At 42.0% G+C, this 217,262-nt stretch overlaps 18 protein-coding genes across 24 annotated transcripts; 13 read left to right on the top strand and 5 right to left on the bottom strand.

The window, feature by feature from the left end:
* Positions 1-2,478: 2,478 nt before the first annotated feature.
* On the bottom strand, positions 2,479-7,588 carry LOC306698905 (uncharacterized protein). The gene is made up of 3 exons (XM_079163403.1): positions 6,847-7,588; positions 5,267-6,175; positions 2,479-4,849 (listed from the first exon to the last, which is right to left on the bottom strand). The coding sequence occupies exons 1-3, from the start codon at positions 6,998-7,000 to the stop codon at positions 3,786-3,788; spliced, it is 2,127 nt and encodes a 708-aa protein (XP_079019529.1). The 5' UTR covers positions 7,001-7,588; the 3' UTR covers positions 2,479-3,785.
* A 6,122-nt stretch (positions 7,589-13,710) lies between these two features.
* prr5a (proline rich 5a (renal)) lies at positions 13,711-21,903 on the top strand. Its single transcript, XM_079163194.1, has 11 exons — positions 13,711-13,917; positions 15,210-15,340; positions 17,286-17,411; positions 17,508-17,588; positions 18,156-18,204; positions 18,325-18,382; positions 18,491-18,582; positions 18,689-18,829; positions 19,270-19,405; positions 19,509-19,787; positions 19,870-21,903. The coding sequence occupies exons 2-11, from the start codon at positions 15,210-15,212 to the stop codon at positions 20,157-20,159; spliced, it is 1,383 nt and encodes a 460-aa protein (XP_079019320.1). The 5' UTR covers positions 13,711-13,917; the 3' UTR covers positions 20,160-21,903.
* Positions 21,904-22,596: 693 nt separating this feature from the next.
* LOC306698583 (transmembrane protein 60-like) lies at positions 22,597-23,400 on the top strand (the record flags this gene model as incomplete). Its single annotated transcript, XM_079162952.1, has 2 exons — positions 22,597-22,757; positions 22,935-23,400. The coding sequence occupies exon 2, from the start codon at positions 22,996-22,998 to the stop codon at positions 23,398-23,400; it is 405 nt and encodes a 134-aa protein (XP_079019078.1). The 5' UTR covers positions 22,597-22,757; positions 22,935-22,995.
* A 1,556-nt stretch (positions 23,401-24,956) lies between these two features.
* Positions 24,957-34,086, bottom strand: LOC306698582 (lysine-specific demethylase RSBN1L-like; the record flags this gene model as incomplete). Of its 2 annotated transcripts, none has more annotated exons than XM_079162951.1 (8): positions 24,957-26,657; positions 27,049-27,157; positions 27,274-27,441; positions 27,634-27,776; positions 27,873-28,010; positions 32,121-32,830; positions 33,207-33,338; positions 33,597-34,086. In XM_079162951.1, 8 exons carry the CDS (start codon positions 34,084-34,086, stop codon positions 24,957-24,959), a joined length of 3,591 nt encoding a protein of 1,196 aa, XP_079019077.1. The 2 variants fall into 2 exon arrangements, with proteins under 2 accessions (XP_079019077.1, XP_079019076.1); XM_079162950.1 differs by having other exon boundaries at positions 27,049-27,160.
* Positions 34,087-39,261: 5,175 nt separating this feature from the next.
* LOC306699021 (uncharacterized protein) lies at positions 39,262-42,858 on the top strand (the record flags this gene model as incomplete). The annotated part of the gene is made up of 1 exon (XM_079163522.1): positions 39,262-42,858. One exon carries the CDS (start codon positions 39,262-39,264, stop codon positions 42,856-42,858), a length of 3,597 nt encoding a protein of 1,198 aa, XP_079019648.1.
* Positions 42,859-43,972: 1,114 nt separating this feature from the next.
* LOC306699022 (fibroleukin-like) lies at positions 43,973-45,045 on the top strand (the record flags this gene model as incomplete). The annotated part of the gene is made up of 1 exon (XM_079163523.1): positions 43,973-45,045. The coding sequence occupies one exon, from the start codon at positions 43,973-43,975 to the stop codon at positions 44,672-44,674; it is 702 nt and encodes a 233-aa protein (XP_079019649.1). The 3' UTR covers positions 44,675-45,045.
* Positions 45,046-46,545: 1,500 nt separating this feature from the next.
* On the top strand, positions 46,546-49,981 carry fam185a (family with sequence similarity 185 member A). 2 transcript variants are annotated; one of them, XM_079163753.1, is made up of 8 exons: positions 46,546-47,102; positions 47,196-47,305; positions 47,507-47,599; positions 47,772-47,910; positions 48,771-48,812; positions 48,903-48,998; positions 49,090-49,224; positions 49,357-49,981. In XM_079163753.1, the coding sequence occupies exons 1-8, from the start codon at positions 46,667-46,669 to the stop codon at positions 49,467-49,469; spliced, it is 1,164 nt and encodes a 387-aa protein (XP_079019879.1). In that variant the 5' UTR covers positions 46,546-46,666; the 3' UTR covers positions 49,470-49,981. The 2 variants fall into 2 exon arrangements, with proteins under 2 accessions (XP_079019879.1, XP_079019880.1); XM_079163754.1 differs by lacking the exon at positions 47,772-47,910 and having other exon boundaries at positions 47,507-47,549.
* A 231-nt stretch (positions 49,982-50,212) lies between these two features.
* Positions 50,213-59,693, bottom strand: fbxl13 (F-box and leucine-rich repeat protein 13). Its single transcript, XM_079162407.1, has 17 exons — positions 59,550-59,693; positions 59,045-59,154; positions 58,858-58,956; positions 58,102-58,197; positions 57,865-58,000; positions 54,289-54,341; positions 53,814-53,914; positions 53,206-53,335; positions 52,668-52,766; positions 52,346-52,466; positions 52,085-52,247; positions 51,842-51,961; positions 51,615-51,738; positions 51,455-51,535; positions 51,047-51,181; positions 50,791-50,954; positions 50,213-50,707 (listed from the first exon to the last, which is right to left on the bottom strand). The coding sequence occupies exons 1-17, from the start codon at positions 59,656-59,658 to the stop codon at positions 50,524-50,526; spliced, it is 2,025 nt and encodes a 674-aa protein (XP_079018533.1). The 5' UTR covers positions 59,659-59,693; the 3' UTR covers positions 50,213-50,523.
* Positions 53,127-57,744, top strand: LOC306698193 (leucine-rich repeat-containing protein 17-like). Of its 2 annotated transcripts, none has more exons than XM_079162405.1 (7): positions 53,127-53,265; positions 54,709-54,871; positions 54,970-55,446; positions 55,597-55,829; positions 56,482-56,637; positions 57,081-57,222; positions 57,307-57,744. In XM_079162405.1, the coding sequence occupies exons 2-7, from the start codon at positions 54,747-54,749 to the stop codon at positions 57,587-57,589; spliced, it is 1,416 nt and encodes a 471-aa protein (XP_079018531.1). In that variant the 5' UTR covers positions 53,127-53,265; positions 54,709-54,746; the 3' UTR covers positions 57,590-57,744. The 2 variants fall into 2 exon arrangements, with proteins under 2 accessions (XP_079018531.1, XP_079018532.1); XM_079162406.1 differs by having other exon boundaries at positions 53,176-53,265; positions 54,739-54,871.
* A 4,616-nt stretch (positions 59,694-64,309) lies between the features above and the next one.
* Positions 64,310-68,280, top strand: armc10 (armadillo repeat containing 10). Its single transcript, XM_079162584.1, has 6 exons — positions 64,310-64,682; positions 64,964-65,109; positions 65,327-65,461; positions 65,555-65,731; positions 65,889-65,960; positions 66,132-68,280. The coding sequence occupies exons 1-6, from the start codon at positions 64,421-64,423 to the stop codon at positions 66,381-66,383; spliced, it is 1,044 nt and encodes a 347-aa protein (XP_079018710.1). The 5' UTR covers positions 64,310-64,420; the 3' UTR covers positions 66,384-68,280.
* Positions 68,281-69,703: 1,423 nt separating this feature from the next.
* Positions 69,704-85,116, top strand: LOC306698025 (DENN domain-containing protein 5B-like; the record flags this gene model as incomplete). Its single annotated transcript, XM_079162168.1, has 21 exons — positions 69,704-69,812; positions 73,983-74,092; positions 74,879-75,587; positions 76,170-76,357; positions 77,450-77,947; positions 78,102-78,333; positions 79,285-79,435; positions 79,938-80,028; positions 80,146-80,265; positions 80,366-80,518; positions 80,635-80,713; positions 80,807-80,882; positions 81,137-81,265; positions 81,367-81,488; positions 81,760-81,905; positions 82,001-82,119; positions 82,544-82,728; positions 82,894-82,976; positions 83,502-83,628; positions 83,872-84,046; positions 84,933-85,116. The coding sequence occupies 21 exons, from the start codon at positions 69,704-69,706 to the stop codon at positions 85,114-85,116; spliced, it is 3,786 nt and encodes a 1,261-aa protein (XP_079018294.1).
* A 1,984-nt stretch (positions 85,117-87,100) lies between these two features.
* sinhcaf (SIN3-HDAC complex associated factor) lies at positions 87,101-93,427 on the top strand. 2 transcript variants are annotated; one of them, XM_079163675.1, is made up of 6 exons: positions 87,101-87,196; positions 89,715-89,842; positions 89,965-90,064; positions 90,162-90,285; positions 90,415-90,565; positions 91,240-93,427. In XM_079163675.1, exons 2-6 carry the CDS (start codon positions 89,715-89,717, stop codon positions 91,559-91,561), a joined length of 825 nt encoding a protein of 274 aa, XP_079019801.1. In that variant the 5' UTR covers positions 87,101-87,196; the 3' UTR covers positions 91,562-93,427. The 2 variants fall into 2 exon arrangements, with proteins under 2 accessions (XP_079019801.1, XP_079019802.1); XM_079163676.1 differs by lacking the exon at positions 87,101-87,196 and adding an exon at positions 88,372-88,475.
* A 932-nt stretch (positions 93,428-94,359) lies between these two features.
* Positions 94,360-96,509, top strand: kxd1 (KxDL motif containing 1). 2 transcript variants are annotated; one of them, XM_079162305.1, is made up of 5 exons: positions 94,360-94,449; positions 94,720-94,825; positions 94,952-95,104; positions 95,183-95,229; positions 95,323-96,509. In XM_079162305.1, exons 2-5 carry the CDS (start codon positions 94,728-94,730, stop codon positions 95,562-95,564), a joined length of 540 nt encoding a protein of 179 aa, XP_079018431.1. In that variant the 5' UTR covers positions 94,360-94,449; positions 94,720-94,727; the 3' UTR covers positions 95,565-96,509. The 2 variants fall into 2 exon arrangements, with proteins under 2 accessions (XP_079018431.1, XP_079018430.1); XM_079162304.1 differs by having other exon boundaries at positions 94,363-94,599.
* A 313-nt stretch (positions 96,510-96,822) lies between these two features.
* Positions 96,823-101,028, top strand: LOC306698096 (endoplasmic reticulum-Golgi intermediate compartment protein 2-like). Its single transcript, XM_079162266.1, has 14 exons — positions 96,823-97,060; positions 97,241-97,490; positions 97,604-97,712; positions 97,799-97,845; positions 97,934-98,001; positions 98,092-98,132; positions 98,355-98,456; positions 98,599-98,691; positions 98,774-98,829; positions 99,009-99,107; positions 99,195-99,292; positions 99,387-99,549; positions 100,095-100,174; positions 100,313-101,028. Exons 2-14 carry the CDS (start codon positions 97,385-97,387, stop codon positions 100,379-100,381), a joined length of 1,131 nt encoding a protein of 376 aa, XP_079018392.1. The 5' UTR covers positions 96,823-97,060; positions 97,241-97,384; the 3' UTR covers positions 100,382-101,028.
* A 2,634-nt stretch (positions 101,029-103,662) lies between these two features.
* Positions 103,663-175,119, bottom strand: magi2b (membrane associated guanylate kinase, WW and PDZ domain containing 2b; the record flags this gene model as incomplete). Its single annotated transcript, XM_079163240.1, has 22 exons — positions 103,663-104,345; positions 105,371-105,509; positions 106,105-106,248; positions 106,354-106,573; positions 107,320-107,593; positions 108,071-108,256; positions 109,298-109,537; positions 110,882-111,074; positions 111,486-111,601; positions 111,721-111,913; positions 112,834-112,865; positions 118,882-119,050; positions 119,909-120,438; positions 124,756-124,938; positions 125,595-125,716; positions 126,914-126,971; positions 135,245-135,324; positions 135,813-136,041; positions 138,585-138,809; positions 142,343-142,462; positions 156,104-156,220; positions 174,822-175,119. The coding sequence occupies 22 exons, from the start codon at positions 175,117-175,119 to the stop codon at positions 103,663-103,665; spliced, it is 4,551 nt and encodes a 1,516-aa protein (XP_079019366.1).
* A 4,964-nt stretch (positions 175,120-180,083) lies between these two features.
* LOC306698562 (guanine nucleotide-binding protein G(i) subunit alpha-1) lies at positions 180,084-189,205 on the bottom strand. The gene is made up of 9 exons (XM_079162922.1): positions 188,736-189,205; positions 185,623-185,665; positions 184,468-184,609; positions 183,387-183,544; positions 183,134-183,262; positions 182,561-182,690; positions 182,310-182,463; positions 181,264-181,456; positions 180,084-181,169 (listed from the first exon to the last, which is right to left on the bottom strand). Exons 1-8 carry the CDS (start codon positions 188,851-188,853, stop codon positions 181,266-181,268), a joined length of 1,065 nt encoding a protein of 354 aa, XP_079019048.1. The 5' UTR covers positions 188,854-189,205; the 3' UTR covers positions 180,084-181,169; positions 181,264-181,265.
* A 10,664-nt stretch (positions 189,206-199,869) lies between these two features.
* Positions 199,870-202,332, top strand: LOC306698089 (muscarinic acetylcholine receptor M2-like; the record flags this gene model as incomplete). Its single annotated transcript, XM_079162258.1, has 3 exons — positions 199,870-200,040; positions 200,234-201,097; positions 202,021-202,332. The coding sequence occupies 3 exons, from the start codon at positions 199,870-199,872 to the stop codon at positions 202,330-202,332; spliced, it is 1,347 nt and encodes a 448-aa protein (XP_079018384.1).
* A 2,778-nt stretch (positions 202,333-205,110) lies between these two features.
* Positions 205,111-213,439, top strand: LOC306699184 (S-adenosylhomocysteine hydrolase-like protein 1; the record flags this gene model as incomplete). 2 transcript variants are annotated; one of them, XM_079163713.1, is made up of 16 exons in its annotated part: positions 205,111-205,365; positions 209,127-209,238; positions 209,640-209,777; positions 210,022-210,122; positions 210,209-210,311; positions 210,457-210,551; positions 211,184-211,290; positions 211,376-211,492; positions 211,567-211,630; positions 211,721-211,809; positions 211,926-211,996; positions 212,084-212,178; positions 212,278-212,376; positions 212,950-213,018; positions 213,129-213,207; positions 213,315-213,439. In XM_079163713.1, 16 exons carry the CDS (start codon positions 205,111-205,113, stop codon positions 213,437-213,439), a joined length of 1,719 nt encoding a protein of 572 aa, XP_079019839.1. The 2 variants fall into 2 exon arrangements, with proteins under 2 accessions (XP_079019839.1, XP_079019840.1); XM_079163714.1 differs by lacking the exon at positions 205,111-205,365 and adding an exon at positions 206,939-207,013.
* Positions 213,440-217,262: the final 3,823 nt, after the last annotated feature.

Here is a 217,262-nt window from a genome sequence, read left to right on the forward strand (position 1 = left end):
ATATCATACCACTGATATGAATGGCATACCACTCTGATTCAACGGCATATACCACTAATATGAACTTTCAAGCGGCACCTGCCTTCGGGAAGCATGTGTGGCGTTGGAAAAGTACTGGCATGCCACTCTAGGGATAGGTACCTAGTGCTGAACAACAGTAGCATACCAACCTAGGGATAGGTTCATACTGCTGAACAACAGTAGCATACCACTCCAGGGATAGGTTCATACCGCTGAACAACAGTAGCATACCACTCCAGGGATAGGTTCATACCGCTGAACAACAGTAGCATACCACTCCAGGGATAGGTTCATACCGCTGAACAACAGTAGCATACCACTCCAGGGATAGGTTCATACCGCTGAACAACAGTAGCATACCACTCCAGGGATAGGTACCTACCACTGAACAACAACAGTATACCAACGGCCACTTTTCGATCTCGGCGTCACTCCCTCAGACACTGAATTAAAATAGCACTAAGAGTGAAACTAAAGTGAATTAAAATAGTATCAAGAACAGTGTAATAGAATTGCATCACAGTAGAACTTGTTAACAAGTCTTATACACATTTATAGTTAGATTGATTCTAAATTCTTGTTGAACTTAAAACAATGATTATGAATTTGTAGATGAACATTTGGTAAAACCAACAGCTTACTTTTTATTCCTTGGTCACTACTGTGCACTCACTGTGAAACTTTAACTGTCCAGAGTCAACTCGCTTCACACATTATTTTATACCTCCATTCTACCCTAAGTCCTCCCCCCCCCCCCTTCGGAGATGTCCTCCTCTGAACTTCCTCCTTGACAACTTACACTGTGTACCTTGGACAAGTCATAACAGGGTTTTTTTAATTAACCGCAAGACAAGGCTGGCTGAGTAACCGCTCTCTATCTGACCTGTGGTGAGACGCCACAGGATCTCACTACTAGGAACTCAGTAACGAACACCCACAGAACACAAGAGAGATTGGATTTTCTTCAGTTCACGCAGATTTATTTGCATCACAAAGTTTACAAGTAAACCGAGCTGTCCGGAGTCAACTCGATTCACAATAGCATTGTACATTATTTTATACCTCCATTCTACCCTAAGTCCTCCCCCCCCCTTCGGAGATGTCCTCCTCTGAACTTCCTCCTTGACAAATTACATTGTGTACCTTGGACAAGTCACAACAGAGGTTTTTTTTAATTAACCGCAAGGCAAGGCAAGGCAAGGCAAGGCAAGTTTATTTATAGAACACATTTCAACAAGAAGGTAATTCAAAGTGCTTCACATGAAGTCATTAAAAGCATCAAAACATAAGGCAAAAGAAAGGGAGATTTAAAAACAATTCAGAACATTCATTGAAACATTAAAAACATTCTTTAAAACACCAACAAGCAGTGTAAGAAATAAAATACAGTAGTGAAATGCAGAAATGCAGGAAATTGAATAATATCCTTGAATCTGGTTCAATTAAAGGCAGCAGCAAACAGAAAAGTCTTCAATCTTGATTTAAAGGAGCCGAGGGTCTCAGCAGACCTGCAGCTTTCTGTGACTTTGGTCCAGATATGTGGAGCAGAAAAACTGAATGCTGCTTCTCCGTGTTTAGTTCTGACTCTTGGAACAGAAAGTAGACCGGTCCCAGACGATAAGGGGTCGGGATGGTTCATAAGGTAGCAGCAGATCAGAGATGTATTTTGGCCCTAAACCATTCAGTGCTTTATAGACCAACAGCAGGATTTTAAAGTCAATTCTTTGTTGGACAGGAAGCCAGTGCAAAGACCTCAGAACTGGACTGATGTGATCCACTTTCTTGGTCTTAGTGAGGACTCGAGCTGCAGCTTTCTGATTGACTTTTTACAAAGACCTGTAAACACACCGTTACAGTAGTCGAGTCTACTGACGATAAATGCATGGACAAGTTTTTCCAAATCCTGTTGAGACATAAGTCCTCTAATCCTTGATATATTCTTCAGGTGATAGACGGCTGATTTTGTAATTGTCTTTATATGGCTGTTCAGGTTGAGGTCTGAATCCATAACTACACCTAGATTTCTGGCTTGGTTTGAGGTTTTTAACATCAGTGATTGAAGCTGAGTGCTGACTTTCAATCGTTCGTCCTTGGTACCAAAAACAATTATCTTTGTTTAAGCGACGTCTGTTTCTGATGACGGAGGATCAGCTGATCACAGCTGGATCAGCTGTCAGTCGGCTTTAACAGCTGGAGAGACTTTTGAGAAGTTTGTGTCTGTTCACATGATCACGTCATGTAATCATGTAATAGAACTGCATCACAGTCTAACTTGTTAACAAGTCTTATACACATTTATAGTTAGATTGATTCTAAATTCTTGTTGAACTTAAAACAGGCTGGCTCAGTAACTGTTCTCTATCTGACTCGTGGTGAGACGCCACAGGATCTCACTACTAGGAACTCAGTAACGAACACCCACAGAACACAAGAGAGATTGGATTTTCTTCAGTTCACGCAGATTTATTTGCATCACAAAGTATACAAGTAAACCGAGCTGTCCGGAGTCAACTCGCTTCACAATAGCATTGTACATTATTTTATACCTCCATTCTACCCTAAGTCTCCCCCCTTCGGAGATGTCCTCCTCCTCTGAACTTTCACCTGGACAAGTTACACTGTGTACCTCGGACAAGTCATAAGACGGTTTTTTGATTAACTAGTCTCCTTCCCCACTCGTCTTCTCCTGATTTTGCCTCTGGCCGACCGTCACAGCGACCGGCTCCCGTTCTTCCCCTGCGTTAGAAATCTTCACCCGGGCTCCAAGGCCGCTATACTAGACTCCCCGTCTCAGTGACGTGAAGAACATATGACAACGATACAGACCATTATCCCAGGATGAATGTGAATATACAGTACATGGATACATTTCAAATTATGGATATGATTGATTTTACAAAAATATATTTCAAGACACAAATACATTTTTCTCCCACATAAAAGTACTGTCTGCATACAGAAATCTAAGTAAAAGTCGTATGACAGGAAAACCTTTCTCTAAGACAATGACATCTCACCTTTACTTAAAACCTTTGACATTCAGTTACATAGATGTAGCTACTTTCATTGACTTACCACGTCACCAAAAGTTTCAATTCTACGATTTCTCTTGTTTTCACAATAAACCACGAGAAATAAATCATCTCCCACATGTTTTGCAAATACAATGCTACACGGCCCTTCCTTCCGTCATTTACAGTAGCTCCAAATCTACCAACAGAGTAACCACACAGGGATTACAGGCCATATCACAGATGGACAAAACTCCTTCAAACTCCTTATCTCAAGACCTCTAACATCTAATAGTTTCATGATGATTCCTCAACACTGTGGGCTCTTCACATAAACAGCAACAAGCCACTATTCATTCTGAAATCTCTTCCCCATTATTTCCAAGTTACATTACATTTACATTACAGTCATTTAGCAGACGCTTTTATCCAAAGCGACTTACAATAAGTGTCTTCAACATAGGTATTCAAGAGAACTACTAGTCACCAGAAATCATAAGTGCATCTCCTTTGTTAAACAAGTATCTAAGAGCATGAACCAAAGCAAACGTACAGTGTAGAAACAAGCGAACACAATAAGTGCAACAAACTAATATGAATAAAATAAGTGCAACAAGCTAATATGAATACAATAAGTGCAACAAACTAATATGAATACAATAAGTGCAACAAACTAATACGAGTACAATTATGGCTACTCACCTGTGTGGGTGTGACTACAACTGGAACCTTTGTGCTGCAGTGATGCAACTTTTAACTTGTGTGGGTTCTCATGTGGCTGTTCACGTTACTTCCACATCTGAAATATTTCCCACATATTTTGCACGAATACGGCTTCTCACCTGTATGGATTCTCATGTGGGCTGTCAAGTGACTGCTAGATCCTAAATCCCTCCCACATGTTTCACAACTATATGGCTTCTCTTCCGTGTGGATTCTGGTGTGTTTTTGCAATGCTAAAATTGTGTCAAACCTTTTCACGCAGCTCTTGCAAGGGTACGGCTTCCCAGCTGTGTGGGTTTTGATGTGGCTGTTCAAGTTACTTCTAACTCTGAAATGTTTCCCACATATTTTGCATGAACACGGCTTCTCACCTGTGTGGATCATCATGTGGCTGGTCAAGTAACTGTTAAATCGGAAATCTTTCCCACATATTTTGCAAGTATTCCGCTTCTTACCTGTATGTGTCTTCATGTGGCCTATCAAGTAACTATTACGTTGAAAAGCTTTCCCACATGTTTGGCAGGAATATGGCTTCTCAGCTGTGTGTACTATCATGTGTTTCTGCAAACTTGAATTAAATTTAAAAGCTCTCTCACACACGTCACATTTGAATGTCCGAGTATGACAGTGAATCGTTGACATAGCGGGATTGTTTGTGTGATGTTGATTCTGTTGTTCTGGCTCAGCATTAGTTGATCCTGAGTCTCCATTCTTGCCTCCTTCCTGGTCTTGGCTCTCAGCTTCATGAGAGTTGTGAGAGACGAGCTGCTGGTCACCACTTGGCTCTGATACCACAGAGCTGTTAACTGGGATTTTGCTGAAAGGCTGAGTTTCATCGATACTAACGTTTGGTCTGGTCTGGTCTTCACTGGGGTCACTTTCCTCAGAAGGAGGAATCAACATAAAGACATCAGTCTTCTGCTTCAGTACAAGCTGCTCTCCCTCCTCACTGGTCCAGAGTTCCTCCTGCTGCTCTTCAATCTGTGGAGGCTCTGGGTCCTCTTGGTCCAGACTGGAGTTCCTCTTCTGAACAAAGAGCTGCTGCTGGTCTGAGAGATGCTCGTCCTCCTCACAGACATGTTGTTGTGGTAGCTCTGGAGGGACAAAGGATGAAAGGAATATGATACTACTGTGATGATAGAAACTGTTGTCAAATCAGCTGACACTAAAATAGTAGTGCACCCATATTCTGTCATACATATTGGTCCAGTAAAAATGTCAGATTTTTAGTGGGTGAAGTGAGAGATTTCCTGATCATGAATATATCGGTCACAGTCTGGAATTATTGAAAATCTTTTTATAGCACCTAAAATATTCATAAATGTATGTTTCACAGTAGAAATGTAGGTCTTTTTAAGAGTTTGTTTTATTTTTTTATGATTACAACTGGAACGTTTGTGCTGCAGTGATACAGCTTTTTTACCTGTGTGTGTGTATCCTCATATGGCCTTTCAAGTTACTGCTACATATAAAATCTTTCCCACATGTTTTGCAAGTATAAGGTCTCTCACCTGCGTGGGCTCTCACGTGGCTTCTAAATCCTGAAATAATCCGGAATCTTCTCCTGCAGGTCATGTAACGGTCTGGCCTCTCTTCTGTGTGGATCCTCATGTGGCTTTTCAATGATGAGTTCTCACGGAATGTTTTCCCGCATATCTTGCAAAGGTACGGCCTCTCACCTGTGTGTATCCTCATGTGGCTTCTCATGTCAGTACTACATCTGAAATCTTTCCCACATGTTTTGCAAGTATATGGTTTCTCACCTGTGTGAATTCTCATGTGGACTTTTAAATAACTGTTATATTGGAAACTTTTCCCACATGTTTTACAAGTATGTGGCTTCGTACATGTGTGTACTATCATGTGTCTCTGCAAATATGGCTTACACTTAAAAGCTTTCTCACACACGTCACATTTGAATGTCCGAGTATGACAGTGCATCGTTGACATAGCGGGATTGTTTGTGTGATGTTGATTCTGTTGTTCTGGCTCTGCATTAGTTGATCCTGAGTCTCCATTCTTGCCTCCTTCCTGGTCTTGGCTCTCAGCTTCATGAGAGTTGTGAGAGAGGAGCTGCTGGTCACCACTTGGCTCTGATACCACAGAGCTTTTAACTGGAATGTTGCTTGAAGGCTTTTCCGCCACCACACTCTGAGTTTCATCGATACTAACGTTTGGTCTGGTCTGGTCTTCACTGGGGTCACTTTCCTCAGAAGGAGGAATCAACATAAAGACATCAGTCTTCTGCTTCAGTACAAGCTGCTCTCCCTCCTCACTGGTCCAGAGTTCCTCCTGCTGCTCTTCAATCTGTGGAGGATCTGGGTCCTCTTGGTCCAGACTGGAGTTCCTCTTCTGAACAAAGAGCTGCTGCTGGTCTGAGAGATGCTCGTCCTCCTCACAGACATGTTGTTGTCGGAGCTCTGGAGGGACAAAGGATGAAAGGAATATGATACTACTGTGATGATAGAAACTGTTGTCAAATCAGCTGACACTAAAATGGTAGTGCACCCATATTCTGTCATACTTTATTTTCTTGAGGGTAGCTTAATTTATAAGACTAGGATAAACATATAGAAGCATTATGCTTCTGCCTGTGTCTTTTCAGTCATATTGTACACTAGATTGTATTTGGCTACACTTGTTGTATTGCATGTGATGGCTGAATACAAACTACTACATTCATGGTAAACACATTCAAACGGCCCACACCGGGATTGAGGGAGCATAGATACAAAATGCATAATATGGATATAAGATTAATTGGATTGGAAATGGATGATTTCTCAATATTTGAGGTGCTATTAATAGACAATTCTCAATAATTCCAGACAATGACTGATATTTTTATGATCAAGACATCTCTGACATACTGAAAATAGAAGATGTTTACAATACTAATTGAGGCATTTTACAAAATAAAAGCCTCAAATGTCCTCCTCACAGACATGTTGTTGTGTGAGCTCTGGAGGGACAGAGGATGAATAGAATATGATTCTATGATGATAGACAAACTGAATGATGTCAGACATGCTGCTCTGTTGGATTTTTTAAAGACTATAAAGGTTTTACATACCTATCCTGTTTAACTTACCTTCCGGTTTCAAAACGATATCCAACAGTCTGCGCTGACGATGGATCTGTGTCTCATACTCAACGATAGTTTTGTTCAAAACTTCGAATATTTCTTCAGCAGCAGCAGTTAGTCGCTCGTTGACAAGCTGTCTCAAAATCGGGAGTATAGACATTATTGTTGTTTAATAATTACGATTAAAGTTATTGTCTTCGCTACATCTACAACATCTTCTTCCAGCTAATTTGACACGTGCATGCAGCTAAAACGACCAGCGCGTGTGTTCTTTACTTCAACGCGCTGTCACACTCTCGAGTTCCTTCAAACCTGCTAACCCTCCAAAAGGCTTTTTTCTCCGCGTCTTTTTTTTCTTTCCAACGTTATCTGAAAACAGTGTCTTGATCACTAACACACTCTGTTCGGACAACGAGTACACAATAAATCCACTAGAAGCTGTTCATCATCCTGAGTTTGTGGCACCGCGGGTTGGCTCCACCGCTCAGTGGTGCCACGGGTCCCTCGGAGGTAACACAGAATGTTCCTCTCCACTTCTCTCTCGTGTGAGGATTCACTGTTGAAGTGGAGGGAGAGATGATATTGAAGTATTCCTCAATGTCCAAAGTACCGTTCAGCCAGAGCCTCTGAAACTATTTTCATCTTCTAAAGATCCAGTTCATGAAAGTGTAGAATCCAGGTTTTAGTCTCTCGGCATTGTGAGCCTGCTCCTGTCTGCAGCTGATCCGAACGAACTGCTTAGATCTCCTCTCCGTCTCATAACGCATCTATTCGTGGTGAGGAGGGGCAGGTGTAGATGGTTTTCAAAAACCCAGCCCCCTCGCTTAACACATCCTCCTCCTCATCTCCCCAGCTCCACCCCTTCAGCTAGTAAGGCTCATCTGATAGCAGGACGAACAGTTAAATATGCATGAGCTTGACAAGTGGCATTGAGAGGAGACAGGATAAGCTAGACTGCTGTGGTGTAAACCTAAAACAGAGCCATCAAGTTCCAGGTTCAGACTCCCACTTTTCCATGAGTAGCTACTATTTTTCTGGGGATGTGACAGAAATAACTGCTGCCATGAAGTTGTATAGTTCATGGACTTACAAACAACACCAATCTCTTACCTTTTGACACAGATGGGCATTTCCCTGAATAGCTTGTTTTGCCAGCAGGGCTAAACTCATCAGTTTTCACAGTGAGTTTCCTTCATTCCAGATAATCAAATATGCAGCATTTAAGGGAGATTTTAAAGTTTAAACAGCAGAGCGGATGGTGTGGGCATCAACAGTCTCTTTTAGCTGTGTCAGAAATGAATGTTTCCCATTAGGTGAATATATTAGTATCTGTTAACTTGTTAGTTTCAAGGAAAATAATCAATGTGTGTTGAAAGAAAATCTATAAAAAATCCTTGTCTGACAGAAACATTAAATCACCAATTGTGCTGTGCAGTTAAATTATCCTGAAGCCAGACTTCCATAGTGGCAGGTGAGTTGTCTCAACAATTTCACCGTAAAATAACTGTAACTTACTGGCAGCAGGGATGCCAGTAAGTTACTGTCTTTTTACGGTGAAGCTACCGTATCTTACTCTAATTTACCGTATACCGTATACTGGATTAAGGTAAGTGATAGGAAAAGTACTGGCACACCACTCTAGGGATAGGTACATACTGCTAAACAACATACCACTCCAGGGATAGGTACATACTGCTGAACAACAACAGCACACCAACGGCCACTTTTCGCTCTCGGCGTCACTCCCTCAGACACTGAATTAAAATAGCACTAAGAGTGAAACGCTGAATTAAAATAGTATCAAGAACAGTGTAATAGAACTGCATCACAGTCTAGCTTGTTAACAAGTCTTATACACATTTATAGTTAGATTGATTCTAAATTCTTGTAAAACTTAAAACAATGATTATGAATTTGTAGATGAACATTTGGTAAAACCAACAGCTTACTCCTTGGTCATTACTGTGCACTCACTGTGAAACTTTAACTGTCCGGAGTCAACTCGCTTCACACATTATTTTATACCTCCATTCTACCCTAAGTCCTCCCCCCCCCCCCCTTCGGAGATGTCCTCCTCTGAACTTCCTCCTTGACAACTTACACTGTGTACCTTGGACAAGTCATAACAGGTTTTTTTTAATTAACCGCAAGGCAAGGCAAGTTTATTTGTAGAACACATTTCAACAAGAAGGTAATTCAAAATGCTTCACATGAAGCCATTAAAAGCATCAAAACATAAGGCAAAAGAAAGGGAGATTTAAAAACAATTCAGAACATTCATTGAAACATTAAAAACATTCTTTAAAACACCAACAAGCAGTGTAAGAAATAAAATACAGTAGTGAAATGCAGAAATGCAGGAAATTGAATAATATCCTTGAATCTGGTTCAATTAAAGGCAGCAGCAAACAGAAAAGTCTTCAATCTTGATTTAAAGGAGCCGAGGGTCTCAGCAGACCTGCAGCTTTCTGTGACTTTGGTCCAGATATGTGGAGCAGAAAAACTGAATGCTGCTTCTCCGTGTTTAGTTCTGACTCTTGGAACAGAAAGTAGACCGGTCCCAGACGATAAGGGGTCGGGATGGTTCATAAGGTAGCAGCAGATCAGAGATGTATTTTGGCCCTAAACCATTCAGTGCTTTATAGACCAACAGCAGGATTTTAAAGTCAATTCTTTGTTGGACAGGAAGCCAGTGCAAAGACCTCAGAACTGGACTGATGTGATCCACTTTCTTGGTCTTAGTGAGGACTCGAGCTGCAGCTTTCTGATTGACTTTTTACAAAGACCTGTAAACACACCGCTACAGTAGTCGAGTCTACTGACGATAAATGCATGGACAAGTTTTTCCAAATCCTGTTGAGACATAAGTCCTCTAATCCTTGATATATTCTTCAGGTGATAGACGGCTGATTTTGTAATTGTCTTTATATGGCTGTTCAGGTTGAGGTCTGAATCCATAACTACACCTAGATTTCTGGCTTGGTTTGAGGTTTTTAACATCAGTGATTGAAGCTGAGTGCTGACTTTCAATCGTTCGTCCTTGGTACCAAAAACAATTATCTTTGTTTAAGCGACGTCTGTTTCTGATGACGGAGGATCAGCTGATCACAGCTGGATCAGCTGTCAGTCGGCTTTAACAGCTGGAGAGACTTTTGAGAAGTTTGTGTCTGTTCACATGATCACTGTACTTAATAATAGTAACTAATAATACTAACTAATACACACAGACACACAGGTATCATCACTGTAGAGGTGTTGTCTCTCTGTAGCCTGTTAACAAACTGTGTCCTGTGTTCTGTTTATAAGCGCATACCGGCGGAATGCGTTCGTCTCATTCATGAATTATTTGCGTCTGTTTTGAAATTGTGACAGTGGCGTCATTATTAAATAACCCAGAACATGATTATTGTTTCTCTTATATGATAAAACTCATCAAACCAGACACTCAGGAATGATCCGCCTCACGTGACTGAATGAAATGATGATAAATTATGTGAAAAGCTCTGACTTTAATTGTATCCATAATAAAAGTTATTGAGGGAAATATCAGATCATGAAAAGACAAATCTGTCTCATAAATTAAGAAAGTTATTTGTGGTCCTTTTGTTGTTTAGTCTACAATGGACATTTTTTTAAACCAAACGGTGAATCAGAAAACTAATCAAATATAAACTAGAGCGTAATCTGCGATCCGTCTTCACTGTTTACATGTTGAAAAAAATCTCATCAGTCCGATCTGCTGCAGCGTCCAATCACATAACAGATGAACAATGAGGGGGCGTGTCGACCGTTAAAACACTTCCTGGAAGGCTGTTCTCGTGCGTCCTCGCTCATGGCTCCTCGGAAATCCATCCTCTCTCCTCGATCCTCGCTCCTCCGACCTAAATAAGAGCTTTGGGACGTTCGTCAATATGGCGGTGCAGAACAACTTCCGGTTCAATCGAGGAGCGAGGAAATGACAAGAGACTTGGGATGTACCCTACGTCGGCTGGAGGCCGGACTGAGCGGTTCGAAATGAGACAGCCTGATCTACAGAGCACTTCCTGTTTGCGTCACCAGCTGTTCCCGTGCCTAGAATCCCTGCTCAGAAGGATTATATATAGGCCTACATATTCATATTGTCATGGCTATGATGTTTTTCTGACTTTTTTCTGACATACAACACTTATAAAGTCTCTCCCGCTACAATAACAGACCCTAGTTAATCACATTTGTAGGTGTTTTTGCATCAGATTTCATGGAAGATAGATCAAAACCTTGCACACCATAAAACACAGTCCTTGATAATCTGATCATGTAATGATAATGTGCTTTTTGTAATGTTGACGTGGAGTTAAAAGTGACTTACATTTAATTACATTCAAGGCCATTTAAGTCACAAAATGACTCACAGTAATTAAATGTAGACCTTTCCCGTTTGTCAGTCCTTTAATTGTGTGACAAAAAATAAATATTGTGTGTGTATATTCAGGTAGTCTATTGGTTTAGACACATACTATGCAGTTCCTCTGGTTCCAGTCTATACCATCAACCAAAAAAAAGGCGAAAAAGCTGAGTTAATTGTTAAAAAAAAAAAAATTAAGAATCTGAAATTTTTTTTTTTTTAGAAAACATTTTGCTGCATTATCCAGTTGTGTTTTTCAGGTCTTCCTCCCCTTGATGCCCTTGTCTCCATCCAGTATGCTGGTCCCCCCTCAACACCTCACAAATGTGCTCCTTAAATAAGCTCCTGAAAGAAAGCCAGAATGCTTTTAGTCCCACTTAGACCATAGTGGTGAACGTCAGCCTCTTCTGGCTAGAAATAGTATTACAACAACAAAACATTATGACACAAATGATTGCATCTTTTCTGTGATTTTGGCTCTGCGTGAGATCCTGAGTCTCCATGCTTACCCACTTTCTGATCTTGGCTCTCAGCTGCTTGAGAGTTATGAGAGAGAAGAGCTGGTATAACGGCATCAGTCTCCTGCTACTGTACAAGCTGCTCCTCCTGACTGGTACAATGTTCCTCTTTGGATCAGGGTCTGACACTTGCATAGACCTCAAAGGGGGCTTGAGCACCTGACGTTTGGCCTAGGGAGAAAGTGCCTTTTTTCAGTTTTATTTTTAATGGATACATTCCTGTAGGCCTAATCAGAAGTGTTTTCAGTTAGTTTCTGTTTTCCACATCTGATGAAGAGCAGTGTAGCAAATTCCCTAAACCGTGTCTCATCCAGAGAGGGACCTAAACGGGTTCTGTATCTGTCAGCCGATCTGAAAGGGATACTACCATAACAGCAGAGCCATACGGTAATGCACAGCAGACTACAGGGCAGATACTTTCTTGAATTATTATGACTTTATTCTCATAACTTTACGACTTTCCCCTCAAAATATTGCAACTTCTCAGAGACCACAGATATGTGGGCTATGTTTTGAATGTGCAGCAAGCAGAAATCCTCCTGAAACATGTATGCACCATTAAAGTCAGGGTTTTATAAATTAAATACAACATATTTGTTGTATTATTAATGTGAATATAGGTGCCACATGCACATTTAAAGAGATAGCCTTACTGCATGTATGGATTACATGACATTGTATTTTGTATTTTTAATAGTGAAAATGTAGTGTTTTCCTTAAGATATTTTCACAATAAATGTATGCAAATGTCTCAGAATACAATAAAATACACTCGTATTTTTCCATGGGAGGACCTCCAAACCCACTGAACTGAACAAACTAAACCAAGGTGGCAGACTTGTACTTGTTTCCAAAGACGCCAGCGAAATGAAGGTTTTCCTAACTAGAAATGATTGCACACACACACGTCACTAACCCACTACTTTTATTAGCAGCATCAAAGTTGTTGATTTCTGAAAGATGCAGTGCAATGACATTACATTTCTGGACCAGGAAGATTCAGTGAAGATATTCATGTTTTCACGATGAAGTTTATATGTACATTTGTGATTTTTTAAAAATATTTTAATTATAGAAAGATTGGTTGACTTTTTACTTCCACTATTGGCCTCACTCGCGTTTTCACTGCGAATAAATTATGCAATTAATTATCTATACAGAAATAAAGACTGAATCTTGGGTAAAAGAAACCTCCCCTTACTGTAGCCCATATTTGGAGTATAGATATAATGTAAATGTTCGCCTCTTTGATCCAATACGAGTTAAGATGATCACAACATAGCCTACATATGAATGTCAAGATTGTGTTTTTTGCTCAGTTTTCACGTAAATCTCATGTAATGAAGGGTCAACTGAAATGTAGGCCGACTGTATGCCTCAGTTTTAATTGCTTTTTTTTTATGCAAGTGAAATTTCTCACGAGACCCAGTTATTTACATCTCGGCCCATCTAAAATGGGGATTATCAGCCAAATGCCCGCGCCTGCGTTGGCAGATGGCAAGACACCCACCGTGTTAAACGGCATAGATTGGGGTCAGTGTTGGATAATATGGGTTATCTATCATCCACTCCACTGTGTCGCAGGCCTACACATTTTACAGCCATGTGCACACAGGAGGCCAAAGCAACGTGGCACATGGCGTTTCTCCAATGTCTGCACACCTGCGTGTAGCTCCGATAGTGCGATGGATCAAGAAGAGTACATCTATAGCTTTCTTTTTGGCGGATTGTGTCACGGGTTTTAGGGTCTATGTGTGCCAGATAGTGTCCATCCAGGTCATGACAAAATGTATGCCATTGTGTTTTTGTCTTGAATCCTAGTGATTCCCCTGTTTTGCATAAAGCTATAACCACAATGCGCGTCCGTGTGCTGCTCTTGTTCGCGTCCACGCGCCAAGGTTCGCTTTGCATCTCGTCAAAACAAAGCGGGGGCGAGCCATTGAGCGAGGGAGCGAGCGAGCGAGCGAGCAGCGCATGCTTCATGAATGAGTCCCCCTCTACCGCACAGCAGGTCGGATCCTTCATCCGCCTGCACCCTGATGCCCGTTTGGGTGCGCAGACCCACGGGGAACAGTAGAGAAGCCAGCCGCTGATGAGCCCGGACAGTAAACACTTCGCACCAGTGCTGCATCACCGTTTCATCCCATCAGGAACAACACGACAGGATAAGGCACGGTGAGTGCGGGCTACAGTGGGCGGCCAGAGGCACATGACATACGACAACTTTGTGGCCATTATCATCCAGTTTTTACCCAAAGGGGGACTTCATGATGCGTCTGTCCCAGTCTATGTGTGTCCACAAGACAGTCACGTTGTTTACAGTGATACTTTGCCTCATTCTCTCGTCCACACAGGTAGAAAAAATAGAAAACCCTCCACGTACGCACGACTGGCCGTGCATTCCTCCCTGTAGGATAAACGTGTGTTGTTGATTGCGTGTCTGGGCGACTGATTGGCTATCTTATATCGAATAAACATGACAGGGATAGTACAGTAGGATATCAACAGGCCAGAAAGGCAACATATAGACTGATATAAATTCAAAGTGTTATCGAGCTGGCTGAGGTCGCTTCTAAAAGAAAAGGAGGAGGGGTGAACAAAAGCAGAAATGCCCAGACTGGCGTGGCATGGCATGTCGGGTAGACAGTATGTGTGTGTGTGTGTGTGTGTGTGTGTGTGTGTGTGTGTGTGTGTAGTCTGTCGCTCCTCCGGATTTGGCTGTGATGTGATCTTACTCCTCTGACACTGCAGACCTATCCTCCTGAAGGCACACCACTCACCAATTTGATCATGCATGCATGGTGGCAGTGAAGAGGGGACTCGTGTTGTGTCTTTGTCTGTAGTGACAGCCCAGACTGTTGTTCCCCCCTCTGACCAGGGGATGGTGCTTTACTATGCCCAGTGTGTTTCTATGGGGAGACACCCAAATACACTACAATACTGAACTGTCATACTGCCGTCGTGGCTTTTACAGGAATAATTCACACACGCGCTCACACGCTCACACTCCTAGGCTACTGTACATGCACACACTTGCATTTCCCCTCTTTCTCTGATGCAATGTGTGTGCTATTGTGTTACGGTTGGGGCGTAGTTGAGCTCTGATTGCAAGACACACTTCCATAGTGTTGAAATAACTGACTACAGAAAGCACCCAGCTGATTTCACACCACGTCTCCTTTTATGTGTGGCTTAATTTTCTCCTGTGTCCCGGTGACCGTACTTGATACTTTCATTTGTTTTGTCTGTGTTTTAGTGCTTCGGTGTTCCTTATTTCATTCATTGTCTCAAAGTGAGTGGTAGCAGGACTACAATGACTGTGTCAGGTCGTCAGACATTTTTTCACTGACACATTCGAGCTGCTTCAACTGCAATCACGCCAGTTCACCTTATGAGCCTTCGATGCGACGTTTACATTCAGTCCAACCGTAATCATCTTTCTCCATCATCTCTCCTCTTATGTTCAGATGCTTGATGGACTCCGGCGGAGGCACGCCTCCCGGCCCTCCTCCCGACCCCTGTCACTCAACTTCAGCACCTTCTCTGCCCCTCCCCCGAGCCCAGACATGGACAGCAGCAGTGAGCATCCAATCAGGAGGTGAGGATCAGTTCCTGGGATTACAATTTCACAACGCACAGAATCCTGGGAAATGCATGAAATATTCACTTACATGCGTACAAATCCCAACGTTTCTTTTCCCAAAAGACTTAATTAAGGGGCTCAGCTTTGCTTGCAACACATGTTGAACTTATCATAACGATCTCCTGGTGGGGTGTTTGTATGATGTACATCTCATCGGTTTGTACACTTGCTTTCCATGTGTTCTGTGTCTGTGGGCGTGGAAGAGGGTCTGTTGTTTACTGCCCTGCTGTCAGCAGAGAGTTTGTGGACTGCGTGGGTTTGAATTCCTCATTGCTTTTTCAGAGTGCTAGTTTTCATCAGTACCTTCTGAAAATACTAAAACAGTGTTGTTGTGGTTTGCGTCCTGAAGTGAGTTAGGATTTAAGAGGAGTTTGTCTCACATAGAGCTGGTCCGAGAAATTGACCGGGTTTATTGCAGATGTATTGTATCAGTATATATTTTATTATATATATAACAGTTATTATTATTATATGTTGCTGATTAGTAATGCGAAATATCTGTACTGAAATGCCCAAAATATGTTTTTGATGTAGTTTTGTTTACATTATAGTTTGTCCCCCAGAGAGCACTGCCAAGTTTATTTTTCAAAATGTCCCGCTCTGTACATTTTGTGCATTTATCTGTAAATTATTATTGGCTGATGCATTGTTATCACTGAGTTTAACATTTTGGGTAATACTCGCTTTTTGCTTTCTTGATGAGAGTTTGATGGGCAGATTGATACGACTCTCATGTCTGTACGGTAAATATGAAGCTAATCTTTAAAGCTCACTCATTTTATTTATTTTTTTAAATCCCTGCAAACACTAAAGTGTAGAAGCCACAGACGACACAGCGGTTATGTGCCAGACTATTTTGTTGTCGGGTGCAGTGACTCCATGGAGTCTTCACTGGTTTCCTGGGAATTTCACAGTAACATGATGTCACACAAAATAGTCCAGCTGTTCTTAATCCAAGCAAAACAACTGTTGGATCTAGCTTAAAGAGAGAATGGTATCAATCTTCTCATCTAACTCTCGGCAAACAAAGTGAAAAGGATTTTCCCCCAAAATGTCTAAATATTCCCTTCACCACCTAACAGTCAGTCATTATCTGTGATCTACATTCAATACAGTTCAAACTAGGGGTGTTGTGATATACGGGTGATATTTTAATAGGAAATATTGATATTATGTTAATAATACACATATGATATGTAAATAACCCAGCACCTTTTTAAAATCATGCTTTTGTAAAGTTATGGTTGATCATCATCAGCTTCAACGATCCAGTATCAGTCGGGCTCTAGTCTCACACACTGCAGCTGTGCTGAAAATGCAAGAGCAGGAAAACCTTCTTTATTGTCCTGCATTGTGTCACTACTTCCTATCCCCGTTGTTGTTGTTAATAAGCCGAACAACTTCCTCCTCCGCGTCCGCCTCCTCGCCGTACAGTGACAAGCACGACAAAGTCCCAACTGCTTCAGTCTGGTTACCCTGCAGTTCCTCTGGCATCTGTGCTCTGCATAAATATTTGTTTCCATCAATGGTTGTGTTGTACGGATTATTCCACCCATCAATGCATGTGCTATTGTTTCCTCCTCTTCTGAGACCTCGGGGCAGAGCGGTGGCCCACCTCTCGGCTTGGCTCCACCCATGCTGCTCTTAGCGTGCTGCCCCTCTCTCACCATGCATCATTCTGTCCTACTTCTCTCCTCCTCTGTCACCGGCCGCTCTTTCTATTGTCATTGTGCTTTTTCCCTCTCGGCGTACTCTATCTCGCTCTCGGATTCACACAGCTTATGTTCTCCCTTCCAGCTGTCTCCTCTGGTTTCGTCTGTGTTTCTTAGGCTTTCTGTAGTGTCCACTACTCAGTGTATACTCTTGTTTCTCTCCACTTCCTCTATATCTCCCTCATGAGGACTTTGCACCGGCTGAAGTTGATGAGCTCCCCCAGCCTCAGCGAGCTGGGGAAGAGCGAGAAAGGCTCCCCAGAGGACAGAGGAGAGAAGCAGAAGAGGGCAGGAGCCAACGCCACCTGGAACAGGTACGCCAAATACAATCAAGGTGAAAAAAATGTAGTGGCTAAAATGCATTTTGAACAATTATGTAGACAAGTTTGTGTGCGTGTGTTGTGTTGCAGTATCCACAACGCTGTCATAGCAGTCTTCCAGAAGAAAGGTTTGGCAGATAATGAACTCTACACTCTCAACGAAGGTGTCCGGTAAGTTCATACAGAAACAGCCTCACACATTCACACAGTACAGAGACAACTTCCTCACTTTGCTGTGTATGTCCTTATAATGACTGTTGATGTCATTTTGTGCCATAATTTGTGTAATTACTGTTCTGTCCTACGTTTGCTGACTGAACGTCTTCTTGTGAATACGTTTGTTGGTGTAAGTGTACTGTATGTTGGCCTGGGGAGTCATGTGGTTATGCCAGATATCTCATTAACTTTCTAAACCAGACCTATCACTTCTATCACATCAGCCTCTATCACAGCCCAGTAAACATACTTCCACGTACAGAAAAGCCACAAGGTCGACACACATTTCTTCAACTGCACAGGAAACTCACGATTATAATGCAGGAAGACAGGATGCTCCGTAGATCCTGTGGTTGTATTTAATGCAATTGCACAGTCCCATTTAATGCAGATTAGTAATTCATTGCAGGTTGTAAATACCTTATTCACACAAAATAATGGTTGAATACTGTCCATCTTCTGATTATGATTGTTGTGTTTAAGTCATAAAGTGAAGCAAAAGCCACACGTTTGTTTCTTCAGGCATCTGTTAAAGACTGAGCTGGGGTTTTTCTTCACAGAGTACCTTCAGGTAATACTCTTGTAATATTGAATAAGGATTATGGCTGCAAAACACCATTCAGATAAATGAAAGCAGTGCTGTCTCAGATATTATTATTATTCAATGCCATCTTTTCACTGTATTTCACAGAACCAGTTGCTGACAAAAGGCATGGTCATCCTTCGGGACAAAATAAGGTTCTACGAAGGTAATGCTGACTGGATAAATGGTCTGAATACATTTTGTAGTGCTCTGTGCCTGTGAGTTAAGCTTGAATCAACTGTCTTTTTGGCTTGTTCCTGTGTGATCGATGCAGGTCAGAAGTTACTCGACTCCCTGGCAGAGACCTGGGACTTCTTCTTCTGTGATGTTCTCTCGATGCTGCAGGCAATCTTCCATCCGGTTCAGGTGCACAAACATCTTAAGAGTCAGCTGTTTGTTTTTTTTGGTCTTTGCTTCCCAACAACCTCAGTTAATCAACCGTGTCTGTTTTCTGTGTCCTTAATGTGTGCAGGGTAAGGAGCCCTCTGTCCGACAGCTAGCTCTGCTGCACTTCAGGAACACCATAGTCCTGAGTGTAAAGTTAGAGGACGCCCTGTCTCGACCTCGGGCCCGTGTGCCTCCTTCTGTTACACAGATGCTGCTTATTCTACAGGTAGGCCTGCAGGCCAAACTTAATAGCCGGTTTCCTCACTCACTGTTTGCTTGTTCTTTCTGTTCCCAACCAGTCCAAATGGCACCAAATTATTTTAACTTTGCACACAGAGTGAACCACTATCACAGATAAGAATTTCTGTCTAATTTAAATCTAATCTCAAGACGTAAATACATCAGACTGAATGGCATAAACACACCAAGGGCATAAAGTCTTAACCATAATTTAATTAAAACAAATTTTACTTACTGACTACATTCTTACATTTGAGAAAATACAAGTACAAAATGTTTGATATTTTGATGTCATTAATGGCTTATTCTGTAAAAATTGTCATTTATTATTTATCTCGTGGTCTTGATTGCACCAAGAGGACAACTTTAGTTTAGGCCAACAGAAACAATCTACTGTATGACTTTGATGCCTGTCTCTGTTGTTAGGGGGTCCATGAGTCGCGCGGGGTGAACGAGGACTACCTGAGGCTCGAGTCCCTGATTCAGAAGGTGGTCTCGCCTTACCTGGGCACGCACGGGCTTTACTCTGAAGATGGTGCTGAGGCCCATTGCTGTGTTCTGGGTGAGACCCTGATCCCAGAAGCAGAGTAATGATGCCATGTGTCTGACGAGTGACATCAATTTAACACCTTCCCTACTTTTTTTTTTTGTTCCTTGTCTTTCAGAGAAGCGTTTACCGTGGGGCTGGTCCAAGTCTGCGGATCAACCTTCTAAAAACCCTGTGGTACGATCTAAAAGCTACAATATCCCTCTGCTGCTGACCCCTGTGGCTGAGTATGACCCAGATGCCAGCTCTGTTGGCAGTGGAGGAATTCGGCGCCACTCGGCCTGCGAGATTATAACATGCCTGGAAGAACAAGGACTTGCCTACGCTGACTTGGCCTCAGGGTCTGAACTATCTGGCCCCTCCTCCAACCGGCTGCGTGTGGGCTCTTACTTCAATGGTATGACACAGATTAAGATGTCTGAAAATACTGAAGTCATAATGTCATCATCCATAATAATCCAATACCCTCTCATGCACAGGTATTGTACAAGCGGGAGCGAGTGCCATGGCCTTGCCTCTTTCGTCTCCTTCTATCCTTCCCCTTCACTCCTCAGGAGCTCTGCACGGCACTGAGGCCACAACAACAATGACTGATCTCAGTAAGGGTGCATCCTCCACGCCGCCCAGTGAATCATCCAGCCCTGAAACCATAATTGGACAAGTGCTCGAGTCTGCCGACTCCGACTCAGATGGGATATTTATTGATTTTCCACCTCACTCCTCAGAGGCTATGGGGTACTGCCGCGAGAGCAGACAGAGCACTGTGTAGCTGTGGTTGCCTTTTAGGAGGGCAAAATATTTAAAATATTACAGTTACATTTCATTAAATGGGTACCATCTTCCTTTCTTACGAGTCTATTCCAAGTGCTTTCACTGATGAGTGGAAACCTCGCAGCTGTAAAATGTCAACTTTTTAAGGAAAACATATTTGGTCCCACAACATACGAAGCAAATCCTAGTGGGATTATTCATACATGACTGAATGTTTTACCAGGTTTTCAACTTGAGGAAAATGTAGTTGTGACTTTATCCTAGCTTTTTATCCTGAGCTTTCACATTTTTTTCATAAACCCGAATAAGTCATTTTATGTTCGTATGGGATAAATCTGGTGATATTCTATATTTCTTTTATTGACAAAAGACTCCCTTGAAAATACCAAAATCAACCATGAATTGATCGCAGGAAGTTTTGCCTCTTATTTTTCTTACCACTGCCACAGACCTCAGTTTGGGTCCTAAATCTAATGACACATCCAACACCTGCCGCGCGGTTCTTTATTTGGAGAAACGTAGCCAGTGTATTTTATTGTGACTCAATCCCACATTCACATTGATGGTACCGTAAATACTCACCAGACCATCAAATGCTGAAAATAGTCCCCAACAAATGCACTATTTACTCCTGTTATTTGTGCTAAAAACTACAGTACCAAAGAACTATTCTGCTCTTCTTGAATTTGAAACTATTTATTTGTAACCCATTTTTAAAGATGTCTTTAGTAGAACTGAGTTTTTTCCCCCTTAAAGGTTTTTTTTTAGGGAGTTTTTCCTGTTCCGCTGTGAGGGTCCCGGGACAGAGGATGTTGCATGACACATTGTAAAGTTCTCTGAGGCTGATTTGTGATTTTAGGCTATATAAGATAAATTAAATTGAGTTTCACAGACACGCTGGGGAAGTCAAAGTATTGAGTTATGGACTAACACATTGGTGGTTTTGGTCTTTTCATGAGATTTGTTGACAATATCTAAAATATACAATATAGTCGATATTATCCTTTAATCCATGAAGGAGCGTGTTAATCCTTCAAACATTTTTTAGTTATGAGGTTTTCAAACAGCGTCAGTTTCTTACCTCTACTGAGGAGGTGGCTGTTAACAGCCACCATTCATCTGGAAAAGTGACAGAAACTTACAATAGTTATCATGGATTTGTTTTTGTATTTGTGTATTTTGAACCTTATAACAGTTTTATATTTCGTGTTTGTGTTTTTGTTGTCTGCCTCTTGGCAGTAACACAATAATGAGGTCTTCTGCTCTCTCTTTTGTGCGATATCTTATGAAAATGTGGACTGTTGAATTGTTTTTTTATCGTCAGCGGGTGTCATAGAGGTTTAATGCAAACATCTCTTCTTAGCGCAAACATCAGTGTGACTGCATTTGCTTTTCTGTGTTAGCTCTGTTCAGCAAGACTTTGAGGAATGACTATGTTTATTGTTTACATTTGATAAAGACATGAACATTTTTACTGAATGTCGTCTCACACACTGTATTTTGCACCACCACTACCTTGTAAATAAAAATGCATTGCTGGCTTTTAGGACAGCTAGATGGTGTAAAGTGAGCTTTTATCTTTAAATGATTTGAGATTTTAATAAGGGCTTTTTAACTGAATCTTTTTCAAACAATGTTTTACCTCAAGCGTTTTGTACTTTACTTTTTTGACAATCTATAATGTCTACGGAGTTGTACTTTGTATTAATTTGTTATACCAGCCCAGAAAAAATTAAATAAATTTGAATAGTATTTGAAAACATGGGTTATCGCCTTCTATTTTAAACAATTAATTTATTATAAATATATTTTCCCTGATTGATATTGCTTTGTGTGTGTGTATGAGTAGCAACACAGACTTCTGATGTGCTTCCTATAATCGAGGGCTGCAGCCAGAATTTTAGAAATACTGAGTTCATGAGTCCGAATAATCCCCCCAATGTAGCCTACCTCCCACCTCCGCCTTATCCTAGAACACTTTGACCAAGAATTATGATTTGTCATATTTTAAATCTAGATTAAAAAAATTCTAAAAATACTGTTATCACCCCAAAATAACCAGCATTTAGCTACTATATATATCTATATATATAGATATATATATGTAAAACCCCTCAGTTTGAGCTTGAAGATGAATTCTTGACAGTGGCAATAGTAAATATTTATCTCAAAGTCAACTTACTAGATTTATTTCAGACCTTTCAGTTAATTGCCATGGGAAATAAATCTAGTAAACGGACCTGGAGTTCTCATGGACTCACTGTCCTCAAAACAAAAGACATCAGCTGATAACATCGCGCTTTGTTTTGCGAAAGGGGTACCGGAAGCCTGCAGGTACGTATCAAAATAAAACGCAGTTGAATAAATCCATGCTTTTGTTTTGTAAAGACTGACCGGAAAACTTGGAGTTGTTGCTATGAACTGCTGTCGGAGCAAAGCTTGAAGTAGCTAAAAGCTCACAGCTAAGCTAACTACACTGTTCTCCTCGCTGGGATCGAGCTGCTTCCAGTTTAAAACTAAAAGATTAAAAGTGCCGACGTTTGTCTCGCTGGTGAAGAGCCGGTCTTCAAACAGGTTGACTGTCCTAGTCGACTTGGTAAGACATCTTTCTTTGAACAATGTATTCATTTGGATTTCATAAGTTAGCTAACAAACAGTAGCTTCAGGTCTACACTAAGTAAGGTGAACCGCTAAATGAGCCTGGACGGTGGTGTGTGAGTCCCGTTTATCTATCAGAGGAGGAGATTGAGTCTGTTGGTGTTGTGGTTCTCAGATCCCCGTGGTTGTGTCTCTCCGGGTGAGGGTGAGACTGGCTCTGTGCCGGTCCTCTGTAGATGAAGATGTCCCTGGTCCAGCGAGTGCTCCTCTCGTGGAGCTTCGCCCTGATCTTCCTCATCATGCTGGTCCTCAAGCTGGACTCTAAGATCCACTGGAACTGGTTTCTTATCTTCCTCCCCGTCTGGACCTTTGACACCATCCTCATCCTCATGCTGATAGTGAAGATGGCGGGGCGCTGCAAGCCTGACTTTGACCCCCGCGATGGCGAGCAGAGCCTGAAGAGGAGGCTGTGGTACCTCACGGCCCTGCTGCTGAAGCTGGCCTTCTGCCTGACGCTGTGCTCCCGCCTGGAGAGGCTCACTGAGATGTGGGTCAGCGTGGTGTGTGTCCCTCTGTGGGTGCTGCTGGGTGGGGCGCTGGTGGAGCTGGGACACAGTGTGTTCCACTACAGGAGGGAATGAACCAAAGGACTTTTGAAGTACAACACGGGTGACACAACTTTATGCTCAAGTACCCCTCGGTTGGGATGCACCAATCTGATCTACTGGATTGGTATCGGGGCCGATACTGACCTTGTGGTGTGGATCGGGTATCAGACATGACCGATCCACATTTACTGCTGTTTCTTTGTTCACGTGCACCGCGTCTGCTTCAAGTTAGTTAAATCACAGCAGCTGCAGACTTAATGACACAGGGCCGGGGCACAGTTTGGCATCTTTTAGAATAATTCCAGCCTTCACATCGCCTTCAGGCTCAACAAGGATAATAGGAGTTTAATTGTACATAAGCTAGACCGGTAAGACTGGGTTTAAGGAGTGGAGTTAAGCAGACACACACGTGATCTGCCATTGTCCTAAATCAGTTACTTGTTACACTAAATGTTGGTGTTCAGTTCACCTTTAACTGCGGGATCCTCAGACACTGACACTAGAAGTGTATTAACAGTATGAAATGATCCACTAAGCCATATTATATCCGTTTGTGAAACCTCACAACTTCCATGTGTGATGGTACGCACATGATGTATTATGTCGGTAGTTTCCAACCCTCTGCCACGGACACGATTTGAATGTAAATCCATAACTTCCTCTAACTATATATCAACTGTTGTGGCATCATAGTTCATGACAACCGGTGCAATAGTTCTCAGCATTGGACGAACATTCTCATCTCATGTTGCCCGAAGAAAAAAAGAAGACAAATACTGAAACTTTACTAACATGAAATGCGGTAGAGACATTAAAACTAAGTCAATATGTTTGAACCATTTATTGAGAGGTTCTCATCAGAGTATAAATCACACTACCATCATTATCTTAGGAAATAAAATGTATTTACAACAAAATTTTCACAAACATTGGTTTCAAATAAAAACAGACAAATGATATAAATAAGTTCTATGGAAAATAAAACTTGTCTTACAAAAAATATATGCAATTTCTGTATACATTTTCTCACATTGGTGCTAATAACATCTATACTGTACAGTTTTGGTACATACAGTATCATATACAGCCCTGTGTGAGTCAACCAACGTCCAGTCTGAAAACAACTACTTGCTCCGGTTTTGGAGTGCTCATAAACAACAAACCTCATCTACTAAAGCAAAGAGGATTTCAACGCATGTATGAATGTCTGTACTTCCCACAGCAGGGAGTAAGGATGGTTGTTTTCAGACTGGTTAGTCCAGTACCTAAAATAGGTGCTTTAAGAGCGAAGCTAAGTAGTGCACAGGCACTGACACATGGGTCACATAACATTTTATATAGAGCCTACATACATTCGCTAACAAACGTGAAGTGAGCTACTTAGCTTACATTCTTAGGCCCTGATAAAATACTTGGAGAGTGCATCCTTTTTTCCCACTGCCACACTGGAATAATGTGGCCGTGACATCGTCAATAACACATTTAGAAAGCCCAGTTTACGTCTGAAGGAAGGATGCATTTTCAAATACTTTAACAAAAGCCTCAGCGTAAGTTGTACAGTAAAAAAAGAAGACTAGACATCTAGACATTCATATTAAGAAGTCTTTCTGTGTTTGGGGGGTGTGTGTTTTTAGGGGCTGTTTTAACGAGTGCTGCTGCGGCCGAGTGTCCTGTAGGGGTGTGCCAGGTTTCCCCTGCACTGTGTCCTTTACTTTTGGACCTTTAGAGGGCACAACTGTCCGATTGTCAGATCCGGGCTTCGAGGAAGAGCCTCTAGAGTCACTGTGGTGGTGGGTCTTAGGCCGACTGTCTGTGAAGGAAAGGGCCAGAGTTCGGTGAGCCTCCATCGGCTTAAAGAGGTCAAAGGTGATGAGTGTCCGTGGTGGTTTGTGTTCTGGTGGCGCAGGACCAGACTTCTTCCTCTCCTCTTTACTGTTGACGTCTTTCTCCTTCTTTCCATCCTTCTTAACCTGAATATTTGCAGGTTTGGGAATGCCAGTTTTCCCGTCTTCTCTGCCCGTCTTTGCCTGCACCCCCTGTGTGCTCGATGCGTTGCCCTCTTTGCCCTCCCTGTGACCGCTTTTCTCCTTCTTCCCGTGTGAAGACTTGTGTTTATGCAAACAGGCGTCCCGGGCCTCCTCTCGGTTTGGTCGTAAGGAGGACGCCCCCTGTGCGCCTCCCCTGTCTTTATCGTGCTCCTTCTCTCTCTTGACGTGGGGTAGCGTCTTTAAGTCCCACTCCTTGGCCCACTTCTCGTCTCTCTGTGCAGGCAGGGAGGTTTGAGAGGCTTTGCTGCCCTCTCTTGTCCGCTCCTCGTCCTCTTTTTTCCTCACCTGCGTTATTGTACCACCCTCTCTTCCTCCCTCGGCCTTAACTTTCTCCTGCTCTCTCGCCCGGTCCTTCTCTCTATCTCGGTCTTTACCCTTCTCCCTTTTCTCTCTTTCCTTCTCTTTACTCCTCTCCTTGTCCTTCTTCTCCTTAAACCGCTCCTTTTCATCTCTCTCTCTTTTTCCTTTATCTTTTTCCTTTTTGATTTGTGGGGAGTTGTAAGTGCTCATCATACTATCTTTAGTTTTCTCCTTTACACCTTGACCTGGTACAGTTGTCTTTTGCTGCCTCTCTTCCTCCACATCACTCTCCCTCCTAATCTGCGGTAGTGACTTTAAGGACGAACTGTCCATTGTACCCTCCTCATGGCCCTTCTGCAGTGTCCGGCATGTGTCTGCACCTCCATTACCTTCCTCTTTCTCATCTTCCTCAGTTTTAGGCTCCATGAGTGTGTGAGTGAGAACACCTTCATCTCTCTCCTTCTTGACGAAAGGTCCAGACTGTGTCGTTAACCCCTTTATCTCGGCTCTGCTCTCTTGCTCTTCCTCCTTGAAAATCTGTGTCGGAGTTTGTGAGGGTGGCCCTTCCTCTTCCTCGTTGTCCTCATCCTCTAGCTTCATCAGCATCCGTACAACAGGCTGACACTCCCTCCTCTCAACCTCTTCGTCGTCTTCCTCCTCTTCGTCATCTTCTTCCTCCTCTTCTTCTTCTTCTTCTTCTTTGATATGAAGCGTTTCTTCTCTAGGTGCACACTTGTCTTCCTCCTCCTTCGCTTCGTGTTGGTGATACTGTTTGAGTCTAATGTGCCAGGCCAGACTGCAGACAGCGGACACGGTTTTGAACTGGTGGACAACTCCTCTGGGAATGAAGTAGATATCATCGTGGTAGAGCTGGATTCGGGCGTATCGGATCCCCTCCCTCCTCAGCTGGTTCAGCTTGGCGTCGTCGATCCACTGTACACACTGTAGAGGCAGGGAACACGGGAGATTTAGTAATCCCTCAATAAAATAAACAAATGTTTTAATTCTTTCATGCTACGAGTGTGATCATGTATTGCACAGGCTGTTGTACACTTGGGGACAATGCAACAAACTGTAAACAACTTTGACACGTTGTCACCATATAAAGTTGATATGGTGATAATATTTACACATCCAGCGGGGTTATGGTTTCTTGCTACCTAGCAAATGTAAATCTAATAGTCACCCTTCAAGCTCTGTTTTTGGTCTCCTGGGAGGAATATGTCTCTTTAGCGGCTAAATGCTCTTATGTTTGACGGTTGATCTCATAAGCAGAAGGAAAAAAACCTTCATACCACTGTATCATACTAAACACGACTAATAACTGACCCACCTGAGACAGCGGAGGTTCGTGGAGGTCCAGCTGCAGCCTCATGACCACATCTGGGAAATCTCCAGCGTGGAAACACACAACATCTTTGGTGATCCGTCCGGGAGCATCACTGCTAGAAGGCAATATGTAAAGTCTTGTTTACTAATCTGAGGTATTTAATACAAACGTGTGTGTGTGTGTGTGTACTGTACGTGATCAGGTAAACAGATGTCACTGTGTACTCACTCCTCTCCGCAGCGGACAGCCTTCAGCACACCCACAGCAGCAGTAGTTTGCCTCTCAAACCCCTGACCGATGTGGTCAGCGTGGGCTCTCGTCCGGTCCTCAAACAGCATCTCCCTGGGCTCACTGGCTCTGGGTAGATACTGCAGGTTCTTTATCTCATTGGTGGACCTGAAATTCATTCATTCACAACCGTCAGGATATGGTGAAGTACCCGTACATGGCACGTTGAGCTGAAAGTAGTTCACGCGTTTAGCTTCACGAGCTTTACTTCAAACTAATTCTTTAGAAAAACGAAGATACAGGCGAGACGACAACAGCTGTGCACTGGCTCACATTTACAGACTCAATGCGTCAACCCACCTTTTCCTTTTGAAGGGTGATTTTGGCATGTCTGCCATAGGGATCATTTGTTCTCCCGGTCTGACCCACATTATGGGGCCGTCATCGCTCTCAGTGTGGCTCTGCAGCCGTAGACTGGAGAACGTTCCCCAGGGCAGAGTCCGCTGCAGAAACATAGGGCGAGAAAGTTTGCGTTAAATAATGAGTTGTCGCCATTCATGGGGTGTGTACACACATGCGGAGATAACAAACACACTCACCTCCAGAAAGGGAGAGTCCTCCAACATGTTGATGAACTCGGGGAAGTAGTCTCCAACCTCTTCATCCACGGCACCGACCAGACTGACCTGCCGCATGGCCCCGGCACGGTACGTTCCCTGGGAATAAGTCCGCTTCACCTGCAGGAGGGAGCACAGAGAAGACAGATTAGACCCTCGCCCGGCAGGTATCACAATATCCCACTCGGACGTGTACTTTACTGCCAGCTGTGAGACTAGCACCGTCCTGTGTGGTCTTAACGTAGTTGGTGAGACCTTTCCACTGCACTCTGCGTGGTAGTTAACAGGAGCTTAAATACAAAGAGTTAGGACATCAAGAGAGGCAAATGTCAACACGACAAATAAAAAGGCGAGCTATTGTTACTGAGGAATGAAAGACTGCTTTACAGAGACATTTGTGGAAACCCAACTCAAACGTTAAAGCGCTGTCAAATCTAGACAACCAGAACGACCCGATGACTAAATCAGGACTCAGGTTCACGAGTCCCTCAGCAGACATTAAGAGAAGACTTTACTGAACAAACGTCAACATTTAAGTGTCCACTGGAACATTGTGAACGAGCTCTCATGAATCAACTCATCAACTTATAAACCTTTAATATGTGTCACAATCAGGGGAATTCAATGCTGATCATTTTGATGCTTTAGTGTTTTCTTTCTGTAACATATAGCGAATGAACTCAATGGTTCAAAGCTTCATTCATTTGTGATTTCTGTATTTTTTTGCATGTCTTCGTGTCATCATTCTGTTTAAACGCCGTATGCACAGCTGCAGATTAAGATTCGGCTCCACTAATATACAATCATGGGTTTAGGTGATAAAGCATCGCTCCAAGTGAGTTTGAATTAATTCAGTTAACTAATTAAGATTAATAACTTCCAGTAACAGTCCACCTTCTCCTCCTGACTCTCTCCCACACACACACACACACACACACACACACACACACACACACACACACACACACACACACACACACACACACACACACACACACACACACACACACACACACGAAACTGACAAGCAATATTCATTAAAGACAGTTGATAAAAAGACCAACTCATTTTGAATCATTTATTCAAATTTAGGATTTTTTTTAAGGGTGATGATGTCATCATATTCGAGGCTTGATTTGAAAAACCAAAATGGAAGCTTTGAATGTGAAAAACCTAATTACGACCTGTGTTTTAAGGGTGCATCACACAGTGGCAGTAGGAGGACGTGTTGGCCTTTTAACAACGATAGACAATGACACCAGATGCTGATTGAATTAATAGACCCTTTTTATTTAACAACTGCCAATGTGTACACTTTAAAAGAAGACAACTGTTCATAAAAATGCAGTTCTTTAGAGCAGAACATACTTATTTCTTGTAAGACTTCCCAGTCTAAATGTTAGCATAGGACAAATAATCCTCAAAAGTGTGACAATTGAAAAAAAGTTGGAATTTTAAAGTCAATCCATATTTCATCTATTCTGGTGTTGGTGAGTTAAAAAGAATCGACTAGACCAGCACAGCACTATTCAACTATTGACAATGCTTTTACAGCAGAAGATTTATATTCCTGCAGAACAATGAGCCGAACTAAACATGGACACCTAACACATGGCGTTCACTCAGTAACGACGACCAGACCTCCAGTCGCACGTTTACCCGATATACAGCAAAAGAAACAGTAGGTTTTGACCTTTTATTTAACAAAATATAGAGTACATTTTGCTGTATCCTCTCTCCAAGTGTACTTGACTTAATAAAAAGAGAAAAACAAAAGAGTAAAAACAGGCTGCAGCATCACAAGACTCAAAACTGTGATTCTCAAAGTGAGAAAAGACCCCCGGGGTCTGTGACTCATCGCCTGCAGGAACAAAACACTTTTAGAAAAATGATTAAATTAGTGCGTATTTTCGGCTCTTGGGCCAAGCTGTGGAATAAATGCGTGTAATCGTCGCGCATCCGTTACTTGCACATGTTGGCTCAGTGCGAGTAGAAACTCTCTTGATCGATTGAAGAACAAACAGTCACGAGTCACTCACTCACAACTCGAGAGGCGATGAACGCTGCTGCTTCAACACTGTCCATGTCATCAAGTGACGCTACGGACGAAATGGCTAAATTAAGAAATTACGCCGACAGTTCTATCGAGTTAGTTTTTTCCTGATAACAGCAACAGGATGAAACGAACAGCGATTAAGTTTTCCTGTCCTAAATGAACTGAATAAAAACATGTTCAAAGGATGTGAGATAAAACTGATTAAGGTGTAGGGTGGACAATATTTCTCACTTTTTTTAATTCAAGAAATATAATTCAACTAACTGCTGCCTCAGTGATTAGATTTCTAACATGTCCACACCACTACGCTTACATTTTAAAACGCACACATGTTGCTACGTTTACACTGAGCGTCCACACTACGCCGAGGAGTAACCTCCGGGGTTACCTCCTACGTTTTAAACCGATGACGTAAACACCTGCGTCCGCTACTTGAATGGGTCTTTGCAGTCGTGACGTGTCCGTCCCTGATTCGTCACGCCCCTATCACGTGACTCTTTTCTTAAAGAAAACAACAGCAGCCTCGTTTATCCACCACTACCAGGTTAGTTCAACTGATTACAGGCGTTACTGGCCTTGTTGTCTTCACTAGCAGCTGTTGTGAAGTTAAATTCTGCATTTTATAATTCTACTACTGTCGACATGCGGAGGAAGCAGCTGTTATTGGAGCGACTAGTGAGCGGCGTGTCCTGCGGCGTTATCAGACATACGGAGCGGACGTCTGAAGTCACGGTTAGCGGCTTTGAGGAGGACGACAAGACAGAAAACGGAGGATTTTACTTTATTTATTGATGCTTATTTTGTTCTGCACAACTATTGTGAAGTCCACACATTAACTGTAAAGGAACAAAAGCATAAAAGCTCTCCAGGACAAGTGTAAGAACAGAGAACAACGAAACGGAGAGGAGACGTGTGCTGACCACCTTTATGGACCCATAGTCTAGTAAACTTTGATGTTGTTCATTTTGAAGTAAATTTGTTGTGAGAGAGAGCGCAAGACCCGCAGCGCTGTAACTAAGTCTGAAAAATAAAACGTATAAAACTTTCGGTTTGAGTTTATAGAGGAAGATTTTAGAGGAAGATCTTAAGTATCAAACACGACCTTTCATTAATGAAGAGTACTATAAAACTGATGTATTTTCTGTAACCACTCTACTTCCTGTTTACACCAGCACCACATGCCCAGTGTACGTGAAGAGTCACGTGATGTTCGTTTTCAGGCGATGCTGAAACGCCGCGTAGCCGTAGTTAACTGAAGATATAACAGATGTATTAGTAATCACTAATAAATCACTTGAAAAGAAGTTAACGGTACTTCTTTTCAAATGATTTATTTGAAAATAGATGTAGATTAAATTTAGATGTCAGTATGGAGTTGACATTAATCTATGTTGAACACATGCACAGCGGACAAACACTGTATAAAACAGGTTTCATGATTACAAACGTGTTATTGTATGAAAGGTCCTTTCTACAAACAATCAAAGACAAATGCTTTATAAAAACATATATCTTGTCAAATTAATAAATGAGATTTAGGGTTTTATTTGTTTGACTTCCGTTATACTTTGTGAAATGAAACCTTTAAAGAGAATAATTGTAAATCTGTAAAACAAGATTATCTCCCACAATCGTCTGACAAGAGACAACGACACGAACCAAACCAGTGTTACCACCAAACGTCTCAAATGCAGACGTAGCTGCTGCTACCTTCACGAAGCATTCAACCAAAACTATTTTGAACTCATATAGAAGTCAACTTTTTAAGGGGCTGAGTTAAAAGCACCACTCCAACTGAAGGTGTCGTAATCCCCATCAAGAAACCATTATGTAAAGAGGCAAACAACGTGACACACACACACACACACACACACACATAAGGGCTTTCTGCTCCACTACACAACCTGGACGCTGAAACACGTTGAAACCAGTGGAGATGACCCGAGGCAGAGAGGAAAGCTCCGTCCGTCAACAGACTGACAACACAGAAAACTTCAAAAGACACAGAAGAAAGTGTTAGCCTGTTGTTTCAGCTTGTAGCAGCTGAGTCTGTGCGGCACACACCTCCAGACTACAAACTGAAACACTTCAGCATCCCCTCTCACACACACAGAGAGCTTTCAAACCGCGTTGTCTGCCGAAGAGAGGAACAACAACACCAAGAACAATCTTACCTGAGAGTAGAAGTTGACCATGGTTGTCGTCTCGATGTCCTTCTTCCCGAGCACCTCCATCTTTACTGGCGCATTGGGGAACTTGTAGGAGAAGTAGTCCAGGAAGTCTGGGAGGTAGGATGCCGCCCCGTGGATGATTCCCATCACAAAACACGCGGCCTGGGCCTCGTCCTCGCTGAACGACAGGGTCACAAACTCCTGGGCGAAGCGCTGCATCTCGGCCGGAGACAGGCCGGAGAGCTGCTCGGTGTAGGCGTGCGCCACGGACGCCCCCCCGTTGGCCTGCTGCTCGATGTGGATCAGACGACCGAACTCCAGACCTGACAGGCCCGGGGCCGTGGCGCAGTGGAGTGGGGAGCTATAGCCGAGTCTTTCCCTGACCATGGAGGAGATGGAGGCAGAAATGGCGCCAGGAACAGGAGGGTCCTGGTGGTGGTGTTGTGGTGGTGGTGGTGGTGGTGGTGGTGCAGCAGAGGTGTGGAGTAGACTGCTGCTGTTGATGCTGCTGTTCCCATTTATTCGACTGAGGAACTCGGGCGGACCCAGAGACACTCCTGAACACACTGTCTGGCAGGAGCGATGGTACATTTTGGGTCGGCTGTGCCTCTCCTTCACCCGCTCTCCATCTTTGTGCTTCTTTTTCTTCTTCTTCTTGAGTTTCTTCAGCAGGAGGTCTTCTTCAGACCCAGATTTGGGCTTCTCCTTAGACTCTGCAATGGTGGAGAAGACATGTATATAGTCAGTACAATGGTGAGCGTCATGTGAGGCATCTGTTCTATATACTTCAGATTATATGTGAACTTTGACAACTTTGGGTTATGTTAGTGTAACTGTAATGCATGGTTAGGTTTTGTTATGACCAAGTTTCCCTCTTAAAATCAACAGCTCATTCAAATTTCTGACATATTCTTATAAATTGGATGTTTAATCATATTGGATTAATCAGAGATGACTTGAGCAAAGGGCCTCGGCCACAGCTCCAACATCACCATCTTTAAAGGACTCATTTAGTTCAAAGTTATCCCAAAATAATGAAAGAACATGTGCTTTTCATCCCAACTGATGGACGTCACGTGTCACTCCTACCTTTCTGCGGAGACATCACTTCTCCGTTTTCTCTTGCAAAGTCATGTAACGTTACAGGTGTCAGCGTGTGATCCTTCCACTCTTTGCTCTTTTCCTTCTTCTTCTCTCCGTCCTTCTCCTTCACGTGGTGATCTGAGAGGAGCAGAAGAAGAGGACACGGCGCGTGGGGGGTGAACTGCCGCTAAACATCCACGCTGAGCAACACAACAGACGAGCAAACATTTCCACGTGTATAAATCACCATCTGGGCCTAATAAATACCGGGGCCTGTGGTAGGGGACATTATGTAATCATTTACTGAATCGTTTCATTGCAGTATTACTCGCGTAGAGTTGTAAATGTGCCCACGAAGTGGTTTGACAGAGCAGTGAGCTGTCTGTGTTGCCCTACCTCTCTGTAGCATTTTCACGTCGCCGTTCTCGGTCTTTGTATGGCAGCTAGCTGGGCTCACTCTCTCCACACCAGCGGCGGAGCTCCGCTGCGCTTCGGTGCTTTTCTCCTTCTCCTTGTGCCGTTTCTCTTTCGCCTTTTTCGTCTTGTGAGGCGACGCGAGGAAGTTGCTGATTTTGAAGATTTTCCGAGCGGGAGTAGCTGGGACCGCGGTGGCGGCGGAGTGGCTCGCCTTGGCCGGGCCGAAACTCCATTTCGCTGGGCTCCCACAACTCTGCTTCCCGTTGTGTTTTTCCCCTGCGCACACCTCTCCGTTCAGTTTCCTGTGCTTCAGGCCCTTCTCCTCCACTCGGACCTTCTTAGGGGGCGGTGGGTAGATGTCGCTGGAAGACTGCGGTCGGCTCTCCGGCGGTCGTTTGGCTATCAGGGGTTTAGGGGAATTTGTTTTGCTGTTTGCTGCGAAATGCATGGAGTCCACGGCCTCGGCCATCTTGGAAGTTTCTATTTTTTACGGTCAGACGTAACTGGTGCGTGAGAGCCAGGCCGGGGGCGGGGCTTACGGGCCACGTGACGACGCACGTAGCGTCTGTTTACAGCCTGCAGGACAACAAACAGTACTGTACCGCTCGCTGTGGCGCTGCTGCACAATCACCAGAGGACAGAGGAGGTCTACCGACACAAGAGGGCATTCATGATCTCGGGACAGTCTGGGCTGGACAGTCACACTGTTATCAAATGTGCAGGAAAAACATGGAAATGTTGCTCAATTATAAGTAGTAATTCTTATTATTGAAAAAATATACACGGATAAAGTTGAAACAACTAGTTTCATTGGGAATATTTATTTAAAAAATCCTGACTAGACCTAAAATAATTCATTCATTTTTGTCATAGTGAGTAAGATTGCGCTGCGGTTGGCTGCCGTGTCTCTGACTCTTCCTCACATTAGCTCTTTTTATTGTAGTTATTTTTATTGGTACTCTTATGTTTAGACTCTCCTTTTGCTTAATACTTGCGTTCTTTTTTATACATATTTATTTAGGATGGAGCATTAGACTTAAGATTTGTATTCCCAACATGCTGCTCCTAAATAACTAAATGATAAATAACTTAAAATAGGCCAAAGAGGGCTTTACACTCTGTAGCCTACAACGTACTGTATGACAAAACATAAATGAAAAGGAACATATGGATCAGAGAAGAAACTTCCTTGATTGTGTGATGATTGTGTGTGATGGTTACACTGTTGCACCCAATGAATGGTTATATTTTACTGCCATAAACAAAAAATATTAAGTATTTAATAATTTTACAACAAATGCAGTTTTTTAAGTTCACCATGTTCTTAAACAATTTTTTATAAGCCTAAACGTATAAACCTAATTTGAAGATGCATATAATGGTATTAATTACTAAAGAGAGTTGGTACATTACAAAAATATTTGCATATGTTTATAATATTCTGATGAAAAAATGTCTTTAAATCACAAATCCTCATTAAACTAGTTTAGATATTTATAACATTGGTGCACAGTGTTTTTTAGATAATAGTGTCAAATTTCCATCTGTTGCAAGAGAGCATATATATAGTATATGTTTTAAAGTTCAAGTCTAAAGTAGTTGAAATTTAATGAATTTGTATTCTGAGATGTTTCTTTAAAATGTCACTAGGTGGCAGTATAATGATGTAAATTCAATGTGGAGCTCTGTGAAAATCATCACATCTATTGACCCTCACGGCCGTTATTACAGCTTCTGTAAAAAACATTTGCAAATGTTGGGATGGGTCAATTGAAAACATACCAATTTCTGTTGCACAAGACGTGGTCACTACTTTTACTAAGTCCAAGATCCGAGTACGATTATTCACTTAAAGTCAACATTTTGTGGTTAACACTTCAATACAATTCCTAAACATACTTATATTGGATGAAAGTTACCTTTTTATTATGGCAGAAAAGAGAAACAAATCCTGCAAAGAAGTGGAAAATTACATTTCTCTCAACCGTTCAGTCAAAAGGTCCTCTCTCAGTCCACATCTATTCATATGCTCTTGTCTCTATCTGTTGCCACTAAAGTAGAAGTCTTAATCTGCCAAAGAGATTGTGTACACAGTGTTCATCAGCACTGACATTAGCTTACTCTAAAATGAGATTTGTTTATTTCTTTTGACCAAAATTGTTCGTCGGGTGAATGTTACACTCAGCACTGACACTTAAACATGTTACAACAGAGAAGACGACACAGTTTGTAGAATAATAAAGTAAAGGTTATTGTAAGGTACAAAAGGCAGTGCGGACAGAATAACCCTTTTTAGCACCTTCAGACGTGGTGGAAAGTGCATTTATTTAAGTACTTATCTGAAGTACTTTTTACAATGTGGTATTAGTATCTGAATACCTTGCTCCACCATTGACCTTCAGTATTCTAACAAGAATTGTCAATCCAAAGTAAATACTTTGATCAGCCTAAAATCCCCTTTAAATATTGATGTAGAATTGGTACAGAGAAAAAGAAACAAACAATTAACTCAGTCACACATGTCTGTGCATTTACATGTACACTGTATTATGCATGCATGGTTTCTATTAATCACAGCTGTGAAATACACAGAGTGCAGCACACATCCATATGAACATCAGGATAGGATATGATGAAAAAGCAAACAGCTTAAATCTAATGCCTTTATGGCAGCCGACTATATAAAAAGTTCATGACAATAAAAAGAAAAAATAATTCTTGCCTTTTTCTCGTGCATGGCCAGGGGCACAAATACATCAACCTTCATCTCAGAGTCAACTTCCCTTGGGCAGAAGATGACATCAGTAAATAACCCATTCCCACGTCACCACGCTTTCCATATCCTTCATCTAGACAAAGATTCTTTAATATACATTTTTAATAAATGAAGTGCAGGCTTTTGGATTAGAGACAAATTGACCTGACGCTATCTGGTGTTGGCTAGCTGTAGAAAATCCAGCCCAGATGTGAGAGACACTTTGGTCGTTTCATTTTTAAGAATCTCTATTGGTCAATTGACAGATGAAAAATATTCTCACACATGGCAAAATAATGTATCAGTTATTGAAATAATAAAGATATTGGCAATTCGTGTGTGTGTGTGTGTGTGTGTGTGTGTGTGTGTGACACAGGGAGTACCAAAGAGTTGAGGTGTTTAATTTCAAACTGATACACACTGATCTACAGGATTAAGGCAGGTGTTGTATGACATAACTATTTTTGCCAAATGAATATATGTTTATTTGTTCTTGGCATGCAAACAGGGAGTCAGTAGAATAATATTGACCAGGTTGGTTTATACCTTCAAGCAGGCAGATTGTGGTATTAGAAGGGACTGGCACTGCACTACGACAGTCATTGGGTTTACTCCAGTTCAGTTGGAAATGGGACACTTATGCACATAACAGACCGACGACACTGGCTCCTCTGCCCAAAGTGGAGGGAGATGAAGTGATCTGCCAGGAAGCCCAGGCAGCTAAGCAGGACTGATGGTCAGATGTTTGTATTAGTCTGCATGGAAAAAACCACAGTGTTTACACGATCCAGGATCGAGAGTGGGCCAAGCCAGCTCACTGGGGGAATTCAAAAACACTTTGTCCCAAGAGGGCACCCTTAGGAGAAAAAAGACAGCTGTCCATAAATGGGTAAAGCCAGTAGTGAGGGTATTATTGGGAATAATAGAGTTCCTTGCTGTACTCCGCAGAAGAAAATGGATTCATTTAGATTGGCAACTATCAAAATAACTGACTCTCCTAGCCTCAATCAACTGCATTAATCATTGTTGTTAGTTTGTTGTGGGCAAGCAACGACTGTCTGAGATTTATGCTTGGCTGTGCTGTAAAAGACGTGGCTCTATGATAATAAATCAATACAGCCTAGTGTTCAGACAGAAGTCTCTCGAGAGTGTAAACATTTCTCTCACACTATTTCCCAGTGTAAGTGTTGAAGTACTGAAGCGACTGTGAAAGGTGAGAGGACACTTCTTCTTGGCTTTTATCCTGCCATGAATTTTCAATGTCAAATGAGTTCATAGCTGCATTAGCGTAGAAGGACTTTCAATGTGAAGTCATATAGTATGCTTTGATAGCTGGCTCCCCTCTTTATATGCACAGATTACAAGGCCTCTATATTGTCTGGTTGAAACATACAGCCTCTTTTCCGGGTTAAAAAACTGAAATGATTGAATCCTTTTCTTTGACTCTCAAACTGTTGCATTTTAAGTTGTTGTGCCCGTTCAGAATGCCGTTTCTCCAGACGCAACTTGCAGGTCATGGCTGTTCTTTATTGGGTTTTCTTCCACCTTTACTTGTTTTTCATCTCTAACCTGATGCTTCCCACAGTCCTCTCGCTAAACAAACGGTTTCCTTTGTCATTATCAGAGAACAGCTGAGAAATCTCTCCAGCTTAGTGCAGTCAGAGCAACCGGCCAATGAAAGACACGGAGAACAAGAATGTAGAAGGGTCACGTTTCATCGCAGTCTAAAAATAAGACAATTTAACTGGACTAATAACTATTCAAAATGGATACATTTCTGAAACATCAAACACTGGCATTGCATACAATCACTCATATCTCCTATCCTGTGGTAGGACTGACCCTGAGTCTGAGAAACTAAAGCCTCATTATCTAAACTCCCTGCCAAGCAGATGCCTCATTTAGTTCATGTGACTGTGTTTTCTCTTTCTTTTTTCCTGACTATATGTAGACAGAATGACTTAGCAAAGAATCAAAATCTTGGTAGCACACAGCGAACTTAGTCTCCCCACCCAGAGATTCAGAGATTGCCTCACCAATTCTCAACACTTGTTGAGGATTAGTGCTGTCAGAATAAAGTCAATAGCACATGAGATATTTCTCTCCCCTGACATGACATTTAAATCAAACGACCTTCTTGGATAAATCTGAAACTGACTTTCATTATTCAGAAGCTCAACTAAACCATGCAGCTTACAGTAAAATGAAATATGTCTCTACAAATCTGAGTAACAAACTCTTGGCTCTGGCCCGGCAGCAAATATTTTGCATCAGATGCATTTTTTGACCTGTTGCATCTGTTTATCACATGTTTGTGGAGCCGACAGGAACCTTGGGAAGTGCCTGCCAAAGCAACTGTGACACACATGCATATTCATGGCCATGATGCACTTGCAATATCAGTGCATCATAGAGTGAGAATGCATTACAAATGGTCTTCATTAAGTGATGTGATTACAGTGAAGATACAATGGAATGGAATTATAGGATTACAATAAGACATGTTTATAGCTTTCACAGTTTAAGCTATATTGTGACTGAGATACAATTGTTAAAGGCTAATTCTGCTTATATCATAAAGAAGAAATAATGTACCACTTCCTCATGTTACTTACCATCCACTGTCTCACTGAGACCATCTACTGAGGAGTACATCCACACAATCCTCCTCTCACTATTGGTTTTTTTTCAGCTGTTTCCCTCTCAAAGCTTCTCCCTCCTTGTTTCTCTCTCAGACTCACTTTCCACTGAACAGCTCAATCAGTTCCCCCTCCCTCCTCTTCTCCCTCCCACCTTACCTCCTCCTCTCACTGTCACTGTCTCAAACTGAGGTGGGTCTTTTTTACACTCTTTCCCTCTTATCCTTTCACTCTTTACTCTCAGGACACGATGAGGTTACCAGCACTGTGCATATGCGGGACCCTGCTGGCCCTCTCGAGCCTGTCTGCGACCACAGCAGAGTCTGATGAAGGAGAACTCCTGGGGGATCATGGATTTGGACCTTGTGCTGCAACTCTGAGACCCGAGGGGCCGTGCAGACAGGGGAAGGATGAGAGCATGTGCCCATACCAATTCAGTCTGCCGCCACTGACTCTCCATTTGCCAAAGCAGCTCAGAGAGCTGGAGAACATTGTGAAGGATTTGCAGAAGCTGAAGGACAATGTGGACCAACTGAGGAAGATGTGTGCAGATTGTACAGTAAGCCAAACTGTGAGAGAGTGTGGAGAGCAAAGAGAAGGAGAGCATGTAAAGCTGGATGTGGGAACAGATAGACAAAAGGATGACATGAACTGGCCGAATGAGAGAAATTCTGACAGGCCAAAAGATTTCAGCCAGGAGTGTGGGACAAGCAGTGTTAAAGTGGAAAAGATTATGGCAGGAAATAGTGACACTGACTCAGAAAAAAGAAAAATATTCGAAGAGAAAGAGAGAAAGATAGGGGAAGCAGAGAAAGAGAGCGATAAAGGGGTCGTAAAAGAAACTGAGAGAGAAAACCCCTTAAGAGAAGTGGCAGAAAAGGATGCAAAAACAAAGACAGAGGGTGCAAAAGGAAAAGACAAACTGGGGCAGGCAAAGGTGCCAACCTCTGCTGGAAATGAGAGAATAGTGGATATTGTCAGAAAAATGGTTGTTGAAAAAAATAACAGGGAGACGGACAGAAACAAAGACAAAGATGGAAAAGGGAATTCAAAGGGAGATCCAGATGATATAGTGGAGAATGGAAAAAATAGGAAAAATACAAGCAATGTCAAAAATGAGGAGAAAACTGAAAAAAGTGACCGTCACATATGGCGAGATGAAAGAAAGGAAACAGAGAAAAAGACCCAAACTGAAGAAGACAGGGGCAGTGATGGAATAAAGATGTCTGAGGGCCATGATAAGAATACAAATAAGCCGAAAGAGCAGGACGGGGAGGAGAGGAAAAAGGAAATGGAAATAAAAGTGGAGCGAAATAATGAGAAACCAAAACAGACAGAAAGCATTGGGCGTGCAGAAAAGACTATTAACGTGGGGGAGGTGGAGGACGGGGAGATAGGAACGAAGATCAAAACAGTCCAGAGTGTACAGAGAGACAGTGATGGAGAATTAGCATCCAGCAAAGCAACTGAGAGGACAAGCTTTGTTTCAATCAGCCCGACTCTTCACTCTATCATTAGTTTAGCTCCCAGGCCTGACTCCATGGACTCAAACAAAGCGATAACCTTTACATCATCCTTTCCACCTCCTTCTTTGTCCAGCTCTACTTCAAATTTGATCACAGATGTCAAAGGAATGACAAAAGCTGTTGACGGACGACCAACCCAAAGCACAGGCCCAGGAGCAGCTGGCATTTCTGAGCACCCAAGCCTTGTTTCAGAGGAAGGCTTTAGGACCACAAGTAGGCCAACAACAACAGCCACAATAAACACACTGGGTGGTCCTAGACTACAGTTAACCAGTGCCATTTCAAGATTCACCTCTACAACCAGTACAAGACCTGGGGCGGGCTTCCAGGGTCGGGTTAGCTCAACTACGGCAGCAACAACCACCACCAAGACTCCTCGTCAGAGTTTATACACAACGACATTTCCAGGAATTGCAGACCGCAGCCGATGGACGGCTAAAAAGAACAGCAGCTCAAACACTAAGACGGACGTGAATCTTCTACCAGGCCGAGGACCAAAGCCCGGTGACAAGCATAGACCTGTAATTATGTCTGAAGCAGACCAAAAGCTTAAAAATCCTAAGAATGACCGTAAACCTGACCGAGCCTCTTTGCCTGACAAAAAAACGAAACATGACCAAAAGCAGAAACCTTCTAACCCAAAATTGAAACCTGGCAAAGATCCTAAACGAGTCCAGATTCCAAAACCTGAACTAAGACCTCTACCTGATCATTTACCAACTGTTCAAGATCTGAAAAAACTTCAAACACCTAAATATGACCAAGAACATACAACTGATCAAAGCCAGTTACTTATTAAAAAGCCAAAATCTCATCTAAAGCCTATGTCTCCTGTTCAGAGGACCCCATCTCATCAAAGACCTCAAACTGTTAACGCAACGGGCCCTGACCCTCAAACTGACCGACAGCCTGAATCTGTTGAAATCTCCAAAATTAATCAAAACTCAAAACCTAAGAAAAAGCCGGTTCATCCTCTCAAAACCGACAAGCGTGACCAAACAGAAAAACCTCCCAAAAAAAAGAAAAGTGAAGAAAAAACTCAACCTGATCAAAGGTCAACAATAAACCAATATTTCACATCTGTTCAAAAGCCCGAAAGAAGAGAAAAAACTAGCACCACTCCAAAATCTAACCAAAAGCCTAAAACGGAATCAATGGAAAAATCTGATGAAAATCCTTTGACTGAGCCTAAATCTGTCAAAGACTCAACACCTGGACAAAAGCTTACTCCTGATCATGCCCTAATCAAACCTCCTGATCAAAAGCCTAAACCCAGCCAAAAAATACCTAAAGTAAACCAAAAGCCTAAACTTAACCAAAAACATCCAGAGCTTCCAACAGACCAAAAGACTAAACTAAAGGCAAAGCTTAAACCTGAACAAACACCAGAAACCAATCAAGGGCTTGCATCACCTCGGCCTGACCAAATGCCTGATCTTAAGCCCAAATATGTGCCTGATGAAATTCCTGAAGCAGAATCCAACAAAACATCCAAACCGAGGCCTCCGCCCAGGCGCAGGCCACCAACCAGGGCTACAGTCAGGCCAGGAGCAACATCTGTCCAAAGGCCAAAAACTGCAGTGCAACTAAAGCCAAGTCTAAAGACCAAAACAGATTTAGGTCATCCTCAAATCAGCGGGTCTACTTCAGATGACATCCAAAACTCTCAAACTGACATGCCACCTGCACCTGGCTCTGTAACAAGGACTGCTGAAGTCAGTCATTCCCCAGGGGATGCAGAGTTGAGTCCCAGCAGGATGAAAACTACCACTCTGGGTCCAAAGACCTCAAACAGCAGGACTACGTCTGATCTGAGGCCACAAACAGCCGGTCGACCACCATCGATCCCAATGACAACAAGACCAAACAAAATCATCCGTGGGATCCTCCCGAGTGTTATCCCTAGCACCAGCCCAGGATCCACAAAGCCGAGTCAAGCTTCCAATACTGACTCCATCTTACAAGCTACGATACTTCACAACCTGGAGGAAATAGCACCTAGAAAATTTCAAGACCCAGACAAAATGATGATTCCAGTCCCTACCCCCAGTGCCCAAACTACCTCCACAATCAGCCCTAACCTCAGGTCAACAACCCCTGCCACCTCTGGCCCCGAGACCCCAGCTGCTGAGTCTTCCAGTCCCAGTGCACGCGAGCTGCGTGTTAAAATCAACCAGGTGGATGCTTTCTTCAATAACAGTCCAAATGGAAGACCACCGGACGGGCTTCCAAAAGACCACCCAGAGGACAACCAAGGAGGCAGCAGGCCTGACAGCAAACAATCAACACTTAAACCATCTAGAGGCAAGATATATTATTAACGCTATTGAAGCGTTTTATCAAGTTTTCTTTTTGTATGCATGCTCTACTATGAATTTCCACATAACGTAGGTGACTTTATATAGGGATTGTGGTTGTTATTGACAAAGCTTTTATATAATTAGCATGTATAGCAGCACCAATACTGTAATTACTGTTACTTTTTCAGTCACGGAATGTATTAACAAAGAGAGAGGAGAGGAGGCAGATGCAACTTCACAATTAAATTCCCTGAAATTTACAACCGACCTTATAAAAATCTATTGACTTTTGTTGACATTATGTCACAATAATTTGGCTGAGAGTATACTGCAGTTTAAATAGTATTTAAACACTTATTGTATTACTCACTTGGCAGATTGGTATGCCACGAGCTAAAAGGATCTTAAGAAAGAGAGGACCACACAGTAAGCACTAAAGAACCACATATAAATAAATGCCTGAGATCAATTTTGTACCACACATCATGGCTCAGGGAGGATTTTACATATGTGTGCACAATGTGTATGACTGCGTGGGTGTCGTGATTAAGAATAAAACCACAACTATGTGTAGACCTACAGCTTTAAAACATCCTTCAGTGGAGCATGGCTTAGAGAGCAAGTGAGTAATTTGGCATGAAATCAATCTAATGATACTTCAGTTTAACACTTGAATTCTTATGCTGCATATGAACACTACAATTACATTAGTTGCCTGTCTCAGTAAACATACTGTAAATGTGTGTTATATTTGTGTTTAATTTATCAAACAATCACTTGGAAAATACTGGTGTTATTTTTACCCAGGCCCTACTTTTATCTCTAAAAAGAACCCCATGGGTTTATCATCTGTTTATATACTTTGGAGGTCCACCTTGAAATTCTTTGAAAACATTCAATCTTTTTATGGTGGAAAAGTAGCTTGCCCTGACCTGTTGCCCTGTGACCTCACTCAATACATTTCAGGATAGATCAAAGCAGCAAGATATTTTCACCTGAAAGAAATTAGTGAAAGCAGGACATTTGTTAGATCACTTTCTAAACGAAGAACGGCAAGATGTATTTAGGAAGATTTGAGAAAAGACTGTTCATAATCTTTTGTAATTTCTTTCTATTTTCCTTATCTACAGTTACCATGCCAAGAGACTGCTCCGACCACCTGCTCAGAGGGGGCACAAAAAGCGGAGTGTACCTGGTGACCCCTGACCTCCGCAGTAGAAGCTTCCTGGTCCAGTGTGACATGGAGCTGGATGCAGGAGGGTGGACGCTCCTGCAACGCAGACAGGACGGCAGCGTGAGTTTTAACCGGACCTGGGCCGAGTACCGATCAGGCTTCGGGGAGCTGGATGGAGGGGAGTTTTGGCAGGGTAACAACATGATCCACCTGCTGACCCGGGACAGGGACATGGTGCTGCGGGTGGAGCTGGAGGACTTTGGCGGTGTGATGGAGTACGCAGAGTACGAGCAGTTCGGGGTGGCGAGTGAAAGGATGCGCTACAGACTGACGGTAGGCGGTTACTCGGGTACTGCAGGTGATGCTCTCCGCTTCAGCAAAAGTTATGATCACAACAACAGGGCGTTCACCACACCGGACAGAGACCACGACCGCTATCCATCCGGAAACTGTGGGGCCTACTACAGCTCCGGCTGGTGGTTTGATGCCTGCATGTCTGCAAATCTCAACGGGAGATACTATGTCGGGAGCTATAAAGGAGTCCGGGATGGGATTTTCTGGGGGACGTGGCATAACATATCTACAGAGTATTACCCCACTAATGAGAGACAGTCTTTTAAAACTGTCAGGATGATGATCCGACCAAAGAGCTTTGCACCATGAACCTTGACTCTCTACCAGGGCATTAGAAAAAGACCGGAGGTTTTAACTACTAACTTCAACCATAAATTCCTAAAATGCCCTTTACAATTGAGTAAACCCTAGTACACCATCCACACGGTTATTGTTCACTACTAACACAATGCTGCCGCCTTGTGGTGTTTGATTCTGCAATAATGATTTGTTTACAGGATAATATGACAATAACTGAGGATGTACATAGTTACAAAGGTAATACTCCTAATTACATTGTAACTTTTTTATAACATTTTAATATTAATATATTTGTGTTTTTCGTGACGGTTCGTAGCAACGGACATTTTTTTTTTTATTATTATTGAAGTACTGGAAAGCCAGTTGATGGTTGATTGAAGCTGTGTGGGATGTTTTGTAATTAAGATTGTTTTGTTAAAATTAATAAAATTGATGAAAATATGAATATAGTTTTGCCTTTGTTTCTCCTTCTTTCTGTGGAAATGATCTTCAAACTAAAGTGAGCCACGAAATAACCAATAACAAGTAGAGTTAAATCCATATTTTGAAGCATCAAGGTTTAAATCTGACCCATGCAGTAGGACTACAACTTTGGACGCGAGGAATTAAATATTTCAAGACTCAAGTTCCCTACAGCCTTTGCGGAGAGAATGACGTCACCTGCGACGGTCCTCACATAGGCCTACTGATTGGACAAGACTTAAAGAGGGGCGGTGCTGAATTTATACAAGATTTTACATCCGGCTTGTCACGATAATTAAATTGTCTCGGACTAAGACCGGAAGTAAAATATTTTATCGTCAACATAAAAGAACACAAACATCTGAGGGAGAGGCTGTTGGTATTTTGGCCAATTATTCCATCTAAAAGGGATGAAAATGAGAGCTCTCAGTGCTTGCCATGTGTAGTGTCAGTAAAAGGCTGCAATACTAACTGGATGAAGCGGGCGACTACCCTGCGGCCCCAGAAAACAGGGCCCCAAAAAGGTCCAGGCTTAATGCATGCAACATTTTTGGCAAATGATTTGTAAAAATTCAACTTAGATCTTAGAACAAAGCCCGGGACCCCCACTTACTCTGTCATCCCCAGGACAATTCCTTACCGGTCACTCCCCTGCACATCCCCTCTCTGTTTCTTTATTTAAACACACTTGACACTTTTAACATTGCACTTCATCATACTTGTTTATAGTACTGATATCTGTTTGTTGTGCACTTTATTTTATATTCTATTGTAAATTTGTATATGTTTTTATTCCTCGCACTGTGTTGATTGTTGTTGATTGTTTAATGTTATTGTTTAATGTTATGCACCACCCGCCATGACAAATTCCTTGTATGTGCAACATACATTGACAATAAACGGTTTCTAATTCTCTGATTCTGTCGAAAAGAAGATCACTGTGTCAAAGAAGTCTAGATTTTAGTCTCTTATTTCCGTGCGGTGTTTACATGTTGCAAGATTCTAAATTATTCATTCATGTTTAAATTACCACACAGCAAACCAGGGACCATGCAGGTAGTATTTTAACACCATTTTTTGCCACTTCAGGGCCCTCTAGCAGGTAAATCTGTTCATGGCGATGGAAATAAATATTTTTAAACCTATATAATTTATTGTATAATTTCTACAATAACAGAGGACTATATGAGTATAGTGTAAAAAATATATAAAGTAAATTTTACAACAAATCCTGCTGAGATATATACTTAAGCTTCAACACAGAAATTTACCAAAATCTCAACTTTTATCATTCTGACTGCAACTCACATTTATATTGTTGTCTGTTTCACTTTGACTGTGTTGTAGAAGACGCTTTTACGCTGAAAACTCGTACCGGAAGTGTCGTGCTACCAGTACAACCGGAGCCGTGTGAGGAACACAGACTGACAGTCCATGCTGACTGAATGGCAGCTTGTAAGCCAGTGTGTTGCTGTTGTTTATTAGCTGAAAACAGCAGCGTGGGGTGTAGATGAGCTGGTTTCCGGGAAGGTGATCGAGATGTTTTGGAGCTCAGCAGGTCGGCCGAGATGTGTCGGACTTCTACGCTGCTGGTCCCTCACAGTCGGTCCCAGGACACCCACGACCCCTCGATGCCCTCTGGATACCTCACGGTCCTTCTCCATCTCTGTCCCCACGAAGTCCCCAACGCACGAGGAGGTAAACCCGCCTCTGAAGCAGTGGGCTCTGGCGGTGAGCCCCTTCAGCACGGTGCGGGCACAGCTGGGCTGCAGCATCTCCGTCCGTCCTCTGGACCTGCACACATACCCCGAGGCTGACCGAGCCTTCATCACAGTTCACGGAACAGACACCGAGCAGGAGGTCGGCCTGGATCACTTACACGTGCACTATGACCACCAGAGCAAAGAGTTGCTCATCTCAGCCGAGAAGGTTAAGAGCAGCGCGTCGATTGATCTGACTGCACCTATCAAAAGCAGTGAGTGTCTCCTGTTGTTGATACAACTACAATAATGATTTCACGTGTTTATAAGCAGTTGTCATGATACTGTCTGGTGTCTTCTTTTATCAGATCTCTTCATTACTACTCAAGGAGAAGGAAACGTGCAAGTGAAGAACATGGAGTGTGATATCTGCAAGGTGCAGACAGAGAGGGGCAACTGTTTGCTGCACTCTGTCAAGGTAGGTGGTGGCATGGCAAAATAAACAAATGCCTTTTCGTAGAAAATACATGTAAAAACAAGTGGAGATGCACTGATATGTTTGCTGTATCCTATTCGGCTGATTTCACTATTCAAAATAATATAACTTTTGATTCATTATTGTTGTTATTGTAGATATTTGACTGATTGTGTGACTAGAATTGTGTGATATTTTCTTCAGGGTCATCAGGTTGAGGTCCAGTCCCACGGAGGACATGTTACAGGTGTGGGCACTATCCACGGCAATGTGGACATCAGCACATGTGGAGACGGTGTAAGAACAGTACATTCAGCAGTCATTAGAGGGCAGCAGCTGGCCGCATACAGGCTTTATCTGAATGTGTTTACAGCGTTGAGGTGTACACCTCTGATTTGGAGGCTAAAATAAGTTGGATCATACATCACTTGGCTACAGTCCTGTGCAGTGATTAGTTGTTTGTTTGCAGGGAGTTGATGTCAAAAAGCTTCAGGGTACCAAAATGAATATTTCAACAGAACGTGGCCCTCTGAGGGTCAAAGCCGTATATGCTGAATCCAGCTGCGTCTCCTCCTACTCGGGGAGAGTAGAACTGGGGAATGTACACGGTGAGCAAACGGCAGCATCTATTCCTCATCTATGTTGTTTTATGTGGTCATGATGGCTGCAGACAAACTCAAATGTAGAGTATTGAAGAAGAAATGTTAAATGTTTCATTAAATGCATTACACTTTTGTCCAAAATATTTTCATCAATGTGTGGTTCATTGTCTTGTACAAGAACACTTAGAGAACATAGAAGAGCTGCCAACCCAACAATTAATCGGCGATCCACTCTACCATCTGAGCTACTGCAGCCTGCACTTAAAACTAATTGAAACTATTGTTTGTAATTAATCTGCACCCTGTATCTAGTAGTTCACTCTGTCAGTTGGTCCGTATTGTAAAAGAACCTCCAGTGCCCATACGCCATTGCGACACACAGCTGCACTACGTTAACTCGGTTTGTAAAGCAGGGCTTCGGTATGTCAGGAATCCTGGGCTCTGATCCAAACAGACTCCATTTGAATGCAATGTGGTTGCAATTTATCACACATTCTGTACTTGTTGTTTGTTTTGAAATAGCTGTGAATCAGGTTAGTTTTATAAAGACTTGGAGGTAGAGATTATATCACAAAGACACACAGTTCTTTGATGCGAAGTGAAGAAAATGCATCATCCACATGACGTTTTAATTTCTTCCTGATACAGTCGAGCCTCTCGTCATAGAATACATGGAATCAATTATCTTGTAACCTTCAGTGATGCAGGTTTATGATGGATTCAGTCTGTGACCGAGGCTTATATCTGCTACATTTTCCAGTCTTGAACAGTTATTAATGTTGTAATTTACCCACTAGTGACTGTAAATAATCTGACAGCTAGTTATGTGAATTAAAACTGACCTTGTGCTCTAATCTATTAAAAAGGTACCGCCACTGTGAAGAACGTGTCTGGAGATACAGTTATTGGTGAGCAAGCTGACCCAGTGATTGCACAATCCACTACGTATGGCATCTATCAGTGGCTGTGAAAACCAAAACACTTTTCTACTTTTGCAGATGGTTCGAATAGTTTCCTTAAGGTTTCCTCTCACAGCGGAGGCATTGATGTGTATGTGGGAGACGGTGGCAGTGCCGAACTCCACAGTCGGGAAGGTAACCGTGCGGCATAAGAAGAATATTCACCGGTTTTCTTTCCCGTTGAGTGTTTTTCTTTGTTCATCCCTCATTCTTCTGTTGTACGTAGGAGCGGTGTGTGTGCGTGTCCCCTCCTCTTTGAAAGCTGCGATGGAGCTCTGTGGAACGTCGGTGGATATCAGCCCAGAGGTTGTTCTGCATGGAGTAGTAAACAACACAGCTGAAGGCCAAACCACAGTTACTGGTGAGCCGTTGTTTTTCATTACATCCCACTCCATGGCACAGTTATTTAACTAAACACTCCTACAAGTAAATCCACACAGAACGTTCAGTTTTCTGTATTTCTCTCATTTCCCCTGATCTGTTTCTCTCTCAGGTTATATAAATGGAAAGTCTCCCGTTGACCAGTGGGTCAAAGCTCAGGCAGACAGAAACTCCGTCAGACTGAAAACACAAAGCTGGTTTGAGTCCCTGAAGCTGGGGAGCTGAGATATGAGGTTTACACTTGCAGAGCCAGATATATATATATATACTCACTTACCTCACCTAAGTATATACAACTCTGTGCTCAGGATATACTGTACTTTAAATAAAGACTTTATATATCATCTATAGTATTTAACAGATATTCTGTTCATACAATGCGTTTTGAAAGCATACTATTTGACTGCACACCAGTGTTGCTTTGTGATGAACTGTCAATGGTTTGAATGGGAAATACTGCCGGCGATTAAATGTCCTCTGTATGGTATGTAAATACAAAAACAATTGTAAGTCCCCAAAAAAATAAAATCAAGTGAAATGCAACTACAAAGTGTTATATAAACAAAGGATAAACCAAGATTGTAGTATAACATAATACAGCCTTTTAATTTAAAGAGCATAAATGAACAAAGATATTTCTAGAGGAGAAAAGACGCAACAGTGCACAGACACGGCATAGACTTATAAATAAATACATTCAATCAATTTGAACAAGTTTGGAATTTAAAGTGCTTTGTACTTCCATATATATATATATATATATATATATATATATATATATATATCTATATATATATATATATATATAACATAACATTTCTTAAATAAATAGAAATCAATGTTGGTCATGTCACAGTGTTAAAGATGCCAACTTTCCATCCACAGAGTGATCTGTGTCGTTGCTGTCATCCTCTCTAAATAATTAGTGACACATCTAATGATAGTGAGTCGTGGAACCAATTTATGTAGAAGCATAAAGTGATCTATACTGCATCAAACTCAAAACAGAAGAGCACAGGACATTGCATTATTGGGCACTGATACAATACAATGTGTCCTTAAAGGGTTTGACTGCTATGCACACAGGTGACACTTGATCTGATTACTAACCAGTGATTTGGGATTTTTTTTAACCATATAATTCATCTCTGTGGGTATCATGCAAAATAGTTTGTTGAAAAGGCTCTTTGATTATTTTGAAATAATATCCCAAAGATGATGGTCACCATGATAACATAGGGCCGTATTTTTTACAATATTATTACTTATTGAGGTCTGTTTATGTCCTCTCTGTACATGCTGCTCTCGTCTTCACTGACTGCTGTTCCGCCACTTCCTCGGTCTTGATGGGTCTTCTGACTGGAGACACTATTGGGCCCATGTTGTATCCAAGCCAGCCTGGAGGGTTGTCATTGCTGTGCTCCCAGTGCTTCACATGTGGCTGAAGCTTTAAAGCGGCCACCCTACAGGAGGAAACGCTCTCTGGTCATTAAAAGCTGCCGTGCAGGATTCTAACTTTGCAGGGCTCTTCTAAACTTTGTCTTACCTGGAGATGCTGCTGCAGCAGACCATCGCGATGGAGCAGAGCGGAGGACAGACCCTCCTCATGTGTCGGAGACTGCGATCTGTGAGAAGAACACAGCCACTGACATCAAGTTCTCGCAGGTACTGAGATCCACTTGTCAGATAATGCATTGCCATATCTGTCATCTGAAGCAAGACAGAGAGGGGAAAAAAAAAACGTTTGGCATGAAATGAACATTTAAAGGCAAAGAAGTGTGCGTGTGACCATGTGCGGATACCTTTGGACACCCCGACATCCGCAGTGTGACTAGACCTCTGCAGTAAAATGAAACCGCTCTGATGGCCGAGTCTGACAGAGCTACACAGTGAGACACATCAACATACTCCAGATCTCTCACAGTCTTGCACAGCTTCTGCCCTCGTGAAGAACAAAAGAGACAAGAGAGAGATGTTCGGTGAAAGTGACTGTGGAGAAGAACCATGTCTTCAAGAAGACACACCTTCCTCTGTTCACGTCTTTTAGTAGTCAGCAAATGAAACAACTGTGAACATGATTGACTTTTTTTGGAATTTCTTTTCTAAGAATTTTTCTTTCTAAGAATTCCCTGTGAGCTAGAAAAGGAAATAAACTGTTATTTAAAAATTACACATCTGGCCATGTGTTCTTCTTCTTGCTAGATTTGTACCTCCATGCCAGCATCTGTGACGGAGACACATTTGGCAAGAATTAACTTCTTCAAGCGAATCCCCTCAAGAGACGCCAGGCCCTACAAATACAAATACAAAGTTACAGACTATTCTCCACTCGCAGATTTAAATACAATTTGTGAGAGTAAGAAACGATACCTGATTCTGGATGTTGCAACCGCTCATATCAAGAGAGCAGATAGAGCTGCCACTCACCCACTCCAGACTCTTATCAGTCAGTCTCTCACAATAACTCAAGTCGAGATGGTACAGTTTACACAACCTGATTAATTGTGCACACACACACACACAAAGCTGTTGAGAGAGACTATTTATCAAACCACATTGAGATATGTGTGTTGTGTGTGAGGTCATACTATATATACCTTTGTGAAATCCTCATTACAGACGTGTCTGTGATGAGAGTGCAGTAACTGACATTCAGCTCTCTCAGTTTGGTGGATGAGGAACCTTCTGTCAGATACCGGATCCCAGTATCACTCACCCTGAAATACACACAGTCTACCTATTACGTCATGCAATATCATAAGAACGCATAGAATATAAAACCGCAGCAACACACACACACACACACACACACACACACACACACACACACACACACACACTTGTTACAAAGTGAGATGTCCAGGTTGTGCAGGTTCTTGAGGTTGGCCACAGATTTGAGGCTGGCATTAGTCATTCTGCAGCATTCTGCAGCATGGAGTCTGCGGAGGCCGTGTGAGCTGCTGCACAGGGCCTTCCAGCCTGCGTCTGTTAGTTGGTTGTTACCTAAAGTGCACATGGGGTGTGGAACAGACAGAATAACTGGAACAGAATTACCTCTATCTTTTCTGTGGATGTGGAAATAGTATAATAATAGATCTCACCCTCTGTCCTAAAAGTCTTCAGTTTAGCGACTTCAGCGATGGCTTTTAAGGCAACGTCAGAAAGATGAGGAGCATCCAGCAGAGAAATGGCAGACAGACAGTGACAGCTGGCAATTAGCGCCTGTTAGAAAAGGGTAAGACTCAACACCTCTTTCTGTTGCCAGGGGTAAAGGGTGTGCTGGCAAAAACAATATGCATGAGTTGACGAAGCAAATTCTTCCCTAATTTATTCCTTGTTGTCTGTGTCTTTGTTCAACATTCCAGGGCTAGGATGTTGACCCTGTATGACACCAGTGATGTGTTAGAAATGGAAAAAACTTACCAAGACACAGCTATCTGAAAGCGTGGGCATGTCATTGATCACAATCTCCCTGAGTGAAGGGCATACGGCAGAAATGTATCTGAACCCATTTACAGTCATCTGGGAGGAGAGAGAGGAAAATATGTGTGTGAGTTGGAATCTGAATCATTCTCCTGGAAGCCATTTTCCTTGCTGCACACATTGTCAGGGCCCCATAAAGTGAAACATCTGGAACCAAACTAATCCACATTCCCATAGGAAAAGTATGTTTTGTTGTTGCAGTGCATGTGTGTTATGTTATAGTGCGTGCACATGGTGAATGGGTGGGCCAGGGCTGATTGTATAAACCCAGCCCTCCTTTTGGCCACAGCTGCCTTCTACTCTCCCTCCCCTTCAGATCTTTCTTCTGAGTGCAAACAGTCACTAGCATACAGCTAGAAACTCCAACACGTGGAAGCAGAGAGGAGTGACTGGATTTATCCAAGGTGGACTGTTCGTTCTACAGTTGCAGCTGAGTGGAGTGACTAGCAACCAAACTGAGGGGAGCATACCAACTGACCTGAGTGCACCCGGACAAGTTGAGGTGGACGAGATTGTGGCAGCCCTTCCCTGTGTTCAGGTACATAAACCCTTTATCTGTGAATCTGTTGCAGTACGCCAGACTCAGGTATTGAAGGTTGAGACAATTCCTGTTCAAAAGCAATAGTTCGATTAGTTTATATACAAAACGGAGGGAAACTTATTTGTGTTTAATCTTTTGTAGATTATAGTTGGTTGTTTTGTTGTTGTTCTTTAACAAAAGTTTAAATTTGAATACATGCATGGAATTTAGCATAATACTAGTACCCATGAGGGAGAGTGCTAATGACTGAAATCTGTTTAACCTGCAAATCTATCATCAATGTAATGAAACAGTCCAGACGTTATGTTATGAGTGCCACATCTGTTCCTCTAAATCATTAAATTGGCACCAGCCAAGCTGCTCACAAGCCAGCAGTACATCGGACAAAGAGAAATAAAGCTATTTCTGGGAACCAAGGAGCAAAGGGCCAGAAAGGAGTATCATACCGGGATTTGTTTGTTCAATTTTCAGATGTGAGTGAGCTGGACCACAGTTTATAGCACAAATGTTAGTGACATGGCAGTTTATCATAACTGGAGGTTTACCTGGACAGTTCTCTTAGAGTTTTGTTTGTTATAAATGTGCAAGAAAGGTTCAAGTAGAGCAAACAGGGACAGCCCTCGACAATTCTCTGAACCATCATATCCTGTTAAAGAGCGGAGATTTAAATGTTACTTTAAGTTCTCTCAGCAAGGCACCTGTTCTTAGAGTACATGGCTCAGTCTAATATCACACTCATGCACATGCATTAACAAACATTTAAACTACTTGACAGTTTTATATAAAATGTATAATGACTAAAACAGGGTAAAACTAAAAATGTTCAATGGACATTTTCACTGATTTATTAAGGGACCAATATTTCAATATTTATCAACTGCAACAATCTAGTTGTCATTCAACTACAGAAATGATTGTAACAGTAAAGTGGCACATGTGATATGAAGATGATGCATTTTTGTAGATTTAGATTATTTCATCTATACAGTATCATCATATTCTTAACAATGTTTTACTTACTGTAACATTAAAACACTCTGACAAGTTGAGGTCCTGAAGATTTCTGCATTCACCTAAGAAAACACAATGTAGAGAAAACAAGTAAAGAGCAGAAGAAACAACTGGTCCAACTACTACGATGTCCACCTTTAGTGGAAATACTTTGCTATAAATATTATAGGCAAATTGTTATATCGTAAAGTAATATACGACAGTATGTAAGGAACAACTTCTGTCATAGTATTCTGCCTTCCTTCAAAGCCGTATACACATTCCTGGACAGCTCCCATCTCTTACATAATGTGCTACCGCTCTCTTCTTCCTCAGGGTAAGCAGCAGCTGTGTTCCATCAACAGTAACACTGTTCACCTTTGACCCATTGCTTCTGTGTCCAAGCCTGTTTTCTTAAGCTATGTATCCCAAAATCCTACTTCTCTCCAGCTCTTCTTACTGAAAAGACAATCCCTGCAGGGCACAGGATGCAAGTGACCTCCTCTCTCCTCTTAGCCTCCCTGCTCCTCCTCCTGCTCCCGTCCATCGAGATGAAAAGACCAGGGAAGGGCAGAGGTCTCAAAGGAGCCAGACATAAACTCACACGGGGCAGGTATGAATTTACTCTTGGGTCTAGTTTGTTTAAACCATTTATCACCTACTCTAATGACCAAGTGTACACTGTGACAAGCCATGAATTCATTTTGTCAGGATGAGAGGTGTTGGGCGTCACAGCAGATCGGGCTCCTCCAGGCTTGTGGCACCTGACTGCTCAGAGTTGACAGAATCTGGAGACGTCTTCGTAGACTGTCAGGACCGACGCCTCACCTCCATTCCCACCTCACAGACCTGGTCCGCACAACCAAAGCACCTCCTTCTGGCCCGTAATAGGCTCAAAGTCCTTCGTGAAGATGCCTTCTCTGGATTTGAGAGTTTAACTAGTCTGGACCTGCAGCAGAATCAGATCTCTTTAGTGGAGGAAGGGGCCTTCCAGGGCCTGACACGCCTTACAACCCTGCTGCTGCAGCACAACCGCCTGGGAACACTTAGCGAGGAGGCCCTCATCCCCATGCCAAACCTTCGCCACCTACGTCTATATGATAATCCCTGGAATTGTCTCTGCCCGATGGACAGTCTCATACGCACCCTTCAGGTCCCAAGCAACCGTAATCTAGGAAATTATGCCAGGTAAGGGATTCCACAAAAATAGCTTGACATAGTGTGATCTATTGCTCTGATTCAACAGGTACGCAAGCCATAACTGATTCTCAGAATAACAAAGTGCCTGCAAATATCACATCTGATTTCATGGTGACTGAACGGCGTTTCCTCATCTAGGTGTGCAGGGCCCACCAGGCTAAAAAACATGAAGTTGAAGCAGATTGACCCCAAGTTACTCTGTAAGGACACAGACCCAACCGGCAACCAACAGGGCGACCAAACAGATCCCGTAGAGCCTGTAGACCATGTAGACCATGTAGACCCCATTCCCTTCCGCACAAAACCAGACGCAACCACATCTTGCCATACCTATCTTTTCCCACAAATACGGATGGACTGCAGGAACCGAGGCAAGTTCACAATCAGCTTTTCCCTAAATATGTTTCTTATTCAACAAGGGCTCAAAAGAAATTACGCTTCATGTCATAGAGTTCGTATGTTCATGATTAAATATTAGGGTTGCATGACTGGAATGAATAAACTTCCATTTCTCAAAACATTTTCAGGGCCAGACTCCTAATAACGATCAAAGAGACACATCTGGTTTGGCAGGTGTTTTCTATTTGCTTTCTTAAACTGTGACTGACTCTACTTTATAGTCATTTGTCGCCTCGTGAACAACTTGGAAAGCATGAACTGAACAAAGTTTGGCTAATACATCGGAATAAGTCTGTTGCAAAACCTGCAAAGGCATTTTAGATGTACCTAAAAATACTGTAAATCAAATAATGTGTTACAACTATCTGCCTCGTACCGGCAGGAGGAAATTCAGATTATGGATAGAGGTGGAGCATAAATCTGTCCCTTGCGGTACTAAGAGTGGAAACTCAAGATGATTTATTTTCTCAGTTTTTGGTTTAACAAATGTGGATGGTAAAGATGAAAAATCTATAGTTCTAATCAATAAAAGAAAAACACCCTATACAGCAACGTTTTGACTAAGGCAAAGTAATGAAATGTATTTGAGAACCATTTAAGTAACCCGTTCTCCTGTGTGTTTAGGTCTAATGGAGGTGCCTACAGGTATCCCAGAGGATGTTGTTCATATCGATCTGTCCCATAATTCAATCCGTCATCTCAAAGCCAGAAATTTCCACGGAGCAAGGGGCCTGAGAACCCTTAACATCAGTCATAACAACATGGAGCACATTGACACAGGTATGTGTGCTTTTATTTCTGTATACCAATTAATCATCACCAGTACATATTACAGTGTCTGCTAAATATTTCTGGTAATATCCAGCATGAGAAACTACACAAACAAGGTTTTTCTTTGTCTGATAGAAAGCCAAAGGTTAAGAACCCGTTATGCTGCTGACTTCTGTTTCCCATATTTCCTTTTTAGAGACATCTTTGTGTATTACAGTATTGGCTTTATTTACAATGGGAATGCTGAGAGGGTAACGGACATAATGTGATCACTCTGCTTAAGTGATTCACAAACTGAACGCCAGCTCGCACATTCCCATCAGAGTTTGATTGCACCACTGGCTTTTACTTTTCTTGATAAATAGTAAACAGCAACAGGTCTCTCTTACTAGAACTAAACTGAGAGAAGTAAATGAATGCTATGCTCATGCTCTTTCTTTGCGCTCTCCCAGCTTCCCTGTCTGGGCTGCTGCATCTACGTGAGCTGGACCTGTCCAACAACAGCCTGCATTTTGTCAAGTACGGTGTTCTTGAAGACCTTTACTTCCTGTCACAGCTAAAACTGGGAGAAAACCCCTGGGTGTGTGACTATAGGTGGGTTTTCGGGCTCGGATGTTTGCAATACTTTTCTTCAGAAAAATGCAAATAATTATTAAAAAGTGATTGCATTTTTTTCAGCATCCACTATATGGTGTACTGGCTGCGCCTGCACCCAGGGGTGAGACAGTCTGGCCTCTTGTGTCGATCTCCTCCTGAACATACTGGGGAGAGTGTAGCGCAGTATGTGCAGTCCTACAACAGAGAGTGTCCAAAGGACAGACAGCACAGCAGAACGGATCAAGACCAAACGGACCCTGAACTATGGAACACACCAATGGAAGTGCAGGGAGAACTGGAGGAGGAGCTGGAGCCAAGCCACTTGAGAGCGCCGCAGAAATACCAGATCATCAGGCTGTCCTGATTCGAGTGAAACTTTGTCCTACAATTTGACTCTTTGTTTTACCTTCATTCATTTCCTTTCATTGTCATAAAACTGTCTGTATCAGATGGAGAAACTACATTTTTCCGTGTTGTTTTCATATTTGTTGTCCTTTTAATCAGAATATAAGAGTTGACAACTTATTGACTGTCTTGACAAATTATTGTGTTATGTGTCAATGCACACCTAAGTGACACATGGGTACTGCACATGAAACAAAAACAAAACAATCTGGCGACAGAATATGAAATACTCACTTATACATTTTAAGCTGGGCCATTTTAGAGACATGCAGCCTCGCAGATTGAGATGGATGACAAATGGACGGTAGTTCTGCAGAATCTGCATCATTGTGCTGTCTGTTATCCAGTCTTTCTCCACAGAGAAGTTGATCTAACAGGGACACACATAAGGGAACATTTATACTCCTGTTTAAAGTATAACTTTAGACAGCATTGTGAATTAAATACAAGAACCCATCTCCCAGTACAGACCTGACTCCACAGTGCGCCTGACTGGATGATAGCTTTCCATGTGCAACATACCTCAGCACAACTGAGCAAGTCTCGCACCTCTAAATATTGGAAGATCTGAAGAAAAAACAATCAGATGACATTATTGTGGAAACATGTGAATTTCCTATTCTTTTTTATTTCACCAATACCCGAGTAACCAGCTTTCACTTTGGAAATGTTTGTGCAATGTAATTGTACAAGAAGCCTCTTTCTCACTCCAAACATAGTCATGCTGAAGCACTAAGTATTTATCAGGAGAAGTGTTGGATAGAAACACCAGAGCGAACAAAGCCAGAACTGCAATCCCTTTGCCAGCGAATGTGAATCCAAAACAAACAGGAGCTATGACGGGTAAGTGCAAGCAGACTCAAAAGATGTTTACTTGAGTTCTTCATGTATTTATAAACTATAGAGCCATGAGTAGGAACGTGCTCTTATAATTATATAATACCTACAAAAATAATATTATCAATAAGCAAAACAACAGCAACAGATGAGAGAGTTTCCCCAGAAACATAACCCACTCGACCATAATGAGCTTCTACTGACATTAATCAACTGGCCTCAACGAGACTGGAGGCATGTTTACAGTGGAGTCCACTTGAGGTCTTATGTAACAGATTTGATCTCATAATGAAAACAGAGACGTGAAGCTGCTCCAGCTTTAAATCCAGAGCTATCACAGCTCTGTGTGGCTGAATGAGACACGGATGCTGCGTGGTGTAGAGGAACTACCGTCGTTGAGAGGCTGGTAGGGAGCACGGAGAGTCTGTCACATCCTTCCCCAATCTGGTGGACTTTGTTGCCGATTTCTACAAACCCCATTTCCCACCTCTGCGAGATTCACAGAAATTAAAGAAATGTAGACAAGTGGTACAATTCATGATTTTCTTCTTTAATATACTTCCAAATAAATGTTTACCTTAAAGTATTCTTTTGCCCTCTTTGAGTCCTTTGCAACATTACGCCATGCAGCTATTATGCGGTGAAGGCGGTGAGCGTTTACAACTCGCTCAAGTTTCTCCACAGCAACTAAGTAGAAAAGAAATTTAAATCTCTTTTCAAATGTCCATCACTTTTGAATAGCACACGTATTCAGATTTAGGCATCTTTTTTAAGGATAACACGAGGATAACATGTGGGACTTTATGCTCATAAAGTTGGATTGTTTCCGACTTTCAAGACAAATTTAGCTAAGAAAATGTAAAGTCAAGTCAAGAGTAAAAAGAGCAGGGGACAAAATGAGTCACGAGAGTGGGTGTATGCAGTGGGGAAGAAATGATTGTCAGGAAAGACTTTCAGTTTGGACACATTTCTTAACCACGCTGCATGTTTTCTCTGGCTATAAAATATACAACATAGTCACAGCACAGACAAAACTCCTCATGATTACTTTTTAATTCAGAAATAATTTAGTAACCACCTACCGGCCTGTGTCTTCTTGTGTAATTTTACACAGTTTGACCATTTGGTGAGTGCAACCCGCTGGCATTTCCTCTCATGATGTTTCTTTGCAATGTCCATCTTCAGAGCCATCTCTATTGTACCTCTCCTTTACTCTGTGTAGTGAACCTCTTCCCCTTCCTGTCCCCAAAAGCAAACACAGCTCATCATTAATTCAAGGGAAAGGTACACAGGCAGACTTTCAGAAACCTGCATTAACTCAACAGGACAGGAGTCAGTAACACTGAAATAATATCATTGTATCTCTTTTTCTTTTTCTAACGATGATTTCAACTGAAGCTGGTTTGGACATTCAGACAGGACAGAGTGACTGACTGCACAAAGGGTCAGTGATGCAGAGGTCTGTACTGACAATAGACAGGTGAAATAGAATCTCCTCATGAACTCAGCAACGTGTTAACAATGATCCAGAGAAAACATTCACTGGTTTCATTCACATGGGTCAAATTTCTGAGTGACATCTGAGTCGCTCTCTCTTGGCATTATCAATATTTTATGGATATTTTGTGGATTCATTTCAGAAGTTCTAACTTTTTGAGTGAAAGGTTGTATGTTATCGTCTTCCTATCAATCACGTACAATTTACATATAATGTGTATATTCAAGACACGGGGATTCACAAAAGGACATAAAGAAAGGTAACAGATGTTTTAAAGCTATCATCCGGTTGAATTTCTGGATTGCTTTTAGTGATATTTGAGCCATCACTATGCAGCCCTTTGAATTAAGTCTCCACCTGTGCTTGCCTAATGTGGTTGATTTTCACACAGCACCAGCTGTCTACAATCAACTAATTGCAATCAGTGTAAGCAGAAACTGCAAAAGGTTTTAGCAACCTTCCTTGCACTTTTCCTATCGTTCCTTGCTCCCAAACTTTCAGGGGGAAAAAAGGACGAAGCACGACTGATCGTTATCTGGGCTGGTAATTTGAACAGTCTGCTGCTGGTGCACGTGGATGAACTCACTGCCATGGCTCTTCAATTTGGGTAAATAAAATACAAGTGCATTTTTTAATACATTTGGCTTGTCATACTTTTATCTTTCTGACACTGTTGTTTTTCAGGGTCTCTAGGCTTTGCACTCTGTTGTTGTGGGGCTGTGCTTATTTTCCTCCTCAAAAAGGTAAGCATTTCTGTATTATTCCTGACCATGTTCAACCACATGAAATAAACTTAATGTCTGTTTATTCTCTGTTAGGTTACAATATTGCACATGGCTACTCTCTCAATGATGATGACTTTAGTAGCCACGCAGGAGTGCTTGGTCCACAAACATCAAACCAGTTTCATTCTGGAGCATCTTTAAACCCAAACCAAGTCTCCGTTAGTCCAAGGGATGAGATGCAAGCTATGATACACCAAAGCTTTCAGAGAGAACCAGTCCAACATGAAAACAATGAGGATGCTGGATTTGTTAGTCTTAGTGAAAAGATGATAAAAGGCAAACCAGAGTCAGAACATGATGTCCCCTCCTCTCCCCCTGTATCGAAATATGACAATGACGGTCCTGGTTATCAACACCCCTTTGGCCTTTTAGTGAAGGCGCACACACAAGAGAAAAATACGGCGGGCACCAGTTTCTCATCAATCAAAGATTTCAAACGGTTTATAGAATCACTGAAGACATCTTTCTTAATGCCAGGAAGTGACCTGGGAAGACATTTTCAAACTGCACGGGAAACTCTTGAAAACGAGATGGCTTCTAATGCCCAACATGTAAATAATAATGGGCAGCATGACACGGGCTATAGGTCTTATTCTGCAAAAGAAGGCACCGCCCATGATGACGCCAGTGGAAATGAAGACTGGAGTGACTCTATGAATGCAGCGGTTGAACAGGGCGCCAACTACCAAATGCCAAGTGAAAGCCTCTTTGTCCCTGATCCTGTGGACTCCACTGGAAGTCTCATTTCTACCAGAGTTTATGACGGCCAAGGCTCTGCTCTCTATCCCCTCCATCATTTAGCAGCCACAGAGCATGTTTCAAGTAATTATGGAGGTTTTGACAGTGGTCGCATTTCTGGTGAAAACCCGGATATTTTCACAAGTGCTCCTCGTGTGAGAAACAAAGCTGTTCAGTCGACAACCTCCAAGTTCCCTGAACAAAAACCCTCTGGTTCATTCTTTGGAGATGATTTGTCTTTCAGTGGCCATGTGACTGCATCTCCTGTCAACCCTCGAAGCGGCCCATCTCAAGATTTCAGCCACTATTCAAGAAAGGATCTAACTTCTAAGAAGACTATCCAGCAACAACCAAAATATACATTTTACAGTAGGCCTAAAGACTCTTTGACGCAGGATCAAAAACTATCTGGTGGTTTAGAACTTGGTAAAGAAAGTCAGCAACTAAGCAGAGTGACTCCAGCCAATATCCTGTCTGCACCAATGCCCTCATCTTTGAATTTCTATGGTCACGTTTTATATGACCGTGCACCAAGAGATCAACTCTACATCCCAGATTATCAACCAGAACACAACCAAAGACCAGCCAAATCATCTCAGGCCTATCAACCCACTGTTGGCAGGCAATCAAATTATATAAACCACATGCCCACCGCCCACCTGCCTGTATCTACTGGTTCTGTTTCTTCACGCTCTAATAACCCTTCACCACAGAGTAGAAGTGTTCTTGCTGGTCTTCAAACCAGCAGCCCACATGATGCTCAGAATGTAGCTTTCAATAGAAAGAAGCCAGTCCGATTCTTCACAAGGTTTACTGGGCAACCTTCCAGCTCTCTTGATGGCTCAAGCAGACATGGTGGCGATCTCCAAGACAAGACAGTAAGTGTTAGTCCTCAATCTGTAATCACACACACCAGAAACGGCTACGTAAGGAGCAAAGTATCTCTAATGAAGAACCATTATGAACCTTTATCTGCTGGATGTATACAAGAACACTAGATCCCACAATGGAAAAGGATTTGAACATTAAAAAGTGACTCAAAACTTTTCGAGAGATAACATGGTATGGAAAACTTTCAGATATTTTATTTGTCAATAGAACTGTGCTTATGATTAATGAGATTAAAAAGATTTACATTTTCTCAAATGCAGATACAATTGCTGAGTCAGTCCTTTGTAAATATGGGTAAGTATTCACATTGTGAATGCTAATGCTCACACAACTGAAAACATTTCTTTTTCTTTTTGTTTTCATAAGGATCTCTTGCCACCTTCAACTGGGAGGAAAATCAAGTTTCTGCATTTCTACACACTGTAACTTGTTGACCTCCTTGTCTTGATTGTGTCACATTGGATAAACTCAACTATGTCAGTGTTTTTAGGTTGACCAGCTTTATTTTCAGTCACAAATGACAAGTATGGCAATATTTGAGCAGTGAAAATCTATTGACTCATGCATCCCAATTTGATAACTCTAAAAACTATGTAAGGTGATTAAGAAAAAAAAAAAAACCTACCTGAATAGTGATTGAACATGTGTCTAATGGTCATTTCCTTCCTTTTCCCTCAAAAATCCTTAATCAATCATTCAAACCCTCATGTGTTGATCTTGGCTGCAATAGGCCTACCTGAAGCAAGAGCGTGTTAAATTGTTCCTATAACAGCAGTAGGCCTTCTCCAACAGACAGTAGGACATTAGAGAGGAATACAGAACAGCAATTATAAAAAACAATCTTGAGATTCAATCTGAGATTCAAAGGTATACCAGCTAAACCATACAGTACCATGGTGTCATCTGGGTCCTTATAGACTGTGTCCACAATATAATATTCTTCATCAAAAATGAACTAATGCTAAGCTAGTATGTTGTCATTAAGTACTGAGGACATACTGACGGTTACTTAAGATCCCCACGAGTCTCGCTCAAAGTATAAACATAACGGAGAGGGTATAGATCATGTATGTACATCCATATCGATTAGATTAGAAACACTTTATTAATCCCCAGTGGGGAAACTCATTTGCCACCCAAAAACTCATACAGACGACACAGTACTTATAATATGAACGTAAAGGGGCACTTGAATATCTGTTAAATTGAGGACATGGACAACGATGGGAAAGTTAACCAGAAGAGACTTTCACTCCAAGCAGTAACTTTGAAAGAAAACTTGAGCAAGTGAGCCACCAAGTGTCCGTCTCAAGGACAGTCCAGAGACTGTGACGTTACGTGTTGGACAACTGATGCGCTGCAACGACAGTGTGCTATAGGATAGTGCACACATCCAACGATGTGACGCACACGGCTGCTCAGTCAACACATTGCTGTTAACTGCGTTTAATACATATTCCAACTTTGTAATGAAAGCTTTTCTTATCGTTAACTATGTGTTAGTCACCCAGCGAAACATTTGGTCGGCCACTCTGAGCTGCCCGGACGCGTTGCCAGATTGGGAGGTTGTCCTATGTGAATGGGTAAACATTGATTTGGGGTGATTCAGGCTATGCTTGTACCGTCTGTGTAGTTTGTTACAAATAAATTGAAACTTCAATCATATTTCAGTTATATTTCCGTCATAGCTCTATGATAAAATAAGGCAAAGTGTCCGCTGGGCGGGCTCTAAACTTTGATTGGGCTTCTTTTTGTCAAACCTGGCAACTCGAGCTGCCCCGGAACAACGTAACGGCAACTCGTTAACAGCTGTAGCGTTTCAGCAAACTTCTCCAGGTTTCACAACAATGACTCCGTCAACGTTAGTCTGGGTGTTGTTATTAGACGTCAGTGATGGGTTGTCGTCAGCGCTAGCTAGCTGAGGAGCGGATCAGTTAGCTGAAGAGTCAACTGGTTAGACTCGCAACGTTTCAGAGCATCTGCAGCTTAACGTTAGCTAACAGCTTAGCTAACCTAGAGACGCAGCAGCAGCAGCAGCAGCATGGGCGATGGAAGTGTTACTCCCAGGTTCGGCAACATGAAAGCGTTGCTTGGAATAGTTGCCGGAGCTGGAGCTTCTTACGGGTTATACAAACTCATGAGCGGGGGGAGCTTCAAGAGAAACAAGAAAAGTGCTGCCAATGAAAGTCCTAGTGTCGGGAGGAGCAGTCAGCCCGGTGAAGTCACCCTTCCGCCGGGCAGCCTGCTGGCCAGAGTGTCTGGACTGGATGTTGTCTGTCCTCGACCTGTGGACGCTGCATCAGGTAATGTAGGAGCCACAGAGCTCATAAAGCGTGCACAGTAACTACATCTAAACCTGATTGCTCCAGCAAAGTGAATCTCCCAAGATCTCAAACTGCCTCAAAGCACGCACATTCAATCCCCAAATATGGTCACGTGCTGATATAAACTCATAGATAATCTGGAGAGCCTTTGACTGGAAACAATAACAGCAGCTGGGTTGTAAGCATACCATGTCTCTTCTAGTGCAAACACTTGTTTAATATCCATAAACGTTTGTTAAATGGTTTATCCTGCTCCGTAGGTGAAATCATCCACCAGTCCCCTGGCAACCTGGAGCCACAGCACCTGAAAATGCTGCTGTCATGTCTGCAGACCAGCAATAGTCCACCCGACCGATGTCGGATACTTCTTACGTTAGGGAATTCTGCTGCCTTTACTGTGAACCAGGTACAGTAGGAGTACACTTTCTGAAAACCATTGTGCGAGCGAGGTCAGTTCTGATTGCTTCATGTAAAGTTATAAGGTATCTAATTAGAAAGTTATGTAGCTGACGTACTTTGTCGGTGGTGCCACTCAAAGTTCTGTATACTGTGTGACATTGTGTGTCTCTTTTCACTCATGTATTGTTCATTTTCGTGTTTCTTTTTTTTTACTGATCTTCCAGAATCTTATACGGGAATTTGAAGGGATTCATGTCATAGCAGGTTTCCTCTCTGATCCTGGGGCAGAGGTTAGAGTGCAGACTCTGAATGCTTTAAATAATCTGTGTATGAACATCCAAAACCAGGAACAAATAAAGGTATGTTGCCTTATACTGTACAGCAAGTATCATGCAATCTGTTGCTGAACATGATGTAGTTTTGTTTATACTCTACTTCATGCCTTTTTATAGGTTTATGTGCCACAAGTGCTGGAGCTGATTGAGATGTCACCAGTGAACTCTGACCTTCAGCTTGGTGCGCTCAGGCTGCTGACAAACCTTTCAGTCTCAGATAAACACCAACACCTGCTGAAGGAATCCATTACACTCTTACTCTCTCTACTTGTTGTGAGCAGTGAAGCATTACAGGTTGGTGTCTTTTCAGGTTACACCTGGTTGATCCTCTTCACATTTTTGAATACCGTTTGAAACATTTGAAAAACTTCTCCTGGAAAAACGGATACGCTCAGTAGAGCTGTGAATGCCATATTGTATTAATCAAGCACTTCTAATATTTGCCTTTCAGGTTCAGGCTTTGAAAGTCCTTGTGAATTTGTCATCCAATCCAGATATGATGGATGACATTGTTCAAGCGCAGGTATGAATAAAGGGATTGTGTACGTTAGTTAGCATGGCTCTGCATTAAGAGGTCATCAAAACAAATGGATTAGATAAGTCAAATCTGTTTGTAGTCACACTTTTTGTGTCAGTCCAAGTTTGATTTATAAATCCTCATTTTGATGATGGTCTTCTCTCCTTTCTGACGAAGGCACCAGCTTCCGTTGTGCTGCTGTTTGATTCACGAACTGCCCCTGCGGTGCTTCTGCGACTGCTGACGTTCGCAGGGAACCTGAAGGCCTGGAGGCCCTCTGCACAGGTGGCTAATGAACTGAGGCGGAAGCAGGATTGCCTCTTCCGGGTCATGTTGGATGAGTCTTCCCAGCTACACAGCCGACTGGTCCAGCTGCTTTCACACCCAGATATTGAGATTCAGTCCCAGGTGGCCCGCATCTTGACATAGACCTCCGTCTCTGCACTCTTGATCCATGCACAGCGTTTGCTTCCACACATTTTGCCAAAGCCATCAAGCCATCACCCTTCTAGTTCAAATATATATCTGTTGACATTAATCTTATTGTAGAGATGGCTGCATAGCCTCCTGTGGGTGGATACTCAACTCCCACTCTCTCTACATCTACAGTATTCCCTAGATCAGTATTATTACCACACATAAGTAAATGATCTATTCCACCTCACCAGCCACTCTTCCCTGATTTTCACTTTCTTACACTACAGTTAATGAATGAGCAATGAGTGGGCAGGAAGAAACCATTCATTCTGTAGAGAGTAAAAACAGGCCACCTCATCAAGAGTTTTCTTCTCATTGCCAGAGACTATTTTCCTTCAAAGATCCACAGTGCCCTTTCTTCTGAGAATGTCACCGGCTTTCTCTGAAGACGTGCTCCAGGTGAAATTTCTGAACCCAAACCCACTGCCAAACATTTTCTAGAGAAAGTGTCAGAATGACCTGTGCAGCACGACCTAACCTTCTACCCTTCTGTGGGTCAGAGAGACTTAAAGAGAAAGCTGATGAGCTTTCTTGCCACATAGCATGCCTTGGAGACACTAATGAATGGTCTGCACTACACCTCCTGTCCTTGCTAATTTATCAACATGCTTAAAGATCTTAAGGTCTTTATGAGTTTTTTATTAATGAATTGAATGTGAGAATCAGTGCATCATGACTTTGGAAGAGCTAAAGTGAGGTCAACATACAGGACGGTTGGCCTCGCATTCTGTGACAATGTGAGAAGTTCAGTGTAGAGATGCACCGATATCTGACTCAACTAGCTGGATCAGATATCTGAAACCATTATTTTACTATAACAATTCAATACATTTATATTTATGTATTTATTTGTAACATTTTGTTTTACAGCGTTAGAAAATAAATGTTTAAGTCAAGCCTGATGTTCCTTTCACATAAAATAATGATCTCAGTCTCTTCCACACAGCGAAGCATACAGCTTATTAATCAAACACAGGTATTGGATTGGAACTCGGTATCACACGATGCCCAGGTATCTGTATCGGGACTAAAAAAAGTCAGATCGGTGCATCCCTAGATCAGTGTGTCTAGAACTTTGAGTTGAAACACTGCCTCCCCTGCGTTAAGAGCTTGTACTAGTGGTTGGGACACCTGATACAACCGAAACAAACTTTGACTTCGAAGGTGTACCAACCACAGGTTTGATCCAGGATGTACTGGTGGGGTTCCATAACACCTGTGGATCCTCCTGGGAGGAGCAGGAGGAAGTTGCAGGGGAAAAGGATGTCTGGACTGCTATGATTGTTTCAGCCACAACAAATGTCGTGCAGATATGCAGCTTGGAAACGAATGGAGGAGGGTTTGATCTCTGACAAAGAAGTCTGTTATAACAATTACTGTATACGGACATTTTTATGCACACAATGATTATTGAATAACAACAGAGATTGAATGTTAAGTACAAGCCTTGTTCTTTTAAATTATGCATTTTTCTATAATGAGACGGGCTGTAAGTGACGGATCCACATGTCTGAACTGGAGGACCGGAGTTGTGGACCCATCTGCAGATTTGTTGTTTTCTAAATTGCATGAAAGATGTGACGGTTATCTCAGAATATGATTTTTAATGCAAGGATTTTATGGCATGAGCCAGACCAGGTGTAAAGAATTGCTCCACATTTTTAAGTTTGGACACTGACTTTATTAAACCCAAATCCTAAATCTCTCTCAGGCAATATGGTTTACCAGAACAGATACAGCAGGAGGCTGATTTACTTGTGACCTAGATTATCATATTTATTTAATGAAGCTAGTCAGCATTTTGCTTATAAAATGAGAAATGTTTGTCTGTTTTGAATTGTTCAATAAATGCCCGATATGACAAATTATGGATTTCCACATCCTTATTTCTGTAGTTTACTCAAATATATTAAACTAGAATCAGTCACTGAATTTGTGACGAGCTCTGCTGTGAAACTGTTGGCCATGTATATACAATACCACGTTAGAAACAAAGCAAGAATCAGGGTTCCTGTCCAGGCATGATGAAGAGAATCTTGTCCAATGTTTTAATTTCCAGCAGGTAACTGTTCATTATTAAGATATTTTCTCAGGTCTGTCCCACCACCTCACAATTTCATCTCATTCAGGGTGCTGCTGCTAGAGCCATTGCTAAGTTGAAGAAAAGTCAACACATGTTATTTATTCTCAGGTTGCCCCTCAAGCTTCCAGTGTGTTAGTTTACATTACAGCTGCATGTTTATAAACCTGAGTGGCCTCTGGCTATTGTAGGACTACATATATGATTGTCAAACTTTATAACAGGCCATCTAACTGTTGTCAGAGTCCAAACTAAATATAGAGAAGCCAAATTTAGATCATAGAGGTGCACCACAGAGCTGGAATAATATTCGACTGAGCCTCAAAGGGGCAATCCAGTTATTATTGCTCTTCCATGAAGTTGGAGGATTCAAAAGAGACGGATTTCAAAAGACTGGTCAAACTCAAAGCAGTTATCCTGACGTTATTCTCTAGTGTGGGTCCACCTCTGATGCAACACATTGTGCATTTAGGTGTTCCTTGACTGATAAAAAAAACAAAAAACACTTCTTTCAAACTCCACACCTCAAGTGTATAAAGCAAGCTTCCTGTAAAAAATCCATTGCGGTCTCAAACCAAATTTTAAATTATTTTCCTCAAACTTTAGAAAGCTCTCTCTAGAGCCACAAAGACATTATACAACCGTTGCATGCAGTACACTGACCTTCATGTGTAGAACCTTGTAGCCTACTTATATCTATCAAGAATCTAAAGATCTGTACTATTACACGTTTTAATCAGCTTTCCTTTACTAGTACTTTGAATTTTAAAAAAAAACAATAAAGATCTTAATTAAATATGCATTGCCGGTTATACTGTGATATATATTTTTAAATCCCTTTGAAAAATCGTGATTTCTGTGCTGTGGGCGTGGATGATGAATTTGGACAACACCCTTTCAAATGAGGCTGATTGAACACTCTCGGTGATGCGTTCCGGTCTTTGTCTCCCCCCTCTCTCCCACAGTACGTCCCCCTCCCCTTCTGAAACAGCGAGATGACCATCGCTGGATCCTGCTGAGCTCCATCAGAGTCACAGAGTGCAGGCGGGCGGGCTGACACATCACAGCGCACGGATCAGGAACGGAAGGACGAGGGGGGCGCAGAAACGTTTCGGATCAGCCGCATCAGCTATGAACATCCACAACGTTAAGTAGAAGTAAACGGAGCTCTCACACCAGAAACGCGTCGAGGATGAACGGGACTGCTGCGGCCACAGGATCGGCTTCTTGCCGTTTCGCCCACTATTTTGTTGAGTGTGGAGTGGACACGGAGACGGGCCTGGAGCCGGACGATGGAGCAGGTAGATGGTCTAGAAACACGAACCAAACAAATCCACACCACATAAAAACACATCCGAGGACATGTCATGCTTTATGTAACATATTTACCATTTCGTGTAGGCCTATTTGAGTGTGGAGGGGTGACAAACCATTGAAATAGAGGTTGTGATTGGACGCCACATTCGTCTTTCTTACAAAGCGTTGTTGACAACAGAATGTCTGCGTGTAGCCTCTGTAGAATAGCCTATTTAGGCCAATAACATTTTAATGCCAAATAAATGTCATCACAATGTGCTAATACATTTTTTTTGGGAGGATTTGTGTGTTTTTAAACACATAGTCTAAAAATGTATATTTTGCAGATAAACAAAAACACAAAATTCAAGATAATTATCATTTTACCATGAAAATGAAGCGAGAATTTAAAAGGACAATTATACCGTATCTCCCCCCCCCCATATTATCACCCCTCTGTATTGTCTATGCTTGGGGAAACATATACAGGCCTGTTTATTGTGTTTGGTTCATATTTTAAAATGTGATTATAGCGGTGTTGGTTTCTGCAAGTCATCCCCTGCTACGCCTGGATGAGGAATATAGCAGAGAAAGGGTTGAAAAGAGGGAGGACAACAGCATCCTATCTTGCCCTTTAACGCTGGAGCACAGATGGAGCATCCAGGCAGTGGTTCATGGTTAACACAGGAGGACGTGTGTGAGAATTAGCTCCCCGATATAAATAGAAAGAGATATAAATATACAAAAGCAGTGGTAATCTATGTGATGGCTGGTTCGTCTGTTCAGTTCTTCATGCTCTCAAACAGAGATGGACTTTGTTTTAAGCCAAATTCATCCTTTTCTCACGGAAAGCCAAAAGTGGGAGGAAATGGATGCTGGTTTGTAGGTGGATGTGGGGGTTGCCACGGCGATGACAGCTGCAGTGGTGCTTGAGATGGGAAGCTTCTCAGCTGCTGGTTGTTAGAAATAGAGACTTCAAGTGGCGTTGCTTTCTCCCACACTGAGGTGTTGCCACTGAGGACAGATTCACCCAGGAGCCCTCTGTGACGTGTGCGTGTGTGTGTGTGTTTTGAGGAAAAAGCAGTGCAGGTGCACCAACACATTGAACGTCACTTCCAGGATTGCAAACAATAGTCACACCCTGTGTTTTTTGTAGCAGAAACATAGCTCTTCAGCTGTAAGCAGACATTCCTTTCTCCTTCAGCCAAATGCCTTTTTGAATAAGAAAACTGTATGTTTAGGAAGAGCTCTGTTCACGTTGGAACACACGGCTCTGCTGCAGACTAATTACTGCTCTAACTAACCATCAGGTACTTTGATATCTGGATCCCTGCGGCGAGTGACAGCGCTGCTGGCTAAATCTGAGCTCCACCAATCTGCTTATGTAACAGCGGGTCATCTCAGACCCACTGCAGCAGGGGGCTCTGCCCGCCTTTCAAGGGATTTCTTTTTCTCTGTGTTTGACTTTACATCCATATTCTGTAAAGCTGTCGTCAAAAGCAGGAGATGTTTATTCTACCATGTGCACACAGGCATTTGGATGTATGAGGTGATACAGTATCTCTTTCTGTGTATGTGTCATTCGAGAATGCCTACCGAGAAACAATCTGCCCTTGTTGGCCTCTCAATGGATGCCACTGTGTTTTCTGCAGCCTAATCAAATTTCACGTGACGTTGCCTGTCGCTGGATGGCCGAGGCTTCGGCACCCGACTGTCACAGGAGTATGACATCACTGGAGGGCGAGAACTCCCTGACCGAAGATTTTAAAGCTGCATCATAATGTTGAACTGATTGTTATGAGATGTATATTTGCACTTGCCTTGTTGTAGGCAAAAATTCCAACCTTATTTTTAGGCCCTCAATAGTTACTGTTATCCTTTTATTTATACGAGCCCAGTCTGTGTCTCAGGCTGAGATGAAGAGAGAAATAAGTCTTTCTTGTTTTGTCACATGATTCAACCTTCAGTGGACGGACAAATCTGTAATGTAAAGACAAAGTAATTTAAACAGTTTAAAACCAAAAAGGAATAACTCGTAATCTGACAGTGCCAGCTGACATTTGCTGTCATTTAATCTCTTTCCGCTTTTTATATCTAGCCTCATCTGCTCATGTGATGAATGGGACATTGGGGGTGACTCAGCTGGTGAATATGACAGATGTCTATGGCTGTTCAATCATCCCTAATGAAGTGTCCCTGTTTTAGGGACGAGGCACCATTCGGGGACATAAAGCTTTGTGATGAATGTCTAAACCGCGAAATGAAAATGAAAAACCCTTATTTTTGTCCTCCAAAAGGCATTGAGAATATTCATGTTATAGTGGTAGTGAAGCTGACACAACAAGTTGATTAATCCATTAGTCGATAGACAGAAAGTTAATCAATTTTAAACCAGAAATGCTCAACATGTTTCAGCATCTCAATTGGGAGGATCTGCTGATTTTCTTTGAAAATTCAATATATTTGGGCTCTTGGACTGTTGGTCAAACACAAAACAGGCAATGTTAAGATGTCACCTTGGGTTTTAGTTAATTGTGATAGAAATGTGTCACTAGTGTCTGATATTTTATGGACAAAATGATTAACCAAGACAATAATTGTTAGATTAAATGATTATGAAAATAATCATTAGTTGCAGCCCGTTTGATGATATGAAGTATTCCACACTGCATGAGCTCATAAATGGTTTATACTGTGTGTGTGTGTGTGTGTGTGTGTGTGTGTGTGTGTGTGTGTGTGTGTGTGTGTGTGTGTGTGTGTGTGTGTGTGTGTGTGTGTGTGTGTGTGTGTGTGTGTGTGTGTGTGTGTGTGTGTGTTAATGTGGTAAGAGGAGTAAACATGTTAATTATAGCCAAGTGAAACAGACATTTATCCTTTCATTCGAACACTGAAACAAACCTCCCTCTGCCCTCGTCAATGTTGTCTGTACAACCTCTTTGGTGGGAGCCCGTGTCAGGAGGAGTGTGGGTCTTAATTGGGTCAGCTGATGAAACTCGGGGTGACGTAAACCGCCGACGGGCTTTGTCTTATCTTCGAGGCCGCAGCGGACAGTGCTACCATGGCAACTAGGCGCCCGATTGTGCCTCTCAGCGCCGACACCAATTTGTATCCTTAGCAAAGAACATTGACTCCCCCTCTCGTCACTGTGATCCATTAGCTTCTGTCTCCCACCCACCGGTCTGACTCAGTTTAACGTGAAGTGGAGCTCTTTCCTCACTCTGCCTGTGGCGCAGTTTCCTCTCTCGGGTAGCTGTGCGTCACCTCATAGGCAGGTGAGCTTCAGGACGTTCCTGAATGCTGAATGAGTGCGTCAAAGCTGAAAGAGAAGACTAGTTAGTTTGCCAATTGCAGTTGTTTTGTGTCGGTTGAAGCTGAACATGAACTCTGAGAATGCATGGTGGATTAGTGAAATGGGGAATACAGTGGTGAGTACTGTTCAAGGGCATCCCCTTCAGAAAGTGTATGAATAATGAAAGCCCCTCATTCACTACTGTCAGTCCATTTCACGTGCTGAATCATGCACACACACACACTTTATTTCTATCCTCAGCAGCTCCTCTGCTCATGCTCACACAGACTCGGTATGTAACTGGAGCTACAAGCTTGAAGAGAGGAGAGACTTGAGCCAGAGGGGGCAATGCATCAAATCTGTGCATTGTGAGTTTAAATGCATGCACCGCAAATTCAATCCTTTCATGTACATGTAGCTGTTATATAAATATCTCTCCTCCCTTTATCCCGAGTCTGAGCACTTTTTATGTATGGAAAAGCAGCATATTTTCATCCCGTGCATTCTCTACACGCCGAAAGAGTTTCCTTCTGCTGAGTGTCAGGGATGAGGGCTGTTGTACCGCTTTTCCAGTCTATCTCTATCTCTATGGTAATGAGATGAGTTACATAACTATTGGAAGGGCTTTCCCTCTTTGCTGCAGAATGGACCTGGCTGTCAACGACAGATGATTTTTTGTTTGTTTGTTTTCAGCCCGTGTCAAAAAAGGTCGCCCTGTTCGAGCGTTACCATAAATCATAGCTGCTGTCATTTTGTGACGTCCTCTATTCTGTCCTTTACATCGTGTAATGAAGTCTGTCTCAGCAGAGACTAAGGTCAAAGACCAGTCTGTACTAATATGATACTGCAGTAACTCCCTTTTTCTCTGTGTCTGTTTGTCTTTCAGGTGAGGGCTTTGAGCAGAGCCCCATTCGACGTTCGTTCAAGTCCAAGGTTCTGGTGCACTACCCTGAAAGCACAGACAGAAACCCCTTCAACAAAGATGCCGTCAACATGGTGAGATCTTGGACATAAAGGCTCTTCTTCTTCTTTCTCCCACATCAGTGGAAATGGAAGGACAAGATGTGCTCGTTTTTAGCGCAAATGTTTTGAGGTTCTTCTAACCAGCGTGGATGAATTTTGTCACAAACGACAAAAGAGCAAAAGAATATCTTTGCTTGTTCGCTGCCTGTTTTAGAATATTCTCTTTTCTTTTCTTGTTCTCTGTTGAAAACAAGGTGAGGTTGATGGATGCATAATCCCCAAAAGAAGTCTGCCAGTAGTGACCACAGTATTTTGTGTTATCTGTTTATTGTATCAGTAAAATGTGTGGTCTTATTTAACATTTTTAACGTCATTTTATTGGGTTTTCAGACCTGGAAACAACTGCATGCACCAGTAGAACAAATACAACAGTATACAAAACTTGTCACGGGGTACTCAGACATATTCAACATTAAGTTACTTGTTTAACATCTTGTTTCAATGAAATGTATAAGCTTTTGTTCAATTTTATATATTTTTTTTAATTCTAAGCAGATAGAATACTTTATTTTTTTGCTGGCCACAAGCTTAATGTTTCTTCAGATATCCATCTCTTCTTGTTCAGCCTCATCAATGTTCACGAGTTCAATTACAGCACACTTGTTTGGAAATCCATATTCTATAATGGCCTTTGTGGTTGTGTTTACATCGTCACAGATGTGTTTTAGTTATAAATACAAAAAACAAGTGGATAGTTTAGAAAATCCACCACTACTGTCAGTTATTGATGTCACTATTTTTCTTCTGTTTCCTCCTCAGCTCTGTATGCCGAGGGGTCTCTCCTTCCGTACGCGGGCAGACAGGCTTGATCCTCAGTTTCACTCATTCACAATGTCTTTTGACGACGGTACACGTTCCTACGGCTTTGTCCACACCTTCTATGAGGAGGTGACCAGTGCTCAGATCATCACTGCTATGCAGACTCTCTGCCAGATGCACCACGTGGAGCACCATTCAGCTTCATCTGCCTCCTCTCCTTCCTCCTCGTCTTCATCTGCCTCATCGCCCTCCACCTCCAGCATGGACTCGCTAGTGAGCAGCTTGGATGAGTCGGACACCGAGTCCCTGGTTTCTGCTTGCCTCGGCTGCGCAGGCTCCTTTGATCCAGCTCGTGACACTCTGTACGTGTCCAAAGCCCTCTGCCTCCTCACGCCGCTCCCTTTCCTTCAAGCTGCTCGAGAGTTTCTGTCTCAGCTGCACCAGGCTGTGACGTCTCACACAGCCCCGCCCCTCCCGATAGAGAGCTACATCCATAACATCCTGTACGAGGTGCCCCTGCCTCCTCCTGGCAGGTCACTGAGGTTCCACGGGGTGCAGGGACCCATCGTGTGCCAGCGACCCGGGCCGGGGGAACTTCCGCTGGGGGAGTATCCTCTTGGAGAGGCGTTCTCGCTGCTGGGTGTGGACAATATGGTTCAACTACTTACCTGTGCGCTTCTGGAGACACAAGTCCTGCTTTGCTCTCACGGTAAGCTCACTATTCAGTTCTTAGTTCAGTGCAAGTAAGGTCATAGTAGAGTCAAAGGTAGACATTATTAATGTCATTAAGAAGATCAGTTTTTAAACATTGTACCGTAATCAATGTTTTTAGCAACACCCATAGCAAAGCAGCTGTTCTTACTCATAACAAGATTCCGTTAATAGCATCACATAAATATAACATCAAAATGTAAAGTACAGGACATGGCACAAAATTAAACAAAATATAAATTTTCTTTTACAATTTACGCCACAACTACGCCACATGTAATCTACATTACCAGCCACAGTCTATGGTAACAACATGGTAGATGGGTTTGAGGTTCAATACTGTAGAGAAACTAACATTGTAATTTAATGATCAGTCATTAATCGGGCTGTGCTCTGTGGCATGTAAACAGAAATATTTATTAAATAGTTTTATAAGCAACTCACGTAAACAGCTTAATTAAAAGACCGTTAAAAGGGATGTACTTGAAAATCAGTCCTTCCCTTTGAACTTATAGGTAATTCCTTGATGCTAATGCTCTCTCTCTCTCTCTCTCTCGCTCTCTATCTCATATCTCCTCAGACTACCAACGTTTGATGACAGTGGCAGAGGGCGTCACCACCTTGCTATTCCCATTCCAGTGGCAACACATCTACCTGCCCATTGTTTCAGCACCGCTACATCACCTCCTGGATGCTCCCGTACCATTCCTGATTGGTATCCAGCGCAGAGATGGCACTCAGCGATCCTCCCTCCACCTGCCACACGAGGTACACAACTGAACACAGATCTTCATCTGTAGTTTCCTGTGAACATGACAGTCAGGATTTCAGGAAGCAGACATTTCAGTAAACGACGATGCACTTCCTCAGAGGGCCCCTCCCCCCTCACAAATCCTGCATTTTGATTTGAGTTCACTGTATGCTGCATGAATAGCTCACTGAAGGCTCTTTGAAGTCGCTGTGCCCCAGAAAGGAGGCAGTTGAAAGATAGCCCGGGGGGTTGATGACAGCAAAAACACAGAGCATGAGAGATCTAGAATAATGAGACTTGCTGAATAATTAATGAGAATTAGGAATCTCCACTTATTTCTTTAGTTGTGCAATTTGATGTATGGGTGGTAAATTGCAAGGAAGTATGAAATATTTTAATCACACTATTTTTTTTCTCAATTTGACAAGGGCACAGTTTGACTCTAAAGGTCCAAAAAAAAAAAAAATACTAATATTGCCGTATTTATTATTGATACGTAGGAAAAACCTAAATGCAACCGAATGAAAGAGATGATGACTAAACATAAGGCGTGAAGGCATTAACTAGGAGGATGAAGGTGCACAGAGTAAGAAGGTGTCTGTATGTGTCCACTCTACAGTACATCAACTTCCCCTGAGGTTGTAAACTGACTGCCTGAGGTCACTGTTGAAGGTGGCGTTGCTGCTGACTGCGCTGGGCTCCACTGCTGCTTACAGAGGCAGTATTTTTAAATCAGTGCCTATCTTTGTCACAAAGTTCTGTACTTCATTGCTCAGCAGCTTCATGGGCACAGTTTGGCACGTATTTCTGATTTGTTTGCCAGTGTGAAAGCCTGATATTGAAGGTTTCCACAATTCCCTCTGTTGCAGTGATAACAGTAATCATTAGATAATCCTTCACATGCTAATATCCTCTGAGGGCTTAGCGCGGTGAAATGCGAAGATTCTATTAATGGAAAGCACATCTTCATATCTGATCTTAATTGGATGGTAAAGCTCAGCCACTGCATTGTGATTGGTTAAACCTGTTATGATTATCTGATGGAGGAGCCAGTTGAAAAGTGTTTTTCATAATTTCAACTTTATTTTGTGTCTCTTTCTGCTTCAAAGGCAAACCTGTGCTTTGTGGACATTGACAACCGCTGTGTCGAGGCCCCCGAGGACCTCCCCGTGTTTCCAGACCAGACCGAGTTAATCCAGGAGCTGAGTGAGGTACTGCTGCGTTTCGGGCTCCCTCCACAGGGCGGTGGGGTCACCACGCCGGCCACCGCCTCCCCCCGCCTGAGTAGCCTGGTGCTGGAGGATCTGATGGAGGACAGAAGGAACGGGAACCTCGGAGGCGAGGAGCTGGAGGTGCTGGAGAGGCTGCAGGCTCTGGCGCGGAGGTGCGGAGGAGAAAAGATGTCCGATGGAGGGAAGACGCTGGGACACGTGTTTGAGGAGGAGGAGGAAGAGTTGAAGGCTGCAAAGCTAAACATTCAGCTGAGGGAGGTGTTTGCTGGACGCTTTGCTGCCCTGTTTGGCCGATACGAGGAGTTTGTCATCCACAGCGCTCTTGATTTGGACTCCTGGTTGAGCAACCGAGAGGGGACGTTCAGCTTTGACAAGGTACTTCAGTAGACCTTAATGCACAAAGATCGATTGATAGATTGAATAAAACTACTGTGCTGATGCCAATTATTTCCACATATATTAAGATAGTGGGTTGACTTAGTGGGTTTTTGAAATACTTTGTGACTGACACATTATACACCTGTTTCAGGGTTCCTTCCTCTCAGTTCAGCCTGCTACCCACTTGCACTTCTTGTCCCGGTTCCTGGAGACATCCATGTTTTCTTCCTTCGTGGATGGGAAGGTGATATCTCGCTGGGCGGATAGAGAACCACTGCAGCAGCTGTTTGACAGCCGCCTGGAGAGAGAACGACTGTATGACACAGACGAAGAGGACTCCCGTAACTGTCGCTACAGGAAATGCACCACAGTCTTTGAATCAGGTACTGTGACTGTGTTAGTATATTATGGATTAATGTTGCTATGCGTTGTCTTTGTCACCAAGTAAGCCTTTATATTTCTCTGCTTCATTTTCATATATTTGGCACTTAATGGTAACTTAAATTATTACATGCAGTCATTTGAAGAAGCTGTATATTTTATTGGCAACCTATGACAAACCAAGAATAACTTCTGGATGTTTCTGCTGCCAATTTTTAGCATTAGGATAGTATGTAGCGAAAAAAGTAGTTTGAACTGTATCATAATACAGGTCGATTGAGCAGAATGATGATTGAAGTGGATGCCAGATTGTCAAGAGGGAATGTGCAAATCCGTTGCCATCTGACCGTCTGTTTGGGTTTATGCTGTATGTTGATTATGTTGCTATCCTTTCTGCAACCACCATTTCTTCTCTCATTTTGTAATAAGTCCTCTGCTTGAGATGCCTTGTGTGCCAGAACATTTAACTAAGGGAAAGATTTCTTAAAACGAAATCAAATCTAATTATCTGATGAATAACTGAAACACAAAAGGGATGGAATATTATTTGAGTGGGAAAAGACGGGTAGAGTTAGGGAATTAGAGAACGATGAACTAAAGGATACAGTAGGGGATGAGCTTTATAAAGTATAAGCGGAGGACAGGGCTTTGTGTCATATGAAAACTGTTTCAAATCTTCTGCTTTGAAGTCCTGCCAACCTCTGCAGAAAATGCACGGCTTGCATCTCAATCCGGCTGTATCACTGTTCACATTCAGACTGCTTCAGAGATGTTGTTACATTATATTACTCCATGCTGTTGTAAACCGTTCCAGTCTCCCTTGGAACTAAACAAAATTCACAGCACTCGAGAACAAGATGTTCCCACTTATCGTCACTTCCATGACTCCTCATGACTTATCTACAGTAGATATTCCTGTTGGATCCTAACCTTTGATGGGTTTGTCTCTGCAGCTCAGGTCATCGAGTGCAGACTGCTGAAGGCTGACCACACAGCCATACACCCCCACCTGCTGGACATGAGGATCGGCCAGGGTCGTCACCATCCGGGCTACTTCCCTAAGCTGCAGGCTGATGTGCTTGCACAAGGACAAAACACCAACAAGTGAGCCTTTATTTTCTGCTGTTCTTTACTGAGAATACATTACAATAGTGATTCCCAACCATGGACACTTGTAATCCGAGGCCAGGCTACAAGCAGTAGCTCAACTTATTTGAAAAATTATATTTATGATTAAGCCAATATATCCACATATTTTAGGTGGTAAATAAACATCCAAATAGGATTTTTATTTGGTGTGACGCTGAACTTTTTGTAAATTTCTCTTCACAATAATAAACCAAACTAAAATGAATTAACAAACAGTTGATATAGTTAGCCTAAAGTAATTTAAAACACCAAGAACAGGATACTTGAGGTCATCTGATGGAAGCTGTGTGGGTACGTTAGACAGAGGATCGGGAACCACAGCATTAGAATATTACTAATTGTCATGATCTACTTTATTACCTAACAAAATACACAAACATATATTTTAAATACACAAACACCTCCCCACATACTTGTAATTGTGAATTTATTTTTGCTATGTTATCTGGGGGGGCAGGTGGTCTGGTCGTGTCACAGCATCTCGCAGGACTGACCTCAAGAGATCAACTGGGACTGAACACTCGGGAGTGGACAATGAACACAGACCGGTATGTTCTCTCTCTCTCTCACACACACACACACACACACACACACACACACACACACACACACACACACCCATAGGACGCTTGTGTCTGATATATTACCTTTTGTTTGTTTAACAGAAGCACACATTCATGAGGAAGAACCTTCGCCAGGCTAAGCTACTTGATTCGTCGCCTCAAGCTGTCACTCAGACTCACCGCGAGTTCGTTGACGGGCTGCTGAGCGAGTGTCGTCTGAAGGTAAGCGCTCTATCTGTGTGGCGATGGAGACACCGCTGTCACTGATTTCTTAAATTGTTTGTCAAGGTGAATGCCACAAAATGCTCTGTGGCTTTTTCAGACCAAACGGATGTTGATGGAGAGGATGGGGAAGGAGAGCGTAGAACTGGGTCAGGGAGAAGCCAACATCACAGGCCTGCAGGAAAACACACTCATCCACGGTCTGTGTGACCTACTGGAGAGAACCTGGGGTCATGGTCTGCAGCTCAAACAGGTCAGACACATCATTTAACATGAGCACAGATCACCTAATTCACATCATGCATACGAACTCAAAGAGGTGACCGTATTAACAGGCTGAATATTGACTTGTGTGTTTATTCTGAACAGGGGAAGTCCGCTCTTTGGTCCCATCTGCTTCACTACCAGGCGGCCCGGGTGAAGACGGAGATACCAGCTGAGTCTCCAGGTCAGAGCACAACCTGACTGATTAGTTTCTCTTGTGTAAATGAATGAGCTAAGAGTTGGATTATCATACATGTTTAACTTGGTGTCTATTTAGGGTCTAACGGTTTGGACCAGAGAACGCTTGAGGTTGGCACTCTGCTCCCGAGAGGATCGGTAATACAGGATATGAGGTAACCAGAGCAAACATACTTTAGTGTTGGAAAGGGTGGTGCATCTCTGTGGGAGAAATTGTATATGACATGTCTGTGTTTAAGGTATGTTTTATGAAAAAATGTAGATGGGGACAAAGAAATCTTTGCTGCTTCATTTCATCTTTCAAATGACAGATATTTTGGTTAAAGACCAGGGATCATCATTAGATGCAATTTTATGAGAAAAAGCTTTGCATTAAAGCTTGTTTTTTACTTATCTGTTATTCTTCCAGGTTTATCCAGACCACGAGTGAGGGTACGTCTGAAGTGGGTCAGGCTCGGGCCTGGATCCACCTGGCTCTGGAGAAGAAAATGCTGTCCCAGCACCTTAAAGAGCTGCTTACAAACCAGGAGCTGCTCAGGTCAGAATTCACTCATAATTGACTTTAATGACAAGTAGACCAATAGCTAGTGTTTCTGGATATCATTTATATTAAGTCTCTTTCTCCTTGTCCCCTGACAGGCAGCTGTATAAACCTCATGCATTCCTGCTCTGTGAGGAAGAAAGAGAGCAGTTTCTGTTCCACCTGCTCTCTCTCAACACTGTGGACTACCTCTGCTTCACACGCGTCTTCACCTCCATCAGTAAGTCCTGTGAACTCCAACAACAAAATGTTAGAGTTTACTGGCAGCTTTATAGCTTCTGTGGACACTGAAAGTTGCCTTTGGGCTGTGTCTCCACCCACTGACCTTATATACTTGAATTACACCAGGTATCCCATGGATTCACACAGACCTTTTAGACCTCAAACAAAAGAGATACAAACTGGACTCACGCTGTGAAAGTCCTTTTTACCCTGTGTATTGTGAGACATTAATGAATGAAACTTTGCTCTTGGTCTCTTTGTCTCTTTAGGTATTCCGTACCGTGTTGTTATAGTACCCATGAAGAAGCTGAGCATTGCAATGGCAACAGTTGACCCTTGGGTGTGTGTGTCGGGAGAACTGGGTGATTCAGGCGTGAGACAGATCCCGAAGAATACACAAGAGATTTTTTTCCAGGTTTGTGAAAAACTCTGCCGCAGTAAGGTCAACATCACGCCATGCAGAGACACGTGCCTGGATATACTTACTGTGGTTTGTGCTTTTCTTTTCAGTGCAAGAACCTGGGCAGGCTGAGCACGCTGCAGCTGGGACAGGAGAACTCTGGCTTGCTGGCTAAGTGTCTGATTGACTGTGTGATGGTGTATAATGAGATCACTGGACACACCTACAGGTCAGCTTCTTATTTTGACCCTGATCTCTTCAATTAACACCGGTTGTGACCTCAAAGTACAGTGGCTAATTATACAAGAGTGTGTTTGTGGACAACAGCCTTTCCGTTTGATAAAGACACAATGACATCTGAATCATCCTGACTGTCAAATATTGGATGTCTGAGCTTCCTTAAATACTCCCATGAGAATCTTTGCAAGTTCATTTATTACCATAATGTCACTACCTGATGCCAGCTGCTGCCGAGTATAAAGCAATTCACTCTAGAGATACAAGTATCGCCTTCGAAAATTGTTGTCCGTTATCTAAACTAATTGTTATTTAAACTGGACACACCCACTACACAACACAATCTGTTTCGAACAGATGGTTGTTACCTAATAATCGTATAATAAATGACAGAACACTGTCTTCTGTCCTTTCAGGTTCCCATGTGGCCGATGGCTAGGGAAAGGCGTGGGCGACGGCAGCTTGGAGAGAGTTCTCATTGGTCAGCTGGTGTCACCTGGAGGAGAGGAGGATGCTGGACGATGGACAGGGACGCCTCCGGAGCTGGCCTCTCCTTCTCAGAGTGTGCGGGCAGTGCTGGAATCGCTTGGCAGCCGAAGCCGTGCGTAATGACAAAGAACACATTCTTTAGCACAAAAGCTGACCTACTTGTTGATACAATAACAGATTCTGCTCCTGGACCACCTTTCTATTTAGCTCCTATCCACTTCCCCTCATGTCTGTCATCATGTTTCCATTTGTAACTTTTCTTGATTTATGTTGTCAGGAATACTGTCTGTTGACGTACAAGAGGACATGAGGGAGGCAGCAAATAACCTTGTTAAGCACTTCCACAAACCCGAACAAGAGGTATGTGACTGTAAATAGTGAGTGTGCATAACGCATTAAACAATATTATTTCAACCTGTTGGCTCACTAAGCTAAATGGCTGTGAAAATGGTGAATGCAAAGCATGTAATACAGCGATGTGTTATACTGTCAAGCTCCGGCCTGTGTTATTTTATCTCCAACATGGTTCGTTACCCCGGCTCCTCCGGCCCAGGCTTCATTTGTTTTGTTCGTTTATCAGACTAGCCTCTCTCATCTCCACACCAAGTTAAAAGCGCGAGACTTGATGGACCACTTTCGTTTATCTGTAATGGGCCTCCTATTCATTGAAATAACATAGCACCGCCTTTAATGTACAAGCATTTGCTCTGTTCGGTTTGCTTCCTCTGAGTTAATGAAAGAAGAGCATTTTAGATTAGAAAATAAACAAATTGTTCTCTGCTGTGGAGGATTTTGGAAACATGTAATATGTGGGGATTTACTGAAGTTGAAAGATGAGCCTCTTGCTTACAATGCCTCCATTAACTCCCATTTCTCTCATCCTAGAGGGGAAACCTGACAGTGTTGTTATGTGGTGAAGGCGGTCTGGTGCTTTCCTTGGAGAAGTTCCTCCTGCACAGGCTCAAATCTAACTGTCTTTTCCTGAGGAATGTGTTTGTTTGGGACTTTATTGGTGAGTGCTGCGAATGTGAGTCCATTAAAAGTGATGTTTTACTTCTTGCTAATGTCCCCATCTAGTGGTGATGAGTATAGGTTTCATATATCAAATTTCATGCAATAAAGGCATGATTGATGTGTTTTGTTTACAACCAGTGTTACATCCTCTTTCTCCAGTGTTTGTCTTCTACAACCTAATTGTCCCTTATTGTCTGTATATTAATAAGTTACAAACTGACAGTTTGACTATTTCCCATAGAAAAGACAGTGGTTTCCTCGGAGACAGCTGATCAGATGGGTGGCCTGCACAGATCAACGCTGCCAAAGGGTCCCCCTTGCGACTTACTTTGTCACTACGTCAATGCCATCAATGCCTCGCCACGAAACATTGGAAAAGAGGGCAAGTTTCAGCTGTTCGTCTGCTTGGGAATCAGGTGAGATAGCTTTATAATTGGACTGAGACTTATGTAATGAATCCTATTGAATAAGTCTAAAAACATTGATTTATAATCCTTATTTAAAACAGAAATAAGCAATCCGTTTTAAAAATACTCTACCCACTGGAGTCTGTGATTTTAAAGCATCCTGGTCATTATATAGTGTTGGACAAATGTGATATAGTTTCCTTCCTGAGGCCCAGAGGAAGCCTGCTGCAGCTTGACCACACTAACTACATAGAACCATTTACATACCATACAGCACAGGTAGGGAGCGTGTCAGCCTTTGTCTTCTTATGGTTGGACACGAAATGCAGAAAAGTCATTTATATCTCTGTGTGAATTTATTACATGTTCTCAAAAATAAAATGGAACATTCGGTTTTCAATAACTAAACTGAACAAATTTTTGCTTCAATTTTTCTGTTGGAAAAAGGTGAATATTAATGAATACATTATAAAAAGTCTTTGCTTTCTCATGTTTCTGCATCAACAGAATGAATATAGATTGGTTTCAATCAAATCTAAGTGGGTTTGGATCTAGTCGACCAGTAAGGTCATATGTTTTTCTGTCCTTTTCTATTTCTCTTCTTATGTTCTGTCAATTAAAGTAAACTGCTTTAAAATAGTAAGAACAGTTTAGCAATATACTCGGGGGGTGTATTGTGACCAATGCTTGGAACTTTAATCATTTGACTTCTTGTCTTGTCGTGCTGTGGACTGACATTGAATGAACACTGAAAGCATTGTTTCTTGTGGCTGAAAGAGAAAGAACATGCACTAGTTCTGTCTTGTAGTCAGCTGACTCACCTTTCAATTCAATCCTCAACTTCATCAGGCCTTTATGGGACCATAATTGACCACTTACCTGTTCCTCTTCACAGGGACCGGCTTCTCTCTCATTGGCTCCCCCTGCTAGCTGAGTGTCCCCTGACAGCGCGGACATACGAGGACGGTGCTCTGTTGCGGGACCGAGCTGCTGTACACTCCCTCTCCCGCATCCTGCACACACTCAATGAGTTTACCATTACCCTGGAGACTGCGCTGGTCAAAGGAGTTGACCTCTGACCCAAACAGAAAAGCCCCGGCTCTGTGGCCTACTGCAGTTATGCAGATGGGTTAAAACATTCATCTTGCCATCTGTGGGGAAAGAAAGGACATTCAGACACTTGAGAAATGTGACTTTTTCATAAACGAAGACAGTGGACCAGAACAAGTCACTGGCAACTCAAGCTCCAAACAGATTGCCTTGTTCACTGATGTAAATGTCTTATAAATTGTATTTGCTTCAGGAAATAGTCCGATTTTTCCTTGCTTGTTTACACTGTGAAATTCTGTTTCCTCAAGGAGAAATAGAAAGTAATTCATTATCCCACATTTACAGTAGCTATTTTCACAGCTCACACCATCAAATGTACCTGACCCTAGGACAACTATAACTCTCCTTCAACTGCTGTATTGCTTGCACTTGAACTTTAAACTAAGCACATGCATGGCCAAAATCTGTTTGTTTGTTTTATGTCTTACTGTGTTGTGATCTGGAATATCAGGACTCAGGCCTTATTGTATAAAAAAAAAAAAAACCTTGACTTCTTTCATTGGATATCTTATTAAATATATTCTACAAAGATAATGTTCCCATTTGATAATGTGTTACGAAATGTTATATTATTATGCTCTTGTTATGGTGTGTAACATCTTGCCTGTTTATAATTGTTTACTTCAGTTCGGGGTCACATTCTGAAGAGTTGTGCTCCTGAAATCCTCTGTTGGTGAAACACTGAAACCAAACTGGTGACCTAATTGTGTCAGACGTTGTCAGAAAGCTTTTTCCCCTCTCTCATTGTAAACATGTTGCTTCATTAGACCTTTGATATAATTGCTCCCATTTGTTATTATAGTGTAATGCATTTGTGGCATATTTTTCTGTATAAAGGCATCTTGTGTGTGTCTGTGTAAAACAGTAGATTCCACTATGGACACATTTTACTGATTATGTGGTTAATAGTCATGCTGTTTGTTTCTAAACTGTTCCGTTGTCTACAGACAATGAATAGAGTGCAGTTTCTACAAAACTCGGTATTATGTTGTCACATTTAATTTAATAGTTAAAGAATTATGAAGATTCTGTCTCCTGCACTGTCCTGCGAGCACTATGTAACCACAATGACCAAGCCTCTATTATCATTTAATACAGATTAGAGAAAGCAATAATGAGTTGTTATTTATGAAATGTGTTGTCAAAGATTAAAGTTAATATTGACATAACTGACTTTGTATTGTGTGTTTTTTTTAGCTATTTGCTCAAATCTATGTCTGAAAGGATATAGGATTGTTGTGCAGCAAAATTATTTTCAATTGCTAAAAGGTTAACTGTACATTTATGACATTGGACTAATTGCATTTGAATAGCAATTGAATAGCATTGGAGTGCTACTTCTATTTATTTTAACCATCAATTTATAATTCAAGCCCCCATGATAGACATGTTATCCACACTTTTATTTGCAGATTACTGTATTACAGGCAGCATATCGATACATTCTAGTAAATGTTATCACACCGATGCAGTGTTATGTCACAGCCGGATGACTGGTTTGCAGTGGTTGCTCTCCCCGAACTGATCACTGGATGGAGGCCATGTTTAACCTTCTATTTACCACTAATCTGCTGGTCCGCTGTCACGCAATTCAAATCAACAAAGCGCATCTCCCCGATAGACGCCGAGCCCCCTAAAAACCGTAGGCCTCCAGACGGGCCATCTGCCGCTCTGTAGTAAAACGACAGGCCCCGCCCCCTTGCTTACACTCTCCAATGTGCCATAGCAACCGGGGCCGAGCCCCCTGTTCCCGCGCAATGTTCCCATCCTTATAAGGCCAGTTGGATGCAGACGCACGGACACGTCACGCGTCGTTTATGTAAATGCTTTGATTGAAGAAAAAGAAAAAAGCCTTCTGCCCTACTCTGAAATGGAGGTGTGGATACGACGCATGCGCACTTAGTCCACAACTATCCAGTCCCGTTCACAAGCGCAGACATCAACAAGGGAGCGGGTTCCTGATGCGGGTTGATTTTCATAACAGTCACATCGTAAGGACGCGCTAAAAGGACTACTACTTTGAATCAGCTTCACGCAGCTTGCAACAAGGTAATGAATGCAGCCACTTTGTATTTGTTTGAGGTCTTCGGAGCTTTAAGGGGTTTTAAAGTCGTAGTTGTCTGTTCAGATCATTTACAACAAGCTTCGAGTTGTGTCAGAACAATTGCTCTTTTGGGGCCTTCTGCAAAACCGACTAGTTGGTCAACTTGACGTGCATATCACCTTATAAACAGGTAAAGTTACCGGGCAAAGTGGGAGGACGGCGAGATGAACGCGTAAATGTGTTTTCATAGTGTGAGAATAGGCTTCGTGTGATTAGCAAGGGACGGCTGTTGTTATTGTTGTTGGCTGTCGGGGTAAATCACTCCCGAAATGTGACTAAAGTCGGTCATTGTGAGCCGTTACGGTCGTAGATCTACTCGTGTACAAGGCATTCATACGCACATTGTAGCTATAGTGCGCCTGCAGACTGCTAAACATTCACGCTCGCTAAATACGCCAAGTTGAATCTCTCACGCCCACCCGGACCAGAGATGCGTCCAGGCACGCGGGCGGCTGCTGTCAACAAAAACAGCCACAGCGAACCCAAAACTATTGACGAAGGCGCTACGAAACTCAAGCTGGGTACAAGACGCGTCGTTTAGCGTAAAACAACGGCGAAAAACACCGACTTCCAGAGAGCCGTCGCTTTGAACTTCGTGCACATGTAGTTGAAGGTGGACTGTTGCAGTGACGCGGCTGTGGAATAACAAAGAGTAAAGATCAAATTACACGGTCGGCTGAGAACGGCTTTACTTTACAATTAAAAAGAATACGTTTTGCTCCCGAAATGTGTTCGCCCTAGTTTATCTCTCAGTATTAAGTTGATGTTGGGAGGGAAAGTCGGGCATCGTCGAGCAGGGGACGGTCATCATAAAATGGGTGCGCATGAAGCAGGTCGTGTGGCATGCCATGCTTCCTCGCTGGAGTGGGCGGTGAATTTGGCGACTTGCACTTTTCTCTCGATGAAAACATGTGGATTTCTCGGAACCTTCTCTTAATTTGAAAAGCGCAGACGTCATTCACGCAAGTTCTAACTGTTTTAAGGAGGAATTTTGCAGTTTACTTTTATTATTACAGCTTTTGCGGAAAATCGCATCACACCCCCTTCTCCACACTGCCTCCGCCTTTGAAGTGTGTTGCCATGTTGAGTTGCGTCACGTACTGTATTCTGCTGCAGAGATCGTCTGCAGTTTACAGACGACAAGCTCGAAGGTGAATATGTGGTCGGCCTTGTAATGTACCCCAGAATACAGGCCGAGCTACTACAAGGTGGTTTATACTACAGGTATAAAGTCACAGATTTAAACTGATGGTGTTGATTGCTTTGTTTTATCATTTTAACACCCTGCTGATCAAATCTTGTTTGTTTTAATATTGATTACATCTTCATAATGTTGCCTATTTAATTATAAGTCTGTCGTAGGCTATGAATTGTGACCTCTAAATGGTGTGTTGCTGTCAGGGCTCTCATGTAAAATACATGTTTTAATCTCCGTAAAGCACTAAACCGGTTACATAGACTTATGACTTTAGTGGTTTTATTTGCTGGTTTCTGCAAATAAACTTTCTGCAACAGTAAAGCATACACAGATCTATTTCCATGATAGTTTGCACATTTAAATCAGACTTTGCAGAGCTAGACACATGCATTTATAATTTTTACAGACTTTAATCCTATTGATATAATACCAAATAGAGCATTTTAATGAATAAAAAGGTTATACAGTTTAATTATTGTACATTTACATTGTTAGGTTTCCTACTGCTACCGATTGTCATACTGACATCTTCAGTCATCAGGAGACAGTTTTCTGGTTTTCATATGGCCCAAGGCTCTCTGATATAACCAGCAGAGTGAGAGCTCTTGAGTTGTTCCTGCTCTCTGTCTGCTCTCTGAGGCGCCGCACTGTTCAGAGAACCCCGAGGACTGATGGCAAGAAGAAGAAAAAAAAACAGTCTGGGGGGCGCGGCTCGCAGTTTTGCCGCAGTTCGGGTCTACATGTGCTGTGGAGATTACAGTTTGCCTAGCAACATAAATCATAAATTACGCGTGATTTCCCCCGGACACATCTATATTTTTGAATGTCGCTGCTTCTATTTCGTAGCAAATAAGCATATAAATAATATATCAAGTAACTTATCCTCTGCAGCCGGGAGAATGGGACTAGCGTTATGTGCGTGCTTATATTTTGAGTTTCCAAAATGAAGCGTGCGTCCTGTGAGCGCAGCATGGTGACATGATCTGTCTGACACGCTGTCTGACTATTGACCTACTTCTCCCCCATGTGGGTCAAAGCGGAGAGATGCTCCTACAGAATAGCTGATTTATTTTGTGTGTGTGTGTGTGCTCTCTGATCGTTACAAGACACCATATTTGTTTATATTAATTCACATTGAGGCTAAACGGAAATAAAATACCACCTCTCTAAACCAGAGATGTATGGCTTGCACAGCGTTACTGCAGTTAATATGCACACCGATCAGAGCCTGAGATGTTAATATTTAAATATGTTTTTGTACACAGATGTTTGGCTTCCATAAGCCAAAAATGTACAGGAGTTTGGACGGCTGCTGCATCTGCCGTGCAAAGTCGTCAAGCTCTCGTTTCACGGACAGTAAGCGGTACGAGAAAGACTTCAGGAGCTGTTTTGGGTAAGAGACACAGCTGAACACGTGAGGGTTGGAGAAAGATCCGCCTTCATGTGTAGGGTACACATACCTTATTGATCTGAAACATTCCTCCCATGGTCATTTCTTCACAAATTGTCTTGCAGACTGAGTGAAACGCGATCTGGAGAAATCTGTAACGCCTGTGTGCTCCTGGTGAAACGATGGAAGAAGCTACCTGTGGGAACCAAGAAGAACTGGAACCATGTGAGTTTGGATTGCCGTCCTGATGTGGTTGAGCAACTGCTTGGTTATGATGAAATACCTGAATGATGCAGACTCTTCTCCTATACCCTCCATACAGGTTGTTGATGCCAGAGGAGGTCCCAGCCTCAAGATAACTTCCAGGCCCAAGAAGATAAAGTCCATCTCCAAGAAAGCACTGCCGAGCCAGATCAGCAGGCTGCAGAAAGAGCTTAAAAGAAACAGTGAGTTCTGCATTGTTGGCATTCAGTAACATATTTAATCACTTAGGCTATTTGTTCCTGAAAGAGTAGAAGCCACATATGTCACACCTATTCAGCCCTCCGTCGCTCACTTTTTGTTCTTCCCATCAGATTCTGACGCCCACAGCACCACCTCCAGCACCTCTCCGGCTCAGTCTCCGAGCTACAGCAACCTGTCGGATGACGGCTCCGACACTGAGCTCAGCCCAGGATCCAGTCGCTCCCCTGTTTTCTCATTTCTGGACCTCACTTACTGGAAGAGGTAAGCCAAACAGTGAAGCGCTAGCGCCGAGTCATTATTTAGGATTTAAAACGACTTATTGCAGCATGTTATTGAAACTGTGGATTTTCACACGCTCAAATTGTAAAGGCAAGAGGTCAGTGTCTTAAAGCCCCTTCGTCCACGCACAGGGTTTTTTTTTCCACTGGTTGATTTTGAAATAATACCTACTTTGGGGTGTTAATACAAAGTCAAACCAGGAGTCATATTTATGCTCTTGGTCTAACACTATTAAAAGTGGTATGGGCTGCTCACTTTCTTTAATGGACCACTTTCAGCGTTTTTGCATGCTTTGATTATTACCTAAAAACCTAATTTACATCGCTTTACTCTGCAATTTGAATGCCTGACGACGTTCTGCGACCGACGCGTTGGCTTTTTAACAAACGTGAGAGCTGACAGTGCTCCTGAGTGTGCAGGAGTTAACCATCTTCTTTTCCATGACTTCATTGACCTACGTACCTGTGTGAGTGTGTGTGTGTGTGTGTGTGTGTGTATATATAGTGTGCATTAGACAAAATTCACAGTAGTTACACTATCATTGCATTGTAATGCAGTGCAATAAATGACCTAAAGCATGTAATTCACTGGAACAGGCCCTGTAGGTAATGTGGCGTTGCTTCGTGGCTTGAATAGACATATTTTGTTTTGTCTAGGCAAAAGGTGTGCTGTGGAATAATCTACAAGGGGCGCTTTGGAGAGGTGCTCATCGACCCCCATTTGTTCAAACCATGCTGCCGCAACAAACAACGGCAGCAGCGTCAACAACAAGAGGAGGAGGAAGAAGAGGAGGAGGAGGAGGAAGATGAGGAGGAAGAGGTGGAGATAGAGGAGGGCCAGGTGGGCGTGGATGTCAGCGGGAATAAACCCCAGATGGAAGAGGAAGTGAAGGAGACACCAAGCTGTGAGGAAAATGATGGTCCTGCTCAGCTATGTGTTACTGTGACAACACCTCCAGTGGTGGAGGCCGGATGGTAAAGTCAAAGCCAGGCTCAGATTTCTCTGAAGAAATCTTGGGGTGCTGTTTTTCTTTTTCTCAAGCACTTAGAGAAAGAAGTTGCCTCAGATTGCCTTCAATCATAAAGCAGCTGAAACTCCTTTGGTCTTCTCCATGATAATATGGAGGTTTGTTTATTTTGTTTAAATGGTAATTTATGAACTGTTGTTTTTCCACTTTGTCTCTTATTTTGTATTTAATATTCAAACCATCCTGACGATGGACCATAATCCTTGTTATTGTTGATTTACTTTAGATGAAATGCTGGAGCTCTAGTTAGTTACTTTAAAAGATTTTATTCCAAAACGCAATAGATCCACTTACTCACAAAGAAGGTGCTACTTGAAATTCATTACTCAACATTTCAAACGTACAGCTGAACCCATTCTCAATGTGGCTATTTTACGATCATATATGTTAAGCTGACTAATATAATGGCATTACTTTTGCCTTCTTTGTGAAGAGTAGATGTCTCTTTTTTTGAAATGGTGGATATCTCGTTTTGGAATGAATGACACTTTACATTGACAGAGCACAGACATGTACAGTAGCCCCTGTGTTTGTGTCTTTTCACATTGACATCCATTCCTATCAAAGAGTTTGTGTTTGTAGACTGTCTCTGTGTGCAAATATGTGAGCGGGTCCCATTTAAACAAGGCCTATTCACAGCTTCAACAGCAACTACACCAGCCTTAATAATGTGTTACAGACAGCGCTAGTGTTAATTCTGGATCGGTATTAAGGGACACAAGGGACAGTATATTTATTGTGGCCTCAGCAACACATAGTGCATTTTCCAAAAGATCGTAGGATCTGATGCATGAGTCTACTAAAATAGCATGGCCTTATATAAACTGTAAATCGTACTTCTTTTTTTTTTTTAAATCCATTTCGCTGAAGTTTTAACTTATTTTTATATGTAAGAAAAAAAATAAAAAGGAAAAATAAAAGTTTCTTTCCAAAACAATACCACACAATACAACAGCAAAACACACAATCGGTCTATAGTCATTCAGCAATATCGATATCAGTGATTCCTGTCATTCCCGGGTCAGTATAGGTAAAAGACTTTATACAAGTTGAAATTCTATGCCATTGCCTCTTATATACCACAAATGTGTTGTGATATATCGCCTAATATTGCTTTATTTATCAAACGAAAGCCAAAGCACATTGAAATTCACCCAATGTCAAATCAATGCAGGTTTTCCATGCACACGTGTGCTTGTCCGAGGTCATTTGTATGTATGTTTATGGTATTCTAAACAGAACACTAATATTAATTTTCACACATGTGTTGTTTTAGTCGGGAGCAGAGGGTGACTTATGTACATAAGGGGCTGGGTGAGCCATGTGGCTCTTATATGGGTTTCATTATTTATTTATTTCATATTTATTTGTATCCCTGCTTACAAGTGTAATATTATGAATTCTTTTCATCTTTAGCGTATACGTAGAATGGTTTTGTACTTAAGAAATCGAATGTAATTCTCACGCAGGCTTTGTTTAACATTGCGTTGAATTACCGGTTGTCAATATTTGTGAAATGTTAAGTATTTATTTACTCATCAGTTGAGTTGCGTGCAACCTAACTTATTCTGTACCATTACTTTGGATCTGTATCATGTAGACTGAAACGAATGATAGATTGCAACCAAACTGTACTTTTTCTCCTTTTAGCTGGTAGCTTAAAATGTTACAGAATTGTAGGATACCTAACTCTAGACTTGCATGTACTGTTGCTATGCATTTATTTAGCTTACACGTTAGACACAGCGGTTTTGTATTTTTTATAAATCATGTACTTTTTTTACCTGTCCCTTAATAAAAGTAATTTTTCGAGTTTTCTGAAAGTATGGAGTTACTGATTTATTGGTATTAAGGTGGGTAGATGGTTAAAAATGAACCATCTAGTTAGATTTGAAATGATGTACTTTATTTCCTTGAAAAGACCGACTTTCATGGCAGTGACATATATCATGTAAATGTCGGTGTGTGATGTCAGATAATGTAAAATAAGAGAAAGGTAAAAGTGAATTTACTACATTTTAGAGTTTTATTATAAGACTAATATATACTGGATTCAAAAGGGAGAATTTGTTTACACCTCACATTACTTAGTGCAATTACACAATAATACCTTTGCTTGAGATTTAAACAGCAAGAAATATGTTTTGTTCATAAACTTTCAGGGTAGTCATTTTTAATTTCATGCATGTGACGACATATGTAAAAAATATTATACATATGTCATGTCAGTTTGAAAAAAACATTTTTTACTCTGTGAATTAAAAAACTAGGATGCGTGAGTTTAGTTTGACTTATTTAACATCCTATAGGTTTAAGTCTGGGATCTAACTTTTGAACATTTGGTATACTTCACTTATACTACAGGTGCAGATTTTCTCTCTACCTTTTAGGCTTTTGGAATTTTCCAGATATGTTTTGAAAAACTGATTATAGCCAAGATATAACAGAAAATATAATAGTCTGTATTATCTGTGCAGATAATGGACATTGGACATATATCCATTTGTTTAGAAAAACAATACTATACTGATATGCCTATTTATTCATATATGGGTTTGAAACGTCACATACTTTCATTGTTATTATTATATAATTCTAAATCTGAAAAACAATGATGAAACCAGATTAGATTAAATGTACATTTGTGATTTGCGCAGTTTTAAATAAAGAAACGTGGGGTGAAAAGGCACCGGAAACGCTGGTCCTATGACCGGAAGTTAAAAAAAACACGGAAGTGCTTTGTTTTTGTTACACAGCCAGCTGTCAGATGCCCCTTTAGGCTGCACATTTCCTGTTAAATCTGCTATTCAATCAGCCAGAGGTCGACGTGGAAGCGGAGGTAGCTAATATACATGTTGTTGCTTCGCTCGGCGGTCTAGCTCACCACCAGCTAACGGTGTAATCAGTGGTCCAGCCTGCTAACAGGGGGCTCCGCCGAACTGTTAATAAAGTTGTTCATCGTTAACCACGCTGCATTGAATTATCACAGGTACACTTAACAGTTGGGGTTCACTGCCACTGTCCCGTTTCATGATTACGCTTTCTTTATGGACTCGTGGTTTTAATGATTAACTATACTCGCATTTCTAAATAAAGGTTTGTTTTGCAGCCGTCATCATGGTGGAGCCCACCGCATCTGGCGTGTTCTGTAACCGGATGCTGAGCATGGTGAACTCCGAGGACGTCAATGCCATCATCCAGGCTCAGAGACACATGTGAGTGTCATGATTAGTTTAGCTTCATGCACACTGCTAAACATAAAAAGGATGTGACAGTGATGCTGCCTTGTAAACTGGCACCTGAAGATAATTGTTGCTTTGCTGAATTGTTGTGAAATACAGGCTTGACCGCTTCGAGAAAACCAATGAAATGTTGATCAACTTCAACGGGCTGTCCAACGTGCGACTGCAACAGATGAACGAGCGCTTCCTGCTCCACACTCGCACCCTTGTGGAGATGAAGAAAGATCTAGACAGCGTCTTCAGGAGGATCAGGTAAGTCACTACCTCTCCCCCCAGTGCAAACAAACACGCTCTCATTCAACCTCTTACTATTGGCCTCTTCTTCTGCAGGACACTAAAAGGGAAGATTTCTAAGCAGTACCCAGAAGCTTTCAGCAGTGAGTTAGCATTGACTTTTCGCTCATAATTTTACAAGCACAGTCAGCTTCATCCACATCAGCTTGTTTAAGATATCGTTTTTTTTCTGGCAGATATCCACGAGTCACCCATCCTGGAAGACGATGATGATGAGTTTGACCCAGTTCCCCCCAGTGCTGCCACAAGAATCACAACAGCCACCTCGGAGCAGAGCACAGAGTCCTGTGACACAAGTCCAGATGTTATCTCACCCACTGTGAGCAGATGCTCTGAAGATCTCTCTCAAGAGCGGCCTGACACGCCCACCTCCGATGTCCTATTGGACGAGGGTCCAGACTCTGTACCTGCAGAATAGAGCGAGCAGTATGTGAATGATTTCAGCCTCGTGAGCTTCAACCTTAAAACTTTTAGCAGGAGGTTATGTTTTATATTTGAGTTTGTGTTGGCCTCTACAATATCTACTGACTTTTCCAGTCATCAGTGTATCTGCTGAGAAGAGCGTCACCACCTTGATGTTAAATTGTGGCTATGAACTGTCTTATGAGGACGCTGGATTTTTGTTGGCATGCTTATTTGTCCTATGCCTGCACAGCACTAAAATAATGCACATAATACTTGAAGTTGTATAGTATCTCACTATAGATGTATATCTTAAGTACTGACAGTAATACTGAGCAAAAGCCCGTAGAAGCATATAAAAAACTAGTTTGAAGAGATGCTCACCTGAATGAAGGAAGACATCTCTCATGATGTCTCATTATGTATGTCCTACGAAAGACAAAGGTTAATGTTCTAGTAGATAGGGTTTGAGAGTAGTTACTACTGTTATTGTCATACTATTACAATAGTATCGTACTGTTGCATTGTTATTCTATGGGCCCCTGTTAAAACTAGGGAATATGTTTGTTAGTGCAGTCGTGAATGTTTTCAGCAGCATTTAATCTGATGCTTTACTGATCCTTGCCAAGGAATTCTCTCTTTGTTTTCCACCTCCATCGCTAGGAAGCCAGGGGTTTAACTGTGTAGTCACGTGAGCAGAGTAGAGGCTCTGATACCAGGTTGTGTGAGTGCAGGATCCAATCACTCCTCTCTCTCTCTCTCTCCATTAAAGAGGCAGTTTTGGTGTAAAAGGGAATGTCCAGCGTATAATGTACTACTAATGGTTATTTATGCCATATTTGTAAATCTGTTTTTATTTGTTTTTATTTGTGTATTTGAAAGATAATCTCCTTCAGAAGCAGAGAGACAGAGTATGGTGATCAACGTTGACACTCCATAATAATAAAAATGTAATAATAATAATTGTATTGACTCTACTGTCAAAAATCTATTTATACAGTGGATTTCCCCTTAATGTGAGACTTGGGATTGTATCTATGAAAATGTCTTTGACAAACAGTGTTTAAACAGTGTTTGGAAATGTGGGCTCCTAAATCAAAATATCAACTGAGTTGAGAGGGCGTATAGTCTAAGCATTCACTCTGAGGTTGTCACCAGAAGCAACAACATAAGAGCGCCTCACTAACAACGTGTGTCTTTGCGGACCATGACGTGAGACGGGTGTACGCTGTATGCCCAGTAGATGATCCCTTCGTGGCTAGAATCAACAGCTACTATCTCGTGACATTTTAGTTAGCACCAAACTCTAAATTATCACTGAAAACGATGTATGCTGAACTGTGCTTCTGTGACCTGCAACCGAACCGACGGTTACCGGTAGAGGGCGCTACGTCCAAACGGGAGCCGTTTTTATTTCAGACTAAGGGGTCAAAGGTTAGGTTAGCTAACGTAGCTAGCTGTTAGCTAGTCCTGTAACAACACACCTACCACAGGTAACTTACGACGCGTCTGGTGAGTTCTTCATGTTTCACTGTGAAAATAAGTACTTTAACTCTAAAATGAGCTGACGGCTGAATAAGGACTTTAACACGTACACCAGCCGCCCGTAGTCCTGTTTAGCCGGCTATTTAGCTGAGTAAGTTAACGTTAACTGCTAGCTCGGTTGCTAACAGCTGTCATGTTCAACGTCAGCACAAACAACAACCCGCTGTAGACAGACTGAACGTTGCACATTGCTCAGCGGTGGTCCCCCAAAACGACCAACGGCAACTAGCTGCTAGAAAACATCCACTTTATGAGGGAATCACCTGAAGCTACATCACTACTGCTCCCACAATGAGGAGACTGACCAAGAAGAAGGCTCTGACTCTGGTGAAGGAGTTGGACGCTTTCCCCAAAGTTCCCGAGAGCTACGTGGAGTCCACAGCCAGCGGTGGGACAGGTACCGTGACCACAGATACCAACGTTACATACATTTAGCCTTAACATAGCTATTAACCCACACACACACACACACATAACGATACTACAGTAACTCATGTTGATGCTCTTCAGTGTCTCTGATAGCGTTCACGCTTATGGCTGTCCTCGCCTTCCTGGAGTTCTTTGTGTACACAAACACGTGGATGAAGTATGAGTACGAGGTGGACAAAGACTTCAGCAGGTGAGGGATAAACCAGTGATTGCTATGCTTCAGTCCTGTGTCTTAGCTTAGTGTGTTCACTGACTGCATCTGCTCTTCACTTCCAGTAAACTGAAGATAAATGTTGACATCACAGTAGCCATGAGATGTCAATGTAAGTACAAAAAACAGGTGTGTTTGTATTTCAGCTCCATCTGTGTGTTTTTAGAAAGGTGTCATGGATGTTGTCAATGTGAATGCAGATATAGGGGCAGATGTCCTGGATCTGGCAGAGAACATGGTTGCTTCTGATGGCTTAAAATATGAAGCAGTGAGTATGAGTTCCTTCAGTGTGTTCACTGTTTTCATTTATTTTAATTCATTTCAGCTTGTCTGACAATTGTGTTTTGTCACACTTAAGGTCGACTTTGAGCTGTCCCCAGAGCAAAGATTATGGCACATGTAAGTTACACATCTATTTATGAACACTCCCTCAAGGAATACAGTGTCTTTTTCATCCAGCATTATTCAACTATATTTACATTACATTTAAGACTCAGTTGTTATTTAGTTGCACAGACATTACAATCCCTGCTCTTCATACAGTTTCTACACATTCATTGTTTTTTTTGTCCATTCCAAGTGAGTTTTTGTTTCCTTCATTTTCCTGTCCCCCTCTGTTAGGACACTCCTGCACATCCAGGAGCGTCTGAGAGTGGAGCACGCGCTCCAGGATTTACTCTTCAAGGCTGCGATGAAAGGACCTCCTCCTGCTCAGACTCAAAGGTACAGGATCCTCAAGATGAGCTTGTTGCTCTTTGGAACTGCTACACGGTTGAACGTATGATTACAAAGATAAACGATGAAGAGTTTGAACCTGCCATATGTTGTGATAAATATATTCCCACCACCTCCTTCTTCCCCATAGTGAGGACAACCCCTCTAGCCTTAGAGCCTGCAGGATACATGGACACCTGTATGTCAACAAGGTGGCAGGAAATTTCCACGTTACTGTTGGCAAGTATGTATCTACAAGGCGACTTAAAATTGAGAGATTAGACATTTTGGGCTGAGTGACCCCTGACCTTTTCCTCCCTACACAGGTCCATCCCACATCCCAGAGGCCACGCCCATCTAGCTGCACTCGTGAGCCATGACAGTGAGTTCATATTGTTTTTCACAAACCTTTGTTGCACACATCTACTTTACAAATGTTCTCATACTAACAAGGCGATGATGTTCATGGTGCATTACATGTGTGGCTGTTGTGACACATGGAAGCAGTTGTATTCACTTGATGATGATTATTAATTGTTTTGATTTGGCGTTGTGTCACAGCTTATAATTTCTCTCACCGGATTGACCACCTGTCCTTTGGAGAAGAGATTCCTGGGATTATCAACCCGCTGGACGGCACGGAGAAAGTCTCTGCCGAAGGTACGTCTGTGTGGTCAAACAATCCATTTTTATCGTAATGCATGCCTTTTTGCTGAGCTAACATCTGTATTTGGTTATTATCTCCAGCTAACCACATGTTTCAGTACTTCATCACCATTGTGCCCACCAAGCTGAACACATACAAGGTCTCTGCAGAAACACACCAGTACTCCGTCACTGAGCAGGTAGGTTTCCATTTTGCACATCTTTGTACGTTTGTGTAGTATTCAGTTCTATTGTTGTGATGAATGTGTTTGTATTCCTCTTCATGCTCTGCAGGACCGAGTGATAAACCATGCTGCGGGCAGCCATGGAGTCTCAGGAATCTTTATGAAGTACGATATCAGCTCACTAATGGTCAAAGTCACCGAGCAGCACATGCCTCTCTGGCAGTTTCTTGTCAGACTCTGTGGCATCATTGGAGGCATTTTCTCTACAACAGGTAGATAAACTTCGCTTTTTATATGTTATCAGTATGAAACTGAACTTGCAGAGACTGAAAAGGTGTGAAATATAAGTAATCCATCACGGAGAACATTAATTTAGCCTTGGTAATGTTTTTAAATGTCATTCCTGCACAGTAATGTAGTTGTGAGCAGGGACTCTTTTTAAAAGTGTTCTATCAATTTAAAATCTAGACAGCATGTAGTTACTGGGCAAAACCGGGCATCTCCGCAGGTCTGCTTCTTTTACAGTCCTGCCTTAAGCCCCATTCGTTTACCACAAAAAGCATGACTAAAGACTTTTACTGTTATCCAATCTTGTCATCTACTTCAGCAAATCATCTTTTTAAAACTGAATTTAGGGATGTTCTCACAGGATTGATTAGAAGATGATGGGAGGAGACGACTTTTCCAAAGATGATTGAGTTACTGGCGAGCTCCAAGTTTAAATTGTAGAGGAATAATTCTGCTTGAGAGGGAAGACGTTCAGTTTTAAACGGAGCACCAGCGGCTGCAGTAACTCGGGTCTGTTTCTCACTTGCAGGCATGCTCCATGGTGTGCTAGGATTCTTGATTGATGTGTTTTGCTGCCGTTTCCAAATGGGAATCTACAGACATCTTAAGGTAAGCCAATAACATGACCTTTAACCTTGTAGTCACTATTCATTTTAATATAACCCGAGGCTGTTTGGAAAATAGCAGTTGTACCGTTTTCTTTTTCTTACTGTGATGATGATACATCTTTCCGTTCCTCTTTCTCAGGAGGCTCCTCCAAATGAGCAGCAAAACAGTGAAACCGTGGTTCCTACAGAAAATGACGCTCCACAATGAGATCCCCCACAACCGACTGTCAGCTCACCAGCTCTGCCTAACCCTCTAGACAGCAACGTGATTCTGGGAACATGTTTACAAGTTGTTTTACTATGGAGTACGTCTTTGCTTTGTTCAGAAATATGTAAATATTTGTATCATTTTTTAAAAATTTTATTGGGTGGGTGCAAGTTTCAGATGTGACTGTCCATCCACCTGTGAATGATTATAATCAATATTTACACTAACTGTCACTCTCACTGGAAATCTGCACAAGGACCAAACGCTAATTATTGACACCATGTTTGTGGATCTGACTTCATTACATAGATGGTGCCGCCCACGTCCCGCTCACACAGGTGTCTTCACTTAGTTTGGCTGATTAGACTGTTCTCAGGGCTGTGTGTGGTCGACTCGTGGAGTCTTGACTGACAGTTAAAACGTGATTCTGATTCCATCTTGCAGGTCGTTGACCTCAGAAAAGTCCCACAATAGCTCTGCTCAATCTTGAGCTAAAAAACGGGCCTAATCCGCTCAATAAAAGAGAAGCCTGTGTGGGTGTGAGGGGCCGCTAAAGAGGAATTGTGTGAAATGAAGTGCTTCAAAGTTTTCAAGTGCGCTCGTTTGTATAAATATGAGGCTCATTTGTTAAATAAAATCCTCTTCCAACTTGATGTAGACCCATTTTTAATATTTAACATGTTTCTGGTAGAGTCTCACGTAGGGCTGCAACTAATGATTATGTTCATTATGAATAAATGAATATGTAGATTTGTTGTTTTTGTATTAACCAACTTAAGTTTGGTGTTTAAAGTACAAGGTGCTTTTTGTTTAAAATCACTAAAATATTTGAGAATTATATGAAACAAAAGTAGCAAAACTTCACATTTGAGGAACTGGAACCTTTTATGAACCAACGATGAATTCATTGTGAAAATGGTCTCTGATTAGTCGATTGAGAGTTTGCTCGAGTCTCCCCTTCATGGTTACGAGTAAAACAATCTCTACAAATGAATATTTTACACCATGTCAAGAGTTTATTTGACAGTATTTCAGAATATCTTTCAGTAAACAAGTTTTTTGTTTTTTAGCAAAATGTAATATATCAGTACTGTCGCATTTCATAAAAATAGTTGTTCACGTCTTTGAAACTACAGTATCAATGATACAGTAAACCATATTTGTAGGAATACAGCTGTACAAGGTGAATAATACACAATTAACACTACACAGTTATACTTGATCTCAATGGGAATCTATGAACGTGCCATCCTTCACGGGCTCCAATAAAGCATTTTTTCTGTTTCTGTATACAAAATCCCTCACAGCAGGCAGGGGGACGGCCTGGACGGAGACAGAGGGCTGGATGACACATCATATCTCCTTTTCTGAACGTTGACATCTGTACATACAGTTAACACATTTCTACAGCCTAAATGGCATGTTGTCATGCTCCTCACTAACATGTTAACCAGTTAACCAGTTTACAAGTACAGCTTGGATGTGCCCTCGTGCTGCATTCAGTCATATTGTCACAATGCATTGTGATTCTTTTTTTAAACTCTGCTCCTCCAGTAATCAAACGCTCTGGTGATTTATCTGTAATGAGAGCAAACATCATGTTGAGAGAAATGGATGATATCAAAATGTAGAAATGCAGGACAGTGACTTCATCTTGGGTGTCGTGGTTTAATAGCAGCATGCCTCCACTCTGCCGGTATCAAAACTTAGGTTTGAATGCATTTGTGTTTCATCTTAAGTCTTGGCTTCAGATTCAGGTGCATTGGTTCCACCTGCAACAAAGCAAACTCAACTAATGTTCTTTACGGGATAAAGCTGAAATGAGACTCATCTGAAACAACAGAAACCATAGGTCCACTGTGATAAGGACCCTGTCTGGACAAACGTTCACAGCTCCACTCTCTAAGAAGAGGATGTAATGCTACAGGCTACATTGTATCCCCCTTTAAGCACTAGGGGACAAGGGCAATCATTGACATTGATAAGAGTGCATCAAGATAACTGTATATATACTGCTTGGTGTTAGGTCAGAAGAAAACAGGCTCCACAACTCAACAGTTTGCTGATATGTGTGCATGGTCATTAACATCTGTTTTGCATTCAGTTCCCAAAACAAATCACAACGGCAACAGCTCTGCATTAGTTTGAGTAAGGCACTCCGCCCCACCTCATAACCATCGGCCTCCTCTTCCCCACACCGATGCCCCTCTCCCACAGTGATGTGGTACACTTAGCACAGTAAAAGGCATAGAAATGGGAAATGGACAAAATTCTTTCGTGAGCATTAAATGAATACAACAAGGCTTATAATTCTGCACAATGACTGCATGGTTGACTCGTGATCAAGTTGTGTACATAACTCAGAACAGTTGATGAAAAAAAAAGATCCCTTTGTCTCACATGAGTACCAACTGGTCAGCTCCACAGAGGACATCCTCTCTAAATTCTACCTCTAAAAGACATGTGAGTGCCTGTATAAAGACATGGTGGTTTATATCCATGCACACGACTGCTGCCTCCCTCAGCGGTCTGCTTTTAGTGACTTGCACAGTCTTTGATATGTAGTAATAGACGAGGCCATGGAAATAGTGATCCTAAAATACTGTTCTGGTGTTTTTCTTTTATTTACAATGTATCTAACTACAACACTGCCTCAAAAACACCAAATGTACATATTTTTCACATCTTTACATTTACAGTATATGATATATTGGTAGGCATGTGAGATCTAACATATGTCGGGTTAACCAGGCTGTCACTTGGATCAGTGCCATGTCCTCCAGGAGTGTCCGTGTCACTGCCTCCCTCTGACAGATTTGTAGTCTCATTCTTCCCACTGCTTAGAGAAAATGGAGCAAAAGTAAATCTCTTGGATGTACATTATGTCTCTCTCCTGCGAGGAACCTTGTTCCATCTGAGGTTAAGTTGCACTAACCAATCTGAGCAAGATACAGTCGGGCAGTTAAAGGTACACGTCAAAAGCACAGCTCCACTCAGAATCACACATTGTTGCTCCCTCTGTGATAACAAATCCGGGTGTCTCCATCAGTTTTATACTGTATGTTACAATAGCTGTGGAGTTCCTCTGTTTTAAGGTGGTGGGTGTAATATTTATCTCGTAAAAACAAATGAAACATAAAATATGATTTTAGAAGTGGCTGGAGAAGAAAACAGGACCGCAAGAGAGGGTGAGGGAAATGTACTGCTTCTCTCAGATATCTGATGGTGGACTGAATGAGGAGCCAGACAGTGTGATCCAATCCAAACCAGCAAGATCCATTCTACCTGCTTACTGTGGAGGTCCAGGACCTCAGGGTGCCAGGCAGTTTGTCAGACCCAGGGACGTTCCAGGGCCCGGGGGAGGCCGCTGCACTCCTCGCAGGAGGATCTTCCATGGTTTTAGACGGGCAGCAGAGCCCACTGTGACCACTGGCCCTCTCATCTTCTCTGGGGAACAGACCTCTGGACACCAGCCTCTCCTGGAGGCTGACATGTCCATCTCCACTGCCTAGAGAGGCTCCATTGAAATTCACACTAACATAAGGGTCCCAGGGCCAGACAGTGCTCATTGCCTGTGTGTGCAGGCCCTTTCTCTCACAGCAGGGGGAGCAAGTCTCCCGCTGCCTCTCTCTTCTTTCAACGGACCTCCCCAGGACAGCTTTGGGAGGCAAAGCACGAGGCTTTCTCTCGCCTGGTCCACAGTCCACCTCTCCAGGTCCCTGCCCCCTGATGATGCACTTCTGCTGGGTGGACCTGCCACCTGTAGCCCCTCTCATGGAGCTGTGGTCTGTCAGCTGTGGAGCTTTGTCTGCCATGCACACTGTGGCCTCTAGAGGGAGCTGATGAGGGGTGTCTGGGGCTGAGGCTGGATGGGATGAGAGCAATGGATTCGGGTAGGGTTCGAGGGTCACTTCCTGCAGGGCAGAGTGGGCTGTAGAAAGGGAATCCCAGGGGCCGGCACAGTCTGCCGGGGAAGAAGAAAACATGATGCTCAGGTGGCCTGAGATAAAAGCAGAGTGGCACGAAGCAGCATGCACATGCACACAGAGGTTGAGGAGAGAAAAAAGGCAGAGAGAAAGAAAGACGTCCACAATAATACAAATAAACACCACATCCTAATATAATATCAGGCAAATTTGCATGCAAATGTGTGTGAGCAGCACACACCTGACGTGTAGGCTAATCTACATGACATGTGGGACAATATTCATTCAGTGCTTGAAAACAATTACCATTGGTAGTTGTGTGACAGACTGATTCTGAGCAGATTGATTTCACACAGTCTACTTCACAGCCCTCCTCAGGATGATACAATTTCATCTGGAGGGTCACTTCAAACCCTATTGCTCTCTTACTACAACACGCAGAAGCACCCGCGCACACAAACACACACACACAAAGATACACACGCGGCTGCTATTTTCCCATGCGTACACTCATGATCATGCATGCCGACAGCAAAGCTACACTGCACACAGATTAATCAGTATGGAAAGAGAGAGAGACATGCAGTTTTTCACAAACCGTGTCTTTAGAGTGGCCCATTAGGAAGAAATAGGGGGAGCTTAGTGTGTCACCTTTCATGCACATGGAGAGGTTGGAAGGTACCATTCCTGAGGGAAGGCAAGTAAAAGCCTATACCAATCATTAGACTTAAGGCAGAGGGGTTAAAACACACAGAGGCTAAAGAGAAGGTTGCTATTCTACTGTTTGATCAAAATAGTTTAAATAGTTTAATTTCAGACGACAGTAGACAAGACTGAGGAGCGAGGAGTAAAATGCAGATTTATATTAATGCATGTTAATATGTTCTTGAGTAAAACATATAGCATTTGCAGGAAAAAGCCATTCTGGTTAAAACAGTAAGGTTGAACCTCAAATAATGAATCTTGCGTATGAAAGTGAGAAAGAGATCAGGTCAGAGACAAAGGAGATAGAGTAGAAAGAGTTGAATATTTAGAGACTTTACTTTGTGCCAGGAAAACCCACCATATTCTGGCACCTGTCCTGTGCCTCGCTTAAGCAGCAGCCTGACCCGCCTGCCTCCCGCCTTGATGAGTTCAATGGCGCGGGCGTGAGTCATGTCCCGAGTGCTGTCCCCGTTAATCTCTATGATCTGATCCCCTACCTGGAGGAGATGCACACAGAGCATAAGGTCGATTTCTGTCAGCCTTGTTTATTCACGGAAAGTTGACTTTTCAACACAGCCACAGTCTTCTGCTGGCTGGTCGCTCCACTGATGCAACTGGGGAATAAGTGCCATTAAGTGCCTTGTTGGAGTACACCTCAACAGGACTGGTTGAGGGTGAGCAGAGGGTCACTTAGTCAGTGAGTACACATGCACGTACTCTCGTTCACCCTTTCGTAATCTATCCGCCACTCCTGTCCCATGAAGAAGATGGGGCAGACAGTAAAATACAGATTAGAATTAATAGACGGAGTGAAAGATAATAAGCATGTTGCAGAAGGAACACAGCAGGGTTGTCTTTTTTTTAAAAGGCAAAAATCTGTGTTGTATTCAATTTGACACCATCTTTAAATTCTGTGAAATAAATATATCACACACAAGCATGTTGTGTTATATTATCTGAGATGGTCAAGATGGACAAACTGGCAATTCGCTGCTTCTGTGACTGGATTTCAAAACAATCGTTCTCACTGACAGCAATTCCAATCACCTCCCAAACAGCTTTTCAACATATCATTTGTCCATGTCATCTCACCCTCATCCTTCCATTACGTATGGCAGGACCATCTTCAGCAAGGCGCAACACAAATAGGTCCATCTTGTACTCTCTGCCCCCGCGGATACTGAAGCCAAAACCCTTTGCACTTTTCTCCAGCTCCACCGTAAAGTAATCATACTCCTGCAGGAAAAATGTAGACAACTTGCAACAAACCCACTGCAAACATGTACACTTAATGCTCAACACAGTTTGAACTTGAGCAGTTGGGTCTTGGTCTAGCTGTACCTGTGGTCTGAAGTCAGGAGGGATCCCCAGAGGAAACTGTGCAGCTGCAGGGTGCTGTCTGAAGTCCAGCAGACCAGGCGGGTGTCTGTAGTCCAGCGTCGGCGGCTGTCTATAATCAGTAACCGGTGGATGACGATAGTCTACTGGAGGTTGCCTGTAATCAGTGAATGGAGGATGCCGGTAGTCAGGTTTGACATCCTGTCTGGCTTTAACCTCTGACCTGTGAGGAGAGAGAGAGAGAGAGCAACAGAATCAGAGGAGAAGTTTGTGCTCTAATTGTTTCCTCAAAACAATTAGAGCATTTTTTTGAAGAAGCATCAAAAAAGGAGGTGTCCGACTGCACACAACCTCATATGTGCAAATGTGTCTTCTCTTACGCATCCCTAACCGTGTAGAATTCTGTAAAGTAACATTGAGTGTGTGCAGCTAAGGAAGCTCGCCACAAAAAAGGATGGAAATATCACTCTCTGTCTTGAAACTTTTATCGAGCTCCCACATGTAAAATGGGCATCAATCCACAGCTCTGGGAGTGCTACTACTGATCTGAGACTCACATGCACACACACAAACCTATCCATACACACACTCACACTTTCATAGTTTTAACACGGAAGAGGGCCTGAACACCAAGTTCCTGCATTATAGAAGAGATACCTTAAAGTAAATTATTCACTGACACTGTAGGAGCTAAGTGGTGTTACGCAACAAAGTAGAAACCAACCTGAGACTGAGAGTCTGACTGGGACAAAAGTTGTCTGCAGTCAGGTTTTCTTCTGAACTTACTGCCATGCAAGGAGAGCATGGCACACACTCATTTATATAGACAGTTTGAGATCTGTCACCTTTGAAAGCTCCTTGCTCCTTCTTCCTGTCAATTTTGTTGCACTCACCAAGACACTCTTAAGGAATCTTACAAAATGCTCCTGCTGAGTACAAACAAGAACATCATTCTTAGCGCCGTCTTACCTGCCGTCATGGAGGTAGAGCTGTGGAGGGGCGCCTGAGGGCTGGGTGACCGGGCTCTGCTGGGTTCCAGCTGGTGCAGAAGGGCCAGTTACTGTTTGGCTAGTCTGTGCTGGTGTCTGGCCAGGCAGGACAGGTATTTGACCTGTCTGCGTGGCCGTTTGGCCGGGCTGGGTGCCTCCTTGGCCTGGCTGGGCTACAGGGCTGGGCTGGGTCTGGGGGCTGTGTTTCTGGATCATGGGGCTCTGCTTCTCTGAGCTGGGGCCAGAGTGGGATCCTGTGATGGACAGAAGGTGAGACAAGATTTCACTTGTTAAATCCCTCTGAAGAGAAGGATTTAGAACAAACAGACAAAGGAAACATGCACAGAATGCCGAAGACTGCAGTGTTGTTGTCGAGTGTTCTGAAACCTGATTTTTCCGCTGTCCAACCTGAAGGAGCATCGCAACCTTTAGCTTTGTTATAGTGCTCAAAATGAGAAGACTCTAAAATGTCTCAATGTCATAAGACAAGGCTGTAGTTCACGATAACCAAGACAGCTGTGGAACACCCCCCTCTCCCTAACCCTCTCCTTTCTGGCTTACTGTATGTGAAAGTGCCTTGTTACTTCAGAATACTGATGCAAGGACAACGAAATATATTCATAAAAGACACGGCAGACGGACTTCAGGGTTTGTTTTCTATCAGGGGAAATCTAAACACGCTGCCACAAAGTGAAGTAACATTTCTTTTCATGTCACACACAATCACTTACCCTCCTCTGGTATGATGTGCAGTGTGACTGTTAGCCCAGCATCTTTAATGAGCTTGACAATATCTGCGTGCGGCATGCTGATGATGGATTGTCCATTCACAGCCAGGATCCGGTCTCCCACCTTCAGCTTCCCACATCGGTCCGCAGGGCTGCCCTCGATGATACGTCCTATTTTATGGGGCACAGCTGGAAACAGGCAATAACAAGGTGGTTGTCAACGACAATTTTGAAGAAAGATGTTATAACACCACTGACGAAACTCACTTTTGTATCACAACATGAGCCTCGACTGTCACGAGACATTTTCAAACAGTTCCAATATTTGTATTCTTTATAAAGCACTGCCACTACACAGAAACACTTACAATGTTCAAATCTGCTAAGAAATATAATTAAAAAAACCATTATCACTATTTTATGACAATAACATATTAACAAAACAGGTTTCGGCTTTTATCAACTCTTTTCACACAGAAACCTGCAATCTCCACTTCAATCCAAAAAATGTCTGGACCCCCAAGCAGAGAAGATCCTGGGGGACTGTTGAACATCCACCGTTACATCCTGAACTAATGTTTGATATCATAACTACTGTATGCTAGATCCACTTTTGGGGTATGCATATTCCATATTCAGGTGTAGGCCAAAACATAGAGCAGATACATTCATATCAAATTCTTCAATGTGCAGTCAGACCATGCTGGTTCAAGAAATCCCACCATCTGTTAAAAGATACCAGCTTCCTACCATATGTTTAATAAAGCCAAATTTAAGACTTTCAAAGGCTCCTTTTTAATACTACCGCGGCATGAATTTAAGACCAATTTAAGATCAGATATAAAAAGTAAAACTTTCAGTTTAATCCCAGCTAATAAAAGTTCTGAAGCAATTATATGGGATAGGCAACACCACAAAAGCAAATTAATTGTTAAGGGGTAACAAGCTCACTGGTTATTAGTAAATTAGATATAATGGATGTTATACTTCGTTGTGACCCTGTTTCTTGAGTGGACATGCAGTGCAAACACACGTTGTGTATTAAAAATCTCATATCTTATAAATACATTTAACATATTTTTTTTATACTTAAATTGAAATAGTAGCACAACCCCATGAACAACCCCTCTAGGACAGTCACCACCCTTAGGATCCTTGGTCATCAAGTTATATTTAATCACCATTTGCGTTCAGTAACAACCTTTAGGGCTCCAGACAGCAAAAACTCACTGATGACGGACGCGTTCTCCGGTCTGTTCAGGGAGCTGATGATGACGAAGCCGAAGCCCTCATTGTCCTTGCGGTGAATAACCACATCACTGGTTTGCAGGGCGGATCCCTCTGGAGGAGAGGTGGCAGTCGGGACGACGACCGCTGGAGGGCCCGAAGCTGAGGCTGCATCGCTACGTGGAGAACTGTGTTGTGTCGACACAGAGCCAGGGCTACGGCCATTCACAGGACACAGCTCACCTGGAGGAGAGGAAGCAAGAGAGGAGATAGGATGAGTCAAGAAGCAGATGTTACTGTAAAACATGGCCAATATACTATCTATGGCCTGTTTTAATATAAAGCATCTTAAGATGTACCCACTAGAGAAATTCCAACCTGCAGCATATATTGCATGCAAAGTGCACTTCTCTACTTCCCACAGGGACTCTCTGTCAAAGTCAAATTTAATCTGTCTGTTTATCATTTGACAGGTATGACTCTAAAAGGAACAAAGGATAGATCAAGTGTGTGATCGGGCAGTATAAGATACTATATATTAATATCTGTAATGAACAGACATCAAATGCCTCCAAAAGCTTAAATAAATGAAATAGTCTCCCCTTAAAGGAGCAGTGTGTAGCATTTAGTGACATCAAGTGGTGAGGTAGCAGATTGCAACCAACTTAATACCCCTCCGCTCACTCCTACATGTCCAAGCGGGTCAGAGAACTACGGTGGCCTTCAGGTAACGTAAAAGCATGAGAGGCCCTCTCTGGAGCCAGTGTTTGGTTTGTACGTTCTGGGCTGATGTAAAAACATTGCAGTGCAACATGGTGAACTCTGTGAAGATATGAAAGGTTCAAACTAAGATAACAAAAACACAATGATAGCTTCAGGTAATTATACACTAATGAAAGCATAGTTATGAATGTTATATTGCATTTCTGCTAATAAATTCCCCTAAATCCAACACACTGGTCCTTTAATATTCAGTGTTGAACTGATTCCCAGACCCACTGCATGGTCACTGAAAACGTCTTGCCTCATGTTGTTTTACATGTCAGCCAGCAACAGTGAACACAAAAGTGTGTTTGGCTGTTATGTATCCACCGCATGCCGTGCACAGTTGATCCCTCACAGGTCTACTAAACAGTGACACACACGTGTGTTACTGCTCTTCTTGAACAAATCTAGTTGGGTGGTTTTCTATGTACAATAACAGGCTAAATGATCAGACTTTCGCTGTGAACCGACCAGGTTATCACTGTGGTATTGGTCAAAACACACACGCTTGCTAATGGAAATTCTGCGCACTGGAGAGGACTTTGTCTGTGGCAAATGGAGTAAATAATGAAAATACAGAGAAATACTAAGTGTTTCGTTGTTTTTACAAAACATGCGCATACCACTACCACAGAAAAGGTGTGTGGGTGAGAAGTACACACTGATCCTGCACACAGATTGTCAGCATGTGTGTCCTGTCCAAGTTGTTTTTTATTAAATTGATGCCAGTGAAATGTGCAGCACGTTCTCCAATCGTACCAAAGTGTGAAACAAAGAAACACAACAACAAAAAAGGAACAAAAATATAAAACATGTCCTCACCAGGCATTTGCACTCTCCTTCTCACAGTCAAGCTGACTTGACCGTTGCGCGCGGCTGCGTGCATCAAGTCTATTACGTATTTGTGCGGTTTCCCAGCAACCACATTTTTATCCACAGAAATGAGCTCATCCCCAGGTCGAAGCCGCCCATCGCGCTCAGCGGGGGTGTTCTCTATTATAGCCCCAATAACAATCTGTTCAAAGACAATCAATATTAGCAGCATAGATGAAGGTGAAGAGGATGAAACAGAGACACAGTCAAATCTCCCAGTAATTGCACTCTCCAGGTTGAAAACTCCTTTGGGTCATGGTAACATTTTTCCACCGTCCTAATATTCTGCTGCTACATTCTTCTGTATCATAGTTTACATGCTGTTTTACACTTGGAGTTAGCAAGGCGTTACTTCAGTATGGGAGGTACTGAGCAGTTAGGACTGAGGGAAAAAGCCAAGCAGTGCTTTTGTGCAGGTGCGCGTGTGTGTGGAGTGTATGTTGGTCAAATGTGTGCGACAGGATGAAGTGTGAGATGAGGTTAGGAGCAGGTCGGATGAGGTTGGTGTGTATGAGGTTAAATATGTGTGTGGTCCAGCCCGTCCCATACGAGCCTTGTCACGGGCGTCCGGACTCACAGCCTGCACGGCCTCGTCTCCCCCTAGGATGCGGAAGCCAAACCCGGTCTTCTCTCTCAGCAGGTGCACCTCCACCTCTTCATACTCTGGACCTGAGACACAAATAGCGACATCAAGGGTTGACTCTTTCGTTCATTTCAAATCACCATATTATAAGCCGTTTCAAGCAACACAATGCTCCATTCCCCATGAACTAAGTGTCAGTACTTACGTCGGCTCTCATAGATAGCCCTCGACTTCTCATAAAGGTCATAGGGGTCCGGTTTGTTAAGATCGAAGCCCTCGGTGGAGTCAGGCACAGACGTGCGGTGCTGTGGCTGGTTTGGGAAGGGTGTACCAGGCGGCAAAACTGGGCCGGACAGATTCGCTTGGGGGCTGCCATGTGGATCCCACTGTTCAGGCAACTACAAGGAAAACACCAACAGCAGATGTTTTATTTGAGATATGGGGCCCTATTGTGACGGCACAACGACCAGGGCAGGCAAATCACAACAGCAACAAACAGCTGAAATACAATTTAGCACTGACCTGCAGTGCAGACAAGATATAACAACTGAATGCCAGATATAAGAACTAATATTCGCACATGTGTAGAAAAAAGCTGAAAGAATACAACGTGCAAACTCAAGTCTTGTCACAGCGGTATAAAAATTCAATAAACTTTCATGAAAACACTGCAGTCGGGTTTAAGGAAATACTGCAAAGCTAATTATAAAACTTTGAAAAATAAAGGCTTAATGCTTTCGGTGATAAATTATCTCTATGGAAATTGTTTTCAGGGCTAACTATGTGCAGAGAATAATGTCAGGTAACGATGATGATGGAAGATGATCATCAGACTTGAACAATGATTAAAAGTGAATGATTTGCTTCTGTTACTCAATTATACAATAAATAAAAATAGATTTTTGGCCACGCATACATATTCACAACTTAAATTGACGTGAGATGAGATTCATTATGTCTGAATATTCTACCTAATACCATGAATGAGTGCTGATTGTATAAGCAGTAGCAGCTGCAGCTTAAGTAGAAATCTGAGGAGCTTTTCCCCAGCTGGTGAGGTGTGAGATCTGATGTGATCAAACCAATAAGCAGGTCACGACAGTCTGGCTCATTTCACAATAAAAGCAAAAGCCAAACATCTCTGAGGCAACACAGCCTCGATGACAAACGCTGATCTTACACGCTTGAATCATACCTCTCTGCTTCAACAAACAAATCCGGTTCAGAGACTCACATTTTCTCTCTGACTATCTTCCTTTCAGTCAAACACATGCTCACCTACACACAAGCAGAAACACATTTGGTTCAATCATCGTACCTGTTTGGAGGCCTTCCGAGGAGAGATGTGGCCTGAGGAAGAAAGAGAGAACACGGTTTACAGAGAGCAGACTGATATTCTGTCGGATTCCTCCGAAAGAACAAAAATACAGACGATTACAACTATTCAGACAAAAAACAACTTTAATGGAACCTATGTGCAGAGGTTTTTATAAAGGAGATGTTGGATACGATTGTTAAATCCTCTCGCTGATTTCATATTCCTCTGTTTTGACTTTGTTTGTGTAGCTCTTACTAAATGGGTTTAGTTGTTGCATTTGTTTTCAACATAATTACATCATTGGCTGTAGGCAGACGCACGCACACGCGCACACGCACACAGTTTCCTCTACAAGTCGTATTTTATCTGCATGTAGGGAGCGCTCTACAACACAACAACAATCTCATCAACACAGCTCCCCGTGAGTCCACTGAATCAAAGACATACAGCACATTTATGCTGCTGAGACCCAAATACATACATTTGCACATTGGGGGATCACATGCAATGGCTGCTTTGTATAAACATGCAGTTTGAATCTTTACACATGTGGATAAAAATGCATAAACACACGCATGAGGCACACTCGACTCCTGCAGCGTCACTGATGAATCCTTTAACAGGCGCGGGCGCTTGTAAAATGTTCTTTAGAGAATCCTGATATATTTAATATTTATTCAGTTTATGAGATTTCCTAAGAAATGTCAGAGAGCACTAGAAGAAATACATTTGTGGAATTACTCTCCAACTACATTCCTCCTGCTTTTTAGATGTGTGAGATGGAAGCCAGAGCCCTTAGCAGCGGAGCAGAATGTCAGAACTTTCTATCAGAATCAGTGAGCGAGGGGAGATTTAAGGGAAATGAAATACAATAGACCACTGCCAGTCCATGTGAGGACAAAATTAAATTTATTTATGCCATTCTTACACTTTTACCCCCATCCCCCCACACACACACACATTTTCCAAACCCAACCCCCTACTATTCATCTAAGTAACGCATCATTTTTGCAAGGAAATCTTTCCCATTTTGAAAACAAATGTCCCTGCTGTTACTTTGAGCGTGAAGGAGGACAAGAGAATATGAGGAGATAAAACCCCTCCCTGTACACGAATGCACAAACATAAACATGAATGATGGTTTGATGAGAACTGTCCTTGGTGCTGAAACCATTCAGCACTGTGGCAGCAGCAAAGGGACGGCTTTGTGGGAGGTTGGGACTAATAACCATGTTCTCTAGGGAACACGGGCCTTAAGGGAAGCCTTTAAGGAATACTAATAATTAATTCTCAGGAAACTTTCCTTTATGACCCACTGAGGGAAATGAGTATGAGCTATAAGGCAATTGTCCACTCGTATTAAAGAGGAGCGTCTTCCTCACAGAGGTATTTAAGCTTAATTTAAATGCTAATACCATTCATCGGCATATGTGCCGGATGTGTGGCGGGCTTGTATGAATGCTGATGAATTACAAATGAATGATTGGTAGAGAGGCATCATGTGGCCTCTCTCTGGAGTCAGTGGTCAGACAGTCTGGCAGGCCGGCCTCACAGACTAGCCTGCTGAGTTCTGGATTGCCTTCAGATCAGCCTGATTGGCTTGTGCAGTCTGTCACCCTTTTCTTCACAGCCATGATCTGCATCCTCATTGGTGCTGAAAAATGTCTCTAGTCTGCGGTTGGCTCCGCTTCAAACTGGGATGTCAGGGGACCGAGCTGTGAACACGACCAGAGCTCAGTGTAACTCTGGCAGAAAGCCCACGCTACAGCAGTCAGACACAGAGACAAACACACACACACACACACACTCACTCACACATACAGCGGAAGCGTAACACCCTGTCTGTTGTACACAAAGCATCGATGCTCTCAGTCTCATATCTGAAATCATGTGTGCAAACTAAATTCCTTTGATGCTCTGCACAGAAATCCTACATCTGTGAACACAAACAAGCTTAAACATGCCTGACATTTTGTACATCTGAGTCACTGTAAAGGACCTTGTCCTTTCTTTCACCCTGCAGCGAGGAGAGCAACACACAGAGAGTCATAGAGGTTCCTGGTGTGTCAGGCTGAGTTGTTTGATAGAAACGGGTGAGGTTGGGGGGAGATGGCCTCTTTGGGGGAAGGGAGGTAATTTGCACATTCAGCTCAGCATTTACAAGGATATCTACAGCACGCTGTGAGTACAGTTGAATACAGATCGGTGTATATACATGTAATGAAACATTGATCCTTGTTGGGCAATCTCATTTGTATATTGAATTTCAGCATCCTTTTTAAATGGCGTGTCTGACAGTGAAACACGAGGGAATGTCTTTGCAAAGGTTAACCACCAGGTGGCAGATGCTGGCTCTGCATGGTCATAAGATGCTCCAGTCTCAGCACCACAACACTTGATCTCAGCTGCTCACGTACACGTCCATGCATGCTGACATACATTAGCATACATTTGTGCACATAACCAACTCAGCAGAATGTATGAGCTTCCATGTAATAAACTGACAGAGGGAAATTTGCAGAACAACATACATACATACACAATCAATTCACTATGACGAGGCATCGATACATCTCCATGTTTAATAACGTGCTGGAAGACTGGAGACAACAGGGCTGGTGTAAAATCAGCAAACCACCCTGCAGCACTTACATCAGATAGTCTAATGTGTCAGGATCACTAAATGTGTGTTGATGTCTTTGATTGCTTTTCAGGTCTGCATTAATAATTATTGTCACCATTCAATTAATTAAACCTGAGATGCATATGAGCCTGATTGTTTTCATCCCTAATTAAACACAATCCAAGATAAAGGAGCGATGCAAGGTGAGCACATCTATAATTCTTCTTTATTGTTCTGTTATCCTCTCAGAAACAATGCAAATTAAGTCTTCACTCCTAGAAATGTATCCCTAGACGTGCAAAGCTGCTGGATGGCACATCAAAAGCAAACAGCGAATCTATAAGCTGTTTTTCTTTAAATGGCCAGAGGACAGATGTTTTTTTGACTCTCTTAACTTTCATTCAGGCTACTAAACGGTGCTGTACGGTTAATCGTTGTGGGGTTGAGTGGTATAGGCATCCCGGTTATTTAGCAAGTCAAATTTTGACCCTTTGACCAGAACACTTTTTAGAGAATCAGTGCAAGAGCACGTCAAACAAATAAAGCTTTCACTGCAATTGAATTTCTTAGCAGGTGGGCAATCTGGTAGAAAATTGCAAAAGAGTGAAAATGGCCACCCTTCTCTTTCCTGCTACGTTATAAGTCAATTTTGATTTATTTTTTCACAGACTGAGGGCATGTGGTCATCTTCTTTCAATTCAAGAGAAAGGTACAATGCTGAACGTGGGCAGAAACTTAAAAGGTGGTGTCGAGAATTTCATTAAAATGCAGTGCTTGTTACAGGAATCTAACATGTGACAGGTATAGTGGAACAACACGAGCCCAATCTAAATACAGAGACAGCCAACGATAAAAGCAAAGTCACAATGCAATGTTGTGTGTGGAGGAGCGGCCATTGTGAGAAAAATCTAGAAGAAGAATTTTCCAGATGGACAGAATTGTGTGTGGTCAATCACTCAAAGAGATAATTCACATTTGATCAGTGTCACAAGATCTATATATATATATGTATATATACAGGACTGTCTCAGAAAATTAGAATATTGTGATAAAGTTCTTTATTTTGTGTAATGCAATTAAAAAAACAAAAATGTCATGCATTCTGGATTCATTACAAATCAACTGAAATATTGCAAGCCTTTTATTCTTTTAATATTGCTGATTATGGCTTACAGCTTAAGAAAACTCAAATATCCTATCTCTAAATATTAGAATATCATGAAAAAGTATACTAGTAGGGTATTCAACTAATCACTTGAATCGTCTAATTAACTCGAAACACCTGCAAGGGTTTCCTGAGCCTTGAAAAACACTCAGCTTGGTTCAGTAAACTAAATCACACGTATGGGGATTATCACAATATTCTAATTTTCTGAGACAGTCCTGTATATATATGTATATATATAGATCTTGTGTCACAAATAGCTATGTGTGTTTAGAGCTTTTTGGTTTGTATTTTCTATTCAGCATCAATTAAAAATGGACAATTTATGAATCCATAACACGGTGCAAATGCTGTTTGTTTAATCAAAGAGAGCACAGTCAGTACAGGTGGCCAAAAAGCGTTATGCCAACCAGTGCAGCTTGTTTGCCAGCTAAAAGACACTCTCCACAGTCATTTCTCTCCAAAGCACATTACAGTAAAATGACTGCATTTATTTTGAAGATGAGTGGCCCCAGTGGGAATAAAACTGCTTCCCCACTGCAGTGTTGGTGCCATCTCTATCCACAGACCTGTACTAAACCTAACGGTGAGATAGACTCTTTCCCAAACTCTCCACTGCATTTTAAATCTGACCGGCTTCTGATTTGCTATATCTTAAAACACTTTCCCTGTGTTGCTCCAGTGGAACACATTGATGACATGTTGCTAGCGATAAAGCCACATTTAGAAAATAGTGACAAGCACTTGCTATGATATCGGTTGACACTGTTCACTAATATTTATATATCTGTGTATTTTCTGCACGAGTTATCACATTTAATATACATTAAATGTTGAGTAAAGTGAGTTTGTCACACCCCAGAAAAAAAGTGCTATCAACCGCCAAGCTGAATGATTAAAACAATTTGGCTAGTATATCAAATTAGGTTTCAAAATGGTAACGAAATAAGCAGTAATCTCTGCTCTGAAACGCTGGGGACGTGGTCCGCTGAAGGTTCTGAGACCAAGGGCCAATCTTGGCAGAGGGTTGATTACTTATGTACAGTTACGGACGATCTCAATGCGCAATGAGCACACAGACAGAGCCGGACGACTCAGCCTCTCCCAGTATGCCAGATGGATAGCACACCACTGCTAGCTCGCAAACCGTAGGCTGTGGTGAGTAGCTTGTGAAATGGCTACTTGTGAAACTATCCGGTCGAACATGTCGTCTCTCCCAGTCTCAAGTTGCTAATCGGAATGTAAACAAAACGCAGCACACGTACAGCCACATATAGCCTCTTGCACCCAGAGGCTTATCCGTCCTCAGACCGATAGCTGAGGGGTTATGCTAAGGATGCTCTCCAATGAGTCATTCTGCCATGATTTTAAGCCTGCCCAAAAAAAATCCTCAACACAAAATAGTGAAAAACGGTTTAACGGTTTAACAACACGATTTAGTTTCAACTCTTATTTTCTAACATATATAATGTGTTCACAAACTCGATGTTTCTTCTTGTGTCTCATAATATGTCCTGGGGCTGCTTGCTCCTGCAATGACCTAATTTCCCCCAGGGGAACATTTAAGTTTTTCTTAACCAAAATACCAAAATGATTGGTCCATTAATATATATATATATATTTTAAATAAATAAAATAATTTGCCCAGTTTTGCACCAGACACACTTTTTTTCTAGCTTCTAAACGATTTAATATTCCAAAAATAAAATCTCATCTAAAGATTTGAATAAAATTCAAGTAAGGGGCCACTGTGATTTGAATGTGTTCAAAAATAGAACAGTCTCAAAATTATCATAATCAAAATCTCTTCTGCTCTCTCGGCTCTCACTCTGCTTGACTCCTCTCTTGTTCAGCTGCAGCTGGGGTTGAAGATGCACAGTAACATGATATTTGTGTATCTTAATCAGAAAACAGCTTATATTTAGCTGAACAGTTGCTCTAACACCGGACCCTTCTTTCATTTTGCTAAAATTATCTTTGAAAGGCACCAAAATGCCACTTGTGCTTTGATACCAATTGTACTGTCATCATGTTTTGCCACCACTGCTGACAGGAAAAGATCAAAAACAATCACCAGGTCTAAAAGAGTTTATAGACGCCCAAACATTACATAAGAAATCCATCAAAATGTACAATATAACTATCAACTTTCTGTACTATATCTGCTTCATCTGTCTCCTTGTAGCCCTCGTGAATGAACAATAGAAGGAGTGAAATTGTAGCGTATAACAGTCTCACAGAGAAGAAACAAGTCTCTCACCTGTCGCTCCTCTCTGTATGAGGAGAGTCGCCTCGGCTCCCACAGGACACTCTTTAAGCATCTCCACCACTCGTCCATGTCCGGCTGCAGCCACTGGCTGCTGGTTCACCTCCAGGATCAGGTCTCCCTCGATCAGCCCCGACGCTCCCTGTGAGCCCGGCTCCAGCACCTGCACCACAACAACACAGTTCATACACGCCACACAAATGTGACTAGCTGCCATTCAATTGTGTGGCTTCTTCCAACTAACACAAAGCTTTTAATTCCTAACATAACTAACCAACTTGGATTAGACTAAAGACGTGCACATGGTATATTTTTTAAGTATCCATCCAAAACAGTCCCTAAAATCATATCTGTCTAAAAATCTACCACTGCGGTGAGATTATTTCACCTTTTTTCCAAAACCAGCTCATGTATTTTCGAGCATTTAAAGGTTTTTTAAGATATTGACTTGAAGATTATTTGTCAAAAATTCTCAAAACAATGACAAATGCAGCAGGAAATGTGCAAATTCCAAATTCCACGGGCAGATGTTTTTTTCTATTTGTTTAAAGAATAATAAGTATTGAATGTTGAACATAAAACAAATTATTTGTTCAAACAGATGTTCAAAGTGCAGATGTTTTACTGGAGAAATACAACAGGGATGAGAAATCTGTCACATCATAACAACCAATCTTCTCTAATTTATCTATTTCTTAAAGCCAGTCGCGTCTTTCAATCATTCATTATGTTCGTAGATAGAACATTCTTCACAGGCTCAGCTCACTTTGTTCTTATTATCTCAATCTCTTTCTACTTAATGGCGTTGACTGAATTAAATTGACCTTGACCCTCAGTTTTATCTTGAAAGTGTAACTCACCTTGATCACTGAGTTTAGCTGACTACTGAGATTTTGCGCTTGAAAGAACACATTTACTTTCTGAATCACAGAAATATCAAACAGGTCTGAAGCCTTTCATTTCTGGACCGTTCATGGTCTAAAGTGAATGAAGAGTTGTACAAATGATCACGATACGTCACCTGTTTTACTCGCTGACCGGTGGGACTGTCGGCAATGGTAAAACCAAAACCCTCGGCCCCTTTCACCATAGTAACTGTCAGAAACTCTGGCCCCTGTGCTGGTACCCCAGCAACACCTGCAGTCCCAGAGGAGGCCATGGACACGTTGTCGTCGTGAGGCGTGAGTGCGGATGCGGAACCCGGTGTGGTGGGCGGCAGAGATGAGCCATCCAGATGTGTGTCCCCGGGGTGAGGGGCCCCGGCCTGGGCCAGAGCCTGAGGAGGAAGCTGGGAGCTCAACGACAGATACTCCAGGTAGGGGTCGTAGCTGCCGCGGCCGTTCACCACCAGGGGGCGATGCTCCAGGCCGATGGGTGTCAAGGAAGTGCTCGCTGCGCCGCTTGGGTCCTCGGGGTCAAAGGGCAGCGGATAGCCTCGACAGAGCACGAGGGTTACGCTCTGACCGATCGGTACGGACTGGAAAAGCTTGACCACATCAGCGTGGGTGGTCCCAAGCACGCAGATGTCATTAATGTAGACAATGACATCACCTGAGAAAGGAGATAGGAAGGACACACGACAGCTTCAGTCACACTCACACTACGGTATGTTACATATTACACAGACCATGTGATCGGGTCTCAATGGTTCTTCTGTAAACATACTGTACTGCAAAAATCACAACTTGTCCCCGTCTGTTGCCATATCAAATCTCAGCGGTATCAGCACATGCTGTAGCAACACGGGAAAAGCACTCTGTCCCTCTCAAGTGTCACATAGGAGTATAATATCAGTTCACTGCCACTGGAGGCAATCTACAAGTGCATGTGTAAGACAGCGAGGTGAGAGACAGACAGGGTCAGTGTCTTGGTGTGTCTCTGTGAATATGATCCGGTGCACGTTAGAGACTCCAATCACGCAAAAACCTCCAACATTTAAATAAGTGATGGCTCATGCATGACGTGTTATAATGTGGCATCTCCCTGTTGAGCTGGTGAGCAAAATGCAAATGTGTACCATCGTTAATGATCTTGTGTGGAAGAAAAGTTGTCTTTGTCAGGTCACACTCCGACAGGCTGGCAGTGTCTACCTAATTATATATTCATGTTTGCGTTACCAGGTTGGTCGATGCCATTTTTTCTGTTAACAAATTCTAACGAGGTGAAACAACTTCACAAATGCGACACTAGATGCTCTGTCATCTCTGCTGTAGTTTGAATGTGCGGAAAGTTTTGGATTTCAGCATTAAAGTCACAGCCTCATGACGAATGCAGCCGCCTCAAATCCTCTATTTCACATTTCTGGAAGCACTCTCTGTCACACATGCAGACGCGCACACTCCCGTGAGCATGTGCACACACATACACACACACACACCATACATTTCACATGCACAGTCATACACAATCCCTAAGAGCAATGCCGCACAGCTCAAATAGGCCAGCTAATCTCAGCCAGGGAGTGCCTGTGTGACTCTGTGACTGTGTGCATGCGTGAGTGTGAATGTGTTTGCACATGCATGTGTGTGAGCAGCTCTGGCAATGTCACAGAGCGGAGAGGAGCAAGTTCGAGAGAGAGAGAGAGAAATCAGAACAGAGAGAGAGAAAAAGGGCCGACAGACAAGGATAGAGGGATGAGAGAGAGAGAGAGAGAGAAAAAAACTAGAGGTAGAAAGAGAAAGAGGATGAAAATATATACTGAGGCTGAAAGCAGAGGAGAAGTGTCAGATGGCATGGTTAGATAAGGAAGCATAATAAAGGGTGAGCCAGAGAGACAAAGAGAGAGATAGAGATAAAATAGAAAGAGATGGATTCCAGATAAAAGAGAAACTGATAGGCAGAGGGAGAGACATAAAAGCAGAGAGCAGGAGCTGAGAGTAGGAAGGAGGATTCCCACTCCGAACTGAGCTCTAAATGGACGGTTTAGGCACCAACCGTGCCAGACATGAGGCCAGCTCACAGGTCCAGAGCAGACACATGGAGCAGCAGTTCCTTCTCTGAGCCTATGACTATAGCCCACTATGAGTTTTACCAACATCAGCTGTTTAAGGTTAGTCATAAACTAAGGTTTGTTTCTGTAAACGTTTAAAAATGTATCTTTGTTACCCCAAGGACTTATGGAACAATCTCTAGGTATTTTGTTCTTCAGGTAAGACTGTAAACTGATCACTCCTGGAGCTGATCCTAGTTTAATTTGGGTGAAGGCAGGGTTCACCCTGGACAGGTTGTCAGATTATCGCAGGACTGACACCTAAGACAACTATTCATGCTCACATTCACACCTACGGGTAATTTAGAGTCACCAATTAAGCTAAGCTGCATGTCTTTGGACTGTGGGAGGAAGCCGGAGAACCCAGAGAGAACCCACGCTGACACGGGGAGAACATGCAAACTCCACACAGAGAAGGGCCGACCAGCCCGGGTTCGAACCTCTCTTGCTATGAGGCGAGAGTAAGCCGTGTGAAACTTATGGATGTTATAGACTCTTGGCTTTATGAATCAAAGCAGAGACACAAGTATGGGGCAATTTCTTGGCACTTGAGGACAGTGGTGGATCTAGAAAGGGGTGGCAAGAGGGTGGCATGGAGACTTTAAGGGGTGGCAGAAATCGATGCTAATTTAATCTCAAGCAATCACAAATGAAGATATTTTAAATCAAAAACATTACATTAATGTGGCAAATGAGTAAGGTATTGAATAGAAATATTAAAAGGTAGCATTAGAAATCAATAAATTCAAATATTCAGACTTTATCAATGAAAGAATAATATTTTCGGAGATGCTTGATGCATCACTCGGACATCCGTTTTTAAACATTTTTTTATTAGATTTACTAAAACTGGGGTGTCAGCTGGTGCGGCAAGGCACGTTTTAAGTGTGGCAGCTGCCTCCCTTTGGACCCGCCACAGCTGGTGTATCTGTGTGTGACTGATTTTTGATAATACTGTGACCACTGGTGTTGGTGCAGTGATATTGCACCTGCAGCGCCGCTGTAAAAGCCGGAATTCAACTCCTAATGAAGTAGGTGTTGTGTGGGCTGGTGTCAGTTATAGCCAATCAAATCAGTTCCTCTCATTCCCATTAAAAACAGAACATTATAGTGCACTCACAGAGGACAGAGTGCACTGAAAGGAAACTGAAGTCCTTGTCTGGGACACACTGTGCTGCAGGCACAAATATAGGGCACCCTAAATATGCCACCGAGGGCCAATGATTTTTTTTTTTAAGGATAAATTGATATTTCTGGGGATGCAGAATCATCTACCACTGAGTTTTGATCTAACTTGTGCATCAACATGTCTCTGCAATCACTGAATATCAATGCAATTTTGTTCACATCATTGATTTATTCATTATACAACTTAAAAGAACGTTATGTTACGTTATGTGTGAGCCGATCAGAGTACCGATCCGATTAGGAATGCGCTGATACCACTTTGTTCAGACCAATACAGAGTACACATAGAAGTATTTAATAATACCATTATAGTTCTAACCATTACTTTAAAATCATGTTTTATTTTCCTCAGATGTTCCTCACTTTCTAACTGGAACAAATTAAATATACAAAATGATGCTGTTGTCAAATGTTGACATTTTGACAACATTGTGCTTTCCTGATACAAATTGAGCATGGTTACTTGCAGTAGAGATGTTAATAATTAACCATTTTACCGTGCTTTCAAAAATATTAAATAAAAAACCTTTTAAGAGCGCCAGAGTTGTAGCTAACTTCGGGGTTAACCCCTTCACTTTAATCAGTAGCAAGCTGACAAGCAAGACATAGGAACTTCAGTTGGGTTTTAAAGGGGTTCATTCATTCAACAACAAATAAACTGTACACACACTGCACTGCAATGTCCACAGCTAAAGCGCTGCTGTCATCTTCATACTCACAACTACACACACACGCTATCTCTTTCGACCGAACACTTGCTAACGTTACGTTGTTACGCCAGGCTTGCAATACAATGGCGGAAACCCTGACAGAGCACGCCAGGCAGAAACACAGCTGACAACCTTACAGCTAAACTAATTGATGCGATGGAGACTAAAGTGTCTGCTTGTGTCCACGACAATGCACACAACATTGGGGCTGCTAACTCTCCAGGACTTGAACTCCGTGAACTGGAAACTGCCAGTTTTGATGGATTAAACCTGTTCTTTGCAGCATCTTTGCAGCTGGGCGGCTTATTTGGCTCAACTGAGCCAGGGATCGAAGCACCAATCTTCCGATTGGTGGACGACCCGCTCTACCTCTAAGCCACAGCCGCCCAATACGGAGGCATGGGCCTTCATGATGTTGTATGTCCGTCAATATGTGTTCATCCCTTGGTAGGTGACGGCTTAAGGGAACCTGTGTAATAGCCTGTACTGAGCTTAATTTGGATGAAAGCAACAGTTTCTTTTGGTTGGCGACATCTCTAAAGCACATCAGGACCCCAAAACATCATCCAATGGTTCATCACTGCTTTCTTTGTCAGACTGTGATTTTGGAAGTCCATTAGTGCTCGAGTTGGCAGAGAAAAAATTAAACTGCAGCACCAAATTTACTGGATACCGAATACTACTGCGCTCCCCTTGCCTTTTAGGCACGAGAAATGTAGACAGAAATTACCCAACAGGCTGGTAACCTGCTTGAATAAATCTAAAACTCTGCCAGTGAAAGGTCTTCACACTTGATCTGCTATGGCAGGAAATTAAGGTCCATTATGTTGAGGTATCAGAATAATGAGGCTGTGCTCAAGCATTTCTATAAACACAGTATTACGTTATCAGTGGAGACTGCAGTGACAGCCTGTTTTTTGTGTAAACCTCAATTTATTTCTCAACCAGTTGTCAAAATGATGTGTTGGTACACATAATTACCTGTGTCCATCTTTCCATCCTGAGCAGCGGGTCCTTCTGGTATTACACTCTTCACTTGCAGGAACTCATCGGGCTCGTCACCTCCGATGATCGTGAATCCAAATCCCATGTTGCTCTTCTGCAGGGCTGTAGACAGGAAGTTCCCCTTCAGCTGGGTTGGGTCCCTCGTAAACAATGGCTTCTCTGAAGGGACAGAAGGTATTGAATTATGATATTTTAGATATTCTTGATATCTAGAAACCATGCGCATTTGTTTGGTCACATTATGTTTGCTTGGAATTAAAGTTTGACATGATATTTTCAGTGCTGAATGAACGTATTGTACATTTTTTCTGAACACAAAAGCAGCAATAAAGACACATTTGCCTTAATTCCTGATTCATCGAAGAAGTGCAGTCTCACTCAGATGAAGCCGTACATTATGTGCTGGTCTAGTACGTCCTCATACTCAGACTAGACCACTACGGGCCTCAGGGCGAGCATGTTCTCTGTCCCCCGCACTGCCAGCAATCTCCATTCGACCCTGTACATTGTGACATTGTGCATCTGCCCCTTCAAATACTCATGAAACTGCCCGTTCTATGAGAGATGCGTTAGGAAAATGATGGAAAAAAATGTACAATGTTCAATATAAACAATCTGTACAACAGGGAGGATATACAATAAATAAAATGTATCAGCATCCAGGCTTTAGGGGTCCTTGATGGCCAGAAGATGAAGGCCATTTGCCTGCGTGTCGTTCCTGCAGTCTTTGCATTTTCTTTTTTTTTTTGCAATCTGTAAGTGTGACAACATGTTTTGAGTTAAGAACTGCACATACTCTAGTATTCAAAGTGTACCTCTGTATATAGTGGGTAGTGGTAGAGCGGAGAGTCCCTGGCTCTGCATCTGCCTCTGTTGCTCCAGGCGTCTCTTGGCTTCCAGGACTGGGTTCTCAAACTGAGTCCTTCGATTGATATGACTGAAATTACAACGCATCATTACAAAAAGGGGGAAAAGGATCATTCAAAGCGCCAAGCCAGAAATACCAATACCACAATGTAGTTCTGCATTCAGAATTCTACCAACGTTAAGAGGTATTTTCAACAAAATGCACTTGAGAACAAAAAGTGTTCTTTCAGAACACTGCTGCCTTTTAGTGTGTTGAATGATTGACGAGTTGAAACTCCATTGAGTAGTATTTTTTAGTCACGTTGAGTCAAATGACTCCCTGCTAAGAGAAAGGGTTGCTAGTCCTGCTAATCCCACTGAGAATCAGCAGTCCAGCGCTACAGCTCTCTGTCCAATAATAGCTGCTTTCAGCTCATTGTTTTCATGCATACTGTGATATGAGTCCCTTTAGCTCTAAACGTCTACACATTTAAGATGGTTGGTAGCTGCTCTAGCTCACAAAAGCCATGTGTACGATATCTGGTCAACGCAGACTGCAGCAAACCCAAACTAAAGTTCTGGTGAAGTGTTATAAACACAAACTTTTCAAGAGTTGTCAACCTAAACTAGAGATAAAATGCCAGTGGATATTTAACAGCTTATGCTTCTGCTGGAAGTAATTTCAGGCAGGTGTGTTTGCTAACATGATCTCCATAATATCTTGATAAGCTGCGCTGACCTGGTATGAAGTCTATATGCTGCCTCAATCTGAAAAAAAACTACAGGTTTAAATGTTGTGGTGGGTCAAGATAGTGGCAACTCTAATTACTAAATTTACTTTGGGCTAGTTTGAAATATAGCAATACATAAAATCTTAAGATTTTTGTCTTGCATTTAAAGTGTTATTCCAAAGTAATTTGTAATGTATGATGTTGTAAGAAATGTAAATAATAAGAGGCAAGATTCCAAAACTATAACTGTTACTTTGTTAGCTTCAAATGCAGCTAAGTGGGTTTGGTCTAGAACTAAATTGAATGTACTTCCAAATTAAACAGCACTAAACCAATACAGTTTGTTTGTGACGCTACACATTCAATGATTGTGACTTAGAGATCTCTTGATAGTCCATACAGAATTTCACTGTATGGTTAAATGAGCAGTAAGACATTACAAATAAATGAGAATTAAGTCATTTATAATTCATAACGAGGCGTTGTAAACCATAGAAATGCATTTCCTGTTTTACTACAGAGAAGACGAGTTAACCCAAGTCAACAGAGAGACTTACTCTACATAGTAGCTGCCGTAGATAGGATCATCGATCTTCTCCCAGCCATAGGGCAGCTCTGTGGAGAAGGGAGAAAACAGACATGGGAAATGAAGCCAGTTGATGCTGAGAGCAGGAGAAGGAATGTAGACTAAATTGAACCACTGAAGGGAGACAACATGAATCTCAGGCCTCACAGCTAGACGCTCCCAAAGTGCTCTTTTAATAGACAGACAACACTTCGATCTGCAGAGGTGGCTTCTTCATGGAGACACAAACCACAACACAGGCATCAACACAAAGCAGGGCAGGAGGAAAAGAACACTTAAATCGTTTGACACATCTCATTCTGCCTTATCTTTCTCTCAGTCTTCTCTTTTTGTCGTGTGCCATGAATCGTTTCAATTCAATGGATTTTGTATGGCCCAAAATCACAAATCACAAATTTGCCTCAGAGGGCTTAACAATCTGTACACATGCCCTTTAAGGCCCAATACCTCCTTCACCATACTACTTTGTGTCCCCCTTTTTTTTGTTTTTTTCCCCCACCCACTCGTTTCCGCCTTGGATGGCTTCCATGGCTGACGTGTTAATTGTCTCCTCCTCTCACTCCTCTGGATCTCTGTTCCCTCCTCACTTCATCCATCCCTTTGCTGCTTTAGCTTTCGTCTCTCCATCATAAAAGATCTGGGTCAAGGCAATGCAAAAATTCCAGCACTCTATGCCCTATTATTCTAACCTTTCACTGACACTTACACACCACAGTGTACTGTAATGAGCTCCCTCTGTCATTGTATACACGATTCAGGTTGTTTCGGTTTTCAGCTTTAAATTTCAGTTTTAAATGTCCCTAAGACATTAGCAACACAACAAGGGGATTGACCTTGCACTATAAGGCTCTAACTTATAATACAAAAGTATACAAACACGCCCACAACAGTCCCTCTAACTCGTCCCCTCCCGAACAGACATATACTTGATACACAGCACTTCAGATTAGCATTCATCAGCAAGCGTTCTTGAAAGGTTGATCTTACTCCCTCAAATTAATTCATCCTCATGTCTTGTATAAAAGAGTCGTATTCATTAAATTCATGACTATGTCCATGGATGGCTGTTTTTCACAGGGAAATAAAGCAAACTGGATGAGAGTGGAAGAATACTAGTGTCATACAGATTGAAAAAGATGACATGTACACAGAAAAGACACAAGAGCTGACAACCTTGATGGTAGAAAAGGAGGTTTAGGTGAGGATAATAAAAACAGTGAGTGAGAATAGGGTGTGTGAAAGGATGTGTTGGGCATTGAATTTGTATGGAAAAGTGTGTGAATGTGGAGACATGTGGGGTGGGGAGTTTAGGGTGTTTAGAGTGTGATGCTTCCGTTTCTAACCTCCGGCTGGCTCAAGGCAATGCCATAACTAATGGCAACACTACTAATGCTAGACATCAAACCTCAATATCAACCCAAATAGGTTTGTAGTGGTGATTATCAAAAGTACCAAGTGTTTCTATTAAATGCCTGGCCAAATTTATAATCTTGTTTAACTTATTTTTACAGTTTTATGAGGTACTTCCTGATTTAAATCAAAATTATTATCGAAAGAAAGATCTAATTTGGTTCTAATTATAGGGAAAATAAGAACATCCTTGAGACAAACTACCATTCACACCATATATTTAAGTGAATATTTACTTGGCATGAGAAAATACCCCGATGAAAACTGGTTTGTCATATTTGTATATTACAGACCCGTAAAAGAAACCATTTACAGCATGTTTATATTTCTCCAAGAAAAGTATTGAAAATCTGAGCCAAACTCACGTATTGAACTAGCAAAAGCATAGAAACACCCGACCCTTTTCCCACAAACACACACACACACACACACACACACACACACACACACACACACACACACACACACACACACACCCTCAGCTCTATTTTTACAATAATTTGGTCTGCGTGACACTGAGACTGTGGCATCATTCCCTCACGCTGTAATGCAATTACGAACAGATTTGTGATCTTGATATCAATAATCCATGTGCGAATGTGTGTGTCCTGGCTGCTGAGCATGCTGACTGTGCAGCCCAAGGTGAAATGCTGCAATTATCTTTGGTCTGCTTTACTGTTTGCTCAAACCACCTGCACTGCACTGCCATTACCTCAAAAGACCCTTCTCCTCCTCGAGGCATTAAAGTCGGATGGATTCACACTTAAAACCACCTTAAATTCCCTCCCACTGTCCATGAGCCACCTTAAATGTCGGCCTAACTCATCCACTACTCGCTTGCCCTCCTCCTAAAGTGAAAAGGGAGACAGTTTCCATGGAAACCACCAGTGGAAGTCTATTTTTTTTTTCTCGCCTGAGCTGAGGGCTCTGTCTGTCTTGTCTCTATTTCCTGCTGCTGAAATATGTAGAGAGTTTGTGTGTGTGTGTGTGTTTATGCATTGATGGGAGTCTATATTTGTAGTATGCGTGTGTGTGTGTGTGTGTGTGTGTATTAGATAGCTGAACTGTGTTTGCGTGTCTGAATGAGTGTAACCGTCATCATCTTTGACACTAAATCAAACACCTCGTCATGCGTCTGTGTATTATAGGAGCACCGAGGGGCTTGCTTGTGCGTTTGGTTGCTTGGTTGTGTGTATGTGTATTAGTGCCTCCCTTGACATGAAGTCTAATTGTGATTCCTCTGCATTAGATGACTCATCTACCCTCTCACACTCTGTGACCAACAGGCAGCCAGGAACAGATACAATGAACTCATCTGACTCACAAAACTCCCAACTCAAAAAACTTCTGATATAAAATAAATACATCTGAATTCATACTGAAACTAATGATTGAGTGAATTTATCAATGAATCGATAAATCGTTTAGTCTAAAAAACCATATATATATATATATATATATATATATATATTTATTTATTTCTGTTATCATAGAAGACTCATTGACAGGAGACACTGGAGCACATGCATCTTTGCCATCTTTGCCTTATCGTAGACATAGAGTCTACAGCCACGCTACTGGCTATGTGAAGCTGTGCTAATTGCTAATATGGTCAAAATCACAATGCTAATATGCTAATGTTTATCATGTTCGTATCTTAGTTCATCATGTCAGTATGCTAATATTTGCTAATAAACACTAACAGAAAGTTAGTTAACAAACAATGTTATTCATTTTGAGAGTATTTGGTCATAAACCTACATTAAGATTTTGACCCGATAATGGTGCTATGACGTCACCAAACCTTTGAATTTGTATTAATATATCGACTAATCGCAGCTCTAACTCTGACTACAACTCTGTGTTGTGTTTTTGTGTTTTCACTGCCACAATAACAATGTGTCAGCTTTGAATCTAAATCTACAAAACATAGATAAGAAATAAAAAAAGAACTATCAAGACATAAACGAAGAGAAAGAGCGACCAGGAACATGAGAGTAAAGGGGTGTTAAAAAACACAGACCTAGACACAGCTCTGGCCCAAACATGAGAGAGTGTATTAACAGTGATGCAACTCAGAGGTAACATTTTACGAGTCCATCACTGTCAGTGGATGCATGCGCTTCAACTCTCCTCATATGCAAAACTCTCTCCATCACTATTCGTCTCTTTCCTGCTCTTTTCAGGCTCAGCGTCGTTACTTCCTCTAACTTCTTTTCTTTTCACTATCTCAGTCTAGTCAAATTCCTTAAGTCTCTATTCTATATCTAGATATATTTTTTGTCCATTGGTTAAAGACGAAGTTTTGACATGGAATTCCTGCCTCTAAATAAGCATGAGCAGCATATTTTCGTCAACGGCGCTGAGATTACTTTGAAACCGGCATTGGGTGTGCATATCAAAGGCAGAATTGAAACCAACACTTGCTGTGATGTGAAGCTTGTCCCGCTCTGTTCTTGCCTCTTCTGAGTGAGAGAGGAGATATCTGCTTGTGTTACGTAACAAAAGAGATGCCTGACAAAAAGACTGCAAGGCGAACCAGATCTGTGGTGACAAGCCTTTGAACTCTGCGAGTCAACCTCAGCATAAAGATACAACACAATGCACACAAAAGTTGCACATTTGCGCAAACACATCAACACAGACAAGCTTCTCTTTAAATGTACCCAAAAGTGAGGGGAAAGAGAATAGTCAATGAGGATGCTTAAGAAAAGTGGAGCAAAAAGACCAGAAGTGCAGGAGATGGAAGCAACAGAAAGGGAATAACAAGAGGGAAGATGCAAATTGCATTGCTGCATGCATTGCTGAAATATTGTTCGTAAGTCTGCTTCTTGCCCGAGGCTGTGCGACTCTGCAAAATCCTCCGGGCATATGGGCAGTTAAAACAGCGCCACCTCTTCCTGCTGTTCCCTCCCCACACTTATTTCTTATTTACTCTCCTTGCAGAATCTGACATCCTTGCTCCCATGCATATTTCATCATTCAAAAACTACATGTCCATTAACGTGGGCAAAAATGGAAAATTGCCTTTAAATTGTCAATTGGTGCACAGCAAACATGCAGAAAGTGCAAAAATCTGAGCAGTCCATAAGAAAGAGCTACAGGACACCAGTGTGCTCATTAAAGAAAATATTAACAGGATGAGTAATGTAGAGCAGCATGCTGGATTAAACTACTGTATATCCTTCTGTCATGCTGAGCTGTTAATGCTGAAAAAGAATAATTCCTGGCAACTAAAACTGTTTCTGGAAGGCGTAAATTCAAAGGTGCTGTGAGAGGATGGGATGTGTCATCCAGGACCCATACAAACATTCTGCTAACATCTTTTAATTCAAAATCCACTGCCAGTGGTGATCGCTTAAGCTTCCTTTAACCACTGCTTCCCCAAAGATAGGAGGAGGCTTCACACAGTAGAAAAACTGGACAAAAAGAAAGACAGACAGACAGACAGACAGACAGACAGACAGACAGACAGACAGACAGACAGACAGACGGGGAAATTATGGATATTTTGGCCCCTTTCACAAACATTGCTGAAGCTACTTCCTTTCCCTCTCCCTCTCAGGGCACAGATCTGCATTGCAAGGAAATAAAAAAAGATAATTTAATGTGGTCAATCTCACACTACAAGTGTGATATGTGACATATCTCATTTTTGTCAGACATGAAGACTAGACTATGGACTAATCTAAGTTTTCAAAATACTAACTGGCTACTTTTTACGGACAGCCCGCAATTTACAGGTTCTGTTCAGAAAACCTAATTCACAATACATAAACATTTGTAATAATGCAAATATAATCAAATCTTGGAACATAACCAGACTCTACGATATGTCACATGGTTCACTCTATAAGCCTAGACAGCGATGGTGACTGTATATTTGATCAACCCTTGTGGTATAAATGTCTGTAAAAGGTTCTCAATTGTCATTTTTGATTGGTTATGAGGCGATAGTTTTAAAACCTATAAACACAGAATTGATCACTGACAGAAACAACACAAAACACAAAACAAGTGAAAACAGTTGGCGTCTAAACATCACCGGCGTTGGTGAAAACCGATCTTTGCTCTGCCAGGACAAAGCTGAAGCACGTCAGCCATGTTTGTGAAAAGGGTTTGTGAATTAAAAACAGTAGTGTGTGTGTGTGTGTGTGTGTGTAGAGAGTGAGAACCAGTTTGTACAGAGCTGAGCGGTGTTATTAGAATTCCAGTCACAGTTAGGCCTTTTACTGGGCAAAGGGAGAGAGTGAGAGACCGAGAATGGGAGAGAGAAAAAAGAGAGAGAGGAGGAAAATTGAAGGGAGGAAGATTGAGAGGCAGAGAGAGAGAGAGGAAGACGTGAGGCGAAGGAGTGCAGGGGAGAACGGAGGAGGGAGAAAATTGAAGAGGTGGAGAACAGAGGAAAGGTAGAGAAGGTATTGATTCAGATCTTGCTCTGGTGAATCACATCACAGCCTAATTCGCTGAACGATGGCTGTGACAGCAGCAGGGATGTAAGTTCATCTCATTGTTATATATCTGATCCCACTGAACCACAGGAACTCCATTTTATTATGTTTGACCTCAGTGCTGGATATTCATTGTATGAAACCACTGTTCTTAATCTTAGCCTCAGAAACAACTTAACACACCTTTGCATCCCATGATTTAAAACAAACCTTAAAAGACAGTTGACACGCTGAACTGCATTTTATTGTCAACAACTTCAACAAAAAGACCAAAACAATGAATTGATCCTACATGCAAGTACTGCGTGCATATCCTACGCCTGACATAGCTTACTCCCCTGTGCCAGAGACTACCCTTGCTGTCCAAAAACTATTAAAAACACATAAATGAGTCACTAAGTCCCACGTACATCCCCTTCTTGCTGTAAACACTCGCTGATGCAAGTGGGACCCTGTTAGATATAGCCACAAGCCCGATAAATCTGAGGGATGATGAACAGCTTAGAAAAGAATAAAAACAATCTCTGCCACACAAAATAGCATGTTTTATTCAGAATACTGTTTCTCTAATCTTTGTTTTGGAGATTCACCTCATCAGACCTCTAAATCTGTGAGAGGAAAATCGCTCTTTGGTTCATCAGTTGCTCATGGGCAGACGAAAGGAGAGAACTTAAGTAGACACTGCTTCTTTTCAAGTGGTCACATACACGAAGTTTACTTATTCGCGTCATTCGAGCTAGACGCGCCAGAGACGAGTGGTGGTTTATCTCCATGGAGCCATTTATTTCCACCACCAACCATGGAAGTAATAACCACCGTTTCTGCTCTGTACTTGTTGTGGAAGTCCCAGATATCCCGGGAAACTAAACGGCATCTTGTCTGAGTTCATAACATCATCCGGGGGCGCTCAGTGAATTTCATCGAGGTGTATTCACTGTATCTAGCAAGTCACATGTCAGCTGGTTTACTACAGCTGTATGAACCCAAAATAACCAATTTAGCTGTGATTTAAATGCAATAAACGGACAAAAAGGGATGCCGAAAAAACTACAGAATGATGCCGATTTATAAAAAGTTTGAATTCATGTACTGTTAGTTGTTTTTTTTGACAAGCAAATTAAAATGCTTGCTTTCTCAATGAAGCTCAGAACCATTGGTGCAAGGCGTTGCTAACATTGTATCCTCCATTTCTGATTCAACAATGGACGTTGGCTATCTTGAATACGCAAATGAGGTGAATTTCGCATCATTCATGTCAGTTCCCCAAGATGCCTAGAGACCCAAAGTCTCCGCTGCTCAGCTGCATGGCAGAAGTCTTGCCAGTTCCTGCGTCGACGATCCGGCCGACTCCAGCTCCAAGTGTCCTGTTGGCGTTGCGGCCGACTCGTGTCCCTGTTCCTGCTGGGCCGCAGTTTCCCCCAGTTCCTGTTGCTGCTGGGCAGCAGCAACCCCCTGTTCCAGCTGCCGCCGATCCACAATTCCAGGCCCCCTAGACCCAGTCTCCAGAGCCCCAGGCCCAGAGACCCAGTCGCCAGAAGGCCGACCTCCAGAGGAACTTTGGCAACCTGGTCATCCTCATGCCCGTCCTCCATCCGGAGCAACTCCGTCAGTCTCTTCGTCATCTGGAGCAACTCTGTCAGCCTGGTCATCCTTCTGCCCGTTTGGTCGCCCTCCAGAGGGGTTCTGCCTGTCTGAGGTTCTCTGCTTCACCCCTGTCCAGCCCCCCCCCCCCCCCCCCCGTTCTACAGCTCCCTAGCCACTTTGTTGGATCTTTGTTTTGATTTAGTTTGTTTCCTGATATATTTTGACATTCCCTGCCTCTTGTGTCCTGTGGTAGTTTGACTTCCTGTCTTTGTGGTTTTTCCCTCCTTCTTTCTGTGATCATCAGTGTCGTATTAGTCGTCAGCCTTGCTCTGTTTTCAGGGTGCCCTCGTGTCTGCCCACCTGTGTCTTGTTGTCTGATTAGTTTCTCATGTATTTATAGTCCTGTCTTTGGTCTGCTGGTTGTTGTTTCGTCTGCTATGTTTCTGTTAGTATCCCTTGAGCACATGTCCGATTTACCTGGTCCTGTTTCGTGTCGTTTTGTCTGTTGGATTGTCAGTTGCTCATTTTTGGACTCACCTGCTTAGTAAGTTTTGTTTTGATTATTTGTTGATTAAAAGCACAGTGTATCATCCTATACCTTCCCAAAACCTGTGTAGAATGGTGGGACTGACTTCAGACTAACAAACAAATCAAACAGTATTTTGTGCTATTTTTCTTGAGGAGGGAAAACTCGGTGGAACAGTTAGTCAGGAACAGACAAGAAGGTACACAGACAGCAGACAATGCACTGATGACACACTCCCACAAACGGCGGAAGATGAGCTTGACTCAGATGAACACAAACCTAAAGTTATAAAACAACAGAGCAAACAGGTAAACAGGTCGTCGAGACTCACCGTCTTCTCTGCATTCTTCTGGTGGCTTTGCTTTCTTTGCAAGCCGAGGATCCAGCCACGATGTGGTTTTGGTGTTGTGACTGGCAATAAGGAGAGAAAAGGGGCAAACAGAGGTCAGAGAAAGACGCGATAAAAGGAAGAAATGAGTGCAAAGTATCGCTCTACGTGTGTGCATGTGTGTACAGGGTCAAAGAGAAACAAGGGGAATTCTAAGGTAAAATTAATGGCAATTAATCTACTAACCAGCCCTCAGCCACAAATTAGTAAGGCTGAGAAAAAAGGGCAAAAATGTGTATGACTGTGTGTGTGTGCGTGTATATCCAGGATGTCTGATTAATAGCATTACATTACATCGATTATTCAACACAGAGGAGCAGTGCTAGAAAAGTTTACACAGCCGGCCTTACGTATACCAAGTAGGTGCACGTTGTGATAGAGATGCAACAATACTGATACTGATTGGATATCGGTGACTCAAAATGCTGGTTTGCTGACAATGGGCCAATAGGATGTGGGATACCATAAATGAAATGTCAAAATGTATTTAGGTAGGATATTTTCTCATTACTCTATGAAGTAGACCTCCCCCTTCTCGGTGTAGGCCATCTCCCAGTTGTCAGGCAGAGGACCAAGCTCTTCCTCATCTAAGTCTGGAACTTTGGCGGGGGATTTAGAGGGAGATTTTGGGGCCTCCTCTTCTTCGGTGGGGGGCTCGACAGAGGCTGGGGCCTGGCTGGATGTTTCTACAGCAACTTCCCCAGAGGCATCTGTGCTCTTGTCCTCATGTTCACTGGACTCTGGAGCAAATCACACACACACACACAGTTATGCTCACATGCTCTGTGCACACATGCAGTGCACACTACACACGCCATGCATGATGAGTCAGAGCCAAGCCACTGCAGAGCTAAGAACCCCCAGGAGAGAGAAAAGAGAGAGAGAGAGAGAGATGTGGTCTGGGGACAATGAGCATGAGGAGAGAACAACATGGGGATGTCAGAAATGGAGAAAAAGGGACAGACAGAAACTTCAGGGGTCAGAGACTGTGTCAGATACACAAGGAAAGGGTTTTAGAGTGACGAGAAAAGCTGGTGGCATCTAAGTCAGCGGATAGGGAGCATACGAAAGTACCAAACTACATAATCCTATAATATTCCTACTGGGATTTTTAATACAAGTGCTACAGAAACAGAACAATGACAAGAAACAAGCAGTCATACAGAGGTCAAATTATTAACAAATCACAATTCTTTCAGAACAAATAAGAAAAGAAAGTCAATGTTCTTTCACAGTCCTTATTGGGGCTTAGGGTCCATATCTTTATCCATGCCTACTACAAATGGTCCCCAAGTCACACTGAGCATTTCACCAGAGCCGGTTCTATACTTAGTACCGCAGCAAAGCAGGGGCCATCCCTATACATGTGAAAGTCTGTCAATGACCGAGTCACTGACTGAGTCACCCCAGTTAATTGAGTGTTGGAGTTTCCCCATTGGTCGTTGCTCTTTCAAAATGAAGAGGAGTGACAGTGGTTTGATGCATGTGTTATAAGAGTAGCATAGCTGTTTTAGGAATACTGTGTGTGGGCGGAGAGAGAGAGAGAGAGAGAGAGAGAGAGAGAGAGAGAGAGAGAGAGAGAGAGATGGTGGATGCGCTCAGATCAAACAGGTGTTGGCGATCGGAGCAGAGAAGACATTAGTAGTAAAGTTGTCAAATTGTCATAAATGCACAGTAAAGAATTGACAAGATCAACATTTGAGGTTGTGCATATGTTAATAATTGTCATGGGATGCAACCTAAGTCTGGTCTGTTTAATAATGGAATGCAAACCAATGCCTGTCCACTGTGTGTTAACATGTGACTGAAATAGGACAAAAACACTTTAGATGAGTAATCCAGAACAACAAATTGTTGCAAATGGCATGATTTTGTTGTTGAATGTATATCGAAGTACGCTTTAAGAGCAAACATTACTTGGACCACTAAAGAAAATTGCAGATGAACATTTAATATGCTCCCGTAGCTCTGCCTACGGTGTAGAAATGTGATAGAATCTGAATTGTTAGTCGCTTTGGATAAAAGCATCTGCTAAATGACTGTAATGTAATGTAATGTAATATCCAAGAATTCACATAGTAGACACTACCGCTGACTTTCCCTGTAAAAAATGTGGCTTCAATTTAGCTCATTGATCATATAGGGTCAAGACATGTACTAGGTTGTATTTTATTTCTTACACTGCTTTTTAGTGTTTTAATGACTGTTTTTAATGTTTCAATGAATGTTCTTAATTGTTTTTAAATCTGCTTTTCTTTTGCCTTATGTTTTGATGCTTTTAATGGTTTTATGTGAAGCACTTTGAATTACCTTGTTGTTGAAATGAAATAAACTTGCCTTGCCTTGCTTTGGTTTCAACCTGTCTTGTTTTAACAGGTGAAGTGAGGAACTCATTTTGTCAAACCGATCAAAACAGGCAGGCAGATAAGTCTTTTTTCTTCCCATTTTCCCATTCTTGACGCAAGTCTTTCATGTGGTATCGGCATTAAATTACAGACAGACGCATGACATTAAGAGACACTAGTGGAAAAAATATGACACGCTACAACAACACAGACTACAAAGAGGGCTGGGGAAGGAGAAGGAAGAGGAGAGGACAGAGGGGACAGGACTACAGACACAAAGAAAAACAAGAGAGGTCAGAAGGAAAAAGATGGGAGAGGATAGGAAGAGAGAAGGGAGAGTCGGGGTATTAATAGAAACAAGGACAAAGGCCAATGGCGGGAGAGCAAAGACAGCAGGAGGAATGGAGAAATGGGAGGACAGAGAGACGAGAGCTGAAGCCCAAATGAGACTCTGGACAGAGATAATAGTGGAGACATAAAGGTGCCCTTGTGCATTCTGATATAGAAGGTCATTGAGAACCTGTGCAGTTCACACTCATGCTTACAGTCAGTTACTGTCTATAATGACTAGTCATTAGTTTGTTGTCAGAGTCATTTGCATGGTCTGGACTGTATAAACAGCAGATGTGGAACTGGACTAAAGGAGAAAAGAGACTAAAAAAGAAGAAATAAAAAGGAAAGGTAACAATTGTTATGACAACTGACTTGTTTCTATGGTTTTACTCAATCACTCCAGTGAGGCAGCAATAAATAACCCAGGGGAGTTCAGGCCTTCCACTTCTCGTCACCTTAATATGATATTTTTAAATGTCACCACGGTCCCGACACTTGGGAAACAGACCGTGTTTGAATCTGATTTCAGCCACAAGTCGATGGAAAATGTGGTATAAAAACATTGCAACAGGACATTTTGGTTTTTCTCTCTCATCCCACAGTACCTGGTGTGATGGCCACCCCATTGCCGTTAACAACCGGGCTCTCCTCTTCCTCCTCCTCAGGCGGCTCCAGGCTGGCACGCTGCTCCATGTTGCTGACTGACTGGTTCCTCTTCCTCTTGCCCTGGGCGCTGGGCCGGGCTCCGGGCAGCAGGGCCTCACTTACATTCAGAGGAGGTGCTGCGGGGGATGGCTCCGCTGGAGGTTTCGGTGTGCCGTAGAAGTTATCTGAGGGCAGAGGTACACAGCAGCATTTGTGTTAGAGGCCACATGCACGACTAAGGAGGGATCTCAGGTGATGTAACACACCGTCTGGATAAATGATGACTTGGAACAGATGATTGCTTTTCAAAATGTGAGACTTAGCTGTCTCAACAGAGTGCAGCAGAGGTAACTTAACTGTGTGTTTGCCTCGGAACTAATCATTTCTAATAAATCCAATCAATTTTGTGCATCTGGACGGTTGCTTACGTTTCAGGAAGAAACTAGTGTCAGCAGTGGCTCATATCAGAGATCTTCAGATAGACCTGCCAGACATCAACTGACCCACACATGATCCAAATATTATTTTATTTTATTTTTATTATTTATTTTTATTTCTAAATACAACAAGGATGCTAATACTGTAAATGAAAAGGGTAGATTTCTTTAATTTCCTATTTTGACCCCACAAACGTAGAAACAAGACGAGTCACCATCATACAAAGTGGAGTTCTCATAAAGAAAGAGAAAAAGACTAATGAGGGAGAACAGACGTCAAATCCTCACATGAGGAACTCCAGGCATCATATAGTTAACTTATCATCCAATCGTTGTTGCCGTCTGGGCCTAGTCCTTTAATGATTGTGAATAAACAGGAAAAACCTCACATGTCTTCTGAAACATAACATTTTAGAAAGGATATAAAATACAAACCGGGGACGTCCACAACAGAGCAGTGACTCTTCATCCAGAATGGTTTGTATTTTTTAGAGTACCCTCCTCTTCATACATTTGAAGCAGACTACAGAATCGTTTAAAGCCTACAATATAGAACCAGACTTTCTAGTCTGCCTCAGTTCAGGTTTCATTTTGCCATGTGTGTTGGGTCAGTCTAAATGTAAATATAGTTGAATGTGGACCCAACAGGACATATTGTTTTGTGAACAACACATACTGCTAAGACTCATGTAGCCTGTGTTCTTAAACATTGTTATGTGTGGTTGATGTAAAATCTCAGCACATAAGCAAGTTAGCAAAAGTAAGTGTTTTTTGTTGAATTTAAAGAAGAAAATGGATTCACACAGATTCTTTTAGATTGAGTCAAGATGTGATTTGGGTTTTGTTATGATGGACAGATCCACATTGAGATACAGTACGATAGTCTCACTTTCAATCGCACTTTGCAGGCTTGAATAAAACTTTAGCACTTCTTAATTAAGCTAACCCTTCCTATACTACAACTGTTGTGACATGGGCCAGCAGGTCCTGAGAAATGATATTACAGTGTTAGCAGGAAGTAGCACATATTCATTAGATGTGGGGTCTCAATAATACCTAATTGCATCCTCAACAGCAGACAGTGTCCTTAATGGGCTAGGGGAGGATTTTAGCTTCTCCTGAGGATAGAAAAAAACTTAGTGAAGTCCTAAAGCACAAAAATGCATATTTCTAAATATAGATACAGCACTCTAAATATGTCTCAGAGGGCAGGTTTTTAAGAGAAATCTATGTTTTGGAAGCTAGGTAAACCCTTTCACTGAGCTTTCTCTGCTTAATGGTGCACAAAAACCTATTTTAGAGCATAATGATAACTGTGCACTCAGGCTAAAACTACAGTGTCTTCGGACAATATATGTCTCCGTATTTATTTGTGTGTGATTTGTTTGTTTTTTTAGGTTTAAAGTGTTAGTCATAGTCAGTTAGTCATATTTACTCCAAATGTAGAGAGAAAAGCAACTGTCTTTGTTTTATCCCACTTACATGACATAGAATATGATATTGTTTTATCTAGAAAAATTATATTTTGAGTTTTGATTGAATACATGGCTTAGCAGGTAGAAACCGGACAAATTCATAATAAAATGGTAACTGCACAACCACCTGATCTGTTTAAATACAACCCGAGCTGCGTCATTCTGTCCATGTAGGTGCAGGCAGCTCTGTTTGGAGGCGCAAGCACAAGAATAACAGCAAAAATAGCCTTGGCCGTTTTTCATTCCACACCAACTGTAAATATCTGAGAATGGCTTAAGCACAGTAACAGTACAATGAAGAGAAAAGAACAAAACATTAAAGTCCTCGGGGTATCACTTGAGATGGAAACTGACTCTGAAGCTTCTGTGATTTCAGTGCTATATATATATATATATATGACTTGGCACATTTATTTCCTTGATATTTACTCTTAAACCACAAAAACGCTCTACTTTAAAAAAAATGTAATACGCTAACAAAATATATTTTGTGAATAAATGTTGAGTGAGAGGAAGATATGTCTTTTTATATAATCCCTCAAAGTGGAGATGAGTGGGGGTTTCACAAAGACAGTACAGACAAATACAGAGAGGACGGGGGCAATGGGAGGAGAACAATAGCTGAGCAAAGAAGAGAGAAGGGGGCAGCAATAAAGGACAAAAGAAGGATCAGCAGAAAAGAGTCCACAGACATTAGTTTACTTTCATCCCAGCAGGAGGCGGATGGATATTAGGAAGGGCTCTATCACAGCTCCTCAATAAGTATGTATACTTACCCTGCTGGCCACCAAACAGAAGAATCACATTGTAACAAAACAAAAATGTGCAAACAAGTATGAAACGGCACAGGCAGCACCTGTGAAAGCTTAAGAAAGAGATAACTGAGATACGTTTAGGCCAGGGTTCCTCCTTATGTCCCACACCCGTCTTTAAAATGCAACGTTCCTCTGATCCTGAATGCATCTGATTTTGCCTGAAGGCATCTTGGCTTTATGCACAGTTCAACATCCACCTTCAGCTGTGACTCATCTCACATCATCACATACGTAAGCTCTTAAGTGTACCAAGCCCTGCACACACACACACATTATTTTAACATGCATTCAAAAATGAGTTATTGCACATCCAATGCAGCAACCCAGAAAGAGAACCGCTTCATCCAGTGGGAATAAGTAAGCTCTGCGTTAAGGAAAGCATACACTGTAAACATGCAACACACACAATTATGAAAAGAACACGTAGAAAGAAACCACACACATACACACGTAGGCATCATTTGCGTGAGTGTGTTCAGCAGCACATGCTCACAAAAATTGCTACCGGGCAAATGAACCAGCAAATTCCCCATCTGTAGATGTATCCCTGACAGTGTAGCAAAGCAGATGCACTGACTTGACATGACTTGGAAATGGCAGTCTTCCAGATCTCTCTCTCTCTCTCTCTCTCTCTCTCTCTCTCTCTCTCTGTCTCTCTCTCTCTCTCTCTCTCTCTCTCTCTCTTTCTTACACACTCACACTCTCACACACACACACAGAGAAGTAGTCAACCAGACGTTCAACAACCACCAGAGGAAGCTGTAATACATGACTCTGTGCTTGAGACTCATTTTGTTTACTTAAGCTGTGCGTAAGAGCATCACCTGACACACGTGATCAAGTAAAGATATCTACAGAAGAGCACAAGATGCCAGATTGAATTCAAAAATAGTAAAATAGCTCGACTGAAACATATGTTCTCATTTCTGCTCCCAGAGCACCCGTACTTGTCTCGCAGATGCAAAATGCCCACGGCACCCTCAACACTCACCTTCATAAGTTCCACTCTCAAGCAGGGCTCCACTTTGCTCCAGTTCCATAAAACGCTCCACGCTCACAAAATTGTAGTCCACCCCCGGCACCTCCCCCTCCTTAGGCTGCCTAGTGGTACCTGCAGAGAGAGAGAGAGAGAGAGAGAGAGAGAGAGAGAGAGAGAGAGAGAGAGAGAGAGAGAGGGGAAGAGAAAGAGAGAGAGGCGGAGAGGTCATCAGAGCCAAATAGGGCACTTGAGAAGAAAAGACAGGAAGGCACAGAAAGAGACCAGAAAAAGGGCCGGACTGAAAAAGACGACAGATTCGAGGCTACAAAGTGTATCAGAGGAAGTGGGAGGAGAAAGGAAATGGAACAGAAGAGGCTGAGTGAGGAGTCATCACTTGTGATAGCCAAATCCATTCACACAATTGTGTGTGAGTGACAGTGAGAGACTAGAGAGCTAGAGAGGAGATGGGAAAGCATGCTCAAGCAGCAAACCGCCGTCATTCAGTCCCTACAAGCCAATCCGGTGTTGTTTCAGTAAGGCGTTAATCAATACACACTTTTATCAGGCATAACTCAAACCCCCTTACACAGCATACAATCCTCTGCCGATTGGATTATTGTCAAAACAGCAGGAATGCAGAGGCACCACATCACCATGCTGCAATTAGAGCCCTCCTACATCAACGCTCTCCATCAGCGCTGCACCGCCGAGGCTCGGCTGTGTGATGGCAGCCATGGGAGTTTTGAGTTTAATGAGGTGCTGTGTTTGTGTCTCCGCCAACTGGACTTTCAGCTTAGGCTCAGTGAGGTTCCGCTGGTGTTGATTCCTGCTCTCTATTGATCATGCTCGAAAACAGTGATTGACCAGGCCTGCAGAGGGAGTCCACTTTTAGAGCTCAGGACTCACATGATAAAAGCTAAGTCGCATTGATCTGGCAGTGGCTTCGACCAGATCTGACATTTTGGCCAGTTGCCTGAATATCAGATCTGGCAGAAGTGTGAGATTTGTGCTGCAACGATCGAAGTATGCAGGTCTAAAGAATTGATCTGCAGTTCTGAAAATGCTGTGGAAAGCCAAAAACACACTTCATGTGCTCTGATATTAATGGCGGGTAAAAAACACTTACTAGTATCTTAATGAAGTGTGAGCTGTGGGAGATATAAACAGCAGGTGGTAGATGTGTTGTAGACACATTTTGCACACATACACACATGAACAAGCACTGATTGAGTGAGGGGTTAGTCATTTCGTGGAGTGGAGGATCCTCCAACTCTCCCAGAGTTGGATATCTTAATCATTAGATCTCTATTGATCGCCTGTCACCACTTTACTCCTGTAGTGCATCTATTGAACATTTTCTGCTGTATTTGCTTCACCACTGGGACCAGAGATGGCAGCTTAGCAACACCTAATGCGTAAGAAACAAGTGATACCTGGCCATCAGACGATCTGTAGTCCGTCTGTAAGGCAGTCCAACACTACCATACCATACATACGTGTGCTCGTTTGTACCAATCTCTGTCAGTGTTTGTTTAAATGTGTATTTAAATGTGTACTACTCGACTGTGTGTTTGTCTCTTGTGTCTCTAAATGGTGGTAAAGTACCCACTGTGCCAACAGTAATCCCATTTCCAAGATGATCACAGCTCAGTAGGACACTGTAAATCCACAGCACCACAGGTATGACTGCGAGTGTGTGTGTGTGTGTCTCCTAGTGTGTGCCTCCATCCACAGTGTATGATGTACTCCAACTCTCATCAACACTTTCATGATCAGACAGTATTGATGTGATGTGCTTTGGACATATTTACAAAATGACTGTTAGCCACCACCACAAAGAACTGTGTCGCCGACTAACAATGTCTGATGGGTCAAATCCACAGACAGACAGGAAGTGAAGGGACAGTCAACAGGAGAGAGACGCACGCAGATGTTATGTGCGCTGCTAACAGCTGTTTCAAGGCGCCTCCCCAGCGAAACTGTAGAGAATTGTTAATTATTTCAAAATATTTTTAGTGGTTTGTTCTTATTTGAACGCTCTGATTATTAAATCTAGGCCTATCCTTTGATTTTGAAATAGCCATGTTGTTATTTATGAATTATCCTTTGTTTTTTGTTGCCACTGCGGCGATTCGACTGTGAGATTGGCAGTTGAATCAGGCTCCTTAGATCGAATAGTTGAACCCCATCCAAAAACAGAACAAAGAACAAAACAAAAGAAAAACGTTTTTTAATCTCAGCTGTAACAGGTAACCTGGCTGTTAATCAATTAATTAATTAATCAAGAAGTCAATAAACTACTATTTTGATTATTGATTGAGTCTTTTATCAAGCAAGAATACTATAGTTCTATCATTTTTCAGTTTCTCAATCTGAATCTGCTGCTTCTCTTTGTCATATATCGGTACACTTTTGGGTTTTGGACTTTTGGTCAGACAAAAGAACATTTAAAGAAGTCACTTTGGGCTCTGGGAAGTTGTGACAGGCAAGATCAAACGATGAATCCAAAAACTAATTTGCAGATTAATCAGTGTCTGTAAAGGACCAGTTAGAATAATTCACACCTAAACTGTTGAGGAGGTATTTTATTGAATTTCATTATATTTCATTATATTATCAGGTGTATTTTGTCCCCTTTTATTTACATACTGCCCCACAAAGTTCAACAATACTCAAAGATAATGTCATCTTACATTTACTAGAATCAATATCAAAGTGAAGACCAGCACCATGACCATCACGATACAGCCCACTCAATGAACTAGACAAATAAAAATGAGTCTCGAAGAGGACCATCCATCGCATGTGTAGTGCTACTCTGAATACCGCAGCAGCTCAGCCAGCCAGGCGGGGCTGGTCACCTTCCACTTGGTATACAGCTATTGATCTGTAAGATCAGAATGAAATTATTCTGCTGCCCACACCAGAGTAGGCAGAGCCTGCTGGAATACTGATGACCTGCCAATGGCTTTCTCCCACAGCTTCCTTCACTGGACAAACCAACAGAGCAGAGAGAGAGAGAGAGAAAGGGAGAGAGAGCATCTTGTTGGATCTGAGCTGGGAATATTGATCGGCTATCTGGCCTTGAGATAGGAAGATAGGCCGACTGTTCCTCTTTTCTTGCTTCCTTCCTTCCTTCCTTCTCACACATGCTCATAGCAGCGTAGCACATTACCTGCTTTTGTCCCTTGTTCTCTGCTCTTACTCCACCCTTTCGTTAGCAACAACACTAAATAACTGTGAAGTAGACCTTCTATTTTAAATTAACACTGTCCCCAGCAAAATCCATACTCTTTCCTTTCTGCCCCCATTGTTACCTTTCGCTGTCTTCATCTGTCTTTAACCTTACCAACTTACTTTTTCTTTTCCTCAGAAACTCCTGGGTAGAGGCCAAAATAGGGACACAAATAAAATCAATATTTTTTGGAGCCTTGTGGATGAGGGAAAATTTCTTTAGTTCAGTGTATTTTGTCCATATTCTTTCTGTACATAAGCCACACACACTCCTAAGCAGAGCTTTAATATATGAGCAGAACAAGCTGCACAGGTGCTCAAATTAAGAAATGGCAGCAGACTGTACTGAGAGGAGGCAGTGACGCTTCCCCTGAGCCAAAAGCACTGCTGCTGTCGACTATTGATTGGATGTCGTGCTCTCGCTGATAAAGGATAAAGTCGGCTGTGAGCCAAAAATGGTCTTTGCCTTGCAATCATCCAGTGTCGCCGAACTTCTCAGAGGTGACGCTGTGAGTAGGAGTAGGAGCGCCATAGAGATTTATGGCTTAAATGACGTAAATCCATAATAGCATGGAAAAGCTTTGGAGCTGCTACTTTAGGGGGTGAAGACATTCTCTGCCTCAAACCATGACGACAGAGCACTACGGAATATTTTCCCATTGGTGGGAGTGAGTGTGTGTGTGAGAGGAAAAAAGAGAGCGAGATTACATAGAAACATAACAAGGAAATTCCATTTGGAGGAAAAGCTAAAATAGCTGATATACTGAAATAACTCAGCTGGGTGTCAGACGATAAGAGGACAAAGACCTTTGCTAAATAATAGAGAGACAGAAGAGTGGCAAGCAGACACAAACAGAAAGGGACAGCAGAGAGACAGTGAGAGGGGGAAAGCATGATTGGTTAACCTTGCTTTGCATTCACAGAGGCTAGAGAACGTGCATGTGTATTCATATGTTTGTATAATTAGACAGGAAGTCACCAAGTGGGAGAAGCAGAGCGCGGGGGGATTCAGAGCTAAAAATAGACTATCGATGGACTGATTATCATAATAAAGCATGGGGGAAGGTGGTCTCGGCGGTCTCAGTGAGTATGTATGGGAACAAGGAGGTGAGGGTGCAGGAAACCAAGTGTGTGATTCATGTTTCACATACCATCAGAGCCGTCAGGCTGCTTTGGCAGTTTGAGAGAATTTGCTATAGAGACCAGGGTTACACCGAATTAGTAACTACAAATATTATCTGAAAGGTGAACAACACGTGATGCACTTTCATGATAATCCCCAGGTGGAATGGATGAGGAGAATTCAAACGTGCTGGTACAGATTTGCACACCTGTCCCTCTGGGCTGAATGTATGTAACCTAAAAAGGCTGTACATGGTGGAAAGAGACACATTCATCTTTTGAGTGCTTGTCTTTTCATCTAAATTGACATTTAATCATGCTGGATGCTTTGGTAGGTTCATAACTACATGTGCACATTGTGCAGCTGAGCACAAATCCCAGGGTGCTTAACTAGTTCCTATTTCTCACCCTAAAGTCTATGAAACCGTGTATAAAATGATGCAAAAGACATAAAACAATCTTCGTATTCAATCTAATTGTGCACACGTAAAATTTGAATCCCATTTTAAACTACCCAAGAGGGGAATATTAAGGGAACACTGGGTTTCAAGACACTATCCTGCAACCGTACAAACAAATATATACTGTCCTCAAAACCCTTGTTTACCCAGAATCCTTTTCAGGACAGAGCAAGCAGAGCACCATGGCAGCAGAAGAGCAGAGAATAATGTGAGGATTGTCTGTTTGTTTCTCGCACCAAGCACACTGCTGCTTTCTACCTATCTATCCATCCATCCATCCATCCATCCATCCATCCATTCAAATTACATTCCTCTATTATCCTTTCTCATTCTCTCGTTCCTCTTGTTTCCAATTTACCTCATTGCACTTCCATCCATTTGTTCCTCTATTTGTGCTCTTTGTCACCATTACTCCCTCCCTGTCTGTTTTAATCCGCTCCCTCTCCCCCTTGTTATCCTCCTCTCTTCTTTTGTCTCTCCTTCAAGCTCCGTCTCGCACTTTAGTCTCACGTCTCGTTCACTCCCACCGTTAACCCTCCCTCTTCCTTGTCCTTCTTCCCAGTTCACAGACATGTAAGTGTGACAGCAGGTCTATTAGAAGGGTATGATCGAGCACACACACACACACACACACACACACACACACACACACACAGTCATCCTTATTTACACTACAAAGCCCAGGCTGCAGATTCAGCGATGCAACATGGCAACACTCTGACAGGAGCGTCTGCTACCACGACAACCCGTCAGTGCCTGGCAACGCAGCCTTGCCATGGTAACAAGCCGCAACATCTACATTTGCTGTAGAAAAATAATATCTATGCCAGATATGACACCCGGACGTTTTGCATACACAGACGTTTTCTAGTTACAGACTCAAAGGTCTTCAGCTTGAGCTGCAGGTCTGTGCTTCCTCGCACTTCATCAATCAGTTACTGTCACAGCTCGGCCACTGAGGCTCACACCTGGTCACCTCACAGCAATTCAGATGGTTTTTAAGTGGAAAGGTTTGACTCCAATGGGGGCTGAACCCTGACAGGAAGGGGGACTTGGTTATTCATTCCGCCAGAGTAAATCCCTCTCCGGACGGATGTGAGATTGGGCTATATACAGTATATATATATATATTGAGAGAGAGTGAGAGTTTAGCCCTAAACTCTCATTTAATGAGTTAACAGCAGATTGTTGTGATACACACGATCTTCCAGAGTACTCTTCAGAGACAGCTTTAAAGCTTTAAAGGCTGATTGAGCTGAGATGAAGGCCTCCTGCGGACAAGATCTGGTAGTTTACATACAGCAAGTTGGGCAGGGCAACATATCAGTGTACAAAGTAGAAAACTCATGAATGTATTAATCACTCAGTCATTTACATTTGCTTGTTAAGTAATTTGTCATTTTATAGGGGTCAGGAAATAGCCTGGCACATAACCCGGCCCCACCACACAGCAAATTGTTTTTAAATGTAGTTTGTTGTTCAGATTAAAGAAACAATATATAACTAGTTAATAAGTGAGCTTCAGAGATGCTGTAGATGGGTTTGATTAACAGTTAGCTTGGCTGACTGTTAACTCTTACAAGCTCCTGGCTTCAACTTCATATTTACCAAACAGCCATAAAAGCAGTGTCAATCATGTCATTTAACTCTTGGCAAAAAAAGCGAATAAGGGTGTTTCTATTTTTCTAACAAAGCCTAACTATAACTTTTAACTACAAAGTTCAAGGAATTGTGCATAATTATGAGTGCTGCTGTTTATCTTTATCAGAAGGAATTGTGTCTGTGGCATCAAGCACTGAAAACTGTTGAATATTCTTTACTCATTCTTTAATCAAGTGCTAAAATGTTAAGTTGGATTATTCAATTGACAGAAAATGGATCATTAACAGTGTTGACAATCATTTTGGTCATTTATTAACCAAAAATGTCATTTAAACATTGGTTGACTGCTGTTTTTTAAATGTTAGTAATTGTATCTGTATAGGGTGAGTTTTGGAGATTTGGTGACAAAAAAATAATTTTAACAATTTTAAAATATCAACTGGGAAATTGTGATTAGCATGTTTACTGTTTCCTCACATTTTATAGACTAAATGTTTAATCATTGATTTATACAAGATAAAAAAAATCTAAAGACGAATATTATGGATAATTATTTCAACCCTACTTTGTTTGTGTACCCTAATTTAAAATCATATTTCTGTTATTGTACCGCAGAGTTAATTCAGGTTAGAAACAGATGCATCAAGTCTGGAGTTTCATCCATATAGTGTCTGTCTGTCAGGCCCACTAGTGGCTGTAAAGACAACTGTGTTGCTCAGTGGGTCAGCAGAGCTGGTGACATTGAGAGATGACTCCTGTACTGATGTCCTGAAGTGATGGAAATCAGCCCTGATAGGCTGAAAAGCACCGTTATTAGTCTGCAGAGCTGACTGACGCAGGACGACATTGGGGGTCATGATGATGTACACACACAGAGCTGGTGTGTGGTCTTTGGTATCCAATGTGTGTGTGTGTGTGTGTGTGTGTGTGTGTGTGTGTACGTGTGTATTAAGAGGTTAAGATTGACCCGAGTCAACAGTCGAGCTCTCTGAGGTGTCAGCGCTTACTGACTATCACATGACGGGTTGCTTGCTGAGCACCTGGCTCATCCCTGCACATTAATGTGATCTTAGTAGTAGCGCTGACAGAGACATGGAGCTAGGATGGCGAGGAGGTAAGACTAGACACAGGAACACAAATATGAATATAAATATAAAGGACTTCAGAAGAACCTCGTTTGTGATTAGCTGAGGAGAGGATCATACATGTACAGAGCATGCAAAGCACTTTACAAACAATCAATTCATTAGGCATGTTCAATATTTGCGATTTCCATTTAATAAAATGCATATCATTCTCTTGCAGTTTCTTTCATGTGGAACAACATTAATCCAGTGTGCCAATCAAACAGCAGGGAGCACAGAAGCACATCAAAGCATGTCAGCCAGCCCTTTAGCAGGAGCAAGCCAGCAGGAAAATCACCCCTTTAAGGAGAGAGTCCCTGGGGGATGATGTATTTCTCTCTCATATAGAGGCAAGCACACACAGCCTCAACAGAGAATGCCGTGTAACACTCATTATTTATCAGTTCAGCCTAATAAATCTCGGCACACAGACAGAATAATCAATGCCTAAGTGTAAAAAAACATATATGTGCATGTACATTCACAGAAACACAATCAATTTGCCACAGACACACACACACACATAAGAAATTAATCTTTTCTTTATCACCTCATCCAACTTCACTGTAGTATAATCATCATGACAATCATCTCCATCCAACTTTCATCACTCCTCTTCCTCTCCCATCATCATCAGTCACAGTATTTATTTAGGGTTAAAGCCCACTCACATTCATATCTGTTACTCTAAAAAGCATATCTTACTGTTTTACAACTATTGAAAGACATTTACTCTGAAGTTTACGTCTACAAAGACGGAAATTAGTTTTGACGAGAAATTAGTTTCTACTCCGAGCGAGCATTTTTCAAATCCCAGTTCACACTTTCAAAAGTCTTCACGCAAATGCACAACAGCAATCTAATGATCAAACCATGACATATTTCTTTAAACAAATGCAAAAGTTTCAAAATCATTCAATAATTTTAGCTAAAGCACAAAAACCAGCATCAGTGCCGTCTGTGCATTTCTGTGACTAATTTGCAAATATTTGTGTTCTAATGCTGAGACAAAGCACAGCAAAGATTAGCAAGTGTTTACAGAGAGAAACTGCCCATTGACGTTACCGTGCACAGACCGATTAAAGCATATTCCAATCTCAGATTAAAATAAACGATGAATCAGACAAAAAAAGAGATCCTCACTTCGTTATTCATAGAGTCTCTCGTGCATCTACATACAGTTTGTATACCTGTTGATAAAACGTTTCTTTAGGTTGTAATATTGTTGGGGAAAAAAGCCCTTTGCATTCTGGTAGTTGTTTGGTTCATGCCAAGCTGTTTTGTTAAACTGTATGATGGTGCAGAGAGCTGAGTGAAGCATTTCGTAAAAGAGAACTCAAAAATGAATAATAGCATGCAAGTAAACTGCATACATTTTGTCGACAGAACTGTGCATTCAAATCTCCTGCATGTATCATGGTTAGAAGGTGTCATCTCCTCCCATCATCAGGATAGCCATCTTCATTACTGCAATCATTATCAGCCTGACCTGCTGACCAATCCTCTCAGCCCTATCACAATCCTAAGCACCGTGGCCATGTTCCTCCTCAACATCTTCTGTCTATCTGCTCCTCCTCTGCAGTCTCCAGAGGAGGGTTCCCTGTCGGAGGCTGCAGAGCTGCAGGGCAGCATGCGTCCGGAGCAGCGGATATGAAGTGACAGAAGCTGCATGTATTTATAGGCTATCTTAGAGAAACGTGCTGCTCACTGTTGAAGCTATTTATAGAGCCTTTTACTGATGCCTCTGAGTAGTGTGGAGAAGACGGTTCTCTGGGGAATGACTTACGAGGCTCCCTCATATCTCCCACCACCCCCATTCAGTGCACGTCCACTCTTTTACTCCCTACTCTGCTCTGCTCATCCCTCCAACCTCTTGCATCAACTCTCGCCTTCTCAATTTCCATCCTCTGTTCGCTCTCTTCCTCCCTTTCAAATCTCCCCTGCCGATCCCCTCATCTTAACCCCTTCCTGTCTTCTCCACTTTTTCCATCTTCTCACAGAGCCTCTTTGCTCATGTCCACATTTCCTCCCCTTTCTCTTTCTGTTTACTGTACTGCCACATCTCGGCTTCCCACAAAATATTTTCCACATCTTCCCACTTCTTTAGCCCTATGTCACTGTCTTACACTCTCAGTTACATTCCTATCAAAGAGAGAGAGCAGAACCATCAAAACCTCTTCTCTAAATTCCTCAACAGCAGGTGCTCCGGGACAAGAAGAAGAAGCTTTTACTCGTGCTGGCAAACTTCTTATCTTAATGGCTTAAGAAGTAAGAAAAACCATCAAACTGACAATCTTATAAATTATTTCAACCTGTAAGCTGTGAGGCCAATCTGAAGTTATATTCCACTCCCTCCCAAATTCTCAGAAAAAACAGCCAATCCTTGAGCCAAGTGATGTAACAGGATGCAGGAGTTGACGTTAGCGTGTGAGCCTTCTAGCTGTATGAACACATGCGTACACACACACACACACACACACACACACACACACACACACACACACACGTCCTTCAATGTGACAGCATGTTGTGATGCAGAGTGGCGTCTGCTTGTCAAGCTGACAGACTCGCACTGACAGCATGGTCAGAGCGATGCAGACACTGGAGAAAAACACTGATTTTGTAACGCTCCAAACCACAACAACAAACAGCCTGCCGGGGACGAGCGGCGCAGCTCTCAGAACCATCATCCCTCTTTTTTTAGCCGCCTGATGCTGTGTCCCTTTGACGGTTGAGCAAAGCAAGGCTCCAGAATGCGTCCAAACTGATTTTGGTGAGTGTGTGAGTTCAGATTTCACATGTTTGAGTGCATGATGACATTATCATTGATGTCCCCTCCGGACAGGATACACCAGCCTCTGTCTATTCCATTCTAGCCTACAAAGTCTGATGCTCGCGAGGACGCTTTTGCGCTCGCCCTGCGCGCTTGTATCACATACATACTCCTGTTTTTTTATGTGCGCGAGTTGAGAGTAATTAAGCATGTACGTAGCAGTGCACAGAGCGTGATGCGAATGTATGTAGCGGTGAAAAACATAACGGAATAATTTAACCGTTACCGTGTTCCAAAAATCAAGCGGTCTAAAGCGGATTCATTTAAAAGTCCAGATGAGAGAGACGAGGAGGCTGATGGGGAGGGAGACACAACTGATGACCAAAGTGACGGAGCCGTGTCATTGATTCATACCAGCGGTGAAGAAAGTACTAAGATCTTTGACGTAAGTAAAAGTAGGCCCACTAATTCTGTGATTTAAAAAAACATTCTGTCACAAATATTACTTAAGTAGGTATATAATGAAGAAAATGTACTTTGTACGTAAAAATTCTCAATATGCAGCCCAATGGGCTCTTTGTTACATTATGATATACGATAATATTTGATGTATTTTAATGTAGTTAGAATGTTTCCCTCTGAAATGTAGAAAGTAGCATCAAAATGGTACTTCAGTACAGTACTTGAGTAAATGTACTTAATTACGGTCCACCACTGATTAATACCATGTGAGAAACCAGTGTTACCAGTGGAAGGTCTGGAGCCAGGAAGTCATGCAATGAAACATCCTCATATGCAGTAGATGACCTGCTGACCAAAGGCAAATTAAATCACATTGGTGAGATTAAGCCGCATTTTGTGAATCACTGTAATATCACATGTATTTCAAAGCTGCTGGGCAGGAGGTCTGTGAATGGGAATTTTTTGATAATCTTCATTACACTGTATCAGCGTTGTCAAGTGATAGGCAGTTAATTATGGGGATGTCATTACCGCGCACACATCACACAGAATAACTGACTTTTCACTCACACAAAGGGCTGCGAGGCGGCTACAATTGAAACGTGGTGACAAATAGGGCTGTCACAAAGCATGAATGTTAGTTGACGAGTGCCATACAAATAATTGGCAATTTGAGATTAATGATTTAATTGTCTTATTCTGTTCACTTTATACCACAGTGGTGCTGTTGTTTGGATTTGCAACTAGACCTAAATCCATGCTGTGAACTTCAATAGCTGCTCATCGGAATGATGCGATCATTGGCAAAGGTGTTCATTAGTCATCAAATAGTTTGCTGAAACAATGTTTCACCTCGGGCTGTGCTGCACATAGATTTAGCGTGCTGTAAAGCTGTTGTGTAGGCTGACCAAATGTAACACAAAGGTGGTTCAAGACAATAGAAGGAGCTTTGACTTTATTTTCAAAAGTGAACAAGAAACAGAGAATCACAAAGCCTGTATTAACTGTTCCTGATTTCGTTGTTTTGCCTTCAGGGTTGAAGTTGCTCACTTTGCACTGTACATTTACTACCGCTCTGCTCCGAGCGTATCCACCGTCACTCTCTCTCTCTTTTGATTGACCATACACTCGTACTGTGCACTATTTCTAAACTGACCCACTTTATTCTTAAAACACCATGTTTCCAAAACATTTTAATTCGAAATATATAATTGAAAAAGCTATGGAAGCGACAACTCCAGCATAACTTTCCCCAGAGCTGTCAAACACACTGCTGCACCCACAGGGGAGACTCAAGAGAGCTGTTATGGACACCTCTCTGTCATTATTTTGCTTTGGAAAGCAACAAATACAATCTCATATGAGCTGAAACAGAAGAACCTTTCCAACAGCAGTAAGATCTAGACAGCCAAGCTCTCTCAAGTTTGTTTTTTCCTCACATTGGAACTTTGGGCTCAGGTAGACTCTGTATTTACCCAGCGTATGCACATCTAATTTACTTTATTTTTGTTGCCACATTTGTAACATTGGCATTAAATTCCCTTAAATAGCGGAAATTCAACGGTTATGCAAGATGATTGTGGCCAGCTATAATCGCGAAATAATTAATAAAATAATTCCAAAATGACCAGTGGCGAAACTATATGGTTTATGCTACCAAAAGGGGCCCATAGCATGACAGGGCTGAAGTCTGTGAGGACCTGCAGTGTTGAACCTCAGCCAGTCCCCATCTCCTCAGTTGTCACCATGTCAGTCCGCCTTCGCTGCACTATTACACAGCCAACAAGCAGAGATGGATTGAAAAAAAGCAATGGGAAGGTAAAGGAAATACGGTTGTCTGGAGTTTGTTTTGTAATTGAAAGGTAGTGAAAATGTGATGGTGGTGACCACAAGAAATGAAAGAGGCAGAGAAGGAGGGAGAAGCAGGGGGAACATGAGAGAGAGCAAAGAGTGATAGCAAAGAGATGAAGACGACAGGAGAGAGGGAGGGAGGAGAGGAAGGAGAGAGAGGCTCAGGACTGTGCAGCTGTGGGAGCGTATCAAACAATCACTTCTGTGTCAGCGACTCAACACACCGGCAGAGGACATCTAGCATAGTAGAAGAGCTCGGCCAACACAAAAACAACTATCTCTGACGTCAAAACCTAGCTTTGCTTTCTCTGTTCGCGAACAGCCAAAAGGCTGGCAAACCACCTTTGCTGAGTTAAAAAAACCCACCTATGACTGAGTTAACAGAGGATTCTGAAAAATGTCAGATGAGTACAAATCCCTTTAACAAACATCAAATCACAGTGCAGCAGTCCACATGCCGCATGAAAGGAGTAACGTGTGTATTCTGCAGAGTCAAGCATCGGAGCAGTTTCAGGTCTCCGGAGAAGCTGATTCACGAGCTGCTTGTCGTACTGACAGCAGGCAGAGCTGCTGGGGACAGCATCCCCTCAATGTAAATCGCGGCAATGACATCGTTGCTGATAACACGATGTAAACACAGAGTCCACATGCAACCCACAGGCATGACGCTTCTATGTGAGGATTTTGAAAGATGTTTCTTTTATTTGTGTAAAGCTAAAAGAGACGCTGATGTACATCGTAGAGAGTGACGCGGTGTCTTTGTGTGTATCTGCGTGTGTGTTGTGCATGTCTAGCGTGTGCTGGGGGGGGGGGGGGGGGGTAGGGCGTCAAGGCAACGCAGGCCTCGAGACAAGAGGGTGGTTGCCGTGGAAACCTCAGGCTGAGAGCTCAGCAGCCGGACGATTGACTGAGAAGAAGGAGCGATAGACGGGCAGAGACGGAGAGAAAGAGTGTGATGTAAAAACACAAGGGCAACGTCCCACGGGCAAGGGACCACTAAAAAAGAGACAGATAATTAAACAGAGCGGGAGGAGGCGGAGGGTGAAATTATATCTATGAAAGAGAGAAAAAACAATGACAAAGAGATCAGAGAGGAATGAATGAAAGCCAGAAGACAGCAGAGAGGCGGCTGATGTGGACTCACAGGGAACGGTGCGGAGGTAGAGGTTGTCTCTGATGATCTGCTGGTGGTCGTGGTCCACTGAGCCCTTGGAGAAACGCAGGTTGAGGTAGTGCCGCAAATCCTTGTCAACCACCCCACCTGAACACAAACACGGGAAGAGAGAGATTAGAGCTCGCTTTCATTCGATAACGTGACACGCCGAACCTATAGCCTGACTTTTTGTTGGAGTGATATCCAAGTATTTCATTGAGTTTGGTTTCAAGATTGGCTCTAGATCAATTGTGATGCAAGTCACACTGTATTGGAAACAAGTGAAAGGCTCTCACTCCACTGGAAGTACAAGCAGCCTGCCCACTAGGCCAGTCATTACACTCATTCTGTGCAACGAAAACTCGCTCAAACCCACAGAACATGAACATTAAAAAAACGGTATTATATTGCTTCAACAAAGAGTTGGTAGGGTTTGTCCCAACTGTTAGGCGTTGAAGAAGAAGACATTGAAGAAAGATGATTTTTAACAACCTTAAAAAAGATGATTTTTAACAACCTTAAAACTCCTTAGGAGAAGTAAACTGTATGTTGAGGGCGTTCAAGAAAAAAAGCAAGCTTTTGTGATTCAAAAAGAGGCAAAATGGCTTAATGAGATTGAAAGCTTGCACTGATTTTCACACCAAAGCAAAAAAGCAGAGTCTACTACACACGCTGAAGTAAACACACACACACACACACACACACACACACACACACACACACACACACACACACACACACACACACACAGATCATGGTAATTGTGTAAACCAGTGATCCCCTTGGGGCTAAATATGCGGTGTCAGCAGGTTGGGTGACAAAGGCCTACAGAGGACAGAAGCTCACACCCCCCCATCTCTGCCTGTCTCTGCTTATTATTTCTGTCTTCCTGAAACACAATAAAATAAGTGAGAGACATAAGTGAAGGCAGAGGACTAAGAGCAGGCAAATATATCTGTGCTGCACACACACACTGGATGATAATGTCCATGAATTGTTTCTCCTCCCTTCATCCCAAACCAAAGAAGCCCAGGAGGATGAGAGGAGGAGAACTTATTTTCCACACAACATTCGGTATGCATGACTATCACATCAGACAGCGGGAGGGATGAGGTTACATGCCGGGCATTTACAAATGAAAAACATGTCACTTATGCATATTCTAGCGACCTCCTGCCAAATTGAATTGACAGCGTTCGGCCTACCGGTTGAGATTATGCAGCGCGTACCGTCAAAGAGAACATACAGCGTACCGTCGGAGAAGGGATTCTTTACACTGCACAGACTTCGCAGATACCGGTATGTATGTTGCTGACACAGCTGACTCTGTGATTTTGCAGTAATGAATCCTTTTGGAATAACATCTTATGTAAACTGACACCATTTTAGCGAGGCTTCGAAGCATTGGGAATTGATTCACTAACAGCCAAGCTAGAGGAAGGGAAAGAGGAAAGGAGAGGAGAGGAGAGAGGAGACAGCCAGAAAACAAAGGAAGACGTGATGAAATCATGATTAACATTATTAGGACTGTCGCAGTTCTCAGAATGTAAAAAAAAAAAAAAATCACATCATACAGCTATGTATTCAGGCATAGGCCATATCTTTGACATGCACAGACACCGACACACACATATTTATACATGCACACCAACACACACAGACATATGTGCACAGGGAGATGGATAGACGGACAGACAGAGTGAAGAAAAAGGCAGTGCAGACCAGGCACCTCATCAGCAGCTAGCCCAGATGTTGACAAAAGCAGTCCTTTCTCCACAGGTATACATCCACAGACAGCCTGTCCTCCCAGGCGTCCTCTAGCCTTGCAACCAACCACCGAACATCTTCTGCTGAAACCTCACTTTCCTCCTTCCTGCCTCTGCTTCTCCACCGCAGTTCCACCATACACACTCAGCACCTGGCTGTAGCCAATGTTAATCCCAGAGAAGACGAGGAGGACGAGGGGGAAGGGAGACGCAGAGAGACACGGAGAGATGTAACGAGACGACGACCATCGGGAGAAAAGAGAGGAGAAGGAGATGTGCCAGTGGGAAGCCGGGCTCCAAACGACCTGCCAGCCGATTGGCCAGACTGCTTCCACAGTCCTGCAGTGGCCCCTATCTGCTGCTGCTTTTACTGCACTGGAGTGTTTGTGCATTTGTATGGTGAATGTTTGTGTGTGTGCAAGAGACTGAGAGAGAGAGACTGAGAGAGAGAGAGAGAGAGAGAGAGAGAGAGAGAGAGAGAGAGAGAGAGAGAGAGAGAGAGAGAGAGAGAGAGAGAGAGAGAGAGAGAGAGAGAGAGAGTATAAAATGTGTATAAAAGCATTCGTAGATGTGTGTCTGTATTTCTGAGTGTGTGTTTGTGTGAGTGCACCCAGATGCTCCCTGACATTCCTCAAATAATCTGCTTGTCGCCCACCAGATGCTCTCCCTGTTTGACCTTGTGTAAACATATCTGAATAGAGAGAAATACTGTGAAACGCAACAGCGGCATATGTCACACTGAGGTAACACACACTCATACGGAGGGATGAGAGATGAGCTCATAGCTGCAGACGCCAGTGAAGATGCCTTGAGCGCCGTCTTGGGCAAGGTTTGGTCTAAATACAAGGAATAAACAAACACACCGACACAAGACACACGCTCATGATATGAGCACTCAGATCAGGGCACAGCTGAGTGTGGAGGAGGATGTGTGTATTTAAAGAGGCTTTATAGGTATAACTCTTCAATTAGGAACATTTAGCAAGCTCCAGAGTTAATATTGATGCAGTAAACATCAAAGTCAACTTGTTTAGTGGCTAGCTGCTTCTACAAAGCAGGAAACATTCTGGGGGAAAACCTATTTTATAGATGTCCAAAAATGAGTCGCAAGTCAAAGGGAAACCAGTGACAGCCACGATCAATCACAAACTCATCAAGGCAGATAGCAATCAGCGAAGCTTCTGCTCAGTGAAGCACTGCATTAGTCCATGCAGGTCACATCACCGTCTCCTGCTCCATCAACTGACCATCAGCCGATTCAAAAAAAAGGGAAAAAGAAGATTTCAACATGGGGCCTCATTCAAGCTGTCAGCTCCACATTCCTCCCTGCAGCAGCTGCTAAACACAAACTGCTATTACTGATTACTGGTGGAGCTGCTGGAACTCCCTCCACTACAGCAGCCTCCACCTTATCAATCAACACACGATGCAACGGTACAGTGGGTCTCTATGGGCTTGTCTGTTGAGTTTATTTGTTCAATATCTCAGCGTATGTGCGCGCTCTGTTACTGCTGGGTGAGTTAACCGTGTTTATCATGCTGCTTGGATGCAAATGTAGAAAGCAGAGTCTGCACGATACAAACAACTGTGTAACCATTTGGGCAATAAATGGTTCCGACTGCATGACAGTGAACATCAGGCAACATCGTATCTTCAACCAGGTACAGCTTTCCATTTTTCCAAAGAAAGCCAACAAGACATCCGTTTTACAGAGAGTGATGTATGGATGGTTTCTGGCATATCTATATAATCTAATGCCTTTGTTGCCTTAGCCACAAATAATAGGCATTAGGTTTATATGGCAGATAGCTGTTGACTTACCTAACACACCACTGTACAAATGAGCAACACTGGTTCTGTGTTTCAAGGTTACTCATTTCATTATCATCTACTATAAATGTGATTTGAGTATATGGGGGGGGAAAAAACATAAAATGCCAACATACTAAAATCATTTTATTGTTTTGCAGACAGGAAATGTGGAAAGACAGATAAGGGGGGACATGAAACAGAGGTCCATGCCCCCACGTGAGCGGAGCTTTAAGCCTGGCGTCGTCCTACAATTCAATGTGCAGCAGAAAGGTAAGAGACACTCATATGAAACTCACAACTCACTTCCATTTCAAATGAGAACACAGTAAAAATTAAACAAATCCATCCTTAACAATAGCTATTAGATTAGATAGGATCATATTTAGCTCGTTACCATTCAAAATAGTGTACTATGAAGATGTGCTTTGTAGCTGGGACACCCTAGTAAAGTAAATCTATAGTTTGATTGAGTTTTTACTCTCTGAACACTCTTGATATTTTATCTTAGCAGTCATCAGATATTCATGTGGGATCACCAGCAGGCCACTGTAATAACAAGGTGCTGCTCTTCCACTAAAGACAGTGGTGCAAATACAAGCAAACCAGGACCCACAATCATGCAAGAATACACATAATTGAAAACTTTACAGATATTATCCATAACCAAACCTTAAATATCTAACCCTAATCCTAAATTTAAGACTAATGCAAATATCTTTTTACATTGTTTAAACAATTCTTTCCATCTTTGTGCTTTACATAGATGAAACCACAATGCAAGGATATTAAAGATGCAACACAGCAGGCCTGATAGTAATAAAAGTACTTTCCTCCCAGAGATAGATAAATAAATTGCTAATCCTGCCCTTCGTGCCCTCAGCAGTTCAAGATCTCACTACCTGTCACTTATCTTGATAAGCCGTCATCCGTGGAACAGCATCTAACCTGAGGCCAAGCTAACGAGCATGCCATACAATTTATCTCTCTATTATAACATCATACTGATTTTATTCTCTCCTGCTCCATGCTTCAGACGAAGGCATGATTTTTGATTGTAATACTTTGACATACTTTGAGTTTATGTTTCGCCAAGGCCTCAATCTGCCACTGTTATGGTAGGGTTTTGATGTGTGGCTTGATTCTTTCATTATTACACTTTATTTAGCAATAATAGCACTTACTATAGGCTGTTTATACTTTGGATTGCTCTTTAGTTTTTGACTGTGGATTTTTGTTGTATGGTGTAATTGATGTATTTCCGTGATCTATGGTGTTCAAAGTCTGCCAGCAAGGCACATATCCTTTGTTGTATTATTCCAACAATTACTTTTTGATTAATCATGCAGTCTATAAAATTTCAAAAGTTCATAGAATCCAAAGTGAAGATGTCTTTAGATGTATTGTTTGGTCCAACCAAAAATATTCAGTTTACAAAAAAGAGAAGCAGCAACTTCTCATATCTGAGAAGCTAAAACACTATTTTACATTTTATTTGCTTGAAAAATAACCCAAACAATAAATTCACTTTCAAAATGGTTGACAAATAATTTTATGCTGACAAATTGCTAAATCAACTGGAGGTTTTGCGCCTCACTGTAATAGGAACAACTCAACACTAGATCTAATTGAAAAGCCAATATCAGAAAGAGGCTGACAGACCTACTCTGTTCCAACAAGGCAGAGCTGAATGCTTTGTAATGTTACACCAAAATGAGGCTTAGGGGAGGAGCAGATATATGTAGAAACCATAGACTGTATATAAGAAGTGGACAGAGTCACTGTGACGTCACACGCTGGTTTGGGGACTACATTTTTGAAGCCTTGAGTTTGGAATTTTGTCCGTTGCCATCTTGGTTTTTGCAACCAGAAGTGACACTAGAGGGTGGATCTACCCTGCTTTATCATCTATTTTACTCGTATAGGACCATAATTCATAAAATGGACATCATGCTGCATTAGAGAAAAGTTGAAACTAGCAATTGAGACCATAAACCCATGTTTATAATGTTTACTGGGGTAATAAATCAAGTGAGAAGTAGGGTCGTATTCTCATAGACTTCTATACAATCAGACTTCTTATTGCATACGTCAATCTCTGATGGCCGTTTGAAAGAATGCAAGTTGAAAAGGTATAGACTATTTAAAATATGGACGTAGTCTCTGTGACGTCATGTGTTTCTTTTCTTGGCATTAGCGACACTGCCTAACTCGAAAAAACGGGAAAAGAGGTGGATCATCAATGGAGGTGAGGCAGCCGGGGTGACAGCAGAGCAGAGTTAGCAACCTGATAAGGCACCCACCTGTCACTCAACAAGGCCACACCCTCAATTATGCCTAACTTTAAACCTTAATATAACAGGTTAGATACATTAAAATGCACCCCTCGTGCAGTTGTCATGAACGGTGAAATTATCTCTTTTTTGTACCAGGCTGTAAACAGGTTTATTTCTGCTGTAAAGTTAGGCATTTAAACATGCGGGCTGATGGAGATTGACTCGCTTCTGGAGCCAGCCTCAAGTGGCCGTTTGAGGAACTGCAGGTTGGGCACTTCCACATTGGCTTCACTTTTCAGAACTGGAGGTTGCTGCCTGGTAGAAACCAAAAGGAGCCATTTTGTTTGATTTGGGAAGGCATAATGAGCTCTGACATGCCCACTCTCCCAGGAGGCTCAGAGAGGAGGGAAGCACAGTCATGCCACATTGATTCTCTAACTTTCTCTCTTCACAAAGTGTAACTGCTCAACTCTTAAGTGCAAACAACCCTGAAGTCGTGCTTCAGGAAAACATGCTGGCATGCTAAGTCTTTCTGTCCATGCACACACAGCAACATGTTCATACTTGCAAATGAAACCTCATAAGAAGAACACAGAAAGACAGTGACAGTTAAACATGGTGCAACATCCTGTCAAAGATAGCTAGACACGCAATACTTATGCTTGACACATCAACAATCTCTCCTTTTCCTCTAACTAAAGCACGCAGATGCACCCAACACACACCACAAACAAACCCCTGATCTGATCCAAGTGACAAAGACATAACATGTTACCAGTTGGAATGAATTGTAGGGCTGTCTGGCCAGTTAAAGGCCAAGATTTTAGCTGATGGATGGGGGCGTCTGTGGAGAACGAAGGTGAAGTGGTGCTGTAACCAAGTGGTTGTCATGGAGAACAAAACGGAGAGACAGACTTGGTGATCGATAGCTGGCCTGCACGCCCACAAGAGGTCACACGGGCTACAGAGGAGTGCAACACTGCAGGGCGGGAGTCAGTGCATCAACTCTGGACTGGAACACACGTACACAAGACAAAAGGAGGAACATGTCTTTGTCTGCTTTCTCATCCAAAATTCTAAAAGCTACTGGAACATCATTGACAATACTGCTCGTTCCCCTTCATGCCTCTCTGTACAAAGACATCATCTTCAGCACCTGGGTCAATGGCATCATAGCAAACAATGTGGCTTGTCAAAACACAGGTGTAACTAATAACAGTACTAATTGCTGCAGTGCAATAATTAACGTTACAGGAGCCATCAAAGGTGTTATTAGTTAGTTGCACCTGGGATTTTAAGGTAAAGTCAAAATGTCTGCTGTGAAAAAATGTATTCTGATGAGAACTATAAAGAAGCAAAAGTGGTCTAATACTAGCGATACTATCAAGATTTAACGTTAGATTAGCACACTTTATTTAAGCAAAACAACACGTTAGTGTAAAAGTGTCTTCTGTATATAATGTTGAAGCATCACAGTCCAATAAAGTAAGCCTTGACTCCAGTGCTGTTTGTAGTCATTTAAAACCAACAGAATATAAAATAAACGGAATAGTAACCATTACATAAATGTTACTTGGCTAATAGCAACACAAACTTAGCAAACTAACGTAACCACAAAAAATAGACTCAAAACTTAACGTTTAAATTAATTAAACGTACCTTGTTGCCACCTTCGACTGGAGCTAAACATCAATTAGACTCTCCCATTGTTAATTAGTAGACGCAATTTCCTAGCTTCGCAGTATTTCAACGTTACTGTCCATTTCCGTTTTCAAACTTTCAAAATAAGGGAGTAAGAAAATAAAAGCCAGAGTAGAAAATAGGCTTTAAAAACACAAACTTTATATGCATGAAACCAACTATGTATGTGGGTCATTTACAAATATGATTTGAATACAATTTTACTTGATTCCTTTTTTAATAAGAATCGCTACAGTTCATTTCATTGCTTGTAAGTTTAATAACCAGGACCCTGCACAATGATTTCTCTATTTTGTGTGTCTTTTGTTTCATTACATTTTATTTTCGTATACTATATACAAACTGTTATGCATATGTATATTGAGTAACTTAAGCACAAAAAGAAATCCTTCCGGATTAATAAAGTTCTGTCTTATGTCTTCTCTAAAGAACATTATCCAATTTCCCTCTCCATTTCCCTCCAGCCACTCGTGTCTCCTCTCCGTTCGTCCTTTGTCCCATCTCCTTTGTCTCCTCATCCACCTCTGTTTATGCTATCCTGATCTGACCTGTGTGTGTGTGTGTGTGTGTGTGTGTGAGTGAGAGAGATGTGTATGTGAATTATACCGTTTATATAGTGATAGTTTCTACACATGGGTGTATTGTGAGGCCATTCAATTGTGGATGAAGTATCTGTTTCCAGTACCCCTAATGACGTTATTACAGCAGGCGGCAGGGCTCATTATTAATAGTAAATGACAGAGCCTCTCTCCTAAAGGTCTTAATATTGATCCCCCCCATCCTCAGACTAGTCTTAATGATGACGTTCCTCGATGTCTTTCTCCACAGCACCGTAATCAAGGCCAGACACACATTTACATCCTCTGAGTCACTATAAAGAGAAAGCCCACATTATAAATGTGACTTTAAAATCAAAAGAGGGAGGTTATAAGAATTTCCAACCATAATAATCCATGTACCATCCTCCTCTTACCACAGCGAGCAAATTAATTCCTCGTCTCCCCTCACCTCGCACGTCTTTGCTGATGAGACACGAGGAGGTGCGTGTGTTTTTGTGTATGTGGTGGCTCCTCTTTTAAATGCGGTTATATGGAGATGTTTGTCACCGCTGATTGCACTTTCTAGTTCAAGCTGCGCTCCTCACACAACTAGCAGGATGCATCTTAATAGGAATTAAAGCAACAGACTTACTGAGAGCTTCAGAAAATGAGGAGAGAGGATGGAGAATAGTCAAGGAATACAACTCTGGAGAAGGGAAAAGGTGTGTGTGGGCTGAAACACTTTATCTGCTCTCTAGCAGTGAGTAAAAACAATTGGGATAAAATAGCGAGAGATAGGAGCCTTAGAGACAACAGAGAGTAATGAGAAACGTATTGGTTTTGCGGGTGCAGTTGTCAATAACACGAGGGGTTAAAACCAGCAGGGGTGTGTTCAGAGTAAAAACAAAAATTAGTAATTGTGGCTGTGGCAGAGAGAAGGCTGCCCTCTGAGCATCATAATGATTCTCCTCTCCAATGATTCATTTGAGTGCAATGGTCTGTATCACTACGGGCGCCTTTTATGCTGCTTAATCCAAACTAAAATGAATTGAATTGTACAACGGTACAACTGTACTATCCTGACTTCTCCTTTCTTCTCTTCTTTTAGGATGAACTATATGAACAGCACATAACGTCAGTGAGAAGAAGTGTGGCCACTTCCAAACAAGTCAGGTGGAACACTTCTTATAAGCTCTTCGCCAAGCAGACGTTCTGCTCTGACTCATTCAATTCTGACCACCATGATCAAATGCATTGCTCCAAATATTTGTACTGTTACCAGAGAAGCCTAAAAATGTATTACATTACGTGAACAGCCATTTGAAATGAAATGCATAGCTGGATCAGACAATGCTAACAAAGCACTGATGTCAACACTTAAATTGTGAAACATATGTGAATCCTACCCGAATTCAGAGTAGTTTTGTTATTAAGCTAATCACCTGGATTTGGATGGAGACGCCATCATTTTCAGCTAGTGTGAAATATAAGTAAAGAATCAAAGGGTTGTGTCCTTCAAATCTCCACTAAAAGACACGTTTTCACATTTAGGCTACTCCTAGAAAACCGGCCATGCAGATAGCTTTGGTGTTATTGGCCTGGAATGTTGTCTCTGGTGCCAACAACATTAGGAGAAACATCAGCAGCAATGTTTTTTGTTTTCATAAAGTGTCCCTGCTCCAGAGATACAATGTGGACCATTTCCATTGGAAATCATTTTTCACCTCTATTATTTCAGTGTGGAGGCTGACACCTGAGAGTTTGATCAAACCCAAACTATCTGCATGGATAGATTCCACTGTGTGCTACTAAAATGTTGAAGATTTAAGTGAACCTGCTGTTCAAGTGGAACCCTTTAAGATAGAGTCATGATTGGCTGTTTAAGACACAAACAAGTAAACATACAACATATGTTCATGTAGTTCCCGCTGGATGTTATAGCTTCAGTACAGTAGAGTTGCTTTAGTACAACTATTATTCTAGACAGACTTAATTCAGAAGAGAGGCTTTGGTTATAATGACAGTCACCAGTCTCCTTGTGACATCAGCAACAGCATTTATAGAGAGTGACGGAGCAGTTCAGCACGACAGGCAGCAACAACTGTCAGATGAGAGAATGACCGCTAAAGGTTTAGACCTTTACTGATAAAATACTGGGCAGTCAAATGAACCGCATCATCTCTGAAGTGTCAGTGCAGTGAGGGAAGCTGCACTTAGTACTAACTGATTAGATGGTTACTGTCCTCTACTGGTACGAAGCATCAACTACAGTGATGAAATGATCCTGAATGCAAATGAAGCACATCAGCTGAGATTTCTTCCAGTAAAAGCTTGCTGCTGCAATGAACATGATTATGTCAGCAGTGCAGTTTATCTATATCAGTCCAGCAATGAAATCCTAATATGTAATGAACTGATGCATTACCATTAAAGCACCTATTATATGAGGTACAATGATGAGGTAAATTCAGGTGAAATACATTATCCCTTAATTTTCCTCAAAAAAAACGTATAGACTACAAAGAAGAAGACAAATTACAGGATTTTGAAACAGTTGAGGTGTGAATGTATAAAAAGGGCTTCAACTCAATATCGTGACAATGTCATTCATGTTTTGTACATTCAGTGTATATACAGCTTAACATTGTGTTTATGATTTGGCTCCAATCCAAGATATTCTGCTCAGGAATGATGGTGAGCCTCTTTAGAAAGTAACAAAATCGCAGCCATTGTTGGTAGCCATCCACCAGTTTCAGGTTTCTGGAGCGGCTCCTTACGCCAGCTGTTATAATCCTTCTCATTCAGATCTGAAGCTATCAGATTAGTGCTGCTGGTTAATCTACAGTGTGTCAATGAATGAAAACCATCCGCTGCCTTCTGCGCCGCCATGCCTGACTGAATAAGATATGATTCTGTTAAACTGGGAGGGGGGACTCTTGTTTCAGCACATACAGTACAAACAATTTGTTTGCGGACGTCATGTCTTCTACTGTAAATTTGTTTGCGTGTGTGTGTGTGTGTGTGTGTGTGTGTGTGTGTGTGTGTGTGTGTGTGTGTGTGTGCCACCAGACACACAATGTCACACATGTACAGACTGAATTACTTTCTGTTCACATTGACGCAGCAGTCGTGATGAGCCAAATGTCCCAGCTACCTCCATCTCTAGAGGTGAGAGATGGTTGTGACTCTCAGTCTGGTACTTTTTCTCCCCGACATGTATCTGATTTTATTTAGAGCTCTATTCAACAGTTACTTTGCAAATTGACATTTTGCATTCTAAACTAAAAATATGCTGAATTGTTTTACCGGTATATTAAACAACTCAACGGTATCTAAAACTAGCTCGACCTCGGCCACGTACACCAGTAAAGTGCTGCCCGTGCATTGATGCATCAGTAATATAAGTAAAGTAATATATAATGGTAGGGGAATGTGTTCTTGCACTTAAGTCAAATTTGAGCAGGTGGCCCCTTGCATGGTATCCCCTGCCATCAGTGTATGAATGGGTGAATGATGGGTGGTTAGTTAGATGAATGATGACATGTAGTGTTAAAGCGCTTTAAATGGTCAGAAGACTAGAAAAGCGCTGTACAAGTACAGACCATTTACCATTTGATCCACAACGTAGCCATACTGGCAATTCCCCCGAAATCTCACATGGTCTTGAGGTGGAATATTTGCGGTACCACCCACCTGTGTGTAAGTCTCTATGAATTAACTCAAGAGAAGGATGCTCCATCAAGAGGAGGTGTAAATACTAACAGACGCAAATACACACATCCAAGTGAGTGGTTTCTACACGTGCTGAAACACATATGTTTGTAAAAACATTTCATTAAATGTAAAATGACAGAAGTCTGTTGTCTGTTGGCTCAGCACTGGTGACATGATAAGATGTGGACATTTTTAGACTGAGTATATAAATATACTCTGCAGTGCCAAAAGAACTACTCAAAAGATTTTAATAGGATTTGATTTTTATACAAGCGCTTTGTGCTCTGGATCTTTTATTTAATGACTTTAATGACCAGCTACCTCTGATCATCTAATTTCACCAAAACATCTGACGTAATGCTGAGATGACACAGAGAGAGACGCATCAACAACCTTATCATTTCCTGTTGTTCCCACAATAAATATAATGTGCACACACACACACATACACACACACAGAGAGACAAACATCATGAATAATCATAAGAATATGGTGTTTAATCTCAGCCAGATTAACTGCTTTTTTTGGCAACATACTTGTGTGAATTACTTACGACCTCCTCACACACTGCATCATAAAGTCACATTGCCATGGTGATCCATCAGTAAAAGGTCTGTGCTTCTGACTCTCTACGGAAACAATAGCTGTGTTGTTAAGGCCAAAATCTCCAGCTGAGACTCAAGATCGCAAGACATCTCAACCAATCATAGGCCACTGTTACTAAAAGAAGCAAACGCATGAGACATTTGACATCATTGTGGTTGGTCGAAACTGATCCGATGACTGACGGATAGCAAATTGTTTTGACAAAACCTCCCTTCAGTCGTGTCTTAGTCACACAAACATTGCCTCAACACCTCACATGCAGCAGCACAGTCCCAGATTGTCCCATGCAGTATGTCCATGGTGAGGAGAATTACATTGACCTAATTCACTTAAATGGACCGGTTAGATATTTGGTCATTGGCTGGCTCAGCTTTAGTTTGATCCTCTGAGCCGTGCTGCAGCAGCTTCTAGCCTCAATAAAATCATCCTTCGCTTCTGACAGAACTCATCTCTTGGTGAGTTATTAATACCAACAGAGCAGGATGTTATGCACTGATTCTTCAAGCTTTTCATCAATAAAGCGACACAAGAGGAGAAGAAGGTCGCCTTCTCTCCCTCCGCTCCATCTGTCCCTCCGTACTGTACCCACATTAAGAGGACTGGCACGACACGGACAGCCGAGTCAGGAAACTTCACAACGTCAAACAATTCACGAAGGTCTACTTTCTAGAAACATTCAAATGCGAATCTGAGATGTGTGCTCACATTTACTGCTGGCTAAACTCCTCCCACTTACTGCGTTTATCCAATCTTAGCTTAACAGTTATAACTAGGCATGGGGAGCCTAGGCCTAGTTGTGCATGCAATACTCAGGATGTCTTGAGTTTGGAGGATGGTGTCTTTTTCCAGAACCAAAAACTGCAAGAGAAAAGTGTATGAATAGAGTAAACGTTAGCAAGTCCAACTCACTAGATACACCTTCTACCTACAGTATTAACCTACTTCCAAAGGCAAGGGGCCTGCTAATAGCTTTATTATGTTATTTTGTAGGGTTACAGAAAAGAGAAATGGGAGCTAAACCAATGTATCAGAATATGGCAGCTCTGTTACACACTTTGTTTGGGGAAACTATATGCTCCCCCACTCCCACCAAAAACGCTGTTAGATATCGTGACATTTGCCAAACTCATCAATTATTCCTCCTCAACAAATCCTTTCCTATGCAAGAGTGAAGTTTAAATATATGAATATTAAAGCATAAATCTAACCACTGTGTTTGTTGTCCAAGGTGGATTTTTTCAGTTTTAAGGACACAAACATTACAAACAAAGTTTATGTTGGAATGAATGACGTACGACTTGCAGCTTAACCCTCAGCCTAAAAATTATAGCGTTACAGTTTAGCATTATATCTTCAACGCAGCCACCACATGCTATGTGGTATATCTAAGACATTTTTTCACAGGGTTTTAAAATTAACATTAATTAGCGATGATTCTGCTTCTGATACTGAGGTGTTGCCACAGTAACTAAGGGGGCTGTGTACAGTCATAGGAATGGACAAGGAAGTTACAGTTTAAAAGACTAATTCATATTATTCATCTGCTTAATTCATGTTTACAGTTTCATTAGTAAATACAGAGCTCCTTAACCTAGCCTGGCCTATATAGGCTTTAGCCGAGGCCGGCTGTGCTCCACATTCGATGTTAAAGGACATGTTAACAGTTTGAAATCATGTTGTTTTCCTCAGAAACTGCCGCATATTGTTCTCATAAACTCAGAGGGATGAAACATCATGGGGTCTTTCTCCTCCACACTCCTCTCTGAGAGGCAAAAACACAATTTGGAAAGAACAAACAGGCAATATCAGTAAGCAGTGACATGTTTCTGGCTTTAAGTCTGCATTTCATATCCACGGAAGGGAAAATAGCATTTTTTATATTCTTTCTCTTGTTATGTAAATCAGAATATTTGTTGTGGATTCATCCTGGGATGACGGCTCTAATGTAATCTGAATGAAAAAATACAAGGTTAAAAATAGCTGACATTAATATTATTAATATCACTGTATTTGCACCATAGCTATTTATGACAAACTATTTATGCCAATTAAAGGCAACCAAAAAGAGGACTGGGTTATTTATAGGTTCAATACTTATTTAATTGTGAGAAATATTGTTTTCTAATGCTAAGCAGCACTTAAAGGAAGCTTACAAAACCAAAAATTATAAAACCATTCAAGCACAATCTCGTGTGAACTGAAATATGTAGCAAATATGCTTAATTAGGGAGAAAGGAAAGACAAGGTTATCACCATAATATTTTGTCCATTGTGCATTAGTTATTATGACAAGTTGGCACAATAAAGACACATCATTATTTATTTACTTTTTAAATGAGGAATCTGCTAAACATAATCTGAAAACATCACAAGACGGAATATTCTGTTTTCCGAAGTGTGTATTCTCACACCTTCACCATACTCTTATTTTGAAACTCCACCTCTCTTTCTCACTTACACACACACACACACACACACACATTCAATCACACTTCTCTCCATACTGTTCTAACACCTCTCGACGGTTATGATCTTCATGGCACTTCTAGAAATCTGCCTCACTGAGCCCAGCAGCCGTTTTCACTTCACTCCTGCTTGGTGCTGATGAACGCGGACAAAAGATGTTTACCACATAATTACTAACAGATGGACAGAGTCAGCAACTCATTTGGTAACCAACATTTAAAAGAAAATCTATAACTATGAATGTTTTTTAATTGCAAATGCATTTGGAAATATTCTTATCATTGAAGCTCAAAAACAATCCTTTCAATAGAGAGTGCATGTAATGTTACACTGATTGCTGTAGTCCTATTTCACAGCAGACGTTTTGACTTGTCAGCAGGAAAAGCACAGGTGTTGCTAATAACACTAACGATGGCTCTGTTATATTTAAGTGTCCCAGTAAGTCATGACAGTGTGCCAGTGAGCATGTACAACACCAGGACCCTGGAACTGAAGCAGCTAAATGAATTTAGCCTTGATCCAGTTCCTTTGTTGCACCTGTGCTCCAGATAATAGGATGTTAAGGTTGCAGAGTTTTACTTACATAAATACAAAAAAAATTTTGTTTTGCTGGTGAAAATGTTGTGTTGTTATATTGCTGTACTGCCATTAGTTGAGATTTATTTGCAGCACAACCATTTGCATGACAGAGAACTGAGACCCTTGACGCACGCACACACACACACACACACTCACACTCACACACACACACACACTCACACACACTCACACTCACACACACACACACAGCGGGAGAATAAATAACAGCCCTCCTGAGATGGAGAATCAAACATTTCTTTCCTGGTAATTCTACTCTCACATTTAAATCATTTCTCTGCAAAACAACATCAACTGACTGAGTAATTGATATCATAGTTAGTTAGACTACCATTCAAAAGTTTGTTTTTCTTCTTTCCTTCATTGAGGATCAGTTTAACAGAGACAAAAAGAGTAGAATTCAGACACCAAAGATATTAACATTTGAAACAGTTTTGGTCCAAAAAGAAGAAGAATGATTTTAAACTTTCATTTAGTTGATGTGCCCACAGTGTCACATGCCAGGTGAGAATACCGTTGGAACCATTTTTACCCCCAAATACCTGTTTTCCAGTCCAGGAGTGACCCTCGATCATAATTGAACCACATGGTACTTGCATTTGCGATATGTATCTAAATATTTGGGTAGCTGTTTTTCTTTGGGATTTCTGCGGTCTATTCAGGGGTTTGATTGAAGAGGTTTAAACTCATCAGTCAGTCCATAGTACTGTATGTTCAGCTGATATTCCAATGCCGCCATCCCTAGACTAACCTTCTATTTCTATTGTGACCTTTTACGAAACGCTTTGCTAAAGCAACGCAACTGACAATATTCCAGCTTGTAAAAGGCCTTATTGTGTACTTGACACTGAAACAGGAATCGGTTGCTATTTAAATCTGCACACATTTTGATGCTAAGCTTCCAGTTTCTTTTCACAATGCTGCTGATTTCTTCTATTATTATTCCTCTGTTGCTCAGAGGGACCTTTGGCTCTTTCTACCCTTTCAATTGTCCATCTGGGTGAACCATTGTACAGTTTTATGTTCTCCATGTACAAAACATAACTTTTTCTGCAAACCCTTCATACTAAATAAAATCTATTTAGAGGACTTTCTACAACCTAAATTCATGAAAAACAATTCAAAAATACCGAGTAGTCCTCTCAACCATCTGACTGTAACAAATCAAGCTTTTGTGGTCGGCGATACCAAACTTTTGAACGGTATAGCCTATATAGCACAAGATGTCTTTGGACAATAGTGGAAGATACTCACACCTGCATGTTGTGCTGTGCAAGGAAAACTTGCCAACACAGAACTATATATATTATATATGAACATTATATTGGGCTGAGAATGCAGGAGCAGTACCACAAATAATTGAACAGGTTTGTGCCAGTAAAAGCTGTATGATAGTCCCTTCCTTACAAAGCAGTATCCCGAATTTGGATGTGCATGTTCCCTGAAATCTGCGATGAGTGCAGATGAAACGGTGTGTGAGAGGAGGTCAGGGCACAGTCAGACTGTGAGCTCACTCTGGAGGTCCATCAGGCCGTGCTGTCAGTATTGTACTCCCTCAGGGACGGAAGGGGGGTTTCTACCTGACTGGAAATAGTCTGCTAAAATGTGTAAATGTGTGTGCATGTTCGCATGGGCAGTGAGACACGATTGAGTAACCAGACAGGACATCTGTCTCTGATTTTGGCCGTGTGTGGCCTCTGAGCAGAGCGACTGGACTGCTTCTACTGTAGAGGATTCCTCAGCGGGCCACAAGTGTGTCAGCAACTGTCTGCAAGCACACTGCCATAAATGCACTCTGCTCTCCACTGGGTAGAAGTCAAATGGACGAATGACAGCAAGAGATACAGACAGAGCAAAAAATATGAAGGGCGACAACAAGTGCAGAAACAGCAGAGTGCTCAAGGACGTTCAAAGACCACGTTCAGCTGTGTGAGGTGGGCAGTTCAATAAACAGCTTCATGTTTAAATGGATAAGAGAGGAGGGAGGGGGATAGATACGTGCACATTAGCATTTAACCCCTCACACATCACAGGACAGTACTCTTACACTGTCAGTAGCTCGAACTCAATAATCAATCACAGTGACGCAACCCCCCAGAAACACTGAGATTGAGAGAGTCAGGCAAAGAGTGTGAAGTCAAATCCTCTGTCAGCAAACTCGGCATTGTCCAACAATAAAAAAAAAACTGGTTTGTTATATTCTCTTCTCGTGTCCCAGAAACAAGCCACTGTAATGCTCATTTCATGGCTGAGAACGCAGCCCTTATAGCCACTTATAAGGACTTAAACTGAGCCTCAGAGGGTGTGATGATAACTATCTCCTCCGCTGCTAATACAATCCGATGTTCTAGTCGTATATAGGGACCCTGTCTGCTTTTACGCTGGCTGACAGAAGCAGGTCACTCAGTCAACACTGTCGCCATAAATCCACTGCTATGCTCAGAAACATTCAAACAAGCCTCGAGCTTTAGAGGCCACAATAATCACACATAACACTGCACCGGCTGACAATAACAAAACACTCAAAAGCTCCTCAAAGCATGACTGGAAGAGACCTGCACAATTATTTTCCACTTCTGAACTCAGGAACATTTCATAAACAAAATGTGTGTGTGTGTGTGTGTGGGTGGGTGTAGGCAATTTGTGTAAAATTTGGGGGGCGGGAGAGCACACCAAGTTGACCACAGAGCTGATCAGTATGAAAGCATTTGGCTACAAAAGTTTAATTTTTCATCAGTGCGTAATTATACAGCAATGAGACAGAAAGTGTCTGTCTGTCTGTCTGTCTGTCTGAACAGCAGCAAAGAGAAACACGTTGCATCCACGGCGCGGGCCTGTTCGGTTTAACGAGCTCTGTCCTCCATCGAAAAAGAAGAAAACCGCAGGCTGTGGCGTGATGCCTAAACGGACACACCCCCTCCAGGCTGTGGCATCGAACCAGCGACACTGTGATAAACAAACGGCGGCTGCTCCCGGCTTCCATAGGCTAATCATTATAGTAACGGATCCTGGTGGACTAAACCAATCATTACGTCTCGTAATTATAACAAACAGGCCCAAGCATGGGTCTGTGCTTTGTCCCTTTAGTGCAGACTGACAGATGACTGCACAAATGGCATCTTAATCAAACCAGCGACACACACAAACACAGCGCACACACACACGCACACACACACTCCTCCCCGCCTCTTAAATCAGCGCTACTAGCCCCTCTCGTGTTCACACGTATCTCACCTTGCTTGACACATTTGAGGCGGACCGGGTCTTTGCAGTGTTTGATCACGGCCAGCACGTCCCGGGTGGTGAGCCCGGCCACTGGCATGTTGTTGACCTCCAGCAGCAGCTCATCCTGGGCCAGTTTGCCGCTCTGGATCAGTCCCTTCCCCTGCTTCACCTCGCCGAAGTGGGGGAACTGGCCGATCTCCGCGCCCCCCTTCAGCTCGAACCCCAGCTCCCCTTCCTTCCCGCGGGTGATCACCGCTTCGTGGACTTTGTTTGTCCAGTGGTTTTTCTTCTTGAGGCTCTTAGACATCGTTAGGGCGAGTTATTCACCGCGGACTGGCCCATGCAAAAGCCTCCTACCGTCTCATCCCTGCCTTTGTGCGACCGGCTGCAGCTTCACAGCGCCCGTGGCTCCATCATCACCGGTGCACGCCAGGCGCAGTGTCCGCTCGGCGAGCCGCGCAGTCGGGCGGAGGGCTGCAGTACAGCACGGCGGCGGATGAAGAAATAATTGTTACTGTCAGACACACACAGACGCAAGAGACAGATACTAGCGGATGACCCGGATGTGAAGCCTGAAGGAGGGGAGAGATGAATGGTTCTGGTTCGGCGTAAAAAGATGGAGAGGAGGGGAAATAACACAGGAGGCGCTTCACTCCCACTACACTGCCAGAGGCGCTTCCTCAGGCTCACTGTGATCACAGGCGGTCACATGTAGGCGGAACATCGTTGTACACTACATTACATACACTTCACCCCATATTGCTTATCTGCAACCATTTTGGGGGAATTTGGGAAATAAAAGGCTGACTTTTTTCCCTTAAAGTCCGATCGTGCAGCATACTAACATGTGACACCTTTTTTTTCTATAGAGAGCAGAGACTTTCTGAGAGTATTGCTTTTAATATACAGCATGCAATGCAGATTTTTAAGCTAGTTTACCAACAGGGCTAAATTGGCAACAACTTCTCCGGGCCCCAGACTCTTCAGGGAGCCCAAAGGCTCAAACTTCCGTTTGTGGTAATTATTGTAAATTGATCGCAAGTTTGTTTTTAAATTCATCACCCACTTCAACGTTTTACAGGTTTACTCTATTAGCACCTTGACATGTTGGGGTAAAACAAGCAGCATACAGCATCTGCACTTGTGGTTTTAAAGTCACCCTGTTTAAGTTGGTCAAAGTTACATAATTGCTATGATGACATGAATCCACGCTCAACAAAATATGACAAATCCTTTTGTTGCCATTACTTTTTCATGGCTGCATGACTTTCCGAAGCGGGTGAAGTAAAGTTTCATTCAATATTTAACACATAAATCAAGAGCTGCTGAAATCGACTGAGGATGACAGTCCCTCTATGCCACTCTCAGCAGTGCCTCTATGTGTGTGTGTGTGTGTGTGTGTGTTTTAAGGGCACGTTTGCTTTTGAAATGTGAGTATCCTCCCTACTAAACTACATTACTGTACGCAACCCCCTGTGCATTTGCAACCAGTAAATAATCCATGAAGAGCACTGACTGTCACTTTACTTACTTCAGTGTCTTGGCATCTAGGTCATCGTGCTGTGCGTTCTGGTCACAGCAAACACTTTAGACATACACTCTAAACAGATGATGATGCAGACTAGATGATTATTGAAGACTAACCACCACAGTGAAGAAAGAGTACTGGTATAATCCCCCAAAAAACTGTCTGGATTAACAGATCATACATCAAGAGGGGAAATGAATCCCTGCTGTGCTTAATGTGTGCCTCTGCTGGTGGATGTCAGAACTGCAGCTACAAGAGGCCTGTAGCCTGGACTGAGACTGAGAGAGTTCCGGGTTGAGGGATTATATACTAAGGAGGACTCAGAGTCTGCAGATTTTCACTCAAACTCCGGCTCTTTTAAACTACTGGTGTACTAAATCGTGAAATCAGACGATGCTTCCTTCAAGTAGAATAAAGATCTGGCACCTTGTAGCTTTGGTAGCATAAATAGTATTTGTGTGTGTGCAGGACACTAAATTCTTCTCTGGTGCTCATCTATCTATATCTGGATCAGAGTATTTCACTATTTTGGACCTTCCTTTGTGAAAAGAAGTACGATAGAAGAACAAAAAGAAAAGCCATCAGCTGTCGAAGCTTTGAGCTGGAGCGTCTAAATTTGGAGTCACTTCAAGCAACTCGTCGCCACTCTAATGTCCTCTTGACAGAATGCAGCAGTCGCTCTCGGTGTCTGTGTGGCCACTCACATGTGGACACAGCCACAGTGCTAGGAGGTCGTGTGCTTACATGAACCCCTAACAGCATTATGAAGTCCTTTGGTCTGGGTGTCATAGTGGTATGCAATGGCTCGAGGGAGAAACATATAGTTTTGAAAACAGAGCATGCTTTATCTTTTATTTTTCTCTGAGAGCTGCAACAACTCCATCAAATCTTTCTCTTTCTGCCAAAATATTAATGATCCAAAAAAGAAAGTTGTTTTATTGGGTGCGATTGTGCACGCCATGAAGCATCCGTAGAGGCCTACGCAGACTGTCTGTGACCATATTTGTGACTCTGCAAACACTGGGAGGGGGAGGAAGAAGAAAGAAAAGGATATTAATTCATATCATCATTATAGACAGAAAGTAATGAGCATCCTAAAGCAGACTGCCAACAACAGAAGGCAAAAATACAATAACACGAGGCAGTCTGCGCACTCAGAGGGGGAATTTCAATAGAGCTTATATGGATTTAGCTCACTGCCTCCTTCGTTGACTCTCTGCTTCATGCATTTGCTGTTAGGTAAGAAATGCACACTAAGTTGTTTTCTATTGCTCGGCAAAGACAAGGGGGGGGAGTGGGGTCACCTTCACAGACACTCATTCACTTTCAACAGAGTGCACCGACTCCTCCTGTCTTTGTGATCTTTATTTTGAGAAAACAGACTGCAGACAAAAAATATTAACGATCCTCCATCATTTTAAACTTTGAAGTTAAATAGACGGCACAGTGGCAGCAGTTGGAAACCCGGGGGTGTGTTGGACTGGAGCAGCAGTTAAAAATCATTTTCAAACATGTGCACACACACACACACACACACAAATGCATCACACATAGAGAATAAGTTAATTAGACTGAATGGCTTTAGGGAATTGGCAACTAAATCACATTGGCTTTTTCTCCAAGCTCACAATGAGATTTAATTATGTAGTGAAACTTGTGATGGTAGAGTACACCTGGAGGAAGTTGAGACAGTCTCCAAACCACACAGGCTTCCTCACCAGAGCCTGACTCAAAAGAACAGCTAATATGAGCGGATCATATGTTGTTAATAACCTCAAGAATCCTGATGTCTTTAGATTTCAAAGTGTTGGTGGGCAGATTTTGTTACTTAAACAGAGCCAGGCTAGCTGTTTACCCATGTTTCTAGTCTTTGTGCTAAGCTAAGCTAACCAACTGCTGGCTGTCCTCTAATATTTACCATACAGACATAATATTGATAGCGATCTGTGTTTCCAAAAATGTTGAACTATTTCCTCAGGGGATCCTTACTATATGTTTGTGTAATCTATCTATCTATCTATCTATCGAGAGAAAGAGAGAGAGAGAGAGAGATATTTTAACTCCCAAACATCTATATCAGCCTCAAAAATCCAGCAGCCTACCAGCTAAACTACAATCCTAGCCTACATGGACACATAGTTATCGTATAACATAACACAAAAGTTGTGATTTGTATCTCTTCTAGTGTTCTCAGATGTTTACCTGATATGAGCTGGTTGTTACACATCGTTTTCAAAGAGCTTATTTAGACAATATATAAATGGATTGGATTCCAATTGCTTTGCCTGCCTGGTCAGCTGCAGTCTGCCATCATGTGCCGTTTGATCACAATCACAATAGAGTCGTCATCCTCTTTTCTTTCCTCTCTCCTAAACCACACCTTCGTTTTGAAGAAGCTTCATATCCACACTCTTTGATTTTCCTGGGAGGGCTTTGGGGATTAGCTAAATGACTCTGCAGTTAGCTTTTAAATCACACAATGCCTCCCAAAAATAGTGTCCTCTCAGCTAATGCCTAATCGTTACGCTTGAGCAATGATGGCTTAGCTAAGTCTGCAAGACGGGAGTCAGCCTCATCACTGCTGTGACCCATTTGTAGGATGTTAGTGGCCATCGTATGGAAATAAAAACCGAGTGGAATAGGACAGTTGTTCTGATAATCCCATCACTATCTCTAAACTAATTCCTTTAACGGTTGATCGGCTCATGAGTGCTGGAAGAGATTCTGGGCCTCAATGTTGCTTTAAATCATCACAGCTTGGAAGAAAATCACTCGTTCTAGTTCAGGACTAATTAGTCCTAATCTTGGGGTGTTTCCAATGGAGATTGAATACAAGAGGCCAATACATCTTAGTCATGAACAATCTGTTAATTATATTAAAACTGGTGATTAGATTTTCCTCAGTTGCCTCCTTTGTGATCATCAAGCAGCAATCAGGCTTTGTCATTACAAGCAGTTACACTACTGGACCACTAGAGGGAACTATTTACTGTTGAACTTTACTGGCAGATGACTGAATCCTGAACTGGGTTTTAGTTGAAGGATAAATATTAAAGTCTCTCTCCACTTAAAAATATGTTGAACCTTTACTATGCAGAGTGATTTTATGTGCAGTTTTAGACTAAAGGGCTGTTTTCACACTCATCTGCCGGAGGAGGAGAGTTTCTCTGTTCTCACCTTAAATCTCAATTTGACACTTTTGAGATGCTTTGTGACATCACAACTAGTTTGGTAGAAATGCAATTTTCCAAATGTGATTTGAGACTTGCAGGATGAATACACAAAAACTTTTCAGAGAAGTAGGAGAGATCTTGTGACCAGCACATGCGCTTATGTACTTTGTAAGGAGCAGCTTTTATTTTAAGAATTTGCAAGTAGCATACTGGATTATTTGTCTACAGACCATATCAGACACATTATTAAGCAGAGCAGAGTATTTCTGAAAGTCTTTGAACATGTCTAGAGGGGATCTGTTGAGAATATGCCACTTTGTATTCATGAATTTGCCCCCGACCACTTTCTGCTGCTCACTGTACCAGACATTACACAAAAGCTGCTTTCTGTACTTCTGGAAACAAAATGTGATATTTGGCATCTCTGAATCTGATGAGAGCAACTTAAATTGATCGAAACAGCAAAAGTATGCGTTTTTCATAAATGTAGTTGAACTTTAAACTTTCTGCTGTATCATCACATCTGTTATTCCCACACAAAGAAAGTTCAGAGAAATACGAGTTTGTTGCATAAGTTGCCATGGTTTTACCATAGCAGCTTTTTTTTATTAGCAAAATCATGGAGATTAGTCCACTAATGTGCCCATCCAATGGAAACAGAGGGTTGGGAGTCTAGGGGGGATATGTAACTTGAAACCATCACACATGATCAATAACAGTGCACCCAGCCATGTCTCCGTCTGTCTATGCACTGAACACAGATCTACATATGGTCCTACTGTCTGCTACAAGGCCGCCATTGGCATCCTCTTTTCAAAGCTTCTCTTTGCTTCTTGATTCAATAAGGAATGTTACAGTTTGTAGCGGCACACCAACAACGTGCACTCGTTAATTACAGAGAGTAGCTTCTTTTTGGTCGCTTAGAAAAATAAAACTTTGAAAGAGGATGACAAGTAGAGGAATAAAGTCCCTTTGTTTTATATTGTGCACACATTCTCACACGCACACACAATCACTCATTCTGGCTTTTGGCCTCAATCAAAACAAAGCTCCCACTCGCAGCACACATGCAAATCACACATCCGAAAAAGGTTTACACACACCTCTCACAGTATGTCAGAGTGAATTGGTCTACAGAGTGACTTGGTCTTGTTTGGTTTGTCCAAGGACGCAAAAAATTATGCGACAATGAAACCATCAGAAAAAAAATAGGTAATATGAACTCGGGGGCAGAGGGGCGGCTTGGGAAGAGTTCAATGGTAACATTTACATAAACCTAACATCTAACTTAACAATGATAAACGCACTGCAACTAAAGCATGCAAGGCACAAGGACCTACAAACAAAAGACAAAAAGTGTTCATTCATGGACAAAAAAAAAAGTCAAGGCCCCCCTTTTTATATAAAAATTTAAAATAATGATAATAAAAAGGTAAAACAAGCACATTTTAAAAACTGTGAAAAATCCCCAGCCATAGACAGTCGTACAAATATATTTTACACAAGATGTTTTTCTACACACCGTCTTTAAAACTTTTAGAGATGAACATAAGTTAATAAGAGGTTAAAAGTGACATTCTCAGCAGGGTCCATGAGGTTCCCTCCAGTCAGAGTCCCCTTGAATAAAGTCACTCGGCATGCCAGCAACCAGGCTGCCTGAAAGAAAAGAGGAAACCAAAGTGATTACAGGGAGGACAGCGTGACGGACCTCACTGTTCGCCCGGCACGTCCGTGGAGCGGCAGGCGTTACCTTCAGAAAAGGCCACAGTCCTTCAGGTTGTTCTTGATGATGACGTCAGTGACGGCATCAAACACAAACTGCACGTTCTTGGTGTCCGTGGCGCAGGTGAAGTGGGTGTAGATCTCCTTTGTGTCCTTTCTCTTGTTCAGGTCCTCAAACTGGCACTGAATGTAAGCGGCTGCCTCTTCGTAGGTGTTGGAGCCTGACGGAGGACGAAGACGACACAATTAGGAGAGAAATAGAGCACAAAAATGTCACAACGAAGAGTTTCCTCAAATCAAATTTGAGACCTTAATTCTTTTTTTTTATTTGCAACATAGAACAAAAAAATATAAAATGATTTACTGTCAAATAATTAAAACCCACTATGTAATAATATGTTAGCTTCACTGACACTTTGTTGCTGGCTATTTACATCATAGCTTAACAAGTAAACATTATTTTTAACAGTTTATACAAATCAAATGTGGAGAGCTTTTTTTTTTCCTACTAAAGATTTTGATAATATGGATACATCTGTGAAATCTGAGTATCAACAAATCCAACAAAGGACACATTGTTAAAAACATGAAGCAGCCCACACAGTTCAGTTCAGGAGCAGAGCAGAGAGCAGCATAAAGACACATTTCTGTGTCATCTGCAGAGACTGCCACGCCTTTGAGTGGCAACAAGGGGCTGACTAACAGGAAAATATCACTAAGAGAATGTTAGATTATGTAGAATGTTATACGTGTAGCATTATTGTAATGATTATGATGGCATAGGTTTGTAGAAAAATGACATTAAACTACTTGTTGCCTTCAACTTGTGTAGTGTGTTGTTTTGTTAATAAAACCTTTCAAGCCATTGAATTTGTCTGACTGAAGACAGTTTTAGGATGTTAAGGACCTGCAGACAGCCACTAATAAACACCAAATATACTTGGCTGGACTTAATGGTTTAGGTGCGACACCAACATACAAAGTACAGTATTTGCATGTAAAACACACCTGCTCTGCATCGAGAGTCTCTGTAGAGTGTGTGTGTGTGTGTGTGTGTGTGTCTCAATCTCTCACCTGCATACTCTGGGTAGCAGATTGTGAGAGGGCTCTTTTTGATCTTTTCCTCAAACAGGTCTTTCTTGTTGAGGAAGAGGATGATGGAGGTGTCTGTGAACCACTTGTTGTTGCAGATGGAGTCGAACAGCTTCATGCTCTCATGCATTCGATTCTGAAGGAGAGGAGAGAGAGACACACACAGTGGTAACCAACCAGAGAAGCTGAACAAACAAATGAATCGGGCCATGTGTAGGTCGGACGGGTCTAACCATCTCCTCGTCCTCGGCCAGCACCAGGTCGTAGTCACTCAGAGCCACACAGAAGATGATGGCGGTGACTCCCTCAAAACAATGGATCCACTTCTTCCTCTCTGATCTCTGTCCGCCGACATCAAACATTCTGCAGAGAGACCACAGGTATAAATGATATACCACACAAACAAGACGCCTCCCAACATCGACTCTTCATCCTGTCAGCTGTTAATAATTCCACATTTCCGTGTAGCCATGGTGTTTTACCACAACATCTACGGAGGCTTTACTGAAGTGTAGAGCACCTTATGACAATAATATGCCAACTCTTTGATCTTCAGTGCCAGTTCTTCCTACCAGGTGCCCGTAATTGACTGCTTTTAGAGAGGCAAACAAAACGACTACGTAAGTGACATGCCTGTCAGTGTCAGTATTCTGATTGGCCAAATGTTTCTCCAACCCACGGAAACAGCCGTCAGTGAAAACAACACCAGACCTTTTAGAATCAGTGAACGAATCTGGAGACGTGGGAGGCGACTCCGAGTCATCATACAGTTAAGTGACTGGACTGATTGTGGCGGTTGTACTGACTTGAAGTGCAGGTCCTTGAACGTGAAGTGCGTTTCCACAATACCAGTGGTTTTGACTCTGGTCCTCAGCACATCCTGTTGGGTGGGCACATAAGCACCGTGGGATATCCTGTCCAAGTCGTTCAGGTAGCTTTGGAGGAGAAAAGAGAGACGGATAGATTAGAAACGTTATACAGATGTTTGCAGACTAAGACTTGAGAATGTTATTCTGCACAGTCCCACTCTGGTTCCTGTATGCAGTGCAGTCCACTCACTATGCTGCAGAGTCATTGAGCTGATACTCCCGGGAGCGGCTGAAGCAGGCCTGAACGCCTCCATCCTTCCACAGCCGCTGGATGACCCCGGCTAGCTCGCCTGTCATGAAGCCCTCTTCTGCTGAACCTGCCAGGACGAACAGCTGCCGCGCATCATCCTAACGAGACAAAGCCCCTCCAATTACAGTCGTGATCCACAATTTTATTCATATACACGCAAGACTGAGTTTACAGTGCATTCAATGCCAAAAGACACAAAGATTTCTTTGAACCATCAATTACATTAGATTCGGTTCAATAATGTATTAATCCTAACGGACTGAATTTGGATTAAATCAGTGGCAATCATTTTTCATGAAAGCACAGTTGGAGCTCTCTCTATGAATTAAAGATGACAAACAGTCCTTTTAGCCATGACACTTTGCATGAAATTGGGTTATAAAAGCTACACAGCATTAAGCAGGTCAGTGGCCAAAAAAACAAATATCTGTAAGAGCATAAAATCAACAAGGAAAAGCTTTGGGTGTAAAATTGGTCACGATGACAGGGCCAGGCCAGTCACGCTGAAGCAATGACTAAACCACTTGTTATGCCAGGGAAACACAGGTTCACAAAATGAAACAGAAGTCCGCTTTAACAAAAACAAGAAATGAAAATTACCCAGAATTATATGAAGCATGTCGTGCAAATAACATACAAACTCACTTACACAAAACCAATGAGCACAGAGTCAACAAAACTCAAGGGAAACAGAAATGTTGTTGATTATTCCTGTAAAACTCTGTCCATGAACAAGCACACACAGCAGTGTGACCGTATCAACTCAAGGGCCCACAGACAGTTCTCGTGTCAGTAAGCCTCCGCTTCAATGACGCGCTCTGAATGTGAGACTAAATCCCTACCAGCTCTGTCTGACCTGCTGCAGAGGAGGAAGTGAGAAGAAATTAGCCCAGTAGGGAAGGGTGACATATGACTAACTCGTTGTTGCCCTCACAGCACTGACCTATATAAATGCACAGAAATGCAACCCGTAATGTCCCGAGAACAGTGTAAATGCCAGCCTAGTTTTTATCACACTCACCGCTCTGGCTGAATCAGCAAAGTCAATCTTGAGGCGTCCCATCGCTCTGATGATGGCGATAATGGACTGGATGGTGTTGCTGTAGACCACGGCCTTGTACTGCTTACACTCCTCCTCTGAGTAGCCCGCTTCATGGATGATCCTGGCACACAACCAGAGGGCATTAGCACTTTGTCTCCAAGTAGCTTTTTCATGGATTTGTTCATAAAATAGATTATTATAATCGACTGGCAGTTATTGGCTGAGAATGGATTGCGTTTCAGGGCAAACCATACAACTACATTGTTTAGGTTTATGGGAAAAAGTGTTTAAAAAGGGAGGAGACAAACTGAGAAATGTTTCGCATTCACAAATCACATTCATGGATGAAAAAAAAAAAATGTTAAATGCCTTTTAAATCGTTTTTAAAAGAGACTGAGGGTAATACATCTTTTTACGACTTTTCATTCTGATTTGTCATGAGACTTGATTTTTTTAAGTTAAGAGTCATGTTTAAACAATTAGTTTTTAATTATACCTAGTAAAACTAAAATAATATACTCATTGAACATTTATTAGTGTCGAATAGCCAGACCTTTCTCCACAGCGCTATGTCAGCGCTAAAGAAACGTCTGGCTCAACACATTAGCATTCGGCTAACGGTGAAAACTGATCTGGCTCGTTTGAAATTCTTTAAATCCATCACGATGGTCTTGGGTGGCACTAAGCACATGGAGCAGCAACGGTGTCCTCGCATAATTCATAGCGCAGATAGTGGAAGGGGAGGAATATGTGAAATATGCGGCCAATGGCAGGAATAACCCCACAGCCTACATCCGGTGAGTCACACTAAAAAGACTGACACTACGATTTGCTAGAAATCCAACAACGCCACGCTCCACCTTTAAATTAATATAAAACATGTGTTATTCAACATAATACATGCCAGCTATAAAGATGATAATTAGGTGTCCAATATCTCAATTTACTAGATAAAAATACTGACTGTCCATAGTGTGGGGAAAGGTGACAAGAGTTTCTCACCTGTTGATTGCTAATATCACAGCTGTGTCTAGTGATCTGGTGCAGCTATAGTAAAATGTGCCATTTGTTTTGCAGTCCGAGGTGAGTCAAAGGGATGGAAAAGGTGTTAAATGTTAAGGTGTTGACACTTACTTCATCTGTTTGACAATTGTACTTTTCCCAGACTCTCCAGCACCTGAAACAGAGAACAGATGGCACAGGACATTGAATTATAGTGGAAACAGTTGCATGATGTTAATTATTTTAAGTACAAATCACAGATGTCAGACAAGTAGGTACAGTATTCACAAACCCCTCTGACATGAGGCTTCCATATCTGTGTGGTATCAGAATACTTGATGGGATCATTCTGGTTTGTGTCCATTGTCACAGCCCCTACTGTTATTCATTTATGCACCGTGTGAACAAACATGTCCAGAGTTATAAACCAAGTAAAGCAATCAATATGTTGATGTGCAGCCTTCCTGTCAAAACACAACAATCAGACGCTACATTTCCGAGATATAATGGCAGCTTATATCCTGTCAAGTACATAAGTGGGTTCACTTTAAGTTGCAACACATCAGAGGCTACACAATCACAGATAATGCACTGAAGACGTGTCTAAGACTCTGTTTCGCCAGGTCACAGGGTAATTGGATTAATTAACTGGATCCTCCGTCAATGAGATTATACAAAGCTTAAACATCCCTGGGTTACAAACTAACGCGGCATCAGACTGGCCGGCTGGACTCAGAGCTTTCAGATGCTTCTCATACAAACAATATGATTTATGAGAGAACAACATACAACACAAGTAAAAGTTAAGAAACACACAATTGTGCAAGCCTGTGATCTGTTTGAATAAGCCAAAAATGTGTTTGGTATATAGTCTCTCATACAGCTCCAACTCCCTGTGAGATACAGATCATGCATCATGCTGAGCAAACAACATTTTAATTACCGTGCCTCTGCAGGGACTCTCAGCTCCCTGGTGAGGAGAACTGTTCACCAGTTTATCGTCCCATAAGATAAACAGCCATGCACCGCAGACGCAGAGCTAACATTACTGCAAAGATCACGACACACTTAACTTTGATTTACAAACACACACTCTCACGCCTCACTCAGCTGATGAAATTGAGGAGCTTGAGGGATGGAAATCATGGCCAAAAGTGGAAGAAGTAAAATGGTTCAAGTTTATGGCAGAGCTAGGATGCTTTATAGGGCCACATTGGACCAGGCAACACACATTCCCCTCTAGCCATGTGAGACGCAGACATCTCCCCAGTGAACAATAAGCACTGTGCCTCTCCTCTGTGCTGCTTTTTAATGCTCTGGTTGGCAGAAATGCCGCAACACAAACAAACATCAATCTTTACGATTTGCATTTGTGCATCCGAGGCAGTCCTACCACTCAAAACACTCGTCTCAAGAGCATGTCAGTTGCAGATTACTGCCTTATTGCAAACACCCCCGGTGGGTTGTCTGGCAGAGCTGCTATAAGCATGCAAGGTAAAGCTGCACATCTCTCTGTCTTGCTAAGAAACACTCACACGGTATATATAAAAAAAAACATCCCACAAATGTGAAATACATCCATGTGACATAAGGTAATTGCCCCGTCAGACAACAAATCCACAAACTAATCCCTGACGTCTCACACAGGTGCTGGTGGGAATCGTGACGGGGGGGGGGGGGGGAGACATTAACCATGAAAATTCAAATCAGGTCCGTCTCAAATGACGCACAAACATACAAGAACCGACTGCTGCGGCTGAGCGTTGTAGAGTGTCAGAAAACAGACCTGTGATGACACAAAGACGTGTCTGGGCAGAGCTCGACTTAAAAGACACAGATTACGGTTGCATTTTTCGGAGAAACTGCTCGTAGACGGCATGATCCAGGTAGCCCCCCGGCTAGCATGCACTAGCCTCCTCTGTTGTGTGTGTATAGTTGCCACAGATGCTTATTGCAGTCAGCCGGGCTGCAAATGTTGCTATGCAACCTCTTGCCCAAAAGACGGAGACAGCCTGCAGTGGTCATCCGCTACCAGGAAGATTAGAGAAGGTGTGGCTACTTCTCTTAAAACATTTCCAGATAACACAGCGATGTAATATTGATATAGGGACGTGATCATCTGATTAGTCATTGTTTTAGCCTTCTATGACTTGAATGATGTCTGTTAACAAAACACAAAGGAAGTATTACAGTTCAGTGATCAACATATTTGCCTGTTCCAGCTGATTAGTGTGCAAGGTCCCTGTCCTATTGACCATCGTATTCAAATGACCACACTATCAGTATACCTCATTTTAGATTAAATAGAGTATGAAATCTGCATTAGTCATACAACTGATATCATTACCTTACTAATAAAATGTAATGTATATTTTAACTCATAATTGCAAATCTGTTTTTGCTAAGCCTTCCTTTCAGCTCTGGAGTTATGAGAAACAGACAAGTTTACCAGATGGTATGACCTCTAAACCCACCGTATTAATCGAAATTCTCACAAACGCCAACGTTTACGTTGCATTGTGGGACATTTATTCATAATGTGCCCCAAAAACATGAGCTAGTGTCTTTCAGTCTGTAGCAACAGAGTGACCCGGCCTAAAGTAACGTTAACGCTACGTTAGTGTTTATCTGATGGGTGGCTACTGTAATTTAAACTGTAATAATGTAGACAATATGTAATACGAACCACAACAGTCCCGCCGTTATTGGACGGGCGGTTTAAAATATATAATCCCAGACACCGTTTAAGGTTAAACTGTCTATGAGCTAACTAATCCAAGCTACCACTGGTGGGCTAACCTAGCTCAGGAGCTAACTGATTAGCTAAATTAGCTTACTGACTTCGCGATGGGAAGTAACGCCTAGCAGCTACTGTGGGAACTAACGTTAAACTAATCACTCAGCGAACTGATCCATTGTTTATTGAATGCGCTGATTTCATTTGCTGAGGAGAAAAATAAATAAAATCAAGCAGCACTAACTTTATAGCGAACTGAACCACCCCCATTCATAAGAAGCCCTGAAATGTCTCAAACTACCACTTTTTTGTTTCCTCTAACTTAACCCCGCCATGTTATTTAACGTGGACGTAGCTAGAATAAACTTATATTTGAGCTAACGTCGGTACAGAAACATGTTTTAATATGTAACAGGTTGGGTTTAAGTTTGCATCAGACGGTGGGCTTCAGGAAAGTCCCTCTCCAGCAAATAGACAGAGTCCCTCCGTCCATCCATCTTTCTCTCACCGAGCAGCAGCAGCTTGACCTCCCGGGCAGCCTTCTCTCCGTCGTCCCGCAGGTTCCTGTCGATCATCTTGCTCCGCTCCTGCGCCGCCTTGTCGTCCGTGCTCAGAGTACATCCCATCTTCCTTTAAACTGACCTCCGAATAAATACAAAATGCAGACTATAACCCAACTGTAACTAGGAGTGAAACAACACGCAGAGGCTACCGAGCTAGCATCTAGTGAGGAGGAGGAGGAGGAGGAGGCGGTGTGTGTCTGGTCTCTCCAACACTTGAGATTCAAACACGCCCTTGCACTCAAGCTTCCGATTCCACAGCCAAGACTCAAATTTTAACTAACCACAACGTGCGGCTTTCACGACAGCTGGCTCTCCTGGTTGTGTTTCAACTAACATTAGTAACCCAAAGGGCTCGGTTAATGCCAGAATCATTCAAAGAAAAAGAGTAGACGGCAACAAATTGTTCGCTTCCTGTTCTTCGCGCATACCTGTGAATTGCGCATGCGTGACAGAGCAACAGGCTTCTTTTAAGTGTTTAAGCTTCTTATTTCAGTCTGCTGTGAACCATTTACTCCAAGAAAAGAAAAAAGAAAACACATGAAAACATAGGCAGGATCGAAGTAAACATACGTATGGAAAGTCAAACATTTTAGTTTCTTTGAAAACAATAATGAAATAGTGGCGAACTTGCATTTTGATTTAATTGAGTTAGTCGTTTACACAGACTGCACATGAGAAGGTCGTCTAAAATCGCGGTTTTCTAAATTTGACTCTAAATTACACAATGTTGACTTCGGATTCTTAATTTCAATTTAATGGTTCCAATTATAGATTTTGTAGCCTTGGCCTTTCTCATAATGTTAACTTACTAAGTGGACATTTCTACTCAATAATGTCAAAGCTGTTGAGAATTAATACATTAAAATAGAAACTTGGCGTCTCAAATGTTAGACTATTGCCTACTATGTCATACTTTAGATTTGTATCTCATCATTTTGATTTAATATTCAAAATATTGAAATATGTCATCATTTTCACTTTGTGACTCACTATCTCATCATTTTTATTTACCACAAGTATTGTCATTGTTACCCTACGTAACTAACCCTTTTAATCAGTTATTTACTTTTTCTGGTGGGCTTCTGTGGATTTCTGACCAGTTTTTAATTTTGAAAGATTACAGTATACTGTATTTTATTGCCATATAACAAAAAAAACTATCAGACAACTAGACAAGCAAATCAGCAGCTGGATGAGTTTGCAACACATGAGTAGGAGTGCAAGAGATCAGTGATGCATATTGTCCATGCAGATTTGCGTTGCAAGGCTCTGTCATGAGATGCCAATCCTCAGTAACATGTTTGCATATGCAGCTCAGACACGTACTGCACAAACAGAGACACTTTCAGTGTTGAAAGGTTCTGCTATTTGAGAATCTGACGTATTTAAACAGAGTAAGTAAATAAACATGTGATGTAGGTGACTTTCATTTCTTATTTCATTTCTTTCACAAGATTTACTGAACATCTCATATAAAAACATATATTATATTTGTCATTCCAACTATAAGAATATCTAGTTGAAAGGAAATGTTTTTGTTTACAGAGAGATGTTGCTCGGTTGGAGAAGGCCTGATGTCCTTTAGTGCAGGGCATCCCTGTCAGGTGATAAAGGGACACAAACAAGGGTTACACCCTGTGGTTAGGCTAACTCCATCACCACATCCAGGAATTCAAATGACCGGTGGATGAATGTGCACCTGCAATCTGGAATTGCAATGAAAACATGTATAAATCCTTTCCAAACCATTTGATTGTACATGAGATGTTTAAATGAATAAAAACACATGCTCATGATGCTCATAAAAGGACCACCTATAGTTTTTTGAATTGACTGTATGATCAGCATAGACACACACATACGGCGCAATATCAAATCAAAGTCTCATGTTCTGTTGCAATGATCAGAAATACTTTGACCTCAAGTGAACCGTCATATTCTCGATGGTTTTATGTATGAATGGGCTGGGGAAGGGTTGAGTTGTGGTCAGAATTCATCTCCTCATTTTACATATGATTTCCATTGCAGATGGCCCTGCATCATGCAAACTAAAGAGCCATATTTCTTTCCAATACACTCTAAGTGAATATGGAAAGATTTCCATGTGCATGCAACACATGAGCAGGAGATGAGAGGCCATCAGGTCAACAGAACAAAACCCTTTTCTGATAATGAAACCATAAAACACTTTGTACTAGATTTTCAACTGAGGATGTGGTAGTTTTTATTCTGTTATTTTGGAGTGGAGAGGGGTGTGCATTAGTGTTGCCATGACACAACCATGCTGCATCACCAACAAGCAACAGGAAATGTTTTGACTCTTTAAAGCGACGGAGCCTCATGAGTGTGACATGAATGGTGAAATAAACGAGCAGCTTGTCAGCACTCTGATGCTCCAGAATTATTCCAGGATCTAATAACAGAAAACTGACTTCGGTAAATCATCTGTCTCTGAACACAAGACCGAAACCTGTCACAGCATCGCCTGGGACGAGGTCAGAGACATCAACCGGGAGTCAGCGGACGGCTGGAGAGAGATCAAGAGGGATATTCACAAACTATTCATGACGCCATAAGCCATCCTTTAGTGTAAACAACCCCTCCTGTTGCCCTTATATTAATTAAGCCCCATACTTTGGTCACATGATAACAACACAGCCACCTCCATGACAACTGAGCAAACACCGTCAGCTGATGAAATAAGATGCAGTTGAAAGCGATAGAAAAGCCTCTAAGTGTCCCTGGAGTTAAAGGGGAAATATGATTTTCGTGGGCTGGCCATTGGCTTCCCTTCATATGTTTCTTGCAGGCTCATTAGAATTTAGCAGACTGGGGTTTATCATTCGGGGATTTAATGAGACAGATGCTACAACGAAGCCTTTCAGACAGAAGGTGAATACTGGTATATTCAGACAGACAGTATAAGAAGATATGTTGTTGTTTTTTCTACATTATAGCATGTAAACATGTAGTCGAAACCGATAATACAATGAACCTTAAACTGAGAATGATATAGATGGATTCTGATTTTAAAATTTTTTTTTCTTCTTTGCACTGGAGCTGGCTTCATTTATTTGGAGAGAGACTTTGAGTTACAAAGGGATGCAGGCTGGTTTGATCACCTCCAGATTTAAGTTTTTTTTATAAGATTGGTTTCAGTTTTCACATTAGTTCTCTTTATTGTTAACATCCAGTCAGATGCATGCAGTGTTTGTTTTGCTTTTAGTTTGTCACATATACATTTTTTTACACACTTTATACTATATTATTATTATATACAGTATATTAAACAGTGGATGGTGGGTGGCATGCTCTGCATGACAGTTGTCTGCAGGTCTGTGAGGCAGAGGAGAGACTGCACCGTGAGGTTTTGGAGAGAGAAGAGGAAGACATTAGTCCTCAAGATGGCAGCAGACTGTAGGAAACCAATCAGTAGGAGACAGAAACATGACAGCTGGTGACCATTGACTGAAGAAGTGACTTCTTGATGGCTTTCATCTGTGTTTTCATGTGTCGGTAGAAAGATGATTCGAACTGCATGTTAATCTAATTTACAGACAAATGATTCACAATTGAATTGAGTTGGTGTCAGTGGATCCTCAGAAAGATACAATTTGTCACTATTATTCAGTTCATAAAAACTTCACCACATGGAGTTCAGTTTATTTGTCACTACTCAGCCTGTGAGTGTGTTTAAAAGAGACATTTGTTGCTTATAGTTTAGATTAGCCTCCTGCTAACCTCCTCATCTGTCACAGCTGAGCTAATCGCACTGATCTAGCGATAGCAATGTGCCTTGCAACACTGTGACAAGAGTGTTCGGATGAAGCATTAGTTCAATTTCACTTTTTAGCGGCTGGCTAGTTAACTAGCTGTTCTTGCTGATTCCATCACACGACTGTACATTTTGAGAGAAACATATTTTCTTCAGTCATTGTTCAAAAAAACAAGCCAGCAAAAAGTAAATATTAGAGACTAAAGGTCAGGATATCTTTTCCTTGACCATTATGCTTTTAATCTGTGTTTTTAGAATACAACAACTTTACCTCATTTCTTGGGTAGCCCTTTGATACAATTGATTCGTGTTTCTATGTTGTTTGTTATCACTCACCTACAGCATAGAGAGTTTAGGTTTTGGGCCTTAAGCACTAAAGCAACATTTGTGAAGCAAAGGTTGTGAATTAAAAAAATATGCACAAGGACAAATCACAGTGTCCTTTCACCGTGATAAGTAATGGAACTTTGCTGCCAGGTAAATCTCATTGTCTTCTAAATGTTTAGTGTTTTGTCTTTCTGTTGGAAATAAGCCAAGAAGAAGAGTGTAGTGCTGCTGAACATTATCGTCATTCATTTGACGATGACCTTATTTCACAAGGCAGTGCAGGTTGCAAAACGTGCCATGTATGATGTGAGAAAGGATGTTTTTGGAGTTGTGTAGCCATATTTATCTATAGCCCCAGTTTACATTTCTATTAGATTAGAGTCACAGAGCAAAGCATCCGTTTTACTGAAAAATAAACTCCTGACGTTCTTTTAAAAGCCCAAAGGTGTCATGGTCCTGGGTTTGTGCTTAGTCTGTTTCCTGTTTAAGTTTGAAAATTCACTCTCCTCATGTGTCATGTCTGGTTTTACCTCCAGTATTTATGTTTCCCTGCCTTTGTGATCGTCTGCCCCGCCCTGTTCCAACGTTTATTTGACAACACTTACTGTTGTTCTGAAGATTTTTCCAGGATGCTCAAAGACTGTACTAACAATCAGGGATAAAAAGATTCAGACCACCAACCTTTACGCATCCAATACTGTTTCCTTATTCAAATAAAGATGGTAGCCGAAAGTGACAGATGTCTGTGTTCAATTTGTGCGACATAAAACAAACGTTTGGTCATAGGTTATATTTGTCTGTATGTTCCTTGGTATTATCACATATTTTAATACAAAATAACATCACACAAAAGGAGCAAAGAGAAATGTTGAGTCAAACATATGTTTTTACCAAGTAGCAGAGGTGATCAATCAAGAGTCTTTGTGGATTCTGCATACGTTTAACGACCTTTTGGGGATCTCAAAAATCGCAGGTTATTTTTCGAAAATACTTATACGCCGCTCTGTTACTCAAATCTAATGGCAATGCATTAGACACACAAACGGGCTAATTTATTTACAGGTTAAATCAGTGGCAGTAGTTGCCTGAACGCTGATGAATTATAGTCTTTGATGAATCTCCAGAGGATTAAAATGTCACGATTTGCTCGAGGCCCCGAGAAGAGTTACAGTAAATGTCTGTGTCATCAGCATTATCCTATTAGCACATGATGTAGTGTATAATTATGTCAGCAAAGAAAAACAGGCAGTGTGACTTTGAGGTTTTCTCTCTCTTTCCATTATACATTTTCTTATTTCCACATCTTTTTTTGACAGTAAGATGCACCAATGAATTTCACAAAATACAAGGAATTTTTTGTCTGAAGTGTTAGATAGAGGGCTGCTATTGTGCGCGGCCCTTCTCCATTCAAACCGCCGCTGTGGCTCCAACTAGATGACCTCATTTCCCTGCAGCCTTGGGGCCTCGCTTCATATGAAGTGAAAAGAGCTTCATTGTTAGCTGTTTTTTATATTCCTCATGCACATATAGTGGTGGATGAAAACCTTTGAATGATGGTGTTCCCTTGCTGTGAAGAGACTTAATGTGATTTATATATTTTTTAGGACTGATGGTGTGGGACTGTTGTGCTTACATGGGCAAGAAACAGAGGAAGTCAGCAAATGTGTGTAAATACGAAGAATGATGTGAGACGTGAAACGGCAATGGAAGTTGTGTGCAAGGGGTGATGGCTTTTTATCATTTATGGTGCTTTCCAAAAATATACATTGCATGCCCTGCAGCACTCGATCCTTTATGGTTTCTGTCTGTCCCCCTTTTAACCCTAAACACTATCGTTTTATAACCTGCCATGATGCAAAATGATGATACTATATCATTGTTCAAAATCTCAATTTGCAGCTTACTCTTAAGCAAACTATTGCGTGACCATTATATGGGGGGTAATGAAGGAGTGAAAAAGGCAGTGACCTCTACCAATATTTTTCAACTGTTTCGCGTTGTTGTGCTAAGCTAAGCTAACTGGCTGCTGGCTGTAGCGGGAAAGTGGTATCCGTCCTCTGATCTGACTCTGTGCAAGAAATTAAATAAGTGTATTTACCAAAATGGCGAATTGTTTTACCATTCATATCTTACTTATCCTTATTACCAGAGCCTAATTCAATCTATCTTGAAAGGTCTGTATTGTCATACATCATTAGGGTGAGTAATACTGTTAAATATTTGTTTTTTTAGACATTTAAAGCTACTAATAGTAATAAGACATGTCAGAGTGTCTTGGAAATTGGAAAAAGGAGCTTCAGGCGACAGGAAACCAAAGACACACACAGTTAAAAACACACATGTGGAGACACACATTCAAAACCTCATATTGATTTGTGTTCATGACAAATGGGGAAACAGCAGAAGAGGAGCTCATGATCGTGGATGCACCGCTGCAGTTTTCTACAACACAACTGCCCTCACATTAAGTTCATAAAATTAAAGTATAATATTTACATTACATTTTCAATGATTACACAGAATGTAAAATGTGTAGAAGTCTTACAGTTTACATTACATCCAAACAAAGTAACAGACCAATGTTGATGTGATCATTGTGCTATAAGTCTGGATCAGGACAAGCACAATGAATCATCTCATATTTTCTCATATCAAATCATCGGGTCTGTCTGATTGCACGCTGCTCGTGTCATTTGCAATATTGTTTCGTGGAGATGGACCATTATTCTTTGTAGTAATTCCATCAAAGTAAGGTCATCCACCAACTGGGACAGACTGCGTCACGGTTTGGTTAAAAGGTCAAAACAACAGAGTCTTAAAGGTTAAAGTCCTGCAGCAACGGAATAACAGTGCGACCCTTTCCTTTAGTCCTCTTTTTAATAGTGCTTTCCCATTTTACGTCACATCACAGCCAGTCAAACTTCTCTCCACATCGTCAGCTACAGCTTTTGTAACGCAGAAGAACTTAATGAGTTTGCGCTGGAGAGGCCAGTGCTTTCCATGGTCCTGAAACAAACATTTCTCTGTCTCCATCTCTTGTTTATTCAAATTTGCGATCCTAGCTTCAGGGATGCAACACAACTAATAGCCCCCGTAACCCCTCCCTGCTGTCAGTCTCTCTTTCTGTCTCTCTTCAACACACACACAGACATCCACACACACACAGGTCTTGTCAGAGGAGGAGCGACATCAACGTCGGGTTACTTTCTGCCTCTCTCTCTCTGCTCCAGTGTGTTTACAGAGGTGAGGGTAACATGGACCAAACTGAAACAGCTCATCCCTGTCATTCCCAGCAGACAAGGTAAGAAAACAGCTCTCTGAATTTGAGCCAAACTACCACAGACAAGGACATTTCTTCACATACTTATTTAGAAAATGACCCTAACTTAAGGAACGGCTACTTGGAGAAGACGTTAATATCTGTAAGCTGAGGCACCAGTAGAGTCAAGTATATTTCAGAAATATTTTTATTTACCTACTTTCTTATGCTGTAAAGTAGAAAAAGCTTAATTTAAACAAAGCTGAGTCAAATGACGGCATTCTTGTGAGTCTTATTGATATATTACAAAATGATCCATCTATAGAAAGATGAAGCAATATCCAGGGAACATTAAAATATTGATGAATAAGTCACTATAAGACAACACAAACAAAAGGAAAATTTGAGGATTATAATGTGATCCGTTATTGATTGAAGTCTTACCCTCCACATGCCGTTTCAGTTTCCTGAGGATGCTTCTAATAATTGAAGAGTAGAACTGGGTTTTATTGTTCCCTGAGGCTGTTTTGGAAATGTTTATCATCATTGCTGAAAGGTTTCATTCAGCCACCAGCACCAGATCCCGTCTCTGGATTCCCCGGTCTCCCTGCTCCCGAGGAATCCCCCTGATTACACCACGTTGGTGTTTCAGAGGGAAACTAGATTTCAAACAGCTTCTACCTGAAATCATGTTTTTTTAATCTTTGCTCATTAACTATCTTACTTCTGTCCCCTGAGCTTGAATCACCTCTCTTTTAAAAAATATCCATTTTAACTCCCTTCTTTGTGTGTTATCTCTTCTTCTCACTATCATTTTAGGTTTATTCTGTAGTCCTTCCCACACCGTTCACTCTGTTATTTGTTTTTCGTTTTCTTCTTCTTTCTGGCTCCATGGCAGTGTATCATTGAATATTCAGTGTTTCTTTTCTCTTCTGTCTGTTACACTGCTGTGCGAAGCCAAAGCTCAGGTTGATGTGAAATTTCCCACTCTTCAGATTCAGGACTCACTTCTCTGAAATCACAACAAACCTGTGTGGCAAACCAACTTAACTAGTGGAACAACCTCAGGAACCTTGGTTCAAAATACAAAAAAGAAAAAAAACACATTAGTCAAATGTTGCTTTTACAAATTAGACAGCGTGTGACCTCAAACAATGCCTGAAACTAAGTGTATGTACTGTATTTGTTTTGGTCTTTCTTTCAATGTCATAAGCATATATGTGCATTTACAAGCTTTGCAGTTGCTGGTTGAGTTAAAATCCCATCTGTGCAAACATCCATGATGTTACAGACTTCCCGTTTGAAATATGTTTGTCCTGAGAAAATATATTAAACATTAAAATACATTTATGAGATAGGAATCTTTTTTTCAATTCAATAATTAAATACTACAACTCTTTGATCCCTGTAGTCATTAAATCTTCCTTTTGATGAAACTGTGTAACGTACACTCTTGTCTCTGCAAACAAGCCCCTTCTGCCAATAACTACTGACTCTGCAGCGGACTGTTGTACCGTTCATGATATCAAAGATATACAGACTTTTTAAAGCCGAGCTCACCCGGCCAGATGAGTACTACTAGAAGCTTATTACCGGTACAGCTGTTGCAGGCAGCATCTGCTGGATCTAATTACTATGTTTCTGTGCCTGTCAGAGAAATACTGTTTGCCTCCCTGACTCTCTCCAGTAGCCCTGGATTACAATTAGGGAGGTCCAGTAATGTAGGTCTTATTAGTGTGAATGAAGGGAAGAAGTGAGGACGGACTTGTGAGCAGGTAGTGATCCCTCACTATGTTACTAACCAACTTCACATCAATCACATGGGAGCATCTTCACACAAGTTTATTAGACAGGCATATGTTTATGTTGCCTTGCCTACATATACATATATATGTATACACCTGTATATATGTATACATACATACTGTAAATACACATATAAAAAGACACATAAATACTATATTTACTCTTATAAGGTCGTTTTTAGGGAAACAAACAACAGAAAGACACAGTTAGCAAACTGGTGAACATAGTGGAGCATATATCAGCTAAAGATATTTCCTTCAGGAGGTGTAGAGACAAAAGCAGAGCTAAAAGAGAGTGATGTTTTCTGCTGGATGTGTAAATAAGTTGCTGTTTGGTAGCTAGTTCATATGAACCCAAAAGGTGATAACATGTGATGTTTTTGCTGCCCCCCAAGTGGCCTAAAAATGGACTATATAAATTGAATTGAATTGAAGCCAAGTCTTAACCCTATAGTGGAAGAGTTTACCTTGTGGGGACTTGGGCTTTGTCCTAGAATAGACGGTGAGTCCCTGTAAAGGACCGGTTTGTAGGATTTGTTGGCATCAAGCGTCATGGTTACAGATTACAACCAACTGAATACCCCTCCGCTCATTCGTCCCCTTCCAGTGAAAAACCATCTGTAACGCTGTTCTCCTTGCTCAGAGGCCATCTTTACCATAACAACACTATTTAGGAGCAATGGAAGTCAGACGGCGGCTGGCGGTAGCACGGGTATGAAGGGCTGACCATGTGCACACACGTACCCTAACCCTGGTACTAACTCTAACCTAACCCTGATTCTTTAGCAAAAATCTTACCCAGTAACATTAAATTCACTATGAGACCAAAACGTCCTAACAAGTTAGACCTAAAAATGACAGGCTGTCAAGATGAGGTCCTGAGAATTATAGCTAAACTAAACACACAAACGCACGCTCTTCATCATCTACGATAGAAAAGGCCCGGAATGGGTCTTTGATGAGTAAGTGATAGAGTTAGAGATGCTGTAATGAAGTTTCATCTGACTGTAAGAGCAGGAAGGAACCATCTCTCAGGTACAGTATGATGTTATCAAGTGGCCTAATGGAGTCACTTACATGGTTTTAGCAGTATGCAACAATCTTCATGGTCTCAACTAAGTGTCTTTACATTGATTTTCTGATCAAAATACATCAGTTAATCACATTGCTATGGTGTGTATATTAATCTATCGCCTGATGTTTCTTGGTTTTTAACATAACAGTAACCGTAATGATACTTTGCCTCATTGTGGTGTTTTGCTGTCTGTTTGCTTGCCTGGGGAGATTTTGAATACACAATCCATTAAATATACAAAAGAACAGGGGTTTAGTAGATGCCTTTATGAGAGCCTGTATTTTCAGCGTGGGTAGGAATCTGTCTTTACACACACTGAAAGAACTAAGAGATGATGTTAGGAAGTGAATCCTTTATGCCTTGGTATCTTTGAATTTGCTTACACTCACAGATTAGAAACTCTCAAGGGGCATTTTGTGTCTTTCAATAGCACTGTAGAGGTGAGCAGCTGATTTACAGATAGAAGATTACACCGACTGTGCAGATTCCAAACCTCCGAATGTCTTGTTTCCGATATGAGTATGAGGGACACTGCTATATAATTTAAACACAGCTGCTGCAGCCCATATTTGCTCACCTGTTCATCCTTCACACCTTGGCAAAGCCGTGAGCTCAAAAACACTCAAACACCTGCAAAGTGTTTACACGCTGAAAGCTACGCATGATTTTGTATCTGTAACTGTGCAGACAGAAAGAAGCACACACAAATATGGAAGAACTGGCATCACAAAAAGGCAAAAAAATATTTAAAGAGGCTGATTACGTCATAATCTTTGTGCTTATCAGGTATTGTACAGATATGATTTGAGCCTGAGACATATTTCCAAAACCAGCCAGCATGGAGGCTCTGAATTCCTCCCACACCACCAACATCAGCAGTGGTGATAACACCAGCCTCTCCTCTGGAAGCCCGTACTCGACTGTGGAGATTGTTCTCATCAGCCTGGTGGCTGGATCTGTGAGTCTGATCACCGTCATTGGAAACATCTTGGTCATGCTCTCTATAAAGGTTTGGGTTTTCTTTGTTTGAACATTTATGATTAAAGTTTCATCTCTAAACATCTTGAAAAGTACACCAAGACTTTGAGATAAGAATACAGCATGTGCAACGGTGTGCAGAGAGGTAATCCAATATGAGAAAACACACATCGCACAACAAAAGATTAGCATCTGACAGCCTGCCCCATGTTGTTTCTCTAAAGGTAAACAGGAACCTGCAGACTGTCAACAACTACTTCCTGTTCAGCCTGGCCTGTGCAGACCTCATTATTGGCATCTGCTCCATGAACTTCTACACTGTCTACATAGTGATTGGCTACTGGCCCCTGGGAGCAGTGGTGTGTGACCTGTGGTTGGCTGTTGATTATGTTGTCAGCAACGCCTCAGTCATGAACCTGCTCATCATTAGTTTTGACCGTTACTTCTGTGTCACCAAACCGCTCAGCTACCCGGCCCGCCGCAGCACCAAGATGGCGGGTCTGATGATTGCCGCGGCCTGGGTCTTGTCCTTTATCCTCTGGGCTCCAGCCATTTTGTTTTGGCAGTTCATTGTGGGCGGGAGAACCGTGCCGCCAGGTGAGTGCTACATCCAGTTCTTCTCAAATCCTGCGGTGACGTTTGGGACAGCCATAGCAGCTTTTTACCTCCCAGTGGCCATCATGATCCACCTCTACTGGCGCATATCCAAGGCAAGCCGCAGCCGCGTGAGGAGGGAATGCAGGAAGGCCTCAAGTACCAGTCTGGGAGAGGGGCCCTCTCACAGCCAGGAGGAGGGATGTGAGCGCCAGAACAACTGCATCACAACAAGAGAAGCTCAGGTGGAGGCTAAAAATGGGAAGGAAAAGGAAACGCTGCAAAAGCAGAATGGAAGTGGGCCAAGACAGGAAGAAAGAACTGACCAGGTGGACTCTACAGAGGACAGCAACCACGCGTCAACGTCTAAGGACACTGAGGCCCCGGCTCCATCACAGAAAGAATTCAATGGGGGGAAAAAGACAGATCAAACACCGTCTCCAGAAACCTCAGCTGTTGACAGACAAAGTCTGGCCGCAAGGACGCTGTTTAAGGTAAAGTTGTTTACTGAGTTAAAGCTTTAACATTGTGATTCAGATGACTAAAGAAAACACAAATTCAATCAGACTTACAGCTCCAGGGCTCTAGGTATGGCACTGTCGGTCGTTCCACCAATCTGGTCCCGACAGAAATATCTTTACTATCAGATGGATTGCCGTAAAGTTTTGTAGAGACAATCATTGTCCCCAGAGGATGACGCTTAATTGCTTTAGCGACCCCCTGACCCCCTAGCACCACCAGGAGGTTCACATCGTGTTTTTGTATCAAATGTCTTTATTGGATTGGTCTTCATAAAATTTGGTTAAGACATTCATGTTCACCTCAGGATGAACTGTAATAATATAATATATTAATATATATATTTATTATTTGTCCAATACTTTAGTTTATTTAATTATCTGCAAAACTTAACACATTCCCATTATCCTCAACTTTACTTTCTGTTTATTGCTACTTAGGAAATGTTAGCGTCCTAACACGCTAAATTAGATGATGACCGTGCTAAAGATGAAAAACATCCATTGTTATTCTAACATGCCGATGTTTGCATTTAGTTTAAAGCACCGCTATGCATAAGTGCTAGCATGGATGTAGACACTTAGTCAAAATATTTCAACAATACAGAAAAATTATTGTTTGGTTTTCTCAGAACTTTTACGACTCTGCTTAAACCAAAACTAGGCTAAAAGAGAGAGAGTATTGGACATTTGCCAGGTGGCCAGAAACGCGAGAAAGCTAATGTTGCTCCATGTCTGCTGGATGTGTAAATAAGCAACTGTTAGCTGTCAAGTTAGCCTTAAAAAATGTGTAAAGTGCCAAATTGTCAAAGTTTTGTTTGCAGCTTGCCCCCAAGTTGCCAAACTAAATCAACTGGTATCACTTTAAAAATGTCCTCTTCTTCTCCTCTCATTTCCAGATGACAAAGCAGAATGTTGTGGCAAAGTGGAAAAGGAAAGGCATTTCTTCCAGGGAGAAAAAGGTGACCCGCACCATCATGGCCATCCTGGTTGCCTTTGTTGCCACATGGACACCGTACAACGTGATGGTCCTGATCAACACCTTCTGTTCCATCTGCATCCCAAACTCCCTCTGGACCATCGGCTACTGGCTCTGCTACATCAACAGCACCATCAACCCAGCCTGCTACGCCCTCTGCAACGCCACCTTCAAAAACACCTTCAAGCACCTGCTCATGTGCCAGTACAAGAACATACGTACAGCGCGGTGAGGGCGAAAACAGAGACCCACTTTTGTGACGGAGTCAAAATAATGTGATGACTCAGAGATGACACAAATGTTAGTTTAGTTGTGTTCTTATTGTGCACTCCAGTTATTTTTCAATGGAACGTTTTCCAATCGTCACTGAAAAGGAAACTGTGTTTTATAATTGTACCACACATTTAACGTTTCATGATTTTGAAATACATGCCATTGTACTCTCATTCGGTGCATTCTGGTGGAAATGCGCTTTATTGTGAAGAAGTATATTTGATTGAGTGTCAGTTGGGGATTTACTAGACAAGATTTTTTCCTCTTTGCTCCCGCTACACAAGCTTGTGCAGTATGTTGTTTGATATGCAACCTCTTTTTACCCAAACAGTACAACTGTGCTTAATGTGATGGCTGTGTGACCAAAACTGAAATGATGTATAAGAAGAAGATATTATACTATAGAAAAATACACTTTATTTTAGGTGTTCGGGCCGACATGGAGCTGTGAAACAGGAAAAAATCCGCCCAACTGAAAAATCGGTCTGAGTGAAACATTCTCTTCAGCAGCTGTAAACTGTGTGTGCGTGTGTGTGTGTGTGTGTGTGTGTATGTGTGAGACCAGATAGATTTTTCATATTAAGATAATGACATCCGTTATCCATGTTATTGTGAAAATGAGCCCATATGTGATGTTTGTCCAGATCTTCCCCTCTTCCATGTATTAATACATGTTTTCCACGAATAAACGAGACAATGATGGAAAATGTAGTGAAGTGTTTTCTTTGTCTTAACCTAATATGTGCTCTGAAGTAAACTGGGTTAGTGCAAACAGTCAATCCAGGCTGATACCATCACATGAAAACCTTTGCCCAATCCCTGCTGGTCTGCTGCCTGAAGGGAGGAATTACACACTGCACCACAAAAAAAGTGCTGTACTGCAGTAGTGTGCGCACTGGAGGAAACAGGGGAAAGAGCAGAGCAGCATGTCTGAAAAACAGAGCTGCAGTTCAGTTAGTTTGTAAAATCTTAATCTTAAAAGGAATGACAGACGGACAGTAACTGGTCCATAGTATAAAACAATACTTACAGTAAATATGATATAAGGCTGCATAAGACAGCAGTTAATTGTAAACAAATCTAATGCCTTTTTGTACCAGTAACCATCTTTCACAGCAAAGTGTGTCATCTCTACAGAGGCAAAACAGGAGGTTTTTTTTGTTTCAGGATTAATCAAAACTGTAGCTCCATTTGACTTCGAAGAAAAAGCAAGTGCAGTATATAATTATATATTTGTTGCCTATAATTTGATACCCAACTATACAAGCTATACTCATTTTCCTTCTTCTTATTGACTCTCACCACCTCCGTTCTAAACAATAAAGATGATGTGCAGGAAAATGAGCAAAGTTGTAACACTAAGAAACTGACCACAACACTTAATTAAAAGTTTAAAGGGTCCTATGGTGAACAACTGGCCACCAGGACATTTTTAAACCCTTCCTAATTTAACACCAGAGTTTGAAATTCCTGCAGTGAAAAAAAATGAGGAACAGAGAAAGATTTGGAGCGAGAGCGAGAGAGCGAGAGAGAGGACTGGGTGCAGTCTTAACTTTTCCTCCCATTTCTCCTCCCACTGGTCATGAATCTCTCCTGGTTCGTATCAGACTCAGAAACAGAACAGGAGAAAAACAAACTGAACTCTTCCCACACGTCTCACACTGAGCAAAGAACGGACAAAAGGTTTCTCTGTCTCAGCAGTGGCGAAGCTCCCGTGGACAGCTGTGGAACTGTTACGCCCTCTAGTGGAACAAAACGCACATCTTTCATTGATACTCCTGCACCTGAAGGCTCACTGGCAGAAAACCGAAAGCTAAACTAACCGTTGCAACACCAGCTGCAACATGCATGTGTTAAACATTTCGGTTGTGTATAGCACTGAGAAAGAGAACTTTTCCGAACGTGACCTTCTGTGTGTTGACTGCAAACTGCGCAGTAAGACGACCACAACACAAAAATCGAATTTCTTAATTAAAACAACAAAACTATCTGTTATAATAACTCTCTCCACAATTATTATCCACACCCATTTCACCAAACGCAACCTAAACTAAAAGCTCCAGTGGAGCTTCATGTGTCATGTCTGTCAGGTGCTCATATGAACATTGAAGCAGATTTGCTTGCTGTAATCATTCCTCCTGTTTACACCGGCCATTAGGAGATCCCTTCATGCAATTTCACTCTAATGGACGACAAAAAAAACGACCTGGCGATAGACGCGTAAAGGGCATTGGTCGGTTACCATGGGGACACTATTGATGCTGGCTGGGTTTAATATGAACACCTGACCCTGCCTGTTGTTTGTAATGTAACCCAGTGTTTGCATTGCACTCATGTCTTTGTGCTCATTGTGATTTGAGCAAATGTTATTAAAGACAACACAAAGACAAGAAGTAGCTCTGCAAGTCTACGCCTCAGGTCTTGAGTATAAGTGCTTCTCCATTAACCGGAGACCTTTCCGTACAAAAGACTATGAGGGCACATGTTGACATCTACCTACATGGCACTTTGGTGGAGGTGAGTTGCACTTCTACCTTGTACACACTGCCTACAGGTCTAATTATCTACTTTACATTTAGTCAAAGTAACCCAAGAACTGCTGCTGTTTAGTGTAAACAGACGCCCCGCAGGAGGAAAGATGCATGTGGGCAGGGTATGGCCGAGCCGTCAGCTGGTCTGCTGTCTGATCACCTGAGCAGGAATCTAATTCACTTGATTACTGGCTGCCAGTGGAGTAATGGCAGAGGAAAGGGACCAGACAGGAGCCTCCTGGGAGGACATGTCACTACCTGATGAATATCCTGATCCTCATGTGGTGAGTGGAACAGCGGAGGAGGAACACACCAAACATCAGTCGGTAAAATGCAGCCCCAACCTGCAGCAGATGCTGAAGGCAGCAGAGAGCAGGAGGACACCTCATGGTCGGGGCAGAGACGGGGCGGAGGTGTCTGGAACAGGAGAGCTGGTGACTGAAGCTCTGAAGACTGACATGGTGAGCAAGGAAGCTGCTACATTTCCTGACTTTTGACTGCATCATTGGTCAGGCCTGTCAAGATGAAGACATTGTATATGCTGTGAGCATCTGTAAGTGTTCTAAACAGGAAGCGTGACTCTGCATATACTTAGGCTGTTAATGATTTTAGATGTGCAGGCCTCTATGAATGTTTGACGCCGTATTCACATTTTTCACTCATGTTGTCCCTTTGAAAAGACAGAGTAGACTTAAAGGGGAAGTGTGCTGATGTCACACATCAAAGTAGGATTCTTAATTGATTATTCTCTTTCTTTTAAGTCTCACACTCAGCTTATTGTGAAGAACTTAAAGCCGAGGCTGGATTTTATATTTCTGAAATAAGTCTTTCCTTCTCTTTTGATGCAAAAAGGAGACTTGTCGCTGCTACGTTCATGTCTGTGATTGACTATGGTGATGCTTTATTTATGCATGCATCTTCTCAATGCCTTCACTCCTCTGATACTTTATATCATGGAGCATTGCGGTTCATTACTAAATCGGCCTCACTGTATGCTAGGAATGGTTGGCCTGCATTGTATAAGGCAATTCTTAACTTGCTTCCTTCACATCTATGTAAATGTATCCATCTGAAATATCCTGGAAGCTACTGTCTGGTCTCTTTAAGTGTTTTAAAAAATTCAAAAATAGATTGAAGGTATTGGAGGAAGGTACATCAGGTTGTAGATGCTTTGGCTAAGCTATTTGCCATCATGTGATCCAGAATATATATTGTATGCTGTGACATTGAATTTTATTGTCTGTAACTGTTTAATGTGCTGCTGCTCCAGACGGTGCTGTGTGAAATCTGAAAAGTTTAAGACTATACAAGTTTGAAAATTAAAAAAATCTGTGGGTGTGGAGTTAGAAAGATGTGAGCGTATCAAACCTCTGTAGCTCACTGCTTACAGGCTGTGTTATACTCCCCTTAAACTGATCAGTGTGTGGAAAATTAGTAGAATGCCCCTTTAAGAGGCTTTCAGTAACACTGCAGAGCGGCAGAGAAAACAATGACTTCTACAGTTAAGTCCAGCTCTATTGTCTGTTTACTTAAAGAAGCCTAAGCTGCCGTCTGTGTCCCTGAATGCTTCAACACATAAGACTTGTGTTTGCTCACTTTTTTGCTTCCTCTATCACTATAGTTTCATTCATCTTTATCTCTCTCTCTCACTAACAGTCTCTGTCATGAATGTATGTTCATGTATGTGCATCACTCTGCTGTCTATTTAATGTATACCCTGAGAGCAAAGTGCACTTTATACTCACATACATCTGTGACCTCAAGTAACACTTGACTGAGCTTCTGTTTCCTTACAACTCTCTTTCTTCTCTTCATCTCTAACCTGTTCTTCTATATTTTCCCAGAGTTCCCCTCTGTAAGCCTCACAAAGACTCATTCACTCTCTCTCTGTCTTCTCTCCACCCGTCACCTGGGCCTGATGGGGGCGAAGGTGGGGCATAAAGCGTCACTCTGTGAACTCTCTAATCAGTTCATCCGCATCCGCATGCAGCTCTGCAGAGTAACTGTGGTCAGTGTGAGAGCAGCTCTCCCAGCATGAAGAAAGTGTACAGTCTAGTGAACCTAACTAAATCCAAGGACCAGGAGGCAGTGCAGTCCATCCGCATCAAGGTATCACTGCTTTTGTTTCAGGAGCGCTGTTAATCTCTTTATTTTAGAGTTTACTTTTAGGCAGCGAGTCCGGTCTTCATGTTGAATTATTAGTAACCATTACTGTAAGTTGTGTTAATAGGAGTACTTGAATAAACCTTAATAAAATGAACCCTTTATATCTGTTTTTAACCAACTGTGAATTTTCTTGGGTTTTATTGATTTAAATAACTAAAAGTTTAATAGAAACTTTTGGTTTCCCAAGAGGACATTTACACATTAACACCAACAGCCACGTATTAGCTTTATAGACCTTCATTGTACTTTCACAGTAGCTGGCTTGGATTCAAACCTGTTTGCTGAGCCCTGTAGGAGAGGGTTTTGTGATCATTAAGTTAATGTTCACATTGCCTCAGGTCACAGAATGTCTTCTCATGTTAAAGATTAAGCAGCTGCTTGAGTAAATACAAGCTGTATTCAAGAAGCCATTACTTGGAACAAAGATTTTTACAAGTCTTATATATATTTTTGTATTAATTTGTCTTAAATTCACAATTTTATATATTTCCTTTCAATCAGATCAGCAAAGTGGACCAATTTAGATTTTACTTTCAATCATTTATCAGCCAATCAAAGTGGAGCATATTTTAAATCAGTACGATTAAGAAGAAAAGAAGTATGTTTTAAAAAAAAGAAAGCCGCATGATAAAGTGGAGTTACTGGAAATACGTTAGAACAGTGATTGATCTAAAGTCAGAGGGGAGCAGAGGGCTGAAAAACTCCCACAGAGATCCTCGATACAAACATTCAGGAGCACTTCATGTTTAATTGCTCCTAACGAGGATTTGAGGCGGCGTCACATGAAAGATCTCTTTAATCCTGACTCAGAGTGAATGAAGCCTTTCTCCAATTCAGCTGTGACGAATGTCATTAGTTATGATTTAAAGACTTGTCAGTTGAATATGGAAACTTTAATGATAATCATAGAAGCTTAAATGTATTACCCTGATATTATTCTATTTTGGAGTTTTGCTTGACATACTATATATATATATATATATATATATATATATATATATATATATATATTCACACATTTTGATATTGGAACAAGGTCACCTTGTGTTTCAATGTCAACACAGCCCTAACTTCATATTTTTGTAACCTTGAATCTTTTTTTTCTTCTAAATGTCTAAAAAAGGGTGAAAGAGAAGAGCAACAGCACCTACACATTGCACTCCTTAGAGGGCTTTTCCACTGATTTGCATTGCACTTTCATAAAGTTGGGGGAACTTTAGAAAAACAATGTCTGTCATAACTGGATCCTACGATTCCTAGAATGCTATTTGATAAGACACTTTTGTCCGATCTAAATGTCCACATCTTTCAACCTCCTCGTCCAGTTTGTAACAAAAGCTTTGTGTTAAAAGCTGCCCGAGATGAGATAACCTCGATGACATCACCATAACTCCATCAGAGTTATTATGTCTGGTCCCTCCAGAGCCACACAACGCATAATACAACTGTTTTACCCTGCAAGTACACTGCCCTGTATGTGTCACATCTGTGGAGTTACACTTTAAAAACAAGCTTAAATAAAGATTTGCTCCAGCATAGTGTGTGTGCAATACACACACACACTATGCTGTCGTTTTATATACAGTATATGCAAATCCTTTCTGAAAGCAGAGTTGCCAACTAAATGATCCCATCAAACCTGTGGCCCTAAAAATTCAAACTCTCAATGCGTGTGTTTACTTTTTGGAGGTGGGGTCAGTGAGCGGGTGTGTCTGAATTTTTTTGGAGCTGGACCTGAAGCTCAGGCAGCAGAGTCAGGCAAGCAGCCAGGGAGCGGACATGGACAAGTGGGACTCCTGTGGCAGCAGCCTAGCCTTCAATCAGCCGCAGTGGACGGTGAGAAAGCAGCAGATACGGGGATGATTCAGGGGTAGGAGATTTGTAATCGTGACAGGCTGTGAGCAGAGAGTCTGCTCTGAAGGGTGGTGCTTATGTGCAATTTTGTCTTTTTCAAGCATGTAGTTGGTGAGACTTTATGTTTGTGACGTGCAGGGAAGTAACAACCGATATTATTGGTTTACTATGTGTGTTTGTGTCTCTTTTTTGGGCTCCAAAGCAAATACAGATCACTGACCAGAAGCAAGATTTCAACAAACATACCTCGAACACTGGTCGTCGCTCTCTGTCTCATTCCATCTCACAGTCGTCTACAGATAGTCACGGTTCAGGTACGGAAAGATGCAAACACACGACACACATACGCTCTTAAGTCTGATCACATGTCTTTGATACATAAACTGAGCTGGTTCTGATCGCAGCAGCACGAGAACCAGAGGCCCCGGGGATAAGGGTTCTTTCTCCTTCAGCTAAACCTTAATTAAAAGGAAAAGTCTTTCTGAAGAATTAAGTCTCTTTAATTTGGTCCTAATCGGCTCTGTGAGCCTTTCTGAAACGTGTCCTTCACTGCCAGAGTTAATACAGACTTCAAAGGCTCAGAAATAAGACTCACGAGCTAGAATTTGACTCCAAACACACACAACAAAACCAGAGACAATTCACAACGTTTGTTTTTGGACATTACACTGTATCAGATTGTTTTCATACACATTGCCTGATTTCTGTGTCGCAGTGTGCAGTGACAGCTCAGAGGATGAGTCCGCTCCCAGAGACAAGCCTCAGAGGACCTCCAAGGGCCTCTCTGACTTCTGCATCAAAAACATCAAACAGGCGGAATTTGGACGCAGAGAAATAATAATCGCACAGCAAGGTAAAGACGAAGAGTCGTTGGACGGCTGTTCATGTCCTCACGAAAGATAATGACAAAATACGTACAATTCATATTGCACCCATCCAAGAAGCGCCTTACACCATGTGCCTGTAACGGCAAAACGGAAAGCCCATTAATAAAGTGAGCTGAACTGAATCCCAGTCAGACCGTTGGCAGAACAGCTAGTAGTCCTGAAGTGACTGAACTGCCATGCATGTCTCTTTAATGTGTCTGTGATATTTAGAAATGCCAGCATTAATGGTCCTGAGAAAAGGAGCAAGTGGGGAGAAGCCTCTGGCTGGAGCCAAAGTGTTGGGCTGCACACACATCACTGCACAGACAGCGGTCAGTTCAACACACACTCACAAAAATAGTAATAGTAATAAAAAAAACATCTTTTGTTCACTCTGTATGTCTACGGTCTCTTGCAGGTGTTGATTGAGACTCTGTCTGCGTTGGGAGCTCAGTGTCGCTGGGCGGCCTGTAACATCTTCTCCACTCAGAACACTGTGGCTGCTGCTCTGGCTGAAGGAGGTACGACTGTCTCTGTAACCTGCTCCTCCTACCTGCTCCTCCCACCTGCTCCTATTACCTGCTCCTCCTACCTGCTCCTATTACCTGCTCCTCCCACCCGACTCGTCTGATTATCTTTAATTATATAACCTGCTCTGTATCTCAGGCACCCCAGTGTTTGCATGGAGAGGAGAATCAGAGGAAGACTTCTGGTGGTGTATTGACCGATGTGTCAGTGCTGAGACCTGGCAGCCCAACATGGTACAGTTATCAATGAAAGGACAGCACTCCTAATTAAGTTCAAGATTGATTGGACAAAGTTTGAAGATATCAAACTGTAGTTCACCACAGTGAAATGAAGTTTGGTTGCATTTGACCAGTGAAGCTTGACAATTAAAATAAAATCTACATGTTCTCAAGGAAACTTCAGAGTTCAAAAAAACATTATTATCATTACTACATGTGTATTTTGTCTAATTATTTCTCAGTTTTGGATCTTTTTGGTGTTAATATTTTTCTTATTTTACCGTACTGAGTGAAGACCTCTCCTTCATTTGTGCGTATTTAACAAACTGTTACATTTTCTTTAAATGTCAGTAGTAATGTCTCTTTCTGAATATAATATAGAATAAATATACTGTTCTTTTTAAGATTTGTGGATTTCTAGTAAATAAGTCGACATTTCAACACTGAGCAACACATGTCTCATTGAATATAACATATTGAGCTGAGCTAAGGCCTATATATGCAAAACATACTGGATGGATTTGCATGGATATGTTTAAATAAAATTTGACTTCATGTTTGGGTCAAATGTGCCTTTAATGACTTTGATTTACTACTACAGATAGAAAGGTTGCATTGATGAAGAGTTTAGCTTCCCCCCCCCTCAGATTCTGGATGATGGAGGCGACCTGACCCACTGGATCTATAAGAAGCACCCGAGCCTGTTCAAGAACATCAAAGGCATCGTAGAGGAAAGTGTTACAGGCATCTATCGGTTAGTTTCTCCCTAAACCTGAATGACGTTCCTAAAAAAGTCCTCCCCCACTTCACACATGTGTGTCTCCCCACCCGTGTTTCAGGTTATACCAGATGTCAAAGGCAGGCAGGCTGTGTGTCCCGGCTATGAACGTTAACGACTCGGTGACCAAGCAGAAATTCGACAACCTTTACTGCTGCAAGGAGTCCATACTGGACGGGTACTGACATTGTGAACGTTTGGTGAAACCCCTAGTACAGTACAGAGCCTGACTATGTTGATCTTTTCTGTCAGGTTGAAGAGAACCACTGACGTCATGTTTGGAGGAAAACAGGCGGTGGTGTGCGGATATGGGGAGGTCAGTGAAATAATGAATGTTCCCAGTGCTGCTGTGTACATGACGTACATTTAAAGCAGCTTTACCAACCTCTTTTGTCTCTTCTTGCAGGTTGGCAAAGGTTGCTGTGCTGCCCTGAAAGCGTTGGGCACTGTCGTGTACATCACAGAAGTGGATCCCATTTGTGCCCTTCAGGCCTGGTATGAATGAATGGAGGAAGCTTTTATCAGCACAGCTGTAAAGAGTGTTTCACTCTACAAAGCATTATGAAATATGTTTTAGTAGCTGTGACCCCCTTTTCTCTGCCTCCCGCTAGCATGGATGGCTTCAGAGTGATTAAACTGAGTGACGTAGCCCGACAGGTAGACATGGTCATCACCTGCACAGGTAACTGCTGTCCTCTACGCAGAAATATTAGCTGTTATTAAAAATATCAATACTGTTGCAGTTTGCTTCAGCTCTGTTTCTCTGCAGGCAATAAAAACGTGGTGGGAAGGGAACATCTGGACAGAATGAAGGATGGCTGCATACTCTGCAACATGGGACACTCCAGCACCGAGATAGATTTGGTATGAACTGTGTGTGTGTGTTTTTTTTCATGTGTGTGTGTGTGTGTGTGTGTGTGTGTGTACCTGTATACAAATTAGCTTTTGACTCTTTTCTCTCAGGTGAGTCTGCGGACTGCAGAGCTGAGGTGGAAGCGTGTGAGGCCGCAGGTGGACCATGTTATCTGGCCGGATGGCAAGAGAATCGTCCTGCTGGCTGAGGTGATAATACTGTTATTATTGTTGTTATTATTATTATTATACACCAGCACTGAGGGATAATGCACAGACATTTTGAAAGTAAAGTAGGCCTATAGCCTCTCAGTGTGCTCTAACTGGGCTCTTGTTGACCAATGATGGCTTCCTGCGGTGCATTCCCGCTTCCTGGTTTGGGTATAAAGCTGAAAATGCTGGTGCTTATTAGGTTACATGATTGATAGTTGGGATTGAGTGTGTGTGTTATGGTTAGGATAAGAACTGTAACTAGATATGAATTAAATTAATTATTAAATAAGACACAACAAAGCGTCAGGATTCTGTTTTTCATAGGAGTGTTTCCAGTGCAGTCCTACAGCTCCACTCATGATGACAAATGAAGGACTTGATGCTGATCAACAAGAACAGATTTACCTGATCGCTTCACTTCTTAATTAGATCCGGTCTGCAGACAGACAGAGGGATACTTTTGGACTATTCTACATAATTATTTGAGATAATACCCTTGAAGATGTTTTTAGGTTATCGTCAATGGCTGCTGTCACATCCCAGTCTGTGAGTTTTTTAATTTTCACTCAGGGTCGTTTGCTGAATCTGAGCTGCTCCACAGTGCCCTCATTTGTCCTCTCCATCACCGCCACAACTCAGGTACGATATGTTTTAAGTTCAATGTGTTATTCTTCCCTAAATGTATTAGAGAGGAAGTATCTGTGGCTCTGGCACCTTTAGTTGTGGTAACGTTTACTGTCGATTGTCAGGCTCTGGCTCTCATAGAGCTGTACAGCGCTCCAGAAGGACGATACAAGCAGGACGTCTACCTGCTGCCAAAGAAGATGGGCAAGTCCTCATCTTAAATACCCTTAAACAGTTATTACCTTTCTTGTTTACCACATTTATATTCATTTCATTCAGACATGACAAACACTCCATTCTTATCATTTCAGATGAATGTGTGGCCAGTCTTCACCTGCCGACGTTTGACGCTCACCTCTCAGAGGTGACTGATGACCAGGCCAAGTACCTGGGCATCAGCAAACATGGACCCTTCAAACCAAACTACTACAGGTGAGGACATGTGCACTTTTCTTACAAAAAATCAAAACAGGGATATGATTTTTATGATTTAACTGAAATCTTTTTTTTTTTTAAAACAGGTACTAACCTTCTGGAGGACTTGACGATGTACAACAACCTCTGCAGACAAAGCACTGACAACCTCCACGATCTCAGTCTTTACCAGACTCAATATTGTGGCGAGACAGTGGACTTCAAGCTTTTACTTGTGTTCACTGTTTTTCCTGTGTTTGTGCGGTTGTATCTGTTATCATGTGTTACACTGTTCCTTAAATGGTCACAATGTAATCACAGTGAATTCTGAATTGAAACTAAAAGAGTTAAAGTTGAGAAAAAAAAACACAAAATGCTGAATGGGAGTTATCTATTCTGCATACAATAATAACAACACCATTAATTATTGTAGCAGTGACATATATCTAACCAACAACATGTAGAGGAAAAGTTGACATCTCAAGAAATGATCATCAGTCGTTGTCAACTGAATATCTGCTGATTTATCAGTGAGAGTGAAACACATTTTAAATAGTCTCTATAATCCTGATTCATATCCAACATTACCACGTTTACCTAATCCTCACATTAAGCTTAAACGAAGCCTGTGACTGTCTACCAACGGTCAATTAAAAGTTTGAACAACTGTACTTGACAATCAACGTATTACTAGTTGACATATAAATCCCAGATAGTTGGCTGATTCCCTGTCGAGACAGTGTTGTTTAATATCTGATGCATTGTTAAGTGGACCATCAACACAAAGGAATGAAACAAAGTTAACATATTTTCATTGATTTCTATAAGATAGTTGTATTGAAACATGCATAGTATATTATAATAAAAAGAACATATTTGCTCTTTCTCAAAGCTTTTCGCTGCTTCTCTGTCAAAGGAAGGCATCTTAAGTTTGTACCTGCATGAACATTTTACTTGGTTTAATGTTTGTGGTCACATCTGTGGTCATAACACAAACCTACAACACCATCAATACAGGTGCATCCATAAAAATGACTACTGAAATCTATATTGTGCTCAACAAACAATGACTAAAGGTAAAACTGACCAGTTCGACCTGCTGGTTGGAGTCAGCTCACTTAGCAGCCTATCGAGTGACTGTTTGACCACTTGGGGGCGTAAGAGTGCTGTTGTCTTTGAGTGACACTAGTAATGAGCATAATAACTTATATTTCTGCTATTTTAAGGCCTCGCCGTTTATTTTGTTATACATTTTTTAGCTTTAGATTTTTTTAAATGAACCTCCTACCCAAACAGAAACACCTCATCTAGTTATTTTTTCCTGGCCACTAAAGTCTCCCTGAACATTTTTCTCTGACTGTCTAGTTACTAAAGTCCAGGTGTGAGAAGTAGGAATACTGTGCTAACACCTTACCTTTTAATATTTAGTCAGGTATAAAAAAAATGTGATCTATATTTTTATTTAGTTAATAATCTCCTTATAAGTCAAAGATTAGACAGTAAAACACAGAGATCTTTGTGGTAAAGATGCAAATACAACATTATCTACCAAACTGTATCAGGTGTCTATTTAGGAAACTAAAAATGCAGAGTCATCAGATCATAATCTGCTGAATATATAAAGGCAAAAATGTATGATGGATTGCATTAACAAATAAACATGTGCATCTGTGGGGATTATTAAGATAATTAGTAATAACGTGTTTTTATTACATTAAGAACGTATCACAAGGTATCAGTGTGTGTAGTATATGTCTGGTCAGCCATTTTATCCCAAACTGACAAAGGATCATTCAATTACTGTACTTGACTGTATTAATTGAACAGTGTATGATGATGTTATATTAGACATCCTTTTATTTTAAGTGGACTTGAGTACGATGCTGTGTTGCAGCGTATTGATAACATCCTTTATGAAAAGCGATGCTGTTGGTCATACAAGTAAAATTGTAAAATTAACAAATCTGGTGCAAAGAGTGGGACAGTTTTACCTGTAAATGTTGGATGTCACATGAAATTTCCCTTACATTTTAATATAGTTAATTGCAAAATCTAATGTACATTAATTCAAAAACAGTGTTGAACCCAGATACCACCAAAACAGTACTCCACTAAAATTCTGTGGATAGATGTTTGTATCAATTACATAATATGAAGACCTATCAGGGGCATCATCATCATATTTATTAAGGTAACACACCCACTGCAGTATAGTTGGCTTTCAGATTGTGGATTTGACCAAGCAGTATCAGCAGCGGCCAAAGACCACACCACAGGAAAGGTTTAAATGCTAGTTTATTAACGAATTAACATGCTAAAATATCTAGGCTCATGGAGATAATCTTAATTTCTCAACCATAAACAAGGAAGGGAAACAGTCAGTGTGCAAAGCTGCGTTACAAAACGCATACCTTCTCTTTTTACTTTCAGTACGTACTGCAGCTGCCCTTATACAAAGTGGATACTGTTGCATGCAGTAAGCATTCAATTGGGACATTCTTCTTCCTCATAACATTGCACCTTGAACTTTGACACTCTTTATGACTTTGCTCACAAATCCAATGCACAGCAGATTTGTGGATCACAATAGTCAGAAAAGCACGTTGGCAACTGCAAAAAACGATCGTATGCAGTAGGACCTCGTGATATGTTTGTCATATTATGTATTGGAACAAACTAAATCTTTTTCTGGCATTTTAGAAAGCATGGTAGTACGGACATTGGAACGCACAGTTCCCAACAGGAAAAGGGGGAGAACAGACAAAGGTCAAAGGTCAGGTTGCTTGCTTCTTCACAGTCTATTGTCAACTTTACACCTCACTCAATGGTGGTCCACTCTGACACACCACCAAGGACCAGACTGGCAACATTTCACCCAACTCTGCCTTCAGACAGCGGCGCCTTGAGTGGACCCGTGCCTGCACACAGAGAACGAGAGGCTGCAGTGTTTGCTGCACACGTGGCATAAGTAGACTCAGAGACACCTGCCATCAATCAGGCCCTGAATCACAGCCATCAGATCACAGCAAATGTGAAATCCCTCTACTCAGCACATACACAAAACTACCAATCAGTGTCAATAGGCCCTTTTCACACATCCATGTTGACATTGCAGGGTAAACACAGGTGCAATTGATAAAAATTAAATTGTGGTCCCAATTTATTTTGTGTCACAGTCATCCCAGTGAGCCAGTGTGCACATTACCAGGGCCCTGGCCCACATAAAATACCGCCTGTCATTGCATGGTAAACACAGGTGGAATTAATAACATTGATTGTGGCCCTTGTAATGTGCATGCTGGCTCACTGGAATGACTGTGAGACACTAAATAGAATGGGAACATATTTAATTGTATTAAGACAAATGTGTATTCTGTTTTAGGCACTCACTGTACAGTTATGGTTATATTTAATTTATTAACTTGTTAGTGTAGAACTTGTACAAAAAAAAATAATTTGTTTTTATTTCTTTTTAATTTATTAGCTTTGGGGCAAAGTTTTGTTTTCATATTTGATCCTCTGATACTTACTGTACATTTACTCGCTGAATTAGGTGCCTGAATGAGTTTTGGTTCCTGGTAGATGCTAAGTAATAAACTCTGTTCCAAGTAAATCCAGCCAGTCATATGACAATCATTATCTGTTTTCCTCAATTGTTGCATCTTGTCTGTCTCTGATCATGAAGTCCTATAAATACCCTCCAGTCCCTGGATTACTGTAATCCAGAGTCTGCCAAGGCATGGCTGGAAATCCTCATTGAACTGTGTTTCAGGAGGGCAACACCAGGGAGACTGCAGCCAGTGTCTCCTCCTCCTCCTCTTCCTCCTTCCTCTTTCTGATGAGTG

The sequence above is a fragment of the Pholis gunnellus genome (genome assembly GCF_910591455.1).
Source record: "Pholis gunnellus genome assembly, chromosome: 7".
NCBI lineage: Eukaryota > Metazoa > Chordata > Actinopteri > Perciformes > Pholidae > Pholis > Pholis gunnellus.

What these genes read in the sequence shown, in the direction of transcription:
- fbxl13 (XM_079162407.1), bottom strand. Translation starts at nt 59,658, where the DNA reads ATGGCTCTGAAGATGGACATTGCAAAGAAACATCATGAGAGGAAATGC. An exon ending in GTAATGAGGATTTCACAAAG is followed by an intron (nt 51,739 to 51,841) that starts GTATATATAGTA and finishes ACAATTAATCAG; the next exon opens with GTTGTGTAAACTGTACCATC. An exon ending in GTTGCAACATCCAGAATCAG is followed by an intron (nt 51,536 to 51,614) that starts GTATCGTTTCTT and finishes TTGTATTTGTAG; the next exon opens with GGCCTGGCGTCTCTTGAGGG.
- LOC306698562 (XM_079162922.1), bottom strand. Translation starts at nt 188,853, where the DNA reads ATGGGATGTACTCTGAGCACGGACGACAAGGCGGCGCAGGAGCGGAGC. An exon ending in GGTCAAGCTGCTGCTGCTCG is followed by an intron (nt 185,666 to 188,735) that starts GTGAGAGAAAGA and finishes TCTCTGTTTCAG; the next exon opens with GTGCTGGAGAGTCTGGGAAA. An exon ending in TTCAAGGACCTGCACTTCAA is followed by an intron (nt 182,691 to 183,133) that starts GTCAGTACAACC and finishes GTCTCTCTGCAG; the next exon opens with AATGTTTGATGTCGGCGGAC.
- prr5a (XM_079163194.1), top strand. Translation starts at nt 15,210, where the DNA reads ATGCTTGATGGACTCCGGCGGAGGCACGCCTCCCGGCCCTCCTCCCGA. An exon ending in GCCAACGCCACCTGGAACAG is followed by an intron (nt 17,412 to 17,507) that starts GTACGCCAAATA and finishes GTTGTGTTGCAG; the next exon opens with TATCCACAACGCTGTCATAG. An exon ending in GGCCCATTGCTGTGTTCTGG is followed by an intron (nt 19,406 to 19,508) that starts GTGAGACCCTGA and finishes CTTGTCTTTCAG; the next exon opens with AGAAGCGTTTACCGTGGGGC.
- kxd1 (XM_079162305.1), top strand. Translation starts at nt 94,728, where the DNA reads ATGGTGGAGCCCACCGCATCTGGCGTGTTCTGTAACCGGATGCTGAGC. An exon ending in ATCCAGGCTCAGAGACACAT is followed by an intron (nt 94,826 to 94,951) that starts GTGAGTGTCATG and finishes TGTGAAATACAG; the next exon opens with GCTTGACCGCTTCGAGAAAA. An exon ending in GTACCCAGAAGCTTTCAGCA is followed by an intron (nt 95,230 to 95,322) that starts GTGAGTTAGCAT and finishes TTTTTCTGGCAG; the next exon opens with ATATCCACGAGTCACCCATC.
- LOC306698193 (XM_079162405.1), top strand. Translation starts at nt 54,747, where the DNA reads ATGCAAGTGACCTCCTCTCTCCTCTTAGCCTCCCTGCTCCTCCTCCTG. An exon ending in CATAAACTCACACGGGGCAG is followed by an intron (nt 54,872 to 54,969) that starts GTATGAATTTAC and finishes TCATTTTGTCAG; the next exon opens with GATGAGAGGTGTTGGGCGTC. An exon ending in AATCTAGGAAATTATGCCAG is followed by an intron (nt 55,447 to 55,596) that starts GTAAGGGATTCC and finishes TTCCTCATCTAG; the next exon opens with GTGTGCAGGGCCCACCAGGC.
- fam185a (XM_079163753.1), top strand. Translation starts at nt 46,667, where the DNA reads ATGTTTTGGAGCTCAGCAGGTCGGCCGAGATGTGTCGGACTTCTACGC. An exon ending in GTTTGCTGCACTCTGTCAAG is followed by an intron (nt 47,306 to 47,506) that starts GTAGGTGGTGGC and finishes TATTTTCTTCAG; the next exon opens with GGTCATCAGGTTGAGGTCCA. An exon ending in AGGCCAAACCACAGTTACTG is followed by an intron (nt 49,225 to 49,356) that starts GTGAGCCGTTGT and finishes TTTCTCTCTCAG; the next exon opens with GTTATATAAATGGAAAGTCT.
- sinhcaf (XM_079163675.1), top strand. Translation starts at nt 89,715, where the DNA reads ATGTTTGGCTTCCATAAGCCAAAAATGTACAGGAGTTTGGACGGCTGC. An exon ending in GAAAGAGCTTAAAAGAAACA is followed by an intron (nt 90,286 to 90,414) that starts GTGAGTTCTGCA and finishes TCTTCCCATCAG; the next exon opens with ATTCTGACGCCCACAGCACC. An exon ending in GACCTCACTTACTGGAAGAG is followed by an intron (nt 90,566 to 91,239) that starts GTAAGCCAAACA and finishes TGTTTTGTCTAG; the next exon opens with GCAAAAGGTGTGCTGTGGAA.
- LOC306698905 (XM_079163403.1), bottom strand. Translation starts at nt 7,000, where the DNA reads ATGTCTATACTCCCGATTTTGAGACAGCTTGTCAACGAGCGACTAACT. An exon ending in TATCGTTTTGAAACCGGAAG is followed by an intron (nt 6,176 to 6,846) that starts GTAAGTTAAACA and finishes TTGTCCCTCCAG; the next exon opens with AGCTCCGACAACAACATGTC. An exon ending in CCACGTGAGAGCCCACGCAG is followed by an intron (nt 4,850 to 5,266) that starts GTGAGAGACCTT and finishes TTGTCCCTCCAG; the next exon opens with AGCTACCACAACAACATGTC.
- LOC306698096 (XM_079162266.1), top strand. Translation starts at nt 97,385, where the DNA reads ATGAGGAGACTGACCAAGAAGAAGGCTCTGACTCTGGTGAAGGAGTTG. An exon ending in AGTAGCCATGAGATGTCAAT is followed by an intron (nt 97,846 to 97,933) that starts GTAAGTACAAAA and finishes ATGTGAATGCAG; the next exon opens with ATATAGGGGCAGATGTCCTG. An exon ending in ATGGCTTAAAATATGAAGCA is followed by an intron (nt 98,002 to 98,091) that starts GTGAGTATGAGT and finishes GTCACACTTAAG; the next exon opens with GTCGACTTTGAGCTGTCCCC.
- armc10 (XM_079162584.1), top strand. Translation starts at nt 64,421, where the DNA reads ATGGGCGATGGAAGTGTTACTCCCAGGTTCGGCAACATGAAAGCGTTG. An exon ending in CTGCCTTTACTGTGAACCAG is followed by an intron (nt 65,110 to 65,326) that starts GTACAGTAGGAG and finishes CTGATCTTCCAG; the next exon opens with AATCTTATACGGGAATTTGA. An exon ending in TGAGCAGTGAAGCATTACAG is followed by an intron (nt 65,732 to 65,888) that starts GTTGGTGTCTTT and finishes TTTGCCTTTCAG; the next exon opens with GTTCAGGCTTTGAAAGTCCT.